The 288,358-nt window shown below is 43.7% G+C and overlaps 2 protein-coding genes and 1 long non-coding RNA gene across 9 annotated transcripts; 2 read left to right on the top strand and 1 right to left on the bottom strand.

Moving 5' to 3' along the window:
* The first annotated feature begins 55,452 nt into the window (after positions 1-55,452).
* LOC128323461 (uncharacterized) lies at positions 55,453-65,181 on the top strand. The gene is made up of 3 exons (XR_008306276.1): positions 55,453-55,858; positions 58,292-58,469; positions 62,873-65,181. It is a non-coding gene; the product is annotated as an uncharacterized LOC128323461 (long non-coding RNA).
* A 7,236-nt stretch (positions 65,182-72,417) lies between these two features.
* C4H1orf21 (chromosome 4 C1orf21 homolog) lies at positions 72,418-279,552 on the top strand. 6 transcript variants are annotated; one of them, XM_053246632.1, is made up of 8 exons: positions 72,418-73,442; positions 163,621-163,838; positions 189,089-189,183; positions 220,161-220,202; positions 243,960-244,036; positions 258,379-258,439; positions 276,656-276,723; positions 276,989-278,465. In XM_053246632.1, exons 2-8 carry the CDS (start codon positions 163,745-163,747, stop codon positions 277,047-277,049), a joined length of 498 nt encoding a protein of 165 aa, XP_053102607.1. In that variant the 5' UTR covers positions 72,418-73,442; positions 163,621-163,744; the 3' UTR covers positions 277,050-278,465. The 6 variants fall into 6 exon arrangements, with proteins under 6 accessions (XP_053102607.1, XP_053102604.1, XP_053102608.1 ...); XM_053246629.1 differs by lacking the exon at positions 276,989-278,465 and adding an exon at positions 278,800-279,552 and having other exon boundaries at positions 72,645-73,442; XM_053246630.1 differs by lacking the exons at positions 72,418-73,442; positions 276,989-278,465 and adding exons at positions 73,690-73,796; positions 278,800-279,552.
* LOC128323459 (non-homologous end joining protein Ku-like) lies at positions 260,175-272,999 on the bottom strand. Of its 2 annotated transcripts, XM_053246628.1 has the most exons (3): positions 272,894-272,999; positions 272,019-272,182; positions 260,175-260,291 (listed from the first exon to the last, which is right to left on the bottom strand). In XM_053246628.1, exons 1-3 carry the CDS (start codon positions 272,973-272,975, stop codon positions 260,208-260,210), a joined length of 330 nt encoding a protein of 109 aa, XP_053102603.1. In that variant the 5' UTR covers positions 272,976-272,999; the 3' UTR covers positions 260,175-260,207. The 2 variants fall into 2 exon arrangements, with proteins under 2 accessions (XP_053102603.1, XP_053102602.1); XM_053246627.1 differs by lacking the exon at positions 260,175-260,291 and adding an exon at positions 267,947-268,323 and having other exon boundaries at positions 272,019-272,999.
* Positions 279,553-288,358: the final 8,806 nt, after the last annotated feature.

Here is a 288,358-nt window from a genome sequence, read left to right as displayed (position 1 = left end):
CAGGCATGTGGGTAAAGGTGATCCGGTTGACATAGTATACTTGGACTTCCAAAAAGCTTTTGACAAAGTGCCCCACCAAAGGCTCTTGAGAAAACTTAGCACTTATGAGATAAAGGGACAGGTTTGTGTGCAATTTAGGAACTGGTTGAAGGAGAAGAAACAGGGGGTAGGAATAAGAATAAATTGACAATTTTCACAATGGAGGGAAGAAAGAAGTGGTGTCCCCCAGGAACTGTATTGGGATCAGTGCTCTAACTTGTTAATAAATGATCTAGAAGTTGGGGTAAGCAGCAAAGTGGACAGATTTGCAGATGACATTAAACTATTTAGGAGAGTGAAATCCATAAGAGATTTTGTGGAGCTGCAAAAAGATATCTCCAAACTGGGGAAGTGGGTGACAAAATGGCAAATGCGGTTCAATGTAAGCAAGTGTAAAATGATGTATGTTGGGGCAATAAACTCCAACTTCACATATATGCTGATGGGATCTGAGCTGTCGGTGACTGACCAGGAGAGAGATCTTGGGGTCGTGGTGGACAGCTCACTGAAAGTGTCAACTCAGCGCGTGGCAGCTGTGAAAAAGGCCAATTCCATGCTAGGGATCATTAGGAAGGGGATTGAAAATAAAAATGCTAAAAATTTGCACTTATACAAATCTATGCTGTGGCCACATTTGGAGTACTGCGCACTGTTCTGGTCACTGTATCTCAAGAAGGATATCTTAGAACTGGAAAAGGTGCAGAAGAGGGCAAACAAGATGATCAGGGGCCTGGAGCACCTTCCTTATGAGACTAGGCTACAGCATCTGGGGCTCTTTACTTTAGAAAGGAGGTGACTAAGGGGAGACATGATAGAGGTCTATAAGATCTTTCATGGAGTGGAGAGAGTGGACATAGAAAAAATTTTCTCTCTCTCTCACAACACTAGAACCAGGGATTACCCCATGAAACTGAAGGTCAGGAAATATAGGACCGACAAGAGGAAGCACTTTTTCACACAGCGCATAATCAAGCTATGGAATTATTTGCCATGGGATGTGGTGATGGCCACTAACTTGGATGGCTTTAAAAGGGGCTTAGACAAATTCATGCAGGACAGATCTATCAATGGCGACTAGTCTGGTGGCTGTGGGCCACCTCCAGGCTCAGAGGCACGATGCCTCTCAATACCAATTGCAGGGGAGCAACAGCAGGAGTGAGGGCTTGCACATATCTCTTGCCTGTGGGCTCCCCAGAGGCATCTGGTGGGCTACTGTGTGAAACAGGATGCTGGACTAGATAGGCTGGGCGTGATCCAGCAGGGCTGCTCTTATGTTCTAATGGCTAACCTTCCCTTTTGTTAAAGAAAGTAAAGTGTTATCACCACTGAGTTCTAAACTGGTCCTGGTGATCTCCATTTCTTGCAAGGAGCCGGTTTTGTACCTTCTCCAACAGTTTTACCAAATGCAGTCCATTTATTTTGTCCCATAGGGAGCTGCTGAGAATTGGGCCCACTCCAAAGCTACACTGTGACTTGCATTTCTTGCTCGTGCTGCTGGGGGCAGGGCATGGAAGAGGCATAATACAAGTAGTGGGTTGTTTAATGTCTCATAAAAGTCAGCTTCTAAAGGAGAAAAATATGACAGAGGACATTTCGCTACATTGCAAAGGGAAAACATGACTAACCGTCTGACAAGAGAATTCAACTGCGTTAAGTATTTGCAATGGGCTTAAGAAGCCACAAATGTGCCATCCGTCCTCTAAACGATTTCCATTTGAAGGGTTCTGACTTCACAGGGTTTTAATAAGCAGCAGCTTGCCTCTGAAATAAAATCCAGGTGGGAAGGCAGAAACGGAGTGAGTCTTTAATTTTCTTCATTTACAGCATGTTATTATGGAATGGGATAAGAATGGCAATTGCATGAAATTGCTAAAATAATGCAACAGTATTTATCTGATCTATAGTTTTGGCTACTGGGTTATAGTTAAGATGAAAATTCTGACTTTAGCTGAGGCATCTCATTCAAGATATGTCATGAAAAAGAGGTAACTGGGCTTAGCAAAGAAGGAATTAGAATGTCCAGGCTGACTTAATAATTTCATGAAACTGTTTTTAGCCTTCAGCCTTTACTGAAGTTCTAATAATGCACTGTTTAAAACAAACTAGCAGGCGTCTTATAGTGTAGGTAGGTGTAGGTAGGAATTCCACACACACTTCCCTAACATAATAAATGTCTTTACTGAGTACCAGTCCAGCAAAGGCATGTCAGGAATCAAACCCAGAAGAGGCCTTAATATTAGGGTCAAACTACATGTGGTGTTAAATCCATCACTGACGGATGGGCGTAACAGAGAAGAGGAACAGATGCAGTCCTTTCAGGGGCATAGCTATAACTGAGTGGATGGGTTCAAAGAACCCGAGCCCCCAAGTTCCAGAGGCCGTCCCAGTTCCACCCCTCCCTATTTTCTTCATTATCTCCCTCACTCTGAGGGGCAGCCGGGGAGAGGGGCTAACCTAGGCCCCCTTTCCCCAGCTACGCCCCGAGTCCTTTCACATACAAAATCTGCATAGGGGACTGGGAACTGTGGCATGCAGTGAATGGGCTTTAACCGTTTTCCCCTGTGCAGTTTTTGTGTTGAAAATTGCCCCCAAAGTGGCAAGGGGAAAACTATAGAGAAACCAGCCAACCTAGCCAAGGAAGATTCCTTGCAGCACTAGGCCCGAGCAGGTCAACTGATGCACTCTGCCTCCTATAAAGGCTTCTCTGCCTAAGCAATAAGTCATGCTTATTGCAGTCTTGCCTTTGCTCTGCCCGTGACTGTAGGGATGTGCCCAAAGCATGGTTCGAGCACTCTGAGGGAAATTAAAAAGGGAACTGTAAGAAAGCGGAGAGCACGTGCTTACCTGCTCCCTGCCGCTCCTTCCAGCTTCCTACTGGGGTGGGCACATGACCCCAAAAGGCCCACGTGCCGCCAGCACGCACATGGCATCCACACAGGCGCGGGCACCATTTGCATGGTCAGGAGCAGCTTGCTGACCATGCAAATGGCACCTGCGCCTGCGCAGATGCCATGTGTGTGCTGGCGGCACATGCACCGTCTCAGCAGGAAGCTGGAAGGGACAGCCAAGACCAGGTAAGGAAAATGAAAAGTCCCCTTTTTAATTTCCCTCAAAGTGCTCAAACTGCACTTTGAATGGCACTTTGGGCACGTCCCTACTTGACTGCACGGGAACTAAGTCTGACAAAGATGGGCACATGCAGAAGAAAGTTGTGGGGGAAATAAGAGGTGCTCCCCACTGGATGGGTGACCCAGTAGGGGGGGGGGGTGGCAGTGGATAGTGGGGTGCTACTCATGGTGGTGGGGGCCCAGCAATTGCTGCCCCTGCATCCCTCCCTGTACCTATGTCTGGCAACTACCTCTCCCTGCCTCATGGAAGAGCCCCCCCCACAAGAGAGGGTTGCTGCTATCACTCATGCTCTGTGTGTGGTTACATGCATGCTCCCTGTCCCTCTCCCTTCCCTTCCTCTGCCTGTGCAATCTGACAAGCCTTTAGCTAGTTTTACATAATAGCATACTTGCCCTTGGTTTTTCTGCAGTGTCATTTTCTTGCTGGATTCTGTTACGTGCGGAGAGGGTTGTATTTTATATTTGGCTATGTGAATCTTAATGTGATGCGTTTTGTCTTATGATATACAATGGCATTTTCTGTGTCCTGAAGGGAATATGTAAGTAATCTGTGGCTTTGATTGAATCTTGGGGGGGAAGGCGGCTGGATGAATCAAGAATGGAAGACTGGTAGTCTCTATTTCTCTCACCACATCAACTGGATAGATTGAAAAGACCTCCAAAAGCATTAGAAGTCATCACTAGAGTTGACTGAATGATCAAGTCAGAATAATTGGTGGTGGTATTTGCTTTGGAAGAACTGAATAATATCTGTATAACAAAAATGAAAGTGACACTCTGTATGCTGCAGATTTTTTTCAGCTGTATGTAACGTATACAAAAATGCCTTATGCTTCGTCAGGGCAATGGTCCTTCTAGTCCAATATTGTCTACTCTGATGGGCATTATCTCTCCAAGGCCCCAGGAAGAGCTCTTTCACAGCCTTAGGTTGTAACTGTACTACATGTTCCTTCATATCTTCAGATATGAAGTTAACAGAGTTTATTTAATAGCAATAGCAATAGCACTTACATTTATATACCGCTCTATAGCCGGAGCTCTCTAAGCGGTTTACAATGATTTAGGATATTGCCCCCAACATTCTGGGTACTCATTTTATCGACCTCAGAAGGATGGAAGGCTGAGTCAACCTTGAGCCCCTAGTCAGGATTGAACTTGTAACCTTCTGGTTACAGGGCGGCAGTTTTACCACTGCGCCACCAGGGGCTCATATTTAACATATTATTATTATTATTACATTTATATCCTGCTCTTCCTCCAAGGAGTCCAGAGCAGTGTACTACATACTCAAGTTTCTCCTCACAACAACCCTGTGAAGTAGGTTAGGCTGAGAGAGAAGTGACTGGCCCAGAGTCACCCAGCTAGTTTCATGGCTGAATGGGGATTTGAACTCGGGTCTCCCCGGTCCTAGTCCAGCACTCTAACCACTACACCCCGCTGGCTTCTGAAGGATCAACACATACAACATCAGGAGCTTCTGATACCATCAGCCATCTTGTAGATCACACACACTAACCAACAGGGAGGTTCTTCTTCTTATACACCTCTGCCGGTATAAGCCCTTCCTACAGCTTATAACCTTTCAGTTTCCACAGTACTGTTAAATATACTTTACTTCAACTGGAGGCTTTACAGACAGGGCTTCTACCCCAAATCTCCTTCGGGAGAGAGTGTGTGCATTCACACACCAGCCAAACTTACTCCGAAGTCCCTTTGAGATCCTTGGACTCACTCCACACACAAGTCGGGCTTTGTCTTGCGAATTCTAGCTTATCTCGAGGTAGTTTCTGGGTTTTTAAAATGCTGGTTTTAAGCAAATAGGGAGAAGCACATAGAATCATTAGCATGATGATAAGGATACTCTCTTTACAAATGCAGATGTAGCTCTTTAGTAATCTCTCCCCCCACCTACATTGACTAGAAGGAAGACACTATGTGAACTTGCATCAAAACAAAACCAGAGAGAAGAGGGGAGGGGCTGCTTCCCTCAATGCTGCAAGAGTAATTTGAAGTGGCTTCACTCAACATTTATCCTGAGGCATGAAGCCATGTGCGAATAACTCCCTGCTATATAAGATCCTCTAACTGGAAATGCCTGGGATGAAACCATGGATCTTACAAATTTGGTGCTCTGTAAGCAGCAGCATCACCTTTTGTAGCAAACTGTGGGAATTATCTAGTCAAAGGTAGACACTTTTGAGTCCTATTACTCCCAAAGGTTAATTCTCTAAACAGCTTAGAGAGCGTCTTCTTCAGAATGAAGCAGCCCATCACCCATTGAGAACATTTGGAGAGATCCATCTGCAGTTGCCACCAGCTCCTCTGGTGGTTACCCAGGGGCGGGCCTTTTCTGTTGCCACCCCGGTACTTTGGAGTGTGCTTACTGCTGAAATAAGAGCCTCCCCATCTCTGACAACTGTTTATGAGTCTCTAAAGACACATTTGTTCAACCAAGCTTTTTAATTAGACTTGTTGTTTGAAGTTGTTTTAAGGTTTCAGTTTCTGTTTTAATTTGTTTTATGTTTCTGTAAACCACCCAGAAATGGAAGTTGGGGGGTGGTGTACAAATATAATTAGCAAACAAAAAAATTCCTTCACCGTTTTATTTATGTGCATTACATAAATTATGGCAGATATCTGTAATTTAGGCTTCTTGTTGGCCTTTAAGAACACCTTAAAAACGTACTTGTTTGGCCTGGCCTTCCAAGGTTTTTAAATTGTTTTTAAGTATCAATCAATCTTTATTAAGGTCACAGACCAGCATAAAGTACATTTTAAAACCTAAGTAGCAATAGATTTTACACTCTAAGACTATCATAAGAAATATAAAATTGTCTTGGTCCATGACCGTAAATTTAATAAAGTAATATAAAAGACGCTAAAATACATTATTAACATAAAATGATTTAAAATATAAAAAATAGGCATGTGACTGCACTAAAAAGCTAGCTATGGCTCTAAGAGGCATAGTAGACTCTGAGCTACATTCTGATTTAACTACGGCTGCAATAAGAAGCATAGGAATAAACCATGTAGCAGTACCCTAGATCACATTGCATGCTTATAAAGTAAGAAAAGGTTTTAAAAGATTTAAAACATATAAAATCATGAGTCGTCATTTAAAATAATAAGAGCAAATATGTGTTAAAAGGATATCATATAATATACACAAAATTGTAAGCCAGTAAAATAGTAGCCAGGAAGTTGCGGGTCTATAGGTTGTTGGGTTGCCACACTAAGGCACCACTTTCATAGAGGTGGGCTCTGGGCACGCGTGATCATCATCCGCTGGATATTAATCACTGCCGCACAGAACCTGGCGACACTCTAGGTGGCTATCGGAGAGCAGCAAAGAGGTGTAAAACTGGTCCGTTCGCCCAGGATAGCCATGTAATAGTGGTAAGATGAGAGAGGCACGGATGTCCCTGTAGAACAGGCACTGCAAAAGAACATTTCCTGCTGTTTCTACCTGCCCTGAGCCGCAGGGGCACTTGCGCTCTGAGATTGAGATCTTCCTATAGCGACCTTCAAGTATGGCTGAGGGAAGCACATGGCAGCGCGCCAGTGTAACGGCCCTCCTATGCTTTGGGACCTCCAATTGCGTTAGGTATGGCAAGGGGGCGATGACATACCTGAGTCCTTCACTTACAGGGAAGTCAGGGGCCTTGCCTATGTCAGATTGGCACTCTATATCCGTAATACTTTCTTTGATGAGTGCCTTGGCCAGGTTGTACCCCAAGTTAACTAAGTGAAGTGGGGATAGGCCCAGGGACTTTATTTTATTCACAAGTAAATTTTAGCCCGTTGAATAACGGGCGCTAGGAAGGGAAGGGGCCGATAACCGCCCTCCCAGCTGCCCGACTTACCCTTCCCCACACCCCCCCCAAAGGAATAAGGGCCTCCGCGGCCGCCGGAACTGCCCTCCCGCCCTCCCAGCTGCCCGAGCCCTACTCACCCGAGTCAGCCCGCAAGAGCCGGGCGAAGTGCAAGCATGTTTTCAAAAGGTCCAGAGAGGAGCTCACAAACAGAGCTCCTCTCTCTGCTAAATCTCTTCCCGACTTCCGAGTTCGGGAAGAGACTTAGCACAGAGAGGAGCTCTGTTTGCGAGCTCCTCTCTGGACCTTTTGAAAACATGCTTGCACTTCGCCCGGCTCTTGCGGGCTGACTCGGGTGAGTAGGGCTCGGGCAGCTGGGAGGGCGGGAGGGCAGTTCCGGCGGCCGCGGAGGCCCTTATTCCTTTGGGGGGGTGCGGGGAAGGGTAAGTCGGGCAGCTGGGAGGGCGGGAAGGTGGATATCGGCTGTGGCGGCGCCGCCGCCAGCCTCTATGCTGCGGCCGGTCTCCCCGGCCAGGCAAGGGCCCCAAGCCGCCCGGCTGCGGCGGCGCCGCCAGGCCTTGGCGGCGGCTCGGCCGCCACCTCGGCCGGCTTCCCCCGCCGCCTCCTCCCCCCGCCCGGCTTCGGCGGCGTGGCCATGGCTCCGCCACCGCCTTGGCCGCGCCGCGTCCTCTGGCCGAGGCGGCAGCTTTGCCGCCGCCTCGGCCAGTGTCCCCCGCCGCCGCTTATCCGGCTTCTTCGGGCGGCCACTTCTGGTCGCCCAAGATGGCCGCCGGGTGCTGGCGGTCGTGTCTCCCTTGTACTGTTCTGAGCGTGCGCTCCGCGCACGCTCAGAACAGTCGAGGCATGAACGCACGCTTGGTGTCCGTCCACGGACGGACACCAAGCGTTTTATTAGAGAGGATAGCTGTCTGTTTCCAACTGGACTGAAAGTCATCACATAGTGTTAGGGGAGCTAGGCCTGACAGGGAAAGTGAGAGCTTTAGCCAGTAGTTCAGTATGGTCATCCATACCCTTGCCTCCACTTTCATTAGGCCTGTCTCTAGTCACAAGATAGTGTTAGATAGACATCTTGATACTTGAAGAACTGCTCTTGGAACTTTGATTGCAGATGTTCCAGCATGGAAATGTTGGGGAAGGGGCCGAGCTGGGCACCGTAGAGTAACTAGGCTATCGGCTTGGCTTCATACAGTTTTAATGCTGCGGGGATAAAGTGGCCACCTCTTGTTTGGAGGAACTTAAGAATAGTGGAAGAGCTCCTCTGTGCATTTAGTTCTGCATACTCCCCATGTGTCTTCCTAGAGCCAGAGGAATGCAGGACTATCTCCAGATATTTAAAGCAAGGGACGTGTTCTATCTTGTGCCCATCTATAAACCAGGAGCAGGTTTGGGGCCTTTGGCAAAGGCCATGATTTTAGTTTTGTGGTAATTAAGCTCCAGCAAATCTTCCTTGCAATACTGGGCCAATGCCTTCAGTGCTAGTTTAAGGCCAGTTGGGGTCCTTGAGAGTATTGCTGCATCATCCACATATAATAGGGTGGAGATATGGGCTCCTGGGAGTTTAGGGGGAGTTGCTTTTAATTGGTTTTAAATGGTTCTGAATTGTTTTAAAATTGTTTTTATATTGTTTTAAGCAGTGTGTTTTAAATGGTGTTTTTTTATGTTTTTTAAACTTCTTGTGTACCACCCAGAGCCTTTGGATGGGGCAGTCTAGAAATGTAAAAAACAAACAAATAAATAAATAAAATATTTCTTGCCTCTAATTTTCTCATACTTTTACAGCACCTGTGAATTGTTATGCAGCAGGGATACTCTTGTCTCACACAGAAGAACATGCCTAAAAAAAAATTGGAAGTTCAAGAGATGATAATGTAATCATGTTCTTTTTCCCCTTCTAAATAAAAATTCTAATGGTGGGGGGTGAAATCTTAGGGTATGCAATGCAGTAAGATCCATGGTTGTTTCTCCTAACATATACTAATAGATTCATTTTTTATCATGATAAAGAAAGAATTATGTAATGAAGTTCACTGCTGCTAGGATATTTTATGTTAAATATTGGAGGCAGCCCTTCAAGGCTAGCTCAGGATTTCAGGGGATCCTTGGCAAATTGTTCTCCACAAGTCTCCTCCTATTTGGGTGAGGGCTCCACATGGTGAGGTTGAGGCTTTTCTTAGCAAAGGAGATGAAAGACAGGAAGTAACAATGGAACAAGTCTTCCAGCTGAAAAAGCTACTTTACCAACACCGCACAAGGGTTATGGGGACAGAAGTGGTTCCAGCCACTTCTGGCCAAAGAGGGAATGGAACGGCAAAGAGGTATGCTGCCACCCTGACGGAGCCCTTACTAATGGAGCACTGGCAAGAGGAAAGCGGAGGGAGGGGTAAGTGCACCCTCCCCCATCCTTAAAATTACACCCCCCCCGCCTTCGAGCCTCCAGACCGCCCAGTGTTTGAACCTGTTTGGAGGCCCATAAAAGGGCCTCCAAACAGGTTCATGCACACCCCTACCGGGGACGGGGGAACAGGAAGCACCTTTAAGTGTAAATTCTTAGGAGCTTACCTCCCGTACCACTGCACCTGAAAGCTCTTCCCAGCAGCGGCAAGCTGACCAGCACCCACTGTAGCGGAGGATTGACTCCACCACTCAGCGGGTTTCCGCACATGTGTGGAGGCCATTTGCTGGCCATGTAAATGGCCTCTCGCAGCTGAATGGCAGAGCTGATCCTCCACCGCAGCGGGTGTTGGGCGCTGCACCATGCTGGGAATTGCTTTCAGGTGCAGCAGTATGGGAGGCAAGCACCTACTAATTCACAATTAAAGGTGCCTCCCACTACTCCACCCTGGCGGTGCCCACACCAGCCACCATTTGTCTCAGGGATTGGCACTGGACCCTTTGTACACCTAAGGATTTCAACTCCTGATGCCAGCCCTGCAGTTCTTAATTCCCAGTATGGAGGAAGGGCTTCAGAACCTGTGGGGTTTCATTCTCATGGCCAAATTAGCTAACTATATGAGGGTCAAAAAAATGACAAAGATGGGGTGAATTTATTAGTAATAATAATACATAAACGTTGGTATAAGAAATAGTTTCCTTCCAAATATTCAACTATATTTTTATGGTGAACCACCCAGAGACATTAGTTTGGGGCGGTATAGAAATATGTTAAGTAAGTAAGTAAATATGTTTCATGCTATGATGACTTGCACATTAATGACCATTATATTTGAATTTTAAATTGTTAAAATTAAATTGCCAATACCTTTCTTTCAATAACAAGAAGAAATTTCATTTCATTTCATTTCATTTCATTTATTTATTTATTTATTTGCCGCCCCATCCAAATGGCTCTGGACGGTGAACAACAAAAACGATAAAACCCACAAATCAGTCCTTTAATAACAGCATAAAACCATTAGGAATTAAAACATTTAAAACATTAAAACAGTTCCAAACCCTGGAAGTCCAGGCCAAACAGGCTCTCTTGAAGACCAACAATGAATTCAAACTATGAATTTCTGCCAGGAGTGCATTCCACAGCCCAGGAGCAGCTACAGAGAAGGCCCTCTTCTGAGTTGCCACCAGACATACTGGTGGTAACTGGAGACAGACCTCCTCAGATGAGCTTAACACACGGTGGGGATCATGCAGAAGAAGGCGCTCTCTAAGATAACTCGGACCTGCGCTGTTCAGGGCTTTAAAGGTAATAACCAGCACTTTGTATTTTGCCCAGAAACATATCGTTTAACTGTAAGGTAAGATCTGCAAGCCAAATCCTACTCTGGGCCCTCTTTAGCAAACTAGGCTGATGGACACTCGGAGAAGAGCTTTTTTGACCATGGGCACCTGCCCTCTGGAACTAACTTCCTTGTATATGTCCACAAGGCTCCTTCCTTGAGGATTTTCAGGAAGCCCTTGAAGATGTTTTTATTTTGTTTGGGGTTTGGAAAGTGGTAAGAAGATGCCATGCCACCTAATAGTGCAGCGGGGAAGTAACTTGCCTGGGGAGCAAGAGGATGCTGGTTTGATTGGTTAGGAGCCAGCATGGTATAGTGGTTAGAGTGGTGGACTAGGACCGGGGAGACCCGGGTTCAAATCCTCATTCAGCCATGATACTTGCTGGGTGACCCTGGATGAGTCACTTCTCTCTCAGCCTAACCTACTTCACAGGATTGTTGTGAGGAGAAACTCAAGTATGTAGTACACCGCTCTGGGCTCCTTGGAGGAAGAGTGGGATATAAAATGTAAATAATAATAATAAATAATCCCAGGTCCTTGGGAAGGACTCGATGTCTGGATAAAACAAACCAGTCAAGAACACCTGTCTGACTGGGTAAACAAGAAATAATAATAAATAAACCCCTCCTGTATTCTACCAAAGAAAACCACATGGCTCTGTGATCGCTAGGAGTCGATACCGACTCGATGCTACAACTTTATCTTTAAGGAGATGGCAGATGGTTGCTTTCTAATGCTGCAAAATTGGTGTTGAAAAAAATGGTTTTATTGATTGGTTTAATTGGTTTAATTTCAGAGTAGAAATAGATGAGATTCTAGTAGACCCATTTATCCTAATCTGTGCATTAACATCAGTGCAGGGGTGGGGAAGGGATTTGAAAAGGGTGCTGCTGCACAGAGAGGATAAGTCCTTAACTCTTCCCATGCTTGCCAATTCTCTGAAATGTTTTCCCTGTGATATCCTCTCACTGCTAGGGTTTTTCCAATCTTGAAGCCCAGCTGGGGAAAGCAATTGTAACAGATAGAGAGATAGAGAGATAGAGAGATAGATAGATAGATAGATAATTTGAGAAACCAGGCTGGGGAGCATATTCAGGAGAGAATCTAAGGGGGTGGGAGTTAAGAACTCTCTTCCCACTGGCAATTCCTCATTTAAAATGCCTTGTATAAGCCTTGTGAAGGGTCAGGAACCCTATGTGTCCCTCATACCATTTAGTTTTTCTGCCCTTATTCTCAACTGCTTATATTAATTGCTTATATTTTGATTGTAAGCCACCTTGGAGGCTACTGGGCAAAAGCTAGGGTAAAAACATGAGGGATTTAAAAATGCAGTTATAAATAAATAATTGTGGAGAATGGTAAACACCAGTTTGGAGATTGATGCAATTCGTTCTGCAAAGATGATCTGGCACCTCAGGAGAACCGCATTCCCACCCAGTTAACTTGCTGCACTTCTCCCTGTTGCTACTATTGAGCCTTCTCTCATAACAGGCTAGGCCAGGAACTTGTACTTGCCTCAGTTCTGACTGAGTGACATACAGTAACAGTTGCCAATGGAAGAGATTAGGTGATAGGATAACAGGGCTGCTGAGCCAAGCTGTACAAAATGTTTCCAACGAAAACTGAAACCACAACAAAATCCACCTAGTTTTAAGTTTCATTGAAATGGAAAAGCAAAATACAGGTTTAAAGAATTCCGTGAAGGTTGCTCTTAAAAAAATAAAAAGTTGGAAACAGCCGCTTTGCAGATATATACTTTAGCTTTCAGGTCCAATTGTGACAAACCAAGCAAAAATACAATTTTAATTTTCCAGAGCTGTGTTTTAGAGATGTGCAAAATGATTCGAGTTGAAATGAGTTGAGCTCCAATCAGGCCGATTCGATTGATTTGAACTTGAATCAAATTGCCCTTAGAATAAAGGGCTTGATTTGAGTTCAAATTGACTCAATCCTGATTTGAGATTGAATCAATTTAAGTGATTCAAGCACCATTCTGGTGGGCTTTCCCCCCTTGCTGATTGTTTTCTGGCAGTGGCTTCCGATTGACTTGAGATCTCCATGCTTCTTGGTTGGCTTGTTAACCTACAAATCAAGTGTTGTCATGGGCAACTGTGTCCCCATTGGCTTGGTGGAGGAAGCGGGAACAAAAAAGGAGAAAATTTCAAAATGTTTTCAAAGGACCTGGGGAGGCAGAGAGAGGTATTAGTATGCCCTTGAAGAGGATACATCAGGAGAGGAGGAAGGAAGGAAGGATTCAAGGAAGGTATGATATTGTGGTTTTATTTTCTCAGCACTGCATATAATATGCTGTGCTATTGCTGCTGTATTACTAATTATCTGGTTTTTCTGGATCTCAGATTGACAAAGGCAGAACTTGGGTGCTTGTCTTCCTTCCTTGAGTTGTGGTTTGGTCTGTTTATGGACAGTGGCAGCTCGTACGTGTATGTAGCGGTAATATTTCTTAGTTATTGTTGTGATGAGCTCTGTCGCTGGCCTTTAGACTAACTTGTGCTTCATTCACTGCTCTGGTCTGCTCTGCAATCTGCATTCTACACTGCAAGGTGTACTCAGTCAAAATGAGGCTGAAGACATTGAAGCTATTCTCACGAGCAACAGAAACAGGGCTAAGGGAGCCCAGCCTGATTTCTGCTGCTTGTGTGCAGCAATGGGACCTGTGTGGCTCCCGACAGCAGCGCAGCGGCAAGCCCGCTTATGGAGCCTGCTGCTTAATCCAGGTTTGGGGCGTGAGTGCCCAAGGTTTAAGTGTGAGTGTGCTCAAAAAATGGGCTTACAGATTGTGTATCTGCTGCGGCTGCGGGCAGCCATGGTGGACACAACCGGGAGGGGGGATCCAAGAAATGCACCACACACTTGCATAGTGCATTACTGGGGCTCCAGGGGGTGGGTGCTGCTTCCCTGCGCCAGACCCTCAGAGTGCCCGAGCAAGCCATGGCTGGGCGCAGGAGCGCCAGGGTGAAGTTGCTGCTCATCTGGGCAGGCAAACCGCCCTCCCAGAGGAGCCTCCATGATCGTCTGTGAGGAGGTAAGTGTTTTGGGGCTTCATCCCTGCAGGAGGGGGTAGCCTCCTCAGGTGATCATGAGGATCACTTCATTGTTTTAGTTCAGCTTATGGCTATGCTTGCTGGCTGCTAAGGGTACTGCTGTGGCAGCTGTTGCAATGCTGGTGTCATAATTGTGTGTGAGAGAGCAACCTATGCCAAAGATGTTACTGCAGGAGAGACACTGTGACTGGCAGTGGATTCTAGATCAGTGATTCTTTTTTGGTGATTTTTGGGCAGGTTGGCACAATGTGGTGTTCTGTGTTGGGACGGACTGTGCGCTTCTGTTCTGCAGTGTTTTTCAAGACAGAGTTGCAAAATGTGCGCACTCTGCTTGTTTCAGCCATAGGGAACAATGGGGAACTCAAACTTGCCCAGGGACTTTTTTGTATGGGGCAGTATAGAAATGTAAGAAATGAAATAAAATAAAACACCCCCTTGTTCCCCATGGTCCTAGGGACACCAAAGTGGGTTGAGTGGTATGGCAAGATGAGTACTACTTACCTACCAACCCATGAAAGAAATGAGCAAGCAGGCAATTTTTAACATTTTCCCCAAACTCCCATAGTTTAACCTTTTCCCCAAACCCCCATAGTATCCTATGGGATTTTAAGAAAAGGTTAGCTTTTTAAAAATCACCCACTTGCCCATTTATTTTGTGGGTTGACTGGTAGGCAGCACCCATCATGCCCTACCACCCAGCACACTTTGGTGTTCCTAGGACCTATCCATGGGGAACAATGGGGTGATTTGAGTTCCCCATTGTTCCCTATGGCTGAATCACTCAAATCGATTTGAGTTGATTCATCAAAACAGCCAGCAATAGCCGCTGTTTCGATTTGAGTATTTCACAATTCGATTTGAGCTCAAATCAAATTGTAAACTCTGATTCGTGCATATCTTTACTGTGTTTTTAAGGGCTGCTTCACACATGCTTTCTATACACAGGAACCCACTGGCCTGGTAACTGAGCAAAGAGGCACCTTTTAAAGGGGTGACCCTCTTATATTTAAGTGTAGGAAGAAACTGTCCCTATCCAAACCCAACACAGCATTTTTCTAGTGGCTATTGCTGGTATCTTTCTTCAGTCTAATTTGTTTTTAGATTTTGAGCACTTTGAGGATAGGGAAGCATCTCTTTCTGTGAAAACTGTTTTGTGTACCTTTTTTCTGAAAAGGTGTGTGTGTGTGTGCGCACGTGCACACGTGCTTATGTATACTATCATCTTAAGGCCTCCTGAACATAATTTGGAAATATCAAACCTCTAGAGCAATTCTTATAATACCTGATTCCCAAAAGCAGCAAGCTGAAATGATATTGATGTGATGCATAGCAAGGTGAAAGTTAATGCACATGGCAAACTATCTCTGAGAGGATATCACAGAAGCATGGTCAGCAAGTGTTTTGCTGGAAAGCCACTTTGAAAACCACGGTGGGGGGGGGGAGAGATAGTGGTCCTATTGGCAAGTCCCATTGATGTCGCTTCCGTTGCCCCGCGCCACTCCCTATAACCCTCTTTTGCTTCTGGTTGGACAATGGAGGGGTTGATATCATCCTTTCAAGGGTCAGATTTAGCCAACAGCCTCCAATTGCTGATTCCTGTTGTACAGAGAAAAAAATGATTTAAGTGATCAAAGGATTGAAGCATCTTCTGTATAAGGAAAGGAAAAGGAGATTGGAGCTTTTTAATTTGGAGAAAAATGGCAAATGAGTTGAAGATGTCATAGGAACAGAATGTGCAGAGTGAACAAAGATAACAATGTCTCCCACTCTCATTAGACTGGAGAGTAACCCAACTCAGTTGGCTGACAATTGGTTCAGGACAAACAACAGGAAGTGTCAAGGGTGGAGGGCTTGGGATGGTTATGTGCCTAAACGTGGTGCCTGGTACGGGGCGGTGGGCACAGTTACTATGACACAACACTTTGCCTCCCTGTCCTCTTCATGTTGACCATGGCCTCTGCCAAGAAAGCCTTCATTATTTGATTAAATGCTGTATCTTTACATGTACAGAGATGTAAATAAGGAGCACCAGAGCAAAGATGTTTAGTCAAGGAATATATATGCAGCCCTTCTCAAATAATTAATATGCTCAATACGTTTGGGGCTGATCTAACAACTTGTTTTAAGAAGTTGATTTTGCATTTATGCAAATTTGGGAGGAGAGGTCATCTCTTCCATTGGACAGAAGGAACTTTGCCCTCCTTGCCATAAAGTTATATAAGTTATTGGCAAAACTGATCATAATTCAACCCGAGAGACTTCTACCCCGTCTCTCCGTTTTTTAAACCAGGCAGCTCATGCACACATCCTGTTCATTTACATCATCTGCCATTTCTAGATTTGACCTAGCATGTGGCACTCATCTCAAAATAACTACCTGGTCAGTCAATCTGAGGTTCTGTGAGACTATTAATATGCTTCTGCAATTTACACTTTGTCGCTTTATCCCCTCTTTCTCTGCCCCATTAGATCTGCAAACAGCTTGCAATAAAGAAGAGTCCGCTTCCTCTAATGGTTACTTCATATATTATTTTACCTGGGTTGGGGGTGGGGGACACATAAATCATAACAGTCAAGAATGGCTACATGAGACCATCTAGTTACGAACAATCATTTCTGATGAGTAATAGGAGAGACTTTCCCCTCACATTTCCTATGGCATTAGCCCTGATCCAGCATTCATAGCTTGAGAACTGTACAGCTGTAACAGTAGTGGGGAATGTTGCTGCAAGTGGGATTTAAAAATATTCCTGAATAGCAGGGCAGAGCTGAGTGAGTTGGGCACATTTCCTTTTCCTTTGAAGGCTACACGTGCAGATTTGTGGATAAGTGCTCATCTTTTCACATGCTTTAAAAAGTAATTTTGTAAAAAGCAGTTCAAAACTGCTCTAGACACTGGGGCATAAAGGGGGAGTGTGTTTCTTGTCAGGGATACTCTTCCATCATTGCTTCCAACAGTACTGTAAATTAAAGTTGTGCTGTCGAGTCAGTGTCGACTCCTGGCGACCGCAGAGCCCTGTGGTTTTCTTTGGCAGAATACAGGACGGGTTTACCATTGCCATCTCCCACACATTATGAGATGATGCCTTTGAGCATCATCCTATTTTGCTGCTGCCCGATATAGGAGTTTCCTATAGTCTGGGAAACATACCAGTGGGAATTCGAACCAGCAACCTCTTGCTCCCTAGGCAAGTTAGAAGAGTGTGTTCCTTGTCATGGATACTCTTCTGACATTGCTTCCAACAGTACTGTGCACATGCCTATTGCAGCAGCTCGCGGCCAGAAATTACTTTTGGCTTTTCTCAAGTACTGCTTTAAGAGTGACAGCAACCTGCAATCTCAGAATAGAGACAAACAACAGCTTTTAAGAGGGCTAAAAGTGATTTGAGAGATTTTGTTCCCCATGGTGCATGGACACATTGATTTTGTTCCACTGTTATCTCTGATCAATTTTTTTAGATTTTTAAAAGCAATAACCTTAAAAACCTGTTTAACATAGGTGAGTGTGGTAGAACAAATATGAATGCCATGAACACTGATTACTCTTTCAAGATTGCCTTAAACATGTTGACAAATCCTTTTTCTCCAGCCTCAGTTTGCTCAGAGAACAGAAACATCCCCCACAAAAGCTTATATCACAAGCAAAATCTGCTCTGCAATACCACGTACATCCCTTTGAAAAGCTATCCTCTGTATAGAAGGCTATAGACTTGACCACACTTCTGGGCCTCTACATGTTTATTGCCTGTCTTCAGAGGGCAGCCACTGAACCCACATTGCATTTCACTCTCCATGTATTCAGTGCTGCTCTATGCAGCCAAATAGCAAATGCAGGGATGCCTAGGGATGTGGCCAATGGGCACATTGGTATGGAATCATGGCTAGCCATCAAACTTCTATTTCCCTCTTTCTGCATTCAACACAGAGGTGCAGCTAGGTGATTTTGGACCCTGAATCTAATGAGCGTACACTCCACCCCCATGGAAAATAAGCATCCTTTCTGTATATATACATATTTCACCACAACATGCTAGAATGCATGGGGATGGGAGGCAAAAGGATCCATACATCTTCTTGGTCATTCACCACAAACCCACAGATCTGGGCCAGAGTGCATCCGCCCGCCCTGCCCTCAAAACTATGTAAGCATTCACACAGCATCACATTCACACAGCTTGACCATTCACAAATAAACTGGGACTCAACACATGTCCCTTGCTCCACAGTTCAAACACAAAACCAACTTGGACATATAGTGCATTTGTAAGGTGAGGGGGAATTAAAACCACAACATATGCCCCTTGCTTCACAGTTCTCATGCAGACCTCTTGGATCACAAACCAACTAGAACATAGTACATTTGTTTTTTAAAAAAAGTTATTCAGAAGTAACAGTTAGTTCCACTTTCACTAGATGTGAAGTACTCTATGGAGAGAGGTAATCCCTTCTGGCAGCTTTACTGCAATAGAGAAAAATTTATTAACAATCACAGAATTGACCAATTTCCTTGAAATAAAAATGCACAGAGTCCTGCCATCTTGGACTACATGTGTGCCCAATTTCAGAACTCTAAGCCCAGCCATTCTGGAATCATAAAGGGTTGGGTGGGGGAGAGGCATGTTGCATTTTTTATGAAGGCAAAAGGCAGATTCCTTCACATGGGGATGGAATGATGGTCGAAGGGGGAGGGCTTCAGTTCCATAAGTTTTTGTAATTTTCTGCCATAAAGCAACCCACTTAAAAGATTTTATTTAATTTTTAAAAAAATCATTAAAAATAAAGAGGTTAGCCAATCCCCTTCAAAATCAGTACACAGAGTCCCAACAGCCTGTTCTGCACCTGAGCCGAATTTCAGAACTCTAGTCCAAGCCATTCTGGGAATATAAAAGTGGGTTAAAAGAGGAGTGATGTTTACCCTTTATAACGAAGGCAATGGGCAGATTCCTCCACATGGGGGTGGAATGATGGCCCAAAGTGTGTGTGTGTGTGTGTGTGTGTGTGTGTGTGGTGGGGGTGTTTTGTTCCAGACATGTTTGTAATTTTCTGCCATGAAACAAACCACTTATAGGACTTCTGAATTTAAAAAAAATATTCAAAAAATCAACTGAACTGCTTCAAAATCAATACACAAAGTCCTGATAACCTGTCCTACATCTGTGCCAAATTTCAGAGCTCCAGGACATATAAAAGGGATGCTCATCTCCCTTGGGGGAAATCATGGGGCCTCTAGGAGAGTGGGCACACAGACCTAGGCCCCCAGGTTCATGCCTAACAGTACCCCTGATTCAACAAATATAGGAAGAGTAATGCCTGAAGAGGGCTCTGTTCTTCTTGTATGCAGAGTGCTATTTGCCATTGCCTTGCTTCCCACTCTGCCTTGCCTTACCATGTCCCCAAATGCACATTACCATCCCCAAGCCCTTGTGGAATACGTGGGGCTTACATTAGCAATAGCAATAGCAATAGCACTTACATTTATATACCGCTCTATAGCTGGAAGCTCTCTAAGCGGTTTACAATGATTTAGCATATTGCCCCCCAACATTCTGGGTACTCATTTTACCGACCTCGGAAGGATGGAAGGCTGAGTCAACCTTGAGCCCCTGGTCAGGATCGAACTTGTAACCTGGTTACAGGGCGGCAGTTTTACCACTGCGCCACCAGGGGCTCATTGCTTTCTAAAAGCCAGGAGTGAGGTACAAGGAGGTAAAGGTAAAGTGTGCCATCAAGTCAATTTCGACTCCTGGCTTCCACAGAGCGTTCCACAATTTCAGGGTGACAGGCAAAAAGACCCTGCTCTGTGCTATGGGTGTCTTTTCTTCCTGTATCAAGAGGACAGGGAGCAGGGTCCTCCTTGGAGATAGTCTAAAAAGAGGCATCAAGACTCAAGTTCTCATTCTGGGGAAGAAGCCATTGTTACTGGTAATGTTTCTCTTTCAATTTAACAGAAAAATATAAACATGGCTCTATTGCTCTCAGTCTAGAACATAAGGTCAAGGTCACGTCTTACTCCAGCAAGGCCAGGAGGCATCTAGCCATATTAGCAGCTCTTTAAGAGTACAACTAATTACCATTAAAATGTTGGCAGAAGTATGATTCCAAAACACTGCACTGAGTAAACTAGGAAACTATGTTCGTCAGATATCTCCCCTTCCTCTTATAGAAGGGTTTCCTTCTTATTCAGCCTCTATTAAGCTGCCACTCTGGCATGTGAAAGTTGAAAATGTCAGGATTGAAAAGAAAGGAAAAAACCCAAAATATCCAGTATTTTGTAGAGCTGCTGGGAAAAAGAAAGGCGACCAGGAAGTGAGTCAGAGACTCTTCTAGAAACCAGTGTTGTCACATTTTCCAAAATATCTAATTTGGCATCATATCAGCCTGTATGTGAACTATAATTTGTTTCACCTGCAGTGGGAACTACTCACACTATTCACAATCAGAGCATCTATTTTGAACAGTAATGGGAACTATGCCTGTGTCAAGGTCCACCCTGAGGTCGGGCCAGATTCCCAGGATACCCAGTGGAGAGATGAGGAGACATCCTCTGATGAGGAGTCCCAGCCTGAAGATTATGAAGTGATCACCCCAGTACCTCTAGAGACAGACTGGCCCAATGAGGACCTCTTGATGCTAGTTCCAGGAACCCCCAAGCCCCCCCCCCGAAGGCTCCCGGGAGGATGTCTACTTCTAGTCTAGACCCATCACCAGAGGCCTCTGGACCCTTAGAACCCACAATGAACCTCACCCCTGAGGACTAGGTTTCTCCAAGCAGCTCCATTGAACCTCCAGAGGATGAAGCCTCCCATGGGCCAAATCCCTCCAAGCCCTCCATCCTGCAGGTACCGCCACATTAGAGGAACTCTACAGAATTGCTGCAGCAGTGCTTGCCTTGCTTCCAGATGCCTGCCTTCTGGAGGGTCTCCTCAAGAGGAGAAGTAAAACAGCACAGGAGGTTTATTCAAGAGTAAGCCTTGTGTTTGCAGCCAGCATAGGAACTGGCTCAGAAGCAGCCAGTGAGGGCTGCACTGGTGGGGCTGTGAGAAGAACATTTTAAAAGTTATTACCGGCAGTTCTGCCAACACCAGCAGGCCGCCATGAGTAGTGGTGCCTCACCTGCATGGTGGCTGCCGTGGCTCCGACACTCATCTGGCCTCTGCGCATGTGCAGAGGCCATTTGTGTGGTCAGCAACACCATGACAACAGCCTGATCTGAGCTTGGGTATAGACCTGCTGCAGTCCATGCCAGCCTTGCCCTGCATCCTGTGGGGGTCACTTTTCTTGGTTATCCCCAAGCTTACCACAGAACCAGTGAAACCCAGACCAGTGGCCCGATTGAAGCCCTGGCCTGTGGAACACCCATGCTGCTGCTGCTGCTGCTGCCACCTGGGCCTTGAATCCAGCTTCACAGTTCCTGGTGAGTCCCTGCCCCATCCAAGTACCCTGGTGCATGACAGCCTGTTCCAGAGGAGGATTCTTTCCCTGACATGTTTTGATAGAGTTGCCAACTGTCTGTGATTTTTACTGACCCAACCTGTGAAACAGGGATCCAGCAGGTAAACAGTCTCCAGATTAGAAAAGCCAGGAAACCTCAGATCCAGTGCCAAAAGATGTATTTGTTTTTGAGCCACCCTTGGACCCACCAACCTTTGCCAGGCACTACCCATTATTTATCAGATTCTTACAGGCTATGCTTATAACCCCTCCCCCCCCGATATGCTTATAACCCCCTGGTGGATCAAGGAACCTGCCCCTTGCAGGATTCTTGACCCACCAAGGGTTGATTGGGATGATACGTTCCCTGGGCCTTTGAATACATGGGGCGGGGGGCACTGTCTAGTTTCCACCTAAAGCATGTGGGGAGGGAGAGGGTTTTCTGCAAACCACCCTTAAATGCTCAGATAAGATACTAGATAATATTTGATCAACACATTTTAGTACAGTTCAGATTAACCACCCACTGTGCACTTAGGTGGTGGCAAGACAGCATGCCAGGAGGAGGGGTGGCGTGTGCACTCATGGTTTCCCCCCATATGTTTGAAAGTGTCAGTAGATATACTGCCTGAACCAGTCTCAGGTTCTGCTCTATCCCCAACTAGGTTGGCCCCGGCCCCACCTAAGGGACCTATACTTACTTCTAAAATAAAAGTGTTGGCCGTGTTATGTAGTATTTCATAGTTAATTTTATTTAATATTTGCCACTGTTCAAGAACTGAAATGCAATGCTGTTTATCCCCTGTGACAGCATTTGATAGTTTACAGCTATCTACAGCTGTAATAGTTCATCTCCAAACCACCAAGAGGTAACAGCAAACCCAAAGCAAGACAGCCAGCTCCAATTCCTGCTGCAAAGACTCACATTCCAAATTTGAATTGTAAGTATTGCATTTGATTTGCAGCAACGTTTTGGCCAATTTAAAATATATATATTAATTTGCATTAGGGCCGGATCAGGGCTACAGACAGCTATACATGAATCCGGATCTGGGAGGACAGGTGTTTTACAACCAAGGGTTTCGAGCGTTATTTGCAGGATCAGAAGCAAGGGACTTGAGCTGGAGACAGAGACTTGAGGCCCGGCCTAGGGTCTGGGCATGAAGTGTGCAGCAGGCCGAATGCCGACCAGACTAGAGCCCGTGGTGATATTTTTGCTGTTTATATCCAGCCTGGCCAATACAGAGGCTTCATACTATTTTCCAGTCAGGGCTGATATCAGGGTCAGCATTGTTGGGGAGGTGCTCAGCACCCAGAGAAAGATCTACCACTGGTCTCCGAGACCACCTCTCTGCTCAAAACCCTCATATGGTGGTTGCAGAGTGACTCTCAAGGCCCACCCAGGTAGGAGGGGACCAGGGGTGGCCCTTTCATTTGGTAGGGCAAAGTGATTGCTTCAGGTACAGACCTGAGGAGAGGGGCAGGGGGCTACCTACATGTTTTGTTTTGTGTCAATTAGTTCCTTAAAGGTGCCCAAGTGCACATTGCTACTTACAGCACTGTCATTGCTGCTAGCAATTACATAACTTACATGAGCTGACAATTACATAAACTTAGCTTACATAATCTGAGGCTAAAAAAACAAAAGAAATGGTCTCTCTTCTCTCGGCAAGGCAGCTCACACAGCACACTGTGCAAGAGTGAACAAAATGGTGATTGTCGTTCTCTTCCTTCAGAAGACTAGAACAAGGACTGCCCTTGGCCACTGATTGCTAGTCAGAGGCAGAGGGAGCTGTCAATCAGTATGATGTCTTCCTGATAGGGCTATTTGAATTCAGCCCATCTTTTGACAACAAAGGCAAGCCTTGGGATTGGCTCCTGCCTTATGAACACTGTTATCTGAAACTGTTTCGTGTGCTCTTATAGGTGTTTAAGGAATTTTACTACCAGCACCCACTATATGTCAACACTGCAGGCTGGCAAGCTACAAGCAGGGAAGTGTGGAGTTGCAATGACTGAGTCAGTCAGAACTAAAATGGCAACAGAGGACAAAATGGCTGACAATTATTATTGTTTTTGGATCATTTTTATTAGATTCTTTGGACATTTTTGGCCTTTTTGGGGGGTGGGCATTGCCCACCCTGCCCTAAAGAGGCTCTACTGGAGGGGACCCATGAAAAGCAGTTCTCCAATGGCCCTTTGAAACCTGTCCTGGAGCTGACCCTGCTGCCAGTCATAGAGGCTGATGTGGCACAACAGGGCCGGTCCTACTATGAAGCAAGGTGAAGCAGCAGCTTTATGGGCAGATTGTAGGCTAGTTTTCAGGGATGACATGGCAGCTCACTCAGCCCTTTCCCATCATGGCTGGCTGGTAGCAGAAGGTAAGTGAAATGGCAGAACACTACATTTTTCATCTTCCTTGCCTAGTAGAAAAGAAGAGAGATTTTAAAGATGGAAGGAAAAGGAGTTATTTTAATTGAAAAAGAGAGAGAAAATGGGGGAGGGGGAGTGAAGGGGACACCATTTGGTGCTCTCCTTTAGGAAGCAAAACATCATGAATCAACTGCTGTTGCACACACTTCTGAGAGTTTCAGCTCTAGAGCACTCCATTATCTCCTGAAGTGCTATGAGCTTTTGAAGCTTCTTTTTTATTCAGCCAACTTTGGTCAACTGCAAGGTACATGTGATTTCTGGACTCCCAAAGAGATGTTGCTAATAAATAAGGATGTGTACGTAAATCTTGTTCTGGGCTTGTAAAACCTTTTTTTTAAAAAACACATTTTTGGTTTTAAAGAGAAGCATATCATACTGACCATATCAAAATATTTGCTACAGTGCCTCAGGCATCCTGGATTAGTGGAAAAACCCAAGTAGTATGGTTCACGCAACTCACTGAACTCTTCTAGGCTGTAAATGGAAATGCTATCCAGGCCCCAAAGGAATTGCAGAGAGACGGCCTCCCTCTCCAAGAATCATTGGGTTAAAGGGGAATTGAGGATTGTAGCAAACTGCCCACCAAGTTGCTGTTTTCTCAGCACTTTGGGTGAATTTCTTGGGCTGGGAACATCTGGTTTGTTTTACATAACAAGTTATGACTTTAGGATATAAAGGTCATGGTATTAGTGTCGTCAGAAGGACCATTTAAAATGTTATGATTCAGGATGGGATTTATTTCTAGAAACGTATCTTTACAGCCTTCTGCCTTGGTATGAACACAGCCATGTCCAGTACAATACAAATAAGACCCCTTCTCTCACCAGTCTTGTCTAGGTTGTTCAGTATTTTATTTCAAGGGTCTGTGTTATTTCAAATGCCCATAGACAACTGCCTCTAGATTTTTTTCAGTTCTCTTATTTTGAAGTCTTGCTTCTTATATCCCAGCAGTTTATTCTGTTGAGTCTAGAAGTTGAGCCCCACTCTGCTTTCTGTAGTGTGGCCCTTCATGGTTGTGCTTTCCAGGATACTTGGAGAGAAAGAGGAAAGCAAGGCTGATGCTGTAGAAATGGATACCGCAAATAAAAAGACCGCTGTAGAAATGGAGACAATAAAATGTACATTTCTGCTTAGTGTGTCCTCCTTACCAGGAATCAACTACAAAGCAAACTGGCGACAAGCATGAGACTTGATGTGGTCCGCATCAGCCACAGCATGCTTTTTTGTTGATCTTCACATCTTCCTCTGAATTCATAGGTGCCACTTAGAAACAACAGCCACTTGTCAAAGCAGAGAGGAAGAAAGAAAGCAGACCAATGTTGCATTATACAAAGATGTCACTTTCTGTGTAAGGGATGAGCTTCCTCAGAACCATGCCAACCATGCAGTTACGATACTGCGGGAGGCAAATAAGGATTCCCTGCTACAATCAGGGATTCGGAGGGCTCCAAGTTACCTATTGTCAAGCACCGGGCTTTGACTGGATCAAGGGGCTCAGCCCAGTGCTGGGAATAGCTGGAGGATGTCTCAGGAGGAACACAGGAGTCAGGGTGTGCCAGTACAGGAGTTATAGCAAGAGACCCACTTGAGCAGAGCTGTGGCTTTAGGCAGGAGCAAAGAGTCAGAGATCAGGGTTAGGAACACTGAATACAAGGAACGGCGCCTAGAGAGCAGAGTAGCAGACCAAGGAGCAGCTGCTCTAGATGAGCTGTTTCTTCCAGTAGAGACTGTGAGTACCCAGTAGGGTTAAGTGGCCAGGAAAGGGCCACACCCTTTCCTGCCTGAATGTGTTGCTGGAAATCCTCCTCACAAGTGGCCTTTCTGCCACATATCTTGTGGCAACTGCCAGGCTGCCAAACATGCACTCGTCCGCCATGCCTGCAGGGCTTCCCAATTGTGCTGGCGCCTGCAGGTTGGAGGACTGAGTGAGGCCTCCCTTGAGGTGGGTGGGGCAGTTGGTGGAGGCTTTGTTAGGGAGTTAGGGAGCCTCCCTAGGCAGGGAGGGGGTTTGAGTCTGTGTGTCTTCCTCCGGAGCAAAGCCAGGGTCCTTGAGTGTTCTGGAAGGAGCTGAGGTATCCATAAGTGTCTGCGCCTCTGGACCTGGTTCTGACTCTATGAACTCCATGGAGTGAACAATGGGTCCCTGAGATTCGTCAGGGATGTTGGGCCTTGCAAGAGTGGAATGATTCTCCATGGCACTGCTGGGGAACGGCTTTTCTTCGGATGAGGAGTCCCCTTCTCTGGCAGGATGTTCAGGGAGTCAGGACTGATTCCAGAGGGGATCCTTACACCTATCCATTATCTAGGATCTTTCCACTATAACACAAAAGTATAATACATTCTTTTGTTTTTACTAACAATTCTGATTTTTTAGCAGTGTTCCAGAATGTAGAACTCTCCTGAAGTAATTTCTCTCTGTTGTTTAACAATAAAAAGTAATATCAATAAAGCAAATAATCAGAAATTGGGGTGGGGTGCAAGAGACACAACCAAGGAAACTATGTTTGGCTTACTGGATGAAACTGCTGGGTCTTCTGTAGACTGAATTACACTTTGTCCAAACCAAAATGAATTTTCTGCTCTCTCCTTAGTGTAGATCCTAGCAGGCTTTCCTGAATAATCCAGCACACACACTCTCTGTGTCTCTCCACCTGTCTGTTAGTAATGAGTAAAGCTCCTGGAGAAACTGGCTTTATATCCAGCCTGCTATTCAGGCCTCATTTTCTGGTCTGAAGAGGGTGGCTACTCAGGGCAGAGGAGCAGCCATTGCGGATGTGATCGGACTATTACATTCTGTTTCTCAATCCATGTTGCCTAGGATTTGACTTCTCTGTTCTTTCCAAGCTATCCCTTAGCAAGTGGCAAGGGCAGACATTTTATACAAGTTCTAAAGACAAAACGGATTGCTTAATTTAGCATTAATGCTTTTTTGCAGCGGGGTGGTGGTGGTGATGGTAAATTGAGTTGTAGCAGTTATAATTCTAATAATAACACCCTGCACTTCTCAGAACTCTATTCGAAGCAATGGGCTCACTAGGGCCAGAAAACTGCCATTGTGCACACTGAGTGGGGCAAAACAATCTGCCTCTTTTATAGATTATCTTGTTAGCATCCAACTACAGCCAAGTTCTCTGAACATTTTCCATCCTATTGTAACACAGTGTCCTAGCTGCTGACAGCAAAAATGTCAGAACCTCGAAAAGCCTTCAGGAATCCTTTGGAAAAATGATCCTCAAGAGGTTTCTTTTTTCTTTTTTTTTCTTTTTTGCTTTTAATTTTTTTATTGATTTTTACAATATCTTAACAATCTCATTACATCCAATTAAACAAATGTTGACTTCCTGCTCACCAATCCGCGTGAATCACTAACTATACAATTCAACCATTGCTATAGTAATTCAAAACATATATCCTATACCTTACAAACTCATTTTTACTCTACTCAACCTGCTAATATTACTAAATTTCAAACCCTCTTGAAAAATCAATATTAGAAAAATCCTCAAGAGGTTTCAACATTTTTAAATGCTCTTTTGTTCCCACAGTTGCAAACTATGGGAGCCTTGTTGTACAACAGAAACATGAAAAAGAAGAGGGGAGATTTAAGTTAAGGGTTTTTTTTTAAAGTGGGTCAAATAAGAAAGCAAACTGACTAAGGAAATGTCCACATGGGGTTCCCCTACCTTCTGCTCCTGGATCAGGGCATGTCCAAAACAGCTTTCCCTGTGTTTCAGGACTGATGAGTGCACATTTCCTGGTACAGGTGGCCCTCATCATCCGTGGGGTTCTATTCTGCCCTATAACCGCTAATAATGTGGATAATGAGACCTTGAGTGAATGGGAATTGGGTAGCTAGATTCCTGGAGGGCAAAGTGGGGGGCAGAAATAATAGCAAAAAAGCAATGTACCATGCTCTCCAGGTCTCCAGCTGCCCAGCAATGCTTCCTGCTCAACCGCCAATTCTGCAGATTTTTTGTGAAAAATCACAGGAAAGTTTTTTTCCCCCTAAGAAAGAGCCACAAACTGGCTCCATTTAGCAAAATGGTGGCCTAGGAACTGTAGATAGGCAAATTTCAAGTACTTTTAGATCTGCCTATAACGAGGCCAGGTGCACGTGGTCCGACCACAGATACATGAAACCGCGGGTGCCAGGACCCTGGATGATGAGGGCCACCTGTATAACATGGCAACTGTGTCAATTCCAATACTGTTCCTTATTAAGTAGCATGGCAACTGCTTCCCTCTATGCCTTGCAAACCAGAAATATATTTGTAGAGGCAATTCCGCAGGTATTTTAAGGCAAACATTAAGGCAATGTTAAGGCAAACATTAAATAAGAAGGACCATGTTAGTGGCACCACCCAAGTGGTTCTAGCTTCCAAAGCTTATCAAGTGGTAAGGAAATGTAAGTAATATAGGAAAAAGCTACAGGGAAGCAGTTGCACTGCAATAACAATGATGAGGCCCTGATTCATGCATTAGGGCAGATGTGTAGCGGGGTCAGTGCAGATGAGACAGCCCACAAGAAAGACTGCTGCTTTCATTCATTCTTCCCCAATTACTGAATGCTGCCCAGTTACTTCATTAGAAACTGAGGCCATATTCCACAACTTCCTCTTTCATCATAATTTGCTTATTTTGGTTGGAAATTTTTAAAAGCATGTTGTTATTAGGAATTGTCATACGTTAATAAAGATCTCCCATTTGAAAATACTGGGAGAAGTTTTTAAGAATTATCCATGTGGTGATGGATATAATTAGTAATTAATCTTTTGGTCGTATTATTAGGATATTGGCAAAAAAAAATGTTAGAAAGGAATATGGAGTGGAATAAGGAGTGGAAAGGAATATGAAGTGTGTGTGGGTGTGTTAGGAATGTGCATGGACCCGGTCTGGAGGCCCTTTATGGGCCTCTGAACCAATTCAAAAGGCGGCTGGTTCGATGGCAGCAGGGGTTCTGCTTTAAGAGCAGGGAAGGTGCACTTACCCCCTCTCCTCTCTTCCTCCACCGGTGCTCCTTTTTTCCAAAGTTCATCAGGGCAGCAGCGTACCTCCCTGCCATCTCGTTGACCAGATACAACCGGAAGTATCAGGTGTGCCAGCGTGTACAGGCACATCGGATACTTCTAGTTGTATCCAGGCAATGGGGCAGCAGGGAGGTACATTGCCGCCCCAATGAAGTTTGGGGAAAAGGAGTGCCGGCGGGGGAAGAGCAGAGGGAAGGGTAAGTACACCCTCCCCTGCTCTTAAAGCAGCACCCCCGCTGCCATTGAACCACCCCCGCCTGGTTCCGTGCACATTCTTAGTGTGTGCGTGCGAATTGCTGGCAAAATACTACAAATCAAACACGGTAGCAGTAGGAAAAAATGATTGATTCCTTTTTTATTAATCACTGGAAAGAAGGTACAAACAGTCTGCATCAGCAGGGATCTAACTTAGGATCTAACTGGGTTTGACTTGAACCAGGCTAGTTCAAATGGTTCAAACTCAAACCGAACCAGCCTCAAAAAAAGTGGCCAGCCCAAGTTCGAACTGGACTGAGCCCAGTCTGATATGGACCAACTCAACCCAGTTCAACCTGGTTCTAGGGACTCTGCTTGTAAAGGGGAATCTGGTGAGGATTCCCCTTTACAAGCAAAGGGGAATCCTTCCTAAAAGGGTTCTAGGGTGGCCAGGGGAGTGGTTAGAGTAATAAATGATAATCCCCATCAGCATAGTTGATACACTGTACCATTCATATCCCTGAAGTATGAAGTGGTATAGTCCAGAAAAAGCCTTGACATTTGATTCTACTGATTGTATATAGAGCAGTAGCTTATAAAATTAGCTGACAATTATTTTTACAACGAGAAATTTATTTATTTATTTATTTATTTATTTATTTTTGCATTTATATACCGCCTTTCGTTAAAAAGATAACCCCAAGGCGGTTTACAAAAGTTAAAAACATACAATAAAAAGACAATAAAAACATGTTAAAAATATAAAAACATATAAAAACAGACATTAAAAACAATACAACAAATACAACAAATAAAAACACAAAGAAGCTGCAGTAGAAAACGATCATGTAAAAGCCTGAGTAAAAAGCCAAGTCTTTAAAAGCTTTCTAAAAGCCGTGATGGAGTCCGAGGAACGAATGGCCACTGGGAGAGCATTCCAGAGTCTGGGGGCAGCAACAGAGAAGGCCCTGTCCCGAGTGCACGACAGCCGGGCCTCCCTCATTGTCGGCACCCGGAGGAGGGCCCCCTCAGATGTCCTTGTCAAGCGGGCAGCAACCCTTGGGAGCAGGCGGTCCCTCAGATACCCCGGGCCCAAACCGTTTAGGGCTTTAAAGGTCAAAACCAGCACCTTGAATTGGACCTGGAAACGAACCGGCAGCCAGTGCAGCTCTCTCGAAATGGGGGTGATATGTTCCCAACGGGCAGCTCCGGATAAAACCCTCGCTGCCGCGTTTTGCACTAGCTGCAGTTTCCGGATATTCTTCAAGGGCAGCCCCACGTAGAGCGCGTTACAGTAATCCAGCCGCGACGTGACTAAGGCGTGGGTAACTGTGGCCAGATCTGCCTTTTCGAGAAAGGGACGCAGCTGGCGCACCAGCCGAAGCCGTGCAAAGGCACCCCTGGCCACCGCCTCCACCTGAGCTTCCAAAAGCAGAGCCGGGTCCAGTAGTAGCCCCAAGCTGCGTACTTGCTCCTTCAAGGGGAGTACAACCCCATCCAGAACCGGTAAAATCTCCTCATCCCGATTGGCTCTCCTACTGACCAACAGTACCTCCGTCTTATCCGGATTCAATTTCAGTTTGTTAGCCCACATCCAACCCATCACGGCCTCCAGCCCCCGATTCAGGACATCCACCGCCTCCCTAGGATCAGATGACAAGGAGAGATAGAGCTGAGTGTCATCCGCATATTGCTGACAACTCAGTCCAAATCTCCGGATGACCTCTCCCAGCGGCTTCATGTAGATGTTAAACAGCATGGGGGACAAGACCGATCCCTGCGGGACCCCACAGGCCAACGGCCACGGGGCCGAGCAGTAGTCCCCCAACACCACCTTCTGAACCCTCCCCTCAAGAAAGGACTGAAACCACTGCAACTCAGTGCCTCCGATTCCCATACTCGAGAGGCGGCCCAGAAGGATACCATGGTCGATGGTATCGAACGCCGCCGAGAGGTCCAGCAGAACCAACAGGGACGCACTCCCCCTGTCTAGTTCCCGGCGTAGGTCATCGACTAGGGCAACCAAGGCAGTCTCAGTCCCATACCCGGGGCGGAAGCCAGATTGAAAAGGGTCCAGATAATCCGTATCATCCAAGACCCTCTGCAGCTGGGACGCCACCACACGCTCTATCACCTTGCCCAAAAAGGGGAGGTTAGACACAGGTCTATAGTTGTCCAGGTTGGAGGGATCAAGGGAGGGCTTTTTTAATAGAGGTCTTACCACCGCCTCCTTAAGGCACGATGGCATCCTGCCCTCCCTTAATGAAACATTAACGATCACCTCCAGCCATCTACCTGTCCCCTCCCTGGCAGCTTTTATTAGCCATGAAGGGCAAGGGTCAAGAGCGCACGAAGTCGCCTGCACACTGCCCAGGATCTTGTCCACATCCTCAGGCCGCACCAACCGAAAAGAATCCAACACAACGGGACCAGATGGTACCAAAGGCACGTCTGCCGGAACTGCCAAAACTCTGGAGTCCAGGTCAGCACGGATGCAAGCGACTTTATCTGCAAAGCGACAGGCAAACCGATCACAAAGAGCTGTAGATGGCTCCTCCCCCATTGTCCGGGGGGATGTGTGGAGCAAGGTTTTCACCACACGAAACAGCTCTGTTTGTCTGCACTGAGCAGACGCAATGGAGGCGGAGAAAAAGCATTTCTTCGCCGCCCCCACCGCCACGGCATAGTCCCTAAAATGGGTTCTAGCCCGTGTTCGATCGGATTCGTGGCGACTCTTCCTCCAGCGTCGCTCCAGCCGTCGCCCGAGTTGCTTCATCGCCCTAAGCTCCGAGGAAAACCAAGGAGCCGAACGGGCTCCACCAAGCCGGAGAGGGCGCTTGGGGGCAACCGTGTCAACAGCCCGGGCCATCTCTCCATTCCAGAGATCAACCAAGGCCTCGACAGGGTCACCAGCTCTGGACACTGGAAACTCCCCGAGGGCCGACTGGAATCCAAGCGGATCCATAAGCCTCCGGGGGCGGACCATCCTAATCGGCCCACCACCCCTGCAGAGGGTAGTCGGAGCAGTCAAACTAGACCCCACCAGGTGATGATCTGTCCATGACAAGGGAGTGGTCTCAAACTCCCCCACCTCCAGATCATTTATTTCCCGGTCGGCAAAAACCAGATCCAGAGTGTGTCCCGCCACGTGGGTAGGGCCCGATACCAATTGAGACAGGCCCATGGTTGCCATGGAGGCCATGAAATCCTGAGCCGCACCCACTAGGGGGGCCTCAGCGTGGACATTGAAATCCCCCAAAACAATAAGCCTGGGGGAACCCAAGGCCACCTCCGAGACCACCCCCGCCAGCTCAGGTAGGGAGACTGAAGTGCATCGGGGTGGTCGGTACACCAGCAGAATCCCCAGCCTATCTCGGAGGCCCACCCTCAAGGACAAACACTCGAAATTCTGAGATTGCCTGACCGGGCACCTGGAAACGGGGAGAGTCTCTCGAAAGATGACTGCAACGCCTCCTCCCCGACCCTCGAGGCGGGGCTGCTGCACGATCTGGAAACCTGGAGGACAAAGCTGAGAGAGACCAACCCCGCCCAGCGGATCCAACCAGGTCTCCGTCACGCATACCAGGTCAGCACGCTCATCCACAATCAGATCGTGGATAAGAGATGTTTTTGTGTTAACTGACCTGGCATTCAGCAGCAGCACCCTAATCCTCGAAGGAGTGTTCCCAGAGCTCCCTAGGGTCAGAGGGTTGGGAGAAGGGCCGGAAAAAGGAACAGGCCTCAATTGCCTGGACCGATTTCCCCTGTAACGGCCTGCCGAACTCCCACCGCCATACCTCCCTCTGCCCGCTACCCATGATATTGCTGCCCCCACTCCAGACCCACTTTTTCGCTCCCCCAGGCACATCTCCCCAGAATAAACCACCACGGCTTCTTGGCTTAATAAAAAACCAAGACCAGACTTGCGTGATCTCCTGCTAGCTTCTTGATTGTGGGAAGACAGATCTTCAGGGCAGGAGGAAAAGATCTTCAGGGCCCCAGACAGCTCACCCCACGGCTGAGAGCCACAAGGACGAGAGCCCTTGTGCTCTCGCCCTTCGGCTCACACCAAGAGGCTCACGCCCCTGGCCCAGCCTGAGCTTTAAAGCAGCAGAGTCAGCCCCATAGATTGAACACACCTGAAGAAAGGTAGGGCAGAAGCAGAAACACAGTCACTGCCAGCCCGAGATCTTCCCTCTTCCCTTCTTCAGGCCCTGGCCCAGCCTGAGCTTTAAAGCAGCAGAGTCAGCCCCATAGATTGAACACACCTGAAGAAAGGTAGGGCAGAAGCAGAAACACAGTCACTGCCAGCCCGAGATCTTCCCTCTTCCCTTCTTCAGGCCCTGGCCCAGCCTGAGCTTTAAAGCAGCAGAGTCAGCCCCATAGATTGAACACACCTGAAGAAAGGTAGGGCAGAAGCAGAAACACAGTCACTGCCAGCCCGAGATCTTCCCTCTTCCCTTCTTCAGGCCCTGGCCCAGCCTGAGCTTTAAAGCAGCAGAGTCAGCCCCATAGATTGAACACACCTGAAGAAAGGTAGGGCAGAAGCAGAAACACAGTCACTGCCAGCCCGAGATCTTCCCTCTTCCCTTCCAAATTCCAAAACACAGAAGGTTTAACATTGCTCTATAACCTTCTATTGGCAAACTGCCATCACAAGGGGTGAGTACAAGTTCAAGACTTCCCAGGGAGTAAAGTTCTATGATTAAAATTTCTCTTGTCTAAATTGGCCAGTCATCTGAAGTCTCTGCCTGATTTTCACTTGTCCATTTACTCCTTTCTGATTACTTATTTCCTATGAAGCTGTTAAAACTTGCACTTAATGAGGAGTTAAGCAATTGTACAAAATAGATAAGGATTTGTAAAAAGCAATTACTAGAGAGTCAGATCATAGAATCAACTTTAAAAAAAAAAAAAACTTCTTGAAATGCAATATTGCTCTAGATGCCTTAGAATGTTTCAGGAATCTTACTGGGCGTCTTAGAGAAGATGTAAAGATTTTTGCAATATTGGTTATTTCAGCACCAGTAAAACTCAATTCCAAGAAGCTTATTGGAACTCTAAGCAACTTTCATTTTGGATAATTCCGTTCTAAGCTTGATAGTTTACAAAAGAGATCTGCTCTTGTGTGAGCATTTTAAAAACTTCGCTGAGCATTAAAAAAAAACAACAACCCAAAACCACACTTAAAACTTTAAAATCATGAAGCTGGTTTAGTCTGGGCCGTGACATGTGGTGGCAGCATAGTGGGATCCATGAGTGACAGTGTGTGTCTAATCCCCTTTCAAACCCATCTAAGCCAGTGGTCATCACCAGGGCTGTCCTTAGAGAGCCCTAATGGGGGGTGGGGCCCAGGGCAAATCTGCTAGTGCGGGGCTCCCTTCCAGTTAATTCTAATGGGGCTTAAAAGAGCAGGGCCTGGGGTGGTCACCCTGCTTGCCATGCCCTAAGGATATGTACACGTGCATACACATGCACACACACAACTTCATAGGATGTAGACATAAAATAGAAATAAAACATGCTGCATATTTATTGTAAAATTTTAAAAATGAACAAGTTTCACTTTAAAGAAAACAAAGTTGGCTTGCTCTGAATATTCTTTGGGTACAGTTGGCTAAAAAGGTATTTGGGTCAAGGCCACCCAGATGCGTAACTATAGGGGGGGCAGGGGGGCACGTGCCCCGGGTGCCATCTTTTCTGGTCACATGGGGGGCGCCACCATGACCAAATTTTTTTAAAAAAATTTGAATTTTTGTTAATACAAATGTTTCCTGCTCAGTGCAGCAGCGCTGCAGCAGTCAAGGGAGCGCGTCGGTGCCCCCTTCCCCACAAGCGGTCCCTTCCGCGCCGCCTGCGCCCCCCCATTGCTTTGCTGGCGCCTGGCGGCCAGTCAGTGGCCTGGCTTGGCGGCGGCGGCGGGTGCTTGTGAGAAAAAACCTAAGTATAATGTAGTATGTCGGGGGGGGCGATGGGGGGCGCAGTGGGGGGGGCGCCATTTCAGTGCTTGCCCCAGGCACCGTTTTCCCTAGTTACGCCTCTGAGGCCACCCACAGAAAAGTATCTCTGGACCAATCCACTTGAGGCCAAGAGATGTTCTTGGAGGCTCAAGGTAAACTGCTCCTTGCCAGGAGGATTATACAGAGCTTGTGTGCTCGAATCTGTATGCCTAGGAGGCCTGATTTTGGCCCTCCATATCAGGCCTTCTCCCAGGGCCTCCTGGCCCTGCTTATGCTCTGGGGAAAGAACCAGAAGAGGCAACCTCTGTATCAGAACCCCCTCCAAGATGTTCCATATCTGCTTATATTCAGGGGAAAGAACCTCCTGGCCCTGCTTATGCTCTGGGGAAAGAACCAGAAGAGGCAACCTCTGTATCAGAACCCCCTCCAAGATGTTCCATATCTGCTTATATTCAGGGGAAATAACCAAAGCAAGCAACCTCTGTATTAGGCCCTCTCCGAGGGCCTTCCATCCCTGCTGATGCTCGGAGAAAACAACCTAAAAAGGCAACCTTTGTATCAGGTCCCCACCTGGAATATTCCATCCCTCATTCCTGCTGATATTTGTGGGTGGGTGGAGGGGGTGGAGAACCAAAAGAGGCAATCTCTGTATCCTGAAAGCTCTGCATCAGACCTCCACCCAGGGCAATCCATCCCTGCAATACTTCAGGGAAAGACAATGAAGAGATACCCTCCATGTCAGGGCCCCTTCCAAATGCAGGATTACCAATGAGATTAGACCTTTAGCCTTCAGATCATTTTTCTGCAAGAGAAGAGAGAAGGAGGAAAACTTGAATGAGAACATTTGTTACTGCAGATACTAGGTTTGATATGACAATGAAATAAGACAGCAATGCAGAAAACTGCATTTGAGCCTGTCTTAGCTACACAACTCAGCAACCATTGCATGCATGTCCTTGGCCATCCCTAAGATCCCTTAGAAATGGTCAAGCAAAAGGACAAGTATATGTTTGCTCTCAATGCTCATCATGCATGCACTGGTGCAATGATCAGACTCCCTTCCCCCTAAAGAGTTAACAGGGAGTGAACCCTTGTCTTGACTGACATGCTGGTGAACTCCAGGACAGCCAATCAGTACACCAGGTGAGTGGGACCTAAAAAGCAGTTGCAGGGAATTCTGGAAACAAGAAGGGCAGTCTTTGTTGGAGAGAAGCAGGTATGGAAAGGCTTAGTGAGGGCAATGGAGTTTTATTCCCTCATGGTTGAAGCCAGCATGGAGGTTTCTCTTGTGGAATAACTCTGTAGATCCTGAAAAGAGAGGATTGTGTGAAATTTTATTCTCCTCAGGAATTGGATCAGTTCAAGAAAAAGGGAATTCAGCATAGGGAACAGTTTGTTAATCAGATTTTGTGTTAGCATTTCTGTTTCTTTGTGTGCGTGCTTTTGCATATTCCTGATACTGTTCTATTATTGTTTACCTATAAACATTTAAATGTGCCTATGTGTCATGGCCCAGATCTCTGAGTCAGAGAAGGAGCAGGAGGATTTGGTTGGGAGAGCAGGCTCAGAAGCACAGCAGGAGGATTTGGCTGTGAGAACATACTCTGAAGCTGAGGTGGAATGGCAGCAGACAGAGGAATCTGAACAGCTGGCAGAGATGAGGGCTGAGCAGACTGATCAGGAGGAAGCTGGAATTTCACCTGTGTTAAGAAGACGTCTCAAGAGAAAGGCTCAGTGGGAGACATGCAGGCGTAAGATCTTGCAGGAGAGGGAATAGAAATGCTGAGTCAGGACAGCCTGATTGGCTGCCAGTTATCTCAAGCCCTATATCAAGCAAACGCTGTTCCTGAGATGGTACTATCAGCAACATTGCCTACCGCAGACAGTGTTCCTCGTGCTTATAATTGTTCAACCTTTCTTGTTTCAGCCTGTCCTTGTTCTGTTCCTTCCTTACTCCTTTATTTCAGTTATTGCTCAGATATCGTAGAGAGGGGATACCTAGTTTAGTTTCAAGGGGACTTTATTTTGTTTCTACTACTTTATCTTTGAGAGTCATCCTTCGCTTTCGACTGTGCAGCTAAGCTGCTACTTACTTATCTACAGAATTTCTATCTTGACTCACAGAAGTGGATCTGGAGGGACCATAAATTCTGTTGGGTCAGCTGTACCAACATATTTACAACACTAAGACAACCAATTTTTGTAATCTATTAAGTATTCTTAGCTGTATCTAAGAAAGCCTCAGATGGAAGCAGTCTGCAATCATTGAATAAAACTGTTTTCTTTTTACCAGCCTCTCCGAGTTGGTTTTTAATTCAGGAAAAGGGGAGCAGCTATCAGTGTTCTCATCCCATGTAAGCTTACACATGGAAGGTTTTTGTACTTATCTGATAGCAAAATCAAGAAGGTTTTCCCTGGGATTCCATCCCAAGCCCAGGGAGGTTCAAGCTCTGTTGATAACAGGGGGTGGGGTGGTGGCAGCAGCATTTTGAACCTACCGATAATACAGGATAGTTTTAGGAGAAGCCTAGCTAAGCAGCTCAGCAGGGTTGATTCAGCATTTCTTTCCCTCATGGGAGCTTGCTCTGAGACAAAGGCTTTAAACCTCTACAACTGGGAAGAGTAATTAGAGTCAACAGAAGTTGCCTTGTGAATAGGATACATTGGGTGAGTGTTTGCACCTAGAATAACACTTTAGCATAGCAGTGCTCTGTCCATGAATATGTTGTAAATCTGTTAGCTCAGCTAACCCAACAGGATTTACAACCCCCTTCAGCACTCTCCCTGTGAGATAACAGAAAGCAGCAGCAAAACTGCAAGAAGGAAAAGAAAAGACAAAGAAAATAGTAAACGAATTAAGTCCCCTGAGCTGAACTAGGCACCCCCCTCTAACAATAACTGAGTAATAACTGAAAAGAAAACACAAAGCAAGGAATGAAACGAGCGAAGGACACCAGAACAAGGAATTAATGGAACAAAGCAGGAAAGCATAAACAAGGCAAACTGGAACTCGGAAAAGTCTGGAATTTAAATAGCACACGTCTGCGGCCAGCGAAAGTTGCAAACAGCATCTGAGCAATTGAGAGACTGATAAATATATATGGCTCAAGAGAACCAGCAGCCAATCAGGCTTCCCTGAGTCAGCACTTTGGCTTCCTCTCTTGTGATCTCCTGCGCCTGCGTGACTCCCACTGAGATGCCTTCTCAAGACAAGTGAAATCCCAGGCTCCTCCCCATCAGAAATCATGTCTGGCAGCTGTTGCGAACACTCAGCTCCAGAGTCTGGTCTCCCTGCCAAATCCTGTTGCTGTGCCTATGAGCCCTCACTAACAGGCGAATCCTCCTGCTCTGACTCTTCTGAGTCAGAAGTCTGAGCCATGACAGAATACAATAATGCAAAGAGGTGATGTTTCAGACAAATGGTGAGCCTGAATCTGACAGCTCTAGGAAACTACCTTGATACTCTGACAGTGCTTCAGAAATATCTAATTTCCCATGTCAGTTTCATTTTCAAAGTGAAGAGAGAGTTTCTGTAATCCTGACACCATTGTACATCTTATTAACATTATGCTAATTAACTGGTTATTCAATATCCAGGCCGAAAATGGCCAACATGTAATCGACTAATGGTTTTAACTTAAGAGAAATAAAAAGCTCAAGGAGATATATGATTGTTTCAGATGCCCCTTAATAATGATTGAACTACTTTTATAGAATTTCCTTAATCTGCTGAGACCAGATGGCCGGATTTTGAAGGGACATTTCTTTTTCCTTTTCTTCTCATAGGGAATAGCTAGTTCATATCTTTATCAATATATGCCACCAGCCCAGGACCAACTCCAAAAGTAAATAGGATTTTTGGCCTAGGGATGGGGGGAGCCAGCAAATCAGCAGCTGAAAGGCCCTTGCTGTTGCCTAGCAACTAATACACATCCCTTTGCCTTGGCTTAGCAACACTGCCAAATCAGATCTTAACATGGCTATCACAAGCTGCTGCACACCTACCTAACCATGGAACTAACTGGAACAAGGCATGGACAGATCCAGCAGGAAATTACAGGGAGTTCCACAAGAATGCTTTCCCCCCATAAGAAATTGACCAAGCACTTCTGCCTCGATGCAGTGCGGCCCAGCATGGGACAGAAGAGAACCTGGATGACTGAAGCACAGGAGGGTCTGTGGCAGTGGCAGCAGGCAAGGAGTAAAAGAGGGACATGCTGCAGCCAGCCCACCCACTCCTTGTTGCACTTGCTCTTGGCCCGGCCAGGATGGAGAAAGGAGATTCTGGGTGCCACGGGAGACGGGAGTGCTGCAGGGGCTGGTGGCAAGGCATGCGCTCGCTCTCCAGAGCCTGCTATGGTGGTGCTGATGCTACACATGTGTGGCAGGAAGGGAGAGAACTGGGAGGAGAAAGCACAGCACACCTGAAGGGGAGTGGCAAGGAGGCACAGGCAGGCGCACTGCAGCTCTGGGTGGCAGCCAGCTGGCTGCACTGCTTCCAACCCTGAGAGAGTTGCACTTGGCCAGCTGCCTCCCAGCCAGATTCCTGCCAGGCAGTGGCAGGGGACAGAATGTTCTGGATCAGCCTCTGTCTCTGGTAGGGATATCAAGAGGGGAAAGGTAGACGTGGCAAGGGAAAAGGCAGTGGAGGCAGCTGTTTATGAGGGACAAAGCGTCAGGAAACTTGTAGAGCATAGGGCAGTGAAATCTTGAGGGAGTAGAAGTTGTGGAGGGAGTTCCTTGTGTCCTCCATTTCCCTCTAGGCACTGAGGGGGCTAAAAAAGAGGAAACAGAGCCATGCATGCCTTTTTGTTTTGGCTGGGAGAAGTTCTCAACCTGAAGGAAAGCCTGGGTAACTGAAACTGAGCTTCCTACCTTCCCTGTTTAGGAACATTCAGAAGTGAGAGGGAAGGGGAATGTGCTGGAAATAGGGTGTGTGTGTGTGTGGCACACTCATAAACAGGTACTGAGGGGAAGCAAGGAGACTCTACTCTCCAATGGAAGGAAACGTCAAAGACTGGGACTGAGGGTCTCTCCTCTTCTGAAGGGACTTCATTTTTGGCTCTGGTTTCTACTGGAAGAAGAGTTGCTGCTTACTCCCCTGTCCTGCTAAGCTAGAACTATTACTTTCAAAGATGTGTGGAATATGATTGGCTTTTAGTTGGAAATCTTACTTAGGAGTAAGTTGCACTGAATTTAATGGGACTTACCTCCTAAGAAGTACACAAGGGTTGGATACTAACAGTTTTTGGGAGTGATGAAAACGGCTTGAGGGAGACTTCATTTCCCATAATGTACACTGTTTGTTGGAGGGAAATCTAAGATGGAAGAAAGAAATCTAAGATAGAAAAGTGAACCCAAGTTTTACTCCCTGTCTGTGGTGTCTGGGAAAGATGCTGTGAGTGCAAAACAATAAGCCTCTCTGTGGCCTGAAGGTTGGACATGCTGAGTAGCAAGAGGAAATGTATCTAGTCTAGAGTACCATGATTAGTCAATGCTGGTCTGAAGATGTACAATGTACAGGTACTCATTCTAACCAAATGTATTTGCATAACTGATAAGGCTTTGGTATATAATCTGTAACCACCATTTTGTGGGGTTCTTATTCTCTCACCCTGGTGATTGATGGAGACTCAGTACTGTGATCAATAAAGCTTTGAATTTGATGGAACGGTGCGGCCTCTGCCTATAATCAACCCTAGTTGGAGATTTCTCTTACAACACACATCTTTGTTTTGTATCACCACATCCAGTCAAGTGGATATTGCAGTGTTTGGAACAATACAAACCCTGTTTTATAGAGACAAAGTAGGATGAGCGTACACACCACAAACAAAAGTCTCTCAGACTGCCTTCAGATCTCTGAAAAAGTGATTGATGTTTTCATCCTTAGAAATACAGCTGTAGTTTGTACAGCTTTCTCATTCATTCCTTTACAATGTTTTGCCATCCAGTTTAGGAACATAGGAACATAGGATTGTGAGCAGCTCCAAAAGGATCTCTCCAAACTGGGGGAGTGGGCAACAAAATGGCAAATGCAGTTCAGTGTTAGCAAGTGTAAAGTGATGCACATTGGGACGAAAAAACCCCAACTTCAAATGTACGTTGATGGGATCTGAGGTGTTGGTGATTGACCAGGAGACGGATCTTGGGGTCATGGTGGACAGCTCGTTGAAAGTGTCCACTCAATGTGCAGCAGCTGTGAAAAAGGCAAATTCAATGCTAGGGATCATTAGAAAGGGGATTGAAAATAAAACGGCTAATATTATAATGCCCTTATACAAAACTATGGTGCGACCACGCTTGGAGTACTGCGTACAATTCTGGTCACCACCACATCTTAAAAAGGACATTGTTGAACTGGAAAAGGTGCAGAAGAGGGCAACCAAGATGATCAGGGGCCTAGAGCACCTTTCTTATGAGGCAAGACTACAACACCTGGGGCTTTTTAGCTTAGAAAAAAGACAACTGCGGGGAGACCTGATAGAGGTCTATAAAATCATGCATGGTTTGGAGAATTTGGAGAGAGAGAAATTCTTTTCCCTCTCACACAACACTAGAACTAGGGGTCACTCCATGAAATTGATTGCCAGGAGGTCTAGGACCAACAAACGGAAGTACTTTTTCACACATCGCGTGATTCACTTGTGGAACTCTCTGCCACAGGATGTGGTGACAGCCAACAACCTGGATGGCTTTAAGAGGGGTTTGGATAACTTCATGGAGGAAAGGTCCACCAATGGCTACTAGTCAGAGGGCTGTGGGCCACCTCCAGTCTCAAAAGGCAGGGTGGCTCTGAGAACCAGTTGCAGGGGAGTAATGGCAGGAGAGAGGGCACGCCCTCAACTCCTGCCTCTGGCTTCCAGCAGCATCTGGTGGGCCACTGTGAGAAACAGGATGCTGGACTAGATGGGCCTTGGGCCTGATCCAGCAGGGCTGTTCTTACATTCTTATAAAAATTTGCCTTATACCGAGTCTGACCATTGGTCCATCTAGCTCAGTATTGTCTACACAGACTGGCAGCGGCTTCTCCAAGGTTGAAGGCAGAAGTCTCTCTCAGCCCTATCTTGGAGATGCCAGGGAGGGAACTTGGAACCTTCCACATGCAAGCCTTGTGCATGCAAGCCCCACAACCTTCTGCATGCAAGAGTCCAAAGGCTTACTCTTGGCTACATTCAGAAACACCTACCTTTATCTCATAAGAACGATAGCAATGAGCCAGTATAGTGTAGTAGTAAAGAAGACAACAAGCAAACATATAACTGAATAAATCCACATGAAAACAAGGGGGAAAGGACAAGCACAGTTTGTTAGGACTAGTCTTTTCTAGGCATTGAGTTCTAGCTGCCTAGAGGTTTGTGAATTAACAGGGCAGTTTGTTTGGTTGGAGGATGAGCTCCAGGTGACTCACACAGCTTGTGAGGGGGACAGATTCCTAAAGTGGCTCATTTTGGAAGCAGCTCTTGAAGACAAGGCTGAGACCAGGGGAGCTTTGTTCCAAGGAACTTTGAGAACAGGGGTTTGCAAACAGATATCGAAGTAGTTTGGCGTGGAATTTAGCGGGGAAGTGTGGTAGAAGTCAGGAGCAGAGATGACTCATAATCTGGCAGCATGTTGGGGAGGAGTCAGCTGTTGTGGTGCATGTCAGCACCAATGATATAGCAAATCCTGTACAAAAGGGATGGGATCCACTTGAACCAAGATGGACCCAGACTTCTGGCACTTAAAATCTAAAAGGTCACAGGGCAGCTTTTAAAATGATGCCTGTGAGATAGCCAGCAGAAACTGGGTGGTATCTGGTTTGGCAAGCAAAACCCACTAAGGTGAGAGGGTACAAATGTTTCAGATAAACCAGAAGAGGGCAGAGTAGAACCAGGTGTAGAGCAGACAGAAACACATGACAGAGTGGAGGATCCACCTTGCTGTGTTACCGCAAGACAGGGATCTCCCTGACAATTACCAGTTTAACCACTGTCACCAAGTAGACGTTTGTCCTATAGGCTGATTCTACCACAACAGCCTTTCAGTCTCTGTTGCAAAGCAAACTTAAGCCAAGGAATTGTGATGTTACAATGAGAGCTGATCTTGTGGTAGTGAGCATGAATTGTACCCTTTGCTAAGCAGGATCCCCCCTGGTTTGCATTTGAATGGGAGAGACTACATGAGAGCACTGTAAGATGTGATGGAGCTGCTCTGGGAAGATGGTAAGACCTATAGGCGTGGAGTGGAGAAAGAGAAGCTACATTTTTCCTTTAGAGGTAAAAAAGAAATGTTACTTTGCAATTAGTTCAATTAAAAGTTCCTTCACAAGCTTAATATATATAAAACAAAACTGTCAACCAAAGGAGCATTTTAAAAAAATGTACTCAAAAGCACACCCACTAACTTGACTCTCACTGAACCTTAACTTAAAGTCCTTGATTATTACCTTTAGCAACTCCTCTTTCACTCCTTCTTCTTCTGACTTTCTCCAGGACTCTAATTCTAATGCTAATGTAGAGGCATGGCTAGCAAGGGTTACTTGACCCTTTGTTTAGCAGTCATCTCTTTAGCAGTCAATTCTGTTAGTGTTTCCCCTCTCCCTAGCCATTCTTTAAAATGGAATACCCAACTGGGAAGTGAGCCCAGCTGGCAAGGTCAGCTCCAGGTTACAGGCAACCCTTGGCAAACAGTGTTTGCCAAATGGCCATCCATGGGCTCCCCACCCATCTGGTTGGTTGCAAGGGAGTTGATCTGCCACCCTCACAGGAATGTTATGGGGGCAGGGGTGATCTTAGGGATTAGCAGCTGGTCCTTCTGAGGATTCTGGATAACTACCCAATGAGGCTAATCCCTGATTCCCAGAGACATTGGGGTGGCCACCATGAGAAGCAAAACACTGGACTAGATGGCCCTCTGGACAAATCCAGTAAGGCTCTTCTAGTTCTTTTGCCGTCTAGCTCAGTATTGTCTACACAGTCTAGCAGCAGCTTCTCCAAGGGTTTCAGGCAGGAGTCTCTCTCAGCCCTATCTTGGAGATGCCAGGAAGGGAACCTGAAGCCGTCTGCATGAAAGCCTGCAGGTGCTCTTCCCAGAGCGGCCCTTTCACATTTTAGCATGCCGACCAGGGGCATTGCCGGCACATGCCCTGCCCAGATTCTGCCCTACCCAGATTCTCTCCCCAGCATTTTACCAACGGTGGATGAAAAGCCATTTGACCCAGCTCCCAAGAGCTCATCACATCTAAAGAAGGACATTGTAGAACTGGAGAAGGTGCAGACGAGGGCAACCAAGATGATCAGGAGCCTACAGCACCATCCTTTTGAGGCAAGGCTACAACACCTGGGGCTTTTTAGTTTAGAAAAAAGACAACTGCGGGGAGACATGACAGAGGTCTATAAAATCATGCATGGTGTGTAGAAAGTAGATAGAGAGAAGTTTTTCTCCCTCTCACATAACACTAGAACCAGGGGTTATCCCATGAAATTGATTGCCAGGAAATTTGGGACCAACAAATGGAAGTACTTTTTCACACAATGCATAATCAACTTATGGAATTCTCTGCCACAAGATGTGGTGACAGCCAACAACCTGGATGGCTTTAAGAGGGGTTTGGATAACTTCATGGAGGAGAGGTCTATCAACGGCTACTAGTCTGAGCTAGAGGCCACCTCGAGCCTCAGAAGCAGGATGCCTGTGAATACCAGTTGCAGGGGAGTAAGAGCAGGAGAGAGGGCATGCCGTCTACTCCTGCCTGTAGGCTTCCTGTGGCAACTGGTGGGTCACTGTGTGAAACAGGATACTGGACTAGATGGGCCTTGGGCAGGCCTGCAGGGCTGTTCTTATGTTCTTAAGATCTTGTTCTCCTACCTGGATTTTGGAGTCCTCACAAGCAACGATCAGGAGCATGCCCAGCTCTCCTGCCCTGGCTGGTCACTCATCCTACCCACATGACAACTGTACGAACAAGCCTATAGTCTACAAAAAGCTACTAGCTGACATCAGTTTTTTCCTAGCTATCCTGTCCAGAGATACTTACATTAGACATTTATGGCACTTCAATACCCTACTGTATGTTTTCTGCATTTTATAAACATTTCCCAGCTAACTTACTTGAAAAGGATTCTTACTTGCCACGAGTGACCAGGTGAGGTGCTATTTTCAAGCCTGGACCAAACCAATTAAAGTTTTGAACTGTATATATATATATTCCTGAGACATTGTTCTAAAAAGATTGCTTCTCTGGGCAAAGTGAGCTGAACTGTGATGCAATTAACATCAATCTGCCCAGAAACTGTTTAGCTCTCAGAGCAGCCAAATAGATCATCAGTCTGGATGTGGAGGAGGGGCAGGGGTGGGTGCTCTTTAATTTTGTTCTGACCACTCTCTGCCTGATGATGAAGAGCCTGTACATGGTTTGAATGTGTACACGTTTGCTTCTCTTTTACACATCAAGAGCCTATCCGATCTCATTTGTACCTATTCCATGCCTTTTATTCTCTGCAACCAACACAACAGCAATATGTTGTAACCTATCCAGTTATCTTTTGTGGGTTGCTTGTTTGTTTATTTGTCCCAGTGGGGATCCTGTAGGGAGTGTGGGAGAGGAGTGACAAAGGGAAAGGGAAAGGAAGGAGAAGGAGAAAATGGAGTTGTTGCTGAATAAACCTTGAGTTAAATCCACATAAGATTTTCTTGTGTGTATGAGAGAAGCAGCTATAAAACACACCTTGCAGCTCTGTCAAACAATATAGAAATAAATAAATTTTTGCCAGATATTTCACAGAGCCACATAGCTGATGTCACAAACAAGGATGCAGAATGTTAGATGTTGCAATGTAATCAACTGCAGTGCTGTACACAAGAACCAGTGCAATGTGGAATATTTAAGAGAAAAGAAATATCAGTTTATATTGTCTGTTGAAACCATTTATCAAGTATACTGGGATAGTCCTTTCTGACCACAGAGGCAGGATCAGCTCCAGGATGTGGAGAGCCTTCATGTAAGACCCATCAGCCAGTGCCCTCAACTCTGGCATTCCTTTTTCTCCTTTCCCCAAGGTGAAGGGTTTCCATCCCTTCCCTCAATTCCTATGCAATTCACAGTGGAGTTAAAGCAGAAGTGTAGGGAGGCTGGCAGCGGCCCATGTGTGGCCGCCACCAGGGCCCCCTGGCCCCACTCCCCGCATCTGTTATCAGAGGCAATGGGGTGGCTAGCAGATGCAGGGGGTGACATCAGACACGGGGGAGTGGTCTCCCTTCCAAACGGGGCCACGCGGCCCCTTTTGGAAGGGAGATCGGCCCGCGCTGTGTTGGGCAGCATGGGCCAGAGCAACTCTCCCTCCTTTAAAGGCAGGGAGAGCCATTCCGGCTGCAATGCCAATGCAGCGCGGGCCGATCTCCCTCCCAAATGGGGCTGCGTGGCCCCGTTTGGGAGAGAGATCAATTGGCCCTGCTACGTTGGCAGCGAGACCAGGAGAGGCTCTCCCTGCCTTAAAGGCAGGGAGAGTTACTCTGGCCACTCTGGCAATGCAGCGTGGCCTGATTTTGGTTCCAAATGGGGCCGTGTTTGGGACTGAAATAATCCTCCCCCCCCAGTCTGATGTCAGATGCAGGGCGCATGTCTGGGGCCGTGCTTGCGGCCACTGATTGGTGGCGGCCCGGGTTCTTTGAACCCGTTCTCCCAATGGTGGCTCCACCCCTGAGTCAAAGAAAGAAGCAAAGTATTCTTAGTTTGTATGGGGCTCCTTGAAAGGCTGAAAGCAATAGCAGTCTGTCTTACAAAGGGTACTATTAATATGAGGTGATGAGATGAAATCCAGAAGGAAAAGCCCAATTTGTGTGTGAGGTGCTTCCAAAGGCATCAAACTGACCTCGGCGGGAATACGGCTGTAGTGAGAACACACATACCTGCTTCCAGAGGAGATTTGAGGTAAATACCCTGTGTGGCAAAGCTCCAGGAGATGGCTTAACCTCTCTAAATGCTTGCTTGGAATCACTAGGGGGCTGGATGAGGCAGAACAAACTGAAGTTGAATCCAAACAAGATGGAGGTACTCATTGTGGGAGGCCAGAACGTAGGAAGTGGTTCAAATCTTCTTGTTCTGGATGGGGTTACACTCCCTCTGAAAGATCAAGTACGCAGCTTGGGAGTGCTTCTGGACCCAAACCTCTCCCTGATATCTCAGGTCGAGGCAGTAGCCAGGAGTGCTTTTTATCAGCTTTGCTGATACATCAGCTACATCCATTTGTTGGGACAAACAACCTTAAAACAGTGGTGCATCTGCCGGTAACATCCAGGCTTAACTACTGCAATGTGCTCTGTGTTGAGCTGCCTTTGTATGTAGTTAGGAAACTGCAACCAGTGCAGAATGTGGCGGCCACGTTGGACTCCAGGGTCACCCGTAGAAACCACATTACTCCTGTTTTAAAAGAACTGCACTCGCTGCCAATTAGTTTCCGGGCAAAAGAAAGTAAGAGAGTGCCTTCTTCATGAACCCCGCTGCCTATTGAGAGCATTGGGGGAGGTCTGGTTGTAGTTGCCACTGGCTTGCATGGCGGTGACCCAAAACCGGGCCTTCTCTAGGGTTGCCATGAGGCTCTGGAACACACTCCCAAATGAAATTAGAATCCCCCCATCTCTGGTAGTTTTTAAACAACTTGAAAACACACCTGTTTCATCAGTCTTTTAGTTTATGAAGCCTGTCGTCCCTAATCATGAGCTAAACGTCTTTTGTAGTTTGGCCCTAAGTTATAATAAATCCAAACTTTGATTGCCTTAAATCCTCCTCTCTGCATCTTCTTATGTCCATTAATTATCTTGCAGTGTATTTATAGCAACATTTCAAAGCACCCACGAAAGCTGACCAGACTGTGCTGTTTCTATTTTGTTCTCTAGCTAAGGATAGTGAAAATATCCCTGGGGAAATAAACAGACTGCCTGTGAGTGGGCAAAGCTGGGCACAACAGCTGTGCTATACTTAACATCTGCCCAAATTGGTTCTCAGTTGCGCCCAAACCCTTTGTTTCCAAATTGCAGTGAAAGCCACTAGCAGACGTTTGGAATATACCCAACTTCCCCACTGTGTCGCAAAAATAACACCACCACTCTGCCAAAACCCAACCGGCTCTGGTTGTGCTACTTGTGTGTGGGTTGGGGGTTGTAATATTTAGTTTGGCTTGTAGCTTTTCAGATTCCTAAAGCAGACATCACCTCAGGGAAGCATTCCATTTGCTTTTTAAGTCTGTGTTTGGAGTCGCTACTACCATGCACTGTCCTGAACATCTGCTCACATGAATGTGAAACCCCAGCTGCTAGAGGTTGTGCAGGAAGGTCAGTATCTTATTATCGTCCCCCTGCTCGGATTGTCAGTAGTGCTTTTAGCTCTCTGTGTCTCTCTGAGGAAAAGTCTCCATTCCTTTTCCAACAAAGGTGCTCTTTAAATGAACCCATGGGAAAACATATCCGGTAGAATGACTTTAATGTTTAAAGGCCACCTCAGTTAGCTTATCTGGCTGACTGTTTCAGGTGCCATGGGCCTCAAAGCAGAGCAGGTACGGGTTCCCTGTTCTGCTTTGATGAAGGAGTTACTGCTTTGATGAGGGAATACAAGTGGTTCACTGGGAGAGCCACATAGCTGAGTCCATCCCCAACATCTCACATTAAAAGGATCTCAGGTAGCAAGGCTGATAAAGACCTTTGCCTGAGGCCTGGGATTGCTACTGCCGGTCAGAGTGGATTGTACTGGACTAGTTGGAGGAATGGTCTGATTCAGTATAAAGCAGCTTTATATGTTTATATGACCACAAGTTTATATGCTGGAGGACTTACTGTTGCATGGTAGACAGAATTCTCCTTGCACAGAGAATCAGGTGATACCGGAGCATTATTTCCATGCCAGTGTTTGATATGAGCTTCCTAGATCTGTGTCATTCTTAGCAGCCTGTTGCTGAGGCAGGCCACCCGGTAATATCTTTATGCTGCCAGATTACGAGTCATCTCTGCTCCTGACTTCTACCAGTCTCCGCTAAGGTACTTGTCTGCCCTTGGGCCCAATACTGATTCCTACCTACCTACCTACCTACCTACCTACCTACCTACCTACCTACCTACCTACCATTGAGTACATGTTAGAATGACTTTTTACCATGGAGAGCCTATTCATAGACTTGATCTATTCATAGATATAATACTCATAGACTTCATCACAGATGTAACTCAATCTGTTGCAAGCTTTGAAGGAAATCTTTGCATTGCGGCTGACTATGATATTGTCTGATTTAAAAAATAGATTCATATACATTCTATCTTAATTATATACTGGCAATGTATTGTTTTACATGTAACTAGGGGCATATCGGGTTGGCTCAAGGGTGCATCTTGCTCATAGAAGGGAGGAGATGTTTTACACCTCATGATTGATATTGGGGGAGTGGGGAGTGGCGCACACACACAAAACCCCCGAAGATGTTACTCTGCTTGTGCCACAGTTTGTTTACTCTCTTGCCCAAGGATAAGCATGAGAACTGTTACAAAACCCATCTAATATATATATAGGTCCCATTCTCACATAAGGCCCAACCAGACTTGAATGGTGAAGAGGTTGGAATCCGTGTACGTCTGAATGCATGAAACTGTGGTTTCTCGGCAAATGTGACCTGCAGTTTCCCTTGCCAAACAACAATTTGAACCTTTGGTTTGTAGTGAGTTTTGTTGCTGCAACCTGAAGTTTGAAGGCAGCAGTGTTATGTCCAAATTCAGACACCACCCTAACCAGCATTCCGTGCTGTTTCTGGAACTGAAATCATAGAGAGGGCGTCCCAGACCTGCCCAGGAATGTGCCCACTCCATGCCTGCCACACTTCTCAATGGTCACCTCTCCAAGCACTTGCCCTGCCCAATGTTTCTGCACTCCTCAAGCCATTGCCTGGTAACAGGGCAACGCCTTGTCCCATCTCAAGCTTCTAAGCCTGTCAAAGGGGAAAGTCACATTGGGGGATGCCCACTTTCCACTGTGTCTCTTGGTTCCCCTCTCTGGCAATGAGAAGAGATAGCGGATGGAATGGAAGGGTGGGCACTATGTGTTTTGGTCTCAAAAAAATAAATCGATAAAAAAGTATATTCACAAGCAGATTCAGTTGCAGTGGCACCAGAAACTGGGCAACCAGATTAGATTGCTGCAAAGATAGTATATGGCAGAGTTTCTCAACCACCGGTCCCTGGACCGCTGCTGGTCCCCAAAGGGTTGAGTGCCGGTCCCTGACTGGGAGTCAATCAAGGCACTCACTTCCTCAATTTTGCACATGGCACGGAAGATGAAGAGTATCACCTTCTTGTGCCTTGCCTCCATGGGCTGCTGAGATCTTCCTACAGCTATCTTATTCCCTATCTTTACATCTTCAAACTGTATGCGGTGCAGGGGCATGGAGGAAAAGGTATGGCAGTGGGTGCCACTTGAAGGGCTGCTGGTTCTTGCATGCTCATTGTTTGCAGCCAAAGGTTGATTGATTGAAACCCAGCTGCCTGTTGTGGTCGAGGCGCCTTGAGAGGGAACGCTGTTTCCCTCTTGCATCGGTGGGGTGTTGTGGTCCCTCTGCCCCCTGTAACCCCCTGGTCTGCACCGCTGGTGGAAGTCGGTGGTTCCCTTTGTGACCTCGCCGGGTGTGGAACCTCTGGCCAGGATCATGCCGTGTTGAGGGCTAAGTGGTGGAGGGAGGGAGGAGGGCCGCCTTGGCTCGGGCTTTGCAGAAAGGTAGTCCAGGTGGACCTTCCTCGGGGGAGGGGAAGCAAGCATGCGTACCAAGGAGGGCTAAGCGGCGGAGGGAGGTGGCATTGTGTGGGGAACAGGCAAATTAACCATTTTGTGAGTTCATGCAAAAGGGTCATTGGTTGAATGGCACTGGAATGAAGTGATCCTGGATATTTGATGCCCAGCACGATTCGTGTCTGATCCAAACTGATTTAAAACCAGCTGTCTGTTGCGGCCAAGGCACCTTGAGAGGAAACGCTGTTTCCCTCTTGCATTGGTGGGGTGTTGTAGTCCCTCGGCCCCCTGTAACCCCCTGGTCTGCACCGCCGGTGGAAGACAGCGGTCCCCTTTATGACCTCGCCGGGTGCAGGGGACAACCTCTGGCCGGGATCATGCCGTGGTGAGGGCTAAGCAGAGGAGGGAGGGAGGAGGGCTGCCTTGGCTCACCTCGCAGGTATGCGCAGGCAGCATGTGGTATCACATGAGCTGCGTGGCCCCCAAGGCAGGCTGGTGTGATTGGCACACGAAGGAGAGTTGGGAGGGGGACACAGAAGCGCGCGTTGTGAGAGAGGATGGGGGAACACCTGCTACACTCTGGTGCGCAAGCACAGTGGTGGCAGCTCTTGGACCCAGGTGACCTTCCGAGTGCGGTCCGGTGCACCATTGCCTCACCCACCCTGAACAGTGCCTTGTCTCCCCAGCAAGGAAAATGAGGCATCCACCACTACAACGCCCCACGCCCTCCGCCATCTCGGAATCACCCCCTTCCCTTTAATGCCAGGTCCCCACCGCTCTTCTTCACATTTTCTTTCACCGTTAAAAAAAACCCAATTCCCAGCACCTGTCGTGTAACCATTTTTAAGGAGTTTTGGAGGAGCTGCACAGGTTTCATTAGGTCCGCCTCACAAAGTGCACATCTAAGAGCAGGATCCAGATCAAGTAAGGTGATCATGACCAAGCAGCATTGACACAAATGAGAAATGACTAAATTAATTTCAGTGGGTGGTCGTGACTAACGTCGTCTGGATCCGGCCCTGTGAGTACACAACTCCTGCTAAAACTCCACCTCCATCATGAGAGGGTTAAACTGTAGATTTCCGGCTCTTCTGAACCTGCCCAGCTCTCCTCTCCTCACCTCCTTTTTGCTTTGCTTGACATCCAGCCTGATGAAGCATTTGGAGGAATTCAAAAGCTTGCTTGTGTGTTGTTTTCATTGGCCACATGTAGCTTTTGAATTTTTCTAATGGCCCAACATCCCCTCTCCATTGAGTAATCACAAGCACCTCCACCCCCACCCCGCACATACTGAAGACATACTGCAGACAAATTTGTTCACCCAGGCTTTTAGATTCAGGGGTTCTCAACCTTGGGTACCCAGACGTTGGTAGACTTCTACTCCCATAATCCCCAGCCATAATGGCCAAATGCCATTGTGGTTGGGGGTTATGGGAGTTTAACTGAGGGACCCAAGGTTGAGAATCCCTAATATTCCATGTTTGCAAAAGATTCCAAATTTAATTATTTTAATGCTTATATTATTTTAATTGTAAACTGTCCAGAGATGCAAGTTTTGGGCAGTATAGAAGTCTGATAGATAGATAGATAGATAGATAGATTTGAAACCCCTTTACTAACTGCTGGTCCGGGAAACTGCACATGAAGAATGTAGCGGTCCTTGAAACTCTGCACGAAGAATTTAGCGGTCCTTGACTCCAAAAAGGTTGAGAAACACTGGTATATGGCAGTGATATCCGGGGTTGGGTTTAAAAGGCACCCCCACCCAGGAATTCTTGAATGGCTCTGCTCTATTTTTTGTACAGTAAAGTTGGGGAAGGGGCCCCCAGCAAGTACACACACTATGGCATTACTCATGAGAATAACCATCCTGGGGTACACAGGGATTGGGCAGAATCATGAATAAGGTGTGACAATGCCCCTTCTCCCGAGGCCTACTCTCTTGTGAGACTGAAAGGCAATGCAGACATGCATGTGAGCCAGATGGCGGATGCCGCCCAGCCTGGTTGCTCAACACAACCAAGCGATGGAGTTGGGTACCCCAGCAACACCTTTCTTTGTCTTGGTGACTACTGCAGTGAAGCAGTCTAAGCAGTCCCTCTGCTAGTCCAGCCATCCATTGGCACATATTCATGTTTGGTTTTGCCCGGTACAGTGGCCCTACTTTCCTGGGGTCATTGATAATTAGGATTGCCCTCTCCAGCAGTTCCCCATGGCAGCCAGTCTGCATACTCTGCAACTCTGGTCCAAACCTGGGAAATTTGAATGGGAGTAAAGATCTATCCCTGGCCCTGCTGTTTCCCTTGTCTGTCCACACGGTACCCCCAGGACACATGGAATGGCCATGACTCCTTGGGAGTATGAAGAGGTTGCCTGGAGAGGAGGGAGTCATGGTGTACATGTTATATTATTTACCAAAGAGAACAGGGCCCCCACACAAGTGAGGGCCCTTGATTTGGATGGCCTACCTCATGAGAGCGCAGTCCAACAGAGGACAGAAGCTTACTGAGAATCTGGTCCTCCCCAGTGGACTGGCCCTCTCATGAAAGGGCTAATCCCCAGTTGGCAAGCTGACACAGGGACAGGGGCGTGCTTGGGTGTTCCTGGACTGCTTTTCCAGGATCTATCATCATAAGAGCATCCTTGGTGACAGTGGACCAGACCCCAGGATCCTTTGCTCTCCCTCATATACATATTCCCTCCTAGGAAGTCATCATGATCCCTTCCCAAAGTAACAGAAAAATATTGCCCCCCCTGCATCCCCCATTGCCAGCAATTGTGTTTGTGCAAGATTGTTTTGATGCAGGGTTCTTATGAGGGTGGTAGTGGAATTGCTGTCAGGAGAAGGGCTTAAATGCCATTTAAAGGAACTTAAATGCCCTTTCCTTGCCAAGAGCAGGTGGTCCATTCAGAAAAGGCACGATCACACCCCCTTAAAGATCGTGGCAAATGGCTGCCGCCTTGCAGACGTTCTGACGCCTTGCCCACAGTGACGCAAGCACTATGGAGCTTGCTGGGATGTGGCCTTGGAGGACCAGGAAGAGGGAGTGGCTCCCCTACCCTGAAACTGAAGGTTGCCGGACTACAGTTGGACAAATGTCTGTGATGCAATTCATGATTACAAAAATTTACCTCAGGTTTGTCTTCCTGCAGTCTGCCATTATGTGCGAATGGGGCCATTGTAAAACTGGGATTTCTTCTTTCAGTGCAGAATAGCCTCTTTGGGGGGGGGGCGGGTCTTTGAGCAGAACCTTTTGAGAACCACATCATATGTATGCATGCATATAATGCACACACACAAACAAACACACATGACTAATCAATATTAATTGTGACTTGACATAAAAGAAAAATAAAACAACATGGAATCAAAATAAGCCACATCTATCTTGTGTGTTCTCATTTCCAGAACAGTTTAATAGTTATACTTGTTAATGTTTCTGTGTTCCAACTCCTTTCAATGCCAGGCCTAGGGCCTCACTAGCAGCAAATTTCCTAGCTGCCTTGCTCTTAAAGCAGCATTTCTTCTTTTCTCACACACATTCTCCTCTGGTGTTTCCTTTACAGCACCCTCAGCAGCTCTGGCTGCTTTCTGACTGTGCAGAGTCTTGACTCAGATAACCCCACATATCAGGGGAACCCAAACAAGTAGACCATCAGAGTGTCCCAAAATATTGGCATCAAATGCTGGCTAGCCCCATGACCCTGGTGGGAGCCAGCTCCTTTCAAAACAGCTCTTTGCAAGACTTGAAGGTGGATCAGGGGGCAGAGTGGAGGGAAGGTTGCCCATAGACTCCTCTTCTCACCTTGTGCATGTCACAAGCTTTGCAAGGAGTGTGAGAGAGAGTGTCTCTCTTTGCAAAGCTTGCAAGGGTCGGATCGATCCCAAGGAGCTGCTCCAATGGCAGGGGAGCATCTTGCCACCCTGCTGGTGCCCCAACAATCTGACGCCTGAGACAACCACCTTACCTTGCCTCACATGGTTATAAAACCCAGCAGCCTGCTGGGAAAAATGCTGAAGCCACATCCCTTTTCTGTTGCTGCACGCAGCTTTTGTGTTCCCTGCTCTGTTCTGGCCACCTGTTGCCATGGTCTGAAGTAGCGGCTGGTGAAGGCGGAGGCAAGAGGCACCCTTACCAGCATTACCACCGCACCTGCAAATGGTCTCAAGCAGCGGCGCTCCACCCGGTATCCTGTGTGGGGCGTTGGTGCTCCGCCCGGCATCCTGCACGGGGCAGCAGTGCAGCCCTGGCCTCTGCACATGTGCTTAGTCAGTAACACCATGCTGACCATGCAAATGGCCTCTTCTCGTGCACAGAGGCCAAGGCCGTGCCGCTGCCCCACACAGGATACTGGGTGGAGCGCTGCTGCTTTGCAGGTGTTGCAGTAATACTGGTAAGCACCTGCTAATTTTTAAAGGTGTCTCTCGCCACTTCCCGCCACCACCACCTGCTGCTGCCCTCACCTGCCGCTACTGATAGTTCATGGTCTGTGGCAAGGGCTGGACTGGGGGCACTGATGGGGCAGTGGAATGTATGTGGGGAGGGTGCCAGGTTTTGAACAGAATGGGTACTTAAGGGAGTATTCACTGCTGCTGAGTGCGGTGGGGCACAGGGGTGCCCCGCAGGTGGGGCACACCAGGAATATGCCCCATTGCTCTGTGGGCCAGTCCGAGCCTGTGACTGTGGTTCAGCCTGGACCAGGATAATAAGCTGTGAAGGAAAGAGGGCTGAACCTCTTCTTTTTGTCTATAAGATTTCTGAATTGCAATCACTTTGCTTACTTACTCCCTATGTTAAAAAGCTGTGCAGGGGTCAAAAGTTCACAGCTCCTGTTCTACAGTTTGGTTTTGGAGGGAGAAGAATTGTACTGGTTTAATTCTGGAGAGAAGAGTGGGTTTGATTTGACTGGATATGCTTTAAAATAATGGAGCGAAGTTGGGTTGTTTTGATTGGCTTCTTTGGAAAAAAATTTGGAGGGGGAAAAAAGAGAATTTATAGAGGGTGCCTTCAGCAGAGTTTTAGTGCAAGCTGCCGTCAGAGTCAGAAGCAGAGTCAGAGTGAATCAGAGCTGGAATTGAGAAGAACTGGGAAGAGCTGCTAGAAAGAGAGCTGAGAAATCACTGGGAGAGTAAGACTTAATGGAGAACTGAATCACTCTCAAAGCAGCTGAAGACACGGTCTGAGATTGAACCCCCAGAACTGGGAAGGAAGATCAGGACCTGAGGTAGAGCAAAGGACAATCTAGGAGTGATTGCAAGAGGACTCTGGGTAAGAAGGCTGAGTTGGGGCCCAGTATTAGTGCAGGATAGATTGGACGTGTTTTTCTCATATTTTATTTGTTCCTTGTGCTCATATGGTTGCTGTTTTATAATAGATTCTCCAGAAGAACTACTATTTTGAATTGAACTATTTTAAAGTAAAAACTGTTTTATTTGTTTCGAATTAAAACAGTGCGTTGTGTAATCATGTTCTGAGTTTCCCTATCACCACTGAATTTAAACAATGGCAGAAGTGTAACAAGCCCTGCAGCAGACTGTTCTGGCTCCACACACACCCACCCCCACAAAGGAACATAGGAAGCTGCTATATACTGAGTCAGGCCATAGGTTCATCTAGATCAGTATTGTCTACACAGACTGGCAGCAGCTTCTGTTGTTCTGTTCTACAACAAGGTTGTAGGCAGGAATCTCTCTCAGCCCTATCTTGGAGATGTCAGGAGGCTTTACACATGGGGCTTCTGCCCCGAATCTCTTTCGAGAGAGAGTGTGTGCATTCACACACCAGCCAAACTTACCCTGAAGTCCCATCGAGATTCTTGGATCCACTCCACACACAAGTCGGGCTTTGTCTTGCGAATTCTAGCTTATCTCGAGGTATTTCCGGATTTTTAAAATGCTGGTTTTAAGCTACTTTTTCTGAAAACACTGGAGCAAATAGGAGAGGTGTTGACCTAGAATCATTAGCATGATAAAGAGCATTGCTCTCTTCAGAAATGCAGATTTATCTCTGTAGGGAGCTCTCCCTCCCCCCCTCCCATTGGCTAGAAGGAAAACACTGACACCTGCATGTTGACTTGTTTCAAAAGAAAACCAAGAGCAGAGGGGAGGGGCTGCTTCCCTCAATGCCACGAGTGTAGTTCAAAGTGGCTTCACTCAACATTTACCCCAAAGCCTGAAGCCAAGTGCAAATAGCTCCCAGGAAGGGAACATGGAACCTTCTGACTAGCTCTCCTCTCCCTATCCCACCCATCCTCTCTTCCACTTCCTACCATTCCAATGTGGAGGCTGGTGTTAGGCCCCTTGATGCCAACCCTCCTACCAATTCCTATCACCACCACCTCTGCCTCTTCCTTCTCCTTCCTCCTGCCCCCTCCTCTTGTCTCCTGTTCTTGCTGCCACCATCATTACCCGAGCAGCTTTTGCAGCAGCAGTGAGTGGATGGGATATTTCCTCGTTTGCACATGCAAGAGATGAAACATGCCATCCACAAACTTGCCACTGCAAGAGTTGGCCTGGTAATAATGGTGGCAGTGGTGGAGGCAGACAGCAGAGGAGGAGGCAGGCAGGGGGTAGCACAGAAGGGCTAGCACTGGCACCAACATGACACTCTTGCTGTTTTGTTTTCTACATGTTTTCCTATTTTTAAGGAACAAAAATACAGTTGAGAAAACTTTATAGCTGGCCTGCACAACTTGTGAACTACCAAATTTAACACAACCCACCATTCATGTTTTGTTGCCCACCAGAGGTTGTAAACACCCCAACACACACACACACACACACACACACACACACACACACAGGCACACATGGTTTCTGTGGTTCCGGACAATTAAAATAGGCAGTTTGTCTCCTAATCAGCTCCAAATACATGGATTTGTGTTTGGCTTTGTGGGTCACAAATTGTGCATGCCAGCTTTATAATGGTACTTCTGAATATTAACATGTGGGGACAATTGAATTCATTTCCTATGTTCCAAATATATTTCCAATCCACTTACATGAATTGAACAGAAAAATCTTTACTCCAATTATCCACATAGGTAGGTTTTGACCTGTCCAGCTTTAAATGTACTGGCTTTAAGCATATGTTGTTCCTGCTGTTACTGGGCTATTCAGTAACCTCAGGGAAGAAAGGGGCCTTAATAACATTAATGGTTTAGATGTAATCCAGCAAGATGAAAATTTCCAGTGGAATATTTTAAATGGCAGATCTGCAATATATTAGTACTTATGATTACCCTGAAAGCAACAAATGAGGCCAGGCTGTGCAAAGCAAGCAAACACCCGCTAATTTAAAATCCTTTAAACACTAGTAAGCTAGGTGCTGATGTTATTGTTCCCAAAATAATTAAGTTCACAAACTGTTCCTGGCTTGATAGTGTGGCACAGCAGCAGCACAGGAGCCCACATGGGGGTTCACTGATTTAACATATACAGGGCGTTTTAGCAGTCTTGCAGTCGTAAAAATAATTGGACATGGCATTTTTAGCTATAATCATGCAGATCAAGGTTGTGAGAGGAAACCTGGGCTTCCTCTGCGATCCATCTACTGCTCTACACCGAAATGTCTCTGTGGTCTTGTACTGGTAGAACTGGGTAGTATTATTTCTGCAAAATGTTGAAATCAGCATTGTTTTTGTTCATGATCAAAAACACCAGCTATCTGCTTCAAAGAACCCTCACTTTTATTTCCGTGTAGTCCTTAGGGAACAGAGGAACCGACTAATCATCTAGCCGTCAGAATGTCATTTACACAATATATACGCTTCAGTACCTGAGAGATTTGCTCAAGCCTTTGAATACTGGTGTGTTCATGAAACAAGCTTAATGTATCATCTCATAGATGGAAAATTATTGTTGAGCTTTACTTTAAAAAGGTGAGTAAAAGTTCACTAAATGTATCAATGTTTGTTAAATAAAAGTCTCTATGCATTTATCTTAGTCTTCATCAGAGCAAAAGAGCCCTTGATGCTGAAACAATATTTTATGGGAGAGGGAACTGGGCTTTGCTAACGTGTATCCTGTCGCATGTATCCTTGAACCCTGTGCCCCTCGCTGTGAGATCCTTTTGGTGGCAAAAGCAGGGCTCAGCCCCAACTTCATCCCAGAAAAGATCTGAGTGGAGGGTGGGAGGGATTTGGGCTCCAAGGATGTGCCTCAGAGGGTGTGCAATCCTGAAGTCCTGTTTCCCTTCTCTCTGGGAACCTTTCAACAGAAAGGTGGACTCAGCCACACATACTCTTTGCTGTTGAAAGGATCGTTGTGGTGGAGGGGAAGAGACTGGTCTCCAAGGACATGTGATCTCCAGTTGCATTGCTGGAACCCAGTTTCCTGTCTTCACCATGATTCTTTTGGTAGTGACAGAGAGCTAATCCCCCAACTTTGCTACTGAAAAGGTCATTGTGGGTGGGCAGAAAGGGAATTGGACTCCAAGGATGTGCATCTCTTATGTGCATCCTCAGAGCTCTGTCCCCACCCCACCAATTCTTTTGGTGGTAGAGAAGGATTGCCTCTACTTTTGCTGCCCTAATGGTCTTATGACAAAGGGGAACAGGGCGTCAAGAACGCACACTCTCTGTCCTTTCAGAAGGCATTATAAAAAGCCTAAACAAATTACTTGACATTATCCTTTCAAAATGACTTTTGCCTAGAACAAAGCAGAGTGAAACTCAGCCCTTTAAGACAGCTTTACTGCTGTTTAATGGAGATTTACTGAAGCTTTTCATTATTAATTAAGAATATATTTGTAATTAAAGTGTCTGTTCCAGTATCCTGACTGATGTGCCATTTTAAGTGTTATACAAGCAGAATGTGTGTGCATTAAGTCATAATATATGCCTCCAGGGTAAAAGGACTGGAAAATAAAAATGCATTATTATTAGTATTAGTATTATGCCATATAACTAAGAGCCGTCATCTGTGATATATTTGTACAGCTCCAGGAGGAGGAAAACGCAGGAATAAGAGATGTCTCAAAGCCTGGGACTAGGATACGTAAAGTGTCATAATATATTTAGCCAATGCTAATGCAAAGCAGAGAATATAATGAAAATGGGTCAGGGGCAATACATTCCCCCTGGGGGGCTAGAATGTCAACAAACAGCTCTGGCCAGATGACAGATAGTTCATAGGAGTGGAAGAGGACTTATCTGTCCCTTTCTTGTTTACAAAAAAATCAGTGCCGTCTTTGGATGAAAATATGCTTATTCTTCTAATGGTAGCTTTGTGTACCCTTCACCAGTCCTCCTGTATTGGCTGGAGATAGCCTCAGTGTTTTTTGCTTTCCCCCCTTCCCTTCCTTCTCCTTTCTGGAGGGTCCATTCATTCATTCATTCTGTAGGCTGGTAAAAAGGAAGGCAGGCTTGTTTGTAATGCCTGGGCAATGGCCAGAGGCAGCTCTAGCAACACAGCTGTGCCTTTGCTGCCCATTATTCAGGTCAGGTCTAGCTTGCCAGTCAGGCAGACGGCTTTGTCTCATTTCCCCCCATCGAGCTCTGTGATGATGGAATTAGTGCCTTTCCAGCCACAGTCTGTTCCTTCATTTGGGGAAACTGAGACATCAGTCTGATATATATATATATATATTAATCCACCACCGTTCAAGAGACAGAATTAATGGTGACATCTTATCTTCCTTGCTTCTTCCACCATCCGGCCCACTGTATCTATCCTAGAATTTAGAGTAAGGACATATGAATAGCCTTCGTGGGTCAGATCCCATAGGATCCAGCCGTTCCTCTTTATCAAGGACTTAATTTCTGGTGCCAGTCCCTGGTAAAACACTGCCCCTGGTTAGTCTCCTGCTGGGGGTGCCTCTTCAACATTTTGTTAGCATGTAGACATGTGCACTGTTGTTCAGGTTTCCCTCAGCCCTCCTCCCTCTGGAATCTTTAAACACTGTATTTCTGAGTGGAGGAAAGATGCATCTTGAATTGAGTAGCCATGCATATTTATGCACACACGTGGAGACAAAATGCCAGTGCGCTGCTTCTCTTCCGCCTCATTCCCCACACACTTCTATCCAGACAGTACGCGTTGCTATGTTTGTGTTGCAGCTATTTTAAAATAAAGTGCAACCAGATTCATTATGAGATTAAATATTATTTTAAAACACCCTTTGTTGGTTTTTTAAAAAACAGTATTTAAAAAACAAAAACAGTATTTGAAAGGATACTGTTATGGTCAACATCCTAACTTCCCACTTCAGATGCAGAGTAAATAAATACAATGTACGCCACCAAATGGCACTGCGGGGAAATGACTTTACTAGCAAGCCAGAGGTTGCTGGTTCAAATCCCTGCTGGTATGTTTCCCAGACTATGGGAAACACCTATATCAGGAAGATGCTGAAAGTGAAAGGCATCATCTCATACTACCCGGGAGGAGGCAATGGTAAACCCCTCCTGCATTCTACCAAAGACAATCCCAGGGCTTTGACATCGACTTGATGGCACACTTTACTTTACTTTACAATAGGTAGAAATGATCCTTCACCAATGTGTAATGGTGAAGGTGCCCCAGCAGCGATCCTTAATGTGAATATAGGAGTTGCCAAAAATCCACGTCCCTGTTTTTATTTATGTTGTTTATTTATATCCCACTTTTAAAACATTTTTTCCCAAAGCTACTAACATTTTAAAAATATATAAGCAACACTAAGACAGATTTTAAACATAAAGCACTAAAAATACACAGTAGCAGTAAAAACCAGTAGAACACAGTAAGAAAAGTAGAGTTATAAAATGCCATTGAGAATAAATATGTTTTAAAATACTGTTTAAAAAGACCCTCACAAAAACCGCCACCAAAGAAACATTAGTCAAGGCCAAACATAGTATACATTGCAACAGCAATTTGTAAATATCTAAGGGGAAAAAACAAGCGAGGAAAGTGCTAGTTCAGACATACTGAAAGGTTTAGACATACTGAAATGTTCAGAATAAGGAGTGGTCAGACCTGGTTCATATTAAATTCAGAGTGAAACAAAGGCAATATACATCTATTAAGAGCAAGTCTCCCAGTTTGCTTATTCATGTGTCTGTCCTGTTCACATGTAAAGCAGGGGTGGGATGTGTCTATTTTTTACAACCAAAGATGTGTTTGGGTGAGGGGACCGGAACCCTTCCCCCTCTCCCACCCAGTAGGCAATTTTGGAGCCTGGACCTAAAGGCCTTTGGAGGCCTCCCCTCGTGAGGCTCCCCTGCCACCCCATGAGCCCCCACCCCCACTTTAGGGAAAGCTGGAAACTTCTTTTGGTTTTTTAAGGGAAACATTTCTGAAGAAGATACTTTTTACTGACTTGCACTTGCATTGATAGTCCTGGCACATAAATCCTGACTGGGGCCGTGGCAGTACCACCGCCTGCTTGTGCTGCACCCACCGATCCTGTCCCTCCTGTCCCCAGGGGTCTCCAATTTGGGTGGCTGGCCAGCCTGCAGCCCACCGCCATGCCAATTCCCTGTTGCTTGTGCATGGCCAGGGGGGTGGCAGCTGAGAGCCGAGTGGGTCGTACTGCAACAAGTCATACTGCACAGGCACATGAAAGAAGCTCACCTGCTCCAACCTCCTGGCCTGGCCAGGCCCAGTACCTTAGCCACTGCTGCTACGGAGGCCCGCACAGTTATCAGCCATCACCACCCCGGCTACACACAAACAACAGGAGATCAGCTTGATGGATGTGGTGGCAGGTTGTAGGCTGGCCAGCCAACTAAATTGGAGCCCCCCCCCGCCCTGGTGCTGAGGACCGGACTCCCACCCTGAAGTCCAGTCCAAAGAGCGCCTCTGCTCCCACCTTACTCTTTCAGTTCTTCACTCTGTCAGTTCTACTCAGCTTGGCTGACTTCAGGTTAGAACCAGGCCGGATGAGTAGTATGGTACCTGAAGCACTGGAATAATGGGAAGTAAGGCAGAAAAGGGGGCCAATAGTAGTTCTCCCTACACATACACACAGCCTAATTTAGATGTGGATGACGCACACAAATACACAATAAAAACAGCTGCCTTGTTACATGTTCTGTGGCTTTCAGGCCAGTGATGAAACCTGACCTAAAGGGGTATGGCCCTTTTGAAGGGGTATGGGAATATCACCTGACGTGTGTTTTATAGCTGCTTCCCTCACAAACACAAACTATACATTTATATAGTATAGACTTATACTATATATAAACACAAAGTATAGACTTATATATTTAACTAAGAGTTTATTCAGAAATAACTCGGTTTTCTCTTTCTCCTTTCCCTCCCCTTTTCTTTCTGACTCCACCCCCCACAATCTCTACAGGATCCCCACTGGGACAAACTTCTAAACAACAAAATATAAAAGATACTGAATACAACAAATTGCATTGGTCAATTGATGTATGGAGGCTTTCTTGGTTGCTGTGGATTGTCTTCCTGCATTACCAACCCACGAATTTGGCCAGAGTTGGGTAGTGGCATACAGTCTGAATCCTGACATCTCTTAAGTTACCAGTTCAAGGACTACTGTGATCTTGAGTTGGTCTTGGCCATCTTGGCTGGCCATGTCATAGGCAACCTAACCAGTCATTTGGGGTGAAAATACTTCTAGGAACTTCAGTGAAACAGCGGAATCTGAGAAGTGTCTTGTCAGGGTGGATCTCTGAAGTATTACAGAGGATGCTGAGGTGCATCTTTTGCACCAGCAAGCATCCTCTGCAATGCTGCCCAACATTATGGGGCAGTCTTCTCTGACAATATGATGCTGCCTGCTCAGGGAGCAAAACATGTTGAGCTGGCCCTGCTAATTATCTGTTCCATTAATTTCTCTAATTTGAGAAACCATTTATATTCTTGGATTTAACCTTTTTCCAGGACAGTGAGTTTCCACAAATTGATTGCATGCTGTGTGAAAAAAACTATTTCCTTTGTTTTGAATTAGATAATCAGATGTCTCTCATTTGAGGGGCAAAATTACATTTTATATTAAGCCTATCATTAGTATTGATGGACCTAACTTTTCTTTTAAAAACAGCAGGCAGTTCAGGCTCCCCACAGATGAGAAGTGTGGTTGGGGTAGAGGGGCTTTAACCATAGCCCCCACCACAGTGCCAATCTGGATTTCTCCCTCCCCTATGACTGCTATTTGAAAATAAGAAAAAGTTCCCACTGATATCAATGATGGGCTTCATCTAATGTGTTGTTTGGCCTACTGAAGGCCGATTTGGCCTTCAGTACTATGCACCTATGCATGTTCCATGCCATGCATAATGTTCCTCCAATTAAACTCTGTTTTGGATTTTGGCTCAAGGGAGACTGGCTTTCACTAGAAATAGGGTCTTTTCTGTAGGGTCATCCTTCTTGGGATGTTGCAGCAGAAGCAAGCCACCTGCTTCTGTAAGAGTGCTTACAAAAGCCATGAAAACATTTTTATTCTGCTAAGCATTTGGGAGTTAGTGCTCTACTGAGCTTGTATGTGTTTTGTCATCAACTGCTGCTGCTATTAAAAAAAATTAGTTATGTTTTATTACAATGTTGACTGATATATCTGTTTTGGTCATGGTGATGATTTAAATTGTGAGTGCTTAGAAGGCCTTGAAGCTGAGTCAGCACAACAACAACAACAACAACAACAATATATTGAACAATGGCTAACAACTGGGAAAACTCATCTCATAATGAAAGACCCAGCAAAAGGTGCAGTTCCAAGTAATTATAGACCGATGACCTGCCTGCCAACCATGTTCAAATTATTAACTGGAATAATAGCAGATGAAATGATGCTACACTTATTAACTAACAAACAGCTTCCAGTTGAACTGAAATGAAATTGCCCGAACACCAGAGGCACAAAAGACCAGCTGCTGATTGACAAAATGATTTTAGAAAATTGCAAGAGAAGAAAAACCAATCTAAGTGTTGCATGGATTGACTACAAGAAAGCCTTCGATTCATTGCCTCACACATGGATACTAAAATGTTTAGAAACAACTGGTGTCAGCAAAAACATTCAGATATTTATAAAAAAAGCAATGAGCAGGTGGAGTACACAGTTAACAATCAATGGCGAGACACTTGGACAGGTTAGCATTAGAAGAGGCATTTTCCAAGGGGACTCACTATCCCCTCTGTTGTTTGTAATCTCCATGACCCCACTTTCACAAATACTAAACAAAACAGGCCTTGGACTGGACCTAGGCAGAGCTAGAGACTCTAGATCGTAAGGCCAGGAAAATCATGACCATCAATCATGCTCTGCACCCCCGCAGTGATGTAGATAGGCTATACCTCCCCCGCAGCTCAGGTGGAAGAGGAATGCTGCAAGTCCATCAAACAGTAGAGGAGGAGAAAAGAGGCCTTGAAGAATATATCAAGGACAGTGAAGAAGATGCATTTCAAATGGTCAATAACTCGAAACTATTCAACACCAATGAAACAAGGCAGGCCTACAAGAAAGAACAAGTCAAGAACCGAGCAGAGAAATGGGAAAAGAAGCCCCTGCATGGTCAATATTTGCACAATATAAGTGGAAAATCAGACAACACTAAGACCTGGCAATGGCTTAAGAATAGCAATTTGAAGAAAGAAACAGAGGGTTTGATACTAGGGATGTGCACGATATTTATCGGCGCTGGCGGGGGTAGGGCTTTAAGGGCGGGGGAGAGTGTACTCACCCCCCCGCCGCGTTTCCCCCGCCGGCGCTCTCCGAATTTGAAGCCCCTCGGGGCGGCAGCGTTCCTCCTTGCCGCCCCGTTTGCCCCCTCGGCCGGAAGTGACCGGAAGTTCCAAGCGCGCGTGCGCCCGTCGTGCGCGCGCGTGTGCGCCCGTCGTGCGCGCGCGCGCTCGGAACTTCCGGCCACTTCCGGCCGAGGGGGCAAACGGGGCGGCAAGGAGGAACGCTGCCGCCCCGAGGGGCTTCAAATTCGGAGAGCGCCGGCGGGGGAAACGCGGCGGGGGGGTGAGTACACTCTCCCCCGCCCTTAAAGCCCTACCCCCGCCGGCGCCGAATCACCGAATCTGCCCCGACACCCGAAACGTTTCGGCGGCCTTTTCAATGGCTGCCGAAACGTTTCGGGCACAAGCCTATTTGATACTGGCTGCACAAGAACAGGCACTAAGAACAAATGCAATAAGAGCAAAAGTCGAAAAATCCACAACAAACAGCAAGTGCCGCCTTTGTAAAGAAGCAGATGAAACAGTGGACCACCTAATCAGCTGTTGTAAAAAGATCACACAGACTGACTACAAACAAAGGCATGACAAGGTAGCAGGGATGATACACTGGAACATCTGCAAAAAATACAAGCTACCTGTAGCCAAGAATTGGTGGGACCATAAAATTGAAAAAGTTGAAGAAAATGAAGATGTAAAAATATTATGGGACTTCCAACTACAAATAGACAAACATCTGCCACACAATACACCAGATATAACTGTAGTTGAGAAGAATGAAAAACAAGTCAAAATAATCGACATAGCAATACCAGGGGATAGCAGAATAGAAGAAAAAGAAATAGAAAAAATCACCAAATACAAAGATCTACAAATTGAAATTGAAAGGCTGTGGCAGAAAAAGACCAAAATAATCCCAGTGGTCATTGGCGCCCTGGGTGCAGTTCCAAAAGACCTTGAAGAGCACCTCAACACCATAGGGGCCACAGAAATCACCATCAGCCAATTACAAAAAGCAGCTTTACTGGGAACAGCCTATATTCTGCGACGATATCTATAACCATTGACAATAAAATTCAGCCATCCCAGGTCCTTGGGAAGGACTCGATGTCTGGATAAAACAAACCTGTCAATAACACCTGTCTGACTGTGTAAATAAATAATAATAATATAATATAAAATTAATATGTAATTTCTGTTCTTTATTCCCCATTTCCAAACTTTGTGATTATATATGTTTCTTCTTAAACCACAGCCATCAGCTTAAAAAATATAATTTGAAGAGAGATCTTGTCAAAATCTATATTATATCGACCAGATTCAACGTACTCACATTGCACCCTACAAATGTCATAACAGATTTTTCAATCACATGTCCTTGATCTGAGTGCTGAAGATCTTTCTGGGGCCTTTTTCAAAATGGTGTTTCAGGAGCAACTTTTCAGTTATTGAATGAGATAGGTGGCATGCTTCACTGTTATTTTCTTCATATCAATTTAGAAAGTGCTCCCAGTTACTGGGCACAATAACCGATCATTAAAATTAATGATAATTTAAAATCAGTGAGCTTACATCTATTTTCACGGTAGTTTCTGTTTTAGCTGGATGGAGACTTTAGTCTAGTCCACACATGCTTTGACATAGCTTGATTTCTCCAGACTTAATTATTAGTATTGGATATGTGAACTGTGAACTGAGTCCATTGTGTAAAGTGATGACTCTGCTTAAAACTTAAAGCATTTTGTTTGAGGTGCTGGAAGATCATATGCAAACCATCACTTGATGTTGTAATCATCAAATGATTAATCTGCATGTGTAAGTCAGCCCTGTGTGCAGCATAAATGCAGAGCTGACATTGCAGATTCATGATTCTTGGCTTTACATGAATTGGTTTAGTACAGTCATTGTAACGAATGTAGACCCCTCAAAACTATCTTCATATGAACTGATGCCATTTTGGCTTATAGTCTACAGAAGGTAACATAGTCACTGCTTTTTTTATTGATGTATTTATTTTATTTCATTCATTCATTAATTTAGTCTAGTAATAGTTTGCTTTTCTGGAAGAGATTGAAGGCAGCTTTCAACTACAATACAATTCATTAGAATCATAAGATCAATAAATAATACAATTAGTTAAAATAATAGCAGCTGATAATCCACTAAAATTATGTGCATGATCCAGCCCAAGTTAGATACTTTAAAAGTGCTTAAGGTTTCAACTGAAGTCCGTGAGACTGACACTACAATCCTAAGCATACTTAAAGGTATAGGTAAAGTGTGCCGTCAAGTTGATTTTGACTCCTGGCGCCCATAGAGCCCTGTGGTTTTCTTTGGTAGAATATAAGAAGAGTTTACCATTGCCTCCTCCCACGCAGTGTGAGATGATGCCTTTCAGCATCTTTCTATATCGCTGCTGCCTGATATAGGTGTTTCCTATAGCCTGGGAAACATACCAGCGGGGATTTGAACCAGCAACCTTCTGCTTGTTAGTCAAACATTTCTCCGCTGCACCACTTCCATTATAAACATATGCCACGGCCTTATACTGAGCCAAGCCATTGTTTCCACTAGCCTAGTACTATCTTTTCCCCTTGGCAGTAGCTCTCTGAAGAGTCTCAGGCAGAGGTATTTCCTGTCATCTGCGACCTGAAATACTTTAACTAGAGATGCCAGGGACTGAACACAGGAGCTTAGCATATGTTCACTACTGAACTATGAATCCTTCCCATTGAGCTCAGTGACAACTACTTCCAAATCAACATCCATAGGATTGTACTGTAAAATGCTTAACTCTGGCTGGATCAGGCCCAATTAAAATAGTATCAATTCATTTCCCTAAATGTTTGCCATACAGAAAGGCATTTCTGTGAGTTCTCCCAGGTTACCTGGGAGAGTGCCTTCTTCTGCATGATCCCCACTGCACATTAAGGTCATCCAAAGAGGTCCATCTTCAGATGCCGCCAGCTCATCTGGTGACTACTCTGGAACAGGCCTTCTCTGTAGTCGCTCCTGGGCGACTACAGAGAAGGCCTTTTCCAGAGTAACCTCCAGATGAGCTGGCGGCATCTGGAGATGGACCTCTCTGGATGACCTTAATGCACTCCCTATAGATGTTCTTGGTTTAACATCTTTACCAGCCTTTAAAAGAGCCCTTAAAACACATTTTCTTAGCCAGGTCTTTAGTAATCTTTGAATGTTTTAAACTGTTTTAACAGTTTGTCTTATTTTGTTTATGCTGTGTTTGTTTTTGTGAACTGCCTGGAGCCTTTGGAGTCAGGCAGTATATTAATTAATCAAATAAATACAATATTTATTACTTATTGCACAATATTTAGAATTTATGTTGCACTTTTTTTTAGTGTAAAGCGTTTCATATATATTTCAGTAATCCTTGCAGTATCCCTGTAAGGTAAGTCAGTATTATTATCCCCTTATTGCAGATGTGGGAGAGAGTGGTTTGTCTAAGGTTATCTAATGGGTTAATTCATTAGATCTAAACTAAGTCTTCTAGCTATTATGTTACATTATTTATTTATTTATCATATGTATATACTGCCATATATATATAGAGAGAGAGGTAGGGAGGGAGGGGGGGAGGCGGTGTACATAATCCGCCTAGATTATGTCACTATGAAGACCTAATAGTATTCTGTGAATTGTGGTATGTTGTGCGGCTATATTAACTTCTTCACTGTACAGAGTGACATTTCTAGGAGCATGTATTTGGATTTGGAAGTAGTTGTCACTGAGTTCAATGGGAAGGATTAATAGTTCAGTAGTAAACATATGCTAAGGTCCTGTGTTCAGTCCCTGGCATCTCTAGTTAAAGTATTTCAGGTCGCAGATGGCAGGAAATACCTGTGCCTGAGACTCTTCAGAGAGCTACTGCCAAGGGGAAAAGACAGTACTAGGCTAGTGTGTGAAATGCCCATGTTAGCATTTTCATGTTCAGCAGTGGCTAGAACCCCATTATTGCTCTACTGCATTCAGAAGCACAATGTTCCAAGCTGATTAGTTTCACTGGGGCTCCAGAAGGGAATGTTCACGTTCCTGGCACTGAGTGGGTGGAAAGCCCTCTGTGGCAGCTGAATTCTTTCTAGCAAATTGCATAGCTGGAGGTCGTGAAACTGATAATTGCTTTGAAACCTCCAAAGCTCCTGTTATTTGTACACATGAGGAGATCCCAATGAGTTGCCTTCCCTAAGATGTCATGACCCTTTTGGGGCAGCAGCACTACACTGTAGTGCAGCATTACTCTGACCCCTGGAGTCAGTCGGCAAAAAATTTGTTGAATAAAACTGATAGATATGAACTGTCTTGTTCAGCTCAGTAGGAAGTTAATTTGGCAATCTACTTGCAAAATTTCCTCAACAAAGTTGTGTTATAGGTAATTCCTAAGCATGTTTACTCAGATGTAAGTTCCACTGGGTTCAGTGAGACTTATTCCTAGGTACATTCCTAGGTAAATGTGCATGGGATTGCATCCTGTTGTTGATAAGCCTTTGCACGGCTTCGGCTAGTGCACCAGCTGCGTCCCTTTCTCAAGAAGGCAGATCTCGCCACAGTTACCCATGCCTTAGTCACATCACGGCTGGATTACTGCAATGCGCTCTATGTGGGGCTGCCCTTGAAGAATATCCGGAAACTGCAGCTTGTACAAAATGTGGCAGTTAGGGTTCTATCTGGAGCTGCCCAGTGTGATCACATCACACCTGTTTTGAAAGAGCTGCACTGGTTACCATTGTGTTTCCAGGTCCAATTCAAGGTGCTGGTTTTGACCTTTATAGCCCTTAATGGTTTGGGCTTGGGATACCTGAGGGACCGCCTGCTCCCAAGGGTTTCTGCCCACTTGACAAGATCATCTGAGGGGGCTCTGCTCCGGGTGTCGACAATAAGGAAGGCTAGGTTGTCGTGCACTCGGGACAGGGCCTTCTCTGTTGCTGCCCCCAGGCTTTGGAATGCTCTCCCAGTGGCCACTTGCTCCTCGGACTCCATCACAGTTTTTAGGAAGCTGGTTAAATCTTGGCTTTTTATCCAGGACTTTACATGATTGTTTTATTGCTGCTTCTGCGTGTTTTTATCTATGTATAGTTTTTGTATATTGTATATTTTAATATCAGATTGTTTTTATATTTTTAGCTAAATACTTTTAATTCATTTTTATTATGTGTTTTAACATTTGTAAACCGCCATGTGATTGTTTTTAATAAAAGGCGGTATATAAATCTAACAATAAATAAATAAATAGCTACTTGGTCCCATGGACCAGATTTGGCCTCAATAAACAGGCAAAGTATGTGTTTGTGTGTGTGAGGGAAGACAGGGATAGGATTCAGGTTTGCTTAACTGCTTCCTAACCTCTTGGAGTTGGTAGGGATCAGGGGATGGAGCTATAGCACTGTATATAAAGCCTATTTGTAAAGCTTTCTAAGAAGGAGGGAAGGATCCAGCTAAAACCTCTGTAGTTTGGTAGTTGGTTATGGAGCAGCTTGTATTCCATCTCACTGAAAGTTGGTTCACGAGCTTCTCCAACTGATGAGCCTTTTCCACTGTTGCAGGAATGGGCACATGCACTCACCTCTGTACCATGCACATAATATGTGAGGTGTGAGTTTCCACTGAAGTCAAGATACGTAAAGGCTTGAAGAAAATATTCCTTTATATCTACAGGCCTCCACATGTATAGGTCAATGTTAAGTAGACATGAATGGGCTCATTCCTCTGCCATGCAAAGAGGATTGTTGTTAGGCAAATGTGTGACTCAGTCCTGAGCTTATTCCTTTTCAGGATTGCCAGACTGATTAGTTTAGAGAAGGCCTGTTAAGCTTCACTCTATATCTACATCTGTATATCTATCTATCTATCTATCTGTCTGTCTGTCTGTCTGTCTATCTATCATCCTATTCTGTAGCATATTCAGCACAGGCATTAATTTAATCTCACACTGAAAGCAGAACTCAGAATGTATCCATACTTGATTGTGACAGGTCAGTTTTGAGCCTTAGCATTATTTATTTATTTAGTACATTTGTATACCACCCCATACAAAAAAGTCCCTGGGCGGTTCACAATATAAAAACCATTAAAACATTACATCATGCCCAAGTGTCCATACACACATAATGGGATATTGGGAGACATAGCTAGATAAAGTGACATCTGAATAGAATGCAGATTTTCCACATATCTGCTTCTTTGCCTCTAGTTAGGTTACCTATGTAGACATTTTTGTGGTACCCACGTTTGTATAGAATTTATAGCCTGATTCAGACATTATGCTGTACAAATGTACAGATGTCTGTACACTTTCACATTTGTACACTTGTACTTCTGTTTGAGTGAATGACTGTACGTGTGTTCATCTTAAAAGTGAACCTGACCCTTCAAATACATGGTACAGATAGGAAGTGCACTTTTGTTCCTGCATTCAACATAACATGTGAATGACTGTAACTGTGTACAGATCTTTTTACTTGTGTACATTGTACACTATGAGGACGTGCGAATGGGCACAGAACAGCAGCTTTAATCATATATCCCACTTCTCATGTTCTCTCTTCCCCTGCTGAGAATGTGAATGCAAAATATTTTTTTTATTTATGAAGACAGATGTGCATTACTTCTATTTGTGTATAACTTGCTGGTATGGCTGATTGACTTGTAATCCTGGTCCACAAAACTGACTTTTCTCTCCAATATTTGTACTCCAAGAAAGATCTATCGGCACTTGCTCTGATCCTTACAACAAAGGAAACCAAACACTTGGAAAAGTAAAGCCAGAATGACATATAGGGCCTATTCTGACCTGACCTGACTGCTGTGGGGACCACCACTGCAGTGTGGTGGCTCCTTCCTCCCCACTCTACTGGGGTTACTTCAGAAGCACCAGCCCATATGGAAGGAGTCTAAAATAGGGCTCTATCCCAGGCCAGCCTTATGCCTCTTGAAAACTGTGGCAGCTCTAGTGCAGGAAGGACCCATGTCATGGACTCTGCTCATGTGGACTGGGGTTTCGTTACACCAACAACATAGAAAGGCGTTATGCTGCAGTGGCTCCTATGCCATTTGGGTAATGCCTCCACTGCCCCTGCCCCCAATCCTCTTTAGTCTGTCCCGGGTGGTGTGTTTATCTGGCAGAGCATGATGGTGATGCTTAATTTGCAGGGGAGGGGGGTCCCTGCTCCAGAGGCTTTTAGGTCCAGGCTCCAGCCTCCCAACTTACCTAGGTGCACCTCTTCCCAGAGGCTGCCGAATTCTGGACTGGCCCTGCATTTCTGAAGGCTCCCCTACACAGAGACAGACAGACAGCCCTATGTATCCAAAGCCATCCGGGAGCAAGATGGAGCACAGGCTTTTCTCCGTGCTCCTTTACGACATGCAGGGAGGAGTTGGTTTGTTTTTGGTTTTGGGACATGATAGAGAAGCCTTTCCAGCCAGGACACCCCGCGCCCCCGCAGCTGCCGTCAGAAGTGGCAGCACAGTCCAGGCAGTGGGGCACCCCTTCCTCCTGCTTCTGGAGCAGCATCTGAAAACCCAGCGTGACAGCACGAAGGCTGCCCAAATGTCTGTTCCTTGGGGCTCGTGCATGGAGCGAGGCAGGAGAAAGCTACTTCTTCGGTGAATTCCTCCCTGCCGTGGCCGGGCTGTGTGTCGAGGAAGGGCGGGCACTCCTATTCCGCGAGGGCGGCGGCGGCGGCGTTCTGCTCTGGAAGGCTTCTACTGGGGACTATACATCAGGAGAAGAGTCAGCCCGCAACAGCCTCTGCGTCGTCTCCCACTGCTGCTTGCGTGCTTTTTCCATTCATTTCTCCCGGCCGAGTTCTCCTTTCTTCTCTTCTCTTTTCCAGGGGCGACTCGCTCGTCCAAGCCGTTGCGCGCCCCGCCCCTTGCTTGCTTCGGGCCCGCCTCTTACTCCCCGGAGAGGCCGCCCGGCGCCCGCCTGCTTGCCTGGGCTGTAGCCGCCTGCCTGCCAGCAGCAGCAGGCAACGCTCCGTCTGCGGTTCCCCTTCAGTCGCGCGTCCAGGCATATCCATACGACCTCCCACCCAGAGCTGGAGTTGCCCGCTTCCCTAAGCAAACAAGCGTCACCTCGTGTCTACCAGCAGCCCGGAGCTGAAGCGCAGCGGGCGCTTTTTGCAAGCCCGGAGGAGGCACACAGAGAGACCCAGACAGGGGGGCAGGCAGGCCGGCCGGCGGTGGCGGCGGCGGCGCCTTCCGAGGTGAGTGTCCAGAAATCCTCCGGTTCTGCTCCCCGCCCGCCCCTTGCAATGAAGGCCTGCTGGCTGCCTGGACCGAGGTGGGGGGAAAAGATTCGAGCTCTGCTGCAGCTGCTGATGCTGGGGATGGAGGGGCGCGGGGCGTGTGGGAGGGGGGAGTTTGATGCTGCTTCTGTCTCCTCCAGCCCCGAGGAGGCCTGGACTTTGCTTTGGTTTTGCAGCTTTGTCGTGTGCAGTGGCTGCGAGAGGAGCTTTGGAACCGACCGTGCATACCCACCCAAGCTTCCCCCAGCCAAGTTTGCAGGCGATTATCGTTACTCATTTTTGGTGTGTGTTTGTTTACGTGTGTGTTTGCAGGTGAGCAGGGCCTCTGGGATCAGGCTCCCTCTTTCTTCTGCCCCCGCCTTCTCCCATTTAATGCTGACCTTCTTATTTAGCATTTTGGTGCTGTTCCGCCCCCGTATCATTAATGCCTCTTGGTAGGCAAGCACAGGCTGGCTGATCATGAGGGGGAGAAATAAGTGTTTCTGTTCATTCCAGAAGGGAGTAGAAATAGCGGGGTGATTTGTGTGAGTGCGTGCTTTTGGTTTCAGTGAATCTTTGTTCCCTGTGTATGACTCCACACAGGAATCTTTTTTGCTGTGGCATAATCTGATAAATTAATTGTGATATTCCGGTTATGGTGGTGTAAGGTGGTAACCAAAAGTAGAGTTAGAAAATAACAGGCTATGTGTTACGCTCACGAAAGTTAAACAATACCAATAATTGTCTGGAGGCTTTCCATTGGGAATAACTGACTGGAGACAGAACTTCCATAGTGATCTTGAAATCCTGTGTGCTCCCCCCCCTTTAACTGAAAATGCATTTCAATATGCAGCGGCTGTAAAACAGCCAGCGTTTACACCATCACTGATTTAACTGTAGATGTCAGACTGTGCTTGCCTTGACGCAATCTTGAATGCATAACACACATTGCAATGCTGAATTTTTAGTCTCCCTCCCAAAGAGGTTGGAGGAGGGTTTCCTGTTTGTTTACAGAATGCATTCAGCATCATCAGAAGTAGTAAGACAGGCTTCTCCCTTTTCCTCAAATCCATGGTATAAACAGACTCTTAATTGAAGAATCTTCAGCAGTTCTTTGTGGGTCATTGTAACTGGGTAGACTGGATTTTTGTCGCTTTTGTCAGCGTTACTGAAGGAAGAGCTGACTTTTGTGTGTGTGTGTGTGTGTGTGTGTGTGTATCTCAATGGTTTGTTTTTTTAAAGATTGGTGACACCAGAGGCTTTCTCTCTATGAACCCTGGGCCGTCTTCAGAGGCTCAGGTAGCTGTGAGCTTTTTTTGCTCAGGGGTTGGAAAGCTGCCACACATCACTTTGTACACTGACCCAGAATAAACTATAGAATTGCCAGGCTGTTTCACGCATGCATATGCATTACTCAGTGACGTGAATGTGTAAATGAATAATTATAGATCAGAATTGTAGACAGAACGTTTGTATCACCTGACACTGACACGACCTCACACACAATGCTTTTCTATGGAATCAGTTCCATAGATTATATCCTAGTTCCATATTATAATGCTCTTATACAAATCCATCATGCAGCCACATTTGGAGTACTGCATACAGCTCTGGTCACTGTGTGTGAAGGAGGACATTGTAGAACTGGAAAAGGTGCAGAAGAGGGCAACCAAGATGATCGGGGCTTGGAGCACCTTCTTTATGTGGCAAGACTACACCATCTGGGGCTTTTTAGTTTGGAAAAGACGAGACTATGGAGAGATATGATAAAAGTGTATAAAATTGTGCCTGGAGTAGGGAGAGTGAGCAGAGAAAATTTTCTCCCTCTCTTACAACAAAAGAATCAGGGGTCATCCCAGGAAACTTAGGACCAACAAAAGGAAGTAATTTTTCACAAAGCACATTGTTAATCTATGGAATTCTCTATCACTGGTTGTGGTGATGGCCATTAGCTTGGGTGACTTAAAAGGGGGCTTAGACCAAATCATGGAGGACAGGTCTATCAATGGCTACTAGTCTGGCTATGGGCCACCTCTAGCCTAAGAGATACGATGCATCTAGATACCAGTTGCAGGCCCTCACCTCTTGCCTGTGGGCTTCTCAGAGGCCTTTGGTGTGCCACTGTGTAAAACAGGATGCTGGACTAGATAGGCCTTGGGCCTGATTCAGCAGGGCTGTTCTTATGTTCATACACTCAGCTGCAAGTCACCAGTGGACTGAGAAATGCAGGAGTGAACACAGAGTTGGACAAGAACTGGTTGATTACCTCCTTTCCTGAGGCTGGAATCCTATACCTAAATGAATCACATGTTTGTCCAAATATTTTTAAGCAACCCTTCCCCACTGGATTCTACAACTTCCTTTAAGCAACTTTTCCTTGGAGGTCCCCTGTAACTTCTGACCTCCCCTCGCCCCCGAGTATTTTTCCTCCCATCCTTAGTGGAGAGGGCTCTCCCTGTTCTTTCTCAGATCATTGTAATGATAGAAAAATGGGCTTTATTCCCTCTCCCATTAGCCATCTTTTATTGGGGTTAAACATATATCCAGTTTATTCAGCCTTTTAGATCAGAGCTGGAAAAATATTTCAAATGCCTGTGAGCCAGGATCACCCTTTAGTGGTCGTATTTGCAATTTGTGGCCTAAAATGAAGAGAAAAGCCCAATTTTATAAAACGGTGACTGTATGAAAGTCTTACTTGTTACAGGCAACCATACAAGTAGTGGTTTACAAGCCTCATTGTGGAGGTCCTATCAAATGTCCTTACAGTTCTGCATGAGAATCTTGATGCATAATATTTCAGTGTAAGAAAAAGAAGTCCAAGAACTTATATGTTTACTGTAGGTGAGTGGCTTGGTGCCTTTTTCTGTATAACAAGAGAAATCTAACAATTTGGTTGAAAATATATGTAAAAGCACTCATAACACATTTGACAGCATGGCAGAGATAACCCAGACCTGTGGGCATGCATCTAATCTCATACATAATTCTTGCCTTTGTAATTTAAGAGTAATTTTAATTCTTTGTAAAAAAAATTTCAAGGCTTACATGTTGTGTTGCTTTTGTCATTTTAAAAATATTTAAAGGCAGCATAAATTTCATAATATAAATGCATTTTGGGGGTGGAGGAGGACTGCATTTTAAGAGTGTGTACCTTGGGAGTGTGTTAATTACTCTGATTAGTTTTCTGCAAAGGTTAAAGGCATGGAGTGAGCTGACAGAAATTACACTTGTGTTGTGGGGCTGGCAGCAAGGAAGTGCTGGTATTGTTAAAAGTTGTAATTTACAGGTATGTTGCCAAGCGTCTGAACAGCAGGCTGTTGGGCAACGTGACACAAAGATTATGACTTCTGTGTTTCTCCATGCAATTATTTATTTTGAAAATCTATGTTATGTTCCTGGCTTAATAGCCCATGTTATAGCTGCAGCAAGCACAGCAGGGTGTGTGTTTATTGTGCAATAATGTTCAGTGGCTGAAAGCTATTCCTCTTCACTTTGTGTCTTGCAACAGTGTTGTTAGATGGCATCTATGTGCTGTGTTGTCTTGCAACATACAGAACTCTGCAAAATAAGCATTGAGTCAGATCTGCTCAGACATTTGTACTGCAAATCTTTTTTTCTTTTGCCTAATGAATCTGAAAAGAATAGGCTTGAAGAAAAGTGAACATTTTCTATGGATCCATCCTGAAAAAGAGAATATTAGTTGTTGTTTGAAAGTCCATGCAGTTTGTTGCGCTGTTATGATAACAAAGTTGATGCTTTTGTTAACCTCAGATAAATGAAATAGGTTAAGCTGGAGGCTTGTGGCCAAAAATGTGGCTGGTTATTTCAAGTTGGTACATTAAGTTGAACCTTTCCTCTCTCTGCACTTCCTGGTCTTGTGTGTGTCTCCTCTGCCCATATTCTCTTCCACTTTTCCTTTCCTTTTCATACCTCCTGCATGACTTTCTCATCCTTTTCTCAGTTCTTCCTTTTATCTCCATACCTCAACGACTGCATCTGTTTTAGTAAGGGTTTGGGAGAAAAGATTCAAAATACATTATAATATGATGTCTTAACGAAAAGCTTGTTATGATTGCCCTGTTTTACAAGGCTGAAGATAACTCAGCTAATGTATGTGAGAGAATTGTTTTAACTACTCAAAAAGTGCCATGTGTTTTTATTTATATATATATATATATATATATATATATATATATATATATATATATATATATATATTCTAAGTCATGTGCAGTGCTTCTGTGCAAAAGAGAAAATACTTTCAAATCTTACCACTGAGTCTTAGGACTTGCTGCCATAGCAAGCAAATTAGGAGGGGGTTTACAGTGTGATGTCACAAAAGGCCTGTGTTGCAGAAACTTAGGGATGTGCACGAACCTGTTTGGCGTTCCACGAATGCTGAACAGGTTCTGAATCCCCATGTTCGAACCGGTTCAAACGCGGGGGCAGAGGTGACTTCAAGGTGTGGAGAGGGTGCTCTTAACTCCCCTGCCATGTTTTCTCCTCCGCCTCTGCTTAAAAAAAATGCTGGCATGGGATGGCTGTATACCCTCTTGCTGCCCCGGTTTTACGCTGACCAGGATGGCAAGAGGGTATACAGCTGCTCCATGCCAGCATTTTTTAAAGCAGAGCTGGAGGGGGAAATGGAGCGGGGGAGGTAAGAGCACCATCCGCACACCTTAAATTCACCCCCCACAGCCTCCTGGATGTACCCGGAACCGGTTCTGTGCATACCCCAATCAGATACATGATGCTGATGTTGCAGGCACCCAGCACAGATATTTACCATTGTTCAAGTGAGTAAGGGTCAAGGATGGGTCAAGAAAGTCTGTCCTTCTGTGTTAGAAAATGAGCTTGGGAAATATGGGAGTGAAGGCCTCTGCTAAATATAACACAGTAGTGGTCCTATCCATTGTTGTGCCAGCAGTGCTTTGTGATACAGTCACATTGTTCAGTACAGTTGTGGGTTGGTCAGGGGTGTAGCCATCGTTGTGCCAACAGGTTCAAAAAAACCCAGGCTCCAAATGAAAAGGGCTACTGAAGCCCCATGACTTGGGCTCCAGAGGAGCCCAGAGCAAACTCCCCCCTCCCACGCCCGGGCTGCTGAGAGCCCGGGCAAACTCTCGGTTGGTTTTTTCAGGCAGTGCCAGTGTCCCGATAAGATTTTTCCCCATTCTCTTCCTCTCTGGAGGGAGAGATAGTGGACAACATCCTATTAGGCAGCTGGTGCTGCCTGAAATGATGAGCTGAGAGCTCGCTCTGACTCTCGGCAGCCCGGGCCATGCTTCCTTTGCTCGAGACGTCTCTCCCCCTGAGGGAGAGAAAGGGGAAAACATCCCATCAGGCAGCCAGCACTGCCTGAAATAACAGGTGGAGAGTCTTCTCAGGCTCTCAGTAGCCTGGGCGGTGTTGGAAATTCTCTGTGGTGAGAGAATTCCTTTCTCATTATAGCAGAGTGCACAGAGGCACAACACAGCGGATTTAGTTAGGCATGCGAGTATGCTGAGAGTAAAGTAACTTGGAGCCAATTCATAGTTTCAAATCAATATATAAGGCATTTATTAAGGAACTCCATTCTAGATAGGAAAGTGAGGAATTAGGATCTCTAATCTATCTATCTAGCTGGATGCAGATGGATTCTGCATCTTCTCTGCACATATGGTGCAGGGAGAGAGGCTTGCCATGTTGCAAGGTAGAAGGACAGGTAGGGAAGAGAGAGAGAGGAAGGAAGTTAGTCCCTGAGATTAGCAATCTACATTTCAAAGGGATAGTATCAGAGCAGTGGAGAAGGGATGACCAATGTCTTGACCCTCTAGACCTCTGACTTACTAGTCTGTCCTCCACTGTCTGAGATGAGACAGCGCAAAGTCCTTAACTTCCAACAGGCGGGAGGGGGGAGTTTGCTCTGGGCTCCTCTGGAGCCCGAGCCACGCCCCCATGCATGTGACATCACACGCATGGGTGTATCTGGAGAGGGCCGCCAACCGGAGCCGGATCAGGCCGCCGTTCGGCTGGCTCCGTGGCTGGGGTTGGTGTTAAACATGGATAGGATTAGTTCAGCTTGAAGATAAGTCATCAGTGCCCCATGACCCCCACCTGTGGATCACTGTGGTGGAGGTAAATTTAGGCCACAGCAAGGCTGCAAATTATTATTATATTTTTTATTTTATTTGTTTATTAATTTGATGGCAGTGGTAGGGCAATTGCTCTCCGTGTTCTAAGCCATATGTGCTGTGCTGGAAGAGCACCTATACTTCTGTCCAGCTCTTTGTTTTATGCACTGAGTGGCTACTGATATGAATTAACTGGGTATGTACCTTATGTTAGCATGCCAAAGTCTCAAATTACTTTAGTATAGAAAAATTTGACCTACGCTGATGACACTGCTGCTGTTCTTTAGCTATAACTAGATAGAAAAGAATAACAGATGTTCTTAAAACTTACTGAGGCCATTCTTATGCGTGGCTAAAATCGGGCTAGGAAAGCCCAGTCCGATTTTAGCTGTGCATGAGAACCAACGGGAGCCACGCTGTTCCCCACGGCAAACCCTCCTGGGTAGCCTACCTGTTAACCTGGGTTTGGGGTGTGCGGGTGCCTGAAAAGCGGATTAAAAGTTTCGTAACGCACCAACTCATGAGTAGTCTTCCCTTTTCCCCCACCGGCCAGGTTGCTAGAACATGCCTCCCTGCATCAGGAGGCTCCTCAGACGGCACCACGCACTTGCACAGTGCTTTCAGGGACTTCCAGGGGCCAGGAGGCCCCCAAACACCGCTGCTCACGGAGCCGGTAATCATCTGGGCGGCCGATCCAGCCACCCAGGGATGACTGAGCGATCGTCCGTGGAGAGAGCGGGCCAAATTGAAGAAGAAGATTGGAGGAGGTGAGCTTTGACTCTTTACCATCAAGCTGCCTTTGCTTATGGCTGGGAGTCTTATAGCTGCCTCCTCCCCACCTTTGGTTTGCTGGCCAGAACAACTCAGACCAGCACAGTCCTGCTGCCTGTCTGGGAACCTCCCTTCCTCCAAGTGCCTGGCCTTTACCACCTGCAGGTGCTGACTGATTACATCAGCCCTGCCCAGAGTCCTTTGTGAGAGGAAGGACTCTGGAGGCTTTTTAAGGAAGGGGGCTGCGGCAGGCAGCCGCCAAAGCCAGCCACCAAACCTTTGGTGCCGGCCTTCGGTGTAGGACTGAGGGTCGGGGTACACTATATTCAGTTTGGCTGTTTGAGGAGTTGTAGCAGTAGGTGTGCCAGTTTTGTTATTGAGATTGGGTTGACGTAGTTGTAATGTGTCCGGGTTTGTCTAGAGATCGGGAGACAGGGAGTGCCTTCGTTGAATGTGGGGCAGCTATTCCGGTGGTGCTGGGGAATAGAAGAAGTAATATTGGCAGGTCAGCAGGCCTTTCCAGGGGAAGGGTAGTCAGAAATTTATTTATTTATTTATTTATTTGAGACATTTAATATACCGCCCACTCCGAAGACTCTGAGCGGTGCACAATAACAAACAGACAGGCAACATTAAAAATTACATTCTAAATTAAAAACTAAAGTAACTACCAAAGAACAGAAAATTAAACTACAGGCCAAAAGCCTGGCGAAAAAGAAAAGTCTTTAATAGCGATTTGAAGATTGGTAAGGAAGGGGCTAGCCAGATCTGTAGGGGGAGAGAGTTCCAAAGGAGTGGGGCAGCAATTGAAAAGGCCCTTTCCCGGGTCCTAGAGCCCTGAACATCTCGGAAATCAGGGACCGACAGAAGGGCCATCTGAGATGATCTAACCAGACGGGATGTAACTGCATGGGAGAGGCGGATCTGTAGGTAGACAGGCGCCAGGCCCCGCAAGGCTTTGAAGGTCAGAACCAGGACCTTAAATTGAGCTCGGAAGCGAATAGGCAACCAGTGCAATGACTGTAGGAGAGGTGTTACCCTGTCATATTTTCTGACACCCATGAGTAGGTGAGCTGTTGCGTTCTGGACCCGCTGCAGCTTCCCAATCGTCCTCAAAGGTAACCCTAGATAGAGAGCGTTACAATAATCTAATCGGGAGGTAACAAGGGCATGGGTCACTGTCATTAATGCCTGCCAATGAAGGTAAGGGCGTAATTGGCGAACCAGATGAAGCTGGGCAAAAGCACTTCTGGCCGCAGCTTCCACCTGCTGCTCAAGCAGGAGGTGTGAGTCCAAAAGGACCCCCAAATCACAAACAAGCTCTTTTGAGGGCAGTGCCACCCCATCTAAAACAAGGTTCACATCCAGCTGTTGGCCGTTACGAGGGCTGAATAAAAGTAATTCAGTCTTAGTGGGATTCAGTCTGAGCTTGTTTTGATTCATCCAGACCGTAATAGCTTCCAGGCATCGAGTAAGCACAGAAACAGCATCCCCAAAATGGTCTGGGATGGCAATGTACAGCTGAGTATCATCAGTGTATTGATGAAATCTCACCCCAAACTGGGATATGACCTGACCCAGTGGCTTCATATAGATGTTAAAAAGGACAGGAGCAGGAACTGAACCCTGGGGAACCCCATAAAGGAGTGGCCATGGGTCAGAGCACCTGTCCTCAATGCATATCGACTGGACACGCCTGCTAAGGTAAGAACGGAACCACTGTAGGCAGGGTGGATTTGATTTAAATCAAACTGATTTAAATCACGATTTAAATCACGATTTAAATCACTAGCAGGGTGGATAAAAATAAAAAAAATCCGATTTAAATCAAAAAAATCGATTTTTTTTATTTAAATCGGATTTTTTAAAATTTAAATCAGATTTTTTTTATTTTTATCCACCCTGCTAGTGATTTAAATCATGATTTAAATCGTGATTTAAATCAGTTTGATTTAAATCAAATCCACCCTGACTGTAGGACAGTGCCCCTGATACCCAGCCCACGCAGGCGGTCGAGAAGGATAGTATGATCGATAGTGTCAAAAGCCGCTGAGAGATCTAAAAGGACCAAGAGAGGGACACTACCCTCGTCAAGATCCCAAAGAAGGTCATCTACCAGAGCGACCAGTGCTGTCTCTGTGCTATGCCGAGGCCTGAAGCCCTAATAGCTGTCTCCTCCTCCAGCTGTCCTGCCAGCTCTGTGACCTCGAGGAGCACTGCCAACAACCCACATAGCCTTACGTTGCTCCTCTGCAATGCCAGGTCGGTCCAAAATAAACCCGAACTCATCCATGATTTGATTATGGATGAAGGGGTTGACCTGGTGTGCATCACTGAGACTTGGTTGGGGGAGGCTAGTGGTCTAGTCTTGTCCAAGCTTCTTCTTCCAGGGTATTCTGTAGAGGAGCAGGTGAGGGGACGTGGGCGGGGAGGTGGAGTGGCAGTGGTCTATAAGGATAACATCTCCCTTACCAGGGTCCCTGTTAGGGTATCAGACCATATTGAATGTGTGTACTTAAGTTTGGGGACCAGGGATAGATTGGGACTTCTGTTGGTGTACTGATCGCCCCGCTTCCCCACAGAGGCCCTTACTGAGCTCATGGACTTGGTTGCAGAACTCGCGTTGGAGTCCCCCAGACTTTTGGTGCTGGGGGACTTCAATGTTCATTTCGGGACCAATGTGTCTGGGGCAGCTCAGGAGTTCATAGCGGCCATGACAACTATGGGCCTATCCCAAGTGGTCTCTGGACTGACACACATTTCAGGTCACATGCTCTATTTGGTCTTTTACTCTGATCAGGGTGGTGTTCCATGGGTGGGGACTCCTGTGATTTCCCCATTGTCATGGACGGACCACTATCTGGTTAAGGTTAGGCTTACAACCACTTTCTACCTCCGCATGGGCGAGGAGCCTATTGGAATGGTTCGCCTGAAGAGGTTATTGGACCCAATAGGATTCCAAAAAGCCTTGGAGGGATTTAGTGTTGGCTTTGCTAGTGATCCTGTTGATGCACTGGTGGAGAACTGGAACGACATGCTCACCAGGGCAGTAGACACAATTGCTCCTAAGTGTCCCCTCTGACCCGCTTCAAAACTGGCCCCTTGATATACGGAAGATCTATGGGGGCAGAAGCGGTAAGGTAGGCAACTGGAGCGCAAGTAGACGAAAGTTTGGGGCAGTGTACAAATGTAATAGATAAATAAATAAATAAATCAGCTCTCCCTGCAAACCCCCTTCACATGAGCAGTGTGAAGAGCCTCATTGCCTTTTCAGGTTTTAATCTTGAAGCCTATCCAAGAATGGGGCTTTAGACCTTGCTAGCTTTTATTCCTCCACCTCATCTATTGGTACATATTTCACATAGTGCTTGTGTGTATAATGAAATTGAAAACGTGATGCTCTATCTTGATTGTCCACTGTACAATAATTAGAGAAAGATTTGTATGAGATGCCATTAGCAAATAACTGTAATTTACAGAGACATGGAAAATGTGTTCCCCTCTTGCCAACACAGGTGTTTTTTGTAACTTGTAGGATAGCATTATTTGCTAATGCTGCTAAGCTCATGATGAGCTGTTGACAGATATTGCTATTGGTTGTGCTGGAGGCCCGCTGATGTGAACACGTATTTTAGTAAATGGCTATGTGTTGTAAATTGCTTCCCTCTGTTAAAGGGCTTTGCAATGTCCTGTGTTTGATGTAAGTAAATAAACCCGTACTGAACTAGAGAGAGATCTTGCCACTCCCCACTACTTGAGCCTGAAATGGCTGATCTCTGGGCCACAGTGTGGAGCCTGAAGCTCTTGCTGAGGCTCTTTCATGGATTATGTATCTTCAGTTTATGAGTAGGAGCAAGCTTCAAAGTTTCCCTTGTGTCTTTGGTGTTCTGTGCAAGCAAGAGAAAGGAAGAAGCTCCAAATGTACATGGAAGTTAAGCATTCATTTCAGTGAATTTTTTTCATAAATTTGAGATATGCAGCTATAAGACAGAATGTAGCCATTCTCCCTCTTTTAACCAAAATTATTCAGTGCACATAAATATCATCATGCCCAAAGTGTGGCTTCAACAAGCATAAATGTCTTTTTTGCAGTGGGCGGGGAGTTAAATGACCAGTGCAAACCTTGGTTGGGAAGAGGATTTAGAAACTGCAGTCAGAAGCTTTGCTTTAAGAATCAAGTCCTGGTCAGATGTTGAGCGATCTTCCAGATTGTGGTCAACTGCGCAGTTCTTGAAACTTCCTGAACTCTAATCTGCTGATTAGAGTTCATTCTTGGGAGCTGTTGACCCTCCAATGTTCCTGTGAACAGCGCAGATTTGTTGAGAGTAGAGTAATTTTAAAGAAATGCTTGCTGATAAAATTCTGACATCATTATTTTTGTGCACTTGTGGAAAGAAGGGTGCCGAGGAAGGGATATAACTGCAGTTGTTCTATTATTTGGGAACAATTTCATTTTAAGTTTATTTGTTCCTGGGCCAAAGGTCTTTCCTCAGTTCTTTGGAGATGACTAACTTGCCTGTTCTTTGGGGAAATACCAATGTACAATGAGGTTCAGTCTTCTGTAGAGTTTCTCAGGGTAGTATGGTTATTCATCATATGCTAGTAATCAGTTTCTCCAAATTGATCAAAAGCAAATATATCTGCTTTCGAAACTATTCTATAGAACACAGAATTGGAACTACAAGTTTGAGTGTAAGAAAAGTTTGTGTAGTTAGAGTCAGGGTAGCAGACTTGGTCTGGGAACTTAGGTCACAACCTAACAGGAACTGAGTAGTGGTGAAAGGGCATAGATTTCCAGTGGAGAAGCAACAGATAGGAGGAGGAAGGAAAGGTTCTTAAGGCTACCCCTGCCTACTGCTTTGCCCTCCCCATGCTCTTCACCCAACTGGGTTCCAGACACATGTGCTATATTGTAGGGAAAATGTAGTGGCAGTGGGAAAGCGCGGGTGAGATAAGAGTGAAGCATGCATCTTCCTATCTACTGCTTCTCAGCAACATAAATGGGTTTCCTTAAATGGAAAGATGGTATTCAGTCATAGTGGACCATCCGTATATGATTGCTGTAGAGGTCGTTTGTTTCAGTTGTTTGACTGGACATCACTGTATGGTGGTTACAGGAGCACATAGGATGCCATCATGTATAGTAAGTTCAAAAGATAGGTTGAGTGTACCTGAAAAGGTAGAAGAGGGAAAGTAAAGTAAAGTAAAAGCCCCTGGTGGCGCAGTGGTAAAACTGCTGCCCTGTAACCAGAAGGTTACAAGTTCGATCCTGACCAGGGGCTCAAGGTTGACTCAGCCTTCCATCCTTCCGAGGTCGGTAAAATGAGTACCCAGAATGTTGGGGGCAATATGCTAAATCATTGTAAACCGCTTAGAGAGCTCCGGCTATAGAGCGGTATATAAATGTAAGTGCTATTGCTATTGCTAAATATAGATCCTCCAGCTTGAGGAAATCTTAATCCGTCTGTGCTTTGGGACCTTGTAAAATAGGTCCTAAAATCTATACAGTGACTTTCGGAGAACACATCCATATGTATTTCCATTTTTCTTAGCAAAAGTAAAAAATATATAACCCAAGTGGGTTTAAAAAATAAATAAATAAATAAATAAATAAATAAAAATATCTATCTATCTATCTATCTATCTATCTATCTATCTATCTATCTATCTATCTATCTCAGTAGACAGTCCTGCAGGTGAGGCAAGGTGGATATCTGAAATTGTAGAAACAGGCCTCCAATTAGCAAATAGAACAAGCTTTCTGTAATGCAGGTTTTTTTTTTAAGCAGCCCAAAATACTGACAGTCTTTCCATCTGTAAGCACAAGAAGATGGAAATATAGATTTTACTTTCCTCACAAGGCTGTTCTCTCTCTTCTGTGTTTATCATTTCGCATTACAAGATGTTCTTGTAAACGTAATGTTCTATGGCTTTCATTCTGGAATTAATGGCGATTGGTGTTAGCTAATATCAGTATGAGGAAAAATTGCCATCTCCTGAATACAGTCTAAGCATTTTCTTCTTCTTCTAGTACTGAATAGATGTCCTTTCTGACTCTGATAGTTCTGTTGCATTTTCAAGATGAAAATGCTTCTCGTTTGTGTTGGAAAAGTGCCTTAGGGCCAAACAAGTAGCTCTTGGACAAATTGATATTATGGGAAGAAGAAGTTTTTCTTTCGTTCCTGTATCAGATCTTAATCCAATTAAGTTTACTCAACAAGGGCTCTCAAAGCAACATTACTAGACTGTTCTGTAGTTGTCTTCTCAGGAAAAGACTATGACACAGCTGCTGTTGCTGCTGTTGGTATATAGTGAATCTGTCACACCCACCACAAACTGTCAAACTACATTACTGCGATAAATGCTGAAGACTGATGTGAGACTGATGGACAGATTGTAGTAACTATTATTTTAGAATGTGTGATTGTTTTTTACTGATGGAAGTGGTCTGTGATGCTTACCTTCCTAGATCTACAAGATTTTACATGCTGAAAATACTGTTATGAAGAACTGTTCTGCCTCCAAATACAAATTTGGATCCTGTAGAAGCAGTAAAATTCATAATGTGTGATTAAAGTTGTCAACTTATTCATTAGAGCAGTGGTTTTCATACTGTGTTCCAGGAAAACCAGAAACTTATTAGGGGTTCCTAAATGAGAGGATCAGTAGGGTGGATAAGCTTCTCTGAAATATAGTTTGCCTGTTGCTACCGATCTTCAACTGAAGTGCATGGTCACAAGTTTTTGGTGTATTTCAAGCTGCATTCTGAGCTGACAAAAAGGAACATTGAGGTCCAGTTTTTCTGGCTGATGTCTTTTGTGAATGGACTGTGAATCCTAGAACATGCCAAGACTTTTCTCCATATGATGTGAAGGGTTCTAGGACAGACCCACAGGAGTTCCTTGGCAGAAGTCAATGTGGAAAGGATTCGAGCCTGAAAACCACTGCCGTAGAGAAAATACAGCACAGAGGTGTCTAAAATCTCAAATCTTGTTTCAGTATCCTAGTTATTGTCAACAGATTCTTTGTAGTAATATTACCCTTCTATCCAAATGTTTAATGACCTCTGCTGAGATGGTAATTGCTCATGTAATGGCCTTCCTTGAAAGGGTAGGATGGCTAGCCCCAGAGCTAACCCCCCCCCCCCGCTTGCCTTATTTTACACCATTGTGCCCTGAACAGCTAGGATGTGGAGAGTTTTAGGATTAGACACACTTAATACAGACAGACAGCAGTTACAGGATCAAAAGGTGGTTTATTTTAGCAAAAGGATAAGGGCCTAGGTTTGAAAAGGAGTGGGGCGGGGGGAGTGATGTTAACAGCAGATAATAAAGAAACTAGCTCCTTGTGGTCTACTCAGGATAAAAAGTTATTGTGTATTGAGTCTCCAAGTTCCACCAGGCAGACTGACTCCTCTTATCTTCAGTTAGCTTTCCCTGGGACACAGGCACTCCTGGGGGCAGGACCCAGCCATTCACTGCAAACCTGTTCAAGGCATCCAAGGCTTTGCTTGCAACTTTTTGCTGAGGCATGCTGGGTTTTCCCCCTGAATTGAAACTGGAGGCATACTTTACGAAAAGGTATTTGCCCTTGGAGGAGTCCACTCCATGTACTTCTGCATGAGTCACTGATCTGGGTATGCCTCCTGATTGGCAGAGGTGAAGTGGGAAGCCTCCTTGGAGGGTAGAGGTTTAGGCTTCCAGGTACCATTTATTTTATTTTGCAGCCCATTAGTATGGCCTATCACACACCCTGAGAATTACAGACCGACACCCTTGCTGCACTGCATTGCTTAATATTAAGTTGTTGCTGCAAGGGAGACAACTCTATCCCAAAACAGAAGGATGAGTAATTTGGGAGTGGAGGGGGTGGGAAAGGAAGGCCCCGGGACTTAATGAAGCCTCTCTGTTAGTCATTGAGTTACATTCTGACCTGGGGATGCTATAGGTTTGCTTTGTCAACATTGCTAAAGCTTCCAAACTTCTGAAGACTCTGACATGTATTAAATATCTACAGTTTGTAAAAAATTAAAGTTGATGCAAAGAGCAGTGACTGTTGCTGAATTATTAATTCACATCTGTATACTCCATTAAGGTTCCTTCGCTAAATGTGTAATGGTTCCTCTTAACTGGCTTCTATATAGGTCAGAAAATATTACGTCTTAGTGGGTGTAGTTACATTAAATGATTCTGTTAATCAGATAGTTCAAGTGACACTTAAAATGTTGGCCTAGTCTGGGAGCATGGATGGGCTGCTGTTCAAGGTGTCACTATAATCTCTCTGTTCAATAAGAAGGGTGGTATCACATTTCAATACCTCCAAGGCAAAATAGTAAAACTGGAAAGGGTATAGGAAAAAGAGTCATTTGAAATAGCAAGGAACTTGGGCTGCAGTCTTATGGACACTTTGGAGCTGAACTCAGTGAGATTTACTTGTGAGAGAGCATGTATAGGATTTGAGTGTTCATCATGTAGTGAGAGACAGCTGATTTAACTTATCCTAATTAGTATTTATATAGTGCATTTCAGGTTTTCAAAGGGGTCATCATACTACTTTAAAGTAAAGTTGTGTCGTAGAGTCGGTTTGACTCCTGGCAACCACAGAGCCCTATGGTTGTCTTTGGTAGAATACAGGAGGGGTTTATCATTGCCATCTCCCGCGCAGTATGAGAGGATGCCTTTCAGCATCTTCCTGTATCGCTGCTGCCCAATATAGGTGTTCCCCATATTCTGGGAAACATACCAGCGGGGATTTGAACCGGCAACCTCTAGCTCCCTGGGTAAAGTACTCTTCTGCTGTGCCGTTAGGTGGCTCATACTATTTTAGTAACCCATAAAACAGCCATGCTAGTTTTATATTCCCCCCGCCCCCCGGCCATCTCTTTATGGAAGGCTGAGAGAAATGGCTTGCCTAAGGCTACCTAGTGAGTTCATGGCAGAGTCAGGTCTGGACTTCTTGGTTCACAAGTCAGTTTCTTGGCATGTTGCTACACTACTGCTCACTGCATATGTTGAATCTGTGAAATTCATTGCCACAAGATGGCTGCTTGTATGAATAGCACTTTAAATGAAGTGTATGTTTGTTGGAGATAATTGGTCATAGAGTCAGAAGTGAAACCTGTATGATTACATATAGTATACTTAACTAGGGAGTTCAGCCGTGGAGGCTGAATTTTGCTTTATGTCTTGCTAGCTACTATATTTATGGTTGGCTATCATCGGAACAGTGAATTTAAAACTTTGTGGGACTGTTCTGACTAAACACAACATCATAATTCCTTAGGTGCTTAGTATGGTAAATTGTGATCATAGAGTGGCTGAAACAGCAGAAGCAAGTAGAACAGTGTGGGTTGTGTGTAACTTATGCTCTTTGAAGTGAATATTGGAGGAATAAACCAAGCTAGGTATAAACAAGAGCTACTGTGAGTTCAGTCTGGGACTCTGAAATCTAGATTCAAATTCCATTCAACCATGGATGATGTGAAGTGGCAGTGAGTATGGTAGTATGCCTCAGTTTTCTGGTCTGTAAAATGAGCATAACTAGCATGTACCTTATGATGGTTATGAAGATGGAGGTGATTCTCAACAAAGCAAGGAGGGAATCACAGCTCAAGAGAAGTAAAGACATGGTAAGAGAATACCTAGTTACTTTAAATGAATTTCAGTCTCCAAGGTGAATTACATCCCAAGATACTGAAGGAACTTGCAGAGGTGATCTCAGAGCCATTGTCTGGTCTGTCATCTTTGAGAACTCCTGGAGAATAGTTGAGGTGCTGGAAGATTGGAGACGAGTGTTCATTAATGGCTCCACAGCAACCTTGAGGGAAGTATCAAGCAGAGTGCCAGAGAGCTCTGTCCTGTGCTGTTAAAACATTTTCATAAATAATTTGGATGCTTACCAAATTTGCTGATGACACAAAGCTGTGGGGAGGGAGTATAATAAACACCTTAGAACAGGGATTCCCAGCCTGTGGTACTCTGGTTGTTGCTAAACTCCAACTCCAAACAGCTCAATGAATTGTGGCTGGCGATGATGGGATTTGTAGCTCAGCAACATCTGGAGTACCACAGGTTGGGAACCCCTGCCTGAGAAGATAGAATCAAGTTTCAAAACTCTTGACAGGCTTGAACAGTGAGTCAAAATCAACAAGATAAAAGTTCAGCAGAGAAATGTAAAGTCCTGTATTTAGGTAAGAAAAGTCATGTACGGGGTGAACGGGGCTTGACAGCAGTACTTATGAAAAGGATCTAAGTGTCTTAGTGGACCACAGGCTGAACGTGAACCATCAGTATGATGAAGCTATTAGAAGAGCTAACTCAGTCTTAGACTGCATTAACAGAGACATAGTGTCCAGATAAGAAGTAGTAAACATTCCACTCTATTCTGCTCAACTACAGAGAGTCCTAGATGAAGTGGATTTCCTTGACCCTTTTCCGTCGGGGTTTAGGCCACGGCAAAGCACAGAAACGGCATTGGTTGCTCTGGTGGATGACATCTATCGGAGCCTTGATGAGGGGGCATGCCTCTCTTGTTTCTATTAGATCTCTTAGTGGCTTTTGATACCACCGACCATGGTACTTCTGAATTGTGTGCGGGGTTTTGGGAATCGAGGGCACAGTGTTGTGCTGGTTCTGTTCCTACCTTAGTGGACGGTTTCAGACAGTTTGCATTGGAGGTGAGTGCTCTAGCCCATGGCCTCTCTTGTGGAGTGCCACAGGGTTCAATCCTCACTCCCATGCTTTTAAACATCTATATGAAGCTGCTGGGTGAGGTCATCCGTTGGTTTGGGGTGACGGTACCCAATTGTACATTGCCACTCGGGCCTATCCGGGGATGCCATGAACGTGTTGACCCGGTCTATGGAGGCTGTAAGGGTTTGGATGGGCGAAAGCAAGCTCAGGCTTCATCCCTTCAAGACAGAGTTGCTCTTGTATAGTTCTCGATCTGACCAGGTTCTGGTTTCGAGTGCTTCCCTTGATGGGGTCGCGCTCCCCTTGAAAGAGCAGGCTCGTGATTTGGGGGTTATCCTGAACTCATGGCTCCTGCTGGAACAGCAGGTGGAAGCTGTGGCCGGGGGAGCCGTTGCCCAGCTTCGTCTGGTGCGCCAACTGCAGCCTTACCTTGACCTGCAGGCCCTGGCAACAGTAACTCATGCTCTCATTACCTCTCGGTTGGACTACTGCAATGCGCTCTACCTGGGGTTGTCTTTGAAGACAACTTGGAAGCTTCAGCTGGCCCAAAATGCCGGCTGCTTATGGGCAGCAGAAAACATCATGTTTCACCTTTGCTGAGGTAGCTGCATTGGCTGCCAGTTTGCTTCCGGGTCCAATTCAAGGTGTTGGTTATCCTATATAATAAAAGGCTAAGTGAGTGGCCGTGGCTTTGGAACGTTGGGGATCTGCGTCCCTGCCTCCCTGGGCTGTTCTGGGCCTGCGCGAAGCGCAGGCCCAGAAGAGCCCAAGGGACACAGGACTGAGCCCAAGGGACACAGGACTGCAGACACCAGTGTCCCACAGCCACGGGCGGCCATTAGCCGGTGTGTGGCGGCGGGGGAAAGTGGCCGAGGCGGCGGCACAGCTGTGGTATCAGGGTATCAGGGGCACAGGCGAGCTGTGGCACAGCGAGAGGAGGCCGAGGCAACCAGAAGCGGCCGCCCTGAAAAAGGCGAGGGCAATGGCGGCGGGGGAAGACCGAGACGGGGGACAGGGAAGCTGGGCGAGGTGGCGGCGAAGCCGCCAACAAGGCCCCCGCCCGCTCACAGCCGTCGCCCCTGCCTGCTCACCCTCCCTCCCAGCTGCCCAAAATCACCTTCCCCGCTCCCCCCCCAAAAGATTAAGGGCCAAAATGGCCCATGAGAAGGTTGCCGCCCCCGCCTATCGCCCTCCTGCCCACCCAGCTGCCGAAGACCACCTTACCCGCGCCAGCCCGAGGGAAAAGAGAGGAGCTCACGAGCAGAGCTCCTCTCTGTGCTAAGTCACTGCTCAAACTGCCGCTATGGACGCAAAGGACGCCTATTGCGTCCATTGCGACAGTATGGGCAGCAGCTTAACACAGAGAGTAGCTCTGTTCCCGAGTTCCTCTCTTCTCCTTCGGGCTGGAGCGGGTAAGGTGGGCTCCGGCAGCTGGGTGCGCGGGAGTGCGATAGGCGGGGGCGGCGACCTTCTCATGGGCCATTTTGGCCGTTATTCATCCACACAGCCCCCCCCCCCAAAAGTATAAGCAAAATAAGGAAGAACAAAAACAGAGACAACAACAAAAACAAAAAACAAAAAGAGAGAGGGGACAAGGGGGAAAAAAGAGACAGAAAGAGAGAGAGAGAGACAGAAAAGACGGGATAGAAAGCTAGCGCCCGTTATCATAACGGGCTTAAAAATACTAGTCACCTATAAAACCCTTCAGGGTTTAACACCTATGTACCTTCAGGACTGCCTCTCCTGTCCAACTTCATCCCGCCCTTTGAGATCGTTTCAGGTGGGCTTTCTCAGAGTTCTGGGCGCAGGGGAGATATGTGGGGCCCGGGCTCGTGGGAGGGCGTTTTCTGTTGCAGCCCCCTCCTTATGGAATGGTCTGCCTCCTGAGATTTGTAATGCCCCCTCTCTTCTGTCCTTTAAGAAGCTCCTGAAAACCTATCTATTTTGCCAGGCTTTTAGTTTTGAACGTGTGTGTGTGTGGTTGTGTTTCGTTTGTCTTTTTTCCTTTTCTTTCTTCCCCCCACCCCCTTTTCTTTTGTCTTCGTTTTTTAAATTTAGGCAAACCTGCCTCAAGACTAAGGAAGTCAGGCAGCCGATAAGGTTGCTAAATAAATTTAAAAAAATCTTTGCTGGACAGACCTCACTGGAAACAAGGTGTCAAGTTCTGAGCACCACATTTTAAGCAGGAGACTGACAGACTGGAATTGGTTGAAAGGACAGCCACAAAGATGGTAAAGGGTTTGGAAACCAAGTCTTATGAGAAATTGTTAAAGTAGTTGGGTGGTAAGGTTAACCTGAAGAAGGAGATACTAAGAGGAGATATGATAGCCATCTTCAGAAGAGCTGCCATATAGAAGATGAAGTGAACTGGTTCTCTGTTGTTTCTGAGGGCATGACTAGAATCAGTGGGATGAAATTACAAGGAAGCTGTCTCAGACTAGACATTAGGAGTCCTCTCTTAAGTGTAGTTGCTGTTCAGCTATGGAACAGGCTGCTTCACAGGGTGGTTAGTACAGAGTATTCTTCCACTGAAGGGTTTCAAACAACCGAGATGGCCCACTAGCAAGGATGCCATACTAGATCTCTGCATTGACTAGATAGCCTCCTTCCAACTGTATCATTCTATGATTTTAGTAATGCCAAGCATGTCTAGCAACACTTCTGTAGGGATAGGATGAGCAGTGAAATCTGAATAAAGGAGTAGAGCAGTCAGAGTGGGGGGTGTTAAGTAGAAGTACAGCGATGACAATATGTGAGAGTGTTTGATGAAAATTCTTACTTGTGCTGTAGATCATTAGTTCTTTTGCAGCCCCATTGTGTTGATCTGGAAAGAAGTCCTAGTGAGTTCGTGGTAAGTATGCTTAGGATTGCAACCTTTCACCAGTTGCTTCATTATTGGGCGCTCTGTCTCCAAATTCCCTCCTCAAAGCTCATAAAGCTTCCTGAAGAATGTTTTGTACTCATCAAAAAGCCTGTGAACTAAGCTGTTCAAATCAGGGTGTGTGCTTTCAGATTATACCATAGTTTGCTTTTTAAGTGCCAGTTGAGTCAAAGGCTGCATGGTAGTGTAGGTATTGATAGTGTATCTACAAGTAAAGCTGCAAATACAGCTTTGGTGAAAACCAGTGCCTCTTATCTATTCTCTCTGGGCGTAGAACTGGTAATCTTTGGAGGAATTACTGTAGAAGAAACTGTGCAGTGGCTTGAAGAAAGGGCTTTTGTGGCTCCTATGGATGTGCCATTGGGTTTGCCTCTCAAACAAAGTGTTGATTGAAAGTAGGTTGGCGGATGGCAGGGTGTGTGTGTGTGGGGGGGCGAGCATTACTTTCTCCCCTGAGGAAGTTCTTGCTTGTTAATAGTCAGTGTCGGAGTTTCCTCAGTTCTTGTGCCAGGGTTGCTAACAGCAACGTTCCTGGTGGTTGCCCAGTAGGTTTAGTAAATTGATCGTGCCACACAGATAAACTACTTGTATGCTTTTTCTTTTTTAAAAAATCCCTTTAAGCTATGGACCTCTGTATCACTGACTTAACTGTTTCTTTACCCATCCTCTTGCCCAAAGTTGCTGACAGTTCATCTCTTAAGTACATAAAGCCCTTATGTTATTTGTACCAAGCATTAAATGATATAACTATATAGAGAAGCAGCAACAGAAAACCTAAAAATATAATCCTGGGATTGAACTGAAGTTTGTGTTAGAGGGAGGATATATAGTTTTTCTAACCTAAGTGTGTTTCTGGTTTTTATTGAAGCTTCTCTGCTGAACCTGTTACTCATGAGTTGGGCACAATGATTTTTTTTTTAACTTGGGAACTTGATCTCACAATTCTGCTAGTAGCATGGAATGAACTTTGTAACTGCCAAAAATGTTAATACATGTGGATGTGGGATTTTGATAATGACCAAAATTTAGATATGAACATGAACTTTTGTTGTGAGGAAATATGTAATTTGAAGTTATTAGTTCAAACACATAATTTGAAAAAATATAAATCTTGGGTAATGGCCTGTCACTAGCTAGATATTATGTAAATGGCTTTTGTTTTTACTCTTCTGTGAATCCCCTCATATACTTAATATGATATGTGTGCTTATTTTTTGTCTTTCTACTGTTAATAGTATTTGTCTGTCTGGCTCTCTTTTCCTCCCTCACCCCCCCCCGCCTCATTTATTTTCTCATTCAGCTTGTACACTGGCTGATGGGCAATTCCAGATTGCAGGGAAAGGATTGCTCAGATTGGTTGTTACCAATGCATCTGAGAAAGTGCTGATCTACTCTGTGGTTTTCACGGGGACAGGGTTTCATAGGTGGGAAATCTCTGGAAGTGGCTTGGCTTGTGTTGTATCCTCTTCTCCCACTGATCAGGCCACTGTGTAGTTCTCTCTGCCCTTCCCCTCAACCTCACACCGGCTGCAGACCTCACACAGAGAAGCAATTGGCTGCGCTTATTTTCTAGTTCTGGCCCAAAACACTCCTCTTGATCTGCTCTGAATCAAGTATGAATTGCCTGTGGTGAATAAAAAGGTCTCTAGGCGGCTAGGCAAGCAGAACTGTGTGCCATCAGATGACTAGTGTGTTGGCAGGTGGACTAGTAAACTTTTCAGTTGAGTTATTTGGCTGTTGAGAGGCGTACAGGAAGTCTTGCACCTGCCTGTGCAATTGGGCCTTTTTAAATAGTGTGCGTTAAGCCTCTCTCTTTACTCTGTCATGTCTCCTACTGCTTCTCTTGACATTGTTTCAGTGCAAAAGTATCTTGGAACATACGCTGGGTTTCTCATTGCTGTCTGTGTTTGGCACATAGTGCATTGGGCAGGGACATATTTTGAAAGACTGGCAGGGCACCAAAGTACAGGACCTGTTTTGCAAGCGGTGCAACCATGATGAAAGACAGGAGTTTGGGTATATCAGATTTGTCATCAAAGCATTTTGAGCTTTTATTTTTGAGCAAGTAAGCTATAAACTAGTGGTGTGCACGGAACCGGTCTGGCACTGGGGAGGGGGGCTCTTTGAGGGCGGGGGAGGGTGTACATACCCCTCCCGCTGCTTTCCCCCCTCCAGCGCTCCCCACTTTAAGCATTTGGGGCAGAGGCTTCAAAAGCCTCACTGCGCATGCACAGGTTGCATGCATCACCTTTGTGCGTTGTGCACGCCCGTGACGCAGGACGTGATGCGCACATGCAGTGAGGCTTTTGAAGCCTTTTGATGAGGAACAACAGGGGTCGGGGCGGCAGGAAGGTACCCTGCCGCCCCAAATGCTTACAAAACGGGGAGCTCTGGAGGGGGAAAAGTGGCGGGAGGGGTAAGTAACCCTCCCCCACCCTTAATGATCCACCCCCCACCACTGAACCGGCCCCAGGTCTGGACCGGTCCAGAGGCCCTTAGAATGGGGTCCGGACTGGTCCATGCACATCCCTACTATAAACGTGTGTTCGCGTGCATGTGAAGTATGCACAACTAAGAGCAATGGGGACTTCATTCTCTTAAGATGTGTTCCTGCTTCTGTGTGGTTTTCAAACGTGGGTGTTCTAGATCTACTGTTCTACCAGGTACGGAATCTTAAATACCTTTTGATAATAATCAATGAGTCACAATACAATACTGATCAAGTTTTTAATATAGATGACCATGATAACCTGCCTTGCAATAAATTCTGCAAGCTTTTCTAGTCCACTAAGAAAGTTCATTAGCCTTCATGCTCACAAGTATCCGTATTAGTCATTTTTGGTACATTAAATTTGTAAAAGAAAGAATTGACCCCGTTTGCCAAAGTTTTCCTTTTATGGTTGCCTAGAAGTGATCCATTCTTGCCACAGATTACCAACCAGGTGACTCTTTAGCAGTCAAATACCTTTTGTAGTGTGGACATTGGTGGATTAGCATGTAGATCCTGCAGATATTAGCGTAGCATCGTGGGAGCTTCTGCTGCATGTATATTATCTGGGAGAGGTGTCACAGGTGTTGGGAGGAATTCAATATGTCATGAATTCAATATGATCTGGGATTTCTCATTAGTGATGGGCAAACTCCACTCCCTGGAGGTCAGTTTGGAATTGGGTCAGCAATTACAGGCATAATTGGAGTACTCTTCCTTTTTTTTTTTTTTACTTGTTCTTCCCCAAGAGTTCTAAATCTACTAACAATGTTAGTCGCATTTTACTGCATTGTCTTAAAATTCTATCTCTTCAGTGCATCTGCAGGCTCTTGTTTTACACGTTGAGGTACAGATGAGCCTTTCATGCAAGTACTGTTCAGTTTGTCATTACAAGCGGGGCAAACTTGTATTGTGAGCCAGAAAATTAAGAATTTCAGTAACATCATCACTGATTCTGATATTACTAGATTTGTGCAGGGGAAAGTAAAATGTAGCAACTAAGGTAATTTGAGAAGAGACTGGCCCTACTCGGACATAGTGTCAAAGCTCGGGTAGATGAAGCTGTGGTTAATCTGTGAAGCTGGGAATCATGCCACAGACAATTCAGCTGTTGTTTGGCAACCTCCAGCTTCTGGACAGAGGAACCCTCACTCTTCCTAGTCCTCCCAGACTGCATCCCAGCAGATTCTGTTGTGCTCGCTTGTGGGCATGTCAAGTGGCAAGCATTGGCTGCGATGTTAGAGGGGGCAGTCACGTAGAACGGGCTATGGAGTTGAGACAGCCTTGGTCGGCCTGATGGATGACCTTTACCGGGGAATCGACAGAGGGAGTGTAACTCTGTTGGTCCTCTTGGATCTCTTGGCGTTCGATACCATCGACCATGGTATCCTTCAGGGTCGCCTGGGAGAGTTGGGGATAGGGGGGCACTGCTCTGCAGTGGTTCCGTTCCTATCTCTCGGGTAGATCCCAGATGGTGGATCTTGGTGACAGTCGCTCCTCCAAGCAGGAACTGTTATATGGTGTCCCTCAAGGCTCCATTCTGTCACCAATGCTTTTCAATATCTACATGAAACCGCTGGGTGAGGGATCATCAGGAGATTTGGTGCTGGGTGTTATCAGTATGCTGATGACTCCCAAATCTATTTCTCCCTCCCTTCTTCAGGAAATGGCACTCATTCTCTAAATGACTGCCTACAGGCAGTATGGGCTGGATGAGGGCTAACAAATTGAAGCTGAGTCCAAGCAAGATGGAGGTGCTCATTGTGGGGGCTCAGAATCTGAGGGGTGAGTTAGATCTTCCTGTGCTGGATGGGGTTACACTCCCCCAGAAGAAGCAGGTGCGCAGCTTGGGAGTACTCCTGGACCTAGGCCTCACCCTGGTTTCTCAGGTGGAGGCCATGGCCAGGAGTGCTTTCTATCAGCTTCGGCTGATTCAACAGCTGCGCCCATTCCTTGAAGAGGATGACCTCAAAACAGTGGTGCACCAGTTGGTAACCTCCCGGCTTGACTATTGCAATACTCTCTATGTGGGGCTGCCTTTGTACATAGTTTGGAAACTTCAATTAGTTCAGAATGCGGCAGCCAGATTGGTCTCTGGGGTAACCCAGAGAGACCACATTACGCCTGTTTTGAAACAATTGCACTGGCTGCCGATATGTTTCCGGGCAAAATACAAGGTGCTGGTTATTACCTTTAAAGCCCTGAACGGCTTAGGCCCGAGTTACCTCAGAGATTGCCTTCTTCTGCGTGATCCCCATCACACATTAAGGTCATCTGAGGAGGTTTGTCTCCAGTTACCACCAGCTCGCCTGGTGGCGACTCAGAAGCGGGCCTTCTCTGTAGCTGCTCCGGGCTGTGGAATGTGCTCCCTGCGGAAATCTGCAATTTGAATTCTCTATTAGCCTTCAGGAGAGCTCTTAAAACGTATTTGTTTGGCCTGGCTTTCCAGGGTTTTTAAATTGGTTTTAATATTTTAACCCGATTTCGGGGTTTTTAATCACTGTAATTGTTTAATTGTTGTTTTAAAATGTTTTTCAATTGTTAATTGTTGTTATATTGTTTTTAATTTGTTCTAGCTCTTTACTGTTTTAGTGGTTTGTTTTAATTGTAAACCGCCCTGAGCCATTCTGGAAGGGCGGTATACAAATCCAATAAATAAATAAATTCTCAGTGCAATTGTGCCCTTTTGGCATTGATCATCCGCCTTCAGCAAGGCAAAGTCATTTTATCTAGGAACAACCGTTCAGCCAGTTGTGCTGATGGAACGTTCCGTCGCTCTGCATTCTGTTCTGGGCTTGAAGCAGAGCATTCCGCACTCTCTGTGCACACCTCTAATTCTAACCCTTTCATTGCAGCACTTGCACCACTGATATTGCATGGACTCTCAAACTACATGGTCACGTAGCAGCACAATTATTGACACTCCAGGTTGGCAAGGGACATTTCCAGATTGTAATGGGATCTTGGTGGAGGGATGCTGACAGCAACTGGGAAATTGGGGCAAGGGGGCTGTGAGTTGTGTGGGTGGGAGAAGGGGCCGTCCACCAGAAAAAGTGATGCCGTGTTGTTTCCATGCAGCTGCTCCCATAGCCTAGGGTGGATTTTATGCAAATTATTTGCAGCTGGTGTTTCTGGGAACTGCCTGGAAAGGCGGCATGTGTCGAAGCCATGCAAACACCACCTTTTGGTCAGGAGGAGTGATCTGCATTTTATGCATCCATAGTCAGAGAAGGGGGGACTTCTGCATGTGGTTTGCGGCTGCTGCATTTTAAAAGGGCTGTCGTGGAGACTCCCCTCGGTAGTGGTTGCAGTGCTAATCCATACCCTGCCATTGGATGGGGGCCTACAACCAGCAAGTGGGCTCTCCCTAGGGGGAATCTGCTTGCCATATTGTGCTTAAACATCCAGAAAAATGACTTTTCATTTCTGGCTGTAAGGATCCCTGCATTCCCCTGCAGGGGACCTCTTAATCTCCCCGGAGAAAGACAAACTGTCTTCCCCAGTTGGGGAGGAAGGGACTTAGGGCCCCCTCCCTCTCCCAGGAAGAGATGATTAGTTACACTTTTACTGGTTAAAGATAGACTGCGCAAGCGTACCCTCTACTTTTCCCCATGCGTGTGCAGAATGAGTTTTGTTCTGGGCGTCAGTACCAGGGCAGTGTCCGCACACGCTCTTTCATGCTAGGGTCCTCCTGAGCAGGATCCAAAGTTAACCAAGAAGATATTTTTAAAAGGCTGTTGCACATGCACATTAGCATACCTTGACAGGAATACCGTGCTGCACCTGGCGATACCACCTATTCACCAGGGGACCTTTTTCCTCACATAAGCACCCATCCTGACAACTCTCTGCATTCTAGGCCACAAGTTACCTTGTAAGCGGCAAGTGCTCCACGCATTTCCTGTTCCTGAGATGTGCTGCACGCTCTGCATTGGAGAGTGGCCTTCTTGGTGCAGGCTCTTCTTCTGAAGCTGCAGGATGAGGGGCACATCCTTCTGTGGCAGTGGTTCCTCTGGGTAGTCACAACCTGGGGGTAGAATTGTGAAAAAGGAGTAGAAGACTGTTGTTAAGAACCGTAGCTTGAACTTATTTAATGTGTTCTGGAAGCAGCATACCAATTGTTTGGAGGAATGCTTCCATAGACTGCAAGGTCGTTCTTAAGGGAGAGAGAATCTCTAGGGGCTGCAGGAAGTGTTTGCATTTCCTCCCTCTTTTCCTCCCTCTTTACTCCCCGCATTTTGAAACATACAGTCTGAAGTTGCCTTTTGTTAGAGTGGCAGCTGGAATCATTTTAAAAATGTTTTTACTATAGTTATCACTCTGGAAGTCAATAATCCTGCTGTAAAAGTTGTTCCATGCATATTAATTTAAACTATTTAAATTGTAAATCGCCCAGAGATGTAAGTTTTAAAATAGAAATATTTTAAATACAAATAAATAAATTAAGGGGAAGCTTGGAAGGACTGGGCTCCATCAACACTGCTGGAGCACAACTCCTATCATCCCAGGTTCTAAAACCTGTGGCCAGGGCTTATGGGGGCTGCATTTCCTCTATTTATTCCGGCCAAGGGTGCCCAGGCCTGTCTGGGTTGTGTCAAAGTCCACAATTCACACATCATTGCACCTGTTCATAATAGTGACAATGGATGCAATAGTAGTTTGTGGCCAAGATGGATGGTGTGTCAAATGTGCACTGTGACCTGTTAAGATTACAGCTTGGGCTTAACTGTCCTTGGAAGCAGCACTCCCTGCAACTTGTTCAGCTTAGGAGGACGTGCACACTCACCAGATGTGTTCTTTTGTGGGAAATGGCGCTTTTCTGAAGCATTTTCTGACCTATCAGCGCCTTCATTGAGTGAAGGTGTGGGAGGCAAACGCGGAAAAGTTGTTTTGCTACCCATCCTGGAGAACACATCAGTCAGGAATGTGAGAACAATTCCTTTGGCTGCTGCGTGTCCTGTGCTTGCTCTAGGAAACTGCGTGTGCGCTGTAGGGAACCAGTATCCTCCCATCCCTTTTTTGTCGAGGAACATGCGAGGTGCAAAACACACAGGGGAAATTGGGCTTTCTCCAATGTGACTCTGTTAAGTGAAGAAACCTGCGGCTTCATTCTTTTGGACAATTACTAACTCAAAGCTTTGGCACGCTTACCACTGGTTTGGTGTGGCCATGGAGGCTGGCTGCAGGAGAATAACTTTGCAGATCCTTGAAAGACAGGAGGGCAGGAAGCTTGAATTCTCATCAGGAGTTTGAGTTCAAGGCAAGGAGCCGGGTTTTGGCTTCAACAAGATTGATTTAAGGAAAAGTTTGTTTAGTCAGATTGCACTTCATATTCTGGATTCTGTTCTATTATAGTTTACCTGTAGCGTAATTGAAATAAGAAACACTAGCCTACACTCAATACACCTAGGGCATTGCAAAAACCTCTGTAAACATTCAAGCGTGTGGAATGCTTGACTAACAAGCAGAAGGTTGCCAGTTCGAATCCCCACTGGTACTATATCGGGCAGCAGCAATATAGGAAGATACTGAAAGGCATCATCCTATACTGCATGGGAGGAGGCAATGGTAACCTCCTTCTGTATTCTAGCAAAGAAAACCACAGGGCTCTGTGGGTGCCAGGAGTCTAAATCGACTTGATGGCACACTTTACCTTTACTTTTAAGACAACCTATTTTTGTAATCCAACTAAGTATTCTTAACTATATCTAAAAGCTGAGAAAGCCTCAGACAAAAGCAGTTTGTAGTAATTGAATAAAACAGGTTTTTAGTTCTTTTCTTTTTACAAGTCTCTCCGAGTTGGTTTTTAACTCAGGCAAAAGGGTGGGGTGGGGGGCCGCAGCGGCAAAGTGGGATTTCTCTGGTGCTAACACGTTCTCAAATGTTTAAGCAGCTATCAGTTTTCTCACCACGTGTAGGCTTGAACGTGGAAGATTTTTATATTTGTCCAAGAGGCGAATTAAGGGTTTCCCCTCCGAGTTATCCCACCCTAAGCCCAGAGAGTTTCTGTAGACAAACGGAGTGGTGGCGGCAGCACTTTGAACCTACTGATAATACAGAATAGATTTAGGAGAAGCCTAGCCAGGCAGCTCAGCAGGGATGCTTTAGCATTTCTTTCCCTCACATGAGCTTGCTCTGAGACAAAGACTTTAATTTGCTACAGTGGCTTACAGCAAAATACTTAACATAAAATGGATCATCATAATATAATTTATTTAAAGCCAGTACAATTTAAAAGAAGCCACAGCAGCAGAAACAAGATAATTCAGTAAGCTCCTACACTGCAGAAAGCCTGACAGAAGAAGTGTTTCATCAAGCACCTGGAGATTTGAAGGATTATTTGAATGCTTCTGGAATTCAGAGAGTGTGTTTCTCTATCTGTACTTTTGCTATAACTCCATCTCTGAAATGAAGGAGAGGTAAAGAGAACTCAGATTTTTAAACACATCCCATTAGAGGATGGGAGAGTAGCTCAGTGGTAGAGTATCTGCAAGCTTGACTGCAGAAGGTCCCAGGTTTATTTTCTGGCATCTCCAGGTAGGGTTGGGAGAGACTCCTGCCTGAAACCTTGGAGAGCCACCACCAATCAATGTAGAGAATACTGAGCTAGATGAACCAATGGTCTGAGTTGGTAGAAGACAGCTTCTCCTGTTCTTGTATTCACTTTTTGTTAAACATGGAATTGACCCTTGTGTGTTTGTTTTCTCCGCAGTTGTCTGAGTTCATCCTATATCCTGGGTTGTATTCCAAATCATGCCTCAGGAGACAGGAAGTAGAATCCAAAACCTTTGCCCAATGTCCGGTAGTTAGGTTGGAGGCGCCAGGAAAACCCCAGTTCCTTCCTGTTTCGCCTCAGGTTGCATCGTTTTTGAGAGCTCTGCTATCTAATACATTCAGGCTGGTTTGCTGCTTACCTTTTTTCTGCCCGCCCCCCCCCCCCATTCTCCTTGGTGGGCAACGCTGGGAGGGGAGTTTTTTGCTGATTGGTTTTTCTCGAGCTAAGCTAAACAGTTTTCTTTACAATCAATTAGTCCTTTTGGCTCCGCTTGTTTTCGCCGTTTGTTTTACTTTTGGTTTTGCCTCCTCCCCACTCCAATGGAGCCTGCTTATACAGGGGACCTCTTCGGAGACTCCCTATCTGCAGAAACCCCCCTCCCCCCCACCGAAAAAGGAATCCAGCAACCCAGACTGATCTTGGGGAAAACAAAGCTCCACGATCTCCACCTGCACGGTGGCAAACGCTCACGCTCGTCTTCACCGACCGATTCCGGCAGCTTTTCCCTTGCCCTCCTCCCCCTTTCAGCCTCTAGTGAGCCGGGCGCAGCTCCCACTCTGGTGGAGGCAGTATTTTTTACCCAGAGGGCAGCCTAGAAGGCCAGTTATCTCAAAGGAGAGGGCTCGAAACCCTCCGAATGCTGAGGCAGTCTCAAGGAAAGCAAAATGCCACCGAACAAAAGAGCAAGCCTTCGGTGGCTTGCTGGAGTGAACGCCTCGCCCGGCAGGCTGTTTGCTGTCAATGGCTTCTGCGACTTTTACCGCCCGCCCTTCTTAGAGGGCTCCAGGGATTTATATTTATGGCAGTTTGGACGGTGATCTATGTACGCCCACGATCACACGGACTGGCATACCACAGGGGGAGGGGGAACCCGGTTTGCTGGTCACTCCCCCCGCATCCCAGCCAGCTGCTCTGAATACTGCCCACCCTTTCGCGCCTACAGAGGGGAGATTACCTGAGTGTCTCCCAGCTCCTGCAGGGTCTGTGAGTATAATTTCTCTTGCTGAGGATCAACAGGACATGCAGCTTTCCCCTGCTTTTCAATTGTGGCTTAAAGATTGTATTTCACTCTGAATTTGATTTCTTAGTTTAATTTAATGCCCACTGTTCATCAAAGGGCAATGCTCTAGCTCAGTGAGGGGGGTCGTTCCCCCAGATGAGAGGGGACTTCTTCCAAGGCTACCTAGCGATAGGCTTCCAAAAGACCTGCCTCTCCTACGCTTCCTTCCAGCTTTCCTCAAGAGGACCCTAACCTTTCTCTACCCAAATAATGGGCACCCCACCTCCACCTAAGTCCTTTTCTCCTGGACCCACTCCTTGGGTACCAACCTACCCCTACAACACCTCCAGCCTCCCCCTTCTCACTCTATGGACGCCTCTTCCTCATCTGATACAGAAGAAGGCAAACTATCACAGGAAAAGACCTCCTCCCAACAGACTAGTTCCTTCAGACCTTGCATTCATTCATGCATTCGTTTTCTGTTTCACCCCTCCAAAAGGGCCCAGGGCGGTTTACACAGAGAAATAGCAAATTAAAAAGATGGATCTGGAGAGGAGAGCTGGTCTTGTGGTGGCAGGCATGGATTGTCCCCTTTGCTAAGCAGGGTCTCCCCTGGTTTGCATTTGAATGGGAGATTACTTCATTTATTTATACGAGGGACTTCTATATTCAGAATTGATGTCTTATTGGCTAAGACATGGAGGACTGTCAATGACGTCTCTCCAGAGTTCATTTCCAGGCTTAGATAATACGGTCCCATTCCATTATTTAAAACAAACAAACAAACCTGTACAGTGGTCCCTCTACTTACGAAATTAATCCGTTCCGAATGCACATTTGTAAGTCGAAAAATTCGTAAGTCGAAAAGCGGTTTCCCATAGGAATGCATTGGGAACGGATTAATGCGTTCCGGAGCCTAGAAAAAAGACCCAGACCCCCAGTAAGGCTTGCAAACTGCACAGGAACATTTCTTTTCAAGAATAAACAGGCAGTAAACAGGCAGGCAAGTCAAGGAAACCGCATGTAAAATTTGTAAGTCGAGGAAACGCCATCTAAAAATTTGTAAGTCGAGGAAACGCCATCTAAAAATTTGTAAGTCGAGGAAACGCCATCTAAAAATTTGTAAGTCGAGGAAACGCCATCTAAAACCGGATCTAAAACTGCCGTTTGTAACTCGAAAAATACTTATGTCGAGTAGTTTGGAAGTCGAGGGACCACTGTATATGTTAAATGTTGATGTTATAGCCTCATTAGTGTCTTCCGATGTAGATGCCCTAGTTGCACGATTGGTTTCATATACCCCCGTGAATAACAGGGCATGTACAACTGAAGATTCCAGAAGGTAAGAAATTTGACTTTCCTTTACGCAAGACACATGAGGGTGCTGCATTGATTGTAAAGGCAGCCATGGACATCCCCATCCTCACATGGGCCTTGGTGTTGGGGCTAGGAGCTGATATAGCTTGTCCCACCAAGAACAAACAATATAAGCAAGGTATTATAAGATATGAAGGCAGCAGCCTTCATGGCTGCCTCTAGCTGGGAATGTATCCTGCACGCATCTAGCTCTGTGGCAGCAGGGGTAGTTATGAGGCCCTGCCTCAGGTTACAAAGATGGAAATTGGACCACTAATCCTAACGCTGGCATATTTTCCATTCTCTGGAGCAGACTCTTCAGAGATTCCCTGGACCCTGTATCGGTTGAGTTTAGGGACAAAAGAAAAAGAAACAAAAACAAACATTGCTGGTAGCCAGACAGTAGTACAACTGTCCGGGCAAGTGTTTTCATCGAGCAATTTTTGTCCCTCCCGAGTCCTCCAAAGGTACTCAGTCAACTCCCCTGAGAGCTCTGACCATTCGGTAACATCTCCAGGGCGAAAGCAGGGCCAGCAACAAGGAAACAACAGGAACCAGGCCCAGGGACAAGCTTTCAGATCAGGATTCCTACATGGAAGGAAACAATGAGTCCTTCCTGCCGGAGGCCGGCTTCAGCCTTCTTGCGACACCATGGAGCCACTTGACATCAGACGCCTGGGTCCCAGAGTCATAGCATACGGTCTCTATACTTGCACCTCTTCACCCTGGAATCTTATGAAAAGGCAGCAGAGGTATCTAGCGATACAGCATCTGTTCCAGATTCAAGCCGTCGAACCATCCCTACTCTGGCACTTCATCAGGGGATTTACTCCATCCTACTGCTAGTACCAGAGAAGGACAGCTCATGGAGGGTGGTCTAGACCTCAAGAGGCTGAACCTTCGCATACAAACAGACCCCTCTGGATAGAATCCTTCCACACAATCAAGGAAGCGGTTCATAACCAGGAGTTTTTTTGGCTTCCATAAACCTCTTGGTGGCATACCTCCACATCGGCAGATACTCTGTTTTTCCTCTCCCATGGCCAGCATTGCCAGTACAAGCCATACCGTTCAGTGTGTCCTCTACTACGAGGGTCTCCACCAAGTTTTTGGTAGCCATAATAGACAAAACTGCAGGTGGAAACTCTTCACTTCCTTCTGCATTTGGATGATCTCCGAATCCGATCGGTGTCCCTCTCCCAAACCTGCAGTGATGTGCATCACACACTACACTTTCTGAGCCCTACAGCTTCACAGTCAATGACCAGAAAAGCCTCTTAGTCCCTCCCCGACCTCTTCTACATGTGGGAGCCATCTTTGACACCCAACTGGAAACTTCCTCACTAACCACAGGATGCCAGAACAAGATAGCAACATTAATCCTCTATCATCCAGAAACTCATCATTTTCCTCTGCTGATGGTGACAGTTTCTGAACTGGTGGGTCTCTCCTGCGATATGGTGAGGCCTACTGCTCTCACTGCTGGATGGGATAGTTATGACTACAGACGCAAGTCTAACTGGATGGGGAACACACTGCATCCATCAACCAGCCCAGGGAGTGGGGTCTCCCCACCAGATTTCATGGAGCTCAGTCCATAGAACAGAGAGCCATATGTCTGGCCCTCAGAGAATTCAGCCACCCTTTACTGAACCAACATGTGCTTATCTCATAGACTACATAGCAGCATAAACTCACAAGATAAATCAGGGAGACACTAGGTCTCGCAGCAGGATGAGAGAATCTAAACTACTCCTCTTGGGTGGAAATTCACCTAGTTTCGCTCGCAGCAGAATGCCCCAGCGTGGCAACCTACTGACGGTGGATTGACTAAATTCCCGTTCCACAGACCCAGCAAAATGGCCACGGCACACAGAAGGCTTCCATCAGGCCACGACAAAGTCGGCCCTCCTAGTAGTGGACCTTTTTTGAGTCAACAACCTACCACCATTAGAACCATTGTTCGTCACCAATTCCACTCACCACTAGCAGACGTGACCAACCTACTTACTGCCCCCCTGGTTTCCTGGCCTACTGTAGGTTTAACTAGCAGAGTTACTAGCAAAATGATGCAAAACTGAGCTTGGGGGGAAAAGCAAACCTAATCCTTATTTCTCCCCCTTGGCCAAGAAGACCATGATTCACAGATCCAGTTTTTCTTTCTCTCCAGGAAACCGTGGCCTCTACCTCTCTGCCCAGAACTACTCTCACAGGGCCCAGCGCTCCATCCGGAACCGACCTGGCACCAACTATACACATGGAGGGTGAGTGCGCCTTGCTGAATTGGGCAGAATACACAAGGAAAGTACAATCCACCATTTTGGCATTGAGAAAACCCTCCACGAACAGGATCTATCAAGCCAGGTGGGACGCCTTTTTCCGAATGGGCCAGCAGAAAACTCCCTTCCTCTATCTCCTCAAAGGTGCCGAAGGTCCCATCATTTCCCCAAGGAGGCTTAGGAATGGGTCTTTGCCCCAACCCTTTCCACAGACTCCCACTGGGATCCTTCCTACAGTTGACAATCTTGGGCCTCACACCCTTCACTCCTCACTCCTCATTCGGTTCCTAAAAAGGGCAACCAATCTCACTCCTCCGCCTGTTCATATACTTCCACCTTGGGAATTCAGCAGGTCCTAAATGCCCGTACGCGCTACCCCTCCGAACCCTTCAGTAAGGCTTCCCTAAGGATTCGGTCGTGCAGAGTATGGTTTTGGGTAGCCAGCTCCTTGGCACGCAGGGTCTCCAACCTGGGCTCCCTCTCAGCGTGCAAGGAACCTTGCTCCTTCACTGATGAGGCCGTCATCTTACAACTGGATCCCACCTTCATTCCTAAGCGTAACTCCACATTCCACAGTTCAAAATAGGTTCATTCATTCATTCATTCGATTTCTATACCGCCCTTCCAAAAAATGGCTCAGAGCAGTTTACATAGAGACATAATAAATAAATAAGATGGATTCCTGTCCCCAAAGGGCTCACAATCTAAAAAGAAACATAAGATAGACACCAGCAACGGTCACTGGAGGGATGCTGTGCTGGGGGTGGATAGGGCCAGTTACTCTCCCCCTGCTAAATAAAGAGAATCACCATGTTAAAAGGTGCCTCTTTGCCAGGTTGTGTTACCATCGATTTACCCGGAGCCAAAACATCTCAAAGGAAAACGATAGGGTACACACTAGACATTCTCAGGGCACTTAAAAATTATCTGAATCGCCCAAGCCCCAGCGCAGCTTGGCCGCTCTCTCTGTCTTCCTTCTCCCTAAAAAATCCCTAGGACAAAGTCTCCCTAGGTGACCCTGGCCTAAGGGATCAGAGCCACGGTCCACCTGGTATACAAAACACTCAATCTCCCAACTCCAGGGGGAATCACGGCTCATTCAACCTGCAATGCCCAGTACTTCGGCAGCTCTTTCGGCCAATGCTCCCTCTACTTCATCGTTAGACAACCTTCGGGCATCTATCTCTCCATTAGTTAAACACTATAGGGTATCATCATTCCTTTCCGCTCAAGTGGCCATGGCCCACATGGTACTACAGCAAGTAGTCTGACTGTCTGCTTTTCCCACCCTGTCTTTTTATACGGCTTGGGTATGTCCCAGGATATAGGATGAACTCAGACAACTGCGGAAAAAGAAACATTGGTCTTACCTGTGAAGGGTTCTTTTTCGCAGTGTCTGAGTTCATCCGCCCCACCCGCGGACTTCACTGCCACAGGATGGGGGTACAGTAGCTGGAGGCAGTTTGCCTACTGTTTACTGCTTCTTCTTGTCTTTGCCTGCATCCTTCCTACTTAGTTTTTCGTTTTATAGCTCTACAAAGACCTGGCTCTACAGTCCAGAACTAGGGTTTTTCTGGAGCCTCCTACCTAACTACTGGACATTGGGAAAAGGTTTTGGAATCTACTTCCTGACTCCTGAGGCATGATTTGGAATACAACCCAGGATATAGGATGAACTCAGACCCTTCGAAAAAGAATCCTTCACAGGCAAGACCAATGTTTCTTTTTGTTTACTAAATACAGCTGCTGGCTGTTCGGTCTGGTTTTCTAGGGCATGGTAAGTTGTGTGCACCTTTGTTGCCTTGCTCATTTACCACCCTAAATCCAAATAAATGCTTAATTTAATGAGAAAGAGTGTCTGTCTGTCTGTCTGTCTGTCTGTCTGTCTGTCTGTCTGAATGAATGAATGAATGAATGAATGAATGAATGAATGAATCCATGTTTCTCACAGAGACTCAAAATGGCTAATATTGCGTATAAAATAGCCCTGTGTAGTTGTTCTAAAATGGAATATGCTGCATTCAGGTAGAGACCAAACAAGAGCTTGCCAGCTGGCCTCCTGCTGTGCTAAAATGCTCCTTAGTTCTGCTTTCCTTTGGTTTACCACTGTGAAGACGGCAGTCTGACCTGGGGATACTTCATACAATTTTAAAATCTGGAAGGTCCAGGGTTTTAAGCCATGCAAATGAAGGGTCTCTGGGTTCAACACTGTCTTCTTGGAACAAACCTGGGCCCTGTTCACATATTATGTTCTTTGCTTGTATGATCTGTGTGCATTGCATGTATGTATACAGGTATATATACGTTTATACACACGTAGAGTCATTTGTGTTATTTTCAACGCACGTGCAGTAGTACACTTCCTACTTGTATCCTGTATTTGAGAGGGACTGTCTCTGGGTTCACTTTTAAAGTGAATCACGTACAGTCATTAAAACAGAAACATGAATATATGTCCTGACATATATATACATGTACAGCATACAGGCCAACCTCACTATTTGTGGACGCGGCATACATGAAAAGTATAAGCATGCATATGTATTCAGTACTTGGTTTGGGCCCCTTTTGCAGCAGTTACTGCCTCAATGCGGCGTGGCATGGATGCTATCAGCCTGTGGCACTGATGAGGTGTTATGGAAGACCAGGATGCTTCATTAGCAGCCTTCAGCTCTTCTGCATTGTTTGGTCTCATGTCTCTCATCCTTCTCTTGGCAATGCCCCATAGATTCTCTATGGGGTCAGGTCAGGCGAGTTTGCTGGCCAATCAAGCACAGTACACTGTATACTTTTCAGAGGTCCGATATTGTTCTGTTCTACAATCCTTGTCTTCTTGGTTCCATGTAATATTCTAATTTTCTGGGATTGTGGATTTGGGGTTTTCATGAGCTGTACGCCATGATGATCACAATTATAACAAATTAAGGCTTGACTTATCTCGCTTTGCATGTAATGCGTCTGTCTCATATATCAGTTTCACCTTTTAATTTGCATTACTGAAATCAATGGACTTTTGCACGATATTCTAATTTTCCGAGTTTCACCTGTACCTTGTCCTCCTTAGGCTGATAGAGGGGCTTTGCTGCATCCTCACCCTTGGCTGCAGCCTGATTACAGTGACAGTAGAGGACTTGGTTCTTCACAGAGGGGAGGGGCCGGATGACAGTTGTCATTACAGGTTCACCTGTAATGTTTGAATAGGACTTTTGTGTCTGAAGCTCAATGCATCTTTTTATTTCTTTCAGCACCTCTGCTGATGTCCTTTCATTTGCTGTTTAAAACCCTTCGAGAGGCTCGTGTAGATATGGTATGGCACCTGTTGCCTAGCTTAAGATGGGAGCTCTGCTGGCTTGAAAGTGCAGAGGTGGAGTGGAGAGGGGAGAACAGCTGTTGAAGCTCTGGCAAGTGGAGAGAGGCAGGTTTTCTCCCTTCCTCCATCCATGGCATTGGTAGTTAAGATAGGCAGTTGTTGAAGCTCTGGCATAATGATTTCTAGCTAGGAAAAAAGTTGCCCAAATTAGGGAGTTAAGGTCATCTTCCGCACATGCTTACAGACCACCACAGTCTTCCTCCCAGGTGAAGAAATGCCTTTCTTTAAAACCAAACTGGGTCAAGGTGCAAATTCATCTATGATTTTCCTAGGATTGATGCATGATTGGTCAGTTATAGTACTGACCAGATGTTCCCCCCCATTTGCATAATATTTACAAAGAAATTCCTTTGAAAACTTTACTGTGCTCATTTTTCTGATACCCTAAATAGATTATGATGTGATTTGGTATGTTATTTGCAAACAAACCAGCACCTTGCCCTCCTTTTTACAAACCAACAAACTTTTATATTTTCTCACACACACTTCCTAGGAATAATCACCTGAAAAACATTCATCACAACTTTGAAATTGTCAAGCTTGCCTCACATTGGATTGGCATCCATTCATAGTTACTAATGTATGTTATGAAAGAATGGATTTTTAGAAATCGAAATTCTTCCATGGAATCTTCAACACAGTTGATATCCATGCCAGCATTTTCTAGCTGTAGTTGAGGGGTAAGAAGCACATCATCCCAAGACTGGATCTCAACTGTGTTAAAGAACAGCCAGCCTTCTATCTGGACTGCCTTGCCCTAAGATTGATGATGTCACTTTAGCCAAAGTTGGTAATTGAGGCTATACTTTGCTTTCAATTTGAAAAATGCTTTGAAAATAAAACCCCCTCTACACATTCTATGAAAAGTACGTATGATTTTGCAGCGGTTTTATTTCAGCTGTATGACTAAATGAATTATAAGGGACTTGTATATAATATATAATAGCTCTTGTTTCAAGAGGAAAGGCAAAATGTTAGCCCCACCTGCTAGAGTCTGGCTGTGTTGGACTCTGTATGTGTTTGTTTACACTTCGAATGTTAGTGTTCAAGGGGTGTGGAGCATGAATGCTTCTAGTATGAAAAGTAACTTTTATATGTATACCTAAAAGCCTGTTGTGCCTTTACTGCAGACATTTATTTTTAGAAAGCTTTATATGTTTGAGTTTAAATTGGTGCTTAGTCAACTCTTTTCATTTCATGTAGTATTTCCATTATTTTTCAAGAAAATCGAGACTTTTAAAACAAGTTTCCTATTCTTTACTTTACTTGCATACATCTCAGAAAGCTACTTGTTGAAATGTCTAAAGTTTATTCTCATATTCCATCCCTACATCTTAAGAACACAACCACCCTCTTTGATTTTTAGGGCTCCAAGGTTTAATAGGCAAATAATTATTTGCCTGCTAAGGTTTGCAGACCAGCTGTGTTCAGTAAGGTTGCAGTCCTATCTGAGGCTATTTGGATTCTCTATAGTACTATATAACAAGCAGTGAAAGGAATAATAATTTTTTAAAAAAAAACACGTAGCAAAATGTCCATTGTTATGAGGGAGGTAGTTCTTAAAACTATTAAAGAAATTTATTAGAAATCAGTGGGTGGGCTGATCTCCTTGAACGTCCCCACATTTAATGCTATCATCCTGTAGGAACTCCACATGAAATTTCAGGGCTTTCTGCCCAACCCATTCAATACTTATTCATATTTTTGCGTTACCTATTTCTCCCTATGGGGAAACTACCCGATGGGTCCCATGTTCAGTTCTTGGACACATATCCCTTCAGAGCTTGTTACACCACTGGATTTCAACAACATATACTCAGGTTTTGTTAATTCATAAATGTAATGGATCAGCTAAAGTTCTTTAACTGGTAGACAGTATCATATCTATTTTCCTATATTGCTGTTATCTGTCTAAATTAATATTAATATAAGAAGATATGTCCCAAATGAAGACCCTCTGTATCCTGCCATGCACCCATTTTACAACCGAGTACATTGAGCTTGGTATGCTTAAGGAAGACATTAATATCTTGGGGCAAAATATGTGCTGCATTAAGCCCATCATTAGCAATGATGGGCCTAACTTCTGTTTACAAAACACCAAACACCTGGAGGGGGCCCTATGGATTGGGACTGTCGCAGGGGAGGGGCTTTAACTCTGTACCCCACCATAGTGTGGATTAGTCCCCCCCCCGCATGACTGTTATTTCACAGGAAGAAGCAGCTTCCTTTGGTGCCAGTAAGAGTTTCCCTCTTGTGCTGAAGTTCATCAGAATGGGTTATGGACTGAGCATGCTTGAGACAGGGCCAAATCACGTGATACTAGTTTCATGACACCAGGAGGCACCGTAGCCCCAGTTCCGGTCCTGTCTTGCTTGAGTTCACAGGGCTTGGAACGAGCTCTCCAGTGTTTGAGATTTTTGCAGGCTAGTTTCTATTTCTTGACTTGGCATTTTGCTTCTATCTTCCCTCCCACCCCCACCCCAAGATTGTGCAAGGGTGGGAAGTGAACTGTTTATAGTTATCTCTTACATTCCCAAATTGCCTTTTAAAATTTCTAATTTGGCTAATTGGTGTTTAGTTTAACTTTTGATTTGCTCTGCTTGGAGCAATCTCGGGCTGGCAATTTGCTGCCTGGCTCCCTCTCAGAGGGTACACTGCCAAACTCTAGGGGCAGAAGCCTAGCGTGGGAACCCTCCACCTCACTAAAGTGGGCTAGGTTGGTCTCCCCATTATCACCCCTTCCTGCCCCTTCCACAGAGGCAGAAGCCTCCTGCGGCCCCCACAAAAGGCAGAGAAGAAAACAAAACATTGTTCAGAGCCAGGCAAAGCCTCCAACAAAGAAAAAGTGTAAAAAGCCAGCCTCAGTCATTTGGCTCAGCGAGTGCATTTTGATTCAGGCAGTTTGTCAGCAGAAAAAACTGTGTGGCCTCCGTGCTATTCCTGCCAGGCACAAAACAATGCAGAATTCCAGCTACATCCCATTGGGTGTGTTTGGAGGCTCAGACCCAGCTAGCCCGGTGATTATTGTGGCAGAGGGGGGACCGGCTGGCCCACGCTTTCCCTCCGTGCCAATGGCACCCTATCCCAACCAGATTCTGCTGGCAGGGCCCCATCTCATGAGGGAGTGGTAGAGAAACCAGAGGATGCCCTTCCAGTGCCCCGAGATCTGCCTCCACAGCACCTGCTGATGTAAGTACCAATGTCCCTCCTCGGGGACCGACGATTTCCTTTACCCCAGACGTTACTGACTGGTTGAGCGATTTCATTGCGAGGGAATTTTCATTGCGAAGGAATTCATTGTTGAGGGATTTCATTGCGAGCGATTTCATTGTGAGGGTGTTATGCAACCCTTCCCTCTTTCCCCCATGGTACCACAGCTTGGTTGCCCTGATCTTTTGAAAGGGCCTCCTGTCAGACCCAGACGTACTGCTGGGTGAATGTTTTCCTCCTGTCCTGACTCCAGCCCCAGGAAGGAAGCCATTCCACTTTTAGAATGGGGCCTTTTTGTACCATTCAGGAAAAGGTACATTAGTCGCAAAAGGAGGGTGCGCCAGACATCCTCCTCTGAGGACCAACCACCTCCACCTCTCCGAGTGCCTACATATGCAGTAGTCCCTATCCCTCCTGCAATACCCCTGGTGTTGCCCCAGCCTGTACTTGTATTGCCTCCACCACTGCTGATTCTACCACATCCATCTGGGAACCTGATCTTGCCAAGGTCAGATTCTGAATACTCACTCTCACCCTCTTAACCCGCGGGTGTCTGATAGGGAGGAAGGAGAGTTATCCGAGGAAGAGGTCACACAAGTACCCATCTCCGCATATCTATTTTCATCCATAGATTTTGAAGTCTTTCTTGCTAAGGCTAAGTGGACTATTCATGATGCTACTTCTACTGAGGAATTGCAGCCCTCAACAGAATTGGACCAAAGTGTCTTCCCTTCCTCCTCCACTCCATCTGCCATGGTCCCTTTCCCCCATGTTTCGTAAGGTCATGTTAGCAGAGTGGGAAAGACCAGTCTCCTCTAAGCCATTGGGGTTCTGCTCCAAGAAACATTACTCGACAAAATGTTACATGGCTTCTGGCGGTTCCTTACATTGACACCCTTGTGGTGCAACTCATATCTAGCTCTATTCTGAATCGTATGGGGCAGGAAAAACTCAAAATACCTGAGGATAAATAGTGTGATTTACTCCTCAGAAAAGCTCATGAAGCATCCACCACGGTCATCAAGCTGGCAACCATGAAATTGATCTTCGCCAGAACATCAATCCTTAGGGTGGCACTGGCATTGCTTATTCCGCCTGAAAACACCAAACACCGGCAAGGCCTCAATAAGATGGTGAAAGCTGCTGACTCCAGCCTGGATTGCATACAACAACATGCTTCTAGGGAAATGGGGCCCAGAGTCGCGGCCTGCAGATCTCTCTGCCTGAAGAGCTGTAATATGGATGTAAAAATCTAAACTAGCACTTTCATGTTTTCCTTTTTCAGGAACCAACATATTTGGATCCTCCCTAGACCCCTTCCTAGTGGAGACCAGGGACAAGAAGAAGGCAATGCCATCAGTGTGCAAGGACACCTGCAGACCTTTTTGCTCTCCAAATTCTTCCTTTGGTCCCCACATGTAATTCCAGTGACCACCATCCAACCAGCCCAGAGAATATAGGGGTAATAACAATAACTACTTCAGTGATTTTGAATGCTCCCAATGGAGACAGCACTACAGCGGCCCCTCCAGATCACAGGCACTCTGCTTCCTCACCTCCAGTGCACCCTACAACAAAAAACAATGACTTGCACCCTGTGGGAGGCAGGCTCTTAGAGCTCACCACCACATGGATGTCCACCACCCAAGACCAGTGGGTGCCAGACTTAATCTCCAGGGGCTATTCTCTCGACCTGATACATGCTCCACAAGACCATTACACCCAGAAACCCAGACAAACACCTCCAAATGACTCAAGCCATTCGACATAATGCAAATTCAGGCCATCAAACCAGTAATATCAACAGAAACATGTCTAGGCGTCTACTCTATCTTATTTCTTGTGCCCAAGAAAGACAGCTCCTGGAGAGCAGTACTCAACCTCAAGAGGCTCAACAAATATATAAAAAAGAGGAAGTTCAAGATGGAGTCTCTTCACACCATCAAGGAGGCAATGGCATCAGTTGATCTCTTGGAAGCCTCCCTCCTTATCCCCATTCTCCTGGCCCACAAGAGATTTCTCAGATCCTCATATGACCAGAAACACTACCAATACTGAGTATTCCCGTTTGGCCTATCATCGCCCCCTCAGGTCTTTACAAAGGTCATGGTGACATTAATTGCACACCTCTGCCTCCAGGGTACTCACATAAACCCATGATCATTTGATCAGATCAGCCTCCTTCCATCAAACCCAAAAAGATGTATACAGGACTCTCCAGTGCCTAGATGATCACAGCTTCATAGTCTATCGGGAAAAGAGCCACCACCATCTGACACAGTCCTTTCAGCACCTGGGAGCATTATTCAACACCATCCAAGCATCGATCTCCCTTCCCCAGGGATGGAAAGACAAGATATCAACTCTCATCACACCTCTCCTATGCCAAAGGAAGACGGACTTGATGCTCTTGGCCACTGTACTGGGATCCATGGTGGCCTGCATGGAGTGCACTCCGTCGTCTAGGACAGTGTTTCTCAAACTTTTTGGAGTCAAGGACCGCTAAATTCTTCGTGCAGAGTTTCAAGGACCGCTACATTCTTCATGCGCAGTTTCCCGGACCAGCAGTTAGTAAAGGGGTTTCAAGTCTGTCTATCTATCTATCTATCTATCTATCTATCTGTCTATCTGTCTATCAGACTTCTATACTGCCCAAAACTTTTATCTCTGGGCAGTTTAGAATGAAAATAATATAAGCATTAAAATAATTAAATTTGGAATCTTTTGCAAACATGGAATATTAGGGGTTCTTAACCTTGGGTCCCTCAGTTAAACTCCCATAACCCCCAACAACAATGGCATTTGGCCATTATGGCTGGGGATTATGGGAGTAGAAGTCCACCAACGTCTGGGTACCCAAGGTTGAGAACCCCTAAATCTAAAAGCCTGGGTGAACAAATTTGTCTCCAGTATGTCTGGAGTGGAGGTGCTTGTGATTACTCAATGGAGAGGGGATGTTGGGCCATTAGAAAAATTCAAAAGCTACATGGGGCCAATGAAAACAATATACAAGCAAGCCCCACTGATGCAAGAGGGAAACAGCGCTCAAGGCGCCTCGACCACAACAGGCAGCTGGGTTTCAATCAACCAACCTTTGGCTGCAAACAATGAGCATGCAAGAACCAGCAGCCCTTCAAGTGGCGCCCACTGCCATACTTTTTCCTCCATGCCCCCGCATCGCATACAGTTTGAAGCTATAAAGATAGGGAATAAGATAGCTGTAGGAAGATCTCAGCAGCACGTGGAGGCAAGGCACAAGAAGGGTCCCACGCCTCCGTGATACTCTTCCTCTTCCGTGCCATGTGCAAAATTGAGGAAATGAGTGCCTTGATTCCAGTTGGGGGGGGGGGTTGACTCCCAGTCAGGGACCGGCACTCAACCCTTCGGGGACCGGCAGCGGTCCAGGGACCGGTGGTTGAGAAACACTGGTCTAGGAGGCACTCACACTCCCTCCAGTGGCTGCTCCTTCCCTATCAAGAATTGATCATGACAGGCTTACACAAACAGGTAAACATCTCTGTCAGGGTGCACCAGTCATTCCGTTGGTGTATTTCTCCAGCAATCCACAAAGGCCTCCCTCTGATGGACTCTCAGAGAATAGTAGTAACCACAGACTCCAGCCTCACTAGTTGGGGCACCCACTGCTTGATGCTGGTCCCCTGAGGAGTCACACCAAAACATCAACTGTCTAGAGTTCCAGGCTGCCAGACTCACCCTCCTATAGTTTCACCATTTTCTGCAGGAATGCCGTGTCCTAGTCTGCATGGACAACATCAAGAAGTCCCATCAGGGAGGCACCAGATCTTGGTCCTTGATGGTGGAATCTGATCTCTTTTTCCAGTGGGCGGAAAACCATCTAGCATCAGTCACAGGAGAACACCTCAGCAGGGCCGACAACCTTCAAGCACCATATCTCAGCTGGTGCACGGTGGACCCAGCAGAGTGGAACCTCCACCAGTGTTCCCTCTGACAGAGATTTCCAGATGTTGTTCACTACAACTCCCAGCATCCCCAGCTGCAGTGGCCTTTGGCTGGGGATTATGGGAGTTGTAGTCAACAAAATCTAGAAATCCCTGGTATAGGGAACACTGGCCTCCACCCAGATTTCTTCCTCCAGCTGATGTCACACCTGATCCAGCCAGAGGTGGACCTCTTTGCATCCCCAACAAACCATATTCTCCCGTGCTGCTTCTTCAGGTTTTAGTCTCCCCTTGCAGAAGTGGCCAATGCCCTCATGGATCCCTGGCCACAGGCCCTACTCTGTGCCTTTCCTCCAACAGCCATCCTCCCAAGAGTCTAAGAAAGCTCATAATAGAACAAGCAGAGCTGATCCCCGTAGCTCCTCACTGGGCCCAGAGACCCTGGTTCTCCAAACTAGTATCTGGCCTCCAGGCACCTGGCCACCAATCACATTTACCAGGCCACATGGGCAACCTTCTCTCGATGGGCATGTAGAAAACACTGACCCTATCTTGACGGGAGTTCTCGAGGTCCTGGCTTTCCTCCAATCTGGGCTTGCGTTACAGCTCTGCCCTAGCACCCTGAAACACCAGAAATCCACCCTGGCATCAGTTCTGGACCTGTCCTCCCCTGGGTTGTCCACACTTTACCCACACATTACAAGATTCCTCAAGGGGACATCCAATCTGAGGCCCCCTTCTATTCACAGGTTCCCATCATGGAGCCTGAACAAGGTCCTGAATGCATTCATCCAACCACCCTTTGAACCTTTGTCCTCTGTCTCCCTCAAGAACCTATCCTACAAGGTCTGTTCCTGGTAGCCATCAAGTCAGCTCGTAGAGTATCCGAACTGGGGTGCCCTCTCGGTTAGGAAAGAGTTCTGCATCTTCCAACCAGACTCTGTAGTCCTGAAGCTTGACCGTACTTTCATTCCTAAGATTAACTCTTCTTTTCACCGCTCTCAGGATGTAGTACTGCTTTCTTCTGTCCGTCACCATCCCATTCTATGGAAATAGTGTGGCACACCCTTGACATCCGCAGGGATCTGTGTGTCTACATCTGTCGCACCAGAGAATTCCACAAATCTGACTCCCTTTGTTTCATGCCAATCCTCTTCACTAGGCTCCAAGGTCTCCAAGGGTACTCTAGATGGATCAGACTTTGCATCTACCTGACTTACGAAACCTTTAATTTACCAGTCCCTACAGGAATTATGGCACATTCCACTTGCAGCGCAGCTACCTTGGCAGCCTTTTCAGCACACAACCCTCTCATAGATATCTGTAAACCAGCTACATGGTCTCCTGTTACTCCCTTCATCTGGCATTACAAAATAGTCTCCTTCTCCCACCCCAAGTGGCCTTTGGCCATTGGTCTTACAACTGGTAGTCTAGAATATACATCCTTCCCACCCTCTTTCTCAGACCTCTTGGGCATGTCCCATTCTGATGAGCTCCAGCACAGGAGAAAAAGGAACATTGGACTTACCGTGAAAGATCTTTTTCCCCTGTGACTGGAGCTCATCAAGTCCACCCGTGGATGTATATATGGATTTTTTAGGTTTGGGAAGTTTACCAGTTTTTGCATGGAAACCGGCAAAATATACACTGTGTATATACAATGGAAGTACATACCTCTGTGTTCTCTTGCTTGTATTGTTCTGGTTGTTGACATGTTGCTGCCTTAGGCTTTCTCTTTCTTTCTACATATGCCACATTCTACGATACAGTCCCAGAACTGGGGCTATGGTGCCTCCTGGCGACAGGGAACTAATATCATGTGATCCAGCCCCTGTCTCGAACATGCTCAGTCCACAACCCATTCTGATGAGCTCCAATCACAAGGAAAAATAACTCTTCACGGTAAGTCCAATGTTCCTTTCTTTTCCTTCTGAAAGAACAGCCATGGGGGAAATCCAGATCAAGACAACAGTGGGGGACAGAGTTAAAGTCCCTGTGGTCCTAATCTGTGAGGTCCTGTTTGGCTGCTATGTAAATGTTTAAAACAGAAGTTAAACCCATCAGTGCTCAGAATGGGCTTAATGTAACGTCTGTTTTGATAAGGGGAGCTCTTTTCTCCCTCAGTAATGTTTAGTAAAACAAAGCATCCTTCTCATGGAAACTTACTTGCTTCATTTTCACTGCATCATTTGGGGATGAGGAAACCCATGACATACATTTTAGTTTATTGGATATTACAAGGGGAAGTGGACAAATAGGAACTTGCTGCTTTCATTAAGAGCCAAACAATCCCTGAAATATATTTCTGCCTTTGTTCTCCAGTCCAGAAAACTAACAGCTTTCTGATTATCCAATAGGCTTATATTGTCTAAAGTGTTAAATTTAGATAAGTTCAGTTAAAATATTCTTAGCCGACATTTGTCTCTTTTTTAATACACACACACACACACACACACACACACACACCCCATTACAATTTCCTCCAAGTATTGTGTGTTCTTTGTTGCAATCTGCAATGCAAGCTTTAGACATATCTAAAAATGAAAATTATAACCACTTACAGATGAGGATTTTTTAAAATGGGTAATAGTATATATTACACAGCATTAGAGCCAGTTTTACTGAAGTGATAATCTCTGTGATGTTAGAAATTCAATCATGCTCCTTGAATTTCCTGCCTTTTAAGTGTTGTGAAGACAACTCATTCCAGGATAGGCTAATTTTTTTTTTATTGAAATGGTTATGGTTTTATCTGCATATGCTAGAACAAAAGCAAACCGGGAGGCTGAGGCTGCATATTGAATGGCAACAATAATGCTCCAGGCTTTGTTGTCACTTTAATGGCTTAGTTATATTTTTATCAAGTACTAAGTTTATTGTATGCTTTTCATTTGGAGTTTCCAAATTAATTTGCTATTATTTTAATATATCATCTTCGAATGGTACTTTAAATAGTAACAAGCAAAAAAGACAGGTTCCTGGTCTGAGAAGCTTGCAAACTCAAATTTTACACAGGGGAAGACAACAGAAAGATGGAAGAAAGCTGGGAGTGATGGTACCAGGGAAAGGATGTGTCTTCCCTTCAGTTGCATGTACTTGAATCGAAGTTTCTGAGGAGGGATTTGGAGGGCATGAAAAAGAGAGGTGGTGGCATCAAGCAGGTGTTCTTTGAGGGGGCTTCAGGTGTAAGGGGTAGCAGGAGAGGAACAGTTTGTAGAAGCAGATGACTCTTGAGTGACTGAGGGTAGAAAAATAAGGGGGAACAGGCTCTGGAGAGCTTTGAAGGTAAGGGCAAGGAGATTATGCTGGAATCAGGAGCCCACCAGAAACTAGCTTAGGGATTTCAGTAAGGGCATGACACGGTCTTCATGAAAAGAGAGACAGATTATTTTGGTGGCAGACTTATGGATATAGGTGAGAGGGTTGAAGTATGGCAATGAAAGGCCAGGGAGCAGAAGGTTACAGTTGTCAACCAGAGTTTTCATCAAGGGAGTGGCAAGGATCTTATTTATTTGTTGTTTCTCTGCGTAAATCGCCCTGAGCCATTTTTGGAAGGGCGGTATAGAAATTAGATGAATAAATAAAATAAGGAAAGGCTGTGTTGTACAAGGAGAAATGATGTGACTTGGCAACAAACCGAATACAGGAAGTAAAGGAGAGGGAGGAATCAAAGCCAAGCTGCCTTGCCTGATCAACAGGCTATAAGAGAAATTGGAGTATTTAATGAAATACTCGAAGGCCAGATATTTTTAAGAAACCTCCCCTTCCTGCCCCACCAAAAGCTTCAACATAACTATTTAAAATTGATTAGGTAGCATTTTAACTTGTGCTGTCGTGACACTTGTAATATTAACACTTCTGTCCAAACCTGTATTTATTATTTATTTATTTATTTGATTTCTATACCACCCTTCCAAAAATGGCTCAGGGCGGTTTACACGGAGAAATAACAAACAAATAAGATGGAACTCTGTCCCCGAAGGGCTCACAAACTAAAAAGAAACATAAAATAGACATCAGCAACAGTCACTGGAGGTACTGTGCTGGGGGTGGATAGGGCCAGTTACTCTCCCCCTGCTAAATAAAGAGAATCACCACATTAAAGGTGCCTCTTTGCCAAGTTAGCAGTTAGCAACATTTAGAAGTATTTATTTCTGAAAATGTCACTTGAGGGGAGGGGTGGGGAATCTACTTCTTAAAAAATGAAATAAAGTTCCTTTCTAGTGCTTCTAGAAGCACTGTGCTGTTTCTGAAGGAAAACATATTCTCTTCCCATGTTATTTTCAATGCACACATAATCTCACATACAAATCTATACACATGTATAGTTATTCACACCTTTATATTGAATGCATGCACACAGTACACTTTCTGCCTGTTTCCTGCATTTCAAGGTGATTGTATACAGGTTCTCTCTTAAAATAAACATATGCAATCATTCACACTAAAGAGATATATGCATACATTTACATCACAATGCCTGAAGAAAACTATATTTCTATGTTCAGTGTTTGTCCCACAGACAAGTGTTTGAACGTGGGGATAAGTGGGGGTGTGGCTAACTGTTGCGCTCTTGTGGCCTCCCAAGAACATAAGAACATCACTCCCTCACAAAGTTGCTCTCCACGGATGTCTGAAGTAGGCTGCTGTGGCCAGTTAAAGCCACCAGGGGCTTCTCCTTGCTTTCAGCAGAGCAGTTACCGTTTTAAGAGGTGAGGGATACAGAGCTGTCCGTCCAGGTACTTGGGAAGATATCCCTGCATTATCTTGGATGCCTTGAGAGATCACTGTTCTGCATCATTTTGGATCGGGAAAACTCATGCTGCAGTATAACGGTCTCATCAGCAAAAGCTGGTGCATTTTTGTGTGTGTTGCTAGCCTCAGGGGAACTAGCTTACTTATGAAAGGGTAAACATAGGTTAAGCCTTCAGTATTGGGATGGACCAGTGCCAAGAAAATGCTAAAGCCCCAGAAGATGAACTAACCGTTAACTTTCTAAAAGGTGCTGCTTTTTTGTGGTGGCTTATCTCATGGCTTGTAAACATCTGCTCACCAGAGGTGAATAAGAATTGCCTCCAGGCAACCAGACAACTTTTTAAAAAAACTTTTTTTTGTAAAGTAGAATAGTCATCTCTCTTTTATATTGTCAGTACAACTAGCAAAGGCATTTATAGGCAGGCGAACAAGTAAACTTTGTGTGCTGGAAATGTCTGTGGACTTATTGCAAGACAGCCACACATTTGTAAATGTATAAATTTTGTAATAAAATTGCCATATGTGGTATGGATTACTACTTATATTTTATTAATTTTTCAATTTTGTATCCCATCCACTGGTTTCCAAACCCTAGTAGGTGGCTCACAATTTAAAACAACTTCATAATTAAACTGCAACTTGTGTGTCAAATAATTAAACGTAGACAAAAATCAGAGAACCTCTTCATAAAAATTTTAAATGTTTGAACAGTAGAAGCAGAGGAGAAAATGTGTACATTATTTGTGCAGCAGTATTTGTTTAAACTCATTGTGCAAACTGAAACTTGCTTAGTTTGTTTTCCTGCTGTATCCTATGTAGAGTTGAGTACAGTATCCCCATGGAAATTAACTTGAGCCTTAACCCAAAAGGAATGGAAATGGCTTATGGTTTTTTGTTTTGTTTTTTCCTGGCTAGTAGTGGTTAATTTCTTGACCAAAGACCATTTGGTATGAACATTCATACAGAGAACTAGATTAAATTTGCTGTTATGAACCTTTTAGACTGTGTGATTGCCCAATAATTGAAGGTAGGACTCTTAAGGGAATGTGTGCAATATTGTATTCAAAGCAGGTTGCTTTTAGAGTTGGTCCACTCCTATGTATTACAGTTCTTCAGTAGTGTTTTGAAGCTGATCATTTAGTGAGTTAAGTTAGTTGATTTTGTTTTGCTTTTCAGTTGTGGTATTTATGGACTAAGATGTTAGTCACCTTGCTTGGTGCAGGCAGAACAGCACCATTCTTCCATCTGTTTTTAAGAGCTTGGGAGTAGGCTATGAGAAAACATGCTACTTCTCTGTGTGGAATGAATTCTCTGTGACTAAGGGATATTTCAGCACTAATTATAACCACAGTTATACTAAGGTTCTCCTCTTAACAAAGGTTTGTTAACCTCTGGTTAAAAAGGAGATGGATTAGCTTTAACAAAAGGAAGATGAGCTATAAATATGAACATGTGTAAAACTAAGTTTTACCAGACAGTAAGACATGAAATCCACTTTCAGTGTGGTGCTTTGGATTTTGCTTTCTACCCTCTAGACATCATTTACTGTGCATTATTAGTGTTTTACTTAATCAAGCCTGGAGTTATATTCCCAGTATGTATAGTCTATTAAGATAGGATATTTATTTTATTGACCCCAAAGTCCAGTATCCCAAAAGCTCACAGTTGGAGCCTGGCATGTGCTCTCAGTGCAAGAGATTTATGATCATTGTCAGACATCACTGTAAACCATCCTTTAGCATTACTTTCATCGTCCTTGGACTCTTGTGCTCTGCCCTCCAGGAGAGACAGTCTGCAGCTTCCACTCCTGGATATAAGCAAACTAGGACTGGATGTCATGTCTGAACCTGCCAAATCCCAAATCGAATAGCAGTTTGTGAACAAACAAGGATATCAAACTGGGACTATTCAAAAAACTTTTATCAAAGAATCATAATGACAGATGATATGATTGTTAAACATAATTTGAGCCCCCAGTCTAAATGTCTTACTTCATGCAACATATCTCTGCCACAGTAGTCAAGAATGTCCTATGCGTTATGTTCTCCTGAATGAATTCATCTACTTTTTCTCCAATTAAGGAATGTTATGCTCGACTTGGAGGCCCTGCTATGATTGGAATTTCTTAGCCACTCAAAACTCATTTTATTGCTCATTTTCTAAGCAGATTTGTGTACTCTTGATTCACTGCTTTCCATTTGCTTGTCTTTTAAAATGGGGGGAAATTTGTAGACTAAACAAGATAAGATGTTAAGACACCATGTATTAATTTGCAATTCAAGGCAACATTACCCCTCCACTGCAATCATTTATGTAAATATTAAGATGCTGTTGTATAAACTAATCTTCTAGGAACTTTTTAGGATTCAAACAGGCAGAAGAAATACAGCATTTATTCCAATAATTGTTAGTTCAACCAGGTACTGTAGCCTAGTATGCATTCTGTATGAGCTGTGTGTACCAAAATCTTAACAGATTGAGAGCCTGAACAACACTATATCCCATTCTTAGGTGTTGACTGATTGTGGCCCTGTCTTGTTTTTATCTCCCACCCCCCATGAGATGTTAGTGCCATGGACTCCTGTGGATCTGCTCTCTCTACCTTTCACATTGATCACTCAGGCACTGTCTCTGGAAAAGCCAAATAATCTTTGTTGTATTGCTTGGAAAGCCCCATGCTGGGATCTCATGCTCTAGGCTTGCTGATTGATTGATTAAGTGCCATCAAGTTGGTGTCGACTCTTAGCTACCACATAGATAGATTCTCTCCAGAATGATCTGTCTTCAACTTGGCCTTTAAGGGCTCTCAGTGGTGCATTCATTGCCGTTGTAATCGAGTCCATCCACCTTGCTGCTGGCCATCCTCTTCTTCTCTTTCCTTCAAATTCCCCCAGCATTATTCACTTCTTAAGGGATCTGGATCTTCGCATAATGTGCCCGAAGCATGATAGTTTGAGCCTGGTCATTTGTGCCTCGAGTGAAAATTCTGGGTTGATCTGTTCTGTGATCCATTTGTTTGTTTTTCTGGCTGCCCATGGTATGCTCAAAAGCCTTCTCCAGCACCAAAGTTCAAAAGCGTCAATGCTTTTTCTATCTTGCTTATTCAGAGTCCAGCTTTTGCATACATAGAGTGACACGGGGAAAACCATTGCCCAAACTATTCAATCTTTGTAGGTGTAGACACGGCATCTAAATATCCTTTCCAAGGCCTTCATTGCAACTCTACCAAGTGCTAGTCTGCGGCATATTTCTTGTCTGCTGGATCCGTTACTGTCGATGGTCGATCCTAAAAGGCAGAAGCTATCCACCACTTCAATGTCTCCATTGACAATTCTGAGGCTGGTTGCTGTACCTGTTGTCATTAGTTTAGTCTTCTTTGCAATTAGTCTTAGTCCCATTTTTTTCCACTGTGCTCCTTGACTTTCATTACTAGAGCTTGCAGATCATCTGCATTCTCAGCTATCAGAGTGGTGTCATCAGCGTAGCACAGGTTATTGAAGCTTCTCCCTCCCACTTTAAAGCTACGCTCATCTTCTTCCCATCCAGCTTCTCTCAGTATACAGTATGTTCAGCATATAAATTGAATGAAGAAGGATAAAGTATACAGCCTTGTCTAACTCCTTTGCCAATCTGTTTCACCATGTTCTGTCTGGACTGTGGCTTCCTGTCCTGTGTGTAGGTTTCTCATGAGATGTTCTGGGACACCCGTTTTCCTAAGGATATTCCACAACTTGACATGGTCGACGCAATCAAAGGCTTTTCTGTAGTCAATAAAGCACATATTGACTTCTTTTTGGTATTCTTTGGCTTTCTCAATGATCTAGCATGCATCAGCCATGATGTCTCTTGTTCCTCGGCCTTTTCTGAAACCAGGTTGAACATCCAGCATTTCCCTTTCTACGTAGGGCTCTAGTGTGCATTGGATGATCCTGAGCATTATTTTGCTAGCATGTGAAATTAAGGATATTGTGCAATGGTTTGTGCAATCTGTTAAGTCTCCTTTCTTTGGCATGGGTATGTAGACTGACTTCTTCCAATGTGTTGGCCACTGTGTCATTCTCCAGATTTTCTGGCATAGTGTGGTTAGAGCCTTGACTGATTCTTCTTCTGTAGCCTGCCATATTTCTGTAGCTATTCCATCAGTCCCTGTAGCCTTCCAGCTTGGGAATGACAGGAGTGCTGATCTAACTTCATCTTCCCATACTAGAGGTTCTTGCAAGTAGGGAATATCTTCTAGAGCAGGGATTCTTAACGTTACTATCTGTCCTTTGGTGTCCCTTAACATACCAATTTGAGTTTGGAACCTCCCTCTGAGTTCAGAGATCTTTTGGAAATCTTGCCTTGTTTTTCCATGCCTATTTCCATCCCCAAGGTCTTTACAGATGTTATTGTAGTATTGCTGCTCGTCTCTTCTAACAGCTTTCTGAAATTCCCTATTAAGTTCCTTCCTGAGGTCTTTATCTTTCTTGACTTTGGCTTCTCTCCCCTTCTTGGCAATTTCCACCATCTGTTCTGACATCCATTTTGCTTTCTTCTGTTTCTTGGTCTTTGGCAGTCTCTTTTCACATTCATCATTAACATCTTTGATTTCATTCCACAGTTCCTCTGGTTCCCTATCAATGAGGTTCAGAACTTCAAAGCGGTTCCTGATGTTCTCCTTGAAAATGGTGGGTACATTCTCAAGATCATATTGTGGAAGCTGGATAGCTTTGTTTTCCCGCTTTAGCTTGACTTGGAACTTGCACATGAGCAGTTTGTGATCTGTTCCACAATCGGCCCCTGGCCACGTCTTTGCTGTTATAACTGAACTCTTCCACCTCCTTGCAACAATAATGTAATCAATTTGATTTCAGTGTACTCCACCTGGTGATGTCCATGTGTATAGGCGTCACTTTGGTTGTTTGAATTTTTCCTAGGTTTGCTAGGAAGAATTAAACCTGTCTTGATCCTCTTGATTCGGCTTTGCACAGTTCCTATCCAACTAACTTCCTAGCACCATGGATTCAAACATGTCTGCTTTCCTAAACCTTTTTACAAGCGTCAATAGGGCAAAGCTGTGATCTATGGAAAGAATTTGGATAGTGTTGGGTATTCTGTACGTAACTTCAAAAAAAAAAAACAAACTCAACCTGAAATGGGTTGTCTTGTTGTGATGTTTTGTCTTGTTGTGATGTTTTGTTTCTTGCATTAACTCCCCTTATCCACACAACAATTATGTGAGCTTGGTTAGGTTGAGAGACTGGTGGGTTGTCACTGGTACAGTTAAATGGAGAAAGACAAGTAAAAGTAGAGGGATATGTGGAAGGCTGATGGTGTACTGTCTTGTTTCATGACTTTTTGTTAAGACTCTTCAAAAGGTTCTGCTAAAGCTAAAGGTCTGCTGAATATTCACTTGCTATATCATCTCAAGTACTAAAGTAAGGAAACAAAACTAGATCCACAAGGAGGGACATTTTTGTTGTTCAGAAACTTTAACCATACTATATTTACTCAGATATAAGTCCCATTGAATCTGAGCAAGTGTGTTCAGACTTTCAGGCTTAAAATTGTTTAAAGAAGAGTAAGCAGTAATCCTGAGAGAGTATCACCCAGAACTATTGTTGACAAGAAAATGGGAGCTTATGTTTGAATGCAAAGTTTTAAATCCTCTTTTGCCTGGATATATTTTTCAAAGAAGGTTGGATGATGGTTAGGTATTTGAAAGATAAATGGAGATGCTGAAGAATCCTGATTTCCAGACTCACTTATGGAATCTAGAACAAAACAATTGAAGAGAAGAGAACAATTGGTTTACTTTACCTTGTTTGGTACTACGGATGTCAGAAGAGGCTGGAATAATTTTTAACCCCTTTGCATATTCAGCTGAAAGTTTGGAAGAGATAGACTCCCTTGGTTGTCTAGTTGATAGACTCTGGTTGACATAGTTTCACGAAAAAGCAGTTGTTTCCCTCCTGCAGATAACTAACTTCTAAAATGTTTACTTTAAAACACTTTTTAACACCAGGTATCCAACAAAGGGGATATTGTTGGCATTTTAGTAAAGTGTAAGGCTTAATCTTCTATAAACGATGTGATAATTAGGTTTTAAATCTGTCCCTTGTTGGTGTAAAACTAAATATTACTTTTAAACATATGTGCTTTGCAAATGTGTGCTTTAAAATCAAATATATTTTTAATGTTAAGTTGATTTGGGACTATGGCAGAGTCCCTCCCCACTGCTGCAGTCTTGATCTGCCAAGGGTGATGGTCCTTGCTATTTAACACTTTAAAAAAAATATATCACCACCACCACCAAACACAAACATACAAAGCATTTGTTGAAAATGACATGTAGTTTGACCTTAGGCTAGTGGGATATTTCCAAGCTAGTGTGTAAAAGCTTTGCAGAACTGACTGTAAGAATTAGTGTATAATAGCTGTGAGCACCTTTTTGAATTTTAAGAGTTTACAAATCCCTGAGTCTGTCTTTAAATTGATTGTCCTAACTCACAAGATTATTGTAAGGATTACTGAAATAATGTATGTGAAGTGATTTGAACCCTCTAAAAGCTCCATGTATGGACTAAGTATTGTTTTTTAACCTAGACTGTGAGAAATGAATGGGAAGGTTGCTTGGAAAAGTTGCCATTTTCAGAGTAGAAACTTTAACGTTTGTTTCTCCCGCTCTTCCTCTGATTAGCTAATAGCTGAATTAATTTATATCACAAACAGTTATTCTTGGGGTTCCCTTCCATGCCTGGAGGATACATTTAAATCTACTTTCTTCATTTCGCTTTAATGGATTGATTTTTCTCTCTCTCCATCTCTCTGCACAAATGGTCCAAGCTTTGTCCCCTGAAGTTGCTCTGGCTGTGGTACTTTGGAATGTTATCGCTATCTCAGTCTCCTGTCTGAACAGAGAACTGGTCCCTTTCTTTTGTACAAAAAAACAAAAGGTCATGAGAAACAATAGCAGACAGACTTTTTAAAACTTTCAAACATTAAGCGTGTTCCAGTGGGAGCAGCATTCATTAAGCTACTTTATCTCCATAAAACTAAGGCCTTGTTTTCTTATGCTGTGATTTTAAAAAATGGGGGACGGGGAGAGATTTTTCTCAGGATGGATAAGAAAGTGTGTTTAGACAGATGATTTTTAAGCTGCAAACAGAATTCCATACAAGTAATAAGATCTGGATCCCAGAAGGATGCTGTTAATCAAAAGGAACAGCATAAATTTATTGTTGATTTAACTAAGCAGAAATATAATGGGCAAGACATTTCAGCTTCTGCCTTCTTCAGTTGCTCTGATGTTATATCTTTCCTTGGATTCTTTCAGAGAGATGTAGTTCTTGTGTTTTGCTTTTTTGCCCATGCTGTATACATGGAGATCATCCTTTAGTTGAACAGAGGTATTAGGATTGCTATTTATAGATCACACACAGCACTTTTCCTCCTCCAATCATCTGCAACATTCATTTTGTTCACTTAACTTCCTTGATCTCTTCATTGTCAGAAAAATATCTGTTGTTTGCATTGGGAATATAGCATTGGCTACACTTGAATGGTGGAAAGCTAGGTTAGATTGAAGCCTTAACCCCTGCTAACTTGGCAAAGAGACAACTTTTAATGTGGTGATTCTCTTTATTTAGCAGGGGGAGAGTAACTGGCCCTAACCACCCCCAGCACAGTACCTCCAGTGACCATTGCTGGTGTCTGTTTTATGTTTCTTTTTAGATTGTGAGCCCTTTGGGGACAGGGATCCATCTTATTTATGTATTATTTCTCTGTGTAAACCGCCCTGAGCCATTTTTGGAAGAGCAGTATAGAAATCAATCAATCAAACAAACAAATAATAGAAATGATAATAATAATAATAATACTATAAATATGCCACAAATGACTAACATTGAAGTGCGTAGGGAGGCATACTATTTTTTTTAAAGAGGGTTAGTAAATATTAAGGCTGCTTAGAGCTTATGTTAGACAGTTGCCAGTGTTTTAAAGGTATCTCTACAATTACCCAGTTCTTAATATTTCTGAGTCCCTGTGTAACCCTTATCAGTTGGAGTGCCACAGCAGGGAAGCAGCTTGCCTAGAGTGCAAGAGGCTGTCAGTTCAAATCCCTGCCAGTGTGCTTCCTAGTAAATATATCTGTAGTCAACTATATTGGGCAGCTGTGGTATAGGAAGCTGCTGAAGGCATCATCTCACACTGCACGGGAAGGGGCACTGGTAAACCCCTCCTGTATTCTACCAAGACAGTCACATAGATAGACAAATCTATGAGATCGCTAAGAGTCGATACCGACTCGATGGCACAATCTTTCCTTTCCTATGTGTAACCCTGAGTGTGTAGCCCTCTGTTGGATGGTGAGTATTTTGAAATACTTTTGGCCCTGGTGGGTTGCCATAGGAAAAAAGAAGATCTTGAGGAGGAGGGAGATTAAGAAGGAGAAAATTTTGGGACAAGAAGAGGAAGGGCAGAAGCTCAACTTAGGGAAAGGAGAAGAGAACAGCAGCTTTTTCTCCAGCATCAGTCAGCACCAGGAGCCAGGAAGACTGGGCCTTGGAACTGCGGAAAAACTTGAGAAGCAGCTGCTTCACCCATTTTTTTGTATAGATCAGGGGTGGGGAAGCTTGGCCCTCCAGCTGTTTTTGAACTACAACTGCCATCATCCCCAGTCACTGGGGATGGTGGGAGTTGTAGTTCAAAAACAGCTGGAGGGCCAAGGTTCCCCACCCCTGGTGTAGATCATAGAAATCTGTGAGGCTCCTGTAGTCTGTTTCGTTTTACTGGCTTCTGTTCTTCTGAACTGGAGATTGGGGTTGTTGATTTGAGTATGTGTGTGTATTACATGTATAGAATCTGTATTTATTTAAGTTGATTATGTTTAATCATTAAATTTGCCTCTATCCCCATTCAGCCATGAAACTAGCTGGGTGACTCTGGGCCAGTCACTTTTCTCTCAGCCTAACCTACTTCACAGGGTTGTTGTGAAAGAGAAACTCAAGTATGTAGTACACCACTCTGGGCTCCTTGGAGGAAGAGCGGGATATAATAATAATAATAATAATAATAATAATAATAATAATAATAATAATAAAATTCTTTTCAGTGTTGGTCTCTGGAGCAGTATTCCCTCTAACCATGGGATTCCCAGATATTGTTGACTACAACTCCTAGTATCCCTAGCAGCAGTGGCCTTTGGCTGGGGATTATGGGAGTTGTAGTCAACAGCATCTGGAGGGAACCTGTTAGAAGGAACACAGCTCTGTAGTGTGGACTTGGGGAGAAAAAGGAGAGGGTTACTTATGCACCAAGAGAAATGATAGCGCAGGACATACTACTTAGTTTTCCTTTCTTCCTCTCTGTTATAGTGTGTGTATGTTACTACTTTCATTCAATAATGCCGCCTTAGGGGCAGAAAGCCTTGCTTTAACCTGTGGAGAAGCTGATGGATTTAAGCCTTAATTTAAGTCCTTTATTAGGCAGTAGGGATAGTCCTCCTGTTGTCATAGCAAAAAATTGAGCTGTTCCGGGAGCATGTGCTGTTACTTCAGTCTCTTTTGAGTCCCAGATTATATCTGATGGAGGCAATGGTATCCTTGCAGTGAGTTTTCCATCCTTTATCATACTTTAAATATGTAATGCAGCTTTTTCTCCTCCCTCATTGGTGTCTCTTGTAAGGCAGGGCTGCTCAACTTCAGCCCTCCTACAGATGTTAGCCTACAACTCGCATAATCCCTGGCTATTGGCCATGTGGCTGGGGATTATGGGAGTTGTAGTCCAAAAACAGCTGGGGGTCCTAGGTTGAGCAGGCCTGTTGAAAGGCTTGGGAACCAGTGGTGGCTCCCATCAACCCTAAGTGCAACTCCAGTTGTTCATTTGGCCTTTGCAAGGCTTCGACAAAGCGGAATACTCTGCATGGTCCCCTAACACCATGGGGAAGTGACCATTCCTACCAGCACTTTTCCCAGTGCTGGTGGGGGCTCCTTTGAGCACCACTGAGATAGCTTAAGTCCTTGCACCTTCTACACCAGTGTGGTGTAGTGCTTAGAGTGCTGTTCTAGGACTGAGAAGACCAAATCCCCATTCAACCATGAAACTCACTGTTTAATTCTGGACCAGTCACTTATATCTCAGCCTAGCCTACCACACAGGGTTGTTGGGAGCATAAATACCATCATGTACACTGCTCTGGGCTTCTTGAAGGAAGAGTGAGATATACATGTAAAAATAAATAAATCCTGGAAGGCATTAGAGATGTGTGAGCTGGGCCCTGTTTGTGTGTGAGCACAGACTGGCACCTCGATGGCCTGCCTAATTCAAAGGTGCCAGTCTGTTTGAACTGGACTGGCCCATGGTTTGAAGAACCAGCTTGTGGACCAGCTCGGGGGGGTATACTTGTAAAGGGGAATCCTTTCTCTCACCCTGCCCCCTGCATTTACTGGGAATGCCCTTTACTTGTAAAGGGAAATCATTGCCAGATTCCCCTTTACAAGTATAACGCCCCCCCCCCCCGCCAGCCCCTGAGGTGGTTCGGGCCAGCCCGATGTCTAAACTGGACCGAACCCAGTTTGGCCAAGCCTGAGCATGGACTGTGTTAGATAGTTTAGAATCCAGTCCGGATTTGAACCAAACTGGCCGAATGAAAGGCTCACATATCCCTTGAAGGCATGCACAGAGTGCTGAGAAGTGCTTTCTCCCGCAGAGATTTTAAGAGAGGGCTTGATCTTTCTTAAAGGGCTCTCCCAGCACTGAGGAGAGCTTAACACAGTTGGAAATGGTTCTCATATTGAATATATGTATTTATTTTGCCAGTTATCCCCACTCAAAAAATAGTACAAATTTTTGTATACTGCTCTTCAACAAAATTTCCAAAGCAGTTTATGTAGAGAAATAATAAATAAGTAAAGGTGGATCCCTGTCCCCAAAGGGCTCACAATATAAAAAGAAACACAAGTTAGACACCAGCAAGAGTCACTGGAGGTGTACTGTGCTGGGAGTGGATAGGGCCAGTTGTTCTCCTCTTGCTAAATAAAGAGAATCACCACTTTAAATAGGTGACTTTTTGCCCAGTTAGCAGGGGCAAATAGTGAAGTTAGCAAAGTGTGAAGGGCAATAGCAGGGCATAGCAGGGCAAAATAGTTAAGATCACTGCCCTTAAGCTATAGTTTTTTCTGATGATGGAGGTAACATTTTCCTGATGATGGAGGTAACATTCTTTAGCAATACCAGGGACATTGCACAGTTTGCCTTAAATGGTTTTTGAAGTCTGTTCTGGTGGCGTTGTGAAGGCCACCTTCTAGCGTCTAGGACCTGTTTTCTGCCATTAGTCAGCACTTCAGTTTTCTCAGAATTGGAGGTGGTGTGGTTGTGGGTTTTTTAATGGGATCTTAGAACAGTGTTGGCTTTGGAAGCGCCTGTTCCTTCTGATAGCAAACATCCAATAGAACTGGGAAAGGCATATACACAAAACCCAGCTATTGATGGTAAAGTAAAAGTAAACTGTGCTGTCGAGTTGGTGACCACAGAGCCCTGTGGTTGTCTTTGGTAGAATACAGGAGGAGGGGGTTTACCATTGCCATTGCCATCTCCCGTGTAGTATGAGATGATGCCTTTCAGCATCTTCCTATATTGCTGGTGCCCGATATAGGTGTTTCCCATAGTCTGGGAAACATACCAACATGGATTCAAACCGGCAACCTCTGGCTTGCTAGTCAAATCATTTCCCCACTGTGCCATTAGGTGGCTGCCAGTTATTGATGGACAATCCTCTAATTTCTTTTATTTTGCAAATGGCTCTGGGATACTAGATGTGGTTCGTTACAATTCTGCTTATCAAAAAGGAGGTATAGTGTCATCAGTGGATGTTTGCTAAACTGAGATGGTATCCTCAGAAGCCCTCTTAAACTTTAGGCAGCTGAAATGGGTCTAAGGATAAAAAGTTAAAGCTGGAAATGCATTTCTCCAGCTGCACAAACTTTGCCCCTTTTCACAGTAACCAATTTTGCATGTAAATAATGCAGTTCTTGCTAAGTGTTGTTGTTGTTTTGTTTTCTGGCTATGTCTGTCAAAGCTGATTTTGGGAATCAAGCATTGAGTTGTCTTTCCATTTGTTGCTGTACAACAAATGGAAGAGAGTCCTCTTATCTCTACTAGCCATGCCAACATTACTCACCTTAAGGGCAATTTAAAGAAGCCTTTTGTTTGAGTCAACATAGCCAGAATATAGAAATTGTTGAGATGGTACAAAGAACTGGCACATGTTCCTGTGAGATCAGAGTTGCCATTGTGCTTCACAGCTCTTGACCTACGGGTAGATGCGGACGTTCGAATGTCAAATTAGCTCCTGGACTTCACTATCATTAAATGTGGTGATGGCTTAGATTTGCATTTTAAGAGACTAGACAGATTCATAGAGGACAGTTGTGTAAATGGCTGTTGGCCATGATAGCTTCAGTGGAACATCTGTGTAACTCTACCTCTGAATACAAGATAATAGGGGCAAATAATGATAAGGAAAGGTAATTGCTCCCAAGCTCTGTGAGTTCCCCAAAACATCTGATTGGCTGCTTTTGGACACAGAGACTATGCCAGATTAAGCTTGATCTGATCCTCCAAGACAGTTCTTACTGTACATGCTTATGCAACACCTGTTTGCTGTGTTATGCATGTTGAATATGTGGTATTGGAGTGATGGAAGCCTTTCAAAGGAAATTTCGAAGGGTGATGCTTAGTAGATCTTTGAACATGGGGGAAGACTTTGTTGCAGCCCAGTGAAGGAAATCTGCTTTCTGGCCCTAATGCCAAAACTACTTCAGCTTATTATCGAAAGTATAATACTTTGAATAAACGAACTTGAGCTTGTGTTTTCTTAAAGTTATTACTGAAGCTGAGTGGATTTATTTTTCCAAAGCCACCTCTCCCCCACCCCTTTTCAGTTCTTAGTGTTGCTGTTGAGCTTAATTTTTTGATGCTATAGAGTTGGTAAAATAGAATAGATTTTCATCGAATACCTGTTGCACTCCAGCTATTTTAAAGCACTTCCCAATAATCAGTTGGTTACTAATAGCTGCTGTGTTGGTTGACATGCTCTTCATGGCTGACATGTTCTTCAGTTATTGACATGCAACAAAATTGCAACAGTCAGAGAGAGAAAGGAGATCAACTCCAGCAGTCTGATGTTATAGCCAGTTTGTTAGTCATGTACAATGTGGCCCCTGTGGACCACTGAGCAGTGGTCCCTCTTAAATGGGGCAAAATGCCAGTGATTCATGGATCCATGCATGGGCCTGAAAAAAAGGGAAGCTAGAGAACTTGGTTAGGCCAAGAACTTGGTTAGGCTTATGGAAAATGTTTACCTTGCTTCCTGGAACACATCTGTATATTTCACCAACTGGAAGCTGGTGTACTGTAGTCGTGGCTAGGGGACTGAACGATGAACTCACTAGGTCAGCCCACAACACTTACCCAACAGCAAAATCGTTCACTCCCTTGCTCTGAGGGGCTTCTTGCTGGTGGCTTTGCAACTTTTGGTAGCAGCAATAGCTTCAGCAGCCCTTGAAGTGCTGCTAACATTCTTGGTGGCTGGTTTCCATTTCTTCCCCCTAGATTGTGCCAGGAAATGATCCTATGACATGACATAAATTCCAGGTCTCCAGTGGCGACCAACTGAGTGCTTAAAGACAAGGCTGCACAGCGGTCTTTAGAAAAGCCACTCTCTCTGAGACTTGGCTCCTCAACTGCAATATAAATAAATAATAAATAAATATGGGGATAATAATGCCTACTTTACCTTACAGGACTGTTTGTAAGGATAACAAGATAATACATGTGAAGCTGTTTGAGCACTTGTAATTGCTTTATAAATGCAACATATTGTTTGCAAACTCAGAGTCAGCTTTGAATAGTTTACTTGAGCATTTCCGATAGCTGTAGAGAAATGACTGAAATATCTAAAGTAATGAATATGTAGAGTTGCAGGGAATACATGGTGCCCCCCCCACCAAAAAAAAATCTGGGATAAGCACAAGTTTTAGTTTTTGAATCCTTTGTAGGTTTTGAATCTAAAAACACTTGTTACATTTGATTAAAATGAGACAGTTTTAGCCATTGGCTCTATGCTAAGCATTATGGAATGTTTATGAACATTCCAACTGCTTCAAAGTTTGAAAACTGTAGAATATAGGCCCAGTTAATCGTTAACTAATTTTAATGATTTTGTTTTAATGTATACTGCCCTGAGCCTTTCTGGAAGGGCGGTATAAAAATTGAATGAATCAATAAAATAAATAATAAATAGGGATTGGATGGTGGCTGTTAATGGGGAAACATTGCTGAGCAGGGAGGAGGCAGAACTATCACAATGGTAATTGTTGACTCAATGTTTGAAGGGTGTGTGTGGAGGGGGGACTGGTATGTAAATAGGTGTCTATGGGAAAGAATGTGAGTGTGGTATATAGGGATGTGCCTGAATCATTTTGGGCAGCTGCAGGGGGTGCGGAGAACAGTAGCTTTAGGAACGAGGCACGCAGCAGATCCTTGCCTGCTCCTCTGCCGGCCTGCTGCTGTTCCGGTTGCAGTGTTGACCTTTCTAAAAGGCTGCATGTGGCTGCATTGCGGCGGCCATTTGCATGGTCAGCAACACCATGCTCGACGGCCCCGTGCATGTCACTGCCTAGACACAGCTGCGCACAGCCTTTTGGGAAGGACAGCGCCACAACCAGAACAGCGGCGGGGCGGTAGAGGAGCAGGTAAGGACCTGCGTGCTTCATTCCTAAAGCTAGCGCTTGACCCCACCCCACCCCCGACATGTTTTGGATGCAGCCACCCAAATCCTGACCCCACCTCCCAGGGTTGTTGTGAGGATAAAAAGGAAGAACCACATTTATTGCTTTTTAAAATAAATCTGTTCCTCAAAATAAATTGTGGATAGTAGAAATTATAGTATAATTTATGAAAGATGAGGGAAATTGTGTACATTTATTTTACTGACATTTTTATAGACTATAGATTTGACCTTTTAGTTGTAACAAATTTTTGGCTACTTTAGCAGAACTTTTTTTTTTTAAAGTGGAGAGCATCCCTTTCTTGATTAATGACACTCTGACGGATATATCCCCAGTTGTAGCAATTATGGTTAAACAATACTGGTGTTGGTCCGGGCTGTGGATCTGTTTGTTTGTGTGTCAGTCACATTTGTCCCCTGCTTTTCCTCCAAAGAACTCAAGGCAGCATTCTGCCTTGATGTGCATAGAAAAGATTGTTGTTCATTTCCTCTCTTGTTCCTTCCTTCCTTTATTTTAAAAGTCTCCTACCAAACTGCAGCCGGGAGCTTCTAGTTGCTAAGCAATGTGTCCCTGGTTGGTCTTGTTGCTATGGTGCTTCTTCCCATCCTTCTGTGTTGGTCCTGGTGCAAAGCTGCTTTTGCCATCCTACAAACTGTGAGGAGCCTCTTTGTGCTTTTTCTGTAACTGCATCATGGGTAGTCACTAATGAACAATGGTCTGACACTGCTAACCTTTAATCATATGATCCTCATTAGAAAGGAGACAAGTAGCATGTCATGACTGGCATTGTGTATTAAAAGAAACATATCGCCCCCCCTCCCCCGAGGAAGTCATTTCAAGCAGATCTTCCTCTTCTGCTTCCAAAAAAGGACTAAAAGCTAAGGAGTGATAAGAAGTGTGTGTCTTGTTGAAATGTCCACTCTGCTGACATCCTAATTCTGGTCTTGTGAAGAAAGCTACTTCCATGATTTGTCAGGAGGCTTGAAGAAGAGCGGCGTGGAAGTCTGATACCAGCATAGCAAACCTGTTTTCACTTGCATAAGCCAAGCTTTTCTATTATGTGGATTTGGACTGGATTAAACTATAAGCATTTCATGGGGCATTTCACAGTAGGAACTGGCAAAGCCTTGGGTCCAGAATAAATATGAAGTAGTGTGTATCTTTTTCTCCCTCTCCCCTTGGATGCACGTTTGAGTGGAGGAATAGATTAGAGAGAAATAAAGGTAAAGTGTGCTGTCCAGTCAATTTCGACTCATGGCGCCCACAAAGCCCTGTGATTTTCTTTGGTAATATACAGGAGGGGCTTACCATTGCCTCCTCCCACGCAGAATGAGATGATGCCTTTCAGCATCTTCCAATATAACTGCTGCCCGATATAGTAGCAGCGGAAATTTGAACTGGCAACTTTCTGCTTGTTAGTCAAGCATTTCCCCACTCTGCCACTTAGGTATAGAGACTGGTTAACCCTTTTCTTCTGGCCCCTTTTTGCTGAAAATGTGCTTCCCAACTGCATTTCTTCCTGTGAGGAAGAGTGTATAGTTATGAGTATTAGCACCACATCACAAGGCACTATTTAGTTCCTGTTTGACGAATACAGTTGATTTGCCTGTTTTGTTTGTAACACATCCAGATGAATTGGCTATTGAGCTGCAATGAACTATATTTACTAATATGTTGAGAGTGACCCAGAGGGCTTTTTCCAAGTAAATGCTTCTTGTTGTCAGTGATATTCCATTTCCTCTAGACTAAACAGCAATATTAACTGGGGGCAGGCAAGAGGGAAGATCTCACTTTTCCCAGCATGAATGGCCATTGTATTGCAATAGCATTTGTAAAAGGTAAAGTTGTGCCTGGAGTTGGTGTTGACTCCTGGTGCCCACAGAGCCCTGTGGTTGTCTTTGGTAGAATACAGGAGGGGTTTATCATTGCCATCTCCCGCGCAGTATAAGAGGATGCCTTTCAGCATCTTCCTGTATCGCTGCTGCCCAATATAGGTGTTTCCCATAGTCTGGGAAACATACCAGTGGGGATTCGAACCGGCAGGTTACTTCCCCACTGTGCCATTAGGTGGCTTAATAGCATAATTTCTAGCACTTGATAAATATTCAGTGTTTTGCACATGTTCTGTAATCCTCACAATAACCTTGTTAAAGTGGTTAAGTATTATATTACAAATGGCTTGGTGGGGGGTTGTGAGATGTGCCTTGTCGAAGGCTACCTAATAAGTTAATGATTTATATGAGATTTGAAGAAATATCGGTGGGGTGGACAAAAGCGGCAAACAAGTTAATCTCCCCCCCCCCCCCGCCGTGTCTCTCTAAAATATTTTGAACATTTTCTTTGAAGGATGCTGTCTTTTCATTACCAGAAGTGGTATGTATGTTATGTGTTTAAGGCAGTAAATAGCCTGCGTCTTTTCCCCACCCACCCTCCCACACAAAACTGTCACACCTGCAACAAGGTTTACTGAGTAAACTTTACTCTCTTATGGGGCAGGATAGTCTGATGCTGCTAGGCCAGGGCTCTTACAAGTGTGGCAAAGAGGGGAAAGTCTAGGATTTGTTTTCCAATCTGAATTAGTCCCTCCTTTGAAGAATTATTTATGGGTGGAACTTGCTCTTTAAACTGTCTCTCATTAAGTTATGTTTACCAGCGACTCAAGTTGCGTAACTTGGATATCATAAATGGCACAATTGCTTAGGTTGCTCTTAGTTCCTGTTTTGCCCAGCAAACATCTGACATTAAATTGTATTACACAGAAGGGCAGTGTTATATCTTGATACTTATCTATAAGCAATAAATTGACTTCCCTTGGCATCACCTTCCTCATACTATTTTATATTTCTTTAGTGGGAACAATATGCGAGATGCTGTATAAAGTAGGGATCATGTCCAGAGGACTTATCACACATGCAGGAACAGCTTGAAGGATAGTTTTTCAGTGTCAGTTGATCTTGAGGGATGCTCCCCCCGCACACACAAGTATTAATAAGTGTGTCTGAGAAAAAATATTTCAGCATGTGAATGGAAGTCATTTTTGGCCCAGGTATGGAATTTTTGGGAAGTATGACATTTTTGGGAAGTAGATTGGTTGCTGCCTCATGATCCACATATCCAGATTGGGAGGGGTGGGGGGGCAACACTTGAAAACACCAATCACATGCACTCAGGCCTCTAGGATATTGTCTTTTTATTTATTTTTACTGAGAACCAGTATATGCCATTGCAAAAAGAAAACAGGATAAGGCATTTATTTAAAAAATTCATTGTGACTTCATATATAGTTGATTTCATACAAACATTAAGCTCCTGAGATTTTCTCATGTTGGCACCCCACTTTACAAATTTCAATTGGGGGGAAAAGGTTAGCTTTATAATGTGTGAACTGGAAGGAAAATGTGTATGCAGGCATTGGGAAGCTGGTCCCCCCCCCCAAATTCCATCATTATAATGTCATTACTGTTGTTAACAGAATAACATAAGCAAAAAGGTGGGTGGGAGGGGTAGGAAAGGGATTGAGACGAGCAAAATGAGTGGCAAATATGAACAAATGTGAGTATGTTTATCAGTTGGTTAACCAAAATATTCACAGGAGGAGTTTTTGAAGTAAGGAAAGAGGAACACAGTGTAGGTATCTTGGAGTGGAGTTCAGATATAAGGGACAGCTAGTAGGTGGAGTAACTTCAGAGGTCCGTAGATGTTTGCTAACTCATCCTCAGCTTTCCAAAAAGCACAAGGCGAAGGACTCGCCTCTGAATGCTCTGGTTGCTACACTCTGACAAAACAAAGAAGGCAAGGACCTGAAAAGATGGGTTGTAAGATGGGGCATTAGCTTCTGGCCTGCTTGGCCATTGTGATGACTTCACAGCAATCTATATGTCCTCCACTTTAAGCTTTATTTTATTTTAACTTCTAACAGCATTCCAGCCCTGGCAGATGCGTCAGCAGTGGGAGTGCTGGCGTAGACAATCTGCCAGTTCATTTTCAGTATCTAGACCGGCCCACTTGTGCTTATGACATTCTTGCAAAATGCAGTATCTAAACCTGGCATCTCCTGCTTCTTGAATGTTTTGGTTTTATTTTTATTTTATTTTTAGAGGGAACTCCTGCTTGACATGTTCAGCAGCCTGGACTCACCTTGTTCAGTCACTCCTGCATCCACACCTTAGGGAAGTACTGTGCTTGATGTTTTGTGAAGATGCACAGCAAGGTTGTGGAAATTAAATATAGCTCTTGGAAGTCTTCTTGGCTATAGAAGTGCAATTACAAATATTGTCTTAGCAATACATTCTTTATTGTGTTGACCTGATATTTGATAAATGTTAAAGATTTAAAACCTGAAATATTTTTAAATATCCTTTTACTAGACTTGTTAAGAGGAAGCTTAAGGAAATCTCCAATTCTAATGCTGGCATTTTGTTTCTTGGTGTTAATCAGAAAGGAAGAATTAAATTTGGCAGTGGTTGGCCTGCCCATGCCATTACTGCTTTTCTTAAAAGAAAAGAAAGTGTTGTTGTGAAGCCCTTTAGCAACATAAGTGTAAATTCATATCGGCAGCTTAGATCTGATCTTACCCTGTCTTCTGCCCAGGAAATGCTTTGCATTGAACAGAATCATCTCTAAAAATGCTATGTTTTGTCTGAGACAGCCTTAAACCTGTTCAGCAATAAGCATAGAGCTCATCCTTAGAGCAATTAAACAGTACACAATCTAAGAGGTGAACAACATGTGGGAGGAGCAGCTGTTTACAACTGCATGTGTCGCTGCTCACCTGAGGAGCTCATTAATCAGCGCTGCTTCTCCAACTGCTGTGTGATTATCAGAGTTTGCTATGTTCCCATTTTGCGGCTAAGAGACATCTTGTTTTTCATTATATCTGAAGCAATTTGTCACCTAGTGTTTGGGAGCTAAGCTGCTCTGACCAACATTTATTGATATGCTGCTGATGCCCATCTTGGATTAAAATGGCCTATTTAAACTGCCTATGTAAACCAGAATTCTACTCACACTGGTCTTAATCTAGCAGCAGGGTTGAGAGCTGTTGGAGAGGGCTCTTGATCCAGACTGTCTTCACCAAGGATGGATGAGATGGCCCAGATCACCCTCACCAAGACTCCTCTGGGGCAGATGAACTCACTGTGGATAAAATTCTGCTTTCACAGCTGATTGCAGTCCTTCGTAAACATGACCACAGGACTTGCCTTGCTGGATCAGACCTAGGTCCATCAGTCTCAAGCAGCAGCTAGCCAGCTACTTCTGGAAGCTTACAAGGAGGGTATGAAGGTGATAGCTGCCCCCTGTTGCTTATCCACAGCATTTGGTCCTCATAGGCAGGAGTCAAGAAATGTTGGCTCAGTACACCAGACAGACAAAAGATTTTATTCATCAGATGGGTCCTCAAGCCATGTTAGTATATTATTTATCAGGATTTTGTTTTCACTTGTCAGGCATCATTTTTCACTCGTCACAGACGAGTAGATTTCCTGAGCCCTGCTCAGTTGTATTCTGCTTCTGAAATCAGCGGTTCCATTTAGTTATGATGGCTAACGGCTATGCGATTTATAGACCTTTGATTATGGATGAATAAATAAATAGCTTTATTACGACCAATGATCAGTTATATATAAAAACAGATGATACTACATTCAGATAAGAAGTAAATCATACAGAAAACACCAACATAGAAGCCTCATGTAACAACATCTAAAAAGAAGGGCTGGAGGTTAGCTGTTGACGGATCTTAACAGCAGCTGCACAAAATTTGGTATCCTGGTAGGTGGTAGAAGGTTTCTTATCTGCAAGGAGGACTGTGGCGTAAAATTTAGCAGTCCATCCGGGAAAGTGTAATAGCAAGGGAGAAATAAGACTGCACCAGTTATCATTATAAAAAGGACAAAAGAGCAGCACATGGTGGACAGATCGACCTCACCTGAGCCACAGGGGCATAACCGACTGGCCGGAGCGGTTTTCAAAACCTTCCAGATAAAACCGCTGATGGTAAGGCGTCATATCTTGCTCTGAGGAAAACCCTGTGATGGCTTGGTAAAGAGAGGGGCAATAGATAGCTAGCAGGTTCCCGGTTAAAGTCACCAAAGTGCCCTCTTATGGTCTCCAAGATGGAGCTTAAATCACTCTGATGTTCAGTGTCCAAGACCCTCTGTTTGAGGATCTCCTTGACTTGACTATAATCTAATATTGACAGATGTTCAGCAGAGAGGCTAAGTGATGACAATTTACCCATCACTGCTTGTGTCCAGGTGGATTGAAACCTATCGGCCAACATAAGAGGGATCAATCCCAGAGGGGAGAAATGTATCCAAAGCCAATAGAGGATTAAAATCCATGCTTTTGTTTCCACCCTCTGGAGGCCCGTTTTCAACCTCAATGCTGCTTTGGAGATACATCGAGGGGCCCTGAACACTGCACTAATAAACTTGGATCGGATTATCTCCAGTGGCCTATAGTTAGCATAGGGGCCCAGTTGTGCACCATACAAAAGTTGGACCAATGATTTCTCAAATAACTTTAATGCTGCAGGGATGACCTCTTCACCTTTGGAGCGAAAGAATCTAAATGTTGCTGAAGCACTTCTTTGTGCCTGTTGGGCAATGTAGTCCATATGGACCTTGCACGACCCAGTGGCATGAAAAACCACACTCAGATATTTAAAACTATTGACCTGCTCTATATGATGGCCTTCTATACGCCAGTTAAATCGTTTAGGCCTCTTGGCAAAGACCATCACTTCAGATTCCGGAAGTTAATTACCAAATGGTTGTCCTTGCAATAAGTGGCCAGGAGCCTAAGCACTCTCCTAAAGCCCAAAGGAGTTTATGAAATTATATCAGCGTCATCTGCATACAGCAGGATTCGGATAGCTGCACCTGTAGTAGTTGGAGAATGTTGCACTGGATCGGAAAGATTATTAGCTAGGGTATTTATGTAATGATTGAACAGGAAGGGTGCCAAAATGCACCCTTGTTTAACTCCTTTACTATTGGTTATTAAATGTGAAAGTGAGCCTTGAGTGTTACATCTCACTGTCACACTGGTGTTATCATAGAGCTTCTGAATAAGAAAGAGTAAGCACCTGTCGATATTAGTGTCTCTTAGTTTCCCCCAGAGGCTTATCCTCGAGATCGAATCAAAGGCTGCTTTGAAATCTACAAAGGCCACATACACAAGGAGGACTTAGGTTTGTTGCTATATTTCTCAATCAGATGACATAATACCAGGACATGGTCCATGGTTGACAGCCCTGTTCTAAAACTAGTCTGTTCATCATCCAAAATACCTTCAGTCTCCATCCAGCCTTGCAACTTCCAATCAATGCCTCATGTAAAGCATACTCACAACACTCAGCAGGCTAATTGGGCAGTAGTTGGCAGGATCACATCGATCCCCCCTTTTAAATATGGGTACTATTATGGTTATGCCCCAGTCTTCAGGTATGAGCCCAGTTCAATCTATGCATGTAAAGAGGGCTGCCAGTACAGGGGCCCACCAATTAGGTTAAACTTAGTCGTTTCAGAAGAGATAGTCATAGCCAGAGGCCTTGCCAACTTTTAAGGAATCAATAAGCTTCTTAACTTCAGCAACTGTAACAGGTGGCCATTCAGGGAGCAGGTCATTTAAAAAAATCTACTGGGGCTAGTTCCTTCTCCTGGGCCGAATAGAGAGCTTTAAAATGTAATTCCCATGTCTCCATAGGGACCTGACTAGTCTAATGGTAGGAATAATGCTCTAATATGCCAGAAGACAGGGGAGTTCTTCCCTCTGACTGAAGCAATCAGCCACTGCCAGGCCAACCTTTTGAGCCTCTCTTTTCTTAGCTTTGATCAAGGATTTATATTGTCTTTTCAGGACTAGTAGTGTTGAAAGAGTTGCACATTAAGGGTCTTGTCGGTACAATTTATAGTTTGCCAATAGACCTTTGATGAAATAAGACTATAAAGCTGACTGGATGGGATAGGATTATTTGGAGTCCCCTCAAGGACAGTTGCTGGAGTCAGCTTTGTTGGACACCTGCTAAGGTTCATGACCCAGCTGGGCACTGGTGACTAGAGCCTCCAGCCCTCTTGGTTTCTGTTGACTGCGCCTCCTGTTGCTGCTCCACTTCCTCCTGGCAATGATGGCGAAGAAAGGGAGACCCAGTGTGGGCATCTTGCCAAGGGTCTCCCTAAAATCTGGAGCTGGCACTGAGCCCCCTATAAGGGCTCGGTGACTTTGTAGTAACTAGTTCCCAAGTCACAGATCTTCCAACTACTTTGATTCAGGGAATGAGCTTGCAAAAGCTAAAATGGAAGGAAAAAACAGTCAAGATGCAATAAATTATCTCCAAAGTACTACTTCTTTGCAACCTCTTTAGTGAGGTTTGCACAAAGTTTTGCTTATTGCAATAAATGAGTTTGTACAGCAGAAGTGACTGGTGGGTAGTTCTTGCTATCTAAATTTTCTGTATGGTAGAGCGGGTTTCCTTGGTGAGGTTTACTGTATAGGTATAGTTGAAACAAAAACCAGGAGAGGCAAGGCATAATCATTATATTACTTACTGTCATGATGCAAAAGGCCCAATAGATTGTGTGTGACTTTAAAAAAATCAAAAATCTTGTGTTATCCATGCAGGAAATAAATGTGGCTACTTTCTGAAGTGGTGCCCATCCAAGTTGAAACAATGCTTCTCGCACTTCTTGCAGAAGACCAAAGTGAATGCACCAAGGAAGCAGAAAGGTTGCTGCTGCTTTTATTTCTGTCTTCTGCTGTAAAAAATGGAATAAGATTATATCCATGCCATTGTTTCCAGTGGATCCTGCCCCTGAAGGTAGCTTTTTATTGAAGCACATAGGACATTCCATACTGTATGAATAAATCCTCTATGTGTGACGGAGGGGAGTCCATGAATTTGAGGCACGTTTCTTCATTTTAAAAAAACTCTGTTGCACTGCCTCTCTTTTTGTTCAGGTAAACATCACTCAGTTTTTGATAAACTTAATTATCTCTTGTCTACCTTCATGGACTTTTAACACTAACTCTGTTACTTTAATCATAAACAATGATCATATTTTGTGATTTAGAATTGTTGGAGCATTTATCTTTCTGATTTCCAGCTACTCACATTTTTGCTACTATTAACAAATCTAAATCTCCTTTGGCAGCTGTTCCCTTTAGATACCTCAATATTATTATTTTTGGATCAAGAGGGATAAAATATCTAGTCACTACCCCAGTCAATCTTAAATTTTTTAAAAAGGGATTAAAAATGGGATATCTGAAAATCCCATGTGAAATTGAGGACGAAGAGTAAGTGTAACTAGTTTTCAAAATGGACCCAAGCTGCCTGAAAGAGGCCAGATAAAAGTATTGGACTCTTCTCTTACTTACAGCAACAAAAGATGAGCAAAAGAAGTTTAAAAGCCAAATGATTGGGAATTCTTGCTTTTGAAAACAAGTTTATGTTGGTTTTCCCTTGGTGTACTGGATGGATAACTGTATTTTTAGAAAGCCTCTTGCGGAGGAAAAAAAACTATTTTAAGCAGGGTTCTTAAGTGTAAGGCCCAGGGGCCAGTGGCAGGGACCCATCAAGCTGTGATCCCTTGACTACATGTTTCTTGGGCCTGTGTGAGGCTTTCTCCAAAGGTGAATACTCTCTACAATCCCCCTGTCACCATGTGGAGTCAAGCATTCTCAAAGTGCAGGACTGCACTTTGCTTAGTGCTGTTGAGGCAGGCTGCTTTAAGGAAAATTGAGTCTGCTTGAGCTTCTGCTCCATCTTGGAAAGTGTGTTTGGAGTCTTGGGAAGTGTAGCCCTTTGCAGTGTTTTCTCCATAGAGCTCCTAAGAGAGGGCTCCACCTTTCTTAAAGGGCCCTCCCAGCACTGAGAAAAGTGCAGTGCTGTGTGGTAGGGATGTGCATGAAACTGGTTCAGAGGCCCTTTATGGGCCTCTGAACCGGTTCAAAGAACCGGCAGTTCTGCTTTTTCGAAGGCAGTAGGGGTGCCGCTTTAAGAGCAGGGGAGGGTGTACTTATCCCTCTTGCTGCTTTTCCCTCACCAGCGTCCTTTGTTAAAGCTGATGGGGGCAGCAGTGTACCTCCCTGCCGCCCCGTTGCCTCCATTGGCCGGATATGGCCAGAAGTTCCCGACAAGCAGCGCGTCGGGGACTTCCAGCCATATCCTGCCAATGGGGCGGCAGGGAGGTATGCTGCTGCTCCATTCAGCTTTCTTAACAAAGGACGCCAGCAAGGGGTAAGCAGTGGGAGGGGTAAGTGCACCCTCCCCCGCTTTTAAAGCGGCACCCCCACCTCCTTCAGACCACCCCACCATGGTTCCGTGCATATCCCAACTATGTGGAGGTCAGTACTATGGGAAATGGCTCTAACATTGAAGGTTTTTTGCCAAAGTGGCCCCCACATGAAAAATAATGAAGATCATCACTGATTAAAAGGTTTGTTAAAAGGATTGACAGATACTTTTTAAAAATATAACTTTGCCCATTATTTTTTGGTTTTTTTGCATTATTCTGCTGTCGGAAGTGAGTTACACAAGCTAGCTACAATAGATATTGTAAACTTTGAAAGGTTACTTAAACGTTTGTAAGATGACAGATCTACTATGACACCAATGCCAAATATTTATATACTGCTCTTCAACCAAAGTTCTCAAAGTGGTTTCCATAGAAAAATAAATAATAAATAAGATGGTCCCCTGTCCCCAAAGAGCTCACAATCTACAAAGAAACATAAGGCATATACCAGCAACAGCTACTGGGGGGATGCTGTACTGGAGTTGGATAGGGCCAGTTGCTTTCCCCCTGCTAAATAGAAAAGAATCACCACTTTAAAAGGTGTCTCTTTGCTCAGTTAGCAGGGGTCTGTTTGTGTTTTGTTTTTTAATCAAAAATCTGTTTTATCAGACTATATTGGGTCTTGTGTTTTTTTTTTAAAGTGTTGTCCACATGTTAGTATTTCACCCAATACCAAATGATTAATCTCAGAAAGAAAATAAAAATGAGGCTGTGACACTCTGTGTGTGTGTGTGTGTGTGTGTGTGTGAGAGAGAGAGAGAGAGAGAGAGAGAGAGAGAGAGAGAGAGAGAAATTCAATTTTCCCCCAAACATCCCTGTAATGTTTGACCATTACACAGCTTCCAGTGATACATAGAAGCATGATAGTAAACGACAACATTTTTATCAGGAAGTGGTTGATCTGATACTAAGGCATTGCCTTATTGGAGCATTCACTAGATACCTTGCTAATAACATGCTGTGTGAACAAGCCTTGATTTGAAGTAAGCTTGATATAGAGCAAGCCTGCTCAACTTGTGCCCCCCCCCAGCTGTTTTTGGCCTACAGCTCTCCTAATCCCCAGCCAAGGTGGCCAATAGCCAGGGATTATGGGAGTTGTAGGCCACCATCTGCAGGAGGGCCGAAGTTGAGCAGGCCTGATATAAAGTCAGGCCTGCTACTGAACAACCAAATAATTAGTCCCTTGTCTGCTTATCCATTTCAAGTAGCACCTGCCTGTGAGTGAGTGACAGATTTTTGAGTGCTGTTTGGTTTTGCATAGGATCTTAACCAGCCTGTAAGTCTTAAAGGCTAAGAAATGCAACATGTGCAGACATGCTGCTGTAACATTGTTTTCCTGATTGTAAATATCACTGAATCTTTCTTTGATCTGGGCAAAGAGCAAGCACCATGTTGGTTGGAAGAAAGGTATGGTGGTGATTTAAGAAGTTGTCTTATTCTGTCTAGACCATAAGCTGTGAACATTAAGCAAACTTGATGGGTACTGAATTACTAGATGGATCCAGGTACAAGTTCCTGCAAACAGAAGCAGAATTTCATTCTGCAGGTACATGACTGCTCCCAGGGAAGGCAGAAGTTGTTCAATTGACTTCAGGGTTTAACTTCATAAATATGTATATCTGTCAGCAGGGCCCGATAGCTGCCAGAGTGTCACCCCTCAAGCTGACCTGCAAGGATTCAAGCACTGGCTTGAAGTCTCGTGCCATGGTTCTGTTGAACAGCCTCAGACTGTACCCTTTCTGTTTGTTTTTTCTAAAATGTGTATGCCACCAACAATGGCTCTTGTGGCAACTAACAAAACATTAAAGGAAACAATGTTTACACAAAGCAGTGACTTTTGAACTGTTCTGGGGAAACCTGGGATTCTCTGAAAGTTTTTTGGAGGCTCCTCAATGGGAAGATTAGTAATACCAGAGATGTTGGTTGGAAAATTTTCCCATTCTTTATTGTTCCAAGGGAATTTCCCCATTTCTAACACTTCTGCTTGACTACTTAGAAAACGTTTAAGATACAGAAAGGGGAAATTAATATAGTGGAGGGGTGTATGGGTGTGTGGTGTTTGGTTTTTTAAAATTGTATTAATAGGTCAGCATTCCAGATCAGATTGTGACCTACTTAGGGCATCAGGAAAACGTGTATATTAATTTTTTTTTAAAGAAAATAATAATGCAATTTTCCTGCAAATAAGGGGGGAATCTGCATGGGAATTTTTTCTGGGAAAAATTCCAGAAAATTTTCTAATTCAGAGTGTTCTGGAAAAGCCACATCTGTGAATAATAGCAAGTGACTTTTCCTGAAAGAGCATCTTGTCCACCACAGCTTGTCTTCCTCTGCAGTGTGCAGCTGCAGGGAGAGAGTGTTTTGATATGATTTATGGTGCTTGCCCTTTCAGTTCACTCAAGGTGAAGGTGAGACCCAACAGCTTGATCAATACCCTGTGTGAACCCATGTCCTAGAATGTCCTCCAGAAACCTTTGCACTGCTCAGAACTTCCATGACAGACACAAATGATTCCTTAAGACAAGTTAGTGTGCAATGTGTCCCTCAAGATAGAAACGTTTCAAAAACTACTAGCATAAGACATGATAAATATGCTGTTTCATTCAGTCTGAGAGTTGTGGTACTGTCATCTTTGAGTCATTTCCTGTCAAGAAGTTAAAAATAGAGATGAGGTATATGCACGCCAATATTAAATTGTGTCGGTGTTTTTGCTCATCTCTCTGACTTCAGCCATGTGTTGGTCTAGTTCCCATTTATTTTGAGCATCCCACCATTTAGAAGTTACTTAAATGGCAAGATAGCTTTTAAATAGTGCATTGTGATGGGTAATTTTGTATAGAGTGAAGGTTGTAGGTAGGTAGGTGAGGGGGGAGGGGACGGGGGCAGGCATAGAGAGGTTTTCACTTCTTCTCTCCACCCCCACCCTCAAAGTCTGTGTTGTACTTGATGCATTGGCAAGAGTTAGAGCAGAGTAATGAACAATTCCTGTGAGAACAGTCTATTTTCCCCTCCAACCCTTCATTCAGCTGTGACCTATTGTAGACATAATGTAACCTCATTAGGGGGGGAAATCATTAACACATAGCCTTTAATCGGCTAAGTAGCCACACATAGGATGGGAGTAGCATATCACTTACTACTAAAGTTTCTGGTTCTGTCGAGTTTTTGTATTTAGAAATGAGAATGGTTAAAAATATTGACAGCTTTTTATTGCAAGTCAAAGCTATTGATGTATATCTTCCTTAGGAGGCTACAAATGGCATACACAGCCACCAAGAGCCGTGTATTAATTAGTAGCATCAAATCAAGCCAGTCAAATCTCTGCTGATGAAAACTGGCAGGCATGCCAGTGTGTTTCATAATATATTTATCTTATTTTTAGTTAAGCATCAATATTATAAAGTTCTTGGGGGATATTTTAAACAGACATCTGGTGGAATCTAGTTTTATATATATTTATACTTATAGAAAGTGGGCAAAGAGTCTTGTTATACCTTAAAGCCAAACAGTGGTGTTGTGGCATAAGTTTCTGTGAACTAAAGCCTATTTCATCAGCTGCATCAAGTGGTAGGTATGGTAGGTAGGTATAGAATATGCAAACTATTTCATTCATATATTTAGAAAATAAAATGGTAAGTAGTCTTAATAAAATTGTTGGTCTTTAAGGTACCAATGGACTCCTTGCTGTTTTCCAAGATGGCTACCCATCTAGAACTTAGATTACTGAAGGGTGGCATAGTCTCCCCTGATATCCTACTTGTGCTGGTTTGAATGTTTGTTGGTGGTACCCTCATCCCCTTTACATGGTTTATGTTGTTGTTCAGCTTGATTATCTGTCTGGCTTAATCAAGGCAGGTCATACAAAATTTCAGTATTATGATACACCTAGGAAATCCCAAGTATGTGATGAAAGTGCCACTGTTTATGGAGGAGAGACTCAACATTCAGGGTTGTGCACATAAAGATGGAGGAACACTAAATAAATGGGGAAAACTGATGCTCATATTTGGTTCCTCTGTGTTCTTCTGAATGAACTGCTACTATGGATTGTGCTTAAATTTTATAGTTTGATGTTCTGCAGTTCATGTTAAATTAACGATGGAGCCTGGTGTTATTGTTGTGGACCTAAGTCAGGGAGGCAGAATAAATAACTGACTTATAGTAGATTACTTGCCATCCTATGTTGCTCTCATTTTGTGTTGTTTTGGGATTGGTCCAGTCAAGGATCTTCCCTCTATCTGACTGCCCACTGATATCTTGAAAATATCTTGGTGACCATGTGGTCTGTTCTTCAGATTTCCTTCTTTTTAACAGTGATCACAGGATAGTGGAAAGAGTTGCCATGTTTCTATTGGCATTAGCTGGGGCACATGCGGAGTTTAAGTTAAATGTAACTGAATGTGTCACAGAAGTTTACTTATTTAAAGTAATTTGCTTTCTTCCCTTGAGGTAAGATTATTTCTTTGAATAAGAATATTCAAGTAGTGAATGAAATTGGGAGCAGGGTGGAGTGGAGAAAAACCTTATCATTTTAACTGTTTGTGTTTATGTAATTGGTTTTCCTGTTTAGGAGCTGAATTTACTTCATTTCACCTTTGGTTTATCATGTCTATTAATAATGACAAATGGAGTAATTTGCTGTGGGAAGTGAGGAATACCTATGATTGGTGTGTTTAAATACCAGAGGTCCAGTTGTTTCATATTGTTTCATATTGTTTCATATTTTTATATTGTGTACAGTTCTTATGCTTGTATTTTAAATGTTTTTAGTCATATTTGTTTTATATTTTAGTATAGTCTTGTTTTTAATTTTTGTGTGAACCACCTTGGGATCGTTTTAATGAAAGGTGGTATACAGATTTAACAATAAATACATAAATAAATAAAATATTGAAACATGTTAGCATGTCTCAGATGAATGCTGGGAGTTTTAAAAGTTATTTACACACTGGTTGAAAGAGTGCTACAGGCAAACCTAGCTACTTGCAGAGGTTCCATTCCTTGCTTACTACCGTGAGTAACGAGGCATTGTGCCTGCATGGGGAAAAGGGCAAAAAAAGGTGAAAGATATTACTGCACCATGCTCTGCAGGGTCTCCGTGTACCCAGCAATGCCCCCTCAAACTGCAAAATGCCCCCAGCTGTCAAAAATTGTAGGCAAAATGGCTTTAAAAGAAATGAGTGACAAAATGGCTCCTGCTTACAAATGCTTACCAAATGGTGGAGCAGAAGTGACCTCCGTGGACAGTTGCAGCTCTCTAGGAACCACAGATACGTGGGTTTTTACCCTTTAGTATCTGCGGATATTGAAATTGGGTGTCAATTAGACACCTGCGGATGTACGGACATGCAGATGGTGAGTCTGCGAATAGCAGGGTTTCCATGTATTTAGAAAGGAGATGAGGTTTTTATTGGAGATGTAGTCCCTCATTCTTCAAGAAAATTAAAGATGACATGGGGTTTTTTTTAACTAAAACTCAAATTTATGTTGAATTTATCTGCATGGGATTATGATACCTTGTACTGCTTAGGCTAGTGTTTTGTGTTTTCCTTCTTAATTGCACTCTGGTAAACACTATAGAGTTTCTTGGAGGCATATCAGGGATTCCACCAGTGATAAGTCAGAAGTGGTCAACAGCACTGCCCAAAAGTTCAGCTTTCCCATTTACTGCAGACATTTATCTATAGTGTAAAGCTGTACGGGTGTATTGTAGGGTGTATATATGGAGTGATGGTGAAGCCTGAACAAGCTGGCTATGTGTGACCTGAGTGTTCCCTCTAGAACATGCTCCGGAATCCTCTGCAAACTTCAGGGGCTCCATCGCAGATGCTGAGAGCTTCCTCGGTGCACAAGGCAGTGTGTTCTCTAAAGGAATAAAGTTTGAAGAATCCTGGCTTATGCTAATACAAAGTTAAATCAGAAGTGATTTTGCATGCCATATCTGCAAAGCAATTGAAAAAACCACACTGGGTACGCACACTTGAGCTTAGAGTTTATTCTTTCTAGCTTGTAAATATGACAAGTTTCAGAATTATAGGTTGTTTTCAGCATCACTTATGATGTCTGAGTTATTTGTTTACATTCACTTACTGTATCAGGAAACTAAAAGAAACCATATCTGTGCCCTTAAACACACACACACACTTTACATCTAAAAGCTCAGCTTAAAACATGAAACTTAAAAACAAGCTTATACAGGGTCTGTAAAGATCAAGAAAAGGCTATTTTGGGAAGCAGATCAGTCTTGAAAAGGGTATTTTGCCTGGTCATCTGTGTTGGGGAAGAGTCGCTTTCAGGTGAGGAGTAAGAGTTGCCTTCAGGCGAACAGGCAGCAAAGATTTTGTAAATTGGAAGAGGGTTGATGACCGTGGCAGTGTTCTCTCTAAGACCTGAACTAGGGAGACCTGAGTGCAAATCCCTCTTCAGCCATGAAACTGGGTGACTCTGGGCCAGTCGCATATCTCTCAGCCTAACCCTACCTCACAGGGTTGTTGTGAGGATAAACATAACCATGTACATCACTCTGGGCTCCTTGGAGGAAGAGCAGGATATAAATGTAAAATAAATAATAATAATTTGTTTCATCTGTGTGTGGAATGAGTTTTGTTCTGAGCGACAGTATCAAGGCAGTATGTGCACACATGCGTTCAGAGTGGGACCTGAGCAGAATCTAAAATTAACTGAGCGGGCATCAAAAATCTTGTGTGTGCACACACATGCACACATCTTAGCGGAAACACTAGCTGGTGGGTTTTTAAAACTTTGTTTTTGCCAGTGGGTTGCAAATGACTTGCACAGGTGTATGTGTGTGGGCAAGTAGACTAATATACTTTTTTGTGGGGTAGTACTTCTGGATTATTTGCAAGACAATAATAGAAATGGAGATTAGATGCTTAGAAAAGTATAAGAAGGAGATGTGAAATAGAAGACCGGGTGGGGAAAGAACCCCTTTCTGCCTTAGAATGCTCATGACTCTCCCCACCATTTGAAAATCTCTTGAAACTCTTTTAAAACTGAACAGTTCCAGATATGAAAAAGAATTCATGTGCTTGTATAATATAATGTGGATGTAATGCGCTTAAGGCTTAGCATTTTATGAAGGAGAGCAGTATTGTGTGGTGATCAAGATGTTTTGCTCAGGCCAGGGAGGTTTGGGTCCAAATTCCCACTCAGCCATGAAATTCACTGGGTGAGTTCTTAGAGAACTTGCTGGTCTCTCGGCCTAGTCTACCTCGTGAGCTTGTTATGAAGATGAATGAGATGCAGAACATGTTATGCTGTTTTGAGCTTCTTGGAGAAAAGAAAACATAATGTTTTCTAATAATAAAATAAAATGTTGAACATCTGTATGCATATACCCTCTTTTAATCCCGTTCTTCTAGTATGAATTCTTCGCAGCATTTCTTATGGGGTAGGGAGATGTCTTTAGATGGCACTGGATTTCGTAGGCTATGTTGACAGAAGATATGCAGCAAACTTTCCTATCTCAAGCACATCACTTCCTTCTACAAATACCAAAAACTCCTCTTTATTGCTGTGTGCTAGCCTGACACTGCCAACCTGATCTGCTCCCAGCTACTGTCTACTAGTACTTAAAGACCACTATGTTCTAATAATAACCCAGTAAGTGGAAAAAGTAGTGAGGAATGCCTACTGTTTTTTTTCCACTCATACGTCAAAGGGGAAAAAACCTTAACAAACCTGCAACAAAATAACTGACAGAAAAATCATTGAGCTTTCTGTGGCTCCCAGTGTAATTCAACATTTTGAAATCTGCATGTATTTCACAGCTCTTTGTAACTCACAGAATCCTTGGCTGAAAAAATGTAAATATAGTGTACCAAAAAGTGTGAGTGAGGGTGTGGTTTTGGTTTGATCTGTTTCAATGTTCGTCATCAACCCTAAATGCAGCTCCTATGTGAAACTTCAGGCAAAGCTGAATACATGCAGAGAATACCATTCCCACTGTATAGTGCTGTACTTTGCCCAGGGCTGGGGCACTCCTTTTAAGGGGAAACAGAGCCCTTTTGAGTCCCTGCATTGGAAGGCATGTACAGAGTGCTGGGAAGCACAGCCCTTCCCAGGACTTTTTTCCTAGAGCTCTTAAGAGAGGGCTCCACCTCTCTTAAAGGGTCTCCCCAGCTCTGAGAAAAGTGCAGTACTGTGTGGAGGTCAGCGCAGTGGGAAATGGCTCTCACATTGAAGGTTTCTTTGCCAAAGTGGCCCCCATTTGACAAATAGTTGAAGATCAGTGCTCTATTTAGAGAGATACATGGTTAATTGAATATCAAAATGTAAATCTGAGCTGTTGAGAGAGATGAGCAGTCTAGAAAGGGGAGTTTATTAGTGAAACAGTGACCTGTTCACTAAATCCACTGTTCCTGTTCACTGCTTCTGGACTGTTTCATTGGAAAATATTGCCACTATTGGTCAGCATGAAGCCTTGGAATTGAAGACACTTGTTCATGTATTGTACTGTTTTAATCAAATGCAAGGCTTGCTTTTTCCTTACTCTTCCATGTGTACTGACATGTCCTTATGATCTTCTACAGCAGCCATTTTCAAACTGTCTAACCTCAGGGAACTTGTTTCACACTGAAGTCTATCCAGAATGGTTTCATGTTGTAGAGGATTCTGGGAGACATCTGTGGTGCATGTTCACCTTAACACAAGGCACTGAAGAGGCCCTTTGGGTCTCATCTCCAGGTGCAAACTGAGAGGGTACCCTAGAACACACCCCAAAGCTCCCCTCCAACTACACATTTCAAGGGCAAATTGGCAGTGTACAGAGAGCATATATACATAGTTTAGATTGGTTTAACAGTCCATCCCTCTCCCAAGGGAATCCTGAGAACTGTGGTTCTGTTATGTTGGCTACCTGATAGGATTCTCAGCACACTCTCCAAACTGCAAATTCCAAGGTGAAATTATGAGTCTCATAATGGTATACAATTGAAAGTAAGTTTTGTCTTGTTGAATCATAGTACAGGATGCCATTGATCTTCAGATTGAGGAACTTCTGATCTAGCTTTGAAGGAACCCCAGAGTTCCTTGGAACACAGTTTGAAAACCATTTTATTCTAGCACTACGTTCCGCCACAGAATGAAGCGCTTGTTCCATGATTCTCCTGACCTACAATGTGTTGACTCTTATGACCTTCCTCACCAGCCAGTTAATGCATAGTTCTGCGCTTGCAGACATGCACAAATGACATTATTTTTAGACAGCTAGGTAAATAAGTGCCCCACAAAACAGAGGAAGAGGCTTCAAATGGTTTAAAAGTTGCAGCTTCTAACTTTGTCAGCAACATAGCTAGATTTTGAGCTAGAAGCCCTCCTAAGCATTGCTAGAGCCCCTGCTAACTTGGCAAAGAGGCACCTTTTAACGTGGTGATTCTCTTTATTTAACAGGGGGAGAGTAACTGGCCCTTTCCACCCCCAGCACATTACTTCCAGTGACTGTTCCTGGTATCTATCTTATGTTTTTTTAGATTGTGAGCCCTTTGGGGACAGGGTTCCATCTTATTTGTTTGTTATTTCCCTGTGTAAACTGCCCTGAGCCGTTTTTGGAAGGGCAGTATAGAAATTGAATAATAATAATAATTATTATTATTATTATTATTATTATTATTTCTTGTTTACACAGTCAGACAGGTGTTATTGACTGGTTTGTTTTATCCAGACATCGAGTCCTTCCCAAGGACCTGGGATGCCAGAATTTTATTGTCAATGGTTATAGATATCGTCGCAGAATATCGGCTGTTCCCAGTAAAGCTGCTTTTTGTAATTGGCTGATGGTGATTTCTGTGGCCCCTATGGTGTTGAGGTGCTCTTCAAGGTCTTTTGGAACTGCACCCAGGGTGCCAATTACCACTGGGATTATTTTGGTCTTCTTCTGCCACAGCCTTTCAATTTCAATTTGTAGATCTTTGTATTTGGTGATTTTTTCTATTTCTTTTTCTTCTATTCTGCTATCCCCTGGTATTGCTATGTCGATTATTTTGACTTGTTTTTCTTTCTTCTCGACTACAGTTATATCTGGTGTATTGTGTGGCAGATGTTTGTCTGTAGTCAGAAGTCCCATAATATTTTTACATCTTCATTTTCTTCAACTTTTTCAATTTTATGATCCCAACAATTTTTGGATACAGGTAGCTTGTATTTTTTGCAGATGTTCCAGTGTATCATCCCTGCTACCTTGTCATGCCTTTGTTTGTAGTCAGTCTGTGCGATCTTTTTACAACAGCTGATTAGGTGGTCCACTGTTTCATCTGCTTCTTTACAAAGGCAGCACTTGCTGTCTCTTGTTGATTTTTCGACTTTTGCTCTTATTGCATTTGTTCTTAGTGCCTGTTCTTGTGCAGCCAGTATTAAACCCTCTTTCTTCAAGTTAAACTTCTTTCTTCAAGTTGCCATTCTTAAGCCATTGCCAGGTCTTGGTGATGTCTGATTTTCCACTTATATTGTGAAAATATTGACCATGCAGGGGCTTATTTCTCCATTTTTCTGCTCAATTTTTGACTTGTTCTTTCTTGTAGGCCTGCTTTGTTTCATTGGTGTTGAATAGTTTCTCGTTCTTGACCATTTTAAGTGCATCTTCTTCACTGTCCTTTATATATTCTTCAAGGCCTCTTTTCTCCTCCTCTACTGTTTGATGGACTTGCAGCATTCCTCTTCCACCTGAGCTGCGAGGGAGGTAGAGCCTATCTACATCACTGTGGGGGTGCAGAGCATGATTGATGGTCATGATTTTCCTGGTCTTACAATCTAGTGTCTCTAGCTCTGCCTGGGTCCAGTCTATTATTCCTGCAGTGTATCTGATAACAGGTATAGCCCAGGTGTTTATGGCTTGTATGGTGTTCCCGCCATTGAGTTTGGACTTGAGGATTTTTCTGACTCTCCTGATGTATTCACTTCCAATTTTTCTTTTAACTTCAGTGTGTGTGATGTTATCAGCCTGGAGAATGCCCAAGTATTTGTAAGGTTCTTTCTCTTCCAGGTTCTTGATCTTGCTTCCATTAGGCAGTTCTATTCCTTCTGTTTTTGTTATTTTCCCTCTGTTCATTATTAATGCAGCACACTTGTCTAGTCCAAACTCCATTGCTATATCGCTACTGAATATACAGACAGTGTTTAGCAGTGATTCGATTTCTGACTGGGACTTTCCATACAACTTCAGATCGTCCATGTACAGCAGATGGTTGATTTTACTTGATGTTTTAGATGTTTGGTATCCGAGGCCTGTTTTGTTTAGTATTTGTGAAAGTGGGGTCATGGCGATTACAAACAATAGAGGGGATAGTGAGTCCCCTTGGAAAATGCCTCTTCTAATGCTAACCTGTCCAAGTGCCTCGCCATTGATTGTTAACTGTGCACTCCACATGCTCATTGCTTTGTTAATAAATATCTGAATGTTTTTGCTGACACAAGTTGTTTCTAAACATTTAGTATCCATGTGTGAGGCAATAAATCAAAGGCTTTCTTGTAGTCAATCTATGCAACACTTAGATTTGTTTTTCTTCTCTTGCAGTTTTCTAAAATCATTTTGTCAATCAGCAGCTGGTCTTTTGTGCCTCTGGTGTTCGGGCAATTTCCTTTCTGTTCATCTGGAAGCTGTTTGTTAGTTAATAAGTGTAGCATCATTTCATCTGCTATTATTCCAGTTAATAATTTGAACATGGTTGGCAGGCAGGTTATCGGTCTATAATTACTTGGAACTGCACCTTTTGCTGGGTCTTTCATAATGAGATGAGTTTTCCCAGTTGTTAGCCATAGTTCAATATCACCGCCTTTCATAATGTGATTGAACTGTTTTGATAGTTGTTTATGAAGGCTTGTTAGGTGTTTAAGCCAGAAGCCATGCAGTTCATCGTCGCCTGGCGCAGTCCAATTTTTAATTTTCTTTGCTCTTTCACTTATTAATTCTGGTGTTATTGTTAGATCTTGCATTTGTTGGTTACATTTTTTGACCTCTTTCATCCAGCCTGCTTTTTTATTATAATCTATTGGATTGTCCCATAATTTCCCCCAGAATTGCACTGTTTCTTCTTTATTTGGTGTTTCTACGTTTCTTGCAATTTCTCCTATGCTTTGGTAGAAACGTCTCTGATTCGACTGGAATTGGAGATTCTGCCTGTATTGTGTAATTCTGGCTTCATATCTGCTAATCTTCTTTGACACTGCTGTTATTTGCTGCTTTATTATTTCCAGGACTTCTCTAATTTTCCTTGAATCTAGGTGGTATTTTTGGATCAGATACTGTTTGCTGTTTTCATTCTTCAGCTTCTTGTCTTTCATATCTTTCAATTTACTAGCAACTGATCTAAGCATGGAGATTTTATTTTCTAATCTAATCTTCCATTTAGGTGATGTACTGCTTTCTTTTTTTACAGGTCCACTGATCTTATATCCGAGCTCTTGTGTTGTTATTGTTGCTGCACTGTACATTAGTTGGCTTGTTTCTTGCAAATTATTGGTTGTTATTTCTGCAAGTGCAGCATTGACATCTTTTAATACCTGAGCGAGTTGTTTTTTGGCAACTGTTTTTAGAGCTGGAAGTCGAACCCTGGTGGTTGTTTGGTTCATGTGCTCAGTTATTTTTTGCTTTAGTTCTTGTTGCTTTTCTGTTAAACGGCATTTGGGTTTTTGAGGTGAAGGCAAAGGGGAGGTTGCCTGGTTTTGATTTTGAAACAGTTCAGCAACGGTGGTATCCTCTATTTCCAACACCTCCTCCATCTGCACCTGAGCAACTGCTTCAGTTGGTGGTAATTCTTCTTCCATATCTTGAGCCTGTGTTGCTCTTTGCAGTTCTTCCAGCTCAACTCCTGTGAATACTTTATTTCTTATTATGAATCTTCTCTGGTCTGCTAGCCTTTGTTCTGTTATTTCTGTATCTGGATGCTTCTCTTTCCAAATTTGGTACATTCTTTTTAAATAACCTCTTCTAGTTGGACTAGACTTGTAATAGCAGATCATTATTTCCTTGTTGGCATTTTTCGTATATTTTTTTCGGTTAAGCGGCGTTTCTTCCAGTAGCTTTGCTGTCTCCAGCCCTGGTTGCTCAACTGAAGATCCTGAGTCCTGTTACCCACTTGCCACCAGATGTCCAGGGACTATAGCACCTGGCGCGGTCCTTGTTGACCCGGGCGACGACCGATCCGGTATAGATTTATTAAAGTTACGTCTCACCATATTGTTGATGGGAGAGGCACTCTTTGTCTGGCTCCTCTGGTGAGACCTGTCCAATATGGTTGGACCTCTGGCATAGCTCTCACCTTCATCAGAGCACACAAGCCCCACAACCACGTCAAGGTAGTGCCTCACTGGGGGATGACAATAATAATAATAATAATAATAATTTTGGACCAGGCACTGGGAGCTAAAGTGGCAGTTCTAAGAATGAGGATGGAAATCCCAGGAAAGTGATCTCTGCTATCTGTGTACAAATAAAATATAGAGGTTTTAAAGAAGAATTAAACAAACATAGGTAAAGGTGTAGGTATCAATTAATCTTTATTATGGTCTCAGACCAGCATAAAGTATAGGGGTGATTACATGGTAAGAGTAAGATTAGATAAAAGAAATGATAAAAGAAATGCATTCATATAAAATAATACATATAAAAATACTTAGTCAGTGTTAAAATGTAAGAGTGATTACGTGTTAAAAGTGAGATTAGATAAAAAAAAGATTACATATAGAAAATTAAAATTAAAATTAAGAACATAAGGACTAATAATACTAAAAGGGCTAAAAATAGCATCCATGAGGGCGTCAATGCCTGAGAGATAGTAGAAGTAAAAGGCATAAAAGAAGGCATAAAATTGTAATAAGGTTAAAAGGTAGCAGAAATATATAAAATCCTGAGTAATAAGACTGGATATCCGCCAAATTGAGGTTATAACGAGCAGTAGAAAGGGGAGGCACGTGAGCAATTACAGGGCCTGCCCAGAGTCTTAGAGAGTCAGATTAAGGCTGGAGGGGGTCACTGCCCGTCATCCGCTGACGAATGCTGATCGCAGCCGCACAGTACCTGGCAACGCTATATGTAATGGCAGGCTTAGAGTCAGAGAGTAGCAAGGAGCTGTAGAATTGGCTCGGATGACCTGGGTACTTGCTTAGCCATGGAAGGATGAGAGAGGCACGAATGTCTCTATAGAACGAGCAGTATAGGAGGACATGCTCAGTAGTTTCGATCTGCCCTAATCCACAGGGGCCTAGTTGCTCTGCAAATGGGGTCCCTCTATACCGGTCTAAGTGTAAGTATTATCCTCTAAGTTAAGGTCATAGGTGATTAGGCTCTTCAGTCTCCATCAGAAGCGCCCTCTTCTAGTACACTAAGGTTGTGTGGTTTTTCTGTTGGAAATATATTCCACACCTGAAAGGTTGTAGTTGTTGAAATTAAAGCACCTTACAGTAAGTTATTCAAGGTTTTGTTTTTTGCTGACTTGTGATTTCCAGAACATGTAATTAAATTCATTTGTAAATTGCTTAAGTTTAATACAGGCCTGCTCAACTTTTGCCCCACAGCTGTTTTTGGACTACAGTTCCCATATTCCTCAGCCACAGTGGCCAATAGCCTGTGATTATATGGGAGTTGTAGGCCAACCTCTGCAGGAAGGCCAAAGTTGAGCAGACCTAGTTGCAGACATGCAAGAACAGGCAAACTCTAAAAGTGTCTGATATATTGCAGTGTATCTATATTTTGCACAAAAGGTCTTGTGTGACTTAACTTTAGTCTAGGTACAATGCAATATGGGTGATCTAAGATCTTGGGAATAATGGTGTTCTGGTTTCCTTGTAGGATTAGGGGCTTCTTACTGAAGCCTCTCAGGGTTTAGAACTTCATAAAAACAAGCATACAGAGAAACCTGCAAGCATAGATGCAAGATTTTAAAGAAATAACAAGAGTGATATCATCAATGGAGACAGACTGAGGGATGGAGAAATAATTCCAAAATTAAAAAAAAAATGTTTACACTGTCACAAGAATAATGCTTGGAGTTCTACATCTGTACTTCTTTGTTCTGCAAGCATGTGGACCTTGGTCAGCAAGAGAGATGTTATACATGTATCTTCAACTAGCAAATCATGAACCTTCTCTGGGAAGCCCATATGCATTACAGAGAGCAGCATATTCCTACCATAGTTTGCTGAAGTGAACCCTTGGGTTCACTATGATGAGTGGGGAGGAGGGGGCGGGCAGGTGAGCGAACGGCTGGCTGACACTGAGCAATAAAGCAGGGGCTGTGGCGGCAGGTGGGGGGGGCGGCAAGGAGAGCAACAAAGTCCTACTGCACAGATGCTCTGTGTGGGTTCAGGCTCAGCTAGTATGATTTAATATATGTAAGAGAGTTCTGGCTTTCTGCTTTTCCTGCCCTGCAGATATTCCACTGTGGACAGGACTGGTGATCGCCATTTGACTCATGCACCTGCTGAATTTTTGTCTTGTTTCTTTTGTATTATGTCAACAGGTTTTTTAAAAAGTGTCTTGACGACAAAGTCGGAAGCTGGATTATTTCTAAAATAAAAACCATGCATGTACGTCTGTAGAAATGGTTTGCGGCTCAGTCAAGCTGGAGCTGACTAAATGAAACTATGGGCTGTGCATCAGCCAAGCATGTTTCTGCTGTTCAAAATGAAGAGGAAGCTCAGAAGGGGAAAAACTATCAGAATGGAGATGTATTTGGGGGTAAGTGTTCATAGTTCTATTTCTTGGTGGACCTTGGTGATTCTGTGTTAGGTCCTCACTTTACTGTGTGCCCCTCCCCCCATTCCACTTACTTCCTACTGTTGTTTCTGATCAGCCCTTTTACTCTTTAAGCCAAAGATTCTTTGATATGCTTTCAGTGTCTTATTGTGGTGCAGAAGTGGTTGTAGCATCGATGTATGCTACCATTTCATGTAAGCACAGGAAAGTTGCCAAATGTGGTACTGGGTGCACAATCCAGCTTCCTGAAAAACTAAGCAACTTCCTGATCCTTGCTATTGTATATCAGCAAATTCTGTTGAGATCTACTTGCTGAGGTTTCCAAAGGTGAAAACAGGACCGAGCAAAGTGCACAGTTTCTTTCTCTTTCCTAGGCCTAGTAGACAGGGCCACGAAGAAGTAATCAGGGACCTGAGGAAAAACACTATCTTGGAACCTTCCTTCTGCACATGTCAATAAATAATGATATTGATAGCATGTTGTGAGCCCTCAGCCTTGTGGGACTCTCAAGCAGTTTGATCTTTCCACCCCACCCCATCCTTCACCCTTGCTAACAACAAGAAGAATAAACAATGCTGAATGAGAGAATTTGTCCATATCTGCATATTTTTATATTAGCAGCGAAATTCTGTTTATTTTGTTCCAAAACTTGGATCACCTTAGTCCATGATATTGATTCTGTTTATACTATTCACAGTTCACATAGCTCTGGCTATAGTTGTTCCTTGAACATAAAAAGCGATAATTATCAATGAAAATGGATACTTAGAAAGAGAAATGTTTTTCAAAGGAAATCTCATTCTTCTTTGGGAATGAAGAAACTGGTTAAACATTACATCAGTGAAGGACTTGGGTATCCTGCCTCCCCCATGGCATACCCAACACAACTGGAAGTCCCAAAGCATAGGAGGGCCTTCACTCTGGCGCGATGTCATATTCTCCCCTCAGCTCCGCTTAAGGGTTGATACAGGAAGATCTCTTGGAATGACAGTGCCCTTGCGACTCTGGGCAAGTAGAAGCAACAGAGCACGGCCTCCTTCAGTGTTTGTATTACAGGGATATTTGCACAACCCTCATTCTACTGTTACTACATAAGTAACCAGAGTCATATGGGTCAATTTTACACCTCTCTACTGCTTTCTGATAATAACCCTGCTGTCAAATACGATGTTGCTAAGTTCTGCGTGGCAGCACTCAAAATCTGTCAGATGATGACATCTAGCTCTCTTACATCTCTTACAACTGCATGGAGGGTCAGGATGCTATTTTCTGTGGGGCCCAAGTGGAAAATGTCTCAGAAGAATTATGTTGACCTGGTGTTCTCACATTGATTACTGCAATGCGCTTTATGTGGGGCTGCCTTTGTAGGTAGTCCAGAAACTGCAGTTGGTCCAGAATGTGGCAGCCAGGTTGGTCTCTGGGTCATCTTGCAGAGACCATATCACTCCTATCTTAAAAGATCTACACTGGTTGCTGATAGGTTTCTGGGCAAAATACAAGGTTTTGGTTATAATCTATAAAGCCCTAAACAGCTTGGAGCCTGGGTATTTAAGAGAACGCCTTCTTTGCTATGAATCACACTGCCCATTGAGATCATCTGGAGAAGTTTGTTTGCATTTGCCACCGGCTCGTCTGGTGGCTACTCAGGAATAGGCCTTCTCCGTTGCTGCCCCGAGGCTTTGGAACACACTTCCTGCTGAAATAAGAGCCTACTCATTTCCCCCCCCCAACTTTTCAAAAGGCAGTCCAGATGCATTTGTTCACCCAGACCTTTAATTAGATATTGTTTTAATTGTTTTTAATAGTTTTAACATTTTAAATTTTAATTGTTGTGTTGTGTTAATATTTTAATCTCTTTTTATTGTTTTATTGTAAACTGCCCAGAGACTTGCGTTTTGGGCGGTATATAAATCAATCAGTCAATCTATCCCCCTTGGGACTTTGAGAGACCAACAGTGTGATTTCAGGAGGGTCATAAGAAATGATGTCTGCCCTAAAATGAGGACAGCAACTTTGCAGGTATGATCTTAGCAGCTTACACAGAATGGAAGCTCCTCAGAAAGATGTAAGTCAGCCCTCTCAGGAAACAGCATTCTTAGCATCTCGGCCAGATCCTACCCTCTAGAGGAGGCAGGACAGGCCTCCTATTCCCTGGCAACAGCTCAACAAAAGACTTGCCACAAACATTCTTTCTCTTCTCACCCCATCCACAGCAAGATTCTTAGACCTGTCACTTCTTCAATGCTTACATAAATTTAAGCCCTATATTTGAAACTCTGTGTGGTGAGGAACTGGAATTGCTTAACCACTTTGTCTCTCCCACTACCACCAAGCCATCCATACACTGAACCATTACATTTGCAAAGGGGCTTATATGTGTAGAAGCCAGTATGTAAAGGCCCCTAGCCAGATGATCTATAAACCACAAAACTGGAGGTTTTGGCTTTTAGAGGCATCTGCCCCTATGTAGACATGGAAGCCCAATATGTAGATTTCAAGCTATGTGAATAAAAATCCAAATCCTTTACTGCTTGTAATTTATAACTTTTATATATGTGGCAGCCAAATTGGTCTCTGGGGCAACCTGGAGAGACCATATTATGCCTGTCTTGAAACAGTTACACTGGCTACCGATATGTTTTTGGGCAAAACACAAAGTGCTGGTTATTACCTTTAAAGCCCTGAACGGCTTAGGTCTGAGTTATCTTAGAGACCGCCTTCTTCTGCATGATCCCCACCGCACGTTAAGGTCATCTGAGGAGGTCCGTCTCCAGTTACCACCAGTACGTCTGGTGGTGACTCAAAGGCGGGCCTTCTCTGTAGCTGCTCCTGGGCTGTGGAATGCACTCCTGGCAGAAATCCGCACTTTGAGTTCATTACTGTCTTTCAAGAGAACCCTTAAAACCTGTCTGTTTGGCCTGGCCTTCCAGGGTTTTTAAACTGCTGTTTTAAATTGTTACCCTGGTTTTCCAGGGTTTTTAGTTGTTTGAATGTTTAAATGGTTGCCCTGGTTTTCCAGGGTTTTTAGCTATTTGAATGTTTAATTGGTTTTATTCTGTTTTTATAGTTTTGATTTTAATTGTTAACTGGTTTTAATTGTTTTTATTCTGTTGTAAACCGCCCTGAGCCATTTTGGAAGGGCAGTATATAAATCTATATATCTTTAGTCACGTAGCATCTTCTTCACAGTCTTCCTTGAAGACATTCCAACTCCTCAGTCCATCCCTGTAATCCTTTCAGTTGTCTTCTCACTAATGCAGATAAGCTGTCTGGGGAAATATTGAAACATTTGGGCAAGGCCAGGTATAAGAAACTTAAAATCATTGCTGCCCTTATTGAAGAGGTGAGCCCAGGCTTATCCATCTGTCATTCATTCAAGGATAGGTGATTACTCTTGTGTGCTTATACTGAGATTTCTGTTGTCTTGGTTATAAATGGACAAATCAGTCTTGGATTTTGAAACTGTCTTTGTTTTTTATAAAAGTAAAGCACAGGTTCTCATTCTCGTTTCTTCACCCTAAAACTGTACTACCCATACTAAGCCGTTTCAATACATTATGCGAATTAGATCTGTGGTATTGCAAGGTTTTAAAAGTTGGTTTTTAATCCTAAAGAATTGTTTTTAAATCCTAAAAAAAATTGTGTATGACACATCAGTAAAAATAATCCAGAAAAGATATTAGGAGGGAAAGTGAGCCCTGTCCATAAAAGCTGTCATAACTTTCTTATTGCATGGTGAGATTTAAGATGGTGGTGGTACCAGGCTCACTCATTTCGCCATTTTGTGTGCTTCACTGCATCCCCAGAACAGAAGTATAGCATTTTCTTAGCCTGTTTGGAAGAGAGGCTGTAGCCTTTTGCATTCCTAAGGTCACATGTCATTCTGTTTAGGCTTTCCTTGTGCCCTCAGGTCTTTGTGTGACTGCAGTATGACTAAAGATATGCCACTCTGATTGCATCTGAGCATATGCAGAGAATCAGAGCAGACTAGTCAGCATGTGGAAAAGGTGATGGGATATTACCTTCCACCCCTGTAATGAGCCTCTTTTGATAAGACAATTCAAAGATATTTCACTCCCTTCCACTTAACAGTTTTGGTGAGTAATGCCAGAGAGAGATCTCCCCCGTTCTGTTTCATGTAGCTAAACACCCACTGAGCACTCCTTTGTTTAAGTGAAGCACCCAAGTAATAACACTCATGATGTAGCCATAGGTGAACCCTGTTTTCCGTGGAGGTTCTGTTCTGTGGGGGAACTGCGGATAATGGGATATTAAAGTAAGTGGAAGGGGGGGTAGGTTCCTAGAGGCTGGAAAACAACGAAGAAAGTGAGGAATTGCATTTTTAAAAAAGGGAAGAAGTGCCCTACTGTGTTCTGCAGATCTCCAGCTGTCCAGGAATGCCCCCTGCAAGCTCTAAATTCCCAACTTTCCCACAAAAAATCATAGAAAAGATTCTATTTTTAAAAACAAATGAGCCACAAAATGGTTCCTTTTTACAAAATGGTGGCTGGAAATGACCACCTAAGAACTACGGATGTGTGGGTTTTAACCCTTATGTATCTGAAGTCGGGTGTCAATTTGGCAGCCATGGATACGTGGAACCGTGAATAGCAAGCCATATTGTATATAGGTAAGGTCCACATGTACGCAAATCCTAAAATCATGCGTTGTATGGAACAAGTATTCAGAATGCTTGACTCCCCACCATACATGCCCTCCAGGCACATTTTGACTATAAAATCTTGTTCCACGAGGGTCTTGCTCTCTTGTGTGCCTCCCTTGCCTTACTTCCATGCTGACTCTGTAGAGAAGGACCCCACCTAGATTGCAAGTAGCTATGACAAACGGCTGTTCTTTTTTCCTCTTAAAAAAAATTCACCCCAAAGTGCAGTCCTCCTTCCTAAGTGCTATAACATGGTAAATATGTATTAGGGACATCCTAAGCCATTACAAGAGAGTCTGCTAACACCTTATGGGAAGACTGTTCTAGCCAACTTGCTAGGCATTAATCTTTGCCTTAATGACCATTTCTTCTCATTCTGTACCCTATTGCCCCTCAATAAAGCAACTCTTGTTTTCAAGGCATATGTCTATAGTCAAGTCTGCTTCCAGTGCATCTATATTGAAATCAACTTTCCCTAGTACTTTAAGGTGAACATAGCTGTATACCAGGTTGCAGCCCTTTGAAGCTAATTTCCTTCACTCTGATCAAATGGTGCTTACTGCCATACTTTCAGGCAAATCCGGTAACGGTGTTATAGGGAATATTGGCTAGGGAATTGAATCTTTATACAATTTGGCCCAGTTTAGACTTACTGCTAACCAGGGATGGGCATAGTTAAACTTTCCAGAATTGTGTTGTTGCTTTTTGCCAGAGTCTTGGGAGCTACCAGCATGAAATAGCTCATGGAGGCAGTGAGAGTAATAAAATGGCAGCTTATACAAAAATTTACTTCTACAGAATAAAGGATTTTAACATCAAAACCTTTGAATTCCAGGAGAATTTTGCTGCATGGGAGCAAGATAGTCTGCTTAGTGGGATAAATGGAGAGAAATGCATGGAAAATAAAATAAAGCAACCCTGAGCATCCAAAGAGAAAGCAAGCTTTAAAATGACTTGATCATGCTCCTACTAAGCCAACCAATCAGATTTTTAGTATTGGCTAGAAGGAAAAGGAGGGAGACAAAACCATCCGGAGAGCTATTCAGATGAGCCCTGGAATCTCAGTATTGGTACTGAGTTATCTAATGTCTGCGCTCAAGCTAAACCATGACTTAGGTGTGAGCTTTGTGTTAATGTGGTCTCCCTCTTCTTCATACATAGGGGAAGGCATTGTAAAGTTAAAATGAAAGTTTCCTGTTTCATCTGAGTTTAGGAAACTGTGGTTTGTTCATTTTCAAGCCAGGATATCAAGCCTAGACTCCTTAATCTGGTTGGTAGGCATGGGTGTGTAGAGGTGCCTCATTCAGTTTCTGCACACTTTGAATTAAGTGTGTTTTGGCTAAGGTTACCAATAGAATAATCAGCTCTTTTAACCAATTAATTGATTAACTTTTATATAAATTTGCATGTTAGCAAACTTCGATACAATTGCATTTTTTTCATATTCTGAAGTTCAAGAGAACTTAAACATTTTAATTATGAGCTACCACTCTTTGCTAGAGGGAGAGGCTATCTTTAATTATTTTTTCTTTTTCATTCCCCACTACATCACACTTCAATCTAAATAGCCTATTGGCTTGAAGGTGTGGTTATTGCTGCTTTATTGACTAGCATTGCCTGGGTGCTTGCCTCTCCTTGTCACCTGCTCAGCTTGTACGTATATCACAAAAATGTCATAAGTTTCCATTGCCCTCTAATCGCAATGAATATTTTTCCAAGTTGGAAAACTAGGAGGCTACATTGTGTAATTTAGATTATTGGTCTTCAACTGATGGATCATGACTTGTAACTGAGATGCAGTGCAATCTGAGCTGTTTCTACTAGTGGTGCCATCATCACTGTGTTTCTGGTTTTGAGGGAGGAAGGAACATGTATAGTAAAAAGTTAAGGGAGTCCCATGGTGGGAATAAAGGTGAGTTCTGGGTCTAACATGTTTGAGGTCTACTGACTTAAAGCCAGGGAAGCAACAAAAACATTTGCAACAAGGAATCTCATCCACTTTAGGGACCGATCAGAACGATACTCCTCCCCTGATCACCAAACCAGTGCATGTGATTAAGAAAGGGGAATGTGTCAGCAGTGCACATGCCATGATATCTTTCCCACATGTTTTGATGCTGTCCTGTCGTATTGCTTTATCGTGTTGTGGGGCAGTTATATCAATCACATGTAGATGTGGTGATTCAGATGAACCAGCCCTCCCCACACACAATAAAAGAACGCAGTGGAGAGGGGTGTTCAGACACATCTGCTTTCAGCGTGTCTCCCCTTTTAACTGTGTGGACTGATTCTTCAGGGAAAAGTATCTTCTGAATTGGCCCTAGGTTGTATAGGGTCTGGGTTTACTGCATAATTGGGAATTCAGCCCCTGTTTAATACGTTGTCCTCTTTAACTTTTAGCTGGATATTAGCCAAATGGAGTTTGTGTTGTGATACTTAGGGAATACTCTGGGCAATAAACAATGTTCCCTTTATAAAATGTACTGATGGCGTTTCCATTTATAGCACTCAAAGTGGGAGAAACAATTTTTAAACGTAGTTGTAAGACTTGCTATGAGAGTATGAAACATAATATATTAAAAGCTGCTTAACGTTTCAGTGACTTGCTTTTAGATTTGCCAAAAAGGAATAAAACTGAAAATAAAAGAATACCCACAATAATTTCTCATGCTTGTGCATGTCCTGGCATTTTCAGTCAAAATGGTGGCTGCTTAGGATAATTAGACCTTTTACAGGTATGCTGGCTGAAGTAGGATTCATAGGAACATAGGAAATGGCCATATACTGAGTCAGACCATTGGTCTATCTAGCTCAGTATTGTCTTCACAGACTGGCAGCGGCTTCTCTAAGGTTGCAGGCAGGAATCTCTCTCAGCCCTGTCTTGGTTCAGATATTTAAGAATTCGCTGCTTGAAATACCTCTCTAATAGATGTTTCCTTCCCCATTACCTCTGGTCTTCCTAGGCTACTGGTATGGGAGGGACTGCACCAGTTATGTTCTGACTTTGCAGGACTTGGCTTCCTCTGCTGTCTCAATTTTTGGGTCTTTCTGCTGTGGTTTCTTGTTGCTGAGGAAGCACAAATGTGTCAAACCTTTCCCCCACTTGTTTTCACCATTGCCCCCTTATAGTTCTGTTCCTCATTTTTAAAAATCAATTTCTCTCTCCTCTCTACTGTGTCTTTTCTCTAGTGGTGGACAAGTTGCAACTCCCTCCCATTGTGCTTCATAATTAACTCAGTTTTCTCAAACCTTCTCTAAGAACGCCTAAAACACTTCAGCATTTTTTTTTACTGAGAGTTCTCTAAAGGCCAGTTCGGATAATACCTCCCTGGCATGCACAATTAGGACCTTTTCCGCTTCTCGCTGACAAACATATAATGCAGTGTGCTGCTCACAGACAAAGGAAGTGTGTGCCTTCAGCCCCAGCAGAGAGCCTGTCTCACAATGAGTGGCAGCAGGGGCTGTTCCATGCTTTCGGAGGTGTGTATAGTTGCTGCTGTGCTGCTACCACCATTATTCCCAATGGTGGCTATGCAGCAGTGATTAAACACACCTTGATGTGTATGCAACAACCACCACTACGGGGACAGGCTTTCAGCTGAGGTGGAAGGCACGTGTACCCATCGCTCTTCCATGGACAGCATGCTGTGCTGTCTGTTAGCCACCGCATCTTGTGTCAATGTAATTTTTTTCTCAGTTTGAAAAAAACAACAACTAGATATGCATATGCTATTTTCAAAAACCATCTATACTGATATCAATATGTTGATTAAATGTGCAGGTCAGACAGGATTACCATTGTCCATCAAGGTCAGTGGTCTGGTAAATGGAGTGTGTGAGGAAAACCCAAAATACTGAAGTAACTTTTGATCCTGGGGTTATATCTTAGCTGAGTAGTTGCCTTGAATGAAAAGGACCGATCTGATCATTTTAAATACTGTACCATGCTTTGAATAGGGGTGCCTCCATGTGTGGGTCCAGGGGTAATTGCCCCCTGTCCTCCTAAAAAGATCTTTCAGACAATGGAAAGTGGAGTGCTCCAGATGTGTCTTGTTTTGACATCCTTCCCATCCCCCTCCCAGTGTATTCGTTTATCGTTTGTGTGTGTTTCATCTGAATGACAGCTGTACACATGCTCCAAATAACAGCTTAAACTACTATATGGAACATGTGTGAGCGGCTATTCAGGTGAACAGCAGACGTACCCTCCCCCGCCCCATGCAATACAGGGAAGCCCTGGGAGGGCTCTGAGACACAGGAACATAGGAAACTGCCATATACTGAGTCAGACCATTGGTCTATCTAGCTCAGTATTGTCTTCACAGACTGGCAGAGGCTTCTCCAGGGTTGCAGGCAGGAATTTCTCTCAGCCCTATCTTGGAGAAGCCAGAGAGGGAACTTGAAACCTTCTGCTCTTCCCAGAGCGGCTTCATCCCCTGAGGGGAATGTCTTCCAGTGCTCACACATCAATTCTCCCATTCAGATGCAACCAGGGCAGACTCTGCTTAGCTATGGGGACAAGTCATGCTTGCTACCACAAGACCAGCTCTTGCAAAAGATGTCTTCATGGGCACACACTCGACACATTGCATAGGCCAAACATCATTTGAACAGGCTTCAAGAAAGCTTGAAATGTGTGGGGTCCTTTGTGATGAGAGCCCCCCCCTTTCAAACTAACTTACCTTTGCAAATACACAAGTTTCCCTCAAGATTTATTGATTCTTAATCAACAAAAAGCAACATTAAAAAAAGTTGTCTAACTTCGTTAGACAAAAACCTATAAAGCCCTAAACGGCTTGGGCCCTGGGTATTTAAGATAATGTCTTCTTTGTTGTGAAACCCACCGCCCATTGAGATCATCAGGAGAGGTCCGTCCGCAGTTGCCACTGGCTCGTCTGGTGGCTGCTCAGGGACGGGCCTTCTCTGCTGCTGCCCCAAAACTTTGGAATGCACTCCCTGCTGAAATAAGAGCCTCCCCAGCTCTGACAACTTTTTAAAAAGTCCTTAAAGATGTATCTATTCACCCAGGCTTTTAATTAAATATTGTTTTAACAGTTTTAACATCATTTTAAAATGTTTTAAAATTTAAATTTTTGTAATGTTTTAAATTTTTCTATATCTGTTTTGTTTTAACTACTTTTTTAAGTTTTCTCTTGTCATTTGTTTTAACTAATGTTTTAACTTTTTGTTTGCTTGTTGTAAACCGCCCAGAGACGTGAGTTTTGGGCAGTATAAAAATATGTTAAATATAACTAACTAACTAACTTACTTACTTACTTACTTTGTGACGGGGAGAAAGGGCTGTTCATGTGAATGGCCCCTATATACACAGTCCAGGTACTAGTTTAAACAAGTATTTGTAGTGTACATCTTAGGGGCTATTTGGATGAGGGAGCTCCTACACACACACACAGTAAAGTGATGCACCAAGAGGGCATTGGGATATCATAATTACTTCTCAGTACATCCTTATCAGAATTACCTGTGCTGGGAGCTGTATCATCTGAACCGGCCCACTGTTGTGTCTTGTTTGGGCTGGTGAGATTGAGTTGACAGTTTGTGAATCTGAGAAAACAATTGTTTCTCCTTCCATCTTATGGGGGGGAGGTCGTGAAATAAAGAAGCACTTCTATTGTCAAAGATAGTGAACAATGGAGAAGAGGATTGTGAGTGTACTTACCTGTGTCTTTGTTGCTACCTTGGATTCCCATTGAACAAGGCATCTGATAAAGCAAATTGGATTCCTTTTCTCCTCACAGGTATTAATACTTGATCACATAAATGTCACTGTTAATTTTTCCTCCTATCTATAAACTAAGGACAAATTGCTAAATGTGTATAGTTAGCTAATTTAAATATATTGTATTGCAGCAGGTACAGTTATTGGATCAGATCAGTTTGATTTAGTATCTACTGTTTGAAAATACAAGAAACATCTTCTAAGACTTAAAATGGATTAGTTAGTTACCATTTGAATGCATGCATGTAACATTTGTTTATTCCCCGAGGCATGGAACAAAAATGTCTGTGTTTTTTGGATGGTAGAATGAATATGAATGTTGGTTTCCACATGTGAAAATGTGTAGTAAATAATTGTCAGCCAGGGGAATTTATTGTTGTCTGTTGAATTTCATAAAAATATTTGAAAGAACATAAAGCATTGTCAGCTTAGAGTTCTAAAATTAGACTGTCCAAATAAGTTTTATTTTGTTTATGTATACAAATTATACTATATATAATGTGTGTGTGTGTCTACACACACACACACACAGAAAATGTATACTGCAGGTACTTTTAATTGAAGAACCTGTTTTAATGGTAGAAAAGCAAACATTGTTAAACTTGGATTGTCATTATGAAGCAAGTGGGGGTAGGTTTTTCAGTTTTATTCTCCCTGTTTTTTGAAACCACAAATCTTAAGTGTTTTTTTCTGCCTGGAGCATGTTTAATAATATCAGACACTTTTGAAAGCAAATGTGTGTAAAGCAGAGCATGTCTCAATAAATCAACTGGACGTTGGATCCCAGCAGTCCCAAAGCACCAATTAATCCCCTAGCACAGGCTGGGAAATAAATAATAGATCAACATTGTTATTTCTCAAATAAAAATTATTGCTGTTTGAGACATTCCATAATTTTGTATAAACTGACAGTGGCTGCCTTATTTGTATGAGAGACTGAGGGATTTCCAACTGATAAGATCAAATCTTTTACTGCTGGAATAGGATGCAAGCTTTCCAACTGATTGGTTGGTAAAAAGCAGCCAGTCTTCTAATTATTTAATTAGGTGATGTCTGTCCAATATTGCTTTCAACCCATGTCTTCCACCCTCAACAGGGTACTCTGAGCAGCTTATATCAATCAATATTAAAAAAAATCAAATCAAATAACTAAGCTCCCAAATGATACAATCTTAACTTCTAAAATGGCAGCTAATTTTCAATATCTTTTCTTTGTGCTCCTGGAGTAGGTTGTTTTTAATGTGTTGGTGAACTGCTGGCCTTTCTTCATGGTTGAAGCTCCTAGCTTATGTTTCATGAAGAGAAAGACAAAGGCAAGGCATTCCCAAGTTGTAAAATCATGGAGTTCTAGAGTTTTTTAGGTGTGTAGTGGTGTGCATGTGCACGCAAGATTAACTGGAACATTTCCATTTCTGAAAAACAGCTTGGAGCTGTCTCTGTATAACACCAAGTTTGCTGACTCACTGAGGCCCAGAACACTTTCAATTATGGCATCCTTTGTTATTTATTCAGATCCTCATATCGCAAGACTGGAGGAAGGGAGGATGTAGCAGTAAGTGATGTGTGTGCAAGTGTGGCAGAGAATATAAACATTAGTATTTGGTTCCAGACATTGCCCTATTTAAAATTGGCAGAGTGCATTTCCCTGTCCTGCAGAGTGCTTCAGGAAATGGAACTTACATAATACAGGGGAGAGACATTTGCTGTGAGGGCAAAACTCATTATCCTTTAAATGAAAGGATAAAGACCATAATGTAGAGAAACAACTTTCTGAAAAGAGAACTTGAAACCTTAATTGTGTGCAGCTGAAGCAGTCCTTTCTGCTATGAATTGTTTTAGTTGGCTCTTCTACTTGGTACCAAAAATAGTTCATAAAATGAATTGTGGAAAAGGTGAGATGAGGGCAACTATATAAGGCTCCAACTGTTATTTGGCTGCTTAAACTTGAGTTCTTAGAAGAACTCAACAGAACTTATTTGAGACTGCCTAACCATTACTATAGCCACCTAATGGCACCGTGGGGAAATGCTTGACTAACAAGCAGAAGGTTGCCGGTTCGATTCCCTGCTGGTACTGTATAGGGCAGCAGCGATATAGGAAGATGCAGAAAGGCATCATCTCATACTGCACGGGAGGAGGCAATGGTAAACCCCTCCTGTACAAAGAAAACCACAGGGCTCTGTGGGCGCCAGGAGTCAAAATCGACTTGATGGCACACTTTACCTTATCTAACCATTATACTGCCACTTAATGTTGCAGTGGGGAAACACTTGACTAACAAGCAGAAGGTTGCTGGTTCGAATAGCTGCTGGTACTATATCAGGCAGCACCAGTATAGGAAGATGCTGAAAGGCATCATCTCATACTGCATGGGAGGAGGCAATGGTAAACCCCTCCTGTATTCTACCAAAAAGAAAACCACAGGGCTCTGTGGGCACCAGGAGTCGAAATTGACTTGATGGCACACTTTACCTTTACCTAACAATTACTACTCAGTGTTCTTAGGCTTTTAATGACTCAACTTTGGAAAAATTGTGACCCAATTGCAGCAACACCTAGAATGTTACAAGTGTAAAAACACACACACACACACCATGAGAAGGCTGTATAGTGTAGAGGTACATAAATATCTTGTCAGAGGCAACTGAGTTATTGTTCGGATGAAGGGATTCTATGCTGGTCTAATATCCTGTGAGCCAATAAGTGACCTTCCCAGACCTTGGGGCCATCACTTATTTTAAAATGAGGATAACTCTTTTCCAAGGAGCTATATATACATAGTGCTTTGGGGATTCCAGTAGCCTGAAACAACTTGTTGGTAGCAATGTATTATGGATTCTAAAAATGGAAAGTCTTGTGCATGTCAGCAACAGAATGACATTTCAACAAATTTATTACTGCAAGCAGGAAGTTGTGTGTTAAAAAGCTTTGGCAATGGAGTCTTGTGATCCTGTTTCTTATCAAGATGAGATTCCAAAGGAAGCTGAAACCAGCAATAGATGCAGGGTCTCTGAATAAAGAGCTGAATTCAGGGATCCGGTTCAGATGATACTGTCTGCTCCCCTGCCCCCAATATGACGGAGGGTGTGAGAACATCTATTCCGTTTCCTCTCCTGGCATGGTGATATACTTGGCATAAGAGTATGTGGGTGGGATGGGTGAGTTTATTTGAACCATGTGATATTAATTGCTACTTCAATACTACATTTAAGCTCTCATTTGAGGGTTAGTTTGGACAAACTGTACCCTGTACAATTACATAAAGTGGAACAGTGCATTGAGAGGGAGAGCAGGATATCTACATTCACACCCCTCATCATTTGGTGAGCAGTGGCAGCAGACAGTATCATCTGAACTATCCCTGATATAATTATAACAGTATAACTATGAACATGATGCCACTTTATATTTGCAGTCCTCTGCACAGAAGTGAAAAAGGAGCATATTCTGGGGCAACATTGAGGAATTCCTCTATGTTGGTAGAAACACTCTTTGCCGTAAAGCATGGCATTACTATCACCAAACTTTAAAAAAGAGAAAAGGTGAGGGGACTCAGGTAGGTGGTACAGATAACATTACACTTAGCCAATAGCCTAGGCTATGGGATTAACATAGTTGGTAAGAAGTCCCATCTATATTAATGAGATGTTACTTGATTCAACCAGACTTTGGGCTATCATAAGCCTCATTCCCTTAGGACCAAGCTAGGCACCTAGAGTACTTCAAACCCAACATTTGTGTATATGTGTGTGTTCTTAAATTCCTATATCAAAACTTTCTCTTGGCCATTTCCCAGTGAATACCATTGCTTTATCAGTCCAGTCACCCTTTACATTGACTTATGTAACTCCCTGCAGAACGTTTTTAGGTTACATGGCCCATAACATGCAGTTACCATCTCTGTTACACGGAATGGCAGGTGTGGGGTTCAGAGTGTCAGTTGGCATGTTGCCTCTTGGAATGGTCAAAAGCATAATAGGAAGGACACAGAAAGGGAATAGCTTTCATTAAACTGACAGCTGAGTACTTCAGCTTATTCTGTCTGTATGTATGGTATTTTTATACTACCGGATATGTACATCTCATTTTAATGTACATTTAAAAAACAATATAAAACAGAGTAAAAACACTTAAAATCCCACAAAATAAAGCAAAAACAGTCTCATAAAAACAAATTAAACAGTTTAAAATTAATTTCAGTTAAAACGTGAAGAAACAGGTGCATCTTGAGGGTCTTCCTAAAATCAAACATAGTAGGAGATACTCTTATTTCAACAGGGAGCATATTCCAAAGCCCTGGGCAGCCACAGAGAAGTCCCGGTCCTGAGTCGCTACCAAACGAGCCAGTGGCAATGGTAACCAAATCTCTCCAGAAGACCTTAAAAGGTGACAGGGTTCATGACAAAGAAGGTGCTCTCTTAAATATCATGGCCCAAGCCGCTGAGGGCTTTATAATAACCTTACTTTAGAGAGCGCCTTCTTCTGCACGATCCCCATTGCACGTTAAGGTCGTCTGAGGAGGTCTGTCTTCAGTTACCACCAACACGTCTGGTGGCGACTCAGAGGTGGGCCTTCTCTGTAGCTGCTTCTGGGCTGTGGAATGCACTCCCAGCAGAAATCCGTAATCTGAGTTCACTATTGACCTTCAAGAGAGCCCTTAAGACCTATCTATTTGTCCTGGCCTTCCAAGGTTTTTAAACTGTTTTTAAACTGTAAAGGTTCAGCCTGGTTTTCCAGGGTTTTAAAAACTGTTTTTTAAATTGTTTTAGTAATGGTTTTGTGTTTTATAGTTTTCAATTTTAATTGTTAATTGATTTTAGTTTTGTTTTCATGTAAACCGCCCTGAGCCAGTTTGGAAGGGCAGCATAGAAATCAAATAAATAAATAAAAAATAACAAATAACCAGCACTTTTTATGTCTCTCAGAAACTCAACAGCAGCCAGTGCAGCTCTTTTAAAATTGGTGTTATATGGTCTCTTCAGTCCCAGAGACCAGTCAGGCTGCTGCATTCTGTACCAATGGTAGTTTCCAGAGTACGCACAGAGGCAGACCCACGTAGAGTGCATTACAGTAGTCAAGACTGGAGATTAGCAGCATATACACCGCTGTTTTAAGGCTATTTAACTCCAGAAATGGGCGTAGCTGATCTATCAGCCAAAGCTGATAAATAGCGTTCCTGGCCACTGCCTCAATCTGAGAAACCAAAGAGAGTTTTGGATCAGGAGCACTCCCAAACTACTTGATCTTTCAGAGAAGTGTAACCCCATCCAGAACAGGCAGATCTGAACCATATCTCGGGGTCCTGTCAGTACCTCCTGTCAGGCACAGTCAGTACCTCCCAGCTTATTTGGATCCAACTTCAGTTTAGCATCCCCCATCCAGCCCATTACTGCCTCTAGGCAGGCGTTTAGGGAAGTTATGCCATTTCCTGATGAGGTTGACATGGAGAAAGTTCTGGGTGTCATCAGCATGTTGTTAACACTGTTCACCAGACTACTTGATGATCTCTCCCAGTGGTTTCATTTAGATGTTAAAGAGAATTGGAGACAGTATGGAGCCTTGTGGAACTTCATACTTTAGTTCTCGCTTTGCAGAGCAGCAGTCTCCAAGCAACACCATCTGGAATCTACCAGAGAGGTAGGAACGGAACCACTGTAAAACATTGCCACCCATCATACCCTCCTCCAGTGATCTAGAAGGATATCATGGTTGATGGTATCCAGAGCCGCTGAGAGATCCAAAAGGATCAGCAGAGTCACACTCCCTCTGTTGATAGCCAACCATCAGGTCGACCAAGGCAGTCTCAACCCCATAGCCCACTCAAAAGCTGGTTTGAAATGGGAGTAGATTATCTGTATCACTCAAAACTGCCTGGAGCTGAGGCCACCACCCACTCAGTCACCTTGCCCAACCATGGAGGATTAGAAATGGGTTTATAATTGGCTAATTCCCAGGGATCCAATGCAGGTTTCTTCAAATAAGGTCTAATTGTCACCTCCTGAAAGCAAGGAGTCTTCCTGCCCTCCCTCAGAGAAGTATTTATAATATTTAAAAGTCCTTCTCTGATAATACGATTACCAGATGAGATAAGCTAAGCTGGGCAAGGGTCAAGAGAACAGATTGTAGGACGTGCAGTCCAAAGCAGTTTGTCCACATCCTCAGGAGTCACAAACTGAAAGTGATCCAATCTAATCCTAAAAGGGGAGTTGCTGGACACTTCCACAAAAGTCTCTGCAGTATATGTGGAATCTAGTTCGGCTCGCATTCGGAAATTTTATCTGCAAAAAAAGTCATTGAAGATGTCGCAGCGAGTGACTATTGGTTCCAAGTTCAAATTCAATGGAGAGGGGACATATATTAGCTAGCCCCTTCACTACTCTAGACAACTCAGCTGGATGTGAATTTGCAGAAGCAATGTGGGCAGAAAAGAACTGCTTTTTTGCCGCCCACACTGCCAGAACATAGATCTACAAATGTGCTGTGTGTTGCTCCCTGTCAGATTCATGCAGTCTTCCTCCACTTGCGCTCTAGTCATCTACCTTGCTGCTTCAGCTCCTGTAGTTCTTCCGAGTACCACTGGGCTGACTTTGAAGAAGGTCGGAGAGGATGCTAAGGAGCGATTGTGTCTACTGTTCTAGTTAATTCATTATTCCATTTTCCACCAGGGCGTCAACAGAATCACTAGCAGAGCCAATTCTAAACCCTTCCAAGGCATCTCGGAATCCTATTGAATTCACTAACCTTCTTGGGTAGACCAACCTAATAGATCCTTCATCCCTGTAGAGGTGGGTTTTGGTTGCAAGTCCTACCTTAACCAGATGTTGATCCATCCATTACAATGGGGAGATGACAGCAGTCCCCACCCATGGAACACCACCCCAATCAGAACAAAATACCAAATTGAGTGTGTGACCAGCATCATGCGTTGGTCCAGAAACCAATTGGGATAGGCCCATAGTTGTCATGGCTGCTATGAACTCCTGAGACACTCCTGACAACCTGGTCCCAAAATGAACATTGAAGTCCCCCACCAACAACAAGTTGGGCTACTCCAATGCCAACTCCTCAACCAGGTCCGTCAGCTCAGTTAGGGTCTCAATTGGGCAGCAGATGATCAGTACACCATCAGAAATCCAAGTCTATCCTTGATCCTTAGATGATGCTTTTGATATCATTTTTATAGATTTATCTCTAACTTTTTATCTAACATTGGGGTCTGCTGGGCAGTTTACAGTAACTTTGACCAGAAGGCTCAGCACTAATTGCCAAAGTGTTTTGATATTTCCTTGGAACCACTTGATGACCAGTTCACTGTAGGTTTTCTAGGAGATCACTTTATAGACTTTTAGCCTGCATGCCACCTCTTTCTACTCAAGGAGCAGAATCTTCAGAATGCTTGTCACCTTAAAACAAAAAACAAATCTACCACTGAATTCTAGGATTTGGGGATTGAGCCAGAAGGCAGTCGTGGAGCCATTGGCTGACACACACACTAATGTGCAAGCCAAAAAACATTTTCTACACACAATAGGAGATGGACAATTTCCATGTGTTTTGCATAGCTCCATTTATTTGTGGTTTCAAGCTCCATTCTTTTCTAGGACTGTGATGTTAGTGTGGCTTACCACAAAAGTAGAGCCAGGTGAAAATCTTGGCAGTAATGCCTTGTTGGTCCTCTTGTGTAGGAGGAGATCTGAAAGTAGTCTGACCAGATGAAGAACTTTTTATTTCTTGCTCTAGATTAAGGAGGAGCTACCTCTGATCATTTGTGTGTTCTAGTTCTCAACTAGAGAAATAACAGGGCAAATTGTGTGGCCTGTAGTTTACTGAGCTGAGACATGAGCTGGCAGGAACAAGAGGGAGTGTGGAATGGGCAATTCCATAAATATAGGTTGCCAGAAACATTGGAGGTTTCTTGCCAAAGGCTGCTATGACTGTGTAATACAGCTTTCTTGCTTCTGGTGAATTCTGCATTGCATAACCTAATGGGGAGCAAAGCTTATCCCTTGCCACATCTTTTTTTTTAAACTGTTGTGTACATGTCTAGAATTGAAATGCATTTTAATGTGTGTAGCAGCTTGTATTGCTCTTTATTAGTGCTTAATAGATAATGAGATGGCCCCCGAAGTTGCATTTATTCAACACTAATAAAAAGAAGCACAAGCTGCTATGTAAACCACAATGTGTTTCCATTCTAGATGTGTACAGAACAGCCAGTCTTACCATAAGCTAGTCCAAATGGTGTATATGTTAGCATAACTGTTTAAAATGTTGAAGAATTGAAGTGGTTGTTAACATTTCTGTCTGTCTTCAATGAATTTGTGATCTCCGATTGGAATACTGGCCAGTTGACCAGTCAGTTATTGTCAATTATCCAAGGTCACATATCCCATGATATCAAGAATGCCCTTGGGTAACTGGCAGCCTACTTTTCTTTTAATTGCAGCTAGGGGTCATCTGAAAGCAATGATGAGAGAGGGCCCCTTGCTTCCCAGCCCTGCAGACATTAGGTTTACACACAGTTTGTTTAAGGCAGGGCTGCTCAACTTCGGCCCTCCTGCAGATGTTAGCCTACAATTCCCATAATCCCTGGCTATTAGCCACTGTGGCTGGGGATTATGTGAGTTGTAGTTCAAAAACAGCTGGGGGGCCTAAGTTGAGCAGGCCTGGTTTAAGGGTATGCACCCCTGCCATTCTCTTCAAATATCTCATCTTTATCCTCCCAATTAAACTGTGTGCCCTAGCTTCTCAGATTGGCCAAGTTATTAATGGTATCTCTCTTAGCTGTTGATATTTCTTACCAGGAGGAAGAATAAAGAAAAAGCACAAATACAAAGCCATTATCATGGCACAGGTTAAAAGTGCTGAGGAATTGAGGCTATCACGAAGTCTTAAGGATCTCCATATAACCTTGCATAGTGCCCTATAGAGCTTTTGGGAGAGATTGGACTCTGAAGTCTAAGATAGTAGCATTTGAAATCAGTACAACTCTCGATTGTTACTGCCCTAATGAATTAATTCTTTAAATACCGTACAGTTTCTTAATTATATCTAATATTTGACTATCAGTTGACAAGCATGGTGTGGTTGGGGTAGAAGAGCTTAACCATATTGCATTCACATGTATTCTGAAGCCTTGCTTTTGGAATCCACATTGTGTTGTCAGTTCCTCACATTGTCTCCTTTCCCATTTTTTAATTCCCTAGTAATTGTTTCAGTAGTATGTACTGATATGCTCATTTATCACTGAGACTATTATTAATGAATGCTGTGCTGTTTCATTATGTTGCCATGGTAGCTTGGGGGTGGGGGAGTTATCACTTTCCAGATGGAAATCTTTATTTATTTGTAGTATAGTTGTTTGAACATTCCTCTAAATCATGTGTGCACAAATACATCTGTAGATATTGATACACTTTTAAAAACTGATTAAAAAAATTCTTTTACTAATCATTGTTTGTGTAAGGCTATTTATACCTTCTATTTTATGCAGTGGATTTGGAAAGGTACATTGTGTATGCAGTCATAATATGTCTGGCTTTTCTTTGCATCTTTGTTGCTATTCTGTCCTTGTTTCCTTTGTGTGTCTTTGCCACTGTTTTGTTGCTGATGGTGGCAAAGCACATTCCACAAAGTTTTTCCTTGCTTCCTTTTTTCTTGTGTTAAAATTATTCTAGATGTGCCTCTCTTGTATAAAAGATTCTGTTATCTGTTCATAGGGAAATGTCTGTGTTTTACTCAGCAGTCAGTTAAGCAGAGCAAGAAGTTCTCCTTCTTTAAAAACAGCAACATAATATTGCTTGTTACCTGGAACATTTGTGCAAAATATAATAAATAATAATATTTAGCATGTATGTGTAGTAGACAGTTCAAAGCACTTCACATGCACTTCACATGTTATGTCCACTTAACAGTACAGGTAAACCTTGTTATACACAGAACCACTATTTGCAGTTTCACATATCCATGCGAAATAGAACCCCTTATTTGCAGATACGAAAGGGATACCATATCCATGGTTCCTAGAAGGCTGGGAGTGATCTTGGGGGTCATTTCTGACCCCCATTTTGTCCACAGGACAATTTTGTGGCTCATTTTGTTTTAAAAAAATTTGGAAAAAATCCATGACTTTTGGAGACCATTTGGGACTTTGGGTGGGGCCATTGCTGGATGCCAGGAGACCTGTGGAGCACAGTAGAGCACTTTATTTGGTCTGTTTCCCCCTTTTTAAAAAAGTGTTAACCACAGTTTTGAAGGGTCCAGTGACAACCCCTGTGATCCCATACCCAATGCCTCATTATCTGTGGTTTTGTTTATCCGCTGTGATCTATGGGAATGGAACCCCATGGATAATAAGGTCCACCTGGTAAAGCTAAAACAGTTCTTAATGTAACAGAGTCATTACAAACTTACAAAAACCAAGTTATGTGTTAAAATTTAATTTCATTATTTTACAAGTGGTCAATTTTATGTATAGTTAGCAATGTTATGTTAATAAAATACATGTGAATTATTTTCAAGAGTTTGATAGCTTTTGGGCTTTGATTATGAAGCCCTGTGGATTGCTTAATCACAAATTCTGTTCAAAATGAAATTAAACCAATAACACATACAGGAAAAGTAACTTTTAGAATGTGTTTGATTAGAGAGCTGTGTGTGTGTGTGTGTGTGTGTGTGTGTGTGTGTGTGTGTGTGTTGGTCGGGTTTGTAAACAAGAAGCTCTCATTTCTGCCTTTTGATTCTATGATTCTGAAGAGAAAATAGAACACCACTTTCACAAGGGCATTCTTGTGTATTGATGTAATATTTGACTATTTTCAGATATTTTTGAGTAGGCACTCAGTTGACCATATTTGACTGGTGTCCCAGTCCTAATTTCAATAAAAGTATCAATTATAGAATAGGAAGTTGCACAAAATCAATTCCAGACATTGTGATATGAACAAATGTAATGTTATCCTACATAGTACATATTCAAATAAGGAATGCATTTTGATTCATAGTACTATACTAAGATAGAGATAAAGTATCTGTAAAATCATTTTCAGTTGTACAGTATTTAACTTAGTTTTGGCAGGAATTGTAACAAAATGGTGTTATTCTGAATCCTTATCTAAATTTTAGGGTCACACTGCACATGGTGTTAACAGAAAACAGAATGTTGACCAGGGCCTTAGTCTGATCCAGCAGAACAGTTCTTTTCTAAATGAATATGTTATGTTAAAAGTTTTATGTTGAATCAAAACTGCAGCCTGTAAGAAAAACCTGTGCATTACACATATTCTCTTCTCACATATTTTCATTTCACATATGACAGATCTTTAATATTGGAGCAGTTTCAAATAGGCAGCTACCCCTACCCCCATTGATATCCAAGATGGTACAGTTTGTACCCTGTAAGTAACTGAATATCTGCATTGATGCTAAGACTGCATTAGATAGTAAACTGAGGCTTGCCATTGCATGATGATGTTCTTGTTGAATTGAACATGCACTTGTGGTCTCCTGTACTTGTTAATCCCACCAACAGGAAAGTCAGAACAGCACAGCAATGTTTTAATATATGGTTTGGCCTAGTGATGTTTGGTTGAATTATTGGAGCAGTCTCCCGTAGTGAATGTCAGCATTTGACTGAAAATAATAGTTGTTGGTGGTCTCTCCTAAAAACCCAGTTCTTGATTCTGAAGGGCACTAGGCCACTTCCAAGACAGATATTTTATTGCTGCTATGATTCATCTTATACTGCTGTAGGGTCATAATTAGTCAGATATTCCTCTTAACAGTGACAGTCAAATTACCTAGAAGATACTTGTGTTTTCTCAGCGGAGAGCTCAGATATTTTAGCCTCCCTCTGGCAAGTGATTCTTTATATTGACAACATATTATTTTAAACTTATTTTTTTCTAGCATGACAATCAAAAATCTCCTACATCGCAATCCCTTAATTGTCATTACGTTATGATTGTACTGTCCTGCATCAAACATTATTGACTGATATCTTCTTATAGGTTCAAGAGATTTCTGGTATAACAATAATCTCTTGAACCTATGAGAAGATATCAGTCAAAAATATTTGATGCAGGACAGTACAATCATAATGTAATGACAATTAAGGGATTGTGCTGTAGGAGCACAATTCCCCCACCACCCTTTTGTCATAATGTTTTTCCACTATGAGTCCTGCTTAACACAAATCTGGGGGAAACATGAAGAGGAGATTCATTTCATGAGTAACAGCAGAGATTCTAAAGAATGGTTTTGAATCAGCAGGAATCAGTCTGTAGCACTACCATGGCAAAACAGTATTTGTTTACCATCTTAGGAACTATATTAAGTGCAAAGGTAGTTTCTAAATAAATGGGGGTGGGGGAAATAAACAAAGATGGGAAAATAGTGACTGTATAGTCAAATCACCGCAATGTTCTGTTTTGTAAGTTCATTCATTCAGTTTGTATATGGCCCTTCCCAAAGTGGCTCAGGGAAGTTTCCATTAAAATAAACAACACATAATAAAATAATTAAAAAAATTTTAAAAAAATAAACAAGATTAAAACTAATTTAAAGTAAAGCTAGATATTACAAGCCAGGCTTAAAAGATGGGACTTTAAGGCTCTCCTGGAGGCCTCCAAGAAAGATAAACCTCTATCTATGGGGAGTGTGTTACACAGCTCGGGGCAACAACTGAGAAGGCCCAATCCCAGGTCTCCACCAGATGACTGCTGGCACCTGAAGACGGACCCCTCCTGATGATCTTAATGAGTGGTGGGGATCTTGTAGAGAAAGGCGCTCTCTCAGGTAACCCATTCAGGGCTTTAAAGGTAATAACCAGCACTTTGTATTTTGCCCAGAAATATATCAACCACCAGTGCAACTGTTTTAAAACAGGCATAATGTGGTCTCTCCAGGATACTGCAGAGACCAATCTGGCTGCCACATTTTGGACTAATTGAAGTTTCCAAACTTCGTACAAAGAGCACATTGCAGTAGTCCCACTTGGAGTAGTCCCACTTGGAGGTTACCACTGTTTTCAGGTCTTTCTCTTCAAGGAATGGGCAGAGTTGTAGAATCAATTGCAGCTGATAAAAAGCACTCCTGTCTACAACCTCAACCTGAGGCACCCAGGTCCAAGAGCATTCCCAAGCTACAAACCTGTTCTTTCTGGGGTAATATAACCTCAGGCAACTCCTAAGTTCTCAAATGCTTCTTTATGAAGACTGACAAAGCCCAGGCCTAGGGCAGACATGAAAATATCTTAGTCCATCAAAATCATTCACCTGTCTTATTGCATCGATCATGTCATACCTTTGTTTATTCACTGGCTTCCTGTCCATTCATTCATTCAGCACAAGCTCCTTCTTACCTTCAAAGCCCTCCATGGCCTTGCCTCTCTCTCTACCCCTCAGTTCCCATATCCTGTTACACACCTGCTCATTTTCACATTGCCACCACCATCACTAGCCATTGAAAGATCTTCTTCCTCCAGTGGCTCCCTCCTTTCTACCTTTTTGCCTAGAAGCCCTGTATAATGCTTCTTTCTGATTTCCTTCAAATCCCTTCTTAAAACACATCTTTTCTGTTAAGCCTTTAGCCCAATGCCTTGGTCTCTATTCCTTCTGTAACAGTGCTCCCCCTCCTGCCCCATGGAGACGTTGAGAACAAATTTAGGCAGGTAGGAAAAAAGCCATTTGAGGGCAGGATTACAGAGACCTAAGGACCAGAGGGAGTCAAATCAGAGAGAGTGATAAACTGCAACGGTCTGTCTAATATGTCTGATAATAAGCTCAAGCTCAATATGTCCAAGACCAAATTTCTCATTTTTCTGCCTAAGCCCGTTGCATATTCTTTCCCATTTTGTCCTGCCTCCATTCCCCTTCCATTCCTCAGTTGCCTTCTTTATATCAGTATACAGATTGAAAGTCCCTTAGAGCAGGGACCTGACCTCTAATTCATTCTAGAGTGTCATGTATCTGAATGGTTGATACTAATATGAGCCAATTCTGGACCCCAAACTTCTGCATCTGGCACAAATGTATTTCAGGACAGCTTCGGACGTTACAGTATGAATGGGTGCACTTGAAAGACAGTGCATGTTTGAAGCACATCAGAATGAGCCTTAGCTAATGGCAATCTCCTCTCCCTTATTAACATGGGGTAGAATCTATTGGGAAGTTCTCTTGTCCAAACTTTATTGAAATTAATGGGGCTAATATCAAATCTGTTAGTCTCCCAATCTGCTGCCCTTTATAGTGCCTGAAATCCACCACCTTAGCTTGCTTTGTGGTAGGGCTATCTCTATAATACATGCAGGTTTTCTTCTCCCACCCCTCATGTGCTGCAGAGCTGCTATTGTCCCAGTTCTCTGGTGCATATTTCCATGGTGCATTTGGAAGATGTGTGTACATTAAAAGTGTTTTGAAGGGTTCAGTCTGTAACATGTACACAAATATAAAGTGATACTTGGTTCTTTGTAGAACCTCTTGCAACCCAATTCTATGCATGTAACAAGTAATATATATATTTTTTACAATTCAGAAATGCATACTGCTGAAATCAGTGAAACTTATTCCAAATAAATGTGCATAAAATTGCTGTATTAACATACAGTTTCATCTACAAGCCATGTTATAGTTGACTGTTGCTTCCAAGAGCTGTTCCTAGACTGTAGGGTGGATGCGCAGGAGAAGAGGCTGTCATTGGATAGCTATCTACAAATGTCTGTAGACTCTCTGTTGCTTTTTTAAAAAAAGCCACCTGCTGTTTCATTTGAGCTCTAGATTCTGTAACTTTTCTGACATATGTCTCTTCCCCCGCCCCCCTCTAAATCCTCAGATGAGTATAGGATCAAACCTGTGGAAGAAGTCAAATACATGAAAAACGGGGGAGAAGATGATCAGAAAATAGCTGCCAGAAACCAGGAAAACTTGGTAAGGGTTTGAACATTACTTATTTAACAACCTGGAAACAGTCCTGTGTCTGTAATGAAATATAAAGCATGTAGAACACTTAGTGTGCTGGAGAAGAGCTTTCTTGAAAATGCTGGAACTATTTATAGCTCACACAGAAAGTGCAAAATGCTGCCTTCTCCTGCTTGTCTTTATGAATTATCCCACCCTTAATATCATGAAGTATGCTCCCGTAGAATGGGCATATTTGTATTAATCCCCTTTGCAAGTGGTAATACTGTTTGGCTCCTGATGAATGCGTTTGTACCCAAAGGAGCTGTTAGCAACAAAATAATTTACTGCCTTTAGAGAAGGGAACTACCTATATCTATATCTAATGTGCTTACAACAGAGAATTTGCAGGAATCAATGTTTAATAATTTGTTTGTAGATGAGTGTTAATTTCTTGTTTATGTTTTGTGTTGTTTTCTTGTTTTATCCTTACATATTGTCAGGGCTCTGTAGCCCTATTTGGTCGTTAGTTTTAAAAGGCTGTACGAGAGTACAACCATCCAGAAGCGTGCTGGAAGTCCCACCTTGCACATCACACACCCCCTCTCATGTGCCTCTCATGGTTCCAAGGGTGTTCAACTGAAGAGGTGAATGCTGCAACCATGATGGCAGGCATTTCTGTGACTGGAAGGTTGAGATGTCCAGGAGACTGTACTTGCATACAGCCTTTTTAAACAAATGTGTGAATAGGGCTTGCATATGTGCTATAGTTTTGCAGCAGAGCAGAAAAAGTGCAGAGAGCTTTTTGACAAGCACTGCTTTTAGTTTTAAAAATCAAAGCAAATTTCTAGTCCTTAGTATGACTGCAAAGTGTGGTCAGTGCTTGCTGAAATCTTGGATGTCAAAGAGGTGACGAAAATAAATTTTTGAGTGATTGGGAATGGAATTTCAAGTGTCCTGTGTAATTTCTTGTCCCATCTTTAGTGATGAGGTAAAATAAATTATGCCACATTATTCAGCTTTACTTGATAGTTTGAACACAGAAACTAGTTTTTGTTTAGTATGGCATATACATAGACCTCCATATAACTTCAGCATTATTTCTTTTTGTTTTTCCATGGTAATGTCTCTGAGGATAGATCTGCATTACAAATTTATGATTGTTTTATAGCTATCTTGACAGGTCTGGCTACCACTAAAGGATCTTGGGAATTATAGTTTGGTAACAGTGCCAAGCACTTTCCCTTACATATCCGCCCTTAGCCCCCTCACAGAACCCAGAATGCCTGGCTTAAATTATTAAACCAGTTTAAATGTGTGGTGTGGATGCTAGTATCTTAAGGATCTTAACAGGGAAGAATATCTAGTTGAGCATTTACTGCATTTCTCTAAGCTCTTCCTCAGAGTTTAATTTGAGCTAGGGATTAGCCGTGCTTAGTTCCAGAATTATTTTCAATGTGAGGACTTGTGACGTAATAACAAAGTTTTCCATACTAGTTATGTGTAAGGAGAAATAACATTAATCCCTTTACAATAATTATAAATAAAATATTTTGATCCTTTAAGTCAATGCTTATCTAACTATCTGCCTTCATGGGAACACTTCCACATCAATGTGTCTGTCATGCAAAACCTGTGCATTGCAAAAGATCCTGTGGCACATTCAAGGTTGCGCACTTGCGTTGTGTGAGTCACTAACAAGGTCTGCCGGGCCCAGGGGTGTTGTGAGGCTGGGCTGGGTCTTCGGCCTGGTATTTCTCTGGCTCCTGACCCCCAGGTGCCCCCCTCCCCGGGCATCGACACACTTGCACCATTGCACAGCAACTTGCAGAACCCAGTGTGTGAGTAGCTTCATCTGCAGTTCCCTGGCCCTGCCCATCTCACTGGTGCAGTGCGTGCTGCTTGGCTCACCATCAGGTGGCTGAAATTCACCTGCTCTGACTATTCCACCCCAGCCGGAACATGGATTGTGGGCAGCTGGCTGACTCGCTGCAAACTCTGTTGCTCAGCCCCCTGCACTGGCCCCAGCGCCTCTCCAAAAAGGCCTCTCTGTGGGCGCACAGGCGGTGGTAGCGTTGCCTGGAAGGGCAGGAGCCTAGGAGTGTAGTGGTGTAGCCAGTGAGATGAGTCAAGTAGGACAGGCTGCCTCTCTCCCTCCTGCCATGCACCTCGGGGTACTGCGGATGCTTTAGTGCACGACTGCTTCCTTCCTTGTAGCCTGACTGGCCCCAGGAGTTTGCAGCAGCAGCAGGTGTGTGCCTCTCTCCGGGCTCCTTCACTCCTCTCACTGGCACTGCGGCTTCAGCTGGCAAGATGCCGGGGAGGCTGCAGTGCTGGCATGGACCATATGCAAGGGGGTTCAGAGCAAGGACCCCTTCCCAGCTCCTGTCCACAAAGTCTGGCTTGGTGGTACTTAGGGCAGTGGAGAGGCTCTGGCCCTCCCCCATCCTTCTCACCCTGCAGAAATAGCTGACTGACCGGCAGGATTGCACCAGGTCAAGCGTCACCTCAGTGCAGAGGAAGAGGGAGAGAGAGTGGACAGCTGCATCCTGCATTGGTTGGATTTCTGCTTGTCAGAGGCTGGCGGCAAATTTAAGGGATGGCAGTGCCTTGATCTCCCACAGTGTTTTACCAGGAGTAAAAAGGAAACTGCTCCCAAAAAAGGAAATAAATGGGAGGGGGAACCAGAGGGGGAGGGAGAGAGCGAGTGCAGAGGAGTGGAGGTAGGGGAAATGCAGGGAACTTCTTGAGATTGCAATTTTTAATCAAAGGTATATTCCCTCTGAACATGGGGTATCTACCTAGCCATCATGACTAAGAGCTAGTGATCAGACACATTCCTCTGTGAATGTCTAATGCTTTTTAATGCCATCTAAATGGTGCTAAGTTCGAGTGTGTGTCCTTTTGGGATAGGCCTGTCCGTAAGGGAGTTCTTATAGTATTATGTTTAAAACTTAAGCTTCTTTGTGCATTTTGCCGATGAAATGTTTGAAAGTCAGACCACTGGTCTGTTGCATTCAGTACTGTCTGTGTTTGCACAGACTGGTAGTGGAAGAGTGGGATATAAGTATAAAAATAAATAAAAATAAAGGGTCTTTCCTAGCCATACCTGGCGATGTCTCTTGTGTTTCCTTGACCAGCTCTGTGCAATGGGGACGTCTAGGTCAGTGTGAATAACCACATGAGGTACAACCTCTGTAGGATTAGGAAACTGTCCTTGACCTCTTGTAATAGAAGCCCCCCAAATTACTGCATTTATTGGTGTGGCCATGGGGTGTGTTCATAGGGGATGCAGCTGTTGGTGTGGGCACAGCTATGGGGTGTGGCTGTAAGGGTGGGCTTGACTATGGGGGCTGTCATGGAGAGTGTCTGCACTTCTGGATTTGCTACTGCACACACTGGCTACTGCTGCTACACACGGATCATTATCATCCTGTGTTAAAGTGTTTTTGCTGTGGCTGACTGAATATTGTAGTGATAGGCTTGGCATGAAAGGCTTGAGAAATGGTTAAAGGACCCTATTTCAGAGCCTTTGTAGGATGGGTATGCATTAAAATTATGCTTTTGCTGTTGGGGTTGTTGTTTGTTAGCTCTGCTGGTTGTGTGTGTTTGAAAGACATGTTTGAGCTGGATTTAGTGTCAGTCCAAGAGGCAAGCCCACAGATTTTGGCCATCGGTACCATCTCAGGGATAAATGCACATGGTGATTTTTGGTAACATCTATCCCACTAGAAATGGGAAACAGAGCTTTCTGTGTGTTAATAGCTCCTTCTTTTTTCCTACCCCTGATCAATTAGGGTCAAATTACGGTTATTTTTGCGCAAAAGGAAAGGTTAGCATCAGGATTAGGAGAACAATGAACAAATTGTTTCGTTCTCTCCATGGAGTAATCTTTGGAGGACATTCCTGCCAGTTTTCATTTCCATTTCCCCGACAACATCAGTACAATTTTATAATGGTTTTTGTGTTTTTAAAACACCATTACAAATTTGGCTGCTGATACACTGAAAGCTGAAAGTGTTGCAATGCCATCATCTATTTTCCATCTCTAGGGCTATAGACCTTGTAAAAAAATGATTATGAGCACCCCACCCCCTCCGATGGTACCAACCACACCAGGTTACTCATGTACTAAGTTGGATATTACAATGTTTTGCAAATATGGGTCATAGGTCTCTTCAAAGAAAGGTTTGTCTGGGTTGGAAAGGAAATGGTTCTAACAGTAATCAGAGTGGATATTTCAGGAGGTTTGAAACGAACATCCTGACGCCAGTGAGAGAGACAAATTCCGTACTAGAGGTTATTAGGGATAGGGTTGAAAATAAGGTAAGTATTGTAACAGTTTTCTGCACATTGGTGGTGTGGCTGCACTTGGAATATTGCATACAATTCTGGTTGCCCCATCTCAAAATAGATTTGATAGAGCTGGAAAAGATGCCAAAAAGTTTAACCAAAAACAATTAAGGGGTTGAAACATTGGTCCTGTGATGAAAGACTAAAAAGTCTAGGGTTCTTTAGCTGAGAAGGAAAATGACCAGGGAAAGACATGATACAGGTTTGTAGAATTATGAATGGAGCAGAGAAAGCGGACAGAAACAAGACTAATGTTAAAATTCAGGATCACTTAGTGAAATTATGGACAGTAGATTCAGGACAGGTGAAAGTATTTCTTTACAACATGTAATTTGTTGGCCCAAGATGTGGTGATACCCCTAGCTTTAAAGAGGAATTGGAAGAATTCACAGAGTTGGGCCTGTCATTTGGGTATATCGGTAGCTATTAGCCATTATATCTAAATAGAATTTCCCAGGCTCAGAGGCAGAAATGTCATAGAACACTGTTAACTGGGGGGTGGTGTGTGTGTGTGTGGCTATAATCTTCATGCCCTGTTTATGAACTTCCTGGCAATATCTGCTTGGTCACTGTGGTGAAATAGAATAATGTACTAGGTAATCATTTTGGTTTGATGCATTGGGACGACTCTTGCCTTCTTTGGTTCTTAAAACTAGCATTCTTTAAGAACAAACAAACCTTGGATTCCTACACAAGGTGTGTACAAGTGAAAGCAAGGATGTCAGGGAGTAGTAATGTTTAATTTTTACTTTTACACCAGGCCTTGACAAATTCTCTTTGCTTCTAGGAGCCAGTTCAAAATTTTAGAAGCTAAGCAGTGGGCACTTGACCAAATTACTAGACTTTGTGACAGACACTTTAGGGGTAGGGGAGAGTAAATGGGCTAAAGAGTAAATCCTCTTTAGAAGTAACATATTTAAACCAGAAGCAGGACTGCCTGGAAGTAATAAAGATTTTATTTATCTCTGAATAACCTAGTCAGAATGACTACTGCCAACATAGTGGTGGGGGGAGTGGAAACTGTTTTCATATCTGTTTAACAATCTAAGTTCTATAAATACATACTTTGAAAGTGATTTACCTAAACAAGCCCCTCTCAAAAAGCTTTTTTAAAAAAAATCCACCATGGTGGAAGAAAATGATCTTCTGTTTGTGGGGAAAGTGTTCACATCTTTGTCTCAATTTCAGCAAAATAATTAAGTGGAGGTTAAGAATTGCCTGGAAAATGAGGCAAATGAGGCACCTACTCTCCTAGAACATCTGACACCACTGCAACCGCCATCACTGCTGCTGCTGTTCCAACTTTGCACACTCTGAGGCCTTTCCTGGGGGAAAACGAAACATAGAAGTGCAGTGCTGGGGAGATGCAAATGATGATGGACGGGCCAGCAAGTGAATGAGCAGTAGGGGTTCCAGTGCATCCCAGAGTATGTGAATCTGGAACAGCAGCAGTTGCAGATGTCAGAGCATGCCCCAGGAGGGGGGAGGCAGGAAGGAAAAAGGAGCAGTGGCCTCCTTGTTTCCTCTTGGCTAGCAAGCATGGGCTTTTCTCCTACTTCAGAGCTGCAGCAATACCCTCTGCCCACCACCATCTCCTCCAACAGAGAGCCTTCTTGCCTCTATTGAACATCAACTGCCACTTTCGCAACCTGGCTTCTTCTTGCAATACCTTTCCATGCAAAAAGGGAAGGGGAGCTGTTTGCCTACATGGTGAAGTTGGAGGGCATGCCTGGAAAGACTCGGAGAGGGAAAAGGAGAGGTGGTGTGACAGTGGAGAGGAGGAGAGATGGTGAGAGTGTTCTGGGGGCAGAATTGCTATGAAACTATCAGTGAGCCAGTTTTCTCTAGGTGCTATGGTGCCCTGGTGCCTGGGGTTTGTCAGACCCTGTATTTTAGTAGTCACTGGTGTAACCCAGGCAAAAAAATACTTAGGTGGAATTTTTTATTTTAGATTCTAGAGAGGGGTAGAACTGCTGGCCATACAGTTGTGCCCCCCCCCACCACACACCCCAGAAAATTCGCATTGTGATCGCACTCCTGTGCTGCAATGGTGGACTAGGTATTTTAGGGACAGTGTCTACTTAGCACTCATCTGGGGTGAGAGTGGAAGCATCTTTAATGAGTCTAGAGCAGTGTTCCCTCTAAGGTGTGCAAGTGTGCATGCACTCACACATTTTTGATGTCCGCTCAGTTAATTTTAGATTCCACTCAGATTGAATCAGGACGGTCCCACTCTGAATATGCATGTGTGCAGACTGCCTTGATACTGCCAGTTGGAACAAGATTCATTCCACACACAGATGGGGGGAAAAAGAGAGGAGAGAATGAACACTGGTCCAGAGTATCCCACCATACATACAAGTTCCTTATTGCTGTACAGCAGTTTCACGAGTGCTGCTTCTCTTTTCTATGGCTGTCATGACTTTTGTGAGCTTTTCTCTTCGTTTTGAGGGCCTGTTCTTACAAAATTTCTGGTTTCTGAAAAACTGTATTTAGCTGCCAAAATATTTATTGAACTGTCTGTGGCTATTCTGAGCAAGTTACTTAGAACCGTGTCCTTGCTAGGGAAGCAGGTGCTACTGGTATGTAGATTTCAACATGGTAACATCTGGACAGTATAACATTTGGGAAAAGCTAGCAGACTTCTTGCTGAAGTTTTTTTTTTAAAATTGTTGTGAAGATATAAGATTAGTGTAAATAAGTTAATGCTCTAGTTATAAAGCCTCATTAATCTTTACTTGTGAAAGAACCCATTGTTTTAGCATTACAACAGTGCATTAAGTTCACAAAAATCACACCATAACACCCTATTTAACGTCCATAATAGAACTGGTTTAATTGGAGTACTAATGTCATTTCTGTATAAAATGTTACCTCTGAGAAAGGTAAAATGAGATTGATAGTTTGTTCGCGTAATTTGGCATTTGTCTTTCCCAGTGAGGCTATGTTGCTTAGTTGTGTGAGACTTTTTGTATTGCGTATGGATTTTACTTTTTAAAAACCAGAATGATGATAAAAGTGGTCTGTCTGATGGTTTCATTCAGTAATTGGACTTTGTTTGGAGGATGAGTTATAGATTACATTTGCATTTGATTTAGTTTCAGTGCAAAACCAACAACCAGTCAAATATGTTTTGCTTCATGGTCTAAACAGCAATTACAATCGTAGCAGTACATATTGACTTGATATGCAGGTCTAGTTCAGGTGTCTGGCCCTGAGGTAATTCACTTTACATTGTGGGGACCAGGAATGGGCCTCAGAATCATATGCACATGGCACTACACAACTAACCTAAGTAGCTGGATGGTCACATGTGTGCCCATTTGGAGAGGGGGTAAGGATCATGTACATTGGGGCAAACTGCACATGCATACACATGTACAATTGACTGCCCAGCTTATTGATGTAATTCATGTGGTGCTTGAGAGACACTCTCCCCAGGATCACTGCCTTCACCACAAAAAGGAATTTGAGAACTGGGGCATGACAAGTCAGAGCCAAGATAAAAATGGAAGTGTAGTCAGACATCTGATATCACCTATAGGCAGATGTATTTATAGGTAGATATATAAGTTTTATCCCTTCCCTTTATCACCTTGAGAATTTAAACAGAGACTCTGGCATTGTAGCCTTAAGAATAACACATTTTGCATTTGAAAGAAATTGTCCAAATCTTGCACAGAGTTTGCACTCTAGATATAGTGCTGAAATATTATTGTACAATATTTTGGACGGCTTTTCCCAAAAATGTGTGAGTTTGTCATATTTATACTCCACTCTTCTGCTAATTGAAGGAGGTCTATCTCCTGTAAAGAAATCCAGACAAGAACAAGGGGGAGACACTCAAAATGGGGGCAGTATAGGGGGAAAAACCCCGACACACACCATTTTCTACAGTTTTATCAGAGGCTGCCAACATTTGTTCAAGTTTTTCTCTGCCCCTGTGAGTGCTATAGAAAGGGGATGGCTGATTTTCACAGTAGATATACTATTCAGTGTACTGTGATAAGATTGCAACTACACAAGTTTGTAGTGCCTCTGCTTTTAGCAGTTAACATTGTTTCTTTAAGGTTTCCATCTTTTGATATTTCTTCAAGACAGCTGAGGTTTCTGGACTGCAGGGGAGGATTGAACTGCATCATTTCAAGCTGTCTCAAGTAGGGTGTTCTCCTGGCCCTCACCCAACAAAAGGTGTAGAGAGAGCAGTGGTCCAGAAATGCTTTGATTCTTTGGAGCAACAGCATTAACAGTCTAATCAAGAGTTTTTCATTTAAGTCTTGGTGAACTGGGAACAAGAAGAGAAATAATCCAGTGCCGGGAAGAGAGGAAACATCAGAAATTGGAGAGAATGGGAAGTGACCAGAGCATCTATTTCTCACAGAGAGAGAGAGAGAGAGAGAGGTTTTTTTAAAGTGTGATAGGCATCTGTTTGATTTGAGTCATCTGATGCTTTTGACATTCTCCATGGTCCATATGCTTAGATTTTTCATCATTTTTTCCATGATGTTTGATTGTCACAAACTGTCAGTGTTACTAATTATATTTTCCTATTAACTTCTCAAAAGGTCTTGATTTAAGGGTCAGCTTGAGTGGAGTAACAGAAGGGATTCATTTGCACCAGCTGTTGCAGCTTTTGCTGGACAGCTCCCTAGCACTCTTTTCTAGCTGGGCGCAGCCTACATCCAGGACTGGAAGGGGTACAATGGTAGATAGGTTTGAAACATTCACTGTGCACTGTCTAGCCCATAGCCAAGCACTTGAGCATGGAACACCAGGACTTTACACTCCTTATGCACAGTGGCTTCAGAATCCACAGTCTCTTCATAGGCTGCAGACTATCCTGGCACAGTGAAATTACTCAGGCTACAAAGAGCAAACAAATTGATGCCTTGGGCTTCTTGTCCGGTGTTTGGTTTGTTTTTGTTTTGCAATTGTGCTTGCTCCCAATGGTCAATACAGAACTTGATTTTAAACTCTGTAGCTGAAAGAGTTGTGTTTACTAGAATACAACCTAAAAGCACTCATTTTGAAATTAATATTCTAGTCCAGTGGTTCTCAGACTGTGGAGCAGGCACCACCAGCGAGTGAGTGAGAGAGTGTGTGTGCGCACACACGTGTAAGATACCTGGGATATCCAGGGAGCAGGATTTCCTGGATAAAAATAATTTCTGAGGATAAAAATAAATGATTTTTTAAAATTTAAATTAATTTTTAAAAAATCATAAAGAGCCTAGGTCAAAGATATCATCATGAATATTAATCCTAACTTCTAATTATTTTCTGTGAACATGTTAACAGCAGTATATGGGGATGAAAGAGATAACAGGCCTGATCAGACCTATTCTGCAGGTGGGTGTACATACAGCGCATACACACATAGTCAAACCCTTGCTTCCTGCTCAAAAGTGTAAAGACAAAGAAGGTCAATGAATGAATAGAGGATTTGGGGGAATAGAGTAGATCTGAGCGAGGAGGAGTTTGGATATAGATGCACGGGATAGGGAGGGGAATAGAAAGTGAAACCAAAATTGATCAGAACATATTCATGCAGTCCTGAGGAAACATTTTCCAAGTCTATCCTCCATTGTTGAAGGGAAACACCTATCATGGCAGGAGACCATAAAAGAGACCCCATTTGGGGATATTTTAATGAAGTTCCTGTACCTATGGTTAAGAAAGGCATGTGTGCCAAATGTAAACAGTGCAACAACGAAATGCAAGGGCTGGTTGCCTGAATGAAACAGCCTTATGAGAAGTGTGTACCTGTTGCAATGTGTACCCACCTTCTAAAAATGAAACCTCATCTACCTCTAAATATGTATTAAGGTTATGTTAGACAACAGTAATGTACTTTTATAGCAAATGATGTTTAAATAGAATCTTCCTGAGTAGATACTTAAATTGTGATTTAAATAATTAAAATTGAGTCCTTCTGTGAAGCGATTTAAATCATGATTTAAATCAAATCAACCCTGCCAGGGAGGGAGATCCAACAAGAGCCACTTTCTTCCCCAAAGCAGGGCTTAATATTGCAGTCGTCAGAATTGTTATGTTAACCATGGAAACTGCCAGAGACATGGAATACATAGCAGCTTCTAGCTACTGTCTCTATCTATCCCTGGATGGTTAGTTTTAGAAAGGTGTCTGAAATTCCGTCTTCTAGTCTTTTTCTCATTGACAGTGCCAGATGAGGGCCTCAATTTGTGGGCTTCTCTGCAGTGAGGAACTATCTGTCAGTGGGTTGTGGGCCTCAAAAGACAGAGGAAGTTTAGAAGAGGTTTGTATTCAAAATACTTGGAAGGCAATTTTACCACAAGAAGCAGAGGTTGAACAGTTTGAAGAGGACTCTGCCCAAGGATGTGGTGGATTTGAGCCTCATTTTAAAACCTTTCCTCACTATTTTAGCGAAGTTCCTGATAATGCCTTTGGTTGTACTCTGTATGAAGATGAGCTGTTGCTTTTTCTTTCTGTATTGAATGGGATTGCATGTGTTGCTGCGGGATGAAGATGGCCAATGGCTAAATCAAGTAGGAAGGTGAAGCCATTAACATCTTGCTTCTGCTCTATACTGCCCTTAGTTTTAATGCAACATGTGGACAATGGTAATGGGTCTGAGACCCTAACGTCAAGGTGCTTTGTGAAGTGTGAGCCGGGGTGAAGAACAATGGCTTTGCACTGTGAAGAGAAGAACTAATTTGGCCTCCATATAGAGACTTTGCCTGTCTGTGTAATTTAGAAACGGGGAAAAGGATGATGAAGGAAATGAGTTTTGGGGATAGGGCATACATGCAAGCTTTATGCCTTTCATGTTTTGTTTGTTTGTTTGTTTAGGATAGGCTTCTGACAGGGATTATGGTGTTGATGTTTTATTTGTGCGTGTTTGTGTTTCTGTTGAATACAAGGTGATTTTGTCTCCTCCCATTCAGTGTTGCAGATTCCTTTTTGTTTACTTTTGGCATGTGTTACTATTGTCTCAGATTTTGCTTGATCCCAGTAGTAGGATCAATTTACTACTTCCAGAATATTAGCCCAATACCTTTTTATATAGAAAAAGAGAGAACAGTTTCCCAGTAGTGTCTTTCACCCCCCCTTTAATACACTTTATTTAGGATAGGCTTCTGACAGTGATTATGGTGTTGATGTTTTATTTGTGCGTGTTTGTGTTGAATACAAGGTGATTTTGTCTCCTCTCAACCCAGTAGTTGCATGTTTAGTTTAGCAATCCCATTCAGTGTTGCAGATTCCTTTTTGTTTACTTTGGGCATGTGTTACTATTGTCTCAGATTTTTTTTATCTGTATGATTTTCATCTTGGTCTTGCATACTTATCATTGAAACAATTTAAGGGAAACTGTTTTTAAAATCTCCCCCGCCCTTGGATAATATTGTTAATTTACTACTTCCAGAATATTAGCCCAGTACCTTTTTAGATAGAAAAAGAGAGAATAGATTCCCAGTAGTGTCTTTCATCCCCCTTTTAATACACTTTATGGATATGACCTAGGTTACCATTTGCAAAGTACTTGGTTTCTCTGGATAAGAACAGACCATGTGCCAAAATTGTCATTTTCATTATACACCTGTTGCAGAAGATGTTAGACCACTGTCACAGGAGGAAGGTAGTACATAGTTTGTAGATAATTTGAAAGTGGATGTTTTTGACAAGCAGCATTGTAGCAATATATTTTTTCTCAGGAAGGCCAGTGTCAAATATTTTTGCTTCTGGAAGTGATCATTTTTGGAATATTTTAATTGTGTATGTCCCATAATTTTTTCCTCTTAGTAGCTGATGGATTTGCAAGAGAAATAGCTTAAAATAATATTTGCAAAAGAATGGGGTGGGGGAGAAGGGAGTCTTGTTCTACTTCCTTAGTGACCATACAATTTTTCTCCCCAAGTTGGAAGTGACATGGCAGAAAGAACTAGTAGCATATGGTTCTGCACACAGTTCTGTACCATGTGGCTATTTTGAAATCTTTTCCAGTCTTACCTACTTACCTCGTTGCTTGCTTTTGTGCTTCAATGCCAAAACACGCAAAGTAATAAATGGTCCTTTATAACAGCTTAGGATGACCCAGCCGTACTTGCTTTGTATGGTACAATTTTAAAAGCACCTTATGATGCAAGTTCTTGCTTTCAAATGTTCATGCAATGAATGTTTCTTTTTCGATGCTGTAGTGTTCCATAGGCTGGTTCACGCTGCTCAGTTTCTCAACAAGACTGTCTATCTGCCCTCTCCTGACAAAACCAAGAATTCTTTGGGGAGGGAGGTTGGTGTAAAGGTGAGCTGGCAACATTCTCTGTGGTCACACTTGTGCTCTTCTCTCTGTTTCCTCCTTTGAACAAGATTATACGTCTGTCTCTTTCATTCATTGTTGAGTCTGCCCCTTCATTTGCTCAAGAGATGGTGTTCTTGAATGCTAAAGACTCAAGGAGTGCTGCTGTAAACAGAAGTAGATCACCAGGGTCGAGAATGAATTGGGGGAGAAGGAGAAGGTTCGGTTGAACCTGCTGCATCTTTTCTCTATCTCGTTAGGAAACTGATAGGAACTGAGGGTGCAACCCCCTGACTGTTCCCATTTCTGTGTCTTTCATCATCACGTGAACCAGCAGATTTTTCAGGGACATGGGTGAGGCCTCTCAACTCCAGAGTTTCCTAAACTCCCTCCCAACCTAGTAACTTAAGACCACTCAGGAGATGAGTTTGATCTGCCTGTTCTGGATGGGCTCACAATTCCCCGGAAGGAACAGATACGTAGTCTGGGGATGCTTTCGGATCCAAGCCTCTCCTTCATGTCCTAGGTTGAGGCCAGAAGTGCCTTCTGTCAGCTTTGGCTGATCCACTAGCTGCTCCATTTCTTGAGATAAACTACCTCAGAACAGTGGTACATATGCTGGTAACCTCTAGACTAGATTACTGTAACACACACTATGTGGGGCTGCCCTTGTATGTAGTCCAGACACTACAGTTGGTCCAGAATGTGGCTGCCAGGTTGGTCTCTGGGTCATCTCGGAGAGACCATGTTGTTCTCATCTTGAAAGAGCTACACTGGCTGCTGATATTTTCCCAGGCAAAATATAAGGTGTTAGTTATAACCTATAAAGCCCTAAACAGCTTGGACTCTGGGCATTTAAGAGAAGGTTTTCTTCTTCATGAACCCCACCGCTCATTGAAATAATCAGGAGAGGTCCATCTGCAGTTGTCACTGGCTCGTCTGGTGGCTACTCGGGGACGGGCCTTCTCTGCTCCTTCCCCAAGGCTTTGGAATGTGCTCCCTGCTGAAATAAGAGCCTCCCCATCTCTGACAGCTTTTAAAAAGTCTTTAAAGATGCATCTGTTCACTCAGGCTTTTAATTAAATATTTTTAATAGTTTTAACACTGTTTTAAAATGTTTTTTAAAGTTTAAATTGTTGTAATGTTTCAACATTTTCTTTTATCATTTTGTTTTTACTAACATTTTAACTTTTTCTGTTTTTGCTTTGTTGTAAACTGCCCAGAAACGTAAGTTTTGGGCGGTATAAAAATCTGTTAAATAAATAAAGGTTAGTTCTTTTCATTTACTAATTCCTCTCTGCAAAGTCATTGGCCTTACCTGGAGCGTTTTTAGAGGGCAAAGGGAAGTAGAGTCGTGGCACCTATCCTATCCTCTCTCTCACCCCTCTTTTTCTTGTGCTGCTTTCTTTGCTCAAAATAAGGTTTCAAGGCAATTTCAAAATGATTGGGCGGAGGGGAGGCAAGGAGAATTGATACTTCGGAAAAACCCATTGAAACATTCTTTGTTAACCTTTGTATAGAGTGCTCATTTTCCCTTGCAAATTTGACCTGCAAGCTGTATTACTGTGGTAAATAGTGCTCTCCTTAAAATATCTCATTGGATCAGATAAAATCTTCTTTAGACCGCCATTTCAAACCCAGCTTGAAAATATAATGCTGTGTTAACTCAAAGCAGTAACTGCTGATTTACTAGGACCATGGCTCCTTAATTGTGGATCAATATCCACCCCGGGCGGAGAGTCAGGAGTGTCTTATCAGTGGACCACAAGACTTCAACCAGTGGATGTTGGGAGGTAGCCAGACAGATTGTGTGGGATGTTTTGTGCTATGGATTTGAACCACTAAGTGGATCTCAAACTCTAGGGGATTCTTCTTGTTGTGATCTTTTGTTTTTAAAAATTGGAGAATTATTATAATAGCAATAGCAATAGCACTTACATTTATATACCGCTTTATAGCCGGAGCTCTCTAAGTGGTTTACAATGATGTAGCATATTGCCCCCAACATTCTGGGTACTCATTTTACCGACCTCGGAAGGATGGAAGGCTGAGTCAACCTTGAGCCCCTGGTCAGGATCGAACTTGTAACCTTCTGGTTACAGGGCGGCAGTTTTACCACTGCGCCACCAGGGGCTCTGGTTTTCCCCCCAAAATTACCATTAGGGGTGTTTTTAGTTTCATTCTAGCCTTGCAAACAGTTTCACAAAAGCTACTAGCCCACTATTTTTTTTTAATTAGCTCAGCTGCCTGTGCAACTAGTGTAGGTCATTGACAGCAGAGGTGAGCATATCCCAGGTTTGTGGGATCTACTTACCAGAACTTTATGGTCTTCTGCTAAAGTCAGGTGAAAATGGCTGGGGCAGATAAAGTGGCAAAATGTTGGTTTGGGGTTAAACCAGTTGCACCCCATGAGCCATACGTTGGGATGACTTGCATGCCAAATACAAAACTATATTGAGTTATTGCAGATCAGATATCTAAACAAAATGTTATAAATGGCCAGAAAATCTGCACAAAGACCTGGCCAAAAGCAACCAATCATCAATCAATACTCGTATTTACTGATAAGGAATACTACATAAGAGATGGCCAGATGGCACAAGACTAGGCATGCTAGGCAATATTTTTTATAACTAGCAATTTTACTTGCTCTTGCTAAGCTGTTTGGAATTAGAAGCCCCTGCAAATTGCCTAAAGATCTACTGTTAGATTCAGAGATCTACCTTCTGCTCTCCAAAATTTATAGCTGTCAGCAGCCTAGGGAAAAAACCAGCCTTCTTTTCCTGGAGGCAATTCTTATTCACCATAGGTGGGCAGACATTTACAACACTGCTTTATCCCTAATTGCATTTTTCAGGAACAGATCGTAATTCCAAACAGCAACATGCATGAGCTGTGTGTTCTAGTAGATGGAGTATTGGACTTGAACCAAATCAGTTCACTTTGAGAGTTTTTAGCAGCTACTGCCTGCATGATTTATACCTGTGTTTGGAATCATGTTGCCCCTCATTTAAACGAGTGGAAGTATTTCTGTGATGCATTCTAGCAACTTCTTTATTGGGATGTATTTTATCTTCTAGTTTCTGTCTCTGGCATGATTCTGTGAACAGTTTTCTTCTATTGTGAGACAGATGGTAAAAGAGGTGATTTTAGTAGAAATGCTTGCATGCATTAGTTTACACATAATACAATTTTGCTAAAAGCTCATAAAATTGAATGGGATCAGCACAGATATCAGGGGTGGGAAGTACCAGTTGCATCTTTAATGAGATACCAGTACTGTAAGCTGGTCACCAGTTTGATGCAGCCTTCTCAAGGGCAACCAAGGCAAGGCAAGTTGGGTCAGTAGAAATAAGTCCATGTTGAGTTGTGCTGTTGTCAACATATAGGGAGTGGGGAGTGTGAGGCTAAGGGCTCTATCAGAGGAAATGCAGAGCCACAGAAACTTCTAACCAGGCTTCTGAAAAGAAGTAGAGAATTCCTTCTGTAGACAACCCAACAGCAGTGTGGTTTGTTTTGCTGTCAGTTGTTTCTTTGGCCTCTCCCTCCACCATTCACCCAATCCATGGCTGTTTTGCGGCTGCTCTGTGCTGAGCCTCTTGCTACAAGCCGAGAATAAAACTTGGGGGTCGGTTTGGATGCAACGTGATGGCAAATTCAGCAACATTTAAAACAAACAGGCCAACTACGTACCTTGGTTTCAAAGCTTGGTTTGTTTGACCAAACTGAACCTCAGGTGAATTTGAGAGGCGCATTTGGACAGAAAAAGCATATCAAGGGTTCTCAAATTCAACCAAGGATCTGCATTACATCTGAAATGCAGTTGATAAAAATCAATTTTAAAAATATATATTAATTTTTTTAAAAAAATTAAATTGGACTTTTTGGATTTAAATTTGATTTTAATTTTAAAAAACAATTCATAAAAAAGAACCTAGGTCAAAGATATCATCGTGAATATTAATCATAATTCAAACTATATTCTATGAACATGTTAACGGCAGTATATGAGGATGAGAGTGAGATAATAGACCTGATTAGTCCTATTCTGCGGGTGGTGTACATACAGCATGTGTGAGTGCGCGCGCGCGCGCGCGCGCGCACACACACACACACACACACACACACACACACACACACACACAATCAAACCCTGCCACCCCTCCCCAACAAAAGTGCAAAGACAAAGAAGGCCATTGTAAGTTCATGTATTTATTGTAACCTTCTGGTCATAACATAACATTAAAACAGAGCAAAAAACATGAAATATAACATAAGCATAACATGACAAAAAAAGAAAAAAACTTAAGATACAATTAAAATTAATTGCCTAAAAAAACCTATTTGCCTGAAGAGAGAATTTTGGGAGGATCATGGAATAGATCAGAGCAAAAAGCAGGAGTCGGGGATATAAATGCAAGGGATAGGGGAGAGGAATAGAAAGTAAAAACAGAACATATTAATGCAGTCCTGAGGAAACTTTGTCTATTCTCCATTGTAGAACTGAAAAACCTATCATGGCAGCAGGCCATAAAAGAGACCCCATTTGGGAATATTTTAATAAAGTTCCTGTACCTGTGGGCATGTGTGCGAAATTCAAACAGTGCAGTAAAGAAATGTAAGGTCTGTTTGCCTCAATGAAACAGCATCATGAGAAGTGTGTACTTTTAAAAATGAAACCTACATCTATCTCTGAATATGTATTAAGGTTATATTAGACAACATAAAAGTTCATTCTAGTACTTTTACTAGAAAATGATGATCAAATAGAATCTTCCTGACTAGTGATTTGTCATTACATTTGATGTTTTTCTGTGAAGCTATTTAAATTGTGATTTAAATCAATTTGATTTAAATCAATTCAACCCTGATCTGAAACAGCCCTAGGTGTTAGTGTAGCTTTCCTCCCCACATGCTGACTAAGGCTTGAATGACATGCCCTAAAAAAATGTAGTCATAAGAAGAAAATGTATTTCATGTGTAGAGTTCCTCTCCCTCCCTATGGAGCTCCTAGAATAAATCCAATACAACTGACATTGAATTAAGGCTTCCAGACCGGCAGATTGATACCTGGTCCTTTTCTTTGCACTCATAGCTTGCCCTTCCACAAAGGAGTTTGGGTTGGCTCTTTCCTGATTGCTTTAACAACCCGTATGGGAGTAGCTCTAGAGATGATGACCAGTCTGGTAGACGTAATGGCTGTGTGGGTATTTGAACCCGAGTCATATCCAGTAGTTGAAGTAGAATAGAGACTATTATTTTGACAGTGTGACTAACTTAAGTCTTATGAATTTCAATGGGACTTAGCCATGACTAACTTAGTTTGGATCCTGTCCCATGTTTATACCTAGGGACAAAATGTTTTAGGGTGCTGAAAGATAGGTTTTGGTATAGTGTAGATCAAACATTTCTTGAATTAATCAATGTTGACTGAAATTGCCAGAATCCTTCTTTTTCTTCTTCTTTTTGCTGATACTTGCTCGTCCTATGTAAAGTGTAGCCTCTTGGACTTGACAATATATTTTTGTCACAACTTGTTGAATGCATCCACCTCCTCCTCCCTTTTGAGTTGTAGAATTGTTTGCTTCAATGCATTCACATAACTGAGGGGTTCTTTGAATGGAAGAAAGCGCCTTTAACCATCAGTCATGCCAGGAACTGGCTGTATGTAAACAGTTTTATTTAGTGCTCCCCCCCCCCATCTTTGAATTTCATGCTGATATAAGCAAGTTATATTTTCAGTCTTATAAACATATTTTACTACATTCATATATCACAGCTGCTTTCCCAAACAGGCCTGCATAGTGGGAAAAGTCTGTTGCCTTAAAAAAAAATTTTAAGGGGTGTGTATGTGTGAGAGGGCAATATGTACAGAGAATCATTTGTGCTCCAAAGTAAGAAATAGAATTGGGTAGGGCAGATTTATATAGATCCATTATGCAAGAAGGTTTATTTCAAGGTAAATATTTTAACATGTTCATCTTGTTTAAAGCAAAATCAATGAAGAATTATTTCTATTCCTTTATACATGCAAAGCAAACATTAACCCTGTCCTGCTAGCAGATGAGATCCCTAATGTTTAATCAGGACTTGGAAGTAGGATTGTTATTAGAGAAACTAATGGACTTTTATTACCCTGACAAAACACTAATTTCTGTGTCTGGATTCTCAAATTTTTCATGACGGAATTCTTGATGAAGGCAATAAGACATTTATCATGATTAGTTTTTTGCAAATATTCTGATAATAAAAGTGTGTGGGGGGATGTCAGAAAGAGAGTGAGAGCAAAAGAGAGAGAGCATGCACAGAAGGATGGCCTGCACACTGGGATAAATTGTTGTTCTCATCTCTAATCCAACTCAGCTGAAACTCTAAAAGTCGAGCTGCTGAAACAAAAATGTTTGTGCGCGCATATTCTCTCTCTCTCTCTCCCTCTCCCCCCGCCCCGCAAACCTATCCTTAATCATGTTTAAACAGAAACCCTGTTTAATCTTAATTGCAGGTAACTGCAATAACATCAGGGGAAAATAATGAAATGATCTTGCATATTTTCATGTGGACAAATTCCCAAGCATCCATAATGCTCACTGTAATATTTCTGTACAAAAAGATTTAATTTAATGTAAATGTGCATTTTCTGCAGTACTGGAGAAATCCAGCTATGATTAAGTTCAAATTGATGATGATATAAGCAGAAGGATCCTGAGGAAAATGAGTATTAATCCATTGCTACCAGAATTCTTACAGAAGTAATTAAAAGACTTATTGTGATTTGAACTTTTACTTGTATGCCATAAGTTTTATATTAGTACTGAAAATGGCATGTTAAGGCAATTAGTTGAGCTCATACAGATGGGGCCTACATTCTATACAGGCAGGAACACACATACAGGGATAAGATATTATTAAGATAAGTTGGAATGATGCTAAAGCGATATTTGGATATATATAGGCAGGAAATGTCTTCTGATTTGATTGAATCTGTCTTCAGTGTTTTCACAGTGCAGAATCCTTACTGGTTGGGTTAACAGGACCAGTATGTGCTGGGGTCAAGAAATGTTGGCTCTGTTCACCAGCCAGACAAATTTTTTATTTGTTGAGCTGTGTTGATACATTACTCGTCAAGACTTTTTTCATTCGTCAGGCATCATTTTCTGCTCATTACAGTCAAGTAGACTAGTGGATTTCCATCCTGAGCATTGTGTTTGTGCCTTCCCAAATGTTAAGATATTCAGGTGAGGCCCTGGTTGTTGCCACCATCTGAGGCAAGGTGGATGGTGACAAGGAACAGAGCTCAATGGATTGCCTTTCCTTTCACACTCTCTGTCTAAGGAAGGTAGGTTGACTGGTTTGCTGGAGAATGTTGGGCAGTTAGAGAGAACTCCCCCCGCCCCGCTCATTTAGAAGGGTGTTTCTATCATCTGGTGCTTATTAATAGTTCTGAAAAGCTGCTGTTTTGGCCCATTGTTTTAAACAAGATTTATTTTTATTCTTGTATTTACTGTGTTGCTGTACGCCATCATGAGAGCCTATATTTGTCCTAGCTGGTAGGATATATTTGTCCTAGCTGATAGGATATACAGTTTGGTATGAATGATTAAAATGAAACAAACTCTATGAGAGCTCTATGAGAGCTGGCTGAGCTAAAAATCAGGATGTCCCCAGTTTGAATCTGCCCAAGATTACATTATGCAAGCTGCCCTGCTGCCCTGGCACAGTTTCAGCTCATCTCCATTACTGACCTTCTTTACCTGATTGTTGTAAGGATTAAAATAAGTCAATATACATGGAGTGCTTTGAGCCTTCAATAACTTTGTAACTTGAATGTATGCCCTCCCTCTCATAATATGAGGCAAAATGCATAGATAGAGGCAAGGCATGATATAGCTGCCTTGTTCTTGCAAAGCCCATGTGCTTCAACCAGAACCAGAGATTATAACAACCACAGTACTCCACAGAAAATGGCAGCCATGTATTACATTTCCATTGGCAATTTTTAAAAAACATCTAAAAACCCATCTTTTTAACCAAGCTTTCTCAGCCTTTAAAAATTTGTTGGTTTTAATTATGTGATTGATTTTAAATTGTTCAATTGTTTTTAACTTTTTATATGTGTTTTAATTGTTTTATTATGTTAACCACCCAGAGACAAAAGTTTGGGCAGTATATAAATGTGATGGATGAATGAATGAATGAATGAAATAAGTACCCTCATAATGAACAGTTAAGGAAAGGTACCACACATTATCATCTCTTATGTGCCATAATGATGTCACATTTCACGTTTCCTTGGGTGTGTGTAATGGGGAAAAGGAGGCAGAACTTGACACAGGTTGATGTATTTGGGTGACAGCTATGTGATGGTCACCACATCTAGTTAGGCAGCCTGTTCTTATACAATTATTTTACCAAGCAGGCTCATTGATCTCCATGTAGCCTATCTCCTATTGTAAAGGTCAGGCAATTTAAGGGGGACCAATGTGTCAGTGTTGGTGTCAGTGTATCGATCTTTAATTATTTGAGCTTACTGACTTCATGTTTACACCTGCTTGCCAGGTATATTTTGCTTTTTGCTTTGGGGGTATGCTTAAAACTAAGGCGCAAACACTGATTGAAACAAATTGACTCTCAGCCGTACTGTCTTGATGTTGTCCCATAAATTTGCTGAAGATCAATAGGATGGATCCAAAAATAAAGTTAATGAGCCATATGTAAGTAGAGTGCTGCTGTGTGGCAAGTTGAGAATGGTTGAGGGTGGGGGGGAACACCCCATCCATTTAATAAAATATTTATATTAAAATCTCTCTGCTTTAAATGGCATTGAGTGGCTTGCAAAATGATTTAAAAAGCCCCAACAAACCAATCTGTAAAACGCATCGCAATAAAACCAGAGCAAATCTTCTGTAAAACACCAATGGAACAGCCAGTTAAAAATTCCTTAATTAAAATAACCAGCCATCTGAAACAAAACAAAGCCTGCAGGAAAAGCTTTCCAAAGCATCCCATTTCTTACCATAAAAGCATCAGTGAAGGGACATATGACACTATGCTAGGGAGAGTGTTCCACATCATGGGTGCCATATTGAGGAAATATGACGTACATCCCCCTCACCCCCGGCCTTTGTGATTCTCAGCTTTATAAATGAAGGAATGCAGAGCAATGTCTTCCCTGTAGATCTGAGGATCTGAGAGTAAAATAAGGGAGAAAGGTCTCCCAAAGGCTATGAAAGCCCAAGACCATTATCGGTCTTGGCTTTAATGGTCAATATCCAAATACCATTGCATGTCAAATATCAAATACTTGCAAATGGCCAATATAGCTGTATGTCAAATACAAATATTCTGTGAACTTAGGATGATTAAACATAAAAATTCACAGAGGAGAAATTAGGGGACAGGTTTGTTTTCAGCTCTACTCTGCTGACTATTTTCTAAAGTATTTTACATTGTTCCTATATCAGTGAACCCAGCATCTCAATTTCTTAGATGCTGAATTAGAAAAAGAAGTTACATATATACATAGGAAGCTGCCTTAAATGGTATCAGAACTTTGGTCTATGTAGGCCAGTGCACTGCCAATGACTACAGTAGCACTCCAGGGTTTCAAACAGGGGTATATCCTAACCCTACCTGGAGATGCCAAGGCTTGAAACTGGGACCTTCTGTATGCAGAGCAGGTACTGTACAACTGAGCTACAGCCCCTCTGTTCTTGGAGAGATAATTTGGCTTTGTTGGGGTTGAGGGATTCTTGGCAAGCCTGCAATTATAACACAACATAGTGTTCATTTAAAAAAAAAATTAAAAGAACACCCTGTCCTTCTAACCTGGATTGTGAAATACAGCATGGGTTTTCTTTTCATTCTGTATTCTAAATTATTAAGTTGTGTACCAAAACTTGGTGAGCCGCAGATATCCACATATTAAACTGCCTCAAACAGTGTGAACTTTGAGTACAGATTTAACCCTGAGTACAGGCTGATATGTTAGCCTTTTAAAATAAAATATACTTTTAAAATATAGATACAACATTTGCTTACAGTCTGTATAGGAACTTAATGTGTGTAGTTAATGCACATAGGTTCAAGTTGCTGGCATTCCCCAAATGTTTTGTGGGATAATCACTCCATATTTCAGATCCATGCATTTTGGACCATGTGTGTTTGTCATATGTAAATGTTATGTCCAGTGAACTTGACAGATCAGGAGACTATACCATGTCTCCTGATGACCAGTACTGTTGACTGTGATCCTGCTATTCTGCCATGCCCAAATTGACCCTTGGTCTTTCTCCATTGACTTCAGTTTGTTCTTTTTCAGCTACATAGTGGTATGAGAGAGCTTGCCATGTGGTTAATCAGTTGGTTGAGGTCATGCTGGCATCAGTTATGTGTATCCTTGGCAAAGTCTATTCATTTCCCAGTGAATGTACAATACACATCATGTATGTAAGGCAGGCCTGCTCAACTTAAGTCCCCCAGCTGTTTTTGGACTACAGCTCCCATAATCCCCAGCCATAGTGGCCAATAGCCAGGGATTATGGGAGTTGTAGGTCAACATTTGCAGGAGGGCCGAAGTTGAGCAGGCCTGATGTAAGGTGAGTAAAAATAACTGATGCAAGTCCATTGTTGGTTTAAAGCTGCTTGAAATCTCTCATGTTTTATCCTGTGTATCACTAGGAGTCATTTTTGCGGTGTGTTTGGTGGACGTTACCTCAGACGTGCCCTTTCAGAATGTAAGAACATAATAAGAGCCCTGCTGGATCACATCCTGTTTCCCATTGTGGTCAGCCACATGACTCTGGGAAGCCCATGAGCAAGAGAAGAAAATTCTTCCACCATTGCTCCCCTGCAGCTAGTATTCACAGACATACTTTTTCTGAAGCTGGACATCACATGTGGCCATCAGGACTAGTAGTCATTGATAGACTGGTCCTTCACGAATTTTTCTAATCCTCTTTTAATGCTATCAAGCTGGTGGCCTCTACTGCACCTTGTGGCAGCAAATTCCATCGATTGATTATTTTCTTTTGTTCATTCTCATTCTCCTGCCACTCAGTCTTATTCGATGGCCTCTGCTTGCTCTCTCTCTCTCTCTCTCTCTCTCTCTCTCTCTCTCTCTCTCTCTCTCTCTCTCTCTGTGAGTGAGTGAGAGAGAGAGAGAGAGAGAGAGAGAGAGAGAGAAACTATTCTGTATTGTATCTGTTTTCTGCAGACCAGATGTAATAGAAAAATCCTCAATCATGTTTTCTCTTTGTTGCCTTTTTTCTAAACTAAAAAGCCTCAAAATTTGTAGCCTTTCCTTGTACTGAAGGAAGGTGCTCTAACTCCCTGATCATTCTGGTTGCACTTCTCTGCATCTTCTTACTAGCTCTATAATATGCTTTTTTGTGGTGCAGTGACCAAAACTGTGCGTAATATTCCAAATGTGGCTGCACCACAGATTTATATAAGGACATCTATTTCAGCCAGCCTTCTCCACTTTTCATAGGCATAAAATTGTCTTGAGGCCAGATCTTTTGTTTGTTCATATGGCCAGCTCAGTTTTTCATAGAGTATATGGATTATTATTGTTATCCTTTTGCCCTCAACCATGTGTTCTATCCAGCTATGATTCATTTTTGTTGCTGTTTTATATTGGTATTCCTTTTTTCATCTCTCTCTCTCTCTCTCTTTTTTTTTTTTTGGCACTTTCATCTGGAAGATGGACTGTTGTGTCTGAGGCTGATTGACATTTTGGCTGTACCTTCTGATGTATGACCGAGGGTATCATGAAAGGAAAAAGATTCTCATGTCATGCATTGAAACTCAACATTTCAGAGTAACATAAAATTCCCTTTTTCCTATGTGAAGATGATTTGTGTATAGGAAAAGTTCATGTGTGAAACAGCCCTTTGTTGTAACATGATCTATTTATTTATTACCGTGTTGTACCTGATAAGGAAATTATGAGCTTTAGAAATTCTGAAACTTCTAATTAAATAGCTCAGTGGTTCAGCAAAACAAATGTCACCATTATCATTTTTATTTTTATTTTGAACACCTTTTGGTTGTACTAACTAGTATTCCCAAGCCAATACAGTGTAAAAAGGATGGATGGCTTGGTAGCTATGAGGGAAAGATAGTGTTGTGGCAGTGTTACCTTTATAAAGGGTGGTGTGCTTGGTCAAGCATGGACATCTAACACAGTGAGAAAAGGGACACGGTGAACACTTAGCCTGTGGATTAATCTTCTTGAGACTAGAGCCATCCATGTCCAGAGTGATTAATTACACGGCATTAGAAGTGTAGGTTACCTCAAACAGCTGTGTTTGAGTGACAAATCCTGCCTGTTTAACTAGTAAAAAGTGACCAGAAGTTTCTTTGCTAAGAGTAGCTACAGATTATCATCTGATTGAGTCATAAACTGCTTGTGGGATAGATTTAAGCATTGCAAGACTTGTTTTGTACTTCCCTCTCCAACATCTTTCCTCCTGTTGTCTTATGGAGGTGGTACTGTGGACTGTTGCATCCCAACAACAATCTCTGGTCAGCCTAGTTTCACACATGTTCGTAACAGTGGAAAAAGCTGAAATTAGCTACGGAAAGCACAACTAGTCCTGCTGCAATAGATGTGTGCACATTTGGTGTGTCTGTGATGAACTCAGAACCACAGATGGGGGAGTGGGGGGAGAATAGAACAACCACTCAATCAAAGAAGGAAAAAGGTTTGTCCCAAGATTTGTGACAGTATTTAAATGCTAACAATGAGGCATGTGCCAATTACTGGGCTGTTGCCGGATCACAAATTATTATATTATGCCAGATATCCATGTAAGCATTGGGAAAGGGTGTGTCTATAAAAACTGTCATTTTCTAAAATTCAGACATAGGATCCTAAGCAATTGTCCTCCTTACTGGCTTGTTTGCCCCCTTCCCCCCTCCCCCAGGAGGACAGTAGTCATAGTTAACCTTTTAGTAGGAGTATTTGGAATTTCTGAAATACTATATTTGGCTAATACTTATTTTAAGTGCAGTTAGAGGTTGCTGTTTCCAACAACAGAAGCAACACATTTAAAAATATTTGGGTGGATATAGTTTTCTGCTTGACCTCAATCATTCAACTTTACTCTAAAATTTATCATCTACTATGGTTTTTCTTTGCTACTTTAAATGTATAATTTAATTTCTCTGCTAATTTGAATCTTACCCTTAAAACCTCAAACAGGTAGCAAAAGTGCCTGTATGTTCCTCCTCCCATTTTTATATGCGGAGAACTGAAGCTGAGATGGTTACATGTCCAAGCTTACCCACTGAGTTTCCAGCTGAATCAGCATTTGATCCAAAGTCTTTCTCGTTCTGATTCCCACTGAATTGCTCTTTATTTTTCCACCAAAGTGTTCTTTATTTTGATCTTCTTGTTTTTTAAAACTCCCTGTTTTCCCCCCAGCAAGCAAAGGGAAGAGAATCATGGAGTTGTACGTTTGCTTTTACTTGCGGAGAAATACCTGTGGTTACACTGGAGCAATTACCCCATACAACTACCTGATTGTGTGAAAGTACCCATATGATTCAAAGAATGGACATATTTCATCGTTTATGGGAGTGACCTGAATAGCCCCTTAGGATAATTCTGGTTTTAAAAGTGTGCATAAATATTACTGTCGATGTTTGGGGGGATGAAATTTGCAAATAACAGTGATACATTGTCCATTCTTGAGAATAATCTGTTCTTTGATACCTAATGGGAGAGTTTAAAAGCCAAGGAGTATTAAAACTGTAGATCTCTGTTTAAAGTTCAAAAGTGTTGCGCTCTTGTTGGCAAAATGAGAGTAAGGCAAGATTGCTTTCAGGTAGTTGAGTTCTTCCATGACTGGAAAAGAATCAATTACTCCATTTTGTGTCCCACTTTAAACTAAAGTTAAAAACAAAAAACCATAGCACTTCTACCCTCCTGTTATGATGTGACATTCGCAATGGATCTTTACCAAGTAGATTACCAGGCTTTTGTGTATTGGTGGATGTGTAATACTACAGCTTCTTGAAAATTGTTGCAAAGCAACACTCAGAACTTACTGTCTTTTAACAAACGTTATAAATAGAATTTTATTATTTTGGATATATGTGTTTAAACAAGTCACTTGTGGCTTTAGCATAATTGCATAATTATGCCAGTGTGGTGTAGTGGTTAGAGTGCTGAACTAGGACCGGGGAGACCCGAGTTCAAATCCCCATTCAGCCATGATATTAGCTGGGTGACTCTGGGCCAGTCACTTCTCTCTCAGCCTAACCTACTACACAGGGTTGCTGTGAAAGAGAAACTCAAGTATGTAGTACACCGCTATGGGCTCCTTGGAGGAAGAGCGGGATATAAATGTAATAATAATAATAATAATGCTAGACACGTTTTTAACGCATTAATATTATGCGATAAATTAACCAGAGAGGAAAAAAAGACAACTTTCCTCTTCCAACTTTCCCAATATGGCCACTTAATTTTGTGAGGCTTTTTTCATGCGTCAAAAGTATTGGAACCCAGATCACCCAGGTCCAATATTCTCTCCACTTTGCCTTAAATGTTACATGAAAGCCCACATGATCCTAAGGAATTGGTACAGCTATTCCACCCCAAATTGCTTTTCTCAGCAAAGATTTTCATTAATTTTTATCACAAATCTTCCTCTTTTTGCAATATGGAAGTGATTCCCCCCACCCTTCTCACATAGCCTTGACTGTTAGCAGTTCTTCATGGTATGCAGCAAGTGCTAACAGTTATTTTCCTCTGAAGAACAAGAGTTCCTTGGAAGACAGGAGCATGAACAGACAAGATCTAAATGATAAAAACAGTGGGCATTTGCTGGTTCTGCGTATGCCTGATTTAATCTGGGTCTTTACATCTGTAACAAAGCCCAGTTTTTAAGGGTGTGCTCTTGAGAAAACTATGCGGGGGCCGGGAGGTGGGAGAGAGGATTCAGAGGAGGCTTGCATTTTCTGATACTTCGGTACAAGCCTAGGGGTAACTTAAGCTCTACAGATAATCCCCATCGCTTCTCAGATGCATTCATATGATATTCCAAATGTAAGCTGGCTTCTCCAATAGAAACACTGGCTTACTTTCTTAGGAACTTTCTCTTTTCTACATTGGCACTAGCAGACTTGAACTTGCATGATAACTTGTATGATTCCACCATGCAGCTGCACTTTTCTTTGTGTGGTAGAGGTGGTGGTCATATCATTGGTGACGTGGAATGTAGAGACTAGAAGTGAAATCATGAATCCTGGATCAAGGGCCAAATCTGAGGGAAAGTGTTCTGCTGATAATTACTGCCATAACATACTGACCCACAGGGTGCATGTGTGCCACTTCTAGAGTTTCTACTGCCTACCCCATATTTTAAAATCTTAACCTTGATATGAGAAAAGATAAGCTCTCGTAAGAACTCAGACCTGATCGTAGTAATGGTTGGTTTTGACCTTGGTGTCTAGCACTCAGTTGCGTACTTGTATCTAGTGAATAGTTTTGTCCACCTCAAATTGTCATAGCAGTCTAACATATGGAAATTAGGGGTGTGCACGAAACCGCAGAGCTGCGGTCCGGCAGTGGTGTGGGGGGTTCCTTTAAGGGTGGGGGAGGGTTTACTTACCCCTCCTTCCTCTTTCCACCCTCCACTGCGTGTCTTCTTTTTAGTAATTGGGGCAGCAGGATACCTCTCTGCTGCCTCTTCCCCTGCTTGACTGCAAAAGGCTTTTTGCACATGCGCTTCACGTCTCCACGACGTGTGTGTGTGGCCGCATGTGCGCGCGTTGCAGAGACATGAAGCACACGTGCGACGTGGGCATGCGCAAAAGGCTTTTTGCAGCCTTTTGCAGTCAAGCGGGGGAAGGGGCGGCAGGGAGGTATCCTGCCACCCCAATTACTAAAGAGAATACGCGTGCTGGAGGGGGGAAAGCGGCAGGAGGGGTAAGTAAACCCTCCCCCACCCTTAAGGGAGCCCCCCAACCCAATCCCTCCAAACCCCGAACCGCCCATGTCTGGACCGGTCCGGAGGCCAGTAGAATGGCCTCCGGACCGGTCCGGGCACATCACTAATGGAAATATATAAACACACATCAGCAAATTATCTGTGCATCAACAACTTGTGCATCATCACAGTATATGGCAAGGCAATTTCTGGGCTCGTTCCAGGGATGTGCAAGGAATGGGATATTTTATTTTTATGGGATATTTTTATACCACCTGATATGTACATCTCTAGGCAGTATACAAATTTTAATATTAAAAATTACAGATTAGAATACATAAAACAATAAAACAATATATAAACAAATTATTGAAATTATTAAAATTAATTCTAATTAAAAGCTTGTGAGAACAGGAGAGTCTTGAGGTTCTTCCTGAAAATAAACAGAGAAGGAGATACTCTTATTTCAGCAGGGGCAGCCACAGAGAAAGCCCAGTTCTGAGTTGCCCCCTGACAAGCTGGTGGCAACCATAACCGGAGCTCTCCAGAAGATCGTAAAAGGCGGCAGGGTTCATGACAAAGGAGTTGCTCTCTTAAATAGCCTGGACCCAAGCTGTTAAGGGTTTTATAGGTAACTAGTATTTTCAAGCCCGTTAAAATAATGGGCGCTAGTAGGGCGGCCTCTGTCACCGTCTTTCCTCTCCCCGCGCTCGGCCCGCCCTCTCCCCCTCACCCGGCTTCCTCCGCCGCCTCTGTTGTTTTCGGCGCCCAGGCCGGACCCACTGCCACCGCCTCTCCTCTTCCAGCAGCTGGGCTGGACCCGCCTCTGCCCTCCTCGTGGCTGCCTCTGGCCTTCCTGTGCCCGGGCCCCTGGCGTCTTTCCCTTCCCTGCAGCCGCCGCTGCCCCTGTTCTTTTTGGCGGGCGGGCCAGACCCGCCGCCGCCTCTTCTATCCCCGCGGCTGGCCTGGACCCGCCACCTCTGCTGGTCCCGTTGCCGCCGTTTTTGCTCCGCGCCGCCAGGCTTCGGCCGGCTTCCCCCGCCGCCGCCTCCCCCCTCCATGTCCCTGCTTCTCCTTCTCGGTTCAGCAGCAGGACCGTTCCCGCCGCTGCCGCATCTGCCCTCCCCGGTCCCCGCTTCCCGCTTCTCCTTCCCCCTTTACGGGAGCCAATATGGCCGCCTGGTGCCTGCGGCCGTATCTTTCTTGGACGTTCTGGGCATGCGCGGAGTGCATGCCCAGAACGGCCGAGAAAGACACGGGCAGGGAGACACGGGATTACACCGTGGCTCTTTATTATAGAGGATAACCAGCACTTTGTTATAGAGGATAACCAGCACCCAGGAACATATTGGCAGCCAGTGCAGTTCTTTCAAAATCGATGTTATATGATCCCTTCATGTTGTCCCAGAGACCATTCTGACTGCTGCATTCTGTACCAGTTGTCGCTTCTGGACTACGTACAAAGGCAGCCTCACATAGAGCACATTACAGTAGTCAGATCTGGAGGTTATCAGCATATTTACTACTGTTTTAAGGTCATTCACCTCTAGAAATGGAACATGTGGATATGTGTTCTCATTAGGGAATACAAATGCCCAGAATGTTCTATCGTAACAACTGATCAAGCCAGTAGTTCCGATGGGTCACTCGAAACATTCTGAGCTCATTCCGAGTGCCATTTTGATGGGCTGTTGGTCTCTTGTTGACTGGTTTTGGCACTGGTTTCCAATTGGCTTGTGATGTCTTTGCTTCTTGGTTGGCTTGTTATCATACAAATCAGTGGTGACATGAATGGGGCCATTCCATTCTGAGCTTGAAACAAGCCCTTCATTTGAAGGGGATTCTGTTTTGAGCCCAATACACTTGAAATGGCCCGTTTGGAGTCAGAACATTTTGAGTTCGAAATGTTCTGCGCATCCCTAGTTCATTCTGTCACACTCTAGAGCAGGGCTGCTCAACTTCGGCCCTCCTGCAGATGTTGGCCTACAATTCCCATAATCCCTGGCTATTGGCCACTGTGGCTGGGGATTATAGGAGTTGTAGTTCAAAAACAGCTGGGGGGCCTAAGTTGAGCAGGCCTGCTCTAGAGTGATCAAGCATTCTGGGGTGAAATTGAGAAAGGGGTAAAACCTGTCCTGTTACTGCCAGGGACCCTGCACAGTATAAGCCCTTTCTCCACCCCTGTACCTATGTTCATGACAGCCATTTAGCTAGTGCTGACAAAGTTCACCGTAAAGGAGCTCCTTTCACAGAAAAAGGAGCTCTGATCTGTAGAAACCAAGCTCTGTTCTATAATCTCAGTTGTATTACCTTTGGATGATGGATGACAAGAACAGAATTTAGGTAACTGAAGCCTAAAGCCAGTTAAAAGCTTAATCTAAAATGAAACAGTTCCTGAATGGTGTTCTAAAAATGTATTGATATCTTTTGTACCCATTTAGCTTGGAAAAAGTGGGAGCCCAGGGCCACTCACGAGGCAGCAAGTGAGTACATTACATCCTACATGTTGAAATATTTCCTTGAAGAAAATACTGTAGAACTGGGAGCACATTGTTTTAGATAATTCCCATTTGTGGGAAAGCACATCCCATTATCTGCTTCAGATCTCCCCACCATCATTTTTGCCATTTTGTCACTGTCATTGTTTTACACATTTGATTTTATGCCTCTGGGCAATTAATGACCCAACCCTTCCAGTAGCAGAACCAAATTCATGCTGATGTATAAAATGCTGTCAGCTTCTTCTGACTCCTCATCTTCCCTTTCATGGCTGTTTATGGTTTTCCTGAACAAAAATGTCTCGACAGCTTTGCGTTGATTTATATTCTGCTTGGCTATCCAAGTGGACATTTCTAAATCTGTGTGAGTCACTTTCTTATTCATGCAATTTCTGCCTTTTCCCCAGACACACTCTAGTTTGGAGGTAATATTCAGCTATGTTGTTGGAGCAGATCAAGCTCATAGTGACCAGGTTTCAAAGAACCATGAAACTGTTAGTGCTGATGCAAATGGGGGACTCCATTTAACAAAACCTTTCACTCCCTGTGAAAGTGGGCCCCTTCTTTTAGGGCAGGCAAAAACATGTGCATCCTTTAAGGTAGCAAGTGTCATTTTATCTTATTTTGTTTGTTATATTTGTACACTGCCCCAATCTTCTGTCTCTGGGCGGTTTACAGCAACATAAAACAAATTAAATCAGAAATTAAAACCTTAAAACAATTTAAAACCAAAAGTTTAGTTTAAAAGCTTGGTTGAATAAATCTGTCTTTAGGGCTCTTATTTCAGCAGGGAGCACATTCCAGAGTCGGAGCAGCAAAAGAGAAGGCCCGTCCCTGTGTAGCCACCAGACAAGCTGGTGGCAGCTTTAGATTAACCTCTCTGGATGATCTCAGTGGGCGATGGGGCTCATAGTGAAGAAGATGTTCTCTTAAATACCCTAGGCCTAAGCTGTTTAGGGCTTTATAGGTTGTAAACAACAACTTGTATCAAGGGTCAAGAGAACATGTGGCAAGCCGCACCATTCCAAGCAGCTTATCCACATAATCAGGAGTCACAGACTGAAACTGATCCAGCCTAACCACCAGTGTTCGCTCTAAGGCATTCATTTTTAAATGTCCGCTCAGTTAATTTTAGATCCCGCTCAGATTGAATCAGGAAGATCCCACTCTGAATGCACGTGCGCACACACTGCCTTGATACTGCCACTCAGAACAAAACTCATTCCTCACACAGATGAAAAAAATTAGAGAGAACACTGCTAAACACATAAGAGGAATTGCTTGACATCTCCATGTTAGACTCTGTAATAATTGTGGTGTTTGAGTCAAAGTTGGCCTGAATATGAGATATTTTATCCACAAATAACTCCTTAAAAACATCACAATGGGTAATTGATGATTCCAAATTCTGATTCAAGGAAGGAGGGGCATATGCTTGCCCTCTCACAACTGTAAACAACTCCGCTGGATGTGAGCTTGCAGATGCAATACGGGGCAGAAAAGAATCGCTTCTTTGGCACATTTATTGCCTAAGCATAGCTCTTCAGATGCTTTCCATGTTTTAATCAGTCAAATTCAAGTTGAGTCTTTCTCCACTTGCGCTCCAGACATCTACGTAGTTGCTTCAATTCCCATAATTTTTCCATATACCAAGGGGGCCAATTTTGAAGCAGGTTGGAGAGGATTCTTAGGAGTTATCATGTCTACTGCCCTGATAAGTTTGCTACTCCAGTTCTCCACCACGGTATCAACAGGATCACTGGCAGAACCAACACTAAATTCTTCTAAGGCTCCTTGAAATCATATTGGATCCAATAACCATCTCAGGAGGACTATCCTAATAGGCCCCTCACCCCTGCGGAGGTGGGATGTGGCTGTAAGTCCAACCTTAACCAGATGATGGTCTGTCTGTACATAGGTGCCAGTATCTGGTGAAATCCCAAAATCCAGATGGGTGAGTGACTTGAGGAAGCTCCCTCGTGGTGCAGGGCTGGGGCTTCAGAACCCTGCAGTTCTCCTTGGGCTCTTCCGTGACTAGCAGGAGTAAAAATGTTGTGCAAAATAAGAAATTGTGTAAATTGACTTGCTTTGAATAATTCATACAGTTCACAGGATATAGCTTTTCTCAGAATCTGGATTGCTGCCCTGTCCTTGCACAGAGAATTTCATGAGAAAACATGAGAAAGTAAAAACAAATATAATATCCACATAACTGCTACCCACAAAACAAAAGCAAACAAAAACTCTGTTACCAGCCAAGGTTAAACATTTGTGGCTTTCCTGCCTGATAGCCTGGTGATGAAGCTACTCACCATAGGCAGCCAGATGAGTGGCTATTTACGCATCTAACCTATAAAGTTTAATTATGCCTATGTACAGTAAGTTCCAATAATAGTTTCTCATGTTGAATTCTTTGTGTTTAAAAAAGTAACTAGATTTTTGTGAAATACAATTTTTGGTTTTGGAGGCACTGAAAAGTACTGTAAGAATTGCTTGCAAGTTTGATGTAAAATATGTGGGACGGAGAGAGCAGATCTAGCATAGAAGGTGAACATGCTAATTAATTTCAAATGTGTACAGAATGAAAAGTCAAAATAATGTATTAGAAACAAGATAATAAATGTGGTGTTCATCAGCTTCCTTTTAAGTGCTTTGAAAGCATAACATTTACCTTGAGAAACACAGACCTGCAGGTGATATCGTCTTTAGCTTTTGCTCATCCATATATGTAAATAGTTTGTTAGATAAATCATTCAAGAACTTTGATGTTCACAGACCATATATGGTCTGATCTTTTAATGTGATTTAGATTCTATGATAAACATTAACTCAGCTTTTTCTTTCTACCTTTTCTGGCCCCCAACCTAAAAGTTTTCATTAATGAACTTGTTACTCTTCCACCTATATAAAGGAAGACTTGCCTTTCTGGATCAGATCTGTATAGTCTAGCATTCTAGGAGCCAGTATGGTGTAGTGGTTAGAGTGCTGGACTAGGACTGGGGAGACCTGAGTTCAGATCCCCATTCAGCCATGATACTTGCTCTGGGCCAGTCACTTTCAGCCTAACCTACTTCATAATGTTGTTGTGAGGAGAAACTTACTATGTACACCGTGCTGGGCTCCTTGGAGGAAGAGCGGAATATAAATGTTAAAAATAAAATAAAATAAAATAAAATATTTCCAGCCAGACAATTCCAGAAAACTCACAAGTTTGGGAACAAGGTTCCAGAAATGTAGTCATCAAGTGGCCAGTGGCAACATCAAATTTTTTTCTGACTACCACTAATAATCCAGCAAGAAGTGAGACCCTTCCTGATGTTGTCCATGAAGAGCAGCAAACCGATAGGTTGGAGGGGTCTCTAGGCATGAAGACAGGTCCCAGCCATCCCTTGAGTCCTCTGACATGTGTAGAGAATATGGGAAATGGGAGGGGTCAGTCTTTCACTTTACTCTGGACTTTGAAGAAACTTGGAAGGAGTGAGAAAAATTCTTACTCACTCAGCATATCAGAGTGGGGCCTGCTTAAAGTGAGTGAACTCTCCTTAGTTCTCCATGCATGTTAGAGGACATAGGCAGGGCTGTCCTTGGGGCAGGGTGTCCAGGGTAATCACCTTGGGCCCTGCGCTGGGACAGGCCCCACTCTGGAGCAGCCTGCCCTCCAAAATTTACCCCCCCACCCTGCAGCAACACTGCTTCAGCTTCCTCTCTGCTGACTCTCAGCTGTTCAGGTGGGTGGGGCTTCCAGAGGCCTCCCTGCCAATGCAGGCCTCCATGAAGCTCTCCCCAGTCCCTGACCCTGCCTGAAGCTCTCCAGCCTGGGCTGAGGGCAGAGTGGACAATGCTGGTGCCCACTAGAACGCTGTGCATACCCTCTGCCCTCCTTGCCCTGCAGCCCAGGGCTGGGCTGAAAGCCTGTGCCTTCCTTCTCCTCCTCAGAGCCAGCAACGGAAGGTTTGGAATTTCCCCTTTTTCATTGTCTCCCACCACCACCTTGGTATATTTTTGGAATGGCTTGCTATAGGGCTTTGATATTGGGCACAGATGTAGGGGAGGGTGAGAGGGCTCTGAATATTCAATTTGAAATAGTTTGGACAAATTGTTGATTATTAATAATTTTCCCTACTGCAAAAAAGTTGCCAGAAAGAGTTCTCTCTATCCATAGAGTGCTTCACACCTAGTGAAAGTGTGGCTAACTGTAAACAGCTGAATTAACTATTTTTATTTTATTTTTTGTTAATGCACTATGCTCTAGTTGGCTTGCAATCCAAAATGTCAGAGTGAGAACTGTGAAGCAAGAACTGTTGTGCTTTTTAATGTTTTTCGTTCCAGATGCGCTATATGTCCAAGCTGGTTGGACATGTCCAAAAACCTCACTCGCTCATTCACATTATTTACACAGTATGTCAGTTAGTATGATTTTGTAATCATATGAATTTTTAAGCAGGCCCCACAGATGCTGAATCTCCCCAAGCCCTGTACTGCCCTCGGGCGGGCCTTGGACATAGGAAAGGGGCAAGATGTCTCATAACCATAAGAAATGGCTGACTACCAAGGGCAGCCAAAGTCTGTGGATAATCCATTTGGGCAACACTGTGCCAGGCATTATGTTCATGCAGGCTTACAAAAACAAGTTGGAAGGTTCCGAGGTACTTATGTGAACATTGTAAGGTATAAAGCAAATGGCTTGAAATTCCTACCTGCTAAAAATAAAGGTAGTCCGAACAAATGAAAAGAAAATCATTTTTAAAATGACTTGTTTGATCGTATAGCCTTCCACGTCACCTTTATGGTCCTCAAAATTCCTGAAAGAACACTTCCTTTGGAACCTTTTGCATGTGTAAAAGTCCTCAGAAGGGGCCTTCTGCCTGCTGACCTGAGTGTTGACTGTAAGTTGGTTAAGTATTGGACTCTGCAGTTTATTATTATTATCGTCACTATCACTGCTAAAAAACAACAACTGTGATCCAAAGTGATGATACTGTGGTGTTGAAGCTGTACAGTTTCAGACTGCTTGTGAAGGTCTCTCTGACTGAATGGTCCTCCATACAATGCAAAACAATCTGCACGTAGAAAACTAGATGGCAGGGTAAGTGTTCTAATCTAGCCTTCTGCCAGTTTTCTGTGCAGGGTAGCCAGAGCTTTCCGTTATGAGAATCCCCAGGGAGATCCACCAGGCCACTCTGCTTATGGCTTTAGAAAGATGGCTAAGATATTTCAAAATATCAAAAGATTCTATGGCCAGGGCAGTTGAGCTAGTTTGTATGACTTCACTGGGCTGGGGTGTGTGTGTGTGTGTGTGTGTGTGTGTGTGTGTGTGTGTGTGTGTGTTGCTGTAGGGGTTCTCTTTGTATTTATTTTAATGGTAGGTGATTTTGTGTGTTGATAGTTCTAGGTTTTTAATGTACTGATGGCTTAATTTTACAACAGGAAGTAAAATTTAAATTAGGCTAGTCCTGGAGATGCAGGCACTATGACCTTCAAACCTTATTCTGTGTTCCTTCCAAACTTTTAACCATCAGGGAGGCCCTCTACACCGCCTTGTCTTCTGATCAATCCCTGCATGTATTCCATAGAACCCTTGAGCCTTGTTAGAAGCTTCTGGGTTATATTTGAGGGCACACAGTTCAAGCAAAATATTCATAAGGCCTCTGAAGTCTCCTCTTTGGCCTACATGAACTGAAAGCACTCTCACAGGTTCGTTCAGGATTTCCCTTTGGCTGCACACTGTGAGAAAGATCATTCGTGGTGGGCAAGTTATCTTTCTAGGCAGATTGGCTACCATGCAAGTAGCTTTGAAAAACAGGTTGGCTTTTCATGCAAGCAGTACTGTAAGTGACAAGCTTCTGGGGAACTCTTGGGTGCCCTGGAACACAGATTTTTGAAAACTACTGACCATCTCTATGTTCTTCATGGGTCCATGAGTCAGTGGTGACTCCCATCTATTTTAAGTGAGGCTCCGTGACTGATGGTTCGTCAAGCCTATGTGAAGCTGAAGCCAAATACTCAGCAGAGCACCCCTGGGGACCTCTGCATGGAGACTGTTCCCACTATGCAGTGCTGTTCTTTCCCCAGTGCCAGAGAGCCCCCTTTAAGAGAAACGGAGCCCTTTCAGGACCCAGCAAATGCTCTGTCCTTACCTTCTTCCAATCAGCTAGCCTTTGCTGGGAGGAAGAATGGGTAATTCTGCTGCATCTCTGCAGTGATCAGGATTGGATAAATAACTCAAGATGCAGCAGAGTTACCTGTCTTCAAAAGATGCTGCCCATTCCATTTCCTTATGAGTCATTGCTCTGAGCTTTCCTCTTTCCTTTCAGGAAGAGTGCCCATAACAGTGACTTACGCAGACACAGGGGGAGTTGAGCTTCTCTGCTGTTTAGTTCTTAAACACTCTAAAAATCAGCCTGTTCAGATAACAAGAATGATACATGACTCGAGAAGGTAGGAGGTGAGTGTACATCTACTAACAGAAATTTGGGGAACTATTTTAAGACCACCACTTTTCACTTTTCTTGGAGAGGGTGAGGAAGAAGAGAGGAAGGTGGAAGAATAATAATCAGGTTTTCTTTATTACAGCCAAAGGCCAACAAAAAAAGAAAGAAAGCACAATTGACAGTAACTGGTAGATCAAACTGAAATGTAACTAATCAAATTGCTACCATTGCCCACCACAATTGACAAGCCAAGAAACAGAATTTGGCAACATTATAAGTAACCTGATACTTATGGTCTGCTAATTTAAACCATACATAAAAATCATAGGAGTGACACAGAAATTCCAGTAAGAAAGGAGAGATCAACATAGAGCATACGTCAGGAAGAGAATCTACAATATAAAAGCACATACGTTATCCATTCAATTTCTTCCTCACCACAGGGACACAAACGATGTGCAGTGGGGATTTTGTGGTAACTGCCCTCCAGGAGTGCTGAAGGGCGGGCATTAAATCTTGCTCTTGTAAAAGTCCAGCAGTAATTGGAGTACGTGAGTGTAAAAAGGTAAGCAGCCATGACTATCCCGTCAGTCTCACTTGGTGTCCTGCAAAAGCTAGGTATGGGGCTCAGATGAAACTAGAGCTCTAAATCTAAGAATTGTTGTGCAGTTATTTCTTTGACCTTCTCCCTGCTTAACACACACAAGGTATCCGGAGATAGACCATAAGTAAGCATTTTGTAGACAATACATTCCCGTCAGCTTGAGTGGAAATTATCACTCTAGGCAAGAGGGGCCAGCCCCATAAGTGAACAGTAATGGTGAACAGTAATGGTGAACAGTGCCAATAATTGACTGCTGCAATCCACAGTCTGGTCTCTACTCTGGCAAGACCCACCTCGAGCCTCAGTGTAGCACTGGTAACACCCTTAGGGGTGTTAAAAGGGATCTAAGAAACCTAGAGTGTACACTCTCTAATTTTTTTCATCTGTGTGCAGAATGAGTTTTTCTTCTGGGTGGAAGTATCAAGGCAGTGTACATGCACATGCATTCTCCTCCAGAGCTTCTGTTTATTTCTGGAAGGGACTATTTGCATTGATGTCCTTGGGACAGGAATTAGACACTATCTATTTAACAATTATATTTCAGCCCCTCTTTGTCACTACTCGAAATACCACCAAATGCTACCTTTTTAGTGTGCTGTTCCAGAAGATGGTTACCAACTTATTAACGGCTCTGAACTGCATTTAGTGCAGTATATAGCAGATGAACAAATACAGCTTCCTGCAGTGTAAGAGGCTTAATTCATTACTGTTTGTAAATTCCTTTGGGAATAAATGTGCTAATGAACTGTCACGTCCTGTGGAACACAATTGTTCGTTCCTTGCTCAAGGAAACTCCCTCTCGGTCCCCCCCCTGCACCCCCAATTTTGGACTTTTTCCCTCTGAAGAGACAATGATTCAAGGACATAAATGATTTGTCCTCACATCATCATCCATTTATTCACCCAACAGATCTGATAAATATTAAGTGGCTTTAAAATATTTATTAGTAAGATGTGGTTTAAATAAAGCTTTTCAGTTTGCAAACAGTAGCATCTAGCAGCTTTTCTGCTTAAACAACAACAAAAAATTGGCATTTTAGAGATTTTCCGACTCCTTGACTCAGAAATGCTTCTGTTTTTGTTTGTTTTTCTCTTCCATGCACTGAGGCAGTTCTTAAGTTTTAGGTGCATAAAAGACGCACAAGACCGCTGCCCCGCAAACATTAGCAATCTGTTTCCTGTTTTCAAAATCTGTAAGCAGCTCTTTGTTTTGCTTGTAATGGAAACCTTGGTCTGATATGAGGGGAGTGGAGTTGGGAATTGTTTGCTTCTCCAATATATAGAATGCAACCATAAACCATATTTTAAAGTGTTTTTTCTATTGCAGGACTAAGATGCTTCGGGCAATAACTGTGCAACATCTAGTAAAATGCGTGGGCCAGGCTCCATTATTGCCTGTAGTGCCTCAATTACGAGGTATTCTTCTTTTAAAAAAAGAGAAAAGCTTTGCTCCTGTGGCGATCATGAAATGTATTTTCTAGCAGCCCATGGCAAAATGTGCATCAATAATGGAGCAGTGCCATAGTCTATCGACTCATGTCACAGTTGTCTGTATATATAGGCATCTATGTGATGCCATCCGCACTGTAAAATAATCACTACCTACCATGATTGTGTTTAGAAGGGGGCATGGCCTTTTGTTAGGGTGCTGATCTTCTTTCAGTGGTGTTGACTGTAATGTTAGAAGGATGTTTGACGGTTTTAATAATGGCTCTGGTTATGTGTGTGCATATCTGTGTGCCTGCCAATTTTGGGAATGATGTGCAATTCCTGTACTAAATTGTAGAGCCACATAACTTGAATTTATTCTCCCACCGCCAAACGCCTCTAAATACCACTTTGTTGTAAGTTTACAGCATAATCGATGGTCTCCAGCTGTTTTGTGCTGCTTGTGATTGTAGGAAATGAAGGATGTGGTCCTGTACAACATGAATATGTTTCTGGCAGGCTGACAACTTAATTACTAGAACAAAATAATTGCACGCGTAAACACTAAGAGAAGGAAGTGGGAATGGAATCTAATAAGACCAGAAATCTATATTTAGATCATCCTGTTGTCACTCATTTTTATGCAACACCAAAGTTGCAAAGAAAACAGCTAAGGAGTTTGGTCTGGCATGCTGAAGTTTGTCTCACAATATTTCTGTTTTGTGTGAGAGAGAGGGGCCAGTGGAAGAGCATGTGCTTTGTATGCAGAAAGATCTGGACTCAGACTCTGGCCTCTTCAGTTAAAGGATCTCTGGGGGAAATTCTCTGTTGGGATTTTGGAGAACTGCTAGACAGTGCTAAGCATGATGGACTAATGAACAAACTCTGTACAAGGCAGTTTCAGTATGTTGTTCAGCAGTAGTTCTGATCTAAAACACATTTATTTTATGGTCACAGACTTCCACAACATAAACATCATAATGTTGTGTAAACCTGTGGGTGTAGCTCCCTGTAGGAGCTCAACAAGGACATTCAGGCTTTTATGAACTTTGAGGCAACAGTAGGCTGGAACTGAGGGGGGCGTTTTCTTTGAGAAAAAGGGCTGGACTGTGGAAAGAACAGGGAATGAGAAGAAAGCAGTGAAATCCTGGATTGAGAAGATCAGAGAGAGAAGTCAAGCAAGGAGACAAGCAGGAAGATAAGACAAGCAGGAACCAGCTCTCTTCAGGAGAGGAGTAGAGTGAGGGACAGGTCTGATTCAACTGAGTTGTTGGATTCTACGAGTTTTCACTGTGTTTGTAGGTGAGGGATTTGTGGTAATTATATACGGGCTGGAATCATTTTTATCATCCCCCCCCACCTGCCCCTCACCTTTCTTGGGTTTTAATAATAATAATAATAATAATAATAATAATAATAATAATAATAATAATAATAAATACAAGGTAGCAGGGATGATACACTGGGACATCTGCAAAAAATACAAGCTACCTGTAGCCAAAAATTGGTGGGACCATCAAATTGAAAAAGTGGTAGAAAACGAAGATGTAAAAATATTATGGGACTTCCGACTACAAACAGACAAACATCTGCCACACAATACACCAGATATAACTGTAGTCGAGAAGAAAGAAAAACAAGTCAAAATAATCGACATAGCAATACCAGGGGATAGCAGAATAGAAGACAAAGAAATAGAAAAAAATCACCAAATACAAAGATCTACAAATTGAAATTGGAAGGCTGTGGCAGAAAAAGACCAAAATAATCCCAGTGGTAATTGGCACCCTGGGTGCAGTTCCAAAAGACCTTGAAGAGCACCTCAACACCATAGGGGCCACAGAAATCACCATCAGCCAATTACAAAAAGCAGCTTTACTGGGAACAGCCTATATACTGCGACGATATCTATAACAACTGACAATAAAATTCTGGCATCCCAGGTCCTTGGGAAGGACTCGATGTCTGGATAAAACAAACCAGTCAATAACACCTGTCTGTGTAAACAAGAAATAATTCGATTTTTATACCGCCCTTCCAAAAACGGCTCAGGGCAGTTTACACCGAGAAATAACAAACAAATAAATAAGATGGCTCCCTGTCCCCATAGGGCTCACATTCTAAAAAGAAACACAAGATAGACCCCAGCAACAGTCACTGGAAGTACTGTACCTCAGTTCTGGTTAAATATCTGAAAAATAGCTCACTAGATTTGTCCCTGACAGAATCAGAGTGGGGTGGGATTGCCTCTCACTAATCTGGGGAATTCACTATATTATCCTTCACCCCCCTCCCTCACACTTAATTGAGCTCGAGCTTTACCATCTCATTCATAACCAGAGAGGTGCAAAGTGGAAAGGTGAGGATTACAATAGTAACACAGTCTGCTTAACAGTAATTTACCTTTGTGAATGTAATGTGAGGGGAGAACTTCAAAGGCTATACTAGCATGGCAATCAACACTGGCTGTATTTTCAGAATGAACAAAATTCCCTGATGTAAAGTTTATTTGAAGAATGCTGTCACAATAAAGATATTATGTAAATTATTGATAATGCTTTTATAGCTGTTGAAATATGTAATAGATAGACTTGATATGCTGTCTGCCTTTTGAGAAGACAATTGTGGTTTATTCAGAATCAAATATATTTCATTGAAAAAACTGCCACCCAGGATTGCCTTTGCTCATGTACATGCTGCTAGTTCAGAGGTATTCAGATATTTTTAATACAGAAGCTGGGATATTTCCTACAGGTTCCTTACTTTTTCTTCTTCTTTTAGAGTTGGATTGCTTTGAGTGCAATATAGAGAAACCTAGAATTGCTTTACATGTTAGAAATCCCTACAGTTAGACACGAATGTTTCTGAGCCATTTTTGGAAGAGAGGTATATAAATCACATACATACATACATACATACATACAGTGTCACATATGACAGAACTATACTCGAGCTTGTCATTGCATGTAATACATATTGCGAAGCCATGACCCACTTCCCATTGTAGGATCCAGCTTCCCAGTTAGCAGCTAAAAAGCCACAAATCGGATCGTTAATAGGGATGTGCAAAACGTTTCAATGTTGAAATGTTTTGACTCGAAATGGGCTGTTTTGAGTGTTTTGAGCATGCAACAAAACACCCATTGAATAAACAGCCTGTTTCGAGCTCAGAACAAAACAACCCTATTCTGATTCAAAATGTTTTGACATTTCGAGTGCCATTTTGGAGGCCTGTTTTTCCCTTGCTTCTTGGTTTATTCATTTATATTTATTTTTACATTTATATCCCACTCTTCCTCCAAGGAGCCCAGAGTGGTGTACTACATACTTATGTTTCTCCTCACAACAACCCTGTGAAGTAGCTTAGGCTGAGAGAGAAGTGACTGGCCCAGAGTCACCCAGCTAGTATCATGGCTGAATGGGGATTTGAACTTGGGTCTCCCTGGTCCTAGTCCAGCACTCTAACCACTACACCACGCTGGCTTGTTATCATACAAATCAAGTGTGGTCATGGGCAACCGTGCCCCCACTGGCTGGAGGGAGGGGGGAACACAAAAGGAGGGAGTTTCAAAATATATTGAAAGGGACTGAGAGGCTGAGGGAACCGTTATAGTATGCCTCTTTTGAAGAGGATAAATCAGGAGAGGAGGAAGGAATCAAAGAAGGCTTGATTTTGTGGTTTTCTTAGCACTGAGTATAATATACTGTGGTATTACTGTATAACTATCTGGTTTTGCTGGATCTCAGATTGACAAAGGCAGAACTTGGGTGCCTGCCTGCCTTGAATTGTGTTTTGTTTGTGAGATAGTGTTGTGGTGAGAAATGGACAGTGGCAGCTCTGTGTGTGCGTCATATTTCTTGGTGATTGCTATGATGAGCTCTATGTCTGGCCTTGAGACGAACATGTGCTTCACTCACCGTACTGGTCTGCTCTTCAATCTGCATTGCAAGGTGTACTCAGTAAAAATGTGGCTCAAGTTGCTCTAGTGATTGTATGGATAAACAGCATCACTGGCACTGGAACAATGAACAAGTTATTGGGGGAAATGAAGGATGAGGCCTTCAGTCCACCATGAACTGCTTCTTTTATCAAAGGGACCCCTCTAGAAAAAACTAGTTGACCAGGAATTAAAGTCTGCCAGACTTTCACTAGATTGCACCCAGTATAACCTAAAGGAGGAGGTGGGGGAGAGAAATCTCCACTTTTCCTACATTGTGTAAACTGTGATTTGACAATCCTTGATGAGATAATGCTTTATTGCAGGGGTGCACAACTCAAATGACCTGGTGGGCCGAAACCGACATTGACTTGGCTCATGGGGGCTGAGGTCAATTTTTAGGGTGCTCATTATTAAAGTAACACTTAATTTCAATCAATTAATTAAACCAAATTAAAGTGAAATTAATTAAAATGAATTTAATCAAAATATAACTTTTGAAGTTCTGGCAGGCCAAGATTAATTAAAATAAAATAAATTGTATTAAAATTCATTCTAATAAAATAAATACAATACAATCTGTAAAAAATACATAACAATAAAATGCATTGTTCTTCCTTTCCGCCTCTGCCAAATCATCACACTTAACATGGAGCACTTGTAAGGAAAAGAAATTAGAGAAGTCTTTCTCTTGATTTTTGATCCTTCACCACACAGGTTTTTGTGAGAGGGAAAGAGAAAAGAGAGATGGGGAAAGAAAGAGGGAAAGTATGGGGCTGGCTTGGCTTGAGGGGGCGGGGATAGAAAAAGGAAAAGGGGATGAGGCAGGCTTGAGGGGAGAGAGAGGGAGAGAAAGAAAGAGCGAGAAAAAGTTAAAGAAAGAGATGGAAAGAGGAAGCAGCTGGCTAATCAGCCAAAGCTGATGGACAGCACTCCTAGCTGTAGGCTCCAACTGGGATACCAGGGTGAGGCCTGGATTCAAGAACACTCCCAAGCTGTGTAACTGTTCCTTCTGGGGGAGTGTAACCCCATCCTAGACAGGGAGATCTAACCCGTCCTTCAAATTCCAATCCCCCACAACGAGCACCTCCATCTTGCTTGGATTCACCTTCAATTTGTTGTCCCTCATCCAGCCCATTACTGCCTGTGGGCAGGCATTTAGGGAATGAATGTCATTTCCTGATGAGGAGGAGGAGAAATAGATTTGGGTGTCATCAGCATACTGGTAAAACCCTGCACCAAATCTAATGATGACCTCACCAAGTGGTTTCATGTAGATGTTAAAAACCATTGGTGACAGAATGGAGCCCTGAGGGACTCCATATAATCACTCTCATTTTGAAGAGCAACCATCACCAAGCTCCACCATCTGGAATCTGCCTGAGAGATAGGAGCAGAAGCACTGCAAAGCAGTGCTTCCTATCCCCAACTCCCCCAGGTGATCCAGAAGAATACCATGGTTGATGGTATCAAACGCCACTGAGAGATCCAGAAGAACCAACAGAGTCACACTCCCTCTGTTGATTCCCTGATAAAGGTCATCCATCAGGCCAACAAAGGCCGTTTCAACACCATAGGACAATTAGGAGTGATTGTGTCTACTGCCCTGGTAAGTTCCAGGTTCCAACCAGGGCATCGACAGAATCACTGGCAGCACCAACCTTGAAACCTTGCAAGGCCTTTTGGAATCTTACTGGTATTCTTCCCCCCTCCCGCCCCCACTAAAAAGTCAGCATTTTTAAAAAAAATTCATTATCTCTGAGTTATAAAGGGTTACAAATTAAGAATATTTTATCTTGAGTGTATTATAGTATGACTTGCTGTCTAGGAAGATGCTAAAGATCCATGTCCCATCAAACATACTAGGACTTTTCCCCAAGTAAATATGGTTGGAATTGGAATGCAAGTGTTAATGTGTTGTGTGTGCTTTCACATTGCTAACTAAATTAGCATTCTGGCCCTTTTAAATATTGTAATATGAAAGGGGTGACTTTGGCTTTAATCTTCTAAAGGAGGAGGACCCCACTGGGCATTTCCAATAGTTCTTCTGAAAGGCAAAGAACAGGATCCAAACTGCCCAGAGATTTTATATAGGGTAGTATAGAAATGTGTTAAAATAAATAAATAAATCCTGCAAGTATTTTTTGAACATCAGACTGCCATGTCACAGGATAAACCAGTTCTCAAACCAAAGGGAGTTTCAAAAGCAGGGTGAAGACTGTGAAGCTGGATTCTGCTGTTTAAAAATAAACAAACAAAAAAAACCGCATTGGGTATGTCTGAATCCTTGGGTACACTCACATTAGCTCTTTGGATCTCAGCCATATTTTTTTATAACTAAAATCTTGGAGCTAATCTCGATTCATAGATGAAAGAATAATGCCTTTTTGTTAAGCCTTAACCATTTTTCTTGACTTAGGAAGGTGCATTGTTAAGTCTTAATAAAATAAACTATAAAAAGTATAAATGGTGGGGGGAGATTGATATATAATGTGGAGGAATATGTGCAAGAATTTTATGCATAGTTAAACTAGCCCACTAATGGGGTATAGCTCTCTGGGCTGATTTATGATGTGTAAAACCAACAAAATATGGCTCAAGTCAGCACCTGAATAGTTTACCAGACTTTTTTTCTAGGGTACGTTTAATGACTTGTTTATAAAATGGGTTTACTTTATAGGTATTCTTGGCACATTTTGTGTTGAGATTCCCAGATGCCCAACTAGGTTTAGAAGGGCACAGTTGTGGTATGCATGGGGTGAACAAGAAATGCAGTCAGTCTTCTAGAAAGGATGGATTGGAAAACTATGACAGTTATTTATTACTTGTTTTATTTATCATAATTGTAGTTCTGCTGTTCCTTTATGGAGCTCAGGGTGTTATACATGGGATTTGTTTTATCCTCTGTGTAGTAAGTTAGGCTAAGAGAAACTTGCCCAAGGTGACATGGTGATGCCATGGAGCTTTTAACTTTGAATACCCACATTCAAACTCAACACAGGGGTGCACAACTTTGTTCCTCCTGTAGATGTTGGCCTACAACTCCCATAATCCCTAACTCTTGGCTACTGTGTCTAAGGATCATGGGAGTTGTAGTTCAAAAACAGCTGGTGGGCCAAAGTTGTGCAGCCCTGCTCTCATCGGTGTTACCAGACTAGTGTTTGCCAGTCCAACAGAAGCTGGATTACACCTAATCCAGAAAAGTTAAATTGAGGATTGGAATAGATGCAACATATAGATCTGCCTATGCCAGGCTAGAGAAAATTTGTGGAAGATAGATAAAAACATGTAAGTTACTCAAAGCCTATCTGTGATTGTTCTGCTTTTGCAAACCACTTAACTCCTCCGTTTTTTCAACATTTCATTGTAGGGTACTATTGCAGAACTGCAGGACCAAGCAGTTTTTTGGGTTTTTTAAAACTAACTTCTTAATCTTAATCTCAGGTGTTCCCCTAAAACATCCAAAACTTCACAAGAAAGGTAGTTCTTGCTACCACCATTGGATATATTCTTGGGCCACCCAGATATCCCAACTTCTCTAAGCAGAGCCCCAAATGTACTGGTTAGGGTGAAGCATAACAAGGGCTAACATGAGTAAGCTTTAAAGAGTATAAACCAAGAAGTGAAGTATTACAGTTTTCAGCAGAGAAAATGACATATCACATGGGCATATTCAAGAAAATTTTATCTTAACATCTGTCTAAGTAGCATAAACATAGAAAAAAGCCACATTACTTAGGCTAAGTTTTTCCATACTGCTTAACACAGATGGGGTGCTGGGCAGATTTTACAAACATGCATTGTTTCAAGTTATTTTAAAGCAGTTTCAGGAGTGAAATTTGCTTTGTTACCTGGGCAAGCTAGACATCAAACACCAGAAATAGACCCTGAGTCCAGCCAGGATTGGGGTGATATACAGAAATAATTGAATTTGCTGGATGGCTTCAATTCCATCTTCTTACAGAGAAAACTATCGGGGGGGGGGGTTATTCCCCACCTTAAGTGGCACAGCGGGGAAATGCTTGACTAACAAGCAGAAGGTTGCTGGTTCGAATCCCTGCTGGTATGTTTCCTAGACTATGGGAAACACCTATATCGGGCAGCAGCGATATAGGAAAATGCTGAAAGGCATCATCTCATACTGTGTGGGAGGAGGCAATGATAAACCCTTCCTGTATTCTACCAAAGAAAACTACAGGGCTCTGTGGGAGCCAGGAGTCAAAATCAACTTGACAGCACACTTTATCTTTATTCCCCACCCAGTTATTTAAATGGTGGACAAACCCATCCTTTAAAGCCTGGCTGGAACAGGTAAAGCATAAATTATGCATTAACTTTGGGTGGGGGGATTTATGTAACAATAGATAGAATAATCCACGTTTACTTTTTCTTTTATCAAGGCAACTTGGTGGGAAGGGCAGGGATAAGATGTGATAATGCCCTGCTGTTTGCAGCTGCTAGGGTATACAAAAAAATTAAGCATACGCATATACAAGCTGCTTTGAACAAGGGTTGGGGACTTTAGAGGGGGAAATGTGGTAGGTCAAGTTATGTGTATTAAATAGCATGTGTCACAGTGCACAGCAGCAGTGACAAAACTTTATTTAATTTCTTTATTGTTAAATTTTATACAGCAGAATCCTGCTATCCGTGGATTTACATATCTATGGTCAGGTTAAAAAAAAGGGTTAATTCGATGTGTCTGCATGTCAGGGTTGGCCAGAAATTACTTTGGAGGTCATTTCCGGCTGCCATTTTAAGAAAAGGAGCTATTTGGTGGTTCGTTTTCCAAAAAGAATTTAAAAAAAAAACCCGCCCACCCACCCCTGTAGTTTTTCACAGAAAAATAGGGGAATTGGGATTTTGGAGAAGAGAGCATTCCTGGACAGCTAGAGACCGACAGAACACAGGCAGGCACTTTCCCCACTCTCTTTCTTCTCATGTTTTTGGTTGATTTTTGCCCTTTTCACCAGCTTCCTGGAACTTACCCCTCCCCCCCATTCCCACTGACTTAATACCTTGGTATCCATGGTAGTAGTGGAGAACAGAAACCCCACAGATATCAAGGGCCACCTGTACGCCTTTCATTAAAATAATCTCAAAGCAGTTTATAAAACATTTAAAACAATAAATGTTTTAAAACAGGTAATAAAAATATTAAGCTGGAATATAAAAATACAAATCTAATTAAAAGTTTAAAAAAACATACACAATGAGACCATAAAATACAGAACAGCAGCAACTAAAATACTCCTATAAAAGCTTGGGTAAAAAGCCAAGATTTCACTTGCTTTCTAAAAACTGTAATGAAGACTGAGGAGCAGATGCCCACCGGGAGAACATTCCAAAATCTGGGGGCAATAACTGAGAAGGCCCTGCCCCATGTGCGCACAGCTTGCCTTCCTCATTGTCTGCTCGCAGAGCCCCCTCCTATGACCTTGTCAAGTGGGCAGAAACCTTTGGGAGCAGGTGGTGCCTCAGGTATCCAGGGCCCAAACTTTAAGGGCTTTCAAGGTCAAAACCATCATCTTGAACTGGACCCTGAATCAAATTGGCAGCCAATGTAGCTTTTTCAAAATGGTTGTGATATGATCCCAGTGGGAAGCTCCAGATAAAATCCTTGCTGCTGCATTTTGCACTAGCTGCAGTTTCCGAATATTCTTCAAGGATAGCTCCACATAGAGCATGTTAGCGTAATCCAGCCATGACATGACTAAGGCATGGGTGACTGTGGCCAGATCTTGAGAAAGCGATGCAGCTGGCACACTAGCCGAAGCTATGCAAAGGTACCCCTGACCATCCCCTCCACCTGAGCTGGGTCCAGCAATACCCCCAAAGCTGTACACTTGCTCTTTCAAGGGGAGTGCAACCCTATCCAGAACCAGTTGAATCCTTTCATCCGCCTTAGCTTTCCTACTGACCAACAGCAGCTCCATCTTGCCCAGATTCAATCTCAGTTTATTAGCCCACTTCCTTCAGCCCCCAGCTCGGGAGATCCACTGCCTCCCTAGGATCTGGTGATTAGAGCTGAGTGTCATCTGCATATTGCTGACAACTCAGTCCAAACCTTCTGATGACCTTTCCCAGTGTTTTCATGTAGGTGTTAAACAGCATGGGGCCAGGAACTGAATCCTGTTGGATCCTACATGCCAGTGGCCAAGAAGCCTAGTGGTAGTCCCCCAGCACCACCTTCTGGACCGTCCCCGAGAGAAAGGTTCTAAACCACACTCCAAAGCAGTACCTCCAATCCCTACATTTGAGAGCTGGTCCAGAAGGATACCATCGCTGATGGTACTGAATGCTCGCTGAGAGGTCCAGCAGAACCAACAGGTTCCGCTGGACCTCTCCCCCTGTCCAGTTCCTGGCATAGATCATCCACTAGAGCGACCAAGGCAGTTTCAGTCCCATATCCAGGATGGAAGCTAGATTGAAAGGGGTCTGGATAATCCATTTTATCCAAGACGCTCTGCAGATGGATGTCACCACACACTCTATCACCTTGCCCAGAAGGGGAAGGTTAGAAACAGGTCTATAATTGTCCAGGTCTAGTTGAAGAAACTCAACATTTCTCACTTGTCTCTTCATTTCTTGGTAATTCAGCATAATCTTTCTCTCTCAATCTCATCTTTTTCTGTTCTGCAAGAGTACAAATTTTAAGAGTGATCTTAGATTGTCATGGATTTTATCTCTAGTAATGTTAATTTTGCCGAACTATGAATATCACAAGGCATATAATTGAAATCCTACTTTGGCAAGCCTGGAGAGAGCTCTTGATTGTGTTTTCTAAAAGCAATGTTGGATCACTTGTGATATTTTAGGGCAAAGGACAAAACCTGATGATTCCAAATAGTGTTTGAAACTAGAAACCAGTTGTAAATTAATATGCCATTTAGTTAATGGGTTGCCATTTATTTGTTTATACTGGGAAGTAGTTTTTTCAGGGGGGAAACCCTAGAAAGTATTTTTCTGTCTGCTTTGTCAAGTTAATATTTGGCATCTTCACAAATACAAGCTTCCTATGATGTCTGAAAAACATGACTACATAAACAGTGTGACCTGCCAGCTTAAAACTGAGTGTCCCAAGTCTAGATTGGGCTCAATATTATTTATGCTGTTACATTTCTTTCCTGCTGCCTATTAATCTTGTTGAGTAAGAGGTAGGAGACTATAGAGAGGATTGGTGGCTGGTTGCTACTAGACAACACAATTTAAGTTGCTAAATAACTTTAGGTGTATTTAACTACTAATGTATTTCTGTAAGTCTGTCCAAGGCACCTTCTGAATGTGACAACACAAAGTCTCAATTCAGACATCAGGCCAGACGATGCCTCTAACTGTAGTTTAGAATTCAAACATATGATCAAACCGTGATTTAGAAACCTAATTCAAACAACAGTGTTTTATTCTAGTTTGCTGACTGATCACAAAGGATGGTTTATCAGTACAAACATCATGCCAAACCATAGCTGAGCTTCCTTTGATCATGGTTGGACTTGAGACATTCAGATATAATGTAAAAAATTATCCAGGAAAGGACATTGCAAATGTAAACAAGATGAAGCTGGTAAAAGCACTCCTGGTCTTCTTCATCTTAGTCTAGATTAAGTTTTAGTGTTTTCACCCTTGCCCATTCAAAACTGCTGTTGAACATTGGTTTCACTGTCTCACAAGGATCAGACAGTGGAAACGAGAGAGCTGAGTGTAATTCACATATCAACATTCTAGCCTAATTTCCCAAGTGACTTTGGCCAGAAGTTGGAGTTACAAGATAGAGTTATTGTTGCCTGGGAGCTGGATTATCTTGGAGTGAGTTGCATCCTGTCTTTGGACTGAGTTGCACTCCCCTTGAGGTAGCAGGTCTGTAGCTTGGGAATACTCATGGATTCAGCCCTGCTCCTGGATGTTTGAGTAGCAGCAGTGGCCAGGAGTTCTTTTACCAGCTTCATCTTGTTTACAAGCCCTTTCCTGGATAAATCAGGGTTGACTTTGGTCATTCACACTCTGCTCCAGGAATGGCCAACCTGAGACTCTCCAGTTGTTGAACTACAACTCCCATCATCCCCAGCCACAGTTGACTGGAGCTTGGGATGATAGGTGTTGCGTTTTAATGGCTGGAGAGCTTCAGGTGGTTGTCCATCCTTGCTCTAGTCTCTACCAGGTTAGATTACAGTACAGGAGAACCTTGTTACTCACAGGGGTTCCATTCCTCGCCTACTGCTGTAATGAAACTGTGAGTAATGAGGCATTATTCCTATGGAGAAAAGGGTGTTATGTTCCAGAATGCTCAAAAAAGTTGTAAAGAAGCCAAAACAAACAAACAAACCTACTGCTGTGCGAAATAGTGTATGGTGTATATCTTATATTGTGCCCAGCAGTACCCCACTAGACCGCGAAATGGCCCCCAAACCAAAATAAATGGCTTGAAAATGCTTGTTTAATTATGAAGGGGGGGTGACAAAAAAACAAACCTGAGGGAGGGGAAGCATTCTACCTTGCTCTGTGGGGTCTCCTTGTGCCCTTCTCGTGCCCATCAATGCCTCCCCAAGCTGCCAAATGCCCCCCAAACTGCAAAAATAGCAGGAAACAAGCCACAAAATGGCTCCTGCTGACAAAATGGAGGGCGGAAGTGACCTCGACAATCACTTCCGGCCCTCTAGGAATTGCAGCTATGTAGGGGAAGAATGGCCGTTCAGTCCCCAAATAGCAAAGCAAAATCAGTTGGGTGAGAAAGCAGCAAAGCAAGAGGCCTTGAGTCAGTTATTTAGTATTGAAGAACTACAAGAATTTCTTTAAAGGAACAGTTACAAACAAATGTGAAAAAGCCTGCAGCTTAATTTCAGCTGTAGTTCATGGCTGAAGAGAGACCAAACAAACAGCCCTCTCTGGAGAGACAAAATGGAGACTAACACTGGAAGAACAGAGGGGAGGACTCCAGCACTTTTATCCATGACCCCTCCCCCCAAGTGGTCACTATGAGACATTGCAGCTGAGAGCTAACGCTGCCAGGGTCCTAGCTCCAACAGGAAACTTCGGTTTTAAACCTTTAGTATCCACGAATACTGAAATCGAGTGTCAGACTCCTGGGGATACCTGAAACCACAGATTTAGAATCCATGTATAACTAGGTTCTCCTGTAATGTACTATATGTGGAATTGCCCATGAAGATTGTCTCTCCCCTTCCCCTCCAGATGAGCCTTCCAAAAACTTAACTTCCGAGATCTTTTTCCATGTCCAATTCCTGTCAGATGTGAATTGGGTGGGAACAGTCAATAGGACCTTTTCACTTATGGCACCCAGATTTTAGATTAGCCTCCCTTGAGAGAGGCGTCTGACCCCGTCACTGCCCATTTACTGTAGAACAGCAATAAAAACCATACTTTAGGCTCTGCCACATGCTATTTTCCTTAGATGGCTCTACTATTGATGCTTTTTGCTGTTCTTTTGTATTTATTGAAGTATATTTTAACTGATGTCTGCTTGTTGTGTTGTGGATTTGTAAGCCCCATCATATTTTATTTAGCAAGATGGAGTAAACATCTTGGAATAATTAAATAAGCTGTCTAGAAAGAACCATGACAAAGCAAGATTAAAAATTAGCCCTTGGGACTGAGAGAACTCAGCCAGTGTGCTGCACTCTTTATTATTTGCAGGCTCTATATTGTGCTACAGAAGAATGGGTGGAAAGGCCTGGCAAGGCTCATAGCTTTGAATGAAAACTAGCCCCCTAGTATTGCTTCTCTGAATCTTAGCCCCTTAATTTCAGCCTGTAGTTTTGCTTCCCTAGAAGGTATTGAGCTTCAGCAGGAAACCTGTGACAGTCACTGCTGTTGTAAAATGATTAGTTCATGTGTTAGCTGTGCGACTACTCTGCTTCTAAAGCCACACATTCAAAAGCTTTTTCTAAAAACAACATAAAGCCATAAGCTCCTAAGGCTAGGCCAAATGAATGAGACTGTGGTCTAGTGGTCACTGGGGTAGTAAATATTTGGACAGTACCGGTGCAGCGGGGAAATGTTTGACTAACAAGCAGAAGGTTGCTGGATCAAATCCACGCTGGTACTATATCAGGCAGCGGGGATATAAGAAGATGCTGAAAGGCATTATCTCAGACTGTGCGGGAGAAGGCAATAGTAAACCCCTCCTGTATTCTACCAAAGAAAACCACAGGGCTCTGTGGGCGCCAGGAGTCGAAATCGACTTGACGGCACACTTTACCTTTACCACTGTAGATGCAGATTGTGGGGCCCACATAAGTAAGTGTTCTTCCATACAAAATAATAATAATCCTGCACAGCTGAAAACTAGATGTTAAGGGGAAGGATTCTAATCTAGCCTTCTCTCTGACATGTTAGGTGGTGTTTTTTAAATTGATGTGTTTTGAATCTTTTTCTCTGCAAGAGAGCATTTAGTCATGTGGCTAAATGCTGTCTGAAGTGGTTTGAGACACAGGATTACGATCTCAGTGAGGCCAGTGAAGATAACATTCAAGAGATTCAGCAGGTATAGTATCCTGAGGACCTGTTGACCCATGATTTGTGGACAGTACTTTAACCATTGGACCTGGCCTTCCAGAATAACCCAAAGTGAAGGCATCACTCGTTTGGAGGGAGAAGAGATTATTACTAGCTCATGTATCTTGTCTGTCCTTGATCTGAATTTTATTTTCTTGATCTCAAATCAAATCTTTATTGTTATGGTCATTCAACCAGCAAAACACAAAGCACAAAAAATTTACATAAAAGCAAACTTCATCAAATAAGTAATAAACTGTTAAAATATAAAACAGAACCGTAATGTCCGAGTTCATCCATTACGTAAAACAGAGGGCTCCATGCATTATAATCAAAAATTTGATCTAGTAAGGGCACTTCTGAGAGAGTCCTGTAGCAGTTATAGCCCTGTTGGTGGTTCTTCCATCCATCCATTTGCCTTTGCTGTTTTGCTCTATACTTAATTAAATCCATAGGCTTTACTTTTCCTGATGATTTTAAGGATGTAACATTCTACCTGAAGTAGCATCTTCAGTGACATTTCTTTCTACTCTGATGCATCTATTACCACATAAACACATAGGATTAACATTCCTTGCAAGGCTAGGGAACAAAGCATGTTTAAACCCTGTGAAAGAAAGACAAAAACAAGCTAATATAATACTTTGAACAGAGTGTTCAAACAGGATGTTGATCTGTGACCTGGTCACCATAGATCAGCATCATAATGCTGGATACTTCTTGTATTTTTACACTGCTACGTATACATATTATCCAGTTGTTATCTGATGACAAATAAATGTTGCATTTATTTTTAAATAAATCCTAACAGTTTGTTTTTCTCTTTCAGGAAAAAAGTGCCAGTTCACATGTAAGGCTTAAGTCTAATAAAGAGCTTCCAGGATTAGTACATCAACCTAGAGCAAAGTAAGTCACCTTTTTAAGCATTTTATTTTAATGAAAATCTTTCTACCCGGTGGAAGTATTTATGTTCCTTTTTTCTTCTCTCTCCCCTCCTCCACAAAAAGAACTGGTTGCTCTGGCTTCTTTGTATAAGCTCAGAGGCCGCAACAGAATGAAAAATAACAAGAAGGGGAGAAATAACTTTTCTTTGTAAGGTTATGCATTGGGACATGTTGTAATTCAAGATACTTGTGCACTTGATACTTGATTTTCAGTTGGTTTGGTTCACTAGTAATGCCAGAACTTAGTTTGACGTTACATGAGTGAACCTGAGGCGTACAAGCTCCTTCCTTCCCCTCGCAGTCCAATTCCTTCAGTTGCTGGTTTGGTGCAGAGTGTAGTTGCTGGGAAAGCATTCTCTACTAAAGTGCTCTTACATCTAGGTTGACAAGCTATGCTTTGATCTTGGCTTTCAAACCAGAACTGAAAACCACCATCAAACATTGCTGGAAGACTGCTAGGAGCATAGGGAAGCTGCCTCACTCCAAATCACACTATCTAACTCAGTATTGTACACACTGACTGGCAGCCTCTCCAAGGTTTCAGGCAGAAGTCTTTCCCAATCCTATCAGGAGATGCCAAGGATTGAACCTGGGACCTTCTGTATACAAAGCAGATACTCTACCCATTAACTACGGCCCCATCCCGTGGCCACTGGCTTTTGTGTCACAAGGATCTATCTCCCTCATTCTATATAATACTAGGGGTGTGCATGGAACCGCCACACTGCAGTCTGGCACTGGGGTGGGGGGTAGCTTTAAGAGCGGCGGGAGGGTTTACTTACCCCTCCCGCTGCTTTCCCGCTCTGGCGCCGTAAAGTTCAGAGTAATTGGGGCGGCAGGATACCTCCCTGCCGCCCCTTCCCCGATGTTGCTCTAAAAAAAAATCCCAGTAGTCCTTTGCGTCTCTGACGTGCGTGCGTGCAAAGGACTACTGGGAGGTTTTTTTGGAGCAACATCCGATTGGAGACAACAAGGAGGAAAGCTTGGGATGAGGTTCAAGTGTACTTAATGCAACTTCTTAGCGTTCTTCTGTATTATAGCAGTATATAGTACTGACTGTTTTAAAGAGGGGGGAAGAACAGTGCTATTTAGCTCCTCTCTCAGGATTAGACATTTTGGCTGTCTCCATGCATATGGTCAAAACCCCACTATCATTTTTATGCCAACAGCCACAATGCAAAAGACTTAAAATATAATCAAGACAGATGATGATGGTGGTGGTGATAGATAGATAGATAGATAGATAGATAGATAGATAGATAGATAGATAATGCAAAGTTGTAAAAAGCAGCGTGTCATCAACTATTAAGCACATCAAAAGCTTGTTGAAATAAATTAATGTTTACTGTCTGCTGAAGTGAAAGGAGCTGTTGAACATCTCTTTGGAGGACATTCCAGTTATTGGCACCACAGCAGAAAAGGCTCTGCCCCATGCCTGCTTGTCATAACATTTGACCACAGGAGGACACATAGCAAGGCCTCCAAAATAAACCTCAGCACTCAGACAGGTTGTATGGGAGGAGGAGTTCTTAAGTCAGCCTGGTCCTAGACAGAATAGGTCTTTAAGGTCAAAAACAGTTACGGTTGCCACCAGTTCATTTTGTGGCGACCCGGGAATAGGTTTTCTCTGTGGCTGCCCTGGGGTTTTGGAATATGCTCCCTGCTGAAATAAGAGTATCTCCTTCTCTGTTTGTTTTCAAGAAGACCCTCAGGACTCATCTGTTCTCGCAGGCTTTTAATCAGAATTAATTTTAATAATTTGTTTTAATAATTATTTTATGCTGTTTTTATTGTGTTTCTGTTTTATGCTACTATTTTTATTGTTTCGTGTATTTTAATGTGTTGATTTTTAAATATTGTTTTAAATTTTGTACACCACCTAGAGATGGTGTACATATCAGGCGGTATAAAAATATGATAAATAAATAAAACAAACCAGCTTGAATTGAACATGAACACAAATTGGTAGCCAAAGACAAGATCGTAATATTGGAATTTTATGATCCAGTCAGCACACTTCACTCAATATCACAGCATCTGCACTTTGTTCGAACTGAAGTTTCCATTCTATCTTCGAAGACAACCCCACATGGACTTCATTACAGTAATCTTATCTAGATGTTATGAGGGGGTGAATGATGAAAGCGGAAGCAGTGGAAACTCACTGCTACCATCTGGCTACTCAGGAGTAACATCAGAGCTAGGAGCTCCCCCATGCTGCAAACTTGTTTTTTAAGAGGGAGTAAGACTCTATATAAAAACAGGCTGTAAATCTACTCCTAGAACAATGGAATCCCCAAACAACAATACAGGCCTGTGAGAGGCCAGCTCGCACCCTGTGTTTGCCCGATGCTGCGCCTCTCCCCCCCCACGCCCCCTGAGTCTGACATCAGATGCAGGGGTGGGGTTTTGCTCAGAAACGGGGCACGCCCCCCTCTCCTGAGCAAATTCCCAGCCAGCACCGCATTCGCAGCATGGCCAGGAGTGGCTCTCCCTGCTTGCTTGCTTGCTTGCTTGCTTGCTTGCTTGCTTGCTTGCTTGCTTGCTTGCTTGCTTATTTATTTATTTGAAATCATTTAAAATATTTCTATACTACCCAAAATTGTGTCTCTGGGCGGTTTACAATTAAAATAATTTAAAACATTAAATCAATAAACAAATTTTTTTTAAGATTGTGAGCCCTTTGGGGACAGGGATCCATCTTATTTATTTATTATTTCTCTGTGTAAACCGCCCTGAGTCATTTTTGGAAGGGCGGTATAGAAATCAAATAAAAATAAAATAAAAATCATTTAAAAGATTAAAAACATTTAAAACCCAGTATTAAGATTATTTAAAACTATAAATCTAATTAAAAGCCTGGGTGAATAAATGTGTCTTCAGCGCCTTTTAAAAAGTTGTCAGAGATGGGGAGGCTCTTATTTCAACAGGGAGCGCATCCCAAAGTCCAGGGGCTGCAACGGAGAAGGCCCATTCCTGAGTGGCCGCCAGATGAGTTGGCGGCAGCCGCAGGCGAACCTCTCCAGATGATCTTAGGAGGCAGTGGGGCTCATGGTGAAGACAATGTTCTCTTTAATACCCAACACCTAAGCTGTTTAGGGCTTTGTAGGTACTGACCAGCACCTTGTATTTTGCCCGGAAACATATTGGTAGCTAGTGCAATTCCTTCAACACAGGAGTAATATGGTCTCTCCTAGATGACCCAGAGACCAACCTGGCAGCCGCATTCTGAACCAACTGCAGTTTCTAGACTACATACAAAGGCAGCCCCACATAAGTACATTGCGGTAATCCATCCTAGAGATTTCCAGCAGATGTATCACCGTTTTGAGGTCGTTCATCTCAAGAAACGGATGCAGCTCGCGTATGAACTGAAAATAATAAAAAGTACCTCTGGCCACCGCCTCAATCTGGGACACCAGGTTCGGATCCAGAAGCACCCCCAGACTGCGTACCTGTTCCTTCGGAGCGTGACCCCATCCAGAACCGGCAGATCAAAATCATCTCCCGAGTTTCAACCCCGCACAACAAGTACCTCCATCTTATCTGGATTCAGCCTCTATTTGTTATCCCTCATGCAGTCCATTACTGCCTCCAGGCAGGCGTTTAGGGAGGTTATGCCTTCTCTTGATGATGTTGACATGGAGAAATAGATTTGGGTGTCATCAGCATATTGATAACACCCTGCACCAAGTTTCCTGATGATCTCTCCCAGCAGTTTAAAAGGCAGGGAGACGCATTCCCGACAAGGCTGGGAAGCCAGCACTTGTTTACATATATTTAGTGTCAAAAGTAATCTTTATGACTACGTGACTCAATTTTCTTACATGTGTTGGTGAAAAAAAAGATCTCACATTGACAAATCTCTGCTTTGTTCCAAATCAGACCAAGTCAGAATACTGATAGTTGGTTTTGTTAGTTGATACATAGTATGATATAACTTGTTCAAAATGAGTAGACCAACAGAAAGAGGAGGGGAGGAGTTATATGTAAAGATTATATCCACGTATACAGAAATCCATTAATCCAAGCATGAAATCCCAATTGAAAGTGTCTGAGCAAAAATAAAAGGGGAGAGAAAAATAGGCAACACCATTGTGGAAGCTTACTACGTACCACTGTTAATGGAACTGCTCCAGGGTGACTGGCAAACGTCCCTAAATGTGTTTGGGCTTATGTGGGGGAATTAGCAAGCTAAAGTGAAGCAGTTCCACGTCAGAATAAATTTGTACGAAGTTCTGGTCCCAGGGAAATGAACTGGCAGAGAGGTTGAAGTTCAAAATAAAGTAAGGTTTTATTTGAGGTTTTAGGGGTACAGTGGAATAAGAGAATTGATTAAAGCAATATTACTACTCAAATATGTTACAAAGATTAACCAAATACTTACAAAGAAGCAATTTAGCTTGGTGTCTGAATTTAGTGACGTCCAGGCTGGTTGGAGAAAAGAAGGCTGTAGAGAAACAGGTTTTGGATTTAAGAAAGAGCAGGGATAGGAAGAGCCTAGAGGTGCACAGTGATTATCATACAACCTCATCCTTCCGTTTAGGGGCAGTTGGACCCTCATGGCTCAGATGTAGCTGAAGGATCTCTCTCCTCAGGGATGGACCAGGAACCAGGAGGTCGTAGTGGAGAACCAAAATCAGCTCAGGGGTTAGGCAGCAGGGGTAAATCCAAAAGGTGTCTGTCTTCGCATAGCCAACTTCTTGTAGCAGTGAGGTGAGCTAGGTAGATTGGACCAGCAAGGAAGGCCTGTCTGGAGGCTGAGACTCGGAATGGCACAAAGAGCAAGACATGGCCTGGTATTATGGCTGGTGTCAGATCAGTTGCCCAGACAGTGAGTGACTCCATGGTATAGAGACCAAATGAAGCACAGTGGCTTATGAAACTAGGGCCAGTTATAGCCCAAAATGGGCCCTGAGGTGAAATACCAGCTGCTCCTTCTTCCTGAGAAGGGAAATTCTGGTGCGTCTCGAAAGGATCCAAGTCTTTGCTGTACTTGAGTAAAACACAATGGCATGAATGATCAAGAACAACTTGTATGTAAATGTACTAAATGGACATGCAAAGACGGTATCTGTTAGGTCGGAAGGACCAGGTGAATCCATCATTAATTTTAATGAGCACATCTCCTGAGTTCCTATTGACCATTAGGGTTTTTTTATGATGGGGAGAGAGTAGCGTTCACAGTGCCTTATCTGCTCTCCTGCGGAGATTATTCGTGTTAGCTTGTTTGAGGCAACCACAGAGGAGGGGGAAGTAAAGGGTCAATCTTTGGACAGAGAGATGTTGAAAGTGGAGCTAACTCAGGTCAGCTTAGGCATTCTCAATAGAGGGAAAGGTGCAAGGCAGATCCCCTTTCAATTTGCTTGGCAGCTGGTGAATCTGGGGGCAATCATTTCACTGCCTGCTAAGTGACCTGTTCCCACATGCCAACAAATGTGGAGCCTATGATCCCGTGAGGCTCCTGAGCATGTTAAGAGTGGGGCATCTTATAGAAGTCTGATTGCTTAGAATGAAAATGCTAATCATTTTTTGATCTCCCTTGCTGACAACCTCATCTTTCAAAAGGTGGAAGAAGGGGGAGGTCAGCTCTCCTGGACTTAGTCCTTACCAACAGGGAATAATTGATTGATGAAGTGAAAATGAGGGGAACCCTGGGGCAAGTGGCCATGCCATGTTGGAATTTATTATTTTAAGTGGAGGAGAAACCTCATGAAGTCAGATGTGTACCCTGGACTTTAATGAGCTTAAAAGGGGATTGAATAAAATTCCATGGCTAGAAATCCTTAAGGAAAAAAGAGTTTAAGAGGGATGGGAGATTTTGAAAAGTCAGATACTGAAGGCACAATCACGAACAATTCCAATGAGAATCAAAAATGGGAGACATCACAATAAAACCTTCCTAACTTCAAGAGCTATTCAACAGTGGAACAGTCTGCCTCATGCATTGGTAGACTCTTTCTCCTTGGAGGTTTGCAGGCAGAGGCTGGACAGCCATGTATGGGGGAGACAACAGGAGTTTCCTGAATTGAGCAAGAGGTTGGACTAGAAGGCCTCCAAGGTTCCAACCCTAACGTTTCACTATCCTGTGGTTGCATATGAATCCTTCAGACTGAAATCAAACTCAGTTCTGTGATAAAAGGTCAAATGCAATGCTGTTACAGTTTACTCTCTCAGGAGCTTGATGTATTGGTACCTTTTTGTACTACCTATGTTCTGAATTTGTGTGTGTCTGTGTCCCCCCCCCCCCAAAAAAAAGGTTTAAAAAATGAAATTATTTCCATAATGGCCAAAAATACAATGGGGTGGAATAATGGCACTCAACAGATATTTAGTATATCAGAAGTGAATTAATTATTTTTTTCCAAACACATACCACTTGTTAGTAATTATATGCTCCACCCGGTAATTAATCTTCCTGAAAATTAAACCTTTGCTTTATGAACAAATCTCATTGTGTTGGCACCGAGAGAGTTATAGAAGCAGACTTGAATTTCAGAGTCTGTACTGTGCTTGCCTTGGATGACATTATAGGATAAGCAGACTGTCTGATGGGCGTTCTGGCTGTGTCTGTCATACTCTGCATGTCAAGCAGGCCATCAGCTGCCACAAAATTGCCACATCACCTTTTTATAAATGGCATGTCTGAATCATGCCTCCGTTAACTCTGCATATGGCTTTATCTCAGAGGGAGAAGTTAGGAGACCCAGCCTCCTTCACACTAGCCATTCTCCATACAGTCCTGTCTGATATTTGCATGGGTACACAGTGGGATTTATGAGGAGGAAGACTAAATATGTGTAAAGGTAGTTAGATTCATCCCTTGTTAACTTCGCTTTTTCCTTTCCATCTTCATGTTGTGTCTTCAGGGCAGGGATCTGACTTCTTGCTTGTTTTTCTGTAAGCAAAATAGACACTGGTGCAATGTAAATCATAAATTGCTAATTGGGCTGTGGCAGACCTTTAAAATATTTGGAGCTAGGAGCTGAGGATGCATTCTTGCTTTGATTATGAGATGTAGCTTTTTTAAAACAATCATGGTTAGTTTTGCATTCTTTCAAAGTAGTTGTCTCTGATTTTTACTTGAGTTTCCTTGAAAATTCTCACATTCTAGATTTGGGATCACACTCTCTTGCTTTCTTGTTCTAATGGCTGATATACTAATATACATATACAACAAACCGAGATGTGGGTTTTCTCGAAAATTCTGAATTGGAAATTTTCCCCATACAAATTTCACCTCATTTGCATAACATTTGCATTTGTCTATGAAAATAATAGTATATGAACTTCCATGATGCCATAAATAGATTATTTACTTTGGCATGTTATTTGACATATTCATATGGTATTCCCAGACTATGGGAAACACCTATATTGGGCAGCAGCGATATGGGAAGATGCTGAAAGGCATCATCTCATACTGCGTGGGAGGAGGCAATGGTAAACCCCTCCTGTATCCTACCAAAGACAACCACAGGGCTCTGTGGGCGTCAGGACTCAACGCCGACTCGACGGCACCCTTTACTTTATTACAAAAATACCTCCACCATATTAACCCCACTCTCCCCACTTTCATTTTTGATGGAATGCGTACACACCTAGAGGACCCCCCTACGTACACCCCTAGAGGACTCTCTTTCAGAAAGCACTCCCTCCAATCATCGGGGGAGACCTTCCTCCACGACCAGGGTGCTCGGCCTCCTATTTCCAACCCTCTTGGCTCGCCAGAGGAGGGGCTTCCAATGCTGACCACCCCACACAGCCCTCCTCCTCCTCCTCCCCTACCCCTGGTATGGGAGACGGAGAGTTTAAACGTGGAGCCCCTGCCAGATGTTTCGGCTGGGGTGCTCCTGCTGATGCCGCTGCTGCTGTCTCCTGTCCTAGACAGAGGTTTACCAGAGAGACCAGCCTCTTAGTGACTGGCTGCCCCTCTGCTGGAGCAACTGGGACTGCCTAATTCGCCACCAGGACCCTTCAGGCCTCCTGTGTGCCCGATAGTTGTGAGTAGCACATTGGTCCCTGGCGTTCCCCCTCCTGCCCAATATTGTTAATTAGCTGGGTGATTTCTTTTCACATCAAATGGCCGAATTCTGTAAAACTAATCTACAAGCCCTGCTTATTTCCAGGGCTAGTCGCCACCACTCTAGGTTGACCTCTCCTGATTCAAGTGCTGGCAGGCAACCTATCCCAGCTAATGAGAGGGGCCGTTTCCTTCCTCACCGAAGGACACCTAGATGGAGAAAGAGGCCTAGATCCCCCTCTCCCTCCTTCTCTTCTCAAGGGGCTTCTTCTCCTAAGCGCCCTTCCCCCCAGCATTTGCCTTCTGTTCCGTCTAGGCCCCTGCCTTCTGCTGTCCTGGCGATTGTGCCTGGCCCTGCAGTACCTGATCCCATACCCAGAGTTATTCCTCCTGCCAGGCCTCTCCCATCTGATGTGCACCCACTGTCGGTGGGTCGTCCTGATTCTGACCTGGAAGAGAGAAAAAGTGGAAATATTGAGGCAGCTGACTCCGTCTGATAAAGAGGAAGGGGAACTCTCTGATGAGAATGCTGTTGAGCCCCTTCCTAGCTCCTACTGCCTTTTCTCTTCCTCCGACTTTGATGTGATGTTGTCTAAAGCTAGGCATGCTATTAATGATGTCTCTCCTATTGATATAGCACAGACTGCGCCCTCTCTTGAGCACAATGTTTTTCCTTCCTGCTCAGCTCAGGCGCTACTGTTCCTTTCCCATCCTTATTCCAAGAGGTTATGATGGTGGAATGGGCCTCGGGGGTGGCAGTCCACTGTTCCCTCTGGTTGAAGCATTGGAATGTGGATTCAAGGTCCTGGCTCAACCTTTCGGCCTCTCTCTTTTCAGGTGCATGACTCTTTGGCGAGGTGTTGTATCCTGTCCTCATTGAGACTAGGGACAAGAAAAAAGCCCTGCCTTCCAGTTGTAGGGATTTTCGTAAGCCTTTCCGTGCCGGGTCTCAGTGCTTTCGGCCCTTTAGAGGTCTCCAAAGGTCTAACTTCTCCTCCCCAGGGACAACCGAGGTTTCTCTTACCGTCCTAACTGACGCAATCAGTGGCAACAGTGAGGTGGGGGATCCACCAGGGGACGTTCCTACAGAACCTTCCCCTCAGCCTCTTCCCTCCTCACGCAAAAACAATGACAATGAAACAAGGGTGACTTCGGGACTTCTACCCTCAGTGGGAGGCCGTGACTCAGGATCACTGGGTCCTCTCTACCATTGCACATGGATATGCCCTGGATTTCTAAGCACAGCCTCCAGATCAGGTCATCATCTCTCCCAGAACCACCCTACTAGACAAGCAGCAGCGGATGCTTCTAGCCATTCAGCATCTTCTTCTGATCAATGCCGTCAAACCAGTGCCGTCGATCAAATTATGGCAAGGCATTTCTTTGCTCTTGTTTCTTGTGCCAAAGAAAGACGGGTCTTGGAGAGTGGTGCTGAACCTGCATTCACTCAACCGGTTCATACACAAGCGGAAGTTCCACATGGAGTCTCTCCGGTCTTTCAAGGAGGCGATTCTATCTCAGGACTTCCTGGCTGCCATCGATTTGTCCAAGGCCTACCTTCATGTGCCAGTTCTTCCCAGTCACCGCTGATTCCTCCAGTTCTGCTATTACGGGCACCACTATCAATACAGGGCCCTACCCTTCAGACTGTCATTGGCCCCGAAGGTATTTACCAAGATTATGGTGGCTCTGGTGGCCAGCCTCCGGACGAGTGGGATCCACATATATCCATATTTGGACAATCTGCTCATCCAGGCATGCGCGTTTCCACTAGCCCAGGACTCTGTGCAGCACACCCTGTCTGCCCTGGCCTCCACAGGTTCATAGTGAATCATCAAAAAAGTCACCTGGTGCCTTTGCACACCATTCAACATCTGGGGGCCATTTTCAATATCCGTCTCCTGTCTGTCTCCCTACCTCCAGACTGCCACCAGAAATTGGCGCTCCTCACCTGCCCACTTCTGCAGGCTACATCTGTGGACCTGATGTTGCTGGCCCAGCTGCTCGGGCTGATGATCTCTTGCCTTGAGTGAACCCCTTTGACTTGCTAGCACTCCGAGCCTCTGCAGTGGCACCTCCTCCTGTTCCAGGACGACATCATGACCCATGTCCACAAGGAGATCTTCCTGCTGCCCGAAGTCCATCAGTCCCTCAGGTGGTGGTTATCCCCTGCGTTACTAAAGGGTCTTCCTCTCATGACTCCAGTGTGGGTTCTGATAACCACGGATGCCAGCCTGTTGGGCTGGGGAGCTCGTTGCAACAGCCAATATGCACAAGGCATGTGGTCATCACAAGAGAAGATGAACAACATCAACTGGCTGGAGCTTCGAGACATCCATCTGACCCTTCTCAAATTTCTTCCTATGATCCACCAGGCCGATGTCCTAGTCCTCACGGACAATGTGACCACCAAGTCACACGTCAATCATCAAGGAGTCTCCCGCTCCTGGGCACTCATGGAAGAGTCTGACAAGATGTTCCTTTGGGTGGAACAGCACCTTTCATCACTAGTGGCAGAACATCTCCAGGGCACGGCCAATACCCAAGCGGATTGGCTCAGTCAGCACACGATGGACCAAGTAGAATGGTCACTCCATCACGAGGTCTTTCTCCAGGTAGTGAGGCAATTCAGTCAGCCAGTGGTGGACCTCTTTGCCTCCCCGCTCAATCACAAGGTGCCAAGGTTCTTCTCTCACTTCCTCTCACTCCACGCAGAGGCAACGGACGCACTGACATCACTTTGGCCCCCCGGCCTGCTGTACACATTTCCTCCCACTGGTGATCGGCCATCTCATTCACAGTGGCTTCATCTGACCGCCTGGATCTTGAATGCTCACTATTAGCTCAGAAGGGCTACTCTCCTGCGGTCATGGCGACTATCTTGGCATCAAAGAGACCATCCATGAACCGCATTTACCAAACTTCATGGGTGGCTTTTTCCAGATGGGCCCACAGAAGACGTCTCTCCCCTCTGTCGGCAGGAGTTCCCGAGGTACTTGCCTTCCTCCAGTCGGGCCTTGAGATGGGACTTCGGACGAGTACTCTGAAACGACAGACCTCTGCCCTCTCTTCAGTTCTACACCTTCACTCCAGAACTTCCTAGCAGCTACATTCCCATCTATAGAGATTCCTAAAGGGAGTGTCCAACTTGGTGCCACCTCTGATCCATAGGTTTCCCACTTGGAATCTTAATAAAGTCTTCAATGCCCTTACAAAGGCGCCTTTTGAGCCCTTGTCAGAGGTGGATCTCCGTCATCTTTCACTCAAGGTCCTCTTCTTGGTGGCTATCACCTCGGCTCGCAGGGTGTCTGAAGTGGGAGCCCTATCCGCACGGAAGGAGTCCTGTATTTTTCAATCTGATGCTGTCATCCTAAAATTGGACCCTGCTTTCTTACCCAAGATAAGAAAGGCCTTTCACTGGTCTCAAGACATCGTCCTCCCCTCCTTCTGCCCTTCGCCGAGCCATCCAAGAGAAAAATTGTGGCACTCACTGGACATGAGATGTGCCCTCCGCATCTACTTGCGTAGAACTAGACAGTTTCGTCACTCTGATTCGCTCTTTGTTTCCTTCCAGCAGGCTTCCCTGGGAGCCAAGATTTCCAAGGCCACAATCGCTTCGTGGATAAAGAACTACATTTCTGTGTCATATGAGTCTCTCAATCTTCCTCACCTTTGGATATTACCGCACATTCCACTAGTAGTGTGGCCACCTTTGTGGTTTGTGCACCCTTGACTGAGATCTGCAAGGCGGCCACCTGGTCGTCTATTACTCCCTTCATAAAACCTTATAAAATCTCTTCATTCCATGAGTCTCAGGCGGCTGTGGGCCGTACCGTACTACAACAAGTGGTCCTCTCTGTACCCACCCAACTTCTTTAGCTTGGGTATGTCCCACACTTTTGGAGGATGACCTCCTCGGGCTGTGGAAAAAGTAACATTGCACTTACCGTGAAGGGTTCTTTTTCACAGCCAAGGAGGTCATCCAGCCCGTCCTCAGATGCTGATCTTCTTCTCTGGGGGTGCATTTCTGTCATTCAGGGAGGCGCGTTCTCCTGGGTGGAGGCGACCTCTAGGGCGTTAGCTTTGCTGGCTAATTTTTTACTTTACTGTTTTCCTCCTGCTTATTTTTATACTATAACTAATCCTTTCCTTTTCTATGAGACCATGTCAGTCCTGGAACTGGTGCTGGGTTGCCTCCCATGCTAAGGGGCTAGCCACGCCTTCAAGTTCTCTTATCGGTCCTGTCTTGGAGCATGGTCGGTTCACAACCTGCACCTTTAGAGGATGACCTCCTCAGCTGTGAAAAAGAACCCTTCACAGTAAGTCCAATGTTTCTTTCTGCTCTGCTCTTGATGGGAAGGAGCAAGAAGCAATGCAGAGCTCCAAAAGTCATTCTTCTGGCTTCTGAGATTTCAACAAGCATTGCTCACTTTGTTGCTTTTTAAATAAGAAGTGGAAACCAAGGTTCTGAGGAAGTTTAATTCTGTGCCCAGTACTACATTCTGCATGTTTCCCTGTGTTTATATAGACCAGAGTATAGAATTATACAGTCCTAGTGGCATAAACCTTGGGTTAGGGAAGTATAAAAATGCACTCAATCAATCAATCAAAATCTCTTTCTTTCTCTCTCTCTCTCTCTCAAACAAGAGAAGGGAGATCTGTATTCATCGTAGCAGGGGAGAAAGCAGCTGACCATGCAGAGTGTAGCTGAATTAAACTAGTTCTATGTCATTCAGTTGGTTATTACATTTCATTGTAAAGTTTATCTTTTCCCAGTGTGCCATACCCCTGTCTGTGAAACACAAACCCAAATTCCTAAAGTTTTCTATGAATTTAATAACTGGGCCATCTAACACATGCACACACAAAAAAGATCAGAACACATCCTCTTGGCCTGCTGTGTCCTCTGGCATTGCAAAAGTGTCTGACCTTACTGTGTATGTTCAGCATTTACGCTCCCCTGAGGCAGGGTCTGCCGTCTTGTGTCCTGCACCACACAAATGCACTGACAGCACTTTGCCAACAACTAATAATAGTATTTTTTCCAATCTTGCACACTACTGTGAAACATAGTCTCAATGACCTGGGCCTCATGGTATTGCAGAGTTAATGGAAGTAAATTATCTGACCTTCTGCCTGGAGAGAAGTGAAGCGGGGGATGGATGTGTGAAACCTGGCCTGGGAAATGTCAGTATATACTAGAAATTTCAAATGAGTTTAATGTAAAGAGTTACTATGCTAAATCTGAACTCTACAGAAGGACCTTTCAGGGTAAAGCTGTAAATCATGCCGACTTTGCTCTCATGAGTACTTGATTGTTTCTATGAGCAGCTTTGTGAAATCCTTGTGCACAGGCGCTTGTCTGTCTGCTGGGCTAGCTTCTCTCTCTCCACCTGGGCAGAGATGCAGCCAGACTATTTTTAGCTGTTCTAAAGTCTGCTATAATGATGCCCTCTGGTGCCTATGCTCCAGTACCCTCTGTTTTTAAGAGAAAGTCCTTTCCCCACTGGTACCCTATCCCTGCCAAATTACTGTCTGTTTCCTCCCAATTTTGCCTTTCGGGGGGATTTTGGGGGTGCTAAGTATTGCTATTGATACGAGTTCTTAGGAGCCATTCTTGAGGTTTCAACCTCGCCCCATCAGATCTTAAAATAAAATCTCTGAAGTTGTGTTTCTGCAGAGCTAGAGTGCATAGGTGTAGGTATGGGTGTATCAACTAATCAGAAATTTTAGTTGATTAATAATTTGTCCGTTAATTGATTTTAAAAGCATGCTTATTGTCAAATATCAGTATAGATGACTTGAGTTCTTGCCTTCCTGTAGTATATTAAAGTACAAAGAAATTATCCCTTTAACATTCAACCTCATCAAAAAGAAATGATAAAAATCATTTCTGCCCTATCTGATAAAAATTGGCCCTGACAATTAACCAAGTAAAGCTTTTGTTGATTCAACTAAATTAAAGGTCCCCCTCTTATTTTTAAGGGCTGTTGGGGGCGGGGAATCCCAATAATGAGTAGGTGGCAAACTATGTTCCTGGACATGTTCCTTTTGTACACTCAGCAGACTTCGGGAAGATGGGAGCATCTTCTGCATGCGATATTAGAATCTTTTGCCAGTGTTGTCACATACATGACACTAGATCTTGAGTTGATGCTTTCTCTTCATTTCTGAAAGTGGCAGCCTGAAGCTTGGCATAGGACCTGTGTATCTAGCAACCAGTGTCGTCCTTTTGTAAATACATCTGAGCCTCTCAATACACTGTTCTTTCTGTGTTTCAGCATGCACATCTCTGAAAGCCAACAAGAATTTTTCAGAATGCTGGATGAGAAAATTGAAAAGGTAAGAATAACTCAGCAAATGTTTCCATGTGGCAGCTATGGAATACAGGATATTAGAACTTGTAACCCTGTGCTAGGAGCGAAGACTGCATTTAGGGTTTATAACTGGCATAGGAAAAGTGTTCATGTTATGATATTCTCATGCTAATTGCGCTAATCATTTGCTAACTGATAAGTTTTGCACACTCGCGTTACAATATGACCAGTCTCCATGGATTTGCAACAGCAAGAATCACAACAAAAACCAATCTTCACTTAGTTGGCCATCGTTTAAATTGGGTGTGGAAACTCACACCTCTTTTGCCACCTTGTAAATGGTAACAGGTAAAAAGGAAAGGACCAAGGCAGGTATTTAGCAGTGAGAACAACTTAGTTTGGGAAGAATATTTTGTTCATGTAGGAATGGTTGTTTTGGTGCCATACCACGTGAACCTGCATCAAATACATCTCAGTTTCAGATACAGGAGTTCAGGGCAGGGCAAAATAAAGTATATAGTCAGAAAGAGCCAACTTAGCGACAGTCTTAACGTTGCTTATATCAGCTAGCAACCCTGACTTGGAAGCTTTTGTAATCACTTGACGTGCTTTGGTATATTGGTACAGGGTGGCTTCCTTGGTTGCTGTGTCTGTTCTTCCTGCAATTTCTTCCAGAGCAATGTTGAGTGTAGCACTTAGCAATAGCACTTACATTTATATACCGCTCTATAGCTGAAGCTCTCTAAGCGGTTTACAATGATTTAGCATATTGCCCCCAACATTCTGGGTACTCATTTTACCGACCTCGGAAGGATGGAAGGCTGAGTCAACCTTGAGCCCCTGGTCAGGATTGAACTTGTAACCTTCTGGTTACAGGGCGGCAGTTTTACCACTGCGCCACCAGGGGCTCATTGTAGTAGAGTGTAGATGGGATATTGCTCCAGTTACCAGCTCAGCCCGCTATGGGCTCAAGTCCTGACTTTCAACTCAGCAAGTTCAGTTTTTCTTTTTCTTTTCTGTTGGTGCTCCTTGCCTTTTAAATTATGGAAGCTGAAGAATTGTTCTGAGTGTATCACATAATCATTCTGGGAAGCAGTATTGTCATGATCTTAGGTAACAAAATAAATTTTGACCACTAGTGGAAGGAATAGAGTCAAGAACTGCAAATGCATTCCTTGTTTTACATCCGCAACTGCAAATAATATTAATCCTCAAAGCTGGAGTTTTCTTAAGTGGAGGGGAGAAAATTGGTCTTGGTAGCTGCTAAATGAAGCATTTTGTAAGAGCATTTTATATTTGCCCTTTCACCCAGGTGAAATTCCATGTGGAATTTCAGTTTCTTTCCTCTTGGATTGGAAAGCCTTTTAATTCAATACAGTATTTCAGAAGTTTGGCTGTGTTCCGTTTTGGGACTAATGGGCAGAATTTGTGGTGAACTTTCTGTGCAATTGATCCATGAAGAACTCTGTTTTTATGTTCACCTATGATATACTTGTCACAGATTTCACTGAGTTTTCCAGTTCATCTAAAAAGCTGTCATTGCAGGTGCCTGTCCTAAGAATAAGCACATGGCTAAATAAAACATTTAAGCACACTGACTGACTTTCTGACTAAATTTTTTTGAAGAAGTCCCATTGAAATTAAAGGACAAGTTAAGCATGACTTCATTTAATCAGGCTGTCAGCCACTGCTTTTATTTCATGTTTACCTTTCCAGTGGTAAAATCCATATTGTAATACATTAAAGGATGTTGTGATGTGGCCAAGCCTCAAGCAGTGATTGGTTGAGCTGTACTAATGGCATGGAGGGATGGAGCAGGCAAAAATAGTTTCTGGCTGCTGTTGGCTCGGATGGCATCTCAGGGCATGTAGAATGGCCTAGGAAGAGAAGAGTAGAAGAACCTCAAGAAAAGCAATAAGTTAGGAAAGCCTCGGGAAGGTTGTGTGTGCTACAGAATGCGTGAGAGGAAGACCATAGGGAGAGGCATGAGAGGGCAAACACAAGAAGTGAGAGGTGGAATGAAGAGCTAGCTGTACATCGTCTGACGTGCAGAGGGGAGCAGGCCGAAATCACACTTTGATTTGACATTTACTCTGCTCCTGTAGTCCCCACCGAATTGCAGATGCTGCACTAAATATAGTAATAATTGGCATGAGATTTGTGAGCTATCTTTTTAAAGGCATAGGCTACCATTTAACATAGAGCAAGGCTCACTTAAGCCCACTGAATTCAATAGCATAAACACCCCCTACATGTGTGTGGTATTGTGGCCATATTAATCTTTAGGTATCTGTTCCCAAACAGTGTCTGTGGGATGCCTTCCATTCCCAGAAGCTATCATGATCCTTAGTACTACTGGCAAAAGAGAAAACAGTTGATTGATTCTTTTTGCCTTTTGAAGAAGTTGAATAAGGAATGAGAGCTTGGCTTTTGTTTGTTCTAAGGAAAGGCCATTTTTAAAATTTTCTTTTCATTCTATATTCCATTTTTTCCTCTTATTTGAGGAATTCCACCTTTCTCAGTTTAGTTCAGTGACAGTTCTCTGTTGTTAATTGGTTATCTTTTTACACCTAGCAACAAATCGAAATGACTGAAATTACTGATGGATGTGCAATAGCAACAAGTTAGGCATTTAGAAGAGGTGCATGAATGTGAGCTACTATGAGATTAACAGGTTATTTCAGTTTATAAACAGTATGAAATGAATCCCAGAAGGCTTGCCACAGAAGTTATGGATGCATGTCAGGAACCACGTACTCACCTCTTGCAATGAGACAAGTCATTTATTAATGTCTACTGTAAAATAACAACATTTTAAAAACCCCATAAGGACTATAGCTGCAGCAGTAAAGAATACCACAGGAGACCAAAGGTTGCAGGCACTCTCCTTGGCTTCTTCAAAAGTCTTCTATAACACTTAAAGAACTGCTATAGAACATTTATTCCATTTGAAGACGAAAATGATTATGCAGATTCTGCTGCTGCTGAATAGCTCTTCTTACCACATGAAGGATGCTTAATTCCTGAGCAAACTACTGAGAGGGCCTGTAGCTTTTGTTCTTCTTCTGTTGTAAATCAATCCCAACTTCTTAGATAACCAGCTGAAATACTATTGCTAAATCCGTCTAAACACAGTATACGATAGCTCTGTAAGCATAAAGTTATGATAACCCATCCCTAGCCACACAGCTGAGATACAGACTGCCATTTCAAATTAACTGATTTCAGGATCAAAACACCCAAAACATTCAGATGAATGGAGACATCTACTAGCAGCCTTCCTGCTGGTATGCACATTTGGGATTTAAAAGAGAGGGGTCACAAGGTTGGAGAAAAACAGCACTGATGTGGATATAGGTGCTTGGATGATGTGATCATGATAACTAACTCTGAACACCTTGAGAAGGAAACCAGTGCATAAGAGGGCGTCTTGCAACCTTCAGTCTCCATCCATTTGGAACCAGCTTCAAATCCACAATCCTCATTTCAGCTTCTCGAATAACTAACTTTGTTTTTCTACACTTTAATGACAGTTGTACATCTGACAGTTGTTTACTATCAGATGTAGTGAACATTTCAGATTCCCTTGCCTTCTTTCCCTTGTGTGCAAGAGGAAGTTGGATCCGGTATCCTGCCACTGTTAGAATCCTGGGCTTTGTGTGAAAATGGGGTCCATCCTGCTATTAAGATAGATATAGAAATCCAGAATAAATAACAAGACCAGTGAGAAGGAAGCTAAAATATCCAAGATAATCAAGGAGCTAGATATTTAGGGAGAGCTGAGCTTCAATATTTATTTTAAATAGAATTCACCAAAGCATAGCCTAAATCACATGAGACACTTCCCACTAGAGAATGGAGAATTTATAATAGCATCAATTAAGCCTGAGGAATGAGTCCCAATAGTCAATTAAAGGGGATTGGGTCAGAAGGACAAGTGTAATTAGCTTGACCTCAGAAATCAAAGCATGAACATTATCTTCTGAAACCATGAGCATGAGATGCAACAAAACAATGAGAATAAAATATTGAGGATTCTTGGAGAATCACCACAGGCGACAGTTCTCTGAAGCAAATTAATTAGCCTCAAAAAGAATGCTGCTAAATTCATGCAGGGCAGTATGAAATGTGCTCTTTGATGTTGGAAGACAGCCCTATCACAAGGCAAGATCCAGTTACAGATTTGGGGTACTGTTAAGGGTGGGAGATTGGCAGATATGACCCATGGGGCTCAATCCACTTGGAGGTTCTACTGTGAAATCTCCCATTTGATGAAGCTTGTGTTCGAGAACCTCCTTGATGGATTATGCCCTGTCTTAACTAATGAGAGTGGGAGTAGTGTTTAGATTTTCCTTCTTTGCAACTGTTTTTCTTGTAGTGAGGGTTGTTCCTGTTTGTTTGGGGTATGGGGGGAAGCGAGAGAGAAGCTATTTCGGGGAAGGGAAATGCAGGTGGAAGGAAGGGTGCAGCTCTGTCCGTCCTATATTGTTTCTTAGGTTTGGTGGTGACCCAGCTGCCATTCTGCCCAGTTTGGCCTTAAAAGAATGATAAATAAGGGCAATACTTCATTTCAGCGAGCGTTCAACTCCAGCTTGGGTATGTTCACGCCAAAGCTTTGTTGCAGAATATTAAAGAGATTGTCTCTCCAAGAGAGAGACTTGCTGCAAAATGCAAGGATTGATTCAGACTTGAACTGCAGACCTGTTCACACAACCATCTCTCTCCACTGCTGTGCATAGTTTACTTCCAGCTGTGGATATCATGCAGAGGTTGTGTGAAGTGTACAGTTAGATTTTTGCATGCCTCAAGGGCAACTCTTCACACACCCACAATGATGGACAAAAGTGGAATCCTCACAAGTCTGTTCTGTCTCTGGATTGCCTCTTTGGGCTTTCTTAGAGCTAGAAACTCTGTAGAGATGAGAGAGCAGTTTCTCCTAGTGCCGCCCCCCTATAGAAGCACAGCACACCGCACCACTGGCTGGAGCTGCCTCTTCCCTATGTTCTGAGAGTGGAGGAACAAATGTGGGGCGGCCAGTGGAATGCAATGATAATGGGCGTGTTCAGCTCCAGCTTGTGAGTAGTTAGATGGATATCACCCTGATTTGTATTTGTTTTTAATTTGTAGGCTTCCTTATGCTCATGATGAGGAAGTGAAGGGAATTAAACTCTTTTCAAAGGGTAGTGTTGGGGTCAAATTATAAGCACTTGTAAGAGATGTATGTGCATGTGCATGTGCACCGCCTAGAGATGTACGTATCAGGTGGTATAAAAATATGATTAAATAAATAAATGTACACCATTGTTTTGAAGGCTATGTTGTCGTCTGTAATGTTGTGCCTAATGAAGGATTTTCTCTTCCCACATAAATCTGTGATTACAAAGATCTGCCATCATTGACTAATGTCGACAAAAGTAATCCCGTGGCAGTGCCTCAGTAAGCCTCTTTATTTGGTGAAACCATGAGCAAGACACATGATTGGGAGGCCAGTGTAGTCTTTTGTACTACATGTATGTGGTAGGACTTTTGCTGACTAAAATAGATGTCAGGGCAGGGTCGGATAGGGTAAATAAAAGTATTAAGTAGAAGGGGATGTGCTCTAAACACATTCATTCATTCCTTTGCTAAAAATGAAAGCTAATTCCATGTGTATGTGAACACTTGTGTGCATTTTATTTCCATACTTTCTGGGAATGATAAAACCAGGAGTTCCTTTTGTAGTGAGCCACCTTTTTATTGCTTCACACTTTGGGGAGCTATTCATGAAAAAAGCCGGTGTGTCTTCTCAGTTCTTTTTGTGATAGTTAAAAGAGAGACTGTTAATTTGCACAGTTACTTTGATTGCACTCGGCCACCCATCCCCTTGCTTTGAATGATACCTAGAAAATGGAATCCCATTGCTATATGTTAGTGCGATAGAAGACACTGTGTTGGCTTAGATCCATAACTGTTCTCCCCAGCCTCAGCCTATGGAAGACCTTTTAGCTGTACAAAAGAGTCATTTAGCTTAGGGACTTCTGTATTTTTGTCGTGTCAGTTTGTTTATTAACCTGCCATTTCAAAACAGTAAAGCAGCTACTAAAAGGATAGCATAAAGTGCATACAATATCCTGGTATGAACATTGGCATGATTGCGGTTCTTTGCTGCAGAAAATGGGGAAGAGAGGAACCTGCTGTTCAGCTCAAATTGACTCTTTTGTGTATACTGCTGTAAGGAGCAAATATGCCATAACTGTGCCTTTATTTACATGCATGGATCTGTACTTAAGTGTTTCTATGAACTTACAAGGTGCAGAATTCAAAACAGAAACAGTTATTTTTGAGATTGTGGGTACAAAATGTTAGTATTGTAAATTATCTGGATTGTCTGTGTACTTTTTTTTTTTTGTAACTTTGAAGAATCATGTAAGCAGGAGGGTGTTTTCCTTCAAAGTATCAATCAATCAAAATGTATTACAGCCAAAGGGACAATAGTAAAGTACAACTAAAATAAGTATATTGCCTCAAGTTTGGAACAAAAGTTATTGTTCCATTAATTTTAGAATGGTATATGATTGCACCAATGACAAAATTAATATGAAAGCATGAAGTGGTAAAGAAGGAAATAATCTTAGTGGAAGTTGGACTATATTTGTTAAATAGTGGAGTGACAAATATTCAGATCTTATTCATGTCCTGTTCTCATTATGCACAGTCTAAAAAATGCCTGCCTGAGATGCAAGTCATTCCTTTGTATTACTCATATGTCATTTAGGAAAATATATCATGATTGTGGCTGCAGTTTTAATCTAATTTGCAATTTGGTCTTATATGATTGACATAATTTGAGATCACTTTCATGGACCTGGCCAGAGTTAAGCTATAGTTGATGACTTACTCTGCATGTATTCACTTGCTCTGCAATGTTCCAATTCTGAAGTGACTCTTCTCAAACAAGAAAAAAAAAACTTGAGTCAATCCTCAAAAAGGGTTAAATCATCAAGATTGGAAGTGCGAGTGAATTTGGCCTTCATGTCTCCTTGTTTTCAGCCATTCGGATTTGTTTGTTTTGCCATTGCATTTTTCAATTTTTTCTCCAACTTCAACTAAAAAGAACTACAAAGTTTTTCTTACAATGAAAACTGTGATTCTTAGTTGTCCAATGCAGCCCGTGCAAAGTAGTAAGAGAGCTGACAAGGTGCATAAAAAACAGAGCAGAAACTTGAGCTGAAGTCCAATTCAGAGAATAATAATTCCTTCGCTTTTGCTGTGATGACGATTCCCTTGCCAAGGAACTTTCATAAACACAAGTGCTCGGTTGACTGTGTGTTCCTGCCTGTTCATGCCTTACAGGATTGTACTCTGGAAGCATTTCCTTAGGTGGATCTTTTCATGCACACCTTCTCTACTCTCCATCCCACTTCTAGGGTTAGAAATATGTTTTCCAAAGGAAGGTTTTGCTTCTTTCAAAATGTGAGAAATCATGATGCATGGACCTATGCACAAAAACTGGGCAGCCTGTCTTCAGGAAGGTTTTCTTCCCATCTTCCTGTCTGGTGATTTGGCTAATGCCTGTTTCTTATGTCTGTGCTGTGGAGCAAAAGTGAAAAATAAATCCATATTGAAACTTGGAAGACTACAAAGCAAAACAGATCTTAGGAAGGTTCTGTGATAGTGTGCTGTATTAAAATATGGCATTATGCTAGTTGTTAATTCAATTAATATCTTCAGCCATGATCCCTTATATTTTTCATGGTAGCTGCTTTTGGAAATTGGCTGTGCTGAAGAGCTGCTCGTCACGCTTCAGGAAGACGTGGGCTGTATCCCTTATTTCTTAGCCTCTGTGTGTTCTCATTCTCTCCTCTCCCTTTTTTCAAGTTCTGTTGCTGCCTACGCAAAGTAATTGGAAAGCTGACAAGATGCTTTAAAAAGTAGAGCAATGGCTTGAGCTGAATTCCGAGCCAAGAAATAATAATTACCAGGGGTGCACAAATCCAAGCCCCTGCAAAAATGGTCCCACCACCTGGGTTGCTGAACAAGGTCAGGAGGCAGGTTTCTCCACCTCCCCTGCCGCCCCACTGGACTGCTCTTTACAGGCCCTGGCAGCTGCTGTCTCCTAGTTCCTAACTGCAGCATGCAGCCATTCACAGAAGGAAGGCTTTGGTTTCCAGGTAGGCTGGAGTTCTGGTACCTCTCAGTGATGCACGGTCTGCTAGAAAAGGAAGGGGAGAGGCTGGAGCACAACAGAGAGAACAAGGTGTCTCCATCTCCCTCAAACTGACTCCCAAGAAAATCCAACTTCCTCTCCAAAAACTCTTCCAAAAAAGAGTTTTGCAAACTCTTTGCACCCCTGTCAGTTGTTCGTTAGGATGACCTCTCCCTTGATAAGCAACTCCCCCGACCTCCGATACAGGAGCATAATATTAACAGTAACACATGTTCTATAGTGCTTGAAGAGTATTCAAGGCATTCTCTTGTGCACTCTTTCATTCATGCTTACAAAAATCTTTTGATTATTATTTCCCACATATTGTAACTGTGCCATTGAGCTGATTGCAATTGCCCACTGAAGGAGTTCATCGCTCAGATGAGATTCAAGCAGCAGGATTACCTCACGCTCTCAGCCCCTACACTACAAGAGGCTCTTTTGGAAGTAGGCAGTCATGTGTGGCCTGATAAGGAAGATATGAACCTAAAGTATCTGATCACAGTGTTTAGGTAAAAGTAGGAAAGGGAGTGGTTTTCCATAGACATCTAGCATATGGATTTTGCTAAGTACCTTTATGAAGCACCATATCTTGACAAATAGTCACTTGCCATGTTTCCAAGTGACCAGACAGGGAAGCTTGTTCCCGGACCCCCAGCCCCAAAAGACACAGAGACATAGCATTGGGTAAAGAGCCACAACTTTATTAACGAATAACATCAAGGCATAGCGGACTGTAACAAGGGGATTAATCCCCCTTAACCAACAGTGCGGGCCTAACGAGGCCGGGTTAAGACTCTCTCGTCCTTCCCCGCCCCTGCAAGGGCGACACACCTTGGTTCAGGAAACACGCAGGTGCAACCTGCCTGTCTCCTTCAAAGCCAACCCCTTTTGTGAAGAAGCCTGGATACTCCTAGGGCTTCACCCACCCTGGACCGCTCAGCCCAAGGGTTGGCGAAGTCCTGAAGCCGGTTTCCTGGCCAACCATTCTCCCTGGGCCTCACAAACCACAAGGGAGCGATTGACCAATCCACCTTTAAAATATCCAAAGGTGCTCACTGATGTTATATCCCTGAAATCACCACCCAGCCTGCACTGTTCCCACCACACAGGGAGGTTAGCCTAGCTTGACCTCCCTGCCCCATACCTTTCCAAAAATCCAACAAGCCCCCTCCGAATGTTTTGGATATACAAATCACAACCCATTTCAGACAAATGAACCCCATCAGGGCGAAAGAGTTCCGGGGAATGGGCCAAAAGCCTGGGCTGAAGCAACACCGCCCGCCCCCCGCCACCAATCTGCCAATTGTAGCAGAGGTTTTGCACCGTGCTCTTTCGATGCCCCGAACATTCTGCACCCCCCTCCAAACCCTGCATTGCAGCCAGCTAATCCAAAGGATGTGAACACCAGGAATCCAGCCCTTCAAAACAGAAAAATCAGAGGAGGCTTGCTGAATAAGTGAGAGGCCAGTTTGCTTGCCAAGATCATTTTCACCTAAATGGACAACGATGAAATTGGGGCTAGAGAACCTAGCTATATGATCCCAAATGGCAGGGAGCAACTGGCTCCAAACCATACCCTGCATACCCAACCAATAAACAGAGGCACACTTCCCCAATCCAAGCTGGGTGCCCCACTGAGAGGTGCTGGCTCTCAAACGCCCAAAAGACCAACGAATGGCCACAAACAAGGATCTGCATTGGGGCCGCTGCCCCACCAGCACCTGCCAAGAAAACAAAATGTAAACAGTGACAACAACCATTTCAACTAGCGCACATAGCGCCTAACTACAGTGTATTTCCACCGTCCAATTCGCTGAACCACATCCTCCCACATCCCCATGCTTGCAGCTGTGGTAGCAGCCCCAATCTGGAAGGAATGCAAAGTGAGCCCACCCATCGGGACCTCTTCCATCACCAAGGCCTTCCTAATAACCACCAAGAACTGATACTGGGTCAGGGGATCCTTACTCTCGTGCATGAAAAGGTATCCACCCCTAACAGGCCCCAGCTCCACATCGCGCCTCAAAGCCACCACCGGGCAAAATGTAGGATCACTGGCTGCAGCCAGCCGGACACCCTGGCCCCCTCTGGTCTGTCTTGGAACGGCATAGAAACAGCCACGCTTCCCCATTGGTCAAGGACAAATCAGCAAGCTGTAAGCACTGGTCTCTAGGGAACGCCCACTCTGTGGCAGAATCTCCGATGGCCTAAAGGCCCCCCAAAAAGCCACCAGCATGGCTGCCTGAAAAAGGAGGACCTCCCATGGTGACCCGCAACAGCCCGGCAAGCACCTGACCAGCACCGCCACCAGATCAAGGTTAAATGGCAGCCTGCTGTCCTTGGCCACAGGGAGTCCCCGGGACCAACCCTCCAACATCCTTTGCACCCTGGGGTCACTAGAATGGTCCTCCACCCCCCTGGCTTGTGCCTCAAAGGACAATGCTGCCACGTAGCCACCTAACGTGGACACTGCCCGCCCCGCCCCATGTAAGTGGACCGAAAACTGCAGTAAATGCACTACCACTAGAGGCCACTCCTCTTCTAAGCCCGCCAATTTCTGAAAGCTGGAGAAAGCAGCTATCCTAGAATTATAACTTGCCCTAGTGCCCAGCGCCAATGAAGCAGCTATGGCCTGCTGGGCCTCTGCTTGCCAAGATGCCACAGAAAGGCAGGCATGGGATCCGGAGCTGACTCGGGCGCTAACTCCCTGAACCTGTCCACCTGAAAGCGAGACATGGCATCAGCAATGTCATTCTGGATCCCAGAAACATGGCAGGCCAAAAACAAAATGTTGGCCCTAAGGCACTGCAGTACAAAAACCCTCATTAACCCCATCACCCTCTTAGAGTGGGAGGTTTGAGAGTTGACCACCTGGAGTACCGCGTGGTTATCGCACCAGAACCGAACCATGGAATTGGCAAACTCCGTAGTCCAAAGGTGCACTGCCACTACGATAGGAAAAAACTCCAGGAAGGTCAAGTCTCGCATTACCCCCTGCTGCGCCCAATCCTCAGGCTAGCGTGCCGCGCACCACTGGCCCCTGAAGAACACCCCGAATCCCACGCCACCCGCAGCATCCGAATGCACCTGCAGGTCGGCCTCAAGGAGCTGTTCACCCCTCCAAAATGAAACACCATTAAATCCCTGCAAAAATGTCTCCCAGACAGCCAAGTCTGCCCTAACACCCTCTGTAATGTGAACCCTGTGGTGTGGGGCACGAGGCCCCATCATGAGATCGCAAATGCGCCTCAAAAAGCCCCTGCCAGGAACTGCAACCCTACTGGCAAAGTTAAGGTGCCCCGCCACCACCTGAAGCTCCCTCAGAGTGGCCTTACGGGCACGCCCCAGAGCCCTAACTAAGTCCAGCAGGACCCCCCAACTTATCCTGTGGCAAACGAGAGCAACCCGCCAGGGTATTGAGTTCAATTCCCAAAAAGGACAGCCGCGTGACTGGCCCTTCCATCTTGTCCTTGGCTAAGGGGACACCCAGGTCCTGCGCCAAATCCATAAAGCAACACAGCAGGTGTTGGCATTCAAAAGAATCGCCCCTCCCTGCAAAAAGAAAATCATCTAATTAATGAGCCATGAATACGAAGCCTGCCCTCTGCCTCACCGCCCATTCCAGAAAGGTGCTAAAAGCCTCAAAGGCCACACATGAAGTAGAGCAGCCCATAGACAAAGCACAGTCAAAATAAAATTGACCCGCGTATGCGAAGCCCAACAAATCAAAATCTAAAGGATGAACAGGCAGCAGGCGGAAGGCAGACTCTATATCACATTTGACCAATAATGCCCCAACCCCACGGTCCCTGACAAAATAGACTGCTGCATCAAAAGAAGCGTAGCGCACTGTGCAGAGCGCATCCGGGATTTTGTCATTGACGGAAGAACCCCTAGGGTGTGACAAATGGTGGATCAAACGGAATTCCCAGGGCGCCTTCTTGGGCACCACTCCCAAGGGAGAAACCCTCAACTCTGGGAAGGGGGGGAAGGCAAATGGCCCCAGCACCCTAAATGGCCCCAGTCCACCTCCTGCACTGTGCAGAGCGCATCCGGGATTCTGTCATTGACGGAAGAACCCCTAGGGTGTGACAAATGGTGGATCAAACGGAATTCCCAGGGCGCCTTCTTGGGCACCACTCCCAAGGGAGAAACCCTCAACTCTGGGAAGGGGGGGAAGGCAAATGGCCCCAGCACCCTAAATGGCCCCAGTCCACCTCCTTCTTAAGCTTTTTAATGACAACAGGCCCCATGCCCACTACGGATTTTAGGTTGCGGAACATAGCCGGTACTCAGCGAGAACTACAAGGAATTCGAAAACCATCCCTGAAACCTGAAATTAAATAAAGAGCAGCCTCCCTATCCGGATAATCCAACAGCAAGCACTCCAAGACCTCAAGCCTGATTGGGTTGGGGGCCTTCTCCCATAGGGGGTGGAGGGGGACCCCCTTTCTTAGTGCCACCTCCCCTGAATTTCGATCCTGCTCCCCCAGCCTTGGCCCTGGGGAAGATGGAACTCGGATGTTTAGCACCACAGAGCCCACACGCGTGTCTGAAGTGACACGCCAGCCTGGAGCAACAGCCACCATTGTTAAACTCCCAGCAGACCAAGTGGAGTTGAACCCACTGTTGGCCCGCTGCCGCGACAGATGAAGCTGCATGTGCCCTAGAAAGCAACAGTCCACTGTCTGAGCAATCACCGTCGACCGGGCAGGAAGGAGACATAATCACTAGCCAAAGCTCTTGCAAAGGCATGTCCCAGGGAAGGGTGGGTCTAGTGCTGCACGCATTCGAAAACTTTCATCATATCTAATCCAGGCTGAGCTGGAAAAATCTGAAACAGCCCAGTGAATAATATCCATGTATTTAAGAAGCACAGGCCCCCTAGCAGGCTGAGCCTGCAATATCACCCCCATATAGATTGTGAAGCTGGATAGCCAGTTATTCCAAGTTTTTTCAACTGGCTTATGCTTTGTGGCTTCATGCTCCTTACATGACTCACCTTCCTTATGTTTTACCTCCGTCTCCCTAAACAACAAACTAAATATGTCCACGTATTCTCCTTTTAAGATCTTCTCCCTGGTAGCCGGGAGCAGATGGTCACCTAAGGGCAACCCCATTGTACCATAGGGGGCATGCTGGGGCATAGGCAAGATCCCCATGGGGTAAAACCCCAAACCACCAGCGACACCCGTGGATGTTGTTTGTAGCGCCACTGGGCCCACGGCCAAGGGACCCAAGGGGAACCTGTTACCTAACCAAACTTGCTCTGCAACCCCTGGAACCCCCATCGTGAAACCCGCAACCCATGGCTGTGCGTATGGTGTCCATAATGAGGCAGATATGGCAGATATCGGCCAGGGCAAAGAAGACCACTGGCCGGTACCACTGGGAGGTGTAGGTGCAACGGGCTCACCCGGTGCAGTAGGTGTCGGCGGATCCGAAGGCCCTGGCAACACTGGAGCCGCGGGCAGAGGGACCACCGGAACAGGAGCGCCAGGAACCGCCAATCTAGGATCCTCTGGATCAGCAGGAACAACAGGGCTAGATGGGCCCTCATCCCCCTCCAGCGCTTCCAACCTGTCGGAAATAGATTTTAGTAAGTGCGTCCTAGCAGCCCCACAAGTGTACCGAGGAACCTTCTTGAGTGCGCCTGACGGGCCAGCACCCTTATCAGAGGGAGTGGCCTTGACTTTCTCTAAAGCTTCCATCTGGTTAATCAACCCCCGAATAAGGACCATTTCGTCATCCTCATCATCCGATGAGGAGGAGGGAGGAGCAGGCCACTTGGGCTGACGAATAGGCCACCCACCAGTCTTACCTTTGGCTTTCTTAGGCATCTGCCTTAGTAAAATCAACCCAGTAATAAGCAGAAAAAACTCAGTCCCAGCCACCAGGGGGCCGTCAACCACTCTGCAGAAAAAAAGCCAAACCAGGCCTGTCGCCACCAGGGGGACGTGAACACTTTGCTGAAAAAGCCCAGCCAGCCACCCACCACCAGGGGGCTGATAACTGTTGAAAAGGACAAACCAGGCCTACCACCACCAGGGGGACATGAACACTAACCACCAGGGGGCCATTAACTGTTGAAAAGGCCCAGCCAGGCCACCCACTGCCAGGGGGCCCCTTAAAATTGCTGCTGACAATGCCCACCCAAATGATAAAGCCCTACAGGGCTAGCCAATCCCTCAAAGAGGGGGAGAGGAAGGTGGCCCACGCGGCTAATGCTGCCAACCAAGCCCACCCAGCTATGAGCCCAACCCCCACCTGTGTCCAAGCACACACACACACCAACGACCTCTAATGGGGCCAAACCAGGGCCGAAGCCCAGACACGCTGCCGCCCAAGCAGCACTGCAGTGTAGGAGCTTCATCGACGAGCTCCTACACTAACTAACGTCGAGCCCAGACTGAGAGACCAGGGGCGGGAACCAAAGACCAACAGTCCCAGGCCCCACCCCCAAACCACCTCGGGCCAATCAGAAGGCTCCACTTTGGGGCCCAGGACAGAGCAGGGCCGAGACAAACCCCCTCCCCTCTGCACGACGCCTAGGGGAGGGACATTCTGTAAATATGAAGACAGTCGATTCTGGGTCCTTTTATTTGCATCAGGAAGTGCTGCTATAAGTATGTATGTGTGGGCAGCAGGCTAGTAAAAATGTATTGAGGCTAATTAGCTTTGTAGGCTTGCTTGAAAGGCCACAGGCAGGGGCGTATCTAGGGTGGGGCAGGCAGGGCACGTCCCCCGGGCGCCACTTGAAGGGGGGAGCCATTTCTTAAATTTTTTTTTTTTTTAAAGGCTGCCGAAAACAAAATGGCCACCGCGCATGCTCAAATGGCCTCTGTGAGGCCCTAGGCCATACCAGGCCTCACAGAGGCCATTTGAGCATTCGTGGTGGCCATTTTGTTTTAAGCTGCCATTTTTAAAATATATATATATATTTAAAAATGGCCACCACACATGCTTAAATGGTCCCTGTGAGGCCCTAGAGGCCAGCAGGGGGGAGGGGAAACATTTGCAGACCCCCCCAGCCTTTAGGAAGCCCCCCGAAGGGGCTACAGCTATTTTTTAAAAAAATTATATGTCGCTGTACACATGTTCAGATATGTGACTTGTATGTGACCTTCAGACTTGTATTTTTCCGCTGATATTATGGTAAAGTTATCTGAAAGATGGGTGTCAGATGTCTGGACAGGGGGCGCAATTTCAATGCTTTCCCTAGGTGCTATTTTCCCTAGATACGCCTCTGGCCACAGGTAAAATTTGACAGGTATCGTAGTGTTGGAAATAGTGTTGGATAGCTGAATTTATAGAGGTCTGGGCAATATTGCAATACTAACTCAGTAAGCTAGTGTTATAGATTATAAGAAATGTGTGTGATAGATCTATGGTTTCCTATCTGAACCACAGGTGATGGTCGTACACATTGGGTTTTTCCTCCCTTGGTGTAACTGCAGACTGCTCTTCACAAACATTAATTCATTTTAGGCAGAGCCCAATTGTATGCCTGTTTATGCAGAAGTAAAACCAGCACAGCTTCTATTTTCAGGCATTATCAGAACGCCAGACTTGTTCTGATCTACTTAGAAATGCTCATGAGACTGTATGTACTTGAAAATTCTCACAGTGATGCGTATATCTGACAAAAGGGTTTTGGACTGCCTTTTGAAATAATTTGATGAATTCATAGACATACCTGTCTGTGCAATCCCTGTTTTTAGAAGCAGTACAGGCACTCTTCAACTTAAGATGCAAGTTAATATTGAATGGCACTTGATGTTTGTAAATTGCCACCTTGTTTCAACTTTACAGCTGCTGTGTTTCAACTTACAACACTTGCCACAGGAGGGGAGACTATCTCAGATGGCTAGAGGAGGAGGTGGAGACAATAGCAGCAGTGGTTCAGGCTCACACATTCATTGAGACTGGTAGTCTTTGGCAGCTGCTGCTGCCGCATCTGATACTGAAGAGGGATTGGCTGACCCGCCCATCCAAGATGCTGCTGCTCCTCCTGCTGCTGCTTTGGCTAGCCCTCCTCTTCCTCCTCCTCCAGGCTCAGCTGCTGGGCTGTGTCAGCTAGAGGAAAAGAGCCTGGCCAATTCCCAGCCCACCCTCCTTTCTTCCCTGTATATTCATTGCCCAGGAGGAAAAGAAGGTGAGCTACCCAGTTGCCTCCCTTCCTTCTATGGAAAAGTGAGTGAGAGTCAGGAAGGGAGTGGGCTATAATGGTGAGCAACTGCTGATTCTCCACCATCAACATCTGTTGTACATTTGTGACTGACATATCATCAGCTTTGATGGCAGCAGGAAAAATGGAATATCCAGCTTTGGTTCATGACAAAACAATATATAACATTGTTACGGTCTAAGGACCGTAATAAATTTACTTACTTACTTTCTTGTTTCGTATGGAAAAATAGGTTCGAAGTTAAGACATTTTGATTTAAGACACAGTTTTCAGGAACAAATAGAGTCATCAGTCTGAGGACTTCTTGTATACCTGAGAGAGAGAGATTTTGAGGTAGTTTAATTAAAATAAGTAAAGAAGCAAGAAAAGGGCCTTCCCCCCAGCTAGGCCATTGTTGCTTAGCAATTGTTATGCTTCGTTTCTTGCCTCCCAATTTGGACCTAGGAATAGGCTGAGTTATTCCTATGATGAGTGTTGAGTTGCGGGCCTGTTTGCCCTCCCCAGCAAGCTTGTCAACTCTTGAATTTAAAAAAATTGCTGTGTGTGTGTGTGTGCTTGGAGTGGAGCCAATAATTTCTGTTGGACTTGTGCACAGAGTAAAACACAAATGCTAAATGTTCTTCTAAGATGCACAGCTGTTCCATATCCTTAAAGCCCCCCACCATCAAGCAGTGCATCATTTAATACGAGCTAAGCCATGCCACAATTAGAAATCATACATGCGCAGTACATGGATATAGAAATGATTGTGTAGGAGATATGCTAGAAAACATTTATCCAATGTTATAGATGGGGAAATGCTGAGATTAGTATTGGGGACAATTAATAGTGGAGAACTCAAAACACATGCAAACCAGATGCAAAGTGAGCAAGCCACAAAGTATAAGTCAAGTTACACACAGCAGTATGTGATTAGGGAATTGGGTACATAGAAGCTATTCTAGAAAACCTGTGGTTCCACCTTATCAGTGAAGAACACCAAGCCGGAGAGACGAATAGCCCATGTGAATGTTCGTACATTTGTTCCAAATAATGTGCTTGAATTGAAAAAACAACCCAGGTCAATCTAAGAGGCACGCAAAACAAAGTCACAATAATAGAGGACATCCCCCAAAATACAGAAGTCTCACAACACATACAAAGAGACCCCACAACAAGCACAAAACCACAAACCACATCCCTCAAAGCGCAGAGGGAATACAAGGCACACATGTGCACATAGATGCATTCAAAGAGAATCTCTCTCTTTCTCTCTCTCTCTCTCTCTCTCTCTCTCTCAGCAGATTAGATTGCAAAGAGGGTGCATGACAGGGAGCAGAGAAAAAGTGGGACTTCTCACTCCAGCACAGGTTGGGGTTCAGCAGTAACATGAGGTCCTCTTTGCTGCCTGACTCTTCTGTTTCTTGGCCTACTTAGTGGGGCAACGTGTGTAGGAACTTGGGGAACATTCATTTCTTGGAGCAGCTTTCCAAGAAACAATGACTGGCGTGGAGAAGTAGGCTGCAACCATCTTGCTCATAATGTGGCTTCCAGCAGGTGTCTCACCTAAGACATAGGTGACAGTCAGGTCTGGAAACTGGGACAGAAGCAGCAGCAATGATGGTAGGTGGATTCAAACTGTATGGGTAGGTGGGTAGACTTCCACTTTCATAGTAGCCAAGTTCTTCCCCAGTGGGCTATATGCTTGCAAAGCCAAATTCCAAATGAATGTGGCCCTATACCTTTGCAGCCAGTACAAAGAAATGAGACATTCTGCATTGTGGAAAGGAATATAGATTTTTAGTTTTGGTCAAGTCAAGATCCGTAGAATCCTTCATTAGAGCGGATTTGGTATTTTGCTCATTTTGAATTCTGTCTCTCTCCAGACATTCCTTTTCCAAGTCAGGGCTAGCCCAGGAAGGATCCAGCCAACTTCATTTGAGAAAGGAGCCAGGTTAGCTTAGTAGACAAAAATATCTCGTGCTTTGGTAGGGATTTTGCAGTGAGAATGGAACTGCATGTTGAAAATCTTACTTGGTGGTTGGGAATCGAGAGAAAACATAGCTCCAGATAAGTCATGATAAATAACAAGCGATGTCCTCTGCTTTGTAGTTTTGCCCTCTGGGATGCAACACATCCATAACCAATAATATCACTATAAATAGCAGGCACTGGTAGACTTCAGGCTTGTGAGATTTACTTTGATTTTTTTTTCCTAGAATGCTGAGGTCCAGCAACCAGAGCCGAGGTGCAAAACAGCAGTATGCGAAGCAGCCATAGAATTAAGGAACACATATTCAGCCCAGGAATTTGTTTTCAGTACCAGAATTGAGTTCTCAGCCCTTTCACACAAAACATCCACTTCTGGTTTTCTCCCTAAGCTTTTTTCATTTTAGCAGCTTAATTTAGAAGATATGTGCATGAGCTTTTTGTCCCTGGTAAATAACTCTAAGTCAGAGAACCATGTTGATCTAATACTTTCTGACCACCTCTATACAGAAAGCACCAAAACCCAAACTGGAGGTCTCATTATGTGTTCCTACAAATGTGTGCACCCTGTTTCTTGTTACCCAGAGCAGTGTTCCCTCTGAGGCATGCACATGTACGTGCACTCACACATTTTCTGAAGTCTGCAGTTAATTTTAGATCCCACACAGGAAGGCCCCACTCTGAATGCACGTGCGCACACACTGCCTTGATGCTCCCGCCCAGAACAAAACTCATTCCACACACAGATGAAAAAAAGTTAGAGAACACTGACCCAGAGTGCTGTCTATTTCATGCTTCCTCCCATCCTACTTCCAGTAATGTCTCTGCCATCTATCCATGTGATTTGGTTGATCTTGTGGCTACATACCACATTAGCAGCACTTGCCTCATTAGGGAGTGTGGTGCCCAACCACAAAATCTGAATGGAACATGTGAGATAAAGATTTAGATACTGCCAAAAGCACAATGGGAGGAAGCATGGAGGGATTCACCAGAGACTAAGCTCAGTTCAAAAATGTAGAAAAGAGTTAATCACAGACTCGGTATCCGTGGTATCCATGGTTTTGTGTATCTGCATTTCGGTAATTGACACACAACCTCGGTATATGCAGAAAAAAATGGGGGGGAGGATTAACATCTCATATCCATGGGTTGGGGAATGGCAATGACTCAGAGGTCATTTCCGGCTGCCATTTAGAGACTGGGAGCCTTCATAAACAAAACAACAAGACCTGCTATTTTTGCATGATTTTTGCATGATTTTTTAATATTGGGGTGGACTGCTGAGGACCTTCAGTGCACAGTAGGCCACTTTTCCGCCACATTTCTAGGGTTTTTAACCCTGTTTTCAGGACTTTTTACACCCACCAGGAACCTATCCCCCTGATTTGCATAGCCTCAATGACTCTGTATTTGCAGTTTCCATATCCGCGGTAGTAGCAGAGAACAGAACCCCTACAAATACAAAGGTTCTCCTGTGGTTCTTTTTCCCTGTGTATTTTGCTGTGAAATAATGACTCCCCAAAGAGAAAAGCCCTGTTCAGGCATGGAGAAAAGTTGGCATGGTACTTGTGTACAGCATCCCAGTGTGCTGGGAAATCCTACTCTGGTGCTGATACACAGGGAAGCATCACTCCTCCCTGTGCTCTTCGCAGTTACAGCATTTGTCTGAGCAGACAAATGCCAGAAGTGTGACAGCAGCTGTTTCCATGATCGGACACTGCAGCCTTCTGATCATGGAAGCACCTGCCATAACACTTACGGTGTTTGCCTCTTTAGACAAATGCTGTAACGGTGAAGAGCACAGGGAGGAGTGATGCTTCTCAGCATGTGAACACCAGAGCTGGATTTCTAGACATGCTCTACAATACTGTCCAGGGGTACAATGTGTTTGTTTTGTTTGTCTTGTTTGTTTTAATGTCTGTGCAGGACTGAAATCTTAATGGAACCTTACATGAACCTAATAACTTCTACTATCGGTCTTTGATATTTATTCTCTGCATATTGTTTTGATTCTTTCTTTTCTTTCTCCTCTTTAAAGGGTCGTGATTACTGTTCAGAAGAGGAGGATATCACATAGTGCCAATTCTGCTGATCAAAACAGGAATACTACTGTGTAAATAGATTACCGTTCAATCAAGATCTTTTTTTGGAAGTCTTCTCAAGTGAACAGCACTACATAACAAAAGATCATTTCCACATTGTATGCTCCATTCAGTTACAGTGTTTCCTAACGACCATACAGTGAACATTGCTCAAAGGAAAGAACAACAGCTTGTATGGAACTGCTGCTGCTAGTTGAAACTTGTTGCAGGTTTTCACTTATCTGTGTCCCGAAACACAGCAAATCTTTGACATAAAATCTGAGACACTGTAGATCTCACTTGGGCTGTTGGTCTACTTTCTATTGGCTGGGGTAGTGTAATACAAAACCTTCCATAACTGAGCAGTTGAACCTTCCAGGTCACCCTGTTCGTCAACCCACCAATGGGTTGCAGAATTATTAATACTGACAATTTAGAGCTTTGGAGATGGGATGCTTTGCCATGACAGATCTCGTTTCTCTGCTAGGAAGAAGCTATCAGCTAAAAAGCATGTTGTCACACAAATACTGGAGATGGTGATGCAGGAGCAGAAATCTGTATTTTTAAAAACTGTTTCTTTTACTAGGTATTTCACTTGAGGAATAAGCTTGCAGTATTCGCTTTGCTGAATGCCGATGGAAGTTGTGATCGCAATCAGTTTGAATCCCTCTTTTTTTCTAAGAAAATAAACATTTTACTGTTTTTAGGTATTCTTGTCTTATACCCATTCATACAGTCCAGTGTTTTATGAATAATTGGATGAAGCAGGGCACCAAAGCACCCTTCTGGAATTATAATTGGGAAAGGATGTTACTTTAAAGCACCTGTGTGCCAACTGGGGATGTCTGTAGAGTTTATTTTTCCATATTATAAAAAGATGATACTCTCTCAAAGGCAGATGTAATATTTTTAACAAATATTGTCATGAGTAAAAATAATCCTAAGGTTTTAAAAAAAAAACACCCTATACCTTTGCATTTATTCTTTAAAGGAATTTGATGACAAATTCCCTTCTGTGTCTTTCACTTTATAAGGGTATAATCTTTAGAAAACTGCCTCTTGTAGCATTCTAAGCTGAATTTTTAAAATCCTTTATTTGACTTATTTGAGTTATCAGGTTGGCAGCCAATCAATAAAATTGTACAAATTGAAAAAGCACACACTCATTTTAGATCAGTCTGTGAGTGTAGTTAAGGTTAAGATTTTACCAAAAATCCAGACAATCAGTGTACATAAGATCTCTTTTTATTTCATGTGTCAATCTAGCTGAATTAGATTTTGCTTGTTAAGAAACCATCCATACAGTGAATGGACCAGGTTGCTGGACTTCACTTGAACTTTCATCTCCAACCTTTCTCCGTCTCTTGTTTGGATGAATGATTTGTTCTGAAGTTACAGTGGCCTTGACTAGGCATGTGTGTCCCATCTCTCTGGCTGCCACTGGCTCAGCTGCTCTGGTATCAAGCTCAGTGGTGTCACAGAGGACTTTTCAGTTCTTGCGCCTTACAACTGACTGCTTAGAGGCATGTCTCTTCACTGCCTTCCTCCTTTTCTTCTGGCTTGCTATGTTCCATCCTGTTCTCCTAATTCTAATCTTCTTTTATCTCATTTCTCGTTTCTGATCTTCTTGCTTTATCTCATATTCTCACCATCCTTTCAATTTTCTGTTGCAACATATTTTTGCCAGAATTCCCTCTGATATTCATGCTGTTTCATCTCTAAATAACTATATTTTAAAAACTACTTTACACATTGCTTTTCTCTTAGGGATTTCCCCCCACCCCTGATTTTCCTTCGTTCCTCCTGCTTTGGCTTATTACTCTATTTCCTGTTATTAATTTCCCTTGCCTTCCATACGTTACATTCCTCTGTCATTTGTCAGGTCTCCTCAGCTTTTAATCCGGCAGATGTAGGAATTTTTTGTTCAGTACCTAATTGATGTAGGCATTGACTACAGTTGAGGGTATGTCCCTCAAGTTCATATCCTTCCCCCTTTCCCCTCTATATTAGCTTCTGTGGGGGGAAGAGTAGGAATGCAGATTAAGGTAAGGACTAGATGGGTCTTGAAGCTATCTCAGACATTGCCATCTCTATTGCCCCCAGTGGAGGTGATCTCCCTCCTTTCTGGAAGCCAAAACAGGCTTGATCCCATAAATTCCTTGATTAAGGAGTATTTCATCCCTTGAATATCTTCACACACACACACACACACACACACACACACACACACACACACACACACACCAGGAAGCCCAATATATGGGGTCCAGTTACAAATAAATAAAGAGAAGGGATTAGGAGGAGGGTTGTGTGTTTTAAAACTAGGTCAACAGATTTGGCAAATCAATCTTTCGAACTGTCTCTGAAATATGAGCACTTAAAATCATTTGTCCAATGGTAACTTAACTTTGAATCTTCCAGTATTTTGGAGCTTGGCACAGCCTTGAGCTTCCTGTAGAAGACGACCTACTGCTTTCCTTCCACCATCACTCCCAGTCAAGATGCCTTTGTTCCTGGAAGAAGGGAAGCTGCAGAAGGCTTCCTCCTTGCTTAGTGATTGGAGTGTGTGTTGACTACTGGCTGGAACGTCAGATAGATTGTGGCTATTTGGTATCAGGAAAGCCAAAGAGTGTGTGTTCCATAGCAACTGCCTGCCTTCTGCTTTAAGAAGCTGTGGTGCTCCTTTGGGATCCATCCTTGCAAGTAAGAAGAGAGAACGTTTGGGTGACCATGGGGAATAGGCTGATGGTGGCCTTTCCCACTTCTCCAGTGTGGCATTCTAAACACGGCATACTATCATGTTGGAACCTACTGCTTGAGGAAAGTGTCTCCTTTAGTCTCCAACCTTTCAGGACTGGGGAGAAGTGTTGTATGCATCAGGTGGGAATCTGGCACAAATGCCAAATGGTGGGAGCCAGAGTCAGCAGTGAATAGCAAATTATTTCTTGCAACAACAAGCGGATATGAAAATTAGGCACAAACGTAAATTACATGCAAGAGAAATAGCTGATGCAGCACACGCTTTAATACTATGGTTATGGTAGCCTGTTTGAGCTTCTCAGTTCTCCATTTGCTCTGACATTATCTCTCAGTTGAAAATTCTTCTGGGAATTGCCCTAAAAGGTAAAGCTAATGAGGAGTGAAATAAATTCCTGTATGAAATATCCTATACGTTCCTGAATATTTGTATAGTCCCATATTGGTATTGGTCCGTTCAAGTTTGCTGGCAGTTACAGTTGCTCTTCTGGGTTCCCTGTGTCTTGTTTGCTCAGAGTCCAATTTATTCTAGTTTTTCTCTAGAATTAAAACAGAAGGTTTCTGTTCTGCTATCTGGTGTTGACTTTATTTCACAAGTGGTGCCGTTTTTAAAACAAGGCAGTCCGTGCTCTTTCCACCCCCCACCCCGCTCAGCAATTTTTAGGGCAGATTCTGCAACCCAAGGAATCCTCGATCAGGTGAGTTGCTCCCCCTGGACCCAAAAGGACTCCTCTCTGGGAAAGAGGTACTTTGTTACATGAGGTTGAGTAACATGGACTGGAGACAGCCATTGTTTTTAAGTTGGAGTTTTTTCAGTTGGAGCAGAGCCTCTGCTTCCTGTGGCGGGACCTAATTCTTTTATCCCATTAGCATATCTGTTCAAACAGATTTTGCACATTTTGGAAATAATACAAAACTCCTTTATCAAAGTGGGATGAGTGAACAAGCAGCAGCAATTCCACTTCCAGGCTGCATTCAACTCCTCGGAAAAGAAAAGAAAAATCCCTACTATTTGTTCTAACTGTTATTTCAATGTGGAGTTAATCAAATGGGTTAAAAATGTAAAGGTGGTGGTGGCTGAGTGCAGTACAAATACTTCATTTCTTTCAGCTTTGCCATGAAGGGGTCAATTTTTAAAGCTTTGTTGAAATTATATTCTGACTTGCATATTTATATTTATCAGTATAGGGAGAAATGTTTGGGTGGAGGGAATTATGTTGCCAGTTTCAATGTTAGAAAGGAAGGAAGTGTTGGGAGGAGCACTTGGGAGAAATTAATAGCTATTGGGGTTAGATTTATGATAACATTCAAGACTGCCAGAAAGCATGGTGTGATTGTCAACATGACAGTCTGGGACGCATGGCTTTAAAATATGTGGAAACCTTATATGTTGAAATTTAAGCCATGTTTGATATGGATATACCTCTTGCCATGTATACCTGTATCAAACTTGCTTTAATCACATTTTCAAATATGGAATGTTTGGAATAAATAGCTGAACTAGGCTAGTATGTTAAGCATCTGCTTTAAAGTCTTCAATGACACTGTGTCCAGCATAATGCACAAGGCCTAAGTATTTATGAAGACAGAAATAATCCCAGCCCAAAGACTCTGCCTGTCATTTCAGGGACTTGAGACGGAATGGGAGCTATACAACTGCAGTAGTTCCTGCTTCCACGATTGCTTTACTCACTTGTTCCTGTCTGCTGTGGGCACAACCTGCATAATGAATACCTCTCCAAATAATGCTAGGTGTGAGAAGTGGCAGCAAGGACTGCAGGGAATACTTAAGCACTGGCTATATGCAACTAAACCAGTGCAGTTTAGCACAATGCTCTTAATTGGGTTCTATGAACAAAGCACCCAAAATATATATATATGCAAAGCCAGCCATTTATGCCACTGAATACAAGCCCATGATGGGGAATCCTTTTATGGCCATAGATTTGACAACCACTATTTCTTCATGGAATTGTGGCTTTGGTTAGATGCTAGGATCTCGCATCTAGTTTCTGTGCAAAGGCTATTGTTTTTTATTTTATTTCTCAGATTTGTAGACCTTGAACTTCTGTCTCTGGGTGGTTTACAACAACATAAAACAAATTAAAAATAAACACCTTAAAACAATTTAAAACTGCAGTCAAGTTAAAAAGCCTGGGTGAAAAAATGAGTCTTTATTATTTATTTTTATTTTATTTATTTTTCACATTTATATCCTGCTCTTCCTCAGACGAGCTCAGAGCAGTATACGTGATTATTTTTATCCTCACAACAACCCTGTGAGGTAGGTTAGAGACTTTAGAGACTTTTAAAAAGTTGTCAGAGGTGGGGAAGCTCTTATTTCATCAGGGAGCACATTCCAAAGCCTTGAGGCAGCAATAGAAAAGGCTCATCCCTGCGTGGCCACCAAACAGGCTGGTGACAGCTGCAGACGAACCTCTCCAGATGACCTCAATAGTCAGTGGGGCTCATGGCGAAGATGTTCTCGTATGTATCCAAGACCTAAACTGTTTAGGACTTTATAGGTTATAACCACCATCTTATATTTTGCCCAGAAACCTATCAGCAGCCAGTGTAGCTCTTTTAGAATAGGAGTAATATGATTTTTGATGACCCGGAGACCAACCCGGCTGCTGCATTCTGTAGTCATGTGCACGGACCGGTTCGGAGGCCATTCTAAAGGCCTCCAGACCGGTCCGGACACGGGGTGGTTTTGGTTCGGGAAGAATGTCTGGGGGGTTCCAAAAAGAATAGGGGGGGCTTTACTTAACCCTCCCAACAACCGCGCTGTATTTCTCCGAGTAATCGGGCGGCAGGATAGCTCCCTGCCACCCCCTTCAAAGTCCTGCTCGGCTGGCGGCCACCCACAAGAAGACCCGTGGCGTTCAAACAGACCCATCGTGAAGTAAATCCATCGTGAAGTAAATCCATCGTTAAGAAGATCCGCTCTGTGTAGTCCCCGCTTGCAAGAAGTCAAGACCCCCTCCCATTCCAAGTCACAAGAGAGGGCGGCGGGAGAACTCCCCTGCCGTGCCCTTCCCCTTTGCCGGTCTGGCTGCAAATGGCTTCTTAGAAACGTCAGCCTGCAGGGAGTTCTCCGCCGCCCGCTCCTTTAAAACGGGCAGCGGAGAACTCCATGCAGGCTGACGTTTCTAAGAAGCCATTTGCAGCCAGACCGGCAAAGGGGAAGGGGAGTTCTCCCGCCGCCCTCTCTTGTGACTTGGAATGGGAGGGGGTCTTGACTTCTTGCAAGCGGGGACTACACAGAGTGGATCTTCTTAACGATGGATCTTCGTAACGATGGATTTACTTCACGATGGGTCTGTTTGAACGCCACGGGTCTTCTTGTGGGTGGCCGCCAGCCGAGCAGGACTTTGAAGGGGGCGGCAGGGAGCTATCCTGCCGCCCGATTACTCGGAGAAATACAGCGCGGTTGTTGGGAGGGTTAAGTAAAGCCCCCCCTATTCTTTTTGGAACCCCCCACCCCAGTGCCGGACCGCAGCTCTGCAGTTCCGTGCACACCCCTAGCATTCTGTACCAACTGCAGTTTCCGGCCCATGTCCAAAGGCAGCCCCACATAGAGCACATTGCAGTAGTCAAGTCTGGAGGTTGCCAGCATATGTATTACTGTTCTGAGGTTGTTTATCTCAAGGATGTGGCTGGTGTATCATCCAAAGCTGACAGAAAGCACTTCTGGCCACTGCCCCAACCTGGAGCACCAGGGAGAGGTTTGCATCCAGAAACACCCCCAGACGGCATACCTGTTCCTTCTGAGGAAGTGTGACCCCATCCAGAATTGGCAGATTGAAATCATCTCCCAAGTTTCGACCCCGCACAATAAGTACCTCTGTCTTATCTGGATTCAGCCTCAGTTTATCATCTCTCATCCAGCCCATCACTGCCTGCAGGCAGGCATTTAGGGTGGTTATGCCTCTTCCTGAAGATGCTGACATGGAGAAATAGATTTCGGTGTCATCAGCGTACTGATAACACCCTGCACCAAATCTGATGATCTCTCCGAGCGATTTCATGAAGATGTTTAAAAGCATTTGAGACAATATGAGCCCTGGGGGGCACCATACAAAAGTTTAGATATAGAAGAGCAACCATCTCCAAGGGACACCATCTGGAATCTGCCTGAGAGGTAGGAGCAGAACCACTGCAAAACAATGTCCCCCAACCCCTAACACTCCCAGACGTTCCAGAAGGATACTATGGTCAATAGTATTGACCATCGCCGAGAGATCCAAAGGGACCAACAGAGTTACATTCCTATGTCAATTCCCAATTGGAGATCATCCAGCAGGCCAGCTAAAGCAGTCTACACCCCATAGCCCACCTGAAAGTCAGTCTGAAACGGGTCTAGATAATCCATTTCCTCCAAGACTGCCTAAAGCTGGGAGGCCACCACCCTCTCAATTACTTTACCCAGCCACACAAGGTTGAAGACAGGCCTGTAGTTGCTTAACTGCGAGGGATCCAATGCAGGCTTCTTCAGAAGCGGTCTAATGATTGCCTCCCTGAGACACATTCTGATGTGTCTACCAGCTTCCTCTCTGATATGAATGAAGTACTATAAATGCTCAGACTTTAACCATTCCCTCCATTCCCTGTTGTCTTTCTGTTTTTTCTTTGCTTTCAGTTCCCGGACCACCATTAACTGCCTCTTCTTCCTTTCTCTCTCCCCTACCCTGATTCCATGGCCAGGCAAGTGACAAACAACATTGCCCACCACTCCTCCTCGCTCCAAAGGAACATTGGAACGGGAGACACCACTGCTTCCTAGCCACTCACGACTGAGCTCTTGATGTAACCGAGGAGTTGCCAAACAAGGAGATCTGTCTGTGCCATATGTACTGATTATTTTAAAATGCATTTTAAAGGTTTCTTATGCAAGCAGTGATATGAAGAAGATAATTCCAAATCATATTGCAGTTAACCTGGAAGACAATCGTCAAAGAGTGAACTCAAATCTTATAGGTGGTGGTGGTGATACTTCAGTTTGGAACTCTTCCAGAATAACAAACCATTTCATGGCTGTCATTAGGAGTGGGCCCTCTTTTCCCATTTAAGAGTTCTGTGTAAACGACTGCAAGTCGGAAACCTTCAGCACGTTCAAACAACTCCATTTGATACATTTCTCTTTTGCTCATAATAATGGAAGGCAGGAATAGTCAATGAAGTTGGTTTGGCTGTAGGGTGGCATAGTCATGCAAATGGCCTCTGCTCATGCGCAGAGGGCAGTTGAGTGAGAGCCTGACCAGGAGCCGGGACTCCATGCCACTGTGCGCTGCGGGCTGCTGGGAGGAGCCTCAGTATATGTTGGTAAACTCTAGCAGCACCTTCTCCTTTTCTTCTAAAGGGGCCTCTCACCAGCCCCGCCGGCCTGCCCTCACCACAACAGCCCTAAGTTTTATCCTATTCCTAATCTTACAATACCTGTATCCTAACTTAGATGCTCAAACTGGTGATCCGGTTTGATCAAATGGACCGGACCAGCCACTCCGTTTGACCGAACCGGTTTGTGGACTGTGGTCAGGTCAAAAATCATTTTGATTTGGGACCGAACTGTGCAAAAACAGTCCACACACACCCTTCCACAAGTGTGCTGCCAGTTCCAGATGTTGGGGACAAACACAAAAGGGCCACCACCATTATACCCTGCCTGTGAAATCCAAGAAGCAGCTGGAGGCTTCTGAGAGAAGCAGGATTCTGAACTAGCAGTTGGGTCTGATTATTTTGTGTTAAAAGTTCTACTTAATCAGATACTTGAGTTCAATATGAGTTCTACTTAGTCTTTAGTGCCATCTACTGCCGGTTTCCTGCAGTTGTCCATTTTGTAAAGACATGCACAAGACTGCATATTACTCCATTGCTTATTGCACAACCACTGGGGTCCCTGCCTTATTTAAATAAACTTCAGGGGCATTTATCAATAAGATTTGTACTGTGTGAGGTCAGGAGACTCCACATTATTTTTGTCAGCAGTTACTGACTAGCTATGGCCAGACTGCATTTGTGCATGCAATGCTTTCTTTTGTCTAATGCTAGCTGTAGCCTAGCCTGATACAATTGCTAGTTGCCTTCATAATGTTCTTTTGGTGCACAGTATCCATTTGAAACTGGAGTTGTTAGTTTTCATTGTGGAACCCTTGTTTCTATTTTCTATTGTTTGATATATTTGCATTCTCTCCTCCACCATCCCTGCTGCCAACCTACACTTCAGTGAGGAGCAAGTATCACACTGAGAGGGAAATACCTTGCTGCTTCAGAGTTGGTGTTTGTTTTCGAAATGAGGATGGGGCGACTGCTTTTGCTCTGAACTCTACGAACTACGGATATGTATCTCCCACTTTTCAACCAAAGATCTCAAAGCAGTTTACAGAGAAAAATGAATACATAAATAAGATGGTTCCCTGCACTGTTCCCTCTAACAGGGATTTCCAGATGTTGTCCACGACAATGCCAAGCATCCCAGCTGCAATGGCTTTTGGCTGGGGATTATGGGAGTTGTAGTCAACAACATCTGGGAATCCCTGCTGGAAGGAAAACAGTCCCCTGTCCCCAAAGGGCTCACAGTCTAAAAAGAAACATAAGACAGTTACCAGCAACAGCCACTGGAGGGATGTTGTGCTGGGGTTGGATAGGGCCAGTTGCTCTCCCCCTGCTTAATATGGATACATATATAGAGGTGGTGTCCAGTGTTCAGTGGAGTCCAGTGTTCTGGACAATGGAAAAGAGCTAAGGGCAGTAGGAGAA

This window comes from Hemicordylus capensis, chromosome 4 (assembly GCF_027244095.1).
Source record: "Hemicordylus capensis ecotype Gifberg chromosome 4, rHemCap1.1.pri, whole genome shotgun sequence".
In the NCBI taxonomy this organism is placed as follows: Eukaryota; Metazoa; Chordata; class Lepidosauria; order Squamata; family Cordylidae; genus Hemicordylus; species Hemicordylus capensis.
The sequence above is the reverse complement of the archived record's forward strand: the minus strand, read 5'-3'. Positions and strand labels throughout refer to the sequence as shown.

Bases quoted from the DNA above. Each gene is read 5' to 3' on its own strand.
- C4H1orf21 (XM_053246629.1), top strand. From the start codon at position 163,745: ATGGGCTGTGCATCAGCCAAGCATGTTTCTGCTGTTCAAAATGAAGAG. The intron at 189,184-220,160 runs GTAAGGGTTTGA...GTACCCATTTAG, and splicing joins CCAGAAACCAGGAAAACTTG to CTTGGAAAAAGTGGGAGCCC. The intron at 244,037-258,378 runs GTAAGTCACCTT...TCTGTGTTTCAG, and splicing joins GTACATCAACCTAGAGCAAA to CATGCACATCTCTGAAAGCC.
- LOC128323459 (XM_053246627.1), bottom strand. From the start codon at position 272,442: ATGCCTAAGAAAGCCAAAGGTAAGACTGGTGGGTGGCCTATTCGTCAG. The intron at 268,324-272,018 runs GTGAGCCCGTTG...TTTTCTTGGCAG, and splicing joins GCCGACACCTACTGCACCGG to GTGCTGGTGGGGCAGCGGCC.